At 45.8% G+C, this 288,358-nt stretch overlaps 2 protein-coding genes across 2 annotated transcripts; one reads left to right on the forward strand and one right to left on the reverse strand.

The window, feature by feature from the left end:
• The first annotated feature begins 45,580 nt into the window (after positions 1 to 45,580).
• On the forward strand, positions 45,581 to 95,326 carry SMOX (spermine oxidase). The gene is made up of 7 exons (XM_032109214.1): positions 45,581 to 45,721; positions 71,309 to 71,543; positions 75,392 to 75,618; positions 83,504 to 83,677; positions 86,533 to 87,232; positions 93,420 to 93,580; positions 94,847 to 95,326. The coding sequence occupies exons 2-7, from the start codon at positions 71,336 to 71,338 to the stop codon at positions 94,982 to 94,984; spliced, it is 1,608 nt and encodes a 535-aa protein (XP_031965105.1). The 5' UTR covers positions 45,581 to 45,721; positions 71,309 to 71,335; the 3' UTR covers positions 94,985 to 95,326.
• A 19,491-nt stretch (positions 95,327 to 114,817) lies between these two features.
• On the reverse strand, positions 114,818 to 156,202 carry ADRA1D (adrenoceptor alpha 1D). Its single transcript, XM_032109880.1, has 2 exons — positions 154,997 to 156,202; positions 114,818 to 119,166 (listed from the first exon to the last, which is right to left on the reverse strand). Exons 1-2 carry the CDS (start codon positions 155,961 to 155,963, stop codon positions 118,598 to 118,600), a joined length of 1,536 nt encoding a protein of 511 aa, XP_031965771.1. The 5' UTR covers positions 155,964 to 156,202; the 3' UTR covers positions 114,818 to 118,597.
• Positions 156,203 to 288,358: the final 132,156 nt, after the last annotated feature.

Here is a 288,358-nt window from a genome sequence, read left to right on the forward strand (position 1 = left end):
CACAGCAGCGAGTGATCCAGCTGAGGGCAAACCTGGTGGTCCCACTCCTACATTGCCAGCAGAAGTTGGTGTCCTAGTGGGTCTTCCACCCTTCCTAGAGGTGAAAATCTCCCCGGAAAACACCAGCTAGAAGCAATTCCTGAGTTGCTTCAGGTAAAATCTGACCTTACCATCATCAGTGTGTCCTTCTGACAACAGGAGAGGCGCTCCTGGGCACAGGAGCTATCTCCTGAGGGCCAAATTCCTTATCTATTTGCCAGCCAAGCATCTTGCAGTGTTCCCTAAGGGAGGAAAGATTTTCTAAGGCTCACACCACCCCTGGATGCACCTGGAGAGGAGGGAGAAGCACCTCAGCTCGAAATGGTACCTGTGAAAAAGGGGAGGGAGGCGGAAGGAAGCTTGTGACTGTAACAAAGTGCAAAGTCTGGGCTACCTCAGCAGGTCTCAGTGGGGTGGTGACTCTAATCTGAGGTGGTGGCTTTCACCCTGGGTTTGCAGCTCAAGCCAGACAAAGCAGGGGAGTCTGTGGAGTCTCCTGCAGCAGGAGGTCAAGTCCAGAGCCTGTCTGCTGTGGAGGCCCTGCTGAAAAGCCAGGACCTTGCTGCTGGCCAAGCTGCAGTCATCAGCAGGACCTGCAGCAGTTCATACCACGAGGTACTCATTATTACCTCATTTAATTTGTTTTCCTTCCAAATAAAGCAGTGATGTGCTGGTCTGGAGGACATTTCCCCCCATCCCACCAGGAACCACCTTGAAGAGTGCATAATCTCCAGAACACCCTGATCCAGAGGTTAATTCCCTGTCTGTGCTGCCAGGGCCATTGAAGAGGAGCTCAAACATCCTCAAAAAGGACCTGGTTCCTCCTTCCCCCTGCACCCCATCCATTGGTTATGGAACACCAGAGGCACCATGTGCTCCCGTGGGATTCAGGCCAGGTCTGCACATCTGGGGATGATTCCACGTGGAGAAGGGTGAAGAGTAAAGTACGGATCCACACAAGGGGAGCAGCCTGTTGCTGGTGTCATGCTGGTTCTTGAGTTACCTCCTCTGATCAGAGGGCAGGAGTTATCCTGGCCAGGGATGGGCTGGGGCTAGAGCTCACACACTGCTTTTTCCCTTGCAAGGTCTCTCACTGGTTTTCAAAGCCACGTGAGGTCCCCAGGATATTTGTTTCATACAATCCCAGAATGGTTTGGGTTGGAAGGGACCTTAAAGACCATCCAATTCCACCCCCCCTGCTGTGGGCAGGGACACCTCCCACTAGACCAGGTTGCTCCTAACTCCATCCAACCTGGCCTTGGACAGGGATGGGGAGTCCACCTTACAGCTCAAAAGAGGGCTTGGGTTAGGTGATGGGGAGCTGGGATTTGGCTCTGCCCCTTCCCAGTGCTGGAATGACCCTGGAATGTGGAGTCACAACTCATTTCAATGCCATGAACTTGTCCTGGGACAGCTCACACTGTCACAACAGTGGCTTGGTGAACCAGCAAGAGGGTTTTGCTCACTGTGAAGTCTCCATTGCTCTCTCACACAAACCAAGGCCTTCCGAAAGACTGAGCAGCCCCTTGGCAGCACTGTCAAAGCCCCTGATCCTTCCTGCAGACACGGAAGCTTCACATGGATGCTTGCATGGGAACTGACCTTTCCTAAAGCTGAATTTAGAATCAGTTTTTAGTGTAAATGCATAAAAAGAAGACAGCCTTCCTTCCTTGGGTGGGACTCTTTCCCCTCCAGCCACATGCCTTTGTGTGCCCGTGGGTATTAATGTTCACAGGAGATAATATCCCCAAAGCCATCGGCTGGCGTCAGAGCTGCATAATTTCCCTGCTGGGCTGCAGTAAAAACAGGCACTTTGGACATTAAAATGCCAGGATTTCTAAGTTCTTTAACTTCCAGTCACATTCCTCACTGATTAGATGATTTCCAGGGACATGACACAGGTTTGTGGGCTGCTCTTCTGGGCTGAGGTGGCACCACTTGCTTGAGGGTCCTGAGCCCATCACTGAGCACTGTGCAAGCCTCAGAGTTGGAAGGGGGTGATGCTGAAGGGAAGCACCCTTAAAATATCTGAGATCAGCAGGAGAGGTGAAGGAGAGTGCTTGTAACATGCGAAAACAAGGTATTTGAGCATTTCTGAGGGCTCCTGCCGGGCTTTTTGGAGCTTGTATCTCATTTATGGCTCAGTCACATGTGCTGAGATGTTCTACTCGTGTGGCTGCATGGAAAGCTGCAATCCCAGCTGCACTCCACCAGGAAAGGGCTCCATTCAGATGCCCACCTGCAGGTGTCTCTGCCTTCAGAGACATCCGTGGTGTCGGGGCTCTGAGGGCACGAATAAGCCTTAATGGCCGGGACCAGCTTCACCCGCAGTCCCCACCCCACCCCTGGGCTCTGGAGCTCTATTTAAGCTCAGCCTGGAGCAGTCAGAGGTGTTTAGGAAGAGTATGGGTTTCTGGCTTATTCATGAGCTGATTTTTTTTTGTTTGTTTATTTATTGTGGTGGGGTTCCGCCCCCCTCCCATCTTGAGACTTTGTTTTCACATCTCTTTGACATCTTCTAACCTTGACTGAAGTACAAGAGCCTTCAGTACCCCCTGGTACTTGTTTGCTGGCCACAACCAGCTCTGTGCCAGCACCTCCAAGCATCTGTGTGCAGGACCCAGGTGTGGGACTTGTCTTGTGAGCTGAGGTGCCCATGGACAGGGGTACCAGTACGCTGGCTTGGTGTGTCCCCAGGTAGGTGAGGATACAGTGGGAGATGGATCCATTGCCTTCAGGGTTTGGAACTAGATGACCTTTAAGGTCTCTTCCAGCCTGAACCATTCTATGGTTCTGTTCCATTCCAGGTGGCTGAGCCTCAGCCTCCCAACCCCTCTGCCCTGGTCGTGCCGATATCTTGCATCAAGATCCTGATAAGGTGTTTCCTGCTCCAGCATCCCAAGTGTTGTAACATCCAGCTGCTTGCTCTGTGAGTGACAGCTGTGTGTGCCCCAGTGTCCCAAAACGAGTGAGGAGCCAAGGGAGGCTGGCCAGAAAACTCTCCCTGTGCTCTGCAGGGTGGGATCACAAGCGCTGTGCCTTGGCAAGGTGCCACCCAGAGCTGAACCAGGGCCATGCTCCTGTCACCAGCCAGCCCTGGTACAGTTGGCAGGTGCCCCTGGGCTTTCCCAGGGTGGTGGTTTCAGTTCAGGGTTTGTAATGTGAGCCAGCACAGCTAAATTTTGCCTGCTCTGGGATTGAGTTCCTGAGAGGGGCACGTAGCTCAGCCTGGAGCTGTTGGACACGAGCACTGGGGAGTCCGAGGTTTGCAGTGGGGCAGCCAGCACATCCCAGGGATTGATTTCTTAGGATGCCTGACAGCCTTGTCCAAGTGCTCCTTGAGCTCTGTCAGGCTTGGGGCTGTAGCCACTTTCCTGGGGATCCTGTTCCAGTGCCCCAACCACCCTCTGGGTGAAGAACCTTTTCCTGATATGAGAAATTTCCCTGACACAGCTTCACACCTTTCCCTCAGGTCCTGTCCCTGGTCACAGAGCAGAGATTGGTGCCTGCCCCTCTGCTTCTCTTCGTGAGGAAGATGCAAACCACAATGAGATTTCACCTCAATCTCCTCTTCTCCAGGCTGGACAAGCTGAGTGCCCTCAGCCACTCCTCACGTGACCCTTCCAGACCCTTCACCATGTTTGTGGCCCTCCTTTGGATGCTCTCTAATATTAGTATAAGTTTATATACTTCTATATTTGTGTCCTCCTTTTCAAGCCTGTATAAACCTTCCCAGACCCTCCCTCCTGTCTCCTTTCTGACACTGCTGAGGATGATGTCCTTCACACACACCTCCCCTCCTCTTTCAGGTGACTTAGTGTCACACTAGGAGAGGTGGCTGCAGAGTGTGCAGCCAACATGCAGTGGCTTAAAGAGGGAAAGCAGCTCTCCTTATCTTTAATGTCCCATCCCTCACACGTGACACTGTCCCTCAAACTCCTTGGAAACCTACAGACCCCAATTTCCTATGACATAGTTCAGATTTAGTCCTAGAGCTGATTTGTCCCAGCAAGGTCTTGCAGGGACAAGTGTGTGAACTTCTGCATGCCTCACACCCAGAGTGAGGAGGGGAATTTCAGCAAATCAAGGCACCTCCCACCATTTTAAGGTCAGCATCTTTGTTTGAGCTAAATGTAGGTTATTTTTATTCCTCTGAGTACTCTGACAAAGCTGAAACAAACCTATAGGAAGGAATGTATTTCATAGAATCACAGAATGTTTTGGGTTGGATGGGACCTTAAATCCATCTTGTTCCAACCCCCTGCCATGGGTAGGGACACCTTCCACTAAACCAGGTTGCTCCAAGTCCTGTCCAACCTGGCCTTGATTTACTGTGGAAATCAGCTATAAATAATGAAATTTAATACCTCAAAATATTCAGAAATACCTTCAGCAGTGAGTTCCACAGATTAACAGTGTGTTGTAAGTAAAACCTTCATTTTTTTCCCCCCCCAAATTGCAATTTTTTTCCCAATTGCCTACCAGGACAAATTTGGAAGCACATCTGATATGTCTGTCTTCCTCTTCTTACTGGCCTGGAGAAGCTGGCTGCTCTCAAACCATGGGAGGCTTTTGTTTTGGAACTTCTTGGTTTGCTGGGAGCCAATTTTCCCTAATATGCAATCTAAACCTTCCCTGGCACAACTTGAGGCTGTTTCATCCTATCCCTGTTCTCTGGGAGCAGAGCCTGACTCCCCCCAGATCCACCCTCCTGTCAGGGAGCTGTGCGGAGCCACAAGGTCCCCCCTGAGCCTCCTTTTCTCCAGGCTGAGCCCCTTTCCCAGCTCCATTCCTTTCCCTGGATACTCTCCAGCCCCTCAATGTGATCTTCATGTTCTCAGCTGGTGATCATCTTTCTGTGCCCTGGAGCATGAGGGCTGTGAGATGCTGCAGCTGCCTCTGAGCTGGAGTGACAGCAGATGCTGCTTGTGGAGGCATCAAAATATTTAATCCTTCATTGGAAATTATCATCTGTGGTGCCATTGCGAAGGTGGAGATCAAAGGAACACAATAAATGTGTCAAAACAAAACCAGAGATGAAGGGAAGCGGCTTGCAGAGGATAATTAGCAAACAAAGCATAGAGAGCTTTTAATCTCTGGAAATTCCCTGTACTGTAAAACGTCACCAGGTGGAAGTCAGGGGCTATCAAATGCCTCACGGCAGCTCTGCTCCCTTCCCTTGGGAGAGAAACAGCCTCCCCGCTCCTGCAGGCCAGGGAAAGCAGTGCTGGGGTTTGGAATGCGCCTTCTGGGATGTTTCTTTTAGGAGTCCTAAAATACTATTGATTTTTCTTTTTCCTTATTGATTCCCTTTGTGTGACCTTTGTATTTCCTTGCCAGGCTGCAGGAGGCACAGGGCCCTCCTTGCTGGCAGTGTCTTATCCCACACTTGATCAGTCATGTCCTTCTGCTTCACACGTGCCTGTTTAATCCCAGAATTACTGCCTCTGGATGAGGGGTGCTGGCAGCACTTGTACACATATTTTGTATTGGGTATGGAGCAAGGCAGTGCCCACACCTGCATGTGGGGCTTTAATTCCAGAATATCCTTCTGCCCTGAGCAGACACTGCCAAAATCACCTTTCTCAGGGATCCAGACTTGGATTTAACTGCAGCCCTCCTGGATGGGCAGCTTTCCTAGACTGGAAGGGGGTAAAAAGGGAATGCTAAACCAGCATATTTTCTTTCCTTATAGAGGTAAGTTGAGGCATTTGTCAGTTTTAGGGGGTATTTTTCCTGCCTGTGGGATTAGTTTTAGCCATGATGGAGAGCGACTCTAAAATGATTACAGGCCACAGTAGATTTTGGGTCTCAATCTGTCCCTTTGTGTCCTGAGCAGGGATCCCAGGAAGAAAACCTCAGTGTCCTCAATGCATGCGTGCTCCCTGTCTGTTTCCCCCCTGTTTTGTCTAAATATGTTTTGTTCCCTTTTCCAAGGGATGTGGCTGTTTTTTCAGGCACCTGTGGTAGCAGGGGACTGAACTGGGCTGTTTGTGTGAGGTAGCACAAACCAGTTCAACAAAAACCACCCCATGGGATAAACAGCCCCTATCTGCCTCCACAGGCTTGTCTGGGATGGGAACTGCTCTTTGCAGAGGAAATGTGGATCATGCCATAGCAAAGTCTAAAGGGAGCATGGATGGGAATGTTTTCCATATGAAAGTATCTCCAACTGTTTCAGCTCTAAAACGATCTGAAAGATCTGCATCTGGTATCTGAGATCTGACCTGCACTGGGGGTTCACTCCTACCCCAACCAGTCTGAAAACTCCATTTAAACATGGGATGTTGGCCACCTGGGGGCTTTTCAAAGCCAGCTCCTCCTGCCTCTCTCCCTTCCTCGGTGGAAATACCTCTACAGGACAGAGTGTTGAGGATTCACAAGAGACGATCCAGCTGATGATCCAAACCTGGCTGTTCTCAGAGTGGGTCACGCCTCCCTGATCCCACTCTGGAAACATGGCCTGCCATGAGGATGGGCTCTGAGGCCCTTGCACCTGGGTGTTTGATCTCCCTGCTCACCAGGGAAGGGCTGCCAGGTGCTTTCCTGTGGAGCTGGGGCTTTGTTGCTGCCTGTCCCAAGGCTGAGCCCTTCAGGATGGTTCTTCACAGCTCTTTTCCCCTGTGGTTCACATCCTGCACTGCTGGGAGTCCCCTGGCTGGGCCAGGGGAAATTAGAGTTTCATTTTTTCTAGAATTAGAAAAACAAGAGGGAAGGATGGACAGCCAAGGTTTTTCCCTCTGCAGCTCTGCTGGCTCAGCTACAGGTGGATTTCAGCCATGGAGTTCATTTTGCTCAAGCAATTCTTGTGTATGCCTTGGGAGGAGGCATCAGGGCCTGAGCAGGTGGGTTTAGTGGCCCATGTCTCTGTTACAGCAGGTCTCTCTTACTCCATTAGGTGGTGATTTAGGGGCAGGGATGCTCATAAATGTCCTGAAAGCAAATGTGGGTTAATGCTCCCAGGAATGTGAGAGCTGGTTGGTGGCAAGGCCCACTTCTCAACAGTGACTGGGAATAACTGCTCACCACAACATCCTTTTTGTGACAATAAAGGTCTGACTTTGAGCGATGAAACCAAGAACATTTGTAGCTGAAGACTGTCCTTAAATTGCCTCTCAAGGACCTCTCTGGCTGCAGGTGTCAGGGAAGTACAGGACATTTTGTGTACACTCAGCACACTCGGTTTCACCCAGAGGAAAGGGCTGTGAGAGGCCTGGAGCAGAATCAAGACCTGTTTGCTCTGCCTGGGTCACCTCTTGTAGCTGTGAAGGAATCCTTCCCTGCCAGGGTGCTGAGGCCCTGGCACAGGGTGCCCAGAGAAGCTGTGGCTGCCCCTGGATTCCTGGAAGTGTCCAAGGCCAAGCAGGATGGGGCTTGGAGCAACGTGGGATAGTGGAAAATGTCCCTGCCTGTGGCAGGGGTAGGACTGGGATGGGCTTTCAGGTCCCTTCCAACCCAAACAATTATGATTCTATGATCCTTACCTGAGCTCTTCCACCAACCCTGTCCCTGTATAAGCCAGACCTTGTTGCTGAATTCACTTTTCTTCTCCTGATTATGGATATTAAGAGCCCAGCTTTGAAAAGCAAAGCTTCCTGCTAGAAGCGCAGCCTGGTGACCAAGGGCAGCCAACACAAACACCTAGCAAGCTTCCCTGGCCAAGTTTCACACCTAGAATAAATCAAAATATCTTCCTTCCTGCTCAGGCTGCTCCCAAGGAGCTCCTTGCTCCTGCCACACACACTCTGTTCTTTCCAGGAGAAAACTTGCTTCCTCAGGAAAGTTCACACCACGAAACCTTATTTTAGACTGGCCCCTTGACCGTGGTTCTGGCAGAGAGCTGGGAACAGGGAGAGCTGGTCCCTTTCCTGTGCTGACTTCAGGCACACTTACCCTGGGAGGTCTGTGCATCTGTGATTAATTAGGGCTCCCCAGTGAAAAATTATGGACAAACCTCACAGACAGGTCAGGGTGAGGAGAAACATCCTCCCAGCCCTCTCACTGGTGGAGTTTTTGGGTTTATGGAGCCTGGTGTTTGGTCATTGCCCAAACATTGACCAGGTCCCCTCAGTCTGCCTCCCTTCTGGTGTCCTCTGTCCAAGCTTGCTCATTGCAGAGGGGTGGAGTTGCCCTGATATGCCAAGGTAGATGGTCCTTGATTTGTTTGGGCTTTTTTCCCTTTAAAGAACCATTATTTGGAGGAGTGGGTGGGAACTATGGTCAGGAATTTAGATTTTGGACCAAATCCATCAGGAAATAATCTTCTGTGCTCCAATGGAGGAAATCCACACCACCTGCAAGACAGCAGGTGCCTCACCAATGCCTCCACCATCCCTCTGGCTTCCCTTGGTGATCCTCATCCCACCCAGCTCATTCCAGCTGCTGAAGTGTGCGTGCCAAGTACTGTTTGATGTGACCTGGGATGTCCTGGCTGTTCTCTGGTTGCTGGCTCAGGAGGACACTCTGCAGGTGCTCAGTCAGGTGTCTCGGATGCCCATGACCCCGTGAAGACGGAAAAGGTCTGGCAGGACTTCTTAGCTGGGAAAGAAAAGGGGAAAAACAGTAGGTCCATTAATCCAGTGTGACATGGAGTGGTGGGAGGGATCAACTTCTTCATCCAGAAGTGATTTCTCGAAGGAATTTCTGGCTGAAGTTTCGGGAGGCTTCTTCCTACAGCAGCACTGTGTGCATTTTGCGTTGCTGGGGAGGATTCCACGTGCTGGCGGAACAGCAAAGGAATGAGCCCCTGGCTCAGCTTTCCGTCACGAAAAACGTTGATTTCCAAGAGTTCCCTCATAAACATTTCCAGGCAGCAACCTCTTTGACAGCCCAGTCAAACTTCAAAGCAGAAGGAGGAAGAGGCAGCTGATGCAATGAAATTTTTTTGACCAAGTCTGCACTTGGACAAGAAGCATCCTATTGTATTCCTTCGGAAGAGGGGTAACTTTGTGCTGCTCCAGGAGCAAAGGGGCAGCATCCTGCTGCATTTACAGCATTTTCACATCCTCAGGTGAAAGTTGACACAAGGCTGCCCTGTGATGTGACAGAGGAGAAGGAGGATTTTTATCCTGCTTCTTCTTTTGCAAAGTCTTCCTCCTGAATGACCTGGTGACATAAGATCTTAAATTTGGAATTACCTTAAGAACTGCTTTAGCCTTCCCTCTGCCCCACGGGAAGGGAGACAGCAAATCCATAGGAAATCTCTTTTAGGATCAGTCTCCTGTCAACAGCAACAGCAGAAAGCACTGAGGAGGAACATGGGTTGGGGTTTTTTTTGAATCTCTCAAATTTTGCTCCATTTTAGAAGAAAGTGTTCCTTGCCTTAGCTATTAGCTCAAGTGATTAACTTATTGTCAGTGATTTATGACTCCTCTTAAGATATTCCCAGGGTTATTGGACTGACATCATCAAATTGCTCCACTTAAGAGCAGGCAGAGCCAGCAGATAAGCAATCCTGAGGAGCTGCTACTGTTCCAGGCAGGGTTTGCTGGGATGTCAATGCTGTGAAATGCAGAGGCTGAGTTTTCTCACCCAGGGTCCAAGCTCTGGTGGTGGAGCATGGACTTGTGCTCCAATAATTTTAGATGCCTCCAGGAGCTGACAGCCCACATGCTATGAGACAAAAGTGAAGCATCCTAAAACTGGCTCCTCCTCACACTCCTGCTAAGGGGCTCTGTAGCTGCTGTGTAAAGCAGAATTTTCTTTTCTTTTATCATTTCAAATCTCTCTGGTCCTCTGGGTCTTCTGCCCTGTCCAGGATCATGAATCTCTCCTGTAAGAGCATCTCCACCCTGCAGCTGTGGGACACATCCCTCTCCCATCTCTGCAGCTCTTCCTCTGAGCTGGCATCTCTGATCTGAGCAACTCCTGTGCTTCCAGATCAACCATTCCTCCATTTCTGGGGGTGTTGGGGTTTTAGTTTAGTCTGTTTTTTTTTTTTTTTTCCCTGTTAAAGGAATTTTCTCCCATATGCATGTTGCTAGGGGACAAATAGCTGTACTTAAGAAAGACAAAAGGGGAGTGGGGTGGACCTGGCTACTCCTTTGTCTACACCTGGGTGTGGAGTCAGTTCGCTCTGAGCGTCTGGAGAGAGAAGCTGCAGAGAAAGGAGCTGCTGCTTCTTTCTTTTTGGCCGTTCTTTCTTCCTGCTGGAAACAACGCCGGGACCCCAAAAGCCGCTTTCCCTGCCCTGCTGGAGACCGGGCTGTGGCTGCCCTGCCCCGCTGCTGTTTTGGTTCCGCTACGCTGTAGCCCTGCTCGCCCTGCCTGCCTGGGCCTCCGTGGGTTTTCCCCATCTGGATACATCTCGTCTGACACCCGGGATTTGCGTCCGTCCCTGCCGTTTCAGCCTGCTGTTCCTGAGAGCCCGGGATCAGCTGCCCAGCGGTTTGTGAAGCCTTTGTTCCATCCCTTCCCGGGATCCCGGGGCACCGGTGCCACGGGCTCCCCGAGCTCGCTCCGGAGCGCCCCCTGCAGCCGCGGGGGAACCATCGCACCTGCCCTGCTCACCGGGAGCCTGCCAGCGCCCCTGCCGGCTGCGAGCGGAACTGCACCTGAGGGGAAAGGGCCCGACAGCCGAGAAGGCTGGGACTGGGTTTGTGTTTGCTGTTACTGCCATAGTTGTTGTTGTTTTTGTTTGACTGGTTATACACATATATATATATATAGAGTAAAGAACTGTTATTCCTATTTCCCACATCTTCGCCTAAAGGCTCTTGATTTCAAAATATAATAACTTGGAGGGAAAAGGGGTTATATCTGCCACTTCAAGGGGGGCCTCTGCCTTCCTTAGCAGACACCTGTCTTTCAAAACCGAGACAGGGGGGTAAGTCCTACTTCCTCCCTGTTCCTTAGTGGCCGCAGTCTGCAGGCAGGAGAAGATGCTGGAAGAAGATGCTGAGGGCTATGCAGAGTCCTGGGGTGATGGATTCGAGGTCATGTTGAGTAAAACTCTTCTCTACAAGCCCAGAGCTTTGCTGTCCCACTCCCACCCGGAGCTGCTCGGCTATGGCGGCACAGCCCAGCCCTAAAACAGGATGCCAGCTGTTTTCTTTTTAGGGTGGACACTCTTGTCAAAACAAACCTTTTGAGATAAACCCTGCTGCCATTCACCCCTGGGTCACTGCTTCACACAGCCCGAGGTTACCGGGTCCAACCTGGCCGTGGGTGGGAGATGACCCAAACACGGGCACGTCTGGCAGCTGTTGGGTGATGGTTCCTCCATGTGCTTGGTGGGTGGACACCTCCCTTGCACCTCCACTCCATCCTCAGGGCTGCCAGGAAGCTGCTGGCATTGCTGCCAATCCCTGTGGAAGAATTAAGGGGTGATTGGGTGGCAGCCTGCACATCCCCCTGCCTTCCCCCGGGGCTGTCCCTGCTACAGCTGGACCCTCCTGGCATCACCTCACCCCCTGTTAAACACATACTGAACCAGCTATGCCTCTGAGCAGCTCCATCCTCGTGGCAGAGCCTGGGGGACACATTTTCAGTTTACCACTGACCCATTCCAGGCACTGTGTGCCTCAGTTTCTCCATGTGTGATTTGGAGGTGAAGGCTGTCACCCCTCTGATCCTCAGCCCAAGCACACCAGGGGGCTCCGGACTCCTGGGGACAAGTGGCTGGAGGATTGTCACCACTAGGACAATGGTAGCTCCTCCTGGGATGGACAATAAGCCAGCAGCTCATTTTTCTCACCTTTCCACTGCCAGTCCCTGTGTTTGCTGGCTCAGAAGGTGTCTGGCATCCCCCAGTCTCCAAGGGCCAGGAATGTAAATGCCAGGCTGATAAAATCCCTTGGTTCAGGAGATGCCATGGAGATTTACACCCCAATTGAGACTGAAGGCAGAGTGTGCAGTGGTCAATGCAACACCTCCCAAATAAACCAGGAAAAGGCTCTTGTGAGACCCCCTGCTCAGGATTTCTGCTCATCTGATCTGGGAATGGTCCCAGTGAGGGACGTGAATGCAGAGACAGCGAGGGAGATGCCAGAGGATCTTCCTGCACTCAGTGATGTAGTGAAGGCTTTTGTTTGGTCTTGGGTAACCCTGACTTTTTTTTTCTTTAAAAGTACCCCCAAAGGATAGAAAAGAAACCAAAAGTCTTGGAGTTGGTCTGGAGTCTGTTCACATGGGTAGGGAAGGTGTCCTGGGATCTGCTGGCCTCCAGCTGTGGTGGGTCTCCTCCAGGACCTGGGACATCTGCAGATGTTTCAGGTGTCACCAAGCATTTTGTGTGTCACTGGGGAGCCACTCCATCTGAGAGACTGTGCTCTGCCAGCCCACTGCTGTCCAAAATTCATCCCACTGCCTCCTCATCGTTGAAAACGCAGTTTGGGTCAGGTTGGAAGCAGCAGCAGCAGCAGAGGGAGCTGGTCGGCTGGCGGATGCTGGAAAACTGATGCTCAGAAGGTGCTCTTGTTTCACTGCGAGCACTTCACGGGCTGGGCAGGAGCTGGCCTGCAAACACTGCGCTCTGCCGCCGTGGTGACCGGGAAAATGACCTTCTGTCCTCGCAAATCAGCCCGGGAGGCGGAGGCAGGATCGCAGAGTGGGATCCGGGAGCTGCTGGAAGGCAGCAGATGCCGCCGGGCTGAGCTCCACGAGAACAAGAAGTGCGTCAGCACAGCCCGTGCTGGGTAAATAAACCCGTCCCGCGTGGGTCCCGCCGAAGGGCAGCCTTGGAGCAGCGCTGCCGGTGCTGGGGATAAATCCCGCCGGCCCAAACTGGCTGGGTTCCCCAGAAAGTGGGATTTTGTCTCTGCTGCAAGAGAGGGTTGCCTAAGCTCCTCTAGGTTGAGTTTTTTCCTACTTCATTTGTTAAAGTTAACGATACCTCTCTCCTTTTCAAGTAAAATCTTTTCAGATGATCTCCTTCTCAGGAAGCAGATTTTGGCAGAAATCTGAATTTCACGTCACTGAAGTTTGCTTTGATTTTATTTCGATTTTGTTTCTGGATTTTTAAAATTTTAAATTTCTTTTGATAATCACTTATTTTAAGCTATGGGGTGGAAGGCTGGCTCCACAGCTTAAAAAAATGTTTGTTCATTCTGGGAAAAAAAATAAAATCAGCCATGGTTCTTCTGCAAATCTGAGTGATCTTGGTAATTTTATAGCACATCAAGCATTGATAGTCCATTAAAGTTAGGTCCTTAAATGAATGACCACTTGGCCAAGGGACTTTGAGTGTTTTAGGGCTTGGGTTTAAATCTGTCCTTGCCCTGCCTTTGCTTGCCATAATTCCTTGTGATGCCTTAGGTTTTAACTTTGATATTTTTCAAACCCTGCACTGCCCAGTGTGTAGCTCTGAAGTTTCGTGTGTCTCCTCAGCTGCTGTACTCCCATGCTGGGTAGACATAACAAACCTCTCTAGGTTTGCTCTTCAAGGACACCTTGATTGTCCCAGGCCCCAAAATGTGTAAACTAAAACCTAGAGGAGGGGCGAACTTGGGGTAATGACATCATGAACTGAGGTTATAATTGGAGAATTAACCCTGGTATGCAAATGGACCAAACTTACAAAAGTGTGAAGAACCCGTGACCCAGGGTCCATCTTGGGTGTGGCCTTTTGACTGCCCAGGGTGAGCCTTTGAAGGCCCTTCAAATAAATACCTACTTTTATTCTCTTACTCTTGTCCAGTCTCTGTTTTTAGGTAGCCACCTCCAGGCATCACTTGTGGCTGTGAAATGAGAAAAATGAGAACTTCTCCATCTCCCAGTGGGCTCTTGGGAGGATTTGTCCGTGTCTGCTGGAGATGCTCGGGGGTCTCTGGAGCTCCCACCTGGGCAGCAAGGCCATGTGTGAAGGGCATCCCCTTGGTCACATCCCCTGACGTGGTGTCACACCCTGTTCTGTGATGTCCCCCAGCTGCCCCATCTCCCTGTGGTTTGGCAAAGAAGTCTCCAGGATGGAATTTGCTTGGCTGTAAAGGCTGATGGAAATCTCTGACGAGCTCCTGCCTGCTCTGTATTTCCCGCACATCTTTCACAATTTCTGCACTTTCAGGGAGAGCTTCTCGCCTGCTTGAAGTTGATTCCCTTTTTGGGCTTGAAATATTGAAAGAAGATCAATATCTCATGAACTTCCTCGGTGAAGATGAGTGTGATTTTTCCGGGAGCTGTATCCCCCTCCCCTCCCCAAGTTCATTAAGTCGTGCCACAGGCAGAGATCCATCAAAGGCTGTAACTACTGTGGATGTTTCCCGAAGTGTCTAATTCAGAGCATGATGAGGTTTGAGTGCTTCTCCTAATGCAGGCACAATCCAGAGTTACTGGTGTGCTCTTCACTAATAAACCTTCAATTGCAGCCCAGAATAGCAAACTCTGTAATCATGGAAAATTGCTTTCTGATGGGTGAAAATGCACGAGCCTAGGGTGGAGATCTGCTTCCCTTCCCCCTTCTCTTTTCTTAAGGCAGTGAGTAGGAAGATGGAGAGGGGAAAGGGAGGCAGGAGCATCCATCTTCCCCCTCACTGTTGTGATGGCTCTTTCGGCGTTTGACTCTGGTTATCGCTGCAATTTGAGATTTTAGGATGGATGGGAAGGGGATGTCTCTGAGTCACTGTGAAATCTTCCCCAGTCTGGGCTTCACCCAGGAGGTTGCTGAGCCTTCCATGGTGGTGCCAAGTTCATTTCTCCCTGGAAAAAGGTGCATGCTCAGCATCCTGAGGAGAGGAGACCTGCACCACCAGGGAAGGGATAATCTGGGAGCCTGGTGGGTTCATCCATGGTGTCTGAAGCATCTGTGCTTCACCAGGGAGCTCCAGAGAGACCTGGGAGAGCTTGAGCTCATGCCATCCACAGACATCCCTCAGGATAACACCAGACCCTGGCTAGAGAGGGGGTGAAGAGCTTTTCTGGTGGGTGGGAAATACTCCAGTGCCTCCAGCTGGAAGAGTGGTCTGCAAGAGGCAGCAAGGGAAGGGGCTGCTTGAGCTGCAGAGAAATGCCTTGGGGGCACACCTGGGCTTACCGGTGTGGGCTGAAGAGCCATGTAAAGTGTGGCTCAACAGGTGACAAAAAGCCAAGTTTTAACTGGTCTAAGGGTGGGAAAGGTCCCCTCCCACTGCCAGAGCAGGAACATCCCCCTCCATGTCCTTCCTGGGGACTTTCTGGCTCAGTGGGATGTGTGATGTGAGGCACTGCAGGGAGCTCATGTCAGCAGGACACTGAGCCCTCCCTCTCTGGGGAGAATTCCAGGCCCAGGAGTACAGTGGGGTCATTCCCTCACGTGCAGAGCGGGAGGCACTCCCTGGAAAGGGACAGGGTTATCCTGATGTCAGCCCGGGTGACTGCAGAGCGAGGGCCAGGATGTTCCCTTGCTGGAGCCTGGCTTGGCTGAGGTTTCCAGGAAGGATAATGTCCCTGGAGACATCTGAGGCACTGTGTGCAGCAACAGCCTCAGAGGGATGATAAACACAGCACATGCAACACAGGCACGTGGCCGTGAGGGAGGATGCCCTGCAGCCAGAGCTCACATCTTTGCAACTCCAAAGTTGAACCCAAACTTCAAATTCAGTGGGAAAAGCCCCCCAAACCTTAGATCCACATTTCCCTCTGTGAGGTTTGGCCTTAATTAGGGCTCCTGTGTGCCTTCTGAATTATTCATGAATAATTATTTTTCTTCATACAGGCTGGTTTTGGTTATCCTGCTTCACCTCAGGCTGGCTCATCTAATTAATTGGCACCTATGAGACTATGAGGCACAAAAATCCCTCCAAGCCCTTTCAAGAGCTTCATATCTAAATTCAAAGACTGTTCAAGGACTGAGGTTCTGGCTACTGAATATTAATACTCATGAAGTAATATTTAGCCTTATCCTCTTCCACGCCATCCCTTTCCTTCCTTTATGCTTCTCCTTCAGTAAATCAAGATGAGACCATTGATCAGCATCACTCAAAACCTTTCTGGGCCTCCCTTCTTTGCAGCTTAGCTGGAATAAGTTGTTACCTGTGTTTCAAAGCACCTGATGAGCTTTACTGCAGAAATGAAGGTGCTCTCCCAGTTGGTTTCTGGCTGAAAGGAGGAAAGGATGGTCTGGAACACATGTTCCAAAAATGGGAGTAGAGGGGCTCAGCCAAAATCACACAGTATTCATGGAGACCATGACTAGAATCATGGAATCATGGAATCATGGAATGTTCTGAGCTGGAAGGCACCCACCAGGATCATTGAGTCCAACTCCTGGCCCTGTACAGGAAAATCCCAGCAATCCCACAGCAAACCCTGTGCCTGATAGGGTTGTCCAAATGCTTGTTAACTCTGTCAGGCTTGAGGCTGTGTCCATTCCCTGGGGAGCTTATTCAGTGCCCAACCACCCTCTGAGTGGGGAATCTTTTCCTAATATCCACCTAGACCTTCCCTGACACATCTCCAGCTGTTCTTTGGGTCCTGTCACTGGTCACCAGAGAGCTCCAAGCCAGGATAGTCACCACTGAACCTCAAGGATGTACAAGGCCATACGTGGCTGAGGGTTGTCCCTGTTTTGTGGGTGCCTCGTGCCATTGAATGGTGGCCGTGGAAGCACTCAGAAGACACCAGGGGATATCTGACAGAGCCAGCACCAGGCCATCCATGCCTCCTCCTGGTGCTGCTCCACCAAGGAGATGAGTTTCGATGGCACGACAGTGCTTCCAGGCCATGTGTTGGGACTTTCCTCCAAGGCAGAGCCATCAAGCCTGGAGATCTGTGATCTGTGGGAAACAGCAGTAGGTCCAAGGGTGAGTTGGTGAGGTGTCAGATTAAGGTCAGGGCTAGCTGAGAGGGAGCGTTTCTTTCCCACCATGGTTGCTGAGATGCTTGGGGGAACAGAAGCTGTGGGATGACGCCATGCTCGGAGGGCAGAGGTCTTGGACAAAGGGAAAATCTCCAGTGGCCACAACTCCACCCACACTGTCTCTGCCTCTCTTCCTCTCAGTGTGTTTGAGCTGGAAAAAACCCTTGAGTGCAAGAGGACCCTCTTAGCACCCTGCCAAGGACTGGGAGGGTCTGGGCCAGGACAGCCGCTGCATCATGGGGCTATTCCCCCAGTGATGATGTCCTGCATGAAAGGGGTTTGGGTCTTGGAGGGGGTTCCTTGGGTCTCCAAGCTGAATGGCAGATCTGGCCAGGACCAGCAGGAGCCCTCTCTGCAAGAGCTCTGAGTTGCTTCAGCCCTTCAAGCAGCTAAAGAGTAAACAATGACATGAAATAGGCACAAACAAGCCCAGAGATCAGAATTCAAGGCTCTTTAGCACTTCTGGCCTGGGATTTGCAACAAAACCTTTTCTCAGCCGACTTTGAAAATGAAACCCACACAAGCTCCTTTGCTATTCAGCCCAAACACAGGGCTGCTACTCATTCGAGCCCTCTGAATGTTCCCTCAGCTCCTGGGTGCTTTGGCCTGTGCCAAGAGCACAAACACTGAGGCCACTGGCTGTAGATGGGCAGGAAATGTCAGCAGCACAGCAAAGCATTTTCCAGAGCAGGGTAATCAGGGCACATCCCAACACTCTCATCCTGTTTCTTGCTGTGGAAAATGGGGAGAAGTGGTTGAGAGAACATCCTGGAGGCTGCTTGGTTTCCTCCTGTCATTGCTATTAGGGCTTTGGCTCAGTTTGCAAGGCAAAGCCAAGCTGTTCATCCTCGTTCCGTTCCAGCAGGAGCAGGGCCAGCACTGAAACCTTTCACCTGAGCCATCGGACATGGGCTGGGGGCTTGACCAAAGCAGCTCCAGAGCTCAGCTGTTTGGAAAATGCTTGCTGCTGTATGTGCTGTCTCCATCTCCCTCTTAGGAGGAGAGCATGGCACTGGGATCCTCTCCTTGGGATGCACAGCTTGGCTGTGCCTCAGTTTCCTTTCAGCCTTATTGCTGCCTCACTGGGCTGCTGCACATTTCATGAACTGATCTAGTGGAGGAAGCCCTGAAATTAGGCTCAGCCTAATGATGAGTGCTAGTGCTGATGTGATCCAAAACCAGGTGAGGTTTTCAGCACCCCTCCATGCCCTGGGGAGGTTGTGCTGCCTGGGTTCCCCCCAGGGATGAAGCTATGGAGTGGTGTCCCCATGATCATCTGGGCCATGGCAGAAAAAGAAATAGGATTTAACACATTGCCTGTGTTTTCTTTTCTGCTCAGAAGGAGAAGATTTTGGCTCATCTCCATGTTTTGTGGCCACCTCCAGGGACTCCTGGATTCAGCTCCAGAAACCCTTCCCAGATGCTTTGATTTTTAGCCCAAGGAGTATCAACCAGGGACACGGCTTGTCCTCTTGGCTGGGCCAAGGAGAAAGTGTCAGGTTATCATCCTGTGCTCTTCCTTTTGCTTGTCCCTGGAGTCTCTCCCTGGAGTGCTTTCCCTTTCGTTATGAAACAGGGGTTACACCACTTCTTTTGACATGCTGAAAGCCTGTGATCTTCTCAGAGGTGTGGCGACATGTAGGGATGGAATCATCCACAGTGGTTTTTCTCCCAGCACTGAGGATTTTGCTCTCTTTCCTATTGCAAAACAAGCTCCAGGTATCTTCACGTCTCCATTGCCCTGGCTCATCCCAAGGAAATTCCCTCAGAAAATCCCTCCTGCCCTATAAACACATTTTATTTTGATCCCTGCCTCTGCCAGGCATCACCACCTTACAGCACTGGTGCCAGTGCTGCTTACATGTGATTTTAAATCCCGTCTTAGCTAACAACACAGGAATTTGAATGTCTAGCTTGTGAGCATGGATCATGCTAGAGGGGCTGGCCATGCCAGGAAATTCCTTGCATTTTCTTGGGCAGTTTGCTCCTCTGTTCCTCCTTGCTGGAATGGGCTCTGACACAGCTTTTGTTTGCTGCAGATGCTGGAGAACAGAGCGAGCATCGTTTCTTTCCTCCGTGGGTGAAGCTCATTGTTTCGGAAAGAAAGCTGGCATTTTTAGAAACCTGCTGAAATGGCATCCTGGATCCCAGACTTCTCTTGGGCCAAGGCTCAAAGGATGGAAATGGATGCTGAGTCCTGCCTCTAGATTCCAGGTAGAGAGGTTTTCACCTGTGAACTGAACCCCATTCCTGCTGACTCCAAAGGACCTTGCCCTGAAAGAGAGGAAGCATTTCATAGGGGTGCTGACACATCTCAAGAGGCTTTTCCTCCCTGTCGTAGTGCAGGTGACCCATCCCTACTGCCATTGCCTTGTAGATGATCTTCCAGCTCATTCACAAGCTGCATCCCTTTGGAAACCTCTGTCATCCCAAGAGATGCCAATGCCTGTTCTGATAGAGGGATGCTCCCACAAAAGGCTTTTGGAAAGTGATGGAGGGGAAACATAAGCAGCCCTTGTAATGTTTGCACACAGAGAGGGCAGCAAAAGTGAAAATTTACTTAAAAGGTTTGGTGAGGCTTGTTTCATTCTGGTTCCCTTTGGCAGCTGGAGCAAGCTTGTCAGGAATAATAAGGATAATAAATGTTGCTAAGCAATAAGTGATTCCAAATCACTTTTATCAGCTCAGCCCTGTGGGAAGGAAAAGGATCTGAGCAGGGAAGAGCAGCAGAAAACACCTGGTAAGAGGATGGAGGACACAACAACCATGGTCACCTTGGGCACAAGCCATGGCCCTTTTTGGGGAGTGAAGGCAGGGCCCAGATGGGCTGTGGTTGTGCTGGTCCCAGTTACAGCACCATGGAGAAGTGCAGAGTGACCAGTTTGTGCTGACCAGTCCTGAGTGATCTGCTGCCATGGGCAGTGCCAGCCCCTGTCCTCCTCACCGGATCGAGCTCTTATGTTACCAACCATGAGCCTTCATGGATGAGGGGACAGAGAGCCTGCAAAAGGCAGAGGCCCAACAACGTCAGCACAGAGCGAGCAGATATCCAGAGGGGTTTTCCCGAGGAAGAACAACACAGGAATTGACCTCTCCTGCTTTTCCGCTCCTCTCGGACAAGCCGGCCAGCTCTGCCCACTGCCATAAACTCACACTGGATGCTCCCACCTCGTGGGGCAGGGAGAGCACTGGGGGTCACATGCACATCCTTGAGAGCTCTGTGTGAGCCCAAATGCTTTCCTGCCCTCTCCTGCACTGCCAGAACTCTCCAAGCTCCCAACCTGTGTCCCGGAGATTTTGCTGTGGGCTTGTTTAGCTGTGACAGAGATGTGTCCGTGCTCACTGGCTCCTTCCCGTGCACGTTTTGGGGGCAGGAGCAAGGATGGTTCAAGCTTCTCCAGCCCCATCTCCATCCAAGGCACATTCCCTGCTGCTGAGTCTCTTTCTCCATGCCTTTCCTGCTTGGATAGGTTCACTCTTGGGTGAAGGTGACTCCATGTGGGTGAGGTGCCAGGAACTCTCATGGTGGAAGCATCAGAACAGCCTGGATTTGTCATTGTATGCCAAAGGAGTTGGAGCTGAGAAAGGTCTGGAGAAGGGCAGTGAGGAAGGTAGAAGCAGGGAGTTATACTCCCATGAGGAATAGCCAGGTAGGTACTTCTTGGGTATGAAAGATGACTGTGGGAGGACATAAGAGCAGCTTAGAAAGTCATGGATATCTGAAGAGTGTGGATGGGGACTCTGCCTCATGCAGCTCAAGAGTTAGGGGTGATCACATGAAGCTGACAGGACAAATACTTTAAATTCCAGGAAATCCCAGAGATTATTCCCCCACCTTGCTGGTGTTTCAATTACTAGCCAGCTATTACAATGGGCCTGATGGTTGACAGGCATCCCATACAGCATTCACCTGCTTGGAAGTGCTCTTCCCAGTGGGAAATCCTTTGGGGATGGCTACAGAGGACATCACTGTCATTGTGCACACTGCCCTGTGTCACTCCTCCTCCTCTGTCACAGTTTGGAGTGGGGCTCCAGAGCCTCTCCTCGCTGTCTGCCGTGACTCTTGGCTGCTGATGCTGCTGGTGAGGGGGTGATCAACCCCACAAGGTTCCACTTGATCCTGACTGATGCAAGACACTCGAGTTCCTTGTCACCCCTGGGCTGCTGACTTCTTTTTTGCCTTCCAGTTTGATTCCTGCTCTCCTTTGCCCGCTCACACAGGAGCACCGTGTGTTTGTTTTCCAGCAGCACTGCAGGGTATTTTGTCTGAAAACATTTACGCTCCTTTCCCTGGTTGATTTGGTACAGCTTTAGTTTTGGTCCCAACCCAGCACCCCACTGGGCAACCTTCATGTTGTCCTGGGGGCCAACACACATCGTGGGGGGAAGCTGCTAAGTGGAGGCTAAAATTAAGTGGAAACCCAGCCCTGGTTCCATGGGGTGCCCAAGTTGCCCTCAGAGATCCCGGGTAGAGGAATGTTGTTTGCAGTGGTGTAATGTTTTATCATCCTGAGGGAGTGCAGGACACGAGAGCTCATCCCTGAGGAGCTGCATTGTGCCTTCCAGCCCAGCAAACTCTCCCCTGGCTGTTCATGCCCACCTAATTTGACAGGTGACTGTAGAGGTATAGATGGGTTGATCTACATGGAGTTCTCCAGGAGAACAGGCAAAAATCATGGAATTTTTTGGGTTGGAAAGAACCTTAAAGACCATCAGGTCCAAAGGGCAGGGACACCTTCCCCTAGATGAGGTTGCTCCAAGCCATGTCCACCCTGGCCTTGAACACTTCCAGGGATGGGGCACTCAACAGATAGATGTCACTGGATTCCACAAATCCACAGATGGATTCCACAAAAATGTTCGAGGATCAGAATATTCCATAAACCCCGCCCCCCTCCCCACAGCAAACGAGGAAGTGCACCCAAACAAACCTGATGGGTTTTTCCCTACTAAAAGCATTAGATCTCCACCTGGTCTCTTTGTGATGCTGGTGCCATGTGCTGACGAGGGCAAATGTTCTGCTGGACCTTAATTTTCATAGTTTTTCCCTACATTTTGAACATGCAGTCAGTGAACTCTTGCACTGATCTGCTGCAAATGGTTGGCAGGAGGGAGCAAGATTTTCCAGAAAGGTTTCCTGGTGCTCCTGAGTCAACCTCTTACCACGGAGGAATAAGCCATGGATGTTCACGCAGGAGATGTCTCTGTGAAGGAGTGGTGGCCACTAGAGGGTCAATGGCCACGCCATAGACAGCACTGCCCTTGGGGACAGTGCCTTCCTGGGGCAGCTCCGTGCAGCGGGAACCTCATCAGGATGAGCTGGCTTCTGGCTTTGGGTGTGTGGCCTGCCCATTTCTGATCTGAGCAAGGCTTTGTACACCCTGATGGCTGATGGACAGGCAAGTGCTTTTCTTATCATGTGTCAGAGGAGGTGAAGAGGTGTCTGGATATCTGGGAAGGAAGAATAGGAAAGGTGTGAGAGTTGGGTGGTTGTCTAGGCAGGGCCATGAGTCTCCTCAGCCTCTGGAGTCAGGGGCACCAAGGTGACATTTCCACCAGCTCAGAGCTGGAATGACAGTTTTCTAAGCTCCAATTTTCATCTGATTGCGTCACAACCTGACTTCACACCCAGGCCAATGCAAACTCTGCCTACTCTGGGTTATTGCTTGAAAGCCACAATGCTGTCAGGGAATGGAATGAGCCTCCACCCCTCAGTTTTTGCAGGTCTCTGGGTAGGACTTGTACTGCTGCCTGTGAATACACTGCATAACCTGAAGGACATTGTCCCTTGGCTGGAGGTGGCCGTAGGCTAAGGCCAGTGCTGAAAAGGGACAAAATAACTTCTCTGTGCCTGGCTCTCTGCAGGTCTCCCAGGCCATCCCACCAGCCCTGGCCAGCTTCCAGCCACCACTTCCCCTCCTCTGCTCTGCTGCTGCGGAATATCTCGTGATGGAGCTGATTTCCTCATTCATCCTCCCCCCGTTTTGGCTCTCAACAGGAGCTCTCTGTTCCAAGGAGACTTTGGCGAACGAGCACATTTCTTCCTTTCCCTCCAGCAGCCCTTTCCTGCCCCAGAACTGTCCCCACCATCCTCCTCGCTCCGTCACCTGATGCTCCCTTTTGCTTTGGCTCTCTTTTTGCTTACCCTTCCCCTGGCTTCTGGTTCTGCTCCTCACAGCCCAAACATATTTTAATCTTTCCCATCTGAAACAACTCTCCCCCGGCTCTGATTTCCTCCCTGATTGCCACTTCTGTGCACACACCATGCCAAGACCCAGATCATGTCTTCACTAAAGCCTTGGTCCGTGTCTGACAAGACCTCACGGATTTTGGGTTGTGTCCAGCATAGTTAATTTGTTCCTCCTGTGCTTTCTTGAAGCTTGATGACACCACTGGGTCTGCTGACACAGTGAATTTGTCTCCTCCTGCTTACACAGGTCTTATCCCAGCCCCTGAAATCCTGCTGTGTCCAAACCCTGATGGTGTTTGCTGTGCTATGTCCATCCCAGCCCTCTGCACAGTGATGGGGTCTCACCCACAGCCCCAGGCATCTGGAACCTTCCTCACTGCATGGATTCTCTGTGGCTGGTCACTGCCTTTCCCTACAGAATGGTTGATCCCAGTTTCCATTCAGCCCTTGGTGTTTGCAGCCTTCTTGCAGCTCAGGTGGAGAGAATTTATTTTAAACATCGTTATTCTCCTTAAGTATCTTTTCAAAGCACTACAACACTGGGATGGCAACAAAATGGAAGGTTTGGGAAGACCCAGCACTGTCTCTTTTACTTCTTTATAACTGATTTCTATTCAGATTGGTGTCTGCTGATGGTCTCTGACCATATGTACTTGAGTTGTGGACTTGTGGGGTTTTGAATGAACAGGAATTTGAATGAGCCTGGAATGACAAAGTGATTTCAATCCAGACACCTCTTTTGGTGGAATTGTGATATCAACAGCAATGAGTCTCGTTTCCTGGGGTGTCCCAGGCAGGCAAATCATAGAATAGAGAATCATAGAATATTCCAGGTTGGAAGGGACCCATAAGGATCAATGAAGTTCAACTCCTGACAGGCAAAGCTGTGGGACTCTGCCCAAAAGGACACAAAGGTGCTGGGAGACAGATGAATGTTTGCATGGCAGGCAGGCTGTTATTGCCAGCTAGCACCAGCTGGTCCCAGACAGGATCTGCTGGTGATTTTGTAGTCCAGATTGAGCCTCTTAAAAGCTTTTCTGAGTTCATGGAAAGGGCTGGTTGTGTTTGTGCACCCCTGAACACCCTGCAGTTCTGTGCTGCGAGTACCTCTCTAGATTCTCTGATTGTAACAGAGAAGCAGGGAGAGGGGTGAAAGGATCTCACACCAGCTCTGCAAGTTTGTGATTTCTGTAATCGGGGGCAGAAGATACTCAACAAGCTCTTTACACTTTCCGCCTTCCCAGGCTGTGGATGGGAATCAAGGTGCCTCCTGCCTTGGCTGTTATAGGTTCCTGGTGTGTCCATGTTTGTAAAACCAACCTGTCCCTCCAGGGCTGTTTCCTGTCCCTGCTGGCTTTGCAAACATCAGGCAGACACGAGTGTTTGCCCAGTGAAGTGTGTGGGATCTGCCCTGTCCTGCTCTGTGCAGTGGAAACGTCGCTTCCTCGGCAGTGTGGGGGCTGGAGAGGCTTTGAAAAATGCAGCTTTCCAAGACCATTTACAAACGCTTTGGCTGACTCCAAAGTCCTGAGGGGAGCAAGAAGAAATGTGTCACCAGAGCTGGTAGAGATGCTTTGGCCTGATGGACTTCCATGTTCCAGACTGGGAGAGCTGGGATTGTTCAGCCTGGAGAAGAGAAAGCTCCGGGGAGACCTTCAAGACCAGCACGTTCCAAGTACCTAAAGGGTGATTATGTAAAAGAGGGAGAGGGACTTTTAACATAGGTAGATCCTGAGTAGGAAAGGGGAAGAGGTTTTAAACTGATTTAGATCAGATATTAGGAAAAAAAATTGTTCCTTGTGCAGGTGGTGAGGCCCTGGCACAGGTTGTCCAGAGAAGCTGTGGCTGCCCCCTGGATCCCTGGAAGTGTCCAAGGCCAGGTTGGACAGGGCTTGGAGCCAGCTGGGATAGTGGGAGGTGTCCCTAAACATGGCAGGGGGTTGGAACTGGATGTTTTTTAAGGTCCCTTCTAACACAAACCATTCCATGACTCTATAATTCCGTGCTCCCACGTTTGGCAGCCCCTTTGTTTTGAGCCCACATAGGACAATCAGACCCTCACGGGAAGAGGCTTCAGCTGATCATGGCTCCTTTGAGGCAGCATCTGAAAGATGCTTCCCAGGCCTCAAAAGGCAGGACAACACAAAGGGAGGTTGGAAAAGACTCAGGACACCAACATGCTCAAACCTCATCAGGCTGGGAAGGAGATGTATCAGAAGGGTTGTGACAGAGGAGTATAAATCACTGGGTGGTGTGGGCAGGGTGGACAGGAAGAGTATGTTCCCCATCTCTATCTCTGCAAGAATTACAGGACATCAGATGAAACCAGAAATTGTAAATCCAAAACAAACAACAGGAGGTGGCTCTTCCCCCAGTGTATAATTAAGCTGTGGAACTCCTTGCAACAGGACGTTGTGGATGTTGAAAATCGATGGGAGTTCATAAAGCAACGAGATAAATTGATGGAAGAAAAAAAATCATTGTGGGTAATTAAATATGGAATAGATCTCTGTGGCACAGGAACCCACAAACTGTTGGAGGCTGACTCGGTATTTTGGGGAAGTATCTCAAATTATTTGCTGTATTGTGACACTCTTCTCTAGACATCCATTTCCGGCCGTGGCCAAAGAGGAGTCACTGGGGTGAATGGAACCTGATGGCCGTTCTGCTGGTCCTGCATTTTTGTGCCTGTCTACCTGGTGGTACATTAGGCCTCCCCATTTATTATTTAGGTCTCGGGATTTGTAAGGATGCTGCAGGAGTTTTGGTGGAATGCTGTGGGATTTTCTCCTATCTTCTGGTGGATATAATGCTAAGATTAATTACTACCCAAAAGCTTTGCGCAGGTAGGGGTTTCAGTCACCTCCACAGGGACCATACATAAAATGGCTTGAAAACTGTTTGTGCCATCCCTGTGTCCTTAGCTTGTCCTAAATTCCATGCTCCCCATGTTCTCCAAACATCCTAATACCAAGTCAAGGCGCTGGTTTAAGCTGCACTGGCAGATCAGCTGTGGATCCCTTGCAGTGGGACTCTGGCTTCAACGGGAGCTATCCCAGTGTAACTGCACCTCTACTGGAGTTTGGTCACCTGCAACAAGGATGGCTGTGAGGAACATTTCATCATTTTCGTGATCCCAATTCATAGGAGTAACCTAAAGTAATCTCTAAGCAAGGCTTAGACTAAGCTTTGCTAGTTCTACATATTTCTCCATTTGCTGTTTAGAGCAAACATCTGTTTTATAGCCAAGGCACACCAGAGGAGATTTTTTTTCCCTTCTTCCCCAGCCTTTCATGGACCAGCAGCATTGATCAGATCATGCAGCACCTTTGGGACCTGAAGGCACTTCCCTGCCCTTGTGTCTGCTTAGCCTGAGTGCCTCACGTCTTGGTTAATTTCCTTCTTAATAACTGGTGCAGTGCTGTGTTTTGGATTTGAATAACACTCCTCAGTACTAGTAAAACATAAATATGCTCCCCCTTCCCAGTACCCATCCCCATTTTTATCCATGCCATCTCCTCTCTGTTTATTGACCGTACAGAGATGCAATTATGGGAGTTGATCCATCTGAAAAATGGCTAAACATCAACACCATCCATGTGGTGATTTTGTGGGTGGGGAAAGAGGAAGCAGCAATACTTTTGGCAGGTTTTTCTGCAAAGACTCCATGCTGGGAAGCCTCAGATTCCAGGCACGTTGGCGTTTGCACAACGCCATCATCGGGGGTGCTGGTTTGGTGACCTCTGGCTCCATGTGTCCTGAAACAGGACCTGTGCTTTGGTCAAGAAGAACAGGGGCTTGAGGTAGGTTTTAATTTCCTTGTAAAACTGGCCTCTCGGGGTGAATACAGAAGAATCAGCAGGGATGGAAATCACCACCCCAGTTTCAGGAGGAGACCAAAGCACGCTGGGCCCTGCCCTGTGCTGGGTGCTGCCTGTGGTCGTTGCTAGCGCTGTTTGACTCGGTGACATTTAGAGACACAGCACGTTCACAGGGGGTGACCTTTTGAGCAAAGAAAGAGGGTCCTGTTCCCAGGAAGCTCCAGGCTGCTGAGTTTCCCCATGCAGACCCTGGTGCTCCCATTTTCCACGGATCACAAGGGAAGGGGAAAGTCACGATGCTGGCACTCACTGTTCTGACAGCTCCGATTCTCGGCTTTGCTGCAGCTGCAAATTCACATCAGCTTCCCCATCTGGCTTCCCTCCACAGGGCCAAGGATGGCATTCCCAGCAAGCCTGGGACAAGCCAAAATGTGCACCTTGCTGACAACTCCCTGCCCTGTTCAGAGCCAAAAGTTACAGAGGACTTTGTCCCCAAGCTGAGACACGAGGCTGTTTAGTTATCCTGTGACAGCCTTGCAGATTTGCAGCTAGAGGGTCTGAAGGCAGGAGGTGAAGGGACAAAAGACAGGCTGAAATTTGGAGGGCAGGAAGAATTTTTCACAGGACTTGATGTCCATCATCCCTTTGGGAGCCTGAATTTCTCTGATGCCTCTGGGCATCATCAGTGAAGCCACAACTGAGCAGAGTTGAAGGTGGCATTTCTTACATCCCACCTTCTCCACTGGGACACCCCAGCTTCAGATCCTTCTGTCCCTTAGGCTGACAAAAACCCACTTTGATTCAGCAGTTTACTTCATGTTTACCTTCCCAAGAGCTAAAAGGAAGCATTTCTATGCAAAACTCTAGAGATCTCTCTGTGCTGCTCAGATCAGCAACGCCTGCAAGTTCCCAACCCATTAACCTTTGGGGCAGGGCTGGTGTGGGAGCTGTAAATCCAGCAATCAGCCTGGTAGGAGCTAAATCACCTTATTGGGATTCAGAGGCGTGAGGTACACCGGCCATTTCCGTAAGAGATGGAAATTTTGAATAGCTGCACACTGCAGAAAGTGGTGTATTTACTTATAATCTATTACTGCGTGCCATAGATTTTAAAGTTGAGACATCAGAAACCTTTGTAGAGGGAGAGGTGACCCAGTGTGCAGAGCTGTGGGTTTCTGTATGTTCCAGACCCATTTCACCTGGTGGCATAAAACACTCTGGAGGTTCTTCTGCCTTATCAGGATGTGGACACCATGAACTGATGACTCAGGAGTCCAGGATTCAGCACTTTGGTCAGACTTTGGCTTTTCTTCTCCTCAGTGTGTACGACACGTCCTGCCAAGTGTCACTAAGGAGGAACCTGAGATTGGTTTCATGAATTTTCTTATAACAAGTTAAATCATCCCTTGAGCCCACCCCAGTTAAGGTGTGCTACTCGGTCCATGCCCAGGCAGGACATCTTAGGCTGAACGTCTGAAAAAAATCCACTTCCTCTCTGAGGCCACATTTAGTACTGGGTATCAAACCAAGTCACCAGTTTGACAAGAGAGGTTTGTGTAGGGCAGGAGGGGCTCTGAATTGCTCTGAAATTGTGGTCCAAAGGCTGTCATGATTTGCAGTTCTCACCTTTGCTACAGTGTTCAGAATCTGCTCTGCTTTGGTGCCTGAGTGAGACCCAGACCCTTTGGATGTTACAGATGTCGGTGCATGATAGGGTGTGTGTGCACAGGGTTGCAAAAATCATGATTCCTCCCGAATTTGGCTGAACTGAGGTGGAGCTGAAGGATGGTCATGCCTCTCAAGATGGTGATTTCCTCTTGTTTTCTTTCAAAAGCCACGAGAAGGATTTGTTTTCACACCTTAGCCAGAAGCCAGACTGCAGCACCCTGAGTCCTGCCAGGCCCTGCCAAGGCAGATGGCACTGTTTGACTTTCTGCAGTCACTTCCGTTTTCATCAGCAGCTTCGTAAATATTTCTGGGCAAAGGGACATAATCTTCTTCTATGATACCTGCCAGGAAAATCCTCCTGCAGACAGCCCCACATTATGTGCCTGCTCCCTTGTCCGTTCTGGGCTCTGCCATAGGAAAGGGATGAGTCTGTCATGTTGTGCATCCTGGTTCTTCTGACCCAGAAGATCCTGGGGAGCATTCAGCCTCCTCAGCTACTGATTTAATGAGACAAAGTCACTCCAAGCGTGGGGCTCCTGACCTCCCCAGCCTTTTCCTTTGGGCTTATTCTACTGTGCTGTAAAGCTGAACAACTCCTACTTTATATGGCAGCAGAAAGGCTTCAGCAACAGATGAATATACATAAAAAATGAGTAAAAAGGGTACTTTGTGGTAAGTAGTATTTAATATTTACATGCAAAGACTTTCCATTGGGATGAATTTCCCTTACTTTGATAGATTCATAGAAACCAAAAATGGTTTGGGTTGGAAGGGACCTTAAAGACCATCCAGTTCCATCTTTCTGCCAAGGCAGGGACACCTTCTGCTAGACCAGGTTGCTCCAAGCCTCATCCAACCTGGCTTTGAACACTTCCAGGGATGGTTCCATACTTCTGGCCATATGAAAGTCAGGAATGGAATCTAAATGTTGCCCAGTCTCAGAGGATGGGCTGAGATTTCCCCCTGTGCTTGAGACACTGATGAATCAATTCCCTGCCCCAGCTGTGGTCTGTGTGGAGAAGGTCTCTGCAGTGTCCCAGGTGTGCGTCCCACCTCTGGCTGGCTGCTTGCTTTGGTCTGAGTTTGTCCCTAAGGAGATGGAGGGGGAGGAAGAGGACTTTTCTCTTTCAACCCACTCACCCCTGGGACTGCTGTCTCTGCTGCTGAACCCAAACAGCAGCCAAAGGTCACAACCTCAGTCCTCGAATGTCCCGGAAGAGGAAGTGCTGTACATGCTGAAACTGTCTCCTTGACAAAACAGCAAGACCAAAACTGCAGCTGGGGTTTAAATAGCCTGACTTTGAGTAACACAGGCTTGCCAGCTTGAAGAGAAAGGTAAATGTGTGATTTGGGGTAGGAAGGCAACTGTGGGAGGGAAAGGTTTGACTTCCAGAAGGGCAAATCTCTCTGGATCTTAGTGAAAATTTCTTCACTGAAAGTGTGGTCAAGCACTGAAACAAGCTGCCCAGGAAAGTGGTGGAGTCCTTGTGAGTGTTCAAAAACCATGTAGATGTGGCACCCCGGGGACATGGTTTAGTGCTGGCCCTGGCAGTGCTTGGTTGAGAGTTGGACTTGATGACCTTAGAGGGCTTTTCCAACCTAAACCATTCTGTGATTCCATGGTGATGCTCCCTGGTGACATGGTGACAGCACAAGGAAAGGTGTGTAGGTGCCCTGCAGAGCACATCTGTGCCCCACATGTGCATTGCCAGCACCTCTGGGGCAGCCAGGCTGGGTGGGGGTTCATCTCCCAGCAGTGGATGTAGCTACTGGATCTGTCCTGGGCGTAGGAACTGGTCCCTGGATTGAGACCAGCAGCCCACTGAGTATGGTGACAGCTGTGATTTGCAGCTTGTAATGGGCACTGGCACAATCCCTGATCATGGGGACATGTCCTGGCCCATTTTCGTCATCTCTGGGCTCATGCTGGTGCTGAGAAACCTGTGTCTGGGGGCTGCACACAGCCTGTGGCTTCATTCCATTCCTTCCTTGTTAGGGCATCTTGGCTTAAAGCATTCGAGTTGAAGTCTGGCTCTTGCCAACATGCAGGGCTCTCCAGCACTGCCCCAGCATGTCCTGCACCATCTGCCATGTCCATATGCCCAAGGTTGTGTCCAAGGGCACTCTGCACATACCCTGGACACCACTCTGGGGGGTTGAGCACAGCCCTCACAAGGTATTTGAGCTGAAGAAATAACAATAATTTCATTTTGTGCCCAAAAGGAGCAGGTGACCCAGAAGAGACATGCAGCAATCCCAGTTCAGAGTGGACACAGTTAATCTATTCCAGGCAAACAGTACAGAAAAGAGCCCACAGCATTTAACCTGGAGACCAGGAACTGCTGGAGGAACTGGGGAGGGTGACTCTGGCAGTGTGATCATAGTCCTGGTTAATTAGATCATTTGTAGCTGGTTCAAAGGGTGTGAAGGACCTGCTTGACCTTTTGCAGTGGAAAAAGTCCATGGCCTTGTTTTACACAGTGAAATGGGAAGGTCTAAGCCCTGGAGAAAGTAGTTACAGGCAGGAAATGTGACTGGACATATGGACAGGTGGCTGTAAGGACCCTGTTTGCAAAGAGGGGCTGGAGCAGGGTAATGGACTGGCCTGGCTTGGTTTGGGGGTTTCTGTGTGCTGTCTCGTCATGGGAGCAGTGGGAACTGTGACAGGGCAGGGATTTTTAGAGGTAAAAGAAGGAGCAATGATTTCAATCAGTGCAAACAGATTTAGGTCTGTTTCGGTCATTGGGTTACCTGGCTGATGGGGCAGTAAAGCTCCCTACAGGACAGTCCAACGGCTTAGGGATAATGTGAGTTGAGGTGGATTTGTAGGTGCTCCAGGGCCAAGATGATCCCAATATTTGACCAGGAGCTGAAGGAGAGGCTTTTGGAGAAGTTTTGATCTCATCAAGTCATCAGCCTGGGATCCTGACTGCAAATCAACAAGCCTGGCTCCCTCGGAATATGGATGAGTTGGTTTGTGAGGAGTTCCTCACACCATCCCATGAACTGGCAGTCAGGTTCCTGATGGGAATTTTTCCTGTCCAGTGGAAGCATCTCCCTGGCTGTGCTGCATCAGAAGTTCCAAAAATGCAACATGTTTTCTGTGAAATATCCAGTGTTCCACAAAACTGCACATTCTGATGGGAAAAAAATTGTTTTCCTGGAAAATTCCCAAGCATCCTGAATGGCTCTGTGTGGTGTTAAGAAACGTGACAGCATCAGCTGTCCATCCCATCCCTTGGGTGTAACCTCATCCCAGACCTGAATAACCTGTCACTCTTGGATAAAGGCTCTGGCTCCCTGTCCTGGCTCCTCTGTCCCCACTGAGCTTGTTTCCATGGATTTCTGCCATGAGCATGGCTTTATCTTGTTCTCCTAAGGAAACATAACTTCTGTGAGCACCCTTTGCAAAAGTATGGAAGGGGCCTGGCTTCATCTGTGAATTTGTTCTTTACCTTCCCTTGAAGCATTTGACCAACTTCCACCAGGTTTCATGGCAAGAGTGACAAATATGAACGCTTTACAAGCTAGTGGTTGACTTGCACCAGAGTCCGATCACAAGGCACAGGTCCACATGGAATCATTAGGCATTATCAGCTTTGTTGCATATTGAACTACTTGCTCTCTCTCCACTTCTCTTTTTGTCCCTGGAGGGTGAGATTGAAGGGGCCAAAGAAGGCCCATGTGGCTGGTAAAAGGAATTTGCAGGGTTATCTCCCTTTTGCCTCCTGTTTGGGGTCTGTAGTAGCTCTCCCCAGTCCAAAGTCAGGCTGGGTCCCTTTGCTTTCCTCTCTGTATGTTGCTCTGTGGAGCAGAGAAGCTGCTCCACAATGCAGATCCTGCACTGGTCTCCAAAAGCCTCTGAAATTCAGCTGCTTTATAAGAGGAGGAGAAGTTAATTTTTCATGTTAATGTAGCACTTTTGACTGGGCTGTCCAGAGGCCTACAATGTGGAAACAACAAACATTCCTGCTTTAAAATTAATGTGCTCCTTGAAGGATCGCAGGAAGGCTCCAGGAGCAACCTGCTCACATGTTTGGAAGTCATAAGCCAGCCCTTCAGATGAAGGCTGGAAAACTCATGAATGATGGTGTGTATGTGACTTGATAACATCTGGGTTTCTCCACTAATTGAGCAACTGCAAGGGTGGGGTTTAGGAAGGGTGATGAAGATTTGGACACTCCTGATGACAAGGTGTGAGCTGGCAATGTCCCTTGTCCTAGAAACATCTCAGGTGGACAAAATGCATCAGCAAAGAAATGAGATGTTTTCTGGCATCTGATAAAACCTGTGAGCTCTGGCATCCTGACTCTGCCTGGGTTGTAAAATGGCCACGGTCACCACCAAAAGCAAGAGTCATGCGTTGTCCACACCTACACAGGATGCCTGGAATAACCTCCAGGAATCACGTCCTACAGGGTTGCCAGAGTCATTTGAGGATGGAGTCCACTCTGCTGGGAGTGTTGGGGATGACTGACACCTCTTGTCCCACCTGCATCCTTCAGGAAAGATGGACTTTGTAATGGAGCAGCAAGCTCCATGCTGCCAGCCAGGGGGATCCTTGGAGAAATCCATGTGCTGCCAAGCCACCCTCTGACACTGCTCTTCTGGACACACAACACATCTCCTTGCACTCCTGGTTTGGAATAGGAGTCTCCTCCCCAGCCACCCAAACATGCAGCTGCAATGCCAAAGAGGCTTTCACAACCTCCTGCGTGACAGTGGTGGACGTGGGGAAGGTGATGATGTCAGGGGTGGTTGCTGCAGCAACCCCAACATCAGGGTGTGTGCACCCTTTCCAAGAATGTGGCTGTGGAGTCACAGCTGAAGTCCTCTGACAAGGTGGACAGAACATGGGGATCAGCTCAATTTTAAACCAGAAAAAGCAGGGGGAGGAGAAGTGTAGGAAAGAGCCACAAAAGGAATTTGAGGGGGACAACGGGACTCCATGAAGGACAGTATGATTAAAGGCCTGACCCTGCTGCTACGTGCCACCTCTGGGAATGGCCACCAGTTGACCTCAGTGCCCGTGGCATTTTGACCACCAAGCACTCGGTTTCTTGCTGAGTTGGTTTGACCAGGCAGGGAGACCAAATGGTGGAAGGAAGGCCACAGGCTGCTCTTGCACCCCTGACCTATGTTGAAAGCAGAATAGAGACTATTTCATTAGAAGAGCCTTAATTAAAAAAAAAAAAAAAACGAACAGGTGAGGGACCCTGCCTTGTCTCTGTCTGGGGGTTCATGGAGAGGATCCCACTGGAAAGCAGAGAAAGACCATGGAGCAGCAGAGACTGGTGCTCTCTTCTCCTGGGAGGTTTGGATTTCCACTTGCAGAGTGTGGTGGGCACAGGGCAGTCAGCACATGGTGATAGAAAGCATGATTATGGATGGATGGCATTATTATGGATTATTGTGGCTGTCCCATCCCTGAAGTGTCCAAGGCCAGGCTGAACAGGGCTTGGAGCAGCCTGGGATAGTGGAAGGTGTCCCTGACCATGGTAGGGGGTTGGAACTAGGTGGCCTTTAAGGTGCTTTCCAACGCAAACCAGTCTGTGATTCTAAGTATATATAATTTTGTTGTCTCCTTGATGGGTCACCACAGTGACTGGTCTGGATAAATGTCTGGGGATCCCAAGGGATCCTTCTCCTGTGGGGAAAGCACCCTGGTTGCCCTTAATATGGAAAGGTGCCAAAATTCTCTTTTGCACCTCAGGAAGAAAAAGGCACAGCACTTACAAGCTGCATAGTTCAAGAAGATCTCCAGGCTCCCCCTTGGACTGCAGCCCAGAGGTGCTTTGTCTGAATTCAGTAGTGCTCTCTGATTTAGTAAAAAATAAGGACATGTATCAAATTCCCTGAGTGCAACAAGGAGAGCGGTCAGCACGTTACTGCTTCCCAACCTCACAGCTCAGTTCTGTGGAACAAAGATGTGTGCTGGAATGAGAGAGGTGGGCCAAAGGATAGGCCACCAGGCTCACCTTGATTTCAAGTCACTCCATTCCCTTACAATTCCAGAGAATCTCCAAAGGAATTCTCTGCCTTCCAAACACACAAAGGCAACAGACTGAAAGGCCACTCTCCAAGTCTCTCCAGACTGAAAACTAATAGCCAGATAAGCTGAATATTCTTCTTTTAATTTTATTTTAATAGCCAAAACACATTGTGCAGGCAATAGATCTGATGTTTCTTGGCTACCAGGGATGATTAGATCACTATATGCTACGAAGTGCTCTTGCTACAATAAATAAAGGTCAAAGGCAAGACACTTCCTGCTACTTTTGCTGACACGTGGCTGCCATTTAGTGATTCATAATCTCTACACACGGCTTGGCACACACAGAGGATTTTTTTTTTATAGGAGCTGTTTTCCACTTGTGCAAACACAACAAAGGATTTAAAGGGACCTGCTTGAGCCACCTCCACCGCCAGCAAGATTCAGTGAAAGGTAACAAAGATAAGCAGGACCATGGGCTGTAGGTCGAGGTGTGCACAAGTGGAAGCTGATTCTCTGCTGGCTTTTAGGGGTCTTCGAGCTGAAAAAAGTTTAAAGCTATGCCTGTTTTTGATTTTTTATAGCATTTTTCTTCTGTGTGTTACAGTGCCTTGTGCAACTGCATAAACACTGATGTGTCTGAGTGGCAGAAAACAGATGCTGGGAGATAAGAAAACCTGATGGCGTTTGGGTAGGATTGTGGTGGGCTCTGGTCTTCTGGTCCCCAGGCTGGGATTTAGTTGTTAGATGGACTGATGAGATTAATTTCATTATCTGGATAGGAAAAGGAAAAAATAGTACAGGAATTAAGTGTTTTGTCATTTTGGGTCTGCTCTGTGGTTTGTACAATGTCTTGGTAGCAGGTGTACAGGGGCAATCACAGAGAGATGTGAAATGCCCTTCACATTTAGGAAGAAAATTGGGCATAAGGCGCTTGTTTCATCCATCATGCATTCTGAGTTTTGAGGAGTTAAGTTGCATAAGATTGTGGTTATTTTGTTTGAGACAACTTTTTTGTTTCTGTGGAAAATATCTGCAAGGTTCAGACAAACCTGAAACATCAGGATGTGGAGAGCCACTGGGTATTTGGGTGTTTGTCCTGAACACAGTGAAAAGGAATGACTTTTTTAATGCACTCTCACGATTTCTCAGACTGCACTAAAAATCTGCCTTGTCTCCTATTTTGATTTGTTTCAATGACCTCATAAGATGTTTCCAGCTGGAGGTGGACTGGGGGATGTGCATCCGTGAGCAAGTAATTCCATGAAGGATTGTCTGTTACCTTTGGTGGTTGGTCCACTTCATTTCCTTTCGGTAACTTTATTTTTCTACTGTGTATTCATGAAAAGCTCAGGGAAATAGTTTGAATTCTGTTGTTTGAGTGAATTCCCCATGCAGTCATGGAATCATAGAATCATGGAATGGTTTTAGTTGGAAAGGACCTTAAGTATCATCCTGTTCCAATCCCACTACCATGGGCAGGGACACCTTCCACTATCCCAGGCTGCTCCAAGCCCCATCCAACCTGGCCTTGGACACTTCCAAGGATGGAGCAGCCACAGCTTCTCTGGGCACCCTATGCCAGGGCCTCAGCACCCTCACAGGGAAGAATTTCTTCCCAATATCCCATTTAATCTTCCCTCTTCCAGTCACTTTGGGGTTTGCATTCGAGCCCAGCTTGGAGACCACTTAGTGGTGCAGCAAGAGCCAGTCCTTGCATGGGGAGCCAACAGCTGAGGGGCACAGGAGAGTAAAAGCTGGGGAAGGGAAATCTGGAGCAAGTGCCTGAGTGGGAGCCTTGCAGTGCGTGGTCCTACTGACTGAATCATGCTGCTGATGTCATTTATTAGAGCTGTTTCCTGCTGAGGAAGAGACTCAGCACCACACAGGTCTCCAGCCACTGCTGGCACACTCCGGAGCAGTGAATCACTGGTGCTGTTTGTTGAGCTGAGTCACTTGCGTGGACAGAGACCTCACAGAAAATATTCCTTGGTGAACAAACTACTCCAGCAACTCAGTAAAAAAATTCCAGGTTCTCTTTTGGCGTCCTTTGCCTGATGAAAGGGGAATTTTTCTCAGTGGAATATCTCTGCTCCGAGGTGGTGTCTGGGTGCAGAGTGACCTGCGTTTCCAGCTGGCAGAACAAAGGCAGGGATCGTGTTTGAAGGCTGTTTGTTCAGCGTCCCAGTAACAGGACTTTGGGCACCTGGAAAGTTTGGCAAGCAAAACCTGTATTTCATGATCTTTTTTTTTCTTTTCTTTTCTTTTCTTTTCTTCTGAAGACTAGAGAAACAGAGAAAAAAAAAAAGGTTTCATATTTTTTTCCTTTCAACAAAAAAGGAAATTGTGCAAGGAGGGGGGAAAAATTGTTCCAAGGCCAAATTATCACCTGCTCACTTAAATATTGGCTCAGATGAGATAAGTAAAAGAAGAACTGAAGGAGCACACAAAGGATGTCTGGAAAATCCTGTGTTCAAGGAACAGGGTAGTGAGGGAACAGCCAGCCAGTGTCTTGGCTCTACAGGAACTAGTGGCCAGCAAACGAAATTAGTGGGATACCTCCACGAACGTGGGTGCTCATGCAATGGGTAGCTGGACTGTAAACAGCTTTCTGAAGGATACTGTGGGTACAAGAAGGTTCAGGAGGTAAATGGGCAAGTGAGAAATGATGGAATTTATTGAGAGATACCTTCTGGGATTTACTAAGTAGATAAATCCCACCAGGCTCAGGACGTCCATTGAGCTGAATATAAAGAAGGAAAGGAGAGCTTTGGGGAGATGTGTTTTATGTGTTTGACCCAATCTCGAGCCACTGCTTGTGGCCACTGGTTTTATTTTTTTTCATTGCTTTAACCTGAAGCAGCAGGAAGCAAAATGAGTTTGGCCACCAAAGCCACTGCACCTTGTGCCCAGTGATCAGAGTTGAGGTCAGCATCCCTAGGCACATGGGGCAAGAAAGTGTCCTTTACATAGGAAATCCCAGGTTTGAGGCGCCCCAAATGCTATCAGAGAGCACCTTATGAGGATGCTCAGCTTTGTCTGACATTTCCTTTTTCAAGTCCCTTCCTACCTTCATCTGCACCAGCCAAAGCAGCTTGTACCCAAGCTGGATGGAGCCTGAGCACTGTGGCTCTTTTTATTCTCCTAATGTGTCCCAGCAACGCTGGGCAGCCAGCCTGGCATTTTGACTGAGATTTTAAAGGCTTGCTGTTACCAATTCCCCTTTTCCATTTCTCTCCCAGCAACACTGGGTAATTTCACCATTTTTTTTTTTTTTGTTAAACCCTTGTTTTGCCCTTCCTTTGGGGATTGGGACAAGGGACATAGTTCCTCAAACATGATTTGGGTGCCAGATCCCTGCTAGCGCCCATCACCAGCTGCAGTGTGCTGCTACCTCTCTCCTTCCCCACCTCAGAGCCAGGCAAACACATTCTGTTCTTTTGGGATTATATCCTAGAGATCTGAATGTCACAGCAGGCTGTGCAGTTTAACACAGGAAACATTTGTGCCTGCTATTTAAGACAAATAAGTTGCTTGTGTTTCCCTGGGAACCAGCCCGTCAATCGAGTTCACTTGACTCCCCTGTTATTAAAATAAAATGTGAAAGAGTGAATGGATATATTGCAAGTTGTGGAAGGGCAAAAATGCTATCTGGGAGTGTTTTGTATCCAAAATACGCATCCTTATGTAAAGAAGGAGTGTTTTTTCAGCTTTTTCAGATGGATTGCTGTTCTTTTGGGTTACTTTTGCTGGCAGTGTTGTGTCTTCACACACAGAACTTGGAGCTGACTGTAAAAAAAACCCCTGTGGCTCAGCAGTTGTATTACGTCCATGTGCAGGTTATACACAACAATTGCTCCCCAGGCCCCTTGGCAATGCTTTCCTGGCTGCCTGTGGCTGTACCAAGCCTGTGTTCTTTATTACACCTCTTAGGCCGTTCCTTCCTCTCCACCCCAGGACTGTTTTCGTGCCTCGTTTTGCGCGGGTTTAGACGAGGGTTTATCTTTAAGACCTGCCACTCCAAGAGATGGCAGGTTATCCGTGGGGCAAGGCTATTTTTAGGGAGCGCAGTGCCAGGATGGCTCACAGCTCTTGGCAGCGAACACGTGCAGAACACAAAGGCAGCCTCTGTGCTGAGGGCTGCAGAACTCGGCATCCTCAGGAGCTGGGAGCCTGACACGGGCAGGGAGCAGGGCACGGCAGGGAAACGCAGCTGCTCTGGGCAGGGAAAAGGGGTGAGAGCTGTGAGGAGGCTGCTGTGGGCGCCGCAGTGCCAAGGTAGAGGAGGGGAGGCAGGGAGTGCAGAGGCTGGGATGGAAACAGGGGAGGGTCTCAGGATCATTCCCAGGCTTTTGCAGGTATCAGCCCTTGGCTTTTAAAGGGAAACGCCCAAACCAGCCACAAATTTCCTGGAAGAGGGATATATTGTCTGAAACACCTGGCCACTGCTGGAGATCCAAAACAAGACTCGCAGGACGAGTTTGCATTTTTCCACCGTGCTTTCCTCTACCTGCTGTGAGATAAAGGCAGGAGCTGCGCTGCTGTCAGTGGCAAAGCCTTCTCTCAGATTTCCACATTCAACCCTTTCCTTTGCACCTGCCAAATTTTCATTTCCTGGATTCTTTTTGTGTTCAGAAGAGTTTAAGTGATTGTGGTTTCATGCAACCTGTGCTGAATTGTCGACAAAGATGTGTAAATGTTCACAGCTGCTTTCACAAGAAGGCATGTTGGGTGAGATAAGACTGAATCTCCTGGGAATAACTTGTGAAGGATGTGCTAGAGGTGCACAAAATAGTGATAAATTGCTGAGAATTCAGCTGTTCATTGTGTCACACAATAAAAGAACGTGAGAGCATGGAGGGCTGGAGCACTTCTCCTATGAAGAAAGGCTGAGAGAGCTGGGGGGGGTTCACCTGGAGGAGTCTCCAGCAACAACTTAGAGCCCCTTCCAGTGCCTGAAGGGGTTCCAGGAGAGCTGGAGAGGGACTTGGGAAAACGGCCTGGAGGGACAGGACAAGGGAGAATGGCTTCCCACTGCCAGAAGGCAGGGAGGGATGGGATATTGGGAAGGAACTGTTCCCTGTGAGGGTGGGGAGGCCCTGGCACAGGGTGCCCAGAGCAGCTGTGGCTGCCCCTGGATCCCTGGAAGTGTTCAAGGCCAGGTAGGATGGGGCTTGGAGCACCCTGGGATAGTGGAAGGTGTCCCTGCCCGTGGTAGTGGGATTGGAACAGGATGATCTTTCAGGTCCCTACCAATCCAAACCATTCCATGATTCCATGATTCTACGATGAATGAAAATAGCCAGCTCCCTACAAATCAAAGGAGTGCCATTGCTACTATTCCTTGATGCATCATCAATATTTAGCTGAGGAGAGCAGACCAACTCATGGAAACAAAATCCAAAGAAGGTTATTAAATACAGAGAAACCCACAAAGTTCTTGAGGAGAAAATAACTGGGAGCTGAGAGTGGTGAGTTCTGTTCTCCCACTTGTGGAGACTCAGGTTGTTCCCTGGCCAGCACACAGGTGTGTGTAGGAGATAGTGCCCCCTTTTAACCTGCTTTCTGCCTGTGATCCAGGGAAAGCATTTCCAATTTTCCTCATCCAAGTGAAACCAAAAGGGCACTTTAGGTACAAGAACTCACAGAGATGGAATCATGAAGGATTTTTAAATTTAGCAGAGAGAAATTTGTGGTGAGAATAAGTATCTGGGACTTGAAGCTTGACAGATATAAGGCAGACACAGCAGCACATTTCAAGCTTTCAGGGTGTGTGCTTGCTACACCAATTTATTGAGGATTGCAAAGGATCTTCCACACATGGATTTTTTCCCCATTGTTGGATTGGATACTTTTCTCAGCAGCTATATCCTTCCAGAAATCCATGTAGGAAAGTGTTAAAGCCTGTAGCTCTCAGGATATTAGAAGAAATTACTGCTTGAGCAGTGTCATTCTGGAAATCACCTTCCTAGAAGGAAGTAAGGATGAACCTCACCTGGACTAGTTTTATTTCTAACCACAAAGGTGAGCTGTGTCCAGATTGTTCATCATCACAGGGAAATATTTATGAGAGAGCTCCCTGTCACTTGAACAGCCTGTCAAATGATGACTGAATAGCAAAGGTCATTGTTACTCATTCCTGTGAACTGCTGCAGCTACACTGGGATGACTGGAAGGTCACAAAGGCTTTTTTAGCAAAGGGCACACTCTCTGAGGTGACGTTTGAAACTGCCTGTAGCCTGAATATACTTTCAAAGGGAGGCTACTGGGCTTTCAGGTTCCCTTTGTAGTTTTGGTAAAATCTTTTATTGACTTATTGTCAGGGGATTGTGAGGAAAAGGGGAAAAACACCCACAAGAGGAGATACTGTTTGATCTCTGCCCTTCCTGGTTGTGCTTGTGATCCTCAGCCTTGCTTCAGATAAAATTTCTGGTGGGATTTTGTATTTATGTTAGCATGCTTCTGTCTCCTGCACCGGACGTGGGTTTGGTTTTTCTCCTGGGAATGTATGTTTTTGTTTGACTGCTCAAGTGTTCCTCAAGTGGGTGAATGAATCATGGAAATTCTGTATTGCGGACGGATGGAAAGATAATAAAGCATTAAATGTGGGCCCTCATGGCAAGTTTGCTTTGCCTACTTTGCAGGTAAAAGGGGTTAGCCTTTCTCCAGTAAACAAACAGTGTAGAGGATGGAAAAGCCAGCTGGGCTGTTTGGAGTTGCTGCAGTTATTTAACACAGGCGTTTTCAGACTGTACGTGGTGTCCTGCTTGGGGAAGCACAAGTGGCTTTGTCACTGTGCGTCACCCTGCCCAGAGCAGGAGCCAAAATCAGCGCCCACGTACCCTTAGGACAACGATTCCTGGGTTAGAAAATAGGACCCTCCTGTTCTGAGCTACACATTTTCTGTTTGAGTTATATTTTAACTTCATGAGGTCCTGCCAGATGTCAGTGTGTGAGTGGATCCCCCAAAAAACTTGAGCCAAACTCATGAGGCCTTTTCACTGCAGACACCCTCTGAATGCCAAAGCCAAATCTCGGCAAGAGTGGGCAACCTCTGAAGCACAGCACACCCTGTGGCTCATATCAGGTGTCTTTGTACTGAGATTCCTGACTTCAAGTAGATAACAGCACTTTTCCCAACATTTCTAAATCTGAGGATGAAAAATGCTCCATGAGAACAGTAAAAGGCAAAACCTTTTTATACCAAACTTCAGGAATGGGGTGTTTTGGAGCACAGAGGGGTACTCTGTGCTGCCTGTTCTTATTTGGCACTCCTGCTCTCTTTTTCAGGCAGATGGATCTTTATCTCCCTAAAAAAAGCTCCACGCCAGGCTTAATGATCATCTCACCTGACAGTTCTAGGAATGGGGCATTATGTTGGTCAATAGGAATCTAGAGAACAATCACTTAATGGCTTTAAGTCATCATTTTGCTTGGCAGAAAATAAAAAAAGCAGCATCAATCCATCCAATAGATTGCCTTGGCCAGAAGTACAGCTTCATGTAGTGCCCAGGTCCCCTCCCACCCTCCATGTGCCCACCATGAGCTCTCCTGATTTGTTTTCTGGAATTCCTTCCCCACCTGAAGGGAAGTTGAAGGACATGAGGCCTGAGCTATTTCTGTCCATTCTGTGGTGCAAAAAACCCTTCCAGAAAGAGACCTTCCAGGCAATCATTCATTTTTCTTTCCCCACATCGATTATGTCTCTGGATTGCAGCTCTTGGCAATCTTTTCAGGTGTGTTGCACAAGGAGGTCTTTCTCCTCCCTAGTTTTTAGGTTAGGCTCTCCAGGCTTTAACCATTCACTCTACATTTCATTCATAAACCTGTCCTTCATGAGTTCTTCCCAGGAAGATGCTTTATTCACTGTGTGAATAAACAAAACAAATGTCTCATAGACCTCATAGAAAACAAATGTCAAAGGCACAAAAAGTGCTGATTTTAGGATTTAATCAAATGTCCTTGGGACTACTGTCTGCACAAGGCACCAGCCTCAGTCATATCTGTCAATTCCTCTTCCTTAGTGCATTGAACACTGTATTAAATACGGGCTTGCAAGGCATTTTAGCTTTATTTTCCCACAGGTAATTGCATTTTCGCGTACCCTCAAAACACCTCAGCTCCTTAGGGCTGGCTCTGTTGCCAAATTTAAACTGGAGAAAGAGGGTAGAGCCCAGGGGACTCCTCATACCCAGAGCTTTCTAGATTTAGTTCAAATCCTTCACACTGCAGCCAAGTGAGCTCAGAGCTGGTGCAGCCCTGCAGCATGGTTGTTTATTTGCTGTGGAGGAAATAGAAGTGCCATTCAGCAGGAATTGGCTCACCGGCTTTCCCAGCTGCTGGATGACAAGCATCCCTCATGGGTCAGCTTCTCTGTGGGAACAGGGGGGCACCAGTCTGTCCTTTATGGCTCCTCCTTGGCTCCGAACAAACACAGCCTGGATTAGAGGCAGCCCTGAGGGGCAGGTGCTGCTCTGTGAGATGCTGAGGACTCCAGGCAGGAAATCCTGGCTTCCCCTCCATCCTCTCCAGATAGGTACCTCCAAGCTGGACCATCAAACTGTCTCTATTTCCTTATCACCTCGGACTTTGTCCGGTCTGGTGGGAAAGGCTGCTCTTACCAGCCAACATAACCAACCTCATTGCCAATTCCTCTCTTTCCAGATATAGCTGGGTAAAACAGGGATATGGCTCATTTCCCTGAAGTCCTTTAATTTGCAAAGCTCTGCTTCCACCTGTAGGCTTGGTGCTGACCCAACGCTGAGGCTGTGAGGCACAGGTGGGAGGGCAGAGCCCACCACCAGCCACAGGCTGGCTCCTGTGGTGTGCTGGATGGGGACAGCTGTCCCAATGGCTGGCAGGCTCACAAACCTCATCCCAAACAGTGTGTGGCCACAGAATCATAGAATATCCTTAGCTGGAAAGGATTCACAAGGATCAACCAGTCCAGCTTCTGGCCGCTCTGGCACATGACACCCCAACAATCCCACCCTGTGCCTAAGAGGGTTGTCTGAATGCTCCTGGAGCTCTGGCAGCCTTGGGGCCGTGCCCATTCCCTGGGGAGCCTGTTCAGTGCCCCAGCAGCCTCTGGGGGAAGAATCTCTTCCTAATACCCAACTAAACCCCACCTGACACAGCTCCAGCCATTCCCTTGGGTCCTGTCACTGTCACAGAGAGCAGAGATCAGAGCTGTGTCTCCACTTCCCCTTGCAAGGATACTGCAGACCATGGTGAGGTCTCTCTTCAGTGTCCAGCTGAACAAACCAAGGGACCTCAGCCACTCCTTGTATGGCTTTCCCTCTAGACCCTTCCCCAGTTTCATGCTGTTCCTTTGGATGCTCCCTCATAGCTTTAGATACTTCTTATATTGTCCCTTGTCCTATACTGATTGTCAAACACTGCAGTGGCTTCAGCATCTGGGTGCTCCGAGGGGCTTGGAAGGGTTTTGAGTCCAGTGGTGATGGCAGCGGTGAAGGGCAGTCAGGGAAGCTCAAGGTCTGGAAGAAAACAACCTGCAAGCACTGTATATATGACACTGAAAAGTTTGCACAGTTGTCTGATATCTGATGAAGCTGGGAAACCCAAATCCATGTTATTCTTGCTGTTTTCCCCAGATGTTTCAGCTGGCTCAGCAACCTCAGCCCAGCCGTGCAGGTGCAAACCTCTGGCAGGCAGCTGAGCGTGTTTTATAAAATCTTAAAATGCTTGAAGGCAGCGTGCAGACATGACTGATTTCCATCCAAGGCGCAGTCTTTCCTCCAGACTTTCCCTCCAGGCATCCAAAAGCAATTTCAGCCAGCATTTAATGGGAAGGCTGCGGGATGTCTGAGTGTGCCAGCTCCACGGTGGACGCGCATCCCGTGAGTTACACATTGCTCAATCCTGGTCACAAACTTTTTTTGGAAAGAAGCTGTAATTTAATAAAACCTGTGTTTACAGGGCTGCTTCTTGGAGAAGAGACTTTTACCCTGCAGCTGCATGAAAGGCAACAAATTCAGAAGGAGCAGAGACATCTTGCTCTGCTTTTGGGCTCTGAGTGCCATCTCCCAGACTGTGACACTGGAATTGGATTTTTTTTGGCTTACCCCTCCATTTGGAAAACGTCTCCATGGCAGAATCTCTGTGCCCAGAGTCATTTAAGACTATTTTTATTAAATACAGAATTGCAGAATGGTTTGGGCTGGAAGGAACATTAAACATCCTTCAGTTCCAATCCCCTGCCATGGGCAGGGACACCTTTCACTAGACCAGGTTGCTCAGAGCTTTGTCCAACCTGGTCTTGAAAATTTCCAGGGATGGGGTGTCCAATATACATTTAGTGTATGTATACATATATATATATATGTATATATATGTATGTATAAAAATGTCTATTATCGTATATATAGTGTATATATATGTATTATGTATACATGTATTTACATTGCATCCACATTATGTATTATAGTGTTTATATATATATATTGGAGAAGATTCTTTGCTAGTTTTTAAGGGTCTTTCAGCTGAAAAAAGTTTAAAATTACGCCTATTTTTGATTTTTTATATAACATTTTTTTTCAGTGTATCAGACTGCCTCGTGCAACTGCATGAACACTGCTATCAACGAGTGGCAGAAACCAGATGGTGAGAGATAAGAAAGTGTGACGGTGTTTGGGTAGGATTGTGGTGGGCTGTGTTTTTCTGGTCCACAGGCTGGGCTTTAATTGTGAGGTGGACCCTGATGAGATTAATTTCATTGTCTGGACAGGAATAGGAAAAAAATTGTTCAGGAATTAAGTTATTTTCCACGCTGGGTCTGCTCTGTGGTTTGGTGAACGCCCCGGAGCAAGGCTATCAAAGCAGCCTTGAACTACAGCGGCAACCGCAAAAGGTGAAAAAGACCTGTCCCGCTTAGGAAGGAAATGAGGTTTAATGCGCTTCTTTCACCGAACAGGTGAAACACAGCCACAGAGTTTCACGTTCAAGTCGCACAAGATCACGAGCGGGGCGGAGGAAGCGCCGAAGGAGGCGGAGGCGGAGAAGGGGAAAGAGGAGGAGGCGGAGGCGGGGGATGCTCGAGGCGGAGCCGGGGCGGGCCGCAGGGGAGGCGGCTGGAAAACAGGCCGGCGCTGGTTCTCGGCCCGCAGTGCCCGCAGCCGCCGCTCAGCCGCGCCGGGAGCTGCTCAGCCGCGGGAGGCAGCGAGGCGAGAGCCGGGCGGGCGCCCCGACCCCGACAGTCCCCTCCGGCACCGCACAGAGAGGTACGCGGCGGGCGGCGGCCCCGGTCCCCTCGCAGGGTCCCCTCGCAGGGTCCCCTCGGCCCCCTCAGCCGGCACCTGCGGCGGGAGGGCCGGTGCCGCCTCGGCGGGGCTGCCCGGCTCGGTCCCCGCACGCAGCGCCCGAGGGGCCCGGGCAGCGGCGGGGAGAGGGCGGGGGGCTTTGTCTGAGGGTACAGAGCCGGGACCCGTCCCACACACCCACCTCACTAAGCCGCTCTAGGGGCCGTTCCCAGTGCCCCGTCCCACACACCTGCCCGAGGGGCCGTTCCCAGTGCTCCATCGCACACACCCGCCTCCCCGAACCATTCCGGGGTCCTTCCCTGTGCCCCGTCCCATACACCTGCCCGAGGGGCCGTTCCCTGTGCCCCATCCCAAACACCACCCTGAGGGTTCAGCCCGGTGCCCCATCCCACACACGATCCCGGAGGAACCAGCCCTGTGCCCCATCCCACACACACCACCCTGAGGGGCCGTGCCCCGTCCCACAATCCCACCTCCCCAAACCACTCCCTGTGCCCCATCGCACACACCCCAAACCACCCCAGGAATTTGCTGACCCTCATTCCTCGGTCCCTTGACACCCCAACCCAGGTGCAGAGCAGGTGTCATCCCTACCGCTGTTTTTGGGGACGGTGGGAGAAAGGATCGCTCTCTCGGCTAAGGGCAGGACACTCATGGTTGTGCTGGGATTTTGGGGTGGCTGGGGTGTTTTTTTTTCCCCTCCGTGTGTTGATGTCAGTGTATCTCCCGCATGTGACACGGGTCCGCGCGTGCCTCCGCATTCCCCGCCTCGGCGTTCCCGGTGATGACACGACGAGGAGAGGTTAAGTGGGGAAGTCACCGTGGTGGGGATGTGAATGACGAGCGGTGAAGACTCACTCGCAGCTTGTTTGTGTATCTGGTGTTTTCTTGTTTATACAAAGCTGTTAAAATACCGGGGGCTTGGTTCACACACCGATCTGGTGTTTTCAGTCGAATCCATTGACTCCTTTGGAATTGCTCGGTCTTTGAGATCGGTGTGATAGATGAGGGATTAGTGCTGGATGCCGGGTAGTGAAATGCATAAAGCCAATTGTCAGTTAGCAAACCTGACCTCACAACAAAGCTTTTATTTACATCCTCAGCCTCAGACACAGAGGTGCTCTGCTGCATCCTTGCTCTGCTCATCCCAAAAAATGCTTTCTGTGGATTATAGACACGTTGTCTCAAACCTAGTGCTAGGACCAGCTGTAATTGCCTGATATAGTAGATGTAAACACGAGCTTTACATAAAAGTGAAACCATATGTATCGGCTAACACACATCCACTCTGTGATCCTACACAAACAAAGTCGAGCCCAGAGCCCTGTCCTTAGCTCACCCTATTGATCCACTTTTCCCGTAGTCTGTACGACGCAGTCCTGTTCCCAGAGTTACCAGACAGGTTCAGTGGAGAACAAGAAATCAGCCCAGGAGCATTTCTGTGTATTGTGCAAGAATGCTGTTACGTTCTCAGTCCTTTACAGATGTTGTTTTATTGACTTAGTGATAACACTTTGCTCTCCTAGGTCCTTTTCCCTTTCCAGATTGTTAGGCCAGCACTTACTAATCTTTTATGGCACTGCTGTGGAACAGATGTACCGTGTTTTTTAGGGAATAGCAAACTCTGTGGTTTCAGCTGGCTTTGCCTCTTAAAATAAAGCAGCACTGCCTTTCCCTCGTGCCACTTGTGGAGTGGGTAGCTGGACTAGGAAGCCTATTTGGATGACTACTGAGCTGGCAAAAATCCAACAGGCTTGGGTCTGACTCAGTGCCTGGATCCAAATAATTGTGTGACTGGTCAAATGTTTACCTGGACATCTTTGAGTTTGGAGCAGCATCCAGCTGGTATTTTGGCTAAGCTGTGTGTGGAAAGGGGTGTAGAGGTCTGAGACTTTGAAGTCCTGAAAATGCTGGCTGCTGTTGGGGGCTGCAGTCCTTTCTTTATCCCCTTCCATCCTTTGGCTCGTGGAACAGTGGCTCTGGAGCTGTTCCACTTTGTTCCATGCTTCCCTGGAATGCTGGAGTTTGTGGCTGGAACACCACAAACACACTGCATGTGGCCTGGGATCCTGTGTCCTCGGCCCTGCTGCAAGCACTTGTGGCTGTCTCTCTGGTTTGAGCTGGAGGGGCTTGCTCCTGTTGTATCTCCCCCACCAAAAAGTGCCTGAGTGCTGTCATGAGTTAGCTGTGGCATCTCTGAAACCCAGTGTTTTCCTGGGATGGAGGAATCTCAGTTGACTTGGTGGCACTGGAGGGGTTGAGGTAGAGTTTGGAGAGCTCTGTCAGATTGTTAACATTCCTTACAAACAGGAGACTTGGTGGTTTCTGGGCTCCCTACAGCATCTAAGAGGTGTGATGGTGCTTTTACTCACCTCCACCTTAGCCAAGTAATGTAATTTGGGTTTTTCTCATTCTTCCATCCTCAAAAGTTATCAGACCCCTGCCCATCTCTGCCTCAGAAGCCTGGGGGAGTATTCCTGCATCCTGCTGCCAGCTTCAGGAGTGTATCTGCTTGTCTCTCAACCCCCCTTCCATCATTTCATGTTTTCTGTTCCCATCATCTCACTGAAAAGTAATCCCTTCTAATCAAATCTGAGGTTCTCCAACTAAATTCCTGCTGGCCCAGGTGAGTATCTAAGGAAAACTGTGATGCTGACTTCTGAAGTATGTGGATTTACTTTGTATGATTGGTTTATACAAAAAAGAGATATTATTTTCTCTGTTCTTTTTACAAATATTAAAACGCAGCCTGCTGTGTTTCACAAATCTCACCACTGTCTCCTTCTCTCAGTAATTGTAATTAACAGACCAGAAAATGGAAAAATGTAGAAATACCCTTTCCCACAGGCCACAAACATTAGTCCTCTCCAGAAGTTAATGAAGTCGTCTATGGAAATTAAATAACTTTTTTTTTTTGGTTCTGTTGGTGAGCTAAAACATTGTGTCAGAGTGGTAAATAATAAATAAAAGAGCTGTAACGATTGCCTCTTGGAGTTGATGTGGGTGAAGAATGGATTTGAACTCTTCTTTCTCTGGTGAGCCTAAACCTCTGGCTTTAAGATGTGGCTTAGGGATCTGTCCTGCTCTGCTTGCGTGCAAAAACTAATCCAAGCACAGAATAATGTGGGTAACCCACCATGGGAATGGAAGCATAACCACAAAAAACCTCCAAATGCAACAAATTAATCAAATTACTGAATCCTAAGACACAAATAGTTTAACAAATGACACCTCAAAACCACCTTTACAGCATTTCCAGACTGTGTTATCATCTTTGTCATCTTCCTGTTGAGGGAACATGAAAATTTTCAGCCACCTTGATTTTGTGTCTCATTTTCATTGGCTCTGTTGATGTGTTGGCTTTGCCGTGTCTGAGCATTCGTGCTCGGTGTTGAGGGCACGTGGGTGTGTGCACAGTAATAAATCTTGAGTTTACAGGAGTCACCGTGGAAATTGGTTGCAATTTTTTCCCCCCCTTTTTAAAAATCTAATATTCCAGTGGTTTCTTTTTATTTTAAGAAAATATTCCAGAAATACCATGAGTGGGAATATGAACCACTTGGAAAATAAATCTTCGTGGCGACTCCAGTTACCACCATGGGTGTGGTGGCACCTGAGGAGCACAGTGCTGTGCTGCAGGTGTTTCACGTGGTGTGTGGCTCTGCTCTGGAGAGTGGCTTTGGAGGAACCTTAGTCTGAGGTGCTGTTCTTGTGTTTGCACAAGAGCCAGTGCCCTTGAAGGACCCTGGGATAGAGTTGGGCTGCAGGCTGGAGGAACACTGCAGCTGAGAGAGCTGGGGGTGTCCTGGAGAAGAGAAAGCTCTGGGAATACCTTTCACCACCTTCCAGCGCCTAAGGGGGCTCCAACAGAGCTGGAGAGGATTTTGGATAAGAGCCTGGAGTGACAGGACAAGGGGGAATGGCTTCCCACTGCCAGAGGGGACTTTTAGATAAGATACTAGGAAGAAGCTCTTTACTCAGAGGGTGATATGGGCCTGGCACAGAAGCTGTGGCTGCCTCATCCCTGGAAGTGTCCAAGGCGAGGTTGGACAGGGCTTGGAGCAACCTGGGATAATAGAAGGTGGCCCTGCCTATGGCAGGTGAGTGGAACAAGATCATAAGCTTTCTGTCCCTTCCAACCCAAACCAGTCTGTGATTCAGCCAGCAGCCCTGAGCTGTGGATAACACAGCACACGGGGTTTTTATAACAATGTGTTTGCTGTCTGAGACCGACAGCAGCATGACAGGGACGTTTGCTTTGGAAGCTGTGCTCTATATTCCGGTGACCTTTTCCTCTGGAAATCTTTAAATGCAGTAAATATGGTGGTGTTTGGTGAATTTTAATCATGCCCTTGTTTTTAAGTGCAGTTTTGGTGTTATTTTTCATGGCAACTTGAAGTTTTTGTTTTGTGACATCTTGGGGCCAGGGCCGTGAGGTTGCAAGGATGGGATGGAAGGGAGGTTGTAAGGTTGCAGCAGGGAGTGGTTTGGCTCTGGGAAAGGCCTGGGTTGCTCTGAAGGTGATGAGCTCATCAGCAGGAACATAATGCAAGTGGGGTCAAAAAGCCCCTCTCTGCTTTTTCTGCTGGAGTTTGATCCTTGAGCTATTCCCGGGTAGTTCTCTGCTACCAGGCCCTGCTTTAAGTCTCAGTTAAACAAGGCGCTTATTGTTGGTGCTCTCTGATTCCAAACGATGGTGGCTGGCAGCTTGCTGGGTCTGAGGGAAACAGATTTTGCAGCCCCAGAGTAGTGATTTACACAGGGTTGTTGTTGAATATTCCCTCTTTGGGGCAGTTTTCCACATCATGCTCTGAGACCACTTTCCTCTCACTTCCTGGAGTAGAAGGATGGAGGAGGGAGCACTGGGGGCTGCAGAACAGATCAGTGCCAGAAATGGAGGGGGCTGTGAGTGAGGAGATCTCAGCTGTGGCGGGCCCAAAGAGCTGAAGTGACGTAAACCCAGACAATTTCAGCTTGTGGGGGATTTTTCATTTGGTAACTTTCATTTCTTTTATCCAATAGGTCTTTTAAGGGCTGCAAAGCCTTTATAATGGCTTGAAAAGTTCATTTAATTCTACTTTTTGTTGTGTGTGTGTGTACTTACTGAGTTCAAAGGCAGGAACTACCTTTCAAGAAATAAGAAAATATTTGTTTTCCTGGCTGATGAAGTAGAAAACGAAATGGATGTAGATAACTTTTGAAGAATGGATACTTAGTTATTAATTTCTTCACCATTCATTATTCTGCAGAATGCCAGATTTTCCTTAAGTGTGTCCTCTGAATTGAGCTGAGTGGTGTGGAACAGTGTAGGTTACTGGCATGCTTGGAATGACTGAGATACTGGACAGGATGTGGTGATGTTTGCACACTTTGAGAAGGAGGGAAAATAAAAGCATGTTGGTTTTGGATCATTTGTGTTGTGAAGTACCTACTCAAGCTCCCTTGTACCTGATGAAGGCAGAAGATGCCTTGTGCTAAGCAAAGCAGGTGGTCCTGGCCTATCCCTAGACTGGGAATTGAATAGGAAAGGAGGAGTTTCTTTTCCTTTATAAGAGTTGGTTCAGTTAAATTAATTTTTCAGGGCAGGTGGGGAATGGATTTTCTCCCAAAGAGGTTGCACAGGTGCAACATTCAAGTGTGCTCATCTGATTTTCTGTTGGACAGGCTTTTAGTCTGAAACTGAATTAAAAATTCTCCCGTCCCATGGGATGCATGTTCCAGGATATAAATGTAACCTCCTGCTTTGATCTCTAGTCTTCTCCTAACAGGATTTTCTTTTTCGGAATCAGTCACCGTTGTGATCCCAGAGGACTCTGCCAGGAAGATGTGCCTGGTAATCCTTTAGTTGAACTCCTGAAGCTCACAGACCCTTTGGGAAAGCCTGGCAAGCTGGCATGAGGGTTGTTTTGCAAGAGCCTGGCTTCAGGAGTGGAACTGCCCTGAGATGTTTTCTCTGAGCTGTCCTGTCTCCGACTGCTTGTTTCCTCTCTTGCATAACTTTTCCAGCACAGGCTGATGGGTGACTTACACAGATTTAAGATGCTTCTTCGAGGAAAAGGGGTCATCCTATTCTTGTGCGTGTTCTGTTGTGACTGTGGGTGCGACATCTTGGTCAGGGAGCTCACACACCTGGCAGAAGAGTATTATTTTTATGGGGTTATTTTTCAGCTGGATCCAATCCCTGGCCTGTCCCGTGACTGCTGCTGTCAGCACTACACAGACAGCCAGGGCTGCCCTTTAAGGAGAGTGCAATCTGGGACCTAAGTTTTCTGGGATTGCATAACAGTGCCCTCAGATGTGCCAGGGTGTACTGACAAACACACACACGTGTGTGGGTAAGCTGGAATGTGCTCACAAACACACGTATGAGTGTTTCTCCCTGGGACCACTTCTGCTGTCATCTTCCTCCCTTGTTTTTCCACAGATGGACATGACAGAGCTTGGAGGTTGACTGGGTTTTCAAGAATGAGCCAAGAGTGTGGGGGGGCACATGAGGAAGCAAAAATTCTTAAAATCCCTTGTGATAGGTCAAGCTTTAACCCTGAGATAAAGGTTGGTACTTCGGAGTACTCTGCTGCTCGGATGCTCTGATCCCATGGGACACTTTGTGCCATTCATTAATGCTTGCAGGAGCATAAAGTCCTTGCAGCAGACTAAATTAAATGTCCTTTTCTAGTCGTGGGGAGCTCACACCATTGCTCCAGTATCACGATGGCATCTGGTGTCTCTGTTTGGGCTTTGAGAGAACTTGACAAAGGGCTGAGTGTGACCGCGGCCTTTGGAGTGAAGCACCGGGTCATTACCCTTTTTGTCCCCTGCTTCCTTTGGGGTGGGATCCAGGGCTGTGTGGTGGGCAGGGATCCAGTCCTGAAGATCTTACACATGGAAATATTCCAGGGAGGAACAGAAGAAATGCTTGAAGAGAAAAAAGAGAGAACTGCTTTGACTGCAGAGTGAGATGGGAAGGAGGCAAATGGGAGGGAGGGTGGGGATAGGCTCCTGTTAATAACTATCCCCAGGCTGTGGGATGTGAGAGGGGCTCTGTTGTTGGGAAGGCTGTGCTGGGGAGCTCCTGCTCCCGGGCCTGTTTTGAGTCCAGCTCTTTGTGTTCTCCCTGTAATGCTCCTCCAGGAATGGAGGGAGAAGGTACCATGTGGGAACAGGCAGCTGCTGCACATGGGACCTTACAGTGTTTCAAAGTATGATGGAAATGTTAGGGAGGCTTGCGTGCTCTGGGGCTGCTGCTGACGTGTTCTGTTGTCATATTTCTGTTACGAGCAAAAAGCAGCAGGGCCAGAAGGGACTTTAAGTTGTCTAATCTGACCTCCTGCCCCAAGGCTGGGTCAGATCTATCTAAACTTTCCCAGCAGATGTTTGTCCAACACAGTTGTTAAGAGCCTCCAGTGATGGACTTTCCTCATCCTCCCTGGGTGATCCTTGAAAGTCCTTCATTGTTCTTGCCAATACCAAGATTTTCCTAGTTTCTGACTTTGATTTCTTGTGCTGCAGTTGAGAATTGCTGCCCTCTTGCCCTTTTGTTACTGTACAGAGTGAGCTGTTCAGTCCTCTGGAGCTGCCTTTGGGAATTTCTGGGCTGTGTCTTCCTTGAGCTGCAGGGCCCAAAATTTGCCTGGAGTGCTCTGTCTGATACCTGCCTATACTGAGCCAGCAAACGCCAATTTGTGACTCTCATGTAGACTTCTGGGGTGTGATGGGTGCATTTTAGTTTTGGACAGAGCACCAATAATGTGTTTTGTCATGGAAGGTTTTGTTATGGCTTTGTCTCTCTACCCACTATAAAAACAAAGCATGTGCTCTTCTTGCTCAAGTGCTGTATTTTCCACAGGGATGTATTCTGGATCTCTGACTGTTCCAGAATAATTCCTCCCTGCTGTAAGGTGAAGTAAGTCCTTGCCAGCTGCCCTGACCGAGGCTTTCCCCATGATTAGCTCGATTACAGCTCAGCCATTGTGCTTTCCTGCTCTGACCTGCCAGCTGTAGCTCAGGAGCGACCTTCCTTTCTCCCTCCCTGCTGTGATTACACCCTGTGCATCTGGTTTTGTACCTCCTGTCCCTTTGTTCCCCTGAAGGATTCAGTTATTCATGCATTTCTAAAGTTGGTAAAAAGTGGATGTGAAGATTATTCTGAGAGGTAGCACTCAAATACAAAACATGACAGAAAACAGATCAGCACTAGAAGCATTATTTGCTAAGGTAAACTCCTTCACTTTATTTTTTAGGGAAAAAAAAACCCCTTGCCTGTGTGTATTGTGCAAGCATTTTCTCTGGATCTATTAACACCTGTTATACCTTCCTGTGAGAGAGAGTAGGAAGTGTGTGTGAAAGGTTTGTCTGCACACAGAGAGCCTTTGTCCTGAGACAACTGAAGAAGCTCTCACCAAAATGAAGGCTGGTCTGGACAGGTCTGAAACATCTTTTGGCACTGATTCGTGTTTATTGCTGTGGGAAGAGCAGGTAGGGAGGAGCAGTCTGTTTTTTGTTGTTTGAGCCATCAGTAGGTATCTTTGAATTCCTCAGTTTTCTTGCAGAGCTTTGGTGTGATAACTTGTGTAACGTGAGTCCCCAGTTTCTCTTGTTCTCTTTCCAATTGCAGTGAAAGCTCTGGTGTTTCATTCCTCACTTTTTTTCTCTGTCAATTGCAGGTACGGGGATCTTTAGTCATGTGGAAGGTATTTTATTGACAGCTTTAGAGTCTGAAGTACTTGTTAGCATGGAACAGGTGTAGAGTGATGTAGGCTCTTGGGCAAAATCACTTTTCTAGTGTTCCTTGATAAAGATTTCTTAGAACTGAAGAGTAAGTGGAGTGGCACAGGAGATTTGAAGCTCTCTTATCTGACCTCCTGCTCCAGACAGAGCCAGGATCAAAGGTAGGTTTCTTGTGAACTTTTTTGGACATTTTTTAGTCAAGAGTGGCAGGTTGATGCTGTGCTTAGTGCTCTTGTGGTGAGGAATATTTTCCTTCTGTCTGATGAGTGTTTCCCTCGCTGTCAGTCGTTCCCATTGTTTCCTGTCCTTTTGTTTCTGCCATCCAGTCTGGCTCCATCTGCTCAGTAAACCCCAGTTAAGTAGCTGAAGAGAGTAACTGAATCCCCCACTAACCACCATTTCTTCTCCAAGTTCAACAACCCCCGTTCCCTCATTTCCTTCTCACATCAGGTGTTCCAGTCTGTTGGCTGCTGCCTTTCCAGCTCAGTGCTCCAAGCAAATTTGAACCACAGAGTCATGGAATCACAGAATGGTTTGGGTTGGAAGGGACCATAAAGACCATCTCATCCCACCCCTTGCCATGGGCAGGGACACCTTCCACTATCCCAGGTTGCTCCAAGCCCCATCCAGCCTGGCCTTGGACACTTCCAGGCAGCCAGGGGCAGCCACAGCCTCTCTGGGCACCCTGTGCCAGGGCCTCCCCACCCTCACAGGGAAGCATTTCTTCCCAATATCCAATCTAACTCAGCCCTCTGGCAGTTTAAAGGTGTGTGTTTCACCCATCCAATTGGTATCTCCCCATTTTTCTGTGTTGATAAGTCCATGACTCCTTTCCACCCACATTGATGGCCATTATCTTGTTTTCAAACAGAGATTAAAGTGAGAGGGTTAAAGTGAGAGGAGCCAAACTCTGAATTTTCCTGCTGGATTTGGAAGGAGAGGTCTCCCCTCAGGCTGTGTCCTGCTTGCTTGCGTGGACTAGTCTGTTCTTAGGAACATTTCTGGTTTAAATGGATCCAGCTTAATCTCACACCTGGTGATTTTTATTTTTGTTGTTCTCCACAAGGTTCTCTCAGGTCTGCTGTTCCAAAAAGCATGGCAGTGAGCAGCTCAGGGCAGGACTTTGCAAGGCATAGCTGAGTGCTTTCCATGGCTCATCCCTTGGGCTTTGCCTTCATGCACCTGTTGGACATTGTTGAACCTCACCATTTACCTCAACCCTCGAAGAGTCTTTTCTGGAGTGTTGCTGAATAGGGAATTGTTCCCTGTTTCTGTATTTGTACCTTTGGCTTCTCTTCCTTAATTATTTCCTGTTGTTGATGTTGGACCAGTGCATGAAGATAATTTAGAAATTGAAATCTGTGCACTGTGGTGCTTGCAAATCCTCCCAGCTGAATCATCTGTTGGGTTTATGGCCATACATTCCAGTCTGTCATCCAGACTGGTAATGAAAATATGGCACAGCTCTTATGCCTGGCTGGACCCGCTTTCCAGTGCCCTTCCCAATTAGATAAGAAACCCTTGATAATTACGCTCAGAGAAGGATGTTGTCATGCAGCCATTTTATGGTGATTACATCTAATTCATGTTTCCTTAGGTGGATCTTATGGGAATATCATGTGGAACAGCATCAGATCTAATACAGATTGCATTTTTGAATCTCCTTATCAATCCTGTACATTTTTTCCTGGTGATGCACAGATCCTTTATTGCTCCAAAGATTTCTGATGCCAGAAGGGACCTTAAAGGTGATGAGACCTGCCCCTGTCCACACTGAAAGTTCAACTGAGCAAGTCACACCAGACTGATCAGGAGTTTTGTAATGGGACAGTTGTGACATGACAGCTCCAGGAGATCAAGAGGAAACAAACGTGATGTGTTTATGGATCCCAAACGAAATTAAACAATTACCTGAATCCAGTCTTTGGAGCAGCCTTTGAACGAATCCCAGCCCTTCTTCTGCACGGGCTGGGAACACAAAGAACGTGTCTAATCTGTACTGATATCAGGCAGCAGTTATCAGTGCCTACGTGCTGTTACTCAGATCTCGTTAGCTGCCTAATTGGATAACAGGCAGGACACTTCACAACTGCATAAGTGTATTAAGCTTAATCTGCTCTGGAGCAGGGAGGGGAAGATGTGCTCGGTGACAAACAGGCACAAGAAGATGCACAGTGGGGCAGGGGTGTCACTATGGGGCTGTGTCCCCGTCACTTCAGTCCCAGTAACTGAGGCAGAGGCTCTGTGTGTCTGCAGCATTTACATCAGTACCAGAGTCCCAGAGCAAAGAGTTACAGCACTTTCAGACTTCACCCATGTTGGCCAGGCAACTTCAACTTCCAAAGCACACTTCTTCTAGTAGTTAAATCTCTTTCGAATTTCTTTTTAATAAAACGTGGTGCAACTTAATCCCTGTTTTTAAATCCAATGTGATAGGACAGAGAGAAGCATCCTGTGTGTTTGTGTGACACCTGGACTTTGCAGCATGTTCCTGGTCCTAAAGCTTGTTTCCAGTACATGCAGATGCACGGTGGACAGGATCAGAAAGCTTCCACAGTTCTGTACATGGAGAGGAGAAGCTATTTGATTATTAAATGCTCTTCCCTTTCTTCCCTGAGAAGATGCAGTTACTGCAGTAACCCAGTTTTAAACTTTAGGAGTGGGTTGCCTCTTTCCAAAGGTGCAATGAAACTTAAGTCAGATTCTTGTAGAAGATGTGGATATGAGCACATTGCATGAGTTGTCACCACCTGTTCTATTCTCAGGAGAAGTTATCTGCAAGGGACATTCCTGGGTGCAAAAGATGTATCTGCCAAGGGGATCTTTCAAGGTAGTGGAGAGTGACTATGTGAACTGTGTCCTCTCCATGTATTTACTGGATTCCCTTGGGACTGAGGGAGGCTTTTTACAGAAACCTCAAGTTGAGCCCAACTTTTGGCCCTGTATCTTGTGTGAGGTGCCTCCAGCTTTTTATTTATTTCTTACTTAATCTCATATGAATCTTCACCTTGTGCTGTCCAGCATCTGCCTGTAGCTGGCGGAAAAGACAGGAGCCAGCCTCTTAATCTGTAAGTGTCTTAGGCAAATGTAAACTCCATGAAGTGTGTTTATCACTGAGCAGCTCATTCCCAGCTCTGCAAAGCACCTCATGGTTTGTTTGTGTGGGATGTACAGAGGATTCTCTGCTGCTTTGTCCTGACATCTGTGTTTGTGACCAGCAAGGGTTAAGAGCGAGGCACTTGTCTGGATGAGGAAACTATTCCACTGTACTGTGAATTTAAAGCATGCTGACTTTCCCGTGGAAAATGTTATTTAAAAACAGAACCCCTAATTCACTTTTATTTTGGGTGAAGGGAAAGCGTTGTGGGGTGTTTGGTTCATTTTGGTGTAGACGAACCCCCAAATGGATGAACTAAAGAATAGTGATTGAATGCAGAAGAATTTTTAGAGTTAAGCCGCACCTGATCTAGTACCTAGACTAAAAGCATGTTTAGCAGGGGAAAATAGCATTTTTTCCAAAGGGCAGCTCACATCTCAGCAACCACATTCCTGGGACAGGCTCTGGAGAGAGTCTGTGTCCTTGTTTTCCTTGCATAGTCCCTCTGAGGCACTGATGGGGGGTAGCTGCAGGTAGCTCTTCCTTTCTGTTGCTCGTGCCTGGGTCATGCTGCAGTTGGAGGCATCCATAGGAAATGAAGGAGAGTGGACTGCTACAGATGGTCTCCCCAAAGTGTTGGATGTGTTGATAGCATGTTTTCTGTAGCAATAGACACCAACACTGCCTTTATCTCCCATCAAAATCTGCTGGATATTGATGTGGACTCAATCAATCATCAGATTCAAGTCAAGCTTGACTTCAACCTGTACTTATTAAAGGGTGAAGAATGCTCTGTCATATGCAGTTGATAAGGGAATTTAGAAATAAAAGTGCATATTAAACTGTCAGTAGCATTTTTCCCCCTCTTCATCTGGAAAAAAATAATGGCATGAGTTGTTTTCTTCCGCCTGCATGGGCAATATTTAGACATGCCCAGCAGTCGCAGGATTGTTTCTCAAACCCAAGATAACCAAGATAGGGTGGTCCTCTCTGGCTTCTGCCTGCTGCAGATCAAACCCACACCCAGACAGGCAGGAATCAAAAGGAGAACACCTCCTTGGTTGGTCTCTAGTGTGTTCTTTCTGGAAAGTTTTAAAAATGTGTTTTTTTCAGGAAAATGAGGAGGTGAGATTTGTGACGCTGCGGAGTATGGATGAGCTGTCGTTGTAGAGGGAGCCACCGTAGGATTGTGTCGCTCTAGGTCTTCATTAGGGTCTTTAAGCACTACTTTAAATTTCCTGAGCTTAAGTCTTAGAAGATCTGATGTCTGGAGTCAAGGCCTGGCCTGTGACAGGCAGTCCTTTGGAAAGCTGTGCAAAGATCCTCGTGTCTCTTCAAAGCAGTGCCCTGTATTTCAGAAAGGGACATTGTGAGCGAGGAGAACAAGTTTCAGATCACATGTTCCCCAGCAAATACTGTCCTTTCGATAGGAAGACTTGTTGGAGAATGTTAATTGAGTCCCTTTTTAAATGAAGGAGGCTTTGCTTCCTTCCCAAGTTTTCAAAACAAATTTTCCAAATACAGTGCTTATGTTTCATTCAAGTGTAAATCCTTTCTCTTTAACCTGGAAGTTATCCCAGAAAAAAAGCCTATCCATTCACTGCAGGACAGACCTTTGTGGTTGTAGGGGAGAAAAAAGAAGTGGATCAAATTGTCTAAACAGGAAGGGAATTAAGAAAAGCCTTTGCTCAGTGAGCAGAGCTCTCATTTCAGTATAAATGGAGTCCTACAAATTCCACTTTACATCTCCATTGCTTTTGAAGCATCACACAATGATTGAGGTGTCTGCTAAATTTAGAAATGACAATTTTTTTCCTGCCAACACACCAGCCTAGCTGGAGGGATTTCACCATGTAGTTATGGGATGGAGGCAAGCAGTGATTTGAAATTTACTGGCTTGTTATCTCATCTGACTTGCACATAGCTCGGTCCTGGTGAGGATTTAGTACATTACACTGATTCCTTTTCATTCGAGGGCATTAATGGAAATGCTTTTCTGGCACAGCCAGGTGCTTGTGCTGTTTTACATTCGGTGAAGCTGAGATACTGAAAGGATCAAGCGTGGTGTGCTGAATAAAATGAGTTCCCACCTAAACACGTTGAAATTGTGCTTTATTTTGAGCAAGTTATGGGTAGGACTGTCATTCTTTTACCCCAGTCACATGGGAAGGCTGTGGAAGAAGAGATAAATCACAAGTGTCCCAGTTCACAGTTTCTACTGTTTACCATATGACAAATCTTGCTGCTCTGTGAAAAATCTCTTAGATCTAAAATACGTCTTTTTTTTCTTTCCTCAGCCTATGGTATTTAATTCTTCTCTTTCTGAGCAACATTTTATCTCAATTCTGTGAAGCTGTTTGAGGCACACTTTCATGAAGAGGATCAATACTAAAGTAAACTTCCCTTTGTTTTGGTAAAATGTCTTGACTGTCGCAGAGAAGAAATGCTTTGAGTTCAGGTGTGTCGGGAGAAATGAAAGGCACCTTGCAGCAGTGGTAATCCATCACTGGAGTGCATCCCATGGCACTTCAGGCTGCACTTTGCCTGCAAGGCACTTAGGGACCTCAAAGCACAAGAAGTTGTCTGGAGGAGGTTTTCTGTTGGAATCTTCAGGCAAAATTTTGTCCTTGGGCTTTGAAGTTTGCAACAAGATGGGAACAAAGGCGAAGGTGTCACTGTTGTGTTTTCATCTCTTTCCTCACCCACCCTTCTGTTTCTTGTCTTTGAATTCATTTGACCTTTAAAGGTCCTTGCAGCCCAAACTATTCTGTGATTCTGTGATTCATGAGCTGTTTCTGCTCTCTGCTCCATTTCGCACTCAGGAGGAAAATCACTCAGTGGGGGGAGTTGTTCCTGTTGCTTTACAGCAGGGATGTGGTCCTGTATAAGAGATTTTCCATAGCAGTACTGATTTCCTTTGGATATCTCCGGGTGACCTGAATGCGGACAGTATGTAGTGAGGAGAACGTCCTTGCTTTTGTACTGAAATATTTCTTAATGTCATGCGCAAACCCATGGGGAAAATTCCCATCTTCGTCAAGGGAAGCTTTTGGTGGGACCAGACAGCCAGTCTGCCAGCCATAACCCAGCCTTCAGAATCTAAGGACCTGCTTCCCAACCTGAATTCCCCTGCCCTGGGCTCTGTGCTGCTCCAGGGGCGTGTTTGTGCAGTCAGCAGGATGGAGAAGGCTGTGTGAATTGCAGCATGCAGAGGCCAGCCCTGGGTACGTGTCTGCTGCCTCAAAGCTGGAACATGTGGTTTGTTTAATGCTCCAGCAAAGCACAAGCCCAGGGAAAGTCTCTTTGATACAGCTGCACCTGGAGAGACATATTTTTCCTGGAGTCACGTCTAATCTGTTCCAGGCTGAAGTCAATCCAGTTACTGTGGGAGTGAATCCATGTGGTGTTTGGCTTTTCTAAATCTGGTTCTCTTCCCATAGTGTTGCTGTTGGATTTAATGATTTTTCCCTGTGGCTTGAATGGTAAAGATGTGGTAACTGCTTGGGTATGGCTTAAAATCAAAGATTCAGTGTGGGTGTTGCTTTCAAAAAGAGAAGAAATAATGCTATTTCGAGAGCTGTGCTGCTATTTCAGGGCAGTTTGGTAGGTCTGGGTTCTGAGAAGCGGTGAGAAAAAAAAATTGCTTTTGGGCTATCGTGTCTCATATGGTATGTACTGAAATGATCCTCATGTACACACTGAGCTGGAACCAGTACTGAGCCTCTCTGCATGGGGATTTGTTCCCTGTCTCACCCTCCTGGTACAGAGGATGGGAGGAGAAGAAAAGATTCCAGTTGAAACTTTGCTCCCAAGCTTGCTGCAATGAATTTAAAACCCCAAACCACAGCAAATTCCCAAGTGTAATATAGACACCAGTGTTTATTTGACTGAGACATGATTGTGTTCTGAGTTGTGCAAACACAGGCATATTTCCTATTTAATTAAGGCTCATTTTATGAATTAAGATTCCCAAACAATTGGAGAGAGAAGGAGGGTGGAAGAGATAAGATCTCCAGGTTGTGCAGACGGGGTAGGGTACAGCTCTTTTTGGCAGCTGGAATATGACTTCTGCAACAAACTTGTTTGTAGCATTGTTCTATCAATTATGCCAGTGTTTTAACTCATAGCCTTTTTTTTTTTTTCTGTAGTTTACTGTCTGTCTTTCCTTCCTTTTACAGTCCTGAAATACCAAGCTTTGCTTCTGCCAGGAGTGTAGGAGTGGCGGATACCTCTCAATGCTCACTGTGATTGAGGAGCTGGAAATAGGGGTCAGCAGAGCTGGAAATGGGGAAAAATTCCCACCATGGGTCCACCAGAGCCTGGCAAGCTTGCAAAGACACAGGAAAAGGAGCCCAGTTTGGGACTGGTTGTTGCTTGTCCTGGATAGTTCAACAGCTCTGAGTTTCCTGTGCTGTCAACCCTTTGTCCTGTCAGGGGCTGACAGAGCCAAACTGCATCTTGATGCACTAGTTTAGGTTCTGGCCAGCTGTTGATAGATAGATCCCTCGTGGTCAGTAGGATTTGGAAACCAAAGGCACTAGAATTTTTGGCTAGATCATGATTTCTCTCACCAGGGTTAAGATGGGAATATCCTGTTCACTGTGGCAGGTTGAATACAACTGGTGTCCCCATTCTCTCCAGCTTCTCCTGACACAGCAGGAGAGTGTTCTGGCAGTGAAAGCTGTCTCTGTGATGGGTAGATATTGTGGGATGCCTTCTGGGTAGGTGGGACCTTCTACCTATCTGCAACCTTCCAAAAGAAGGGGATGCTGATGTGCCAGCTACAGCATGTGCTTGTCCTGTATGCAGGGGATTTGCAGAGCAGTGGATTTACTGGATTTGTTCCTCTGTTGCCCAAGGAAAGTACCAAAGCTGTGCTTTTTGTCACTGCTGTGGAACTCCTTTTAGCTGTGTAATACTGTGGCCTCTGGCACATGAACCACATGTTACAGCTCTGATCTTGCTGGATGGGGGGACAAGAGAAGCTCCGTAGCCCAGGCTACATTCTCAGCCCATTTCTCTGGGGATCACTTGGGGATGATGACTGTCTCCAGTGGGAGTTCGTGATGGTGGAGAGAATCCTCTAGTCCTTTATTTTATCCCCACACTGTAAATCAAGATGCTGCTCCACTCCGCGAGGTGTGTTCCTGGTAGCAGCTCCCATCCCAGCCCCTCGGAGCTAGCAGAGCCTGCCACGTTCTCACGGCACCCTTCAGCCAGAGGAACATAATTATTTTCTTTTCTTTTCCCTCAGCTGAGGAGGATTTGAAAAACACATAATGGTGCATTTTATCAGCGAGTTTTAAATGGTGTGATTCATCCCCTGTGTTCTTGGCGTGACGTTCCTTGGTTTATTTTTTTGGATATCTGTGCAGTTCTGTCAGTGCCAAGCACTGTATGGAAATGCCCCGTGGCAGACAACCTGCTCTGCCCATATGTTCCCTTTAAAAAAAAAAAACCCAGCTTATAATAGGAAGTCTTTATACTGCATGCCAAGACGCTTGGGGCTTGTTAAATATATTCTACTTGTCAACAACTACCCAATTTAAAAAGTAGCCTTGGTGTGAATCAGCTTTGAACAAGTTCATTTGACTCAAGGGATATTTGCAGGCATTAAAACAAGTTGGATCACAGTGGTAAAAAATGTGCAGTGGTTTCCTGATAAAAAGCACCATCCAGTGACCCTTTTTTTTTTTTGTTCTGTTTTGTTTTCATCTCCTTCAACCCTCCAAAAATGCAGAGATTCTCCCAGTTGGTGATTTTGGAGGGTGGAGGGGATTTATTGGGGTGAGTGTTTCTGAGGACCACTAGTGTGTTGCTGGAAAATCAAGTGGCAAAGGAGGTGCCTGGTGCCTCCAAAGTAGCTGGAAATCTTATCCTGGAACTTGTTCCACCATCTTTGCTGATTCAGATTGTAATTATAAAATGTCAAATGTCGTGGTTAAGGGTCTTTTCCAGCCTAAGTGGTTCTCTGAGTACTGTGGTTTATTCTGTGTCTCCCCCCTGCCTTTTTCCTGGGTGATGGTGTTGTGGAAAGAGGCAAAGGGGATGGCTGTCTTGGATCATACTTGAAAAAAAATACTGTTTCTCAGAACAATTTTTGTTGTTGTTGTTGAAGAACTCAAATATTTCTGCTTCCTTTTTTATGGCCAGCAGTGTAGGACCACAGAGGGGTGATGCGGTGAGAGCCTGTGTTCTGCATAACACAGATGGCCTCAGCTTTAATACCCACCAGCTTTGGGCTTCTTCTCTTTCCTAACTTTTGGAGTAGTTTACAGAGTTCATTATTTGTTTCATCTGTACTGAAGAAGCACAGCTTCTTCCCAGCTTGGGAGGAGGAGACAATTTAGTATGGCCCCTTCTCTGTCTCTCCTGAGATGAGGGGAGGGGATATTCCTGGAAGTGAGGGAGTAAATTAAATTAAGGCTTGGTAAGATCAGCTTCTCAGAGTAGAGGAGACCTGAGTTTGGACAGGCAAAGGTTAGTGCTGTGTTTCCCTGTCTCTTTTGGGATGTGTCCAGAGGAAGAAGAGCGCAGAGCCAGCCTGAAAGTCCCTTTTGCCTTCAAAAAAACCGATGCTGAGGAGGTTTTGGGAGTGAGGCTGCAGGTTTGGTGTGGGAAAAGGGAAGCGTTTTGGCACGCTGCTGTCCAGGAGTACACGTGGTGTGTCATTAATGCCTTTCCTTCCTTGATCTCTGATCCAGCCTGCACTCCCTGTGTGTCAGTCACTGGGGTGGGTCAGTAATTTGTAAATGGAGCTGGAAGATGCTGATGTAAGATCAGCATTTTCAGCGCCTCGAGCCACACTTGATGGCTTGGGTTTTTACAGGGATAAATTGTAGTGGATGGTAGCATTTCTCTTCAGTTCAAACTCGTTTTTCTCTCACAGCCACCCCTATAAATTCCAGCAGCTCTCTGAAAATCAAACTACTTCAGTTCACGTTCTGCCTGTGGAAATACAAGGCAGGACATGAGTTGCTTGTTGGCACAGGAGTGCTGGCTTGTTTTTGTGAGTCTGGGCTCCTTGTACCACCACGGTGAGAAAAATGAGCGTGATCATCTCTCCATCACCAGGGCTGGTGGGAAGAGCTGAGGCACGCAGGATAAATGGTGTGGGATGCAGTAGAGAGGGTGCTGCAGTGATGATGGAGGTGTTCCACTCAAAACCTGCTTGAGACTGGGCAGGATTGCTCACTCAGGCTCACCTGTCCCCCTGCAGCACCTGCAAGGCTCCTCACTCTGGTCAGGCGGGAAGCGGTGATGGGGGGATGAAGTCTCACTGGTAGGAAAAGCAGAGATTTTACATCTGTCTCCTTTGTTTCAAGTATTGGAAAACACTGTTCAAGGAGACCATGCTGGTGATGGTCCTACTTGGAGTAGAGCCTTTCTGACCCACACTTCAGTTGCTGTGAGCTGTCAGAACAGGTCTCCTCTGCCCATGCCTGGCAGCTGCCTGCAAAAGAGGGGAGCAGAACTGGGCTGGGGCCGAGTGTCTTGTTCCAACTGCTGCATCCACTTGGCAAACCTGTTCAGACTAAAATCCTGGCATGCATAAAGCCTGAGCACGAGGCTGACAAGGAAGTGCCACTCTGCAGGTGGTTTCAGCCCAGCAGCTGGAGGTGAGCTGCCAGCGTGTGCAGGTGTAACAGGAGCTAACCTTGATCCCAGTGGTGCTGTACTGTCAGTGACACAGGTTTATGAGCTTGGGAGGGGCTCTGGCATGCACAGAGAAGGCTGTGGACCATCACCCTGCTCCTGCAGCTCAGCAGGTAGCTGAGTAAACGAGGTGTGTCTGCTTCCAGTGCAATAAAGCTCCCGTGGAGCCGCAGACGCAGCTGGCCCAGATTGGTGTTTGCACAACGCCTGTACAAAGGCAGTTTGGAGCAGCAGGCTGGTGTCACCCCTGCGTCTGACTGACGTGGAGGACTTGGGATCAATTAATAACACTCCTCCCTTCTCTTGAGAGGGTGTAAATGGTGATTTGGAAAAGGGTTGGGAATTTGGCGTGCAGCCTGCTGGGTTAAAAAGGAGGGAGAAGGGAAAAAGAGACACATCTTCCAGTTTGACATGTTTGCAGCATGGAGAGCTTGGAAAGAGCATCTTGGAATAACAGGCAGTGAGGATTAATGTGCTTGTGTCTGAGAAGACTGATGAAAGGGGGAAGGAGGGAGAAGTTACAAAATGCTTGTTTGTTGTGCCAGGAGCTGTGGAGAACCACAGCTCCCAGCGTTGGGAGGCACTGACAGGCAATGCTGGAGCCAGCCCAGAAATCCCTTCCACTTCAGTTCTGTATCTGCTCAGAGATACGATCTGTCCTGACCTGTGCTCAGGGAACAGCCTGAGTCTGAAACCTGGAAAGGTGTTAAAGGAGATAAAATTGCTCCAACCAGAATAATCCTTCCAAGCACTTCTCCCTCAGCTTAGGGAAAAAGGTACATTAGAGATGATGATTGAAAATTTTGTTATTGCAGTTACTTAGGTGAGGGTTACTCACTACAGTGATGCACTTGCTCAGTACAAGTAGTGCTGGGCTGTGTAATGAGTTAATGGCCTAAGAACTGAAGTGTCTTTACATCTGCTGAATAAGTCACCTTTCTGCTTCTGTTGTGGAGCTTTTGCATTTGGGCTCAGCTACCAGTGCTTTCAGATAAGCACTTTTCCTTGTGCAGCTGATGAAATAATGGAGGTTATTACATCTATTGAAAAAGGCTCTTCAAACTCTGGATCAAAAGGTTTGCTGGTATTATTAATAATTTTTTTTTTTTTTTTTTACTGTTTTCATCATGGTAGATTCCTGAGGTGCAAAGGCCACAAAATTTTGTTTTGCAATTCAAACCTGGCCATCTCCATTGAATGGGCAGGATAATTCCCAGCACCACAGCCCGGTCTTGTGGTGGGACTGGAGTGCAAATGTTTATTACAGATTGGATCCTGAGTTGAAAGCTTCAACCAATCCTCTCTGTCTTTAGAGAAAAGTATTTCAACAGCTGATTAGTGTCATTGTTAAAATTAGATATTTTATTTTTGTCGTGATTTTTTTTTCTAGCTTCTGCTCTTGGTTTCTCAGTCTCACTTTGTCTCTGCTTAGACTGAATTAATTTGGTGTCAAATTTTCTGTGTAAACACTTCCAGGCTGTGATGACAAACCTGCATTATAAACACATGGCGTGTGCAGTGCCCCTTCATGTGTTGATAGTATTTTGAATAGCTGCACTTAAAATAATGAGAAAATAGTAGTGTGTTTATTTCTCGTGCTTCCATTTAGTCTTTCAGCTGACTCTTGTTGCTTTTATCCGAGCTCCTTTCAAACACATGCAATATCGTTGCTTAGGTTTCTGATTAGGGATGATGCTTAATTCTCATCAAATAAAAACCTACAGGGAATAAAGCGATTCTTGTAAATTTTTCTGCTGGTCTTTGCGGTCAGCAGGGAATTTGTTTGTGTTGATGATGCATTTCTCACCCTCCAGACTGGCTCTTACACTTGTTAATGTGAAGGCTGTCGATTCAACACAATTTAAGAGCACTCAGAAAGGTCAGATGACTGTTTTAAACTGTCCGTAATCTCCCTTTCAGCTTGGCCATCCTGAGACAGGAATGGCAGAGGTCAGCAGGATGGCTTGCTCCTCCTCTCCATCCCCTGAAAGGCTGTGGGCAGCAGATGCAAGCTGAACACCCAAAGTAATGACAGGGCTGAGATGGGGTCCCACCGGGGTGACCGTGAATTTGGTCTGTGGAATGCCAGCAGTCCCAGCTCATGGGTAAATGACAACCTGCTGTGTGATACAGAGTCTGAAGGAAGGTCACGTTTTAAAGATTAACCAATCCTGGTGGAAAACCCCAAACAACCCCCCAAATCCCAACCAACCCTCAGCCAAGCCTTCAAGCGCACAAGCCTTGTTTTCAGAGCATCGCCTTGCCCAAGTCTTTGTGTCACCAGGGCTGCAACAATACTACCACAGGAGTAGTTGGGTGACCTAAGAATAGCAGATTTCCTTGAGAAATGCTTTTGTTTATTTTGGTTTTCTATTTTTAAGTAGTTGGAGCCTTTAGTGACCTTTTTCTGAAGGGTCCTAGAAGAATTTCCTGGTCAGAGAGTATTGTTGTAATAAGGAGGGCAGTTGTGAACTGCCTTAATTCTCTGGCTTCTTCCTTGTGACCTGCAAGGTTTTACTGGCAAAATAAGGGGGAAAAAAAAGCATGAAGTTGTCACCCCACTGAACTTTTCATAGCTGTGATCAGTGGAGATGAAGGGATGGGGAGCTCAGGGGATTGGAGGGTACAAATGGCAGGAATGGAAACCCGTGATTCTGGGTTGGTAGAATGATGCCCATCTTAGAAGATACATATTTGCAAAGATTTGTCTGCTGGAAAACAGCAGTTATGCCCAGGATTTTTTTTTTTTTTTTCTTTTGGGAGGGGTTGGTTTTAGGGATTTTTTTAAAGGTTTTTTTTTTTTTTTTTTTATTTGAATGAAGGAAGTGAACAGGAGTGAGAGGGGATGAATGGAGGGTAGTTTCTCCTAAGGAGTCGGGCAGAATGGTGATAGAGACTGAGAAAAGGGGGCAGGTCTGGAAGTAGAAGTGATTAAAATACCGTGAGTGAGACACTTACATGCACAAGAGCTAAGAGGATCAAAGCTGTATATTTTAGACAAAAGGAAGATGTTTATTTGGATATTTTCTTGTTGTGGGTAACCAGTGCCTGTTGGCTCTCTCACAGGGACACTGTAAGCAAGACAAAGCAGGGGAATTTTACTTTGTGAAGCTGTGATTTTGTGCTACCCTTGCTCTTAGATGGACACAAAGTAAAAATACAGTCTGAGAGAGATTGACAGCGCAACAGCCAACACACTTCTCACCCTGTGATAAAAAGAGAAAAGAAAAAACAAAATAAAAAAGAAACAACCCTTTTTGGCAATCAAGAAGATGTAAAAAGCCAAACTATCTTTGTGTCAGAGGACCTGGTAATATCCATTGGCTCAAGCCCTGACTAGTGGCTTGGCAAGTGCTGAAGGGAGAGCACTGCACGCAATAGGCTGTGTTTTATGTCCTTGTCTCACTCATGAGCCTACCAGAGGGAATAATTGATATGAAATAAAGTGTATTGGGGGCTTCCTATATTTATATCACCAGTTTATTCCACAGTGGAGTGTGGATCCTGGTTGGAAAGCTCAAGCTTTTGCTAAATTTTAATTGCCTTTCCCTGCAGGAAACAACAGGTTGTTGGCTAATTAAGGGTAGTTTCCAAATCAGGGTTCTGTACGCACAAAATACCCTGTTATTTTCTCATCTGTCTAGACAGGTCACCTAATCCAGTATTAAAATGCTGAAACAGGAGGGAAAACATTTTCCTGGAGCTTTCATGTGAAGAATTCACAGGAGCTCGCCAAAGCCAGGATTAGGAAAGCTGTGTTTAAAGAACTGTGCTGAACCCCTTCAATTTCTACTGGATATAGATGGCAGAAAAGATGTTCCTTTACTGTGGCAATGAAAACACATGAATCAAAAGTGTTACCTGGAGAAGGGGAGAGGGTTGTAGAGTGTCTATGGGAAGGAGTTCTCCCCATCTGTTCTGCCCTAGTGAGACCCCACCTGCAGTGCTGGGACCCCCAACAGCAGAAGGACGTGGAGCTGCTGGAACCAGTCCAGAGGAGGCCACGGAACTGCTCCAAGCGCTGGAGCCCCTCTGCTCTGGAGCCAGGCTGGGAGAGCTGGGGGTGTTCACCTGGAGAAGGGAAGGCTCCGGGGAGACCTCAGAGCCCCTTGCAGGGCCTAAAGGGGACTTACAAAAAGAGGGAGAGCGATTTTTACACAGGCAGACAGTGATAGGAGAAGGAGGGAATGGTTTTAAACTAAAGAGAGCTTTAGTTTGGACATTAGGATGAAAATCTTACCTGTGAGGGTGGGGAGGCCCTGGCACAGGGTGCCCAGAGAAGCTGTGGCTGCCCCTGGATCCCTGGAAGTGTCCAAGGCCAGCTTGGATGGGGCTTGGAGCAACCTGGGATAGTGGAAGGTGTCCCTGCCCGTGGCAGGGGGTGGGAATGGGATGAGCTTGAAGGTCGCATCCATCAGGATTCTGTGATCTGTTGGGCTGCGGCCGTTGGGAGCTGCTGCAGCGGCAGTTGGAGCTGAGGCGAGGCCGGTTGGGACAAGCTGCAGTGGCAGAATCAGAGTTGGCACACACTGTGCAAATCCCTCTTGCAGGTGAGTCCACAGAAGGGTGGATTGAGCTGAAGCTGTTTCAGCTGAAACTAAACATTTTCAAAATAGTTGTCAGAGCTCCAGTGGGACCACCTCTTCATACCACTGCCTAAATCACTGCAGTCTGATGTCAGCTCCCTTACAGAGAGTGGATATTGCTTGGTCAACATACATAAATTCTATAAAATCCTGGAGAAAAAGGGACTCTCCAAGTGAAACTGCTGTTTGCGTTGTGTTTCATTAGTTCCTGTGATCATATACTACGGTAGGCCAGCAGTGTTTTAAGACCCTTCTGGTGATGGAAGAGAGGAGTAGGAATCTTTGTCAGTGGCCAAATGTTGGGAGAATTGAGGAAGAACTCAGAATGGATATCCAGCAGCTTGGCAACAGGTAGAGGCAGCACACTAGCTCCTTGGATATCTCTGTGTTTGGGGAGGGAGGAGGGGGAGGCTAGGAATTGTGTGCATGCTTTATCCAAATCACTGGGCACCAGCTGATTCCAGGGCTGATAAATCCTGGGCTGAGTGTTTTTCCTTTGGAAATTGGGACTGATGTCAGCTGAGGTCTGGAGGGGTAAGAATCTCTGTACCCTGTTCTTTGTGCTCTTGAGGGCAGGTGTGAACCACCCAGAACCAGGGAGGTACATGCTGGCTTTTGTGAATAATTACATCCTGCAGTGGTCATCCCTGATCAGGGTTTAACCTTAACCATGGGCTCAGGCTACTGAGTCCCACCTACTAAAATGATGTGATGAGACCTGAGAACTAAGGGTAGACAGCAGTAAAAAGGTGGCTTCTAGGAGTTTGCAAAGGAAAACAGGGTCCTGCTTGGAGGAGCAGCTGAATATGTTGGGTAGGTGGAGATTTGGGCAGATTTGGACTAGTCAGGATTTGTGGGTTTGAACCTCTCCATCTAAGCCTGGGGCTGACCCAGATGTGGCAGGACAGTGTTGGCTCCAGGGGCTGCATTTTGTGAAATTTTGGACTGGCCCTTGTTGACTTTCATCACTTTTTTGCTGCCTGTCCCATTTCTGTAATGGCCGGTTTGAGATCTGATCTCTGTGCTTTGAGCTAAATCCTCTTTACCTCGTCCCCTACTTAGAGGATCTGAAATTTAGGCTTTGTGGTTGCCACAGTGGCAAAGTGGAGTTTCATTGCTGGGTTGTGGAGCTTGTCAGCACTGGGGACGTGCTTCTCTTTCTTTTAAAAGTCTTCACCACAAAATTACCACTTTTGGAGGTTATATAAAAAGATGAGAGTTTGAAAGTCCTTTGGCTTGTTTGGAAGTAGTCTACATGGCATGAAAGGGTGGAGATTTCTGGAGTTCTTGGTGCTCCAGGCTAAAAAGTTGTTTTGCATCCCAGCTTGACCTCAGTTATCCTTTCTTTGCATCCCATGTTGAAGGCTGGGTCTAATTCACCAAGTTTTTCTTTTCTGCTGGACTTCATTTTCCATCCTTTTAACTGCAGAGGATAAGCCGGACCTGAGCTCCCTGCACAAACCTGTCTGCTTCCTCCCACAGGTTCCTTAGAAAGAGAGCTTGGACGGCATGCAAAGTTGTGAAATATCTGCAGACAGCACGGATGATCCTCTTAGTAGTGGCCTACGGAGAAAGCGACAGCCTCGAATAGTCGTGATCGGTGCTGGGCTCGCGGGCCTGTCGGCAGCCAAGGCGCTCCTGGAAAGCGGATTCACGGATGTAACTGTCCTCGAGGCGACCGACCGCATCGGGGGCCGCGTGCAGAGCGTCCAACTCGGTGAGAGCGGCGCCTGCAGAGGGGTGGTGCTGGGCTTTGTGTGCCCGTGAGGCCAAATTAGCCTCAGAAATGGGGATATGTGCACGTGCAAAGTTGTTTGAGGTGTGGCAGTGTCAGGAGTATAAATATAGAAATCCTTAGGCTCCTTTTGCGGGGGGGGGGTGTTTCTGTGCTGTCTCGTGCCTCAGTTCCGACCCAAGGCGGCTCCAAACCTGCGCTGCCACAAAATAAAAGATTTGGGTGATTGTTTTTGCTCGCACAGGAAGGGCTGTGTGCAACAGGTCTGTGATTGAGTAACTGTACACAGACAGTTTCCACCTGGGTTTTCCAGCTTGACTCTTTCCCAGGAGCAGCCAGTAAATCTCCAGGCTGTTGAAGGGCTGTTTCTCAGGTCTTAGAGCCCTTGGAAAGGGGAAACCCCGAGCTGTTCTGCTTCACAAACAGCCCCATTCATTTCCCTAGAACTAATTTACTGTGTAGGGCGCTCCCACTGGGAATCAGGCTTCTGGGAAAACCTCTTCAATGTATCCCTTCATCCTGATTTGCAGCTTTCCTACCTCTGCAGCTTCCTTTCTCTGGGTGTAATAAAGGTGCAGACTCTGGATATTTGAATCCCAGTCAATTTTAAAATCTCTACACGCAAAACTCCTGGAACAAACATTGCCGTTCACAGCACAGGAGTCAAGCTTTCCCTGGTATCCAGAAGGACGTTGCCTGTCTCTTCTCTGCAGGGGCATAAAGCTTTCTGCTTTTCCTGAATTGCTTTCCTGATTTCAATTAACTGATTGTGTTTCTGATCCCACTCTGGATGTTACCTTTGGCCTCTTGCTGCCCTGCTTTCTTTCTATTTCTTAGGTGCTTACATCACTTACTGTGTTCTACTCGATGAACTCAGCACAGTAAATAAACAGCAGCCTCCTGTGAACTTGCAGAAGGGAAACCAATGGAAAGGCAGTCGGAAAACTCCAGTCTCCAGGGGTTTGAGTTGGGCACTTTACATTCTGCTGGACTTGGCATAGAGGTTAGGATGGGAAGTGTGTCCTTTACTCACAATCCGCTGTATTAAAAAATATCCTGGATCGTGCCTGTGAGAGGAGGGAAGTGTGAAAGAGCTGAAATCTTCAGGGAGCAACAGATCATTCTGCCAGTGCACCTGTGAAATAGTTTTGGTGTTTTACTGTTGAGACTGATTCTCTTATCTTTGCTCACCTTCACACATCTTTGCCTTTGCTGGGGTTCCACCTCCTGCTCATTAACACCTCTTAATTAACAGGAGAGGAGAGCAGGTGTTTCAGTCTGGAGGAGGTCTCTGAGTTTGTAGATTTTGTAACTGTTATTTGCAGAGCAGAGGCTGGCATCTAGAGTTTTAAGTATTTTAATAATTTTTTAAAACTACAAACTGCCTTTTCTTACCTTCTGCAAGCTCTCAAGGTTGCCCTGTGTGGGTGTGGGCTGCAGTTCTCTCCCAAGGTGGGTCTGTGTTCTGGCTCTGGCCTCTCCCCTGTCTGCACACTTGACTAAAGGTCTGATTGAGATCTTCAGCAGTTACTAATTAGGAGGAAATTCTTCCCTGTGAGGATGGTGAGGCCCTGGCACAGGTTACCCAGAGAAGCTGTGGCTGCCCCTGGATCCCTGGAAGTGTCCAAGGCCAGGTTGGATGGGGCTTGGAGCACCCTGGGATAGTGGAAGGTGTCCCTGCCCATGGCAGGGAGTGGGACTAAATGGTCTTTAAGGTTGCTTCCAACCCCCAAACCATTCTGTGTTCTGGTGGCACCTGCTCAGGATTATATCTGAATCCTTCCCCCTCACTGAGCCACTCTGTCTTGTAGGGGACAGCATTTTCCCTCAAGTGCACAGACTGTTGCTTCTCAGCCCAGGGGAGTAATTTGGGTATTCAGAGGTTTGGTTCTAGCACAGGTGAGGCACAGGGTTTATGTGTTTGTACACTGTGTGTTTCCTGCACATGACATTTGTATCCACATTTGTATCCACTGCAGCTATTTCAGAATAGGATACCCAAGAAACGGCCAAGAAGGGCTGCAAAAGGAAATGTGAAAGTTGCCATCCCTATCCAGGAGACTTGATACACAATCTGTGTGTTTCTCTGTTTTTTTTAAATTGTATTGGATGATTGATTCCAAGTAGATTAATATTGAACTGAAAATCCTTTAAGGCCCTGAAAGTAAATTGGCTGTCTCTGTTTAAAAGGATTGTATTTAATTTTACAATTTAAAATAATTAATCATTTAACTTACACCTGGTAAGAACTGGCTTATCTGCTTGGTAGTGGTGATAGTGAGCATGAGTATTACGGGCAAGAATTAGTTTTTAATTTGTTGGTATTTGATTATGTTCCACACAGCTAAACAGGAAGACAGGAGAACTTGGAACACATCATCACCGTTACCAGCGCTAAGGCAGCAGCAGGACCTGCTGGCAAATTGTTTTCTTTCAAAGAGCAGGTGTCTCCAGCAGGATTGTTTTGCAGCAGAGAGCAAGCTCGTGACCTAGAGCAGGAGGCAGCATTCCTGCTGCTGCTTGGTGTGGGCTGAGTTGCAGGAGGATTGCATTAACCAGGGGACTGCCACTGCAATATTGATGAGCTCTCCAGCTTTGGCTGCCAGCATTCGGTCATTTCCACCTGGCTGGGTGCCCTGGGGATGTGTTGGAGTCTGTGGCACCTGAAGTATTCCCATTTGTGTGTTGGTGCTGCTCTCTGAAGCAGGTGCTGTGGTGTAGAAACCTTGTGCTGGATTGCAGGTCTTGAAGGGCAGTCAGCATGGTTCTTACTGACAAAGGGGCTGCTTGGAAAATGAGATCCATGGAGCTTCCCTCAGAGGCAGGGGCTCAGCCGGGGAACAGCATTCCTTGGAGCTTTCACCCTTTAAACCTGACTGCAGCACGGCTCAGTGCTGCAGTGCCTCTCTGTCTGAGCATACATTTACATGTTAAACAGTAAATGATAGCTGGGAACTGCACTGTCCTTTCTTCATCAGGCAGGATCCTGTTAACTATCCCGCTTAATCAGGCATTCCCACACCTCTGCGGGGATGCTGGGAGATGCCCAGTTCTGTCAGACTTTAAACCAGCTTGGGACTTCTGAGAATCTGTCAAAATGTGGGGGGAAGACACGACCCAAGCTTATTTTTAGCACCTTCTTAGTGCTGCTGAGCATCTCTCTGTGCTCTCAGCCCAGTCTGGCAGTGCTGGATTTGGGGGGAACAAAGCCCTGGTGCAAATCCCGATAGTTTTAAGGGATGGGGAGAGTGGGGCTAACCAGACTCTTTGTGTTTTTCAAGCAGAGAGTACAGGTGATGAAAACAGAATGCTTTTGATGTTTAGCCTGACAGTGCGTCTTTTAAAAGAACCTGATATATAAATCTCCAAAGGCATAAATAATATACAACTTCTTTACTCATCTGGGGAATGGAAGTGCATGTTTTATTGCAGTTACTCTGAGGTGTATTTGTAAATAACAACCATTTTTAGTCACAGGACCAGGTTCAGTATTCAGGCCAATGTTGCTATCCAAATTTCTTACATCTCCCTGCTGGCAACAACCCTGGTAAGAACTGGGAACTGAGAAGGGCTGAATTTCTCCTTAAGTATCAGAGGTGTGTCACTGTGATGGATCTTTATTGCAACATCCCATCCTAACCTGTATTCCAAAGGACCAGTCTGAAGAATGCTGGCATTGTGTCTAACAGAGAAAACTCCCTTAAGGGATGTTCAAACATGTGTTGTCCTTGGGCAATTCTGCTTTTGCACATTTTATTCAGGGTTGAGCGTGAGAAGCTGTCAGGAGAACAGGCTTCCATAACCAGTTTGCTTGGCTTCCTCTCCTGCAGGGCATGCCACTTTTGAACTGGGAGCTACGTGGATTCATGGTTCACATGGAAACCCAGTCTATCATCTAGCAGAAGACAATGGTTTGCTTGAGGAGACCACTGACAGCGAGAGGAGCGTTGGGCGCATCAGCCTTTACTCCAAGAATGGGGTGGCTTATCACCTCACCAACAATGGGCAGAGGATCCCGAAAGATGTGGTTGAAGAATTCAGTGATTTATACAACGAGGTTGGTGTCCAGCTTACTTTGTCAAGTGGTAGATTTGCCTGGAACACTGAGACCCCTTGGCAGTTAGAACGTTCCAGGATAAAGGTTGAAAAACAGTGATGTCTTTAATTCCTTTGCAAAAGAAAAATCAACGCTAAGTTTTCTGTCATCTGCTTCACTGCCCCCCATTTGCCCCTGATGTGGGATTAACTCTCTGTGGTGAGGAAGAACAATCTTCCCATGTTTGTCATCCATTTAATCACTTCCAGCAACTATTTCTGGGGAGATCCAGTAATTTGCTGGAGAAAGTTGCTACTTAATTGAAAGAGTAGTGGAGGGATCAAATTGCTAAACAAAGTACAAGGCAAAATCTTAGCAACAACCAGCTAAATGTTGTACCCCTCTGACTTTTTATTGGTTATAAATACCATGGAGTGTTCCAAAGTCAGTGCAGTGTTGTAGGAATTGTAAGTTTTCTTGCATCAGAAGGAAAGGAACATCTTTTCTGGGAGGTTCAGACCAGCACAAACTTCAGTTAAGGTTATTTTAACTCTTTTGCTTGCCAAAGTTAATTATAATTATTCCCCACATTTTTTTAATAATTGCTTATGAAGTACATTTAGAAGGGTCAGTGCAGACTGTGTGGCCCTCCAGGTAATGTGATCTCTCACTGGGTTGTATAAAATGGAACAAAACATGAGTACTTTCATCAGGCTGTAGCCATGCCTAAAACCTTCAGATTTTCATCTAACAGCGAACTTCAGTATTTGGCTCTTGGCTGAACACTCATTAGATTCAGGTTACTCTTGCATACTTTGTTTAAAAATATGTCTGGGATCATTAGAAAAGTCACTGTAGCCTGTAAAGAATTACCAAAAATTGCGTGGGGAGCAGTAAAGGGGAATTTTTTTCATTTGAAAAGATTTTTGGCACTGTCCTATGTCTCTGAACTGGAGTCAGTGATGGGATGGCACAAAATCATTTCAGTTTTAGAGAGGAGTAGTAGGAATTTCAAAGAAACCTCATTGTGGGAAGGATTTAGCAACCTGTGGACAATGTCTTGGACAAATGCATGTGGATATAATTCATCTGAACGATTTTTCATACTGCTGGATTAAAAAAGAATGAGAATTTCAGGCAGAGAAAAAAAAGACAGGTGAGATGTGTGTGGAGGAAGATTAACAGCAACTGGGGCTAGAAAGAGTAAATGAAAATACTGCAGTGAGCAGCATTATTTATGTAAATGGAACGCTGCCAAACTGCGTGCAGGGCTCGGTGATCATCCTGTCTGGAAGACGATAGGAAAATCTCCAGCGAAGGGAGGGCAGACTCCAAAATGAGAAGGGAATACAAAGATGAGAGCCACTTAGCTTTGAGATAAACCCCGTAAGATAAAGGCCATAACAAGGTACCAGTGTTTTAGAAATGATTAATTTGGTAAATCTACCCTTTCTAAAGGGGAGAGAAAGGGGCAGCCAGTGACACGAGAGAACAGCACATTAAAAGTTAATCTTCTTTACACAACACCTAATTAGCTTATCATTACCACAGGATATCTTTATCGCTAGGAGACAGAAAAGGCTTTCACATTTATGGCCTGTAAAAATGTCTGCAGCCACTCGTGGCGATAAAAAATATGTAAGGGACAGCTGGAGCCAAGCAGGGGTCATCAGCCAGCCCCTTAATTGCTCCTGCTGGGAGGGGCTTTCTCTGCCTTCCTCCTGAGCCTGATGGAATTTCTTGCAGGGGCAGCTCATGGTTTCCTTGAGCTGCTTGTCCCAGCCCTTTTGGGGCACCAGGCTGGAGGATCTATACTGATTTAAGACATTTGGCTGTGGTTTATTCCCTTCTCTGCATAGGAGAAGTGGGAATTTAGGCGAGCTATGTGATCTCATGAAAGTACCCAGTTAAAGTGAGTGTAGGAAATACAAGTGCCCTGGAGGGGCGTGTGCAGCAGGCGTGTGGCTCTGGAGACAAGTTCCTCTGCATAAAGTGCAGGGATGTTTCTGATTTGTGTTTTGTCGTGTCCCCCAGTTCTCCAGAATTACTGTGAGACTGGTGAGGCCCTGGAACAGACTGCTCAGAGAAGCTGTGGCTGTCCCATCCCTGGAAGTGTCCAAGGCCAGGTTGGATGTGGCTCGGAGCAATTTGGTCTAATGGAAGGTGTCCCTGCCCATGGCAGGGGGTTGGAACAATACTGTCCTTAATGTCCCTTCCAACCCAAACCGTTCTGTGACTCCCTGGGGGTTTTTTAGCATGTTCATCTTTTTTTTTTTTTCCCCCAAAGTTGTGTTGCTTTAACTGGTGGTGAAATGAATACTGGGGAGGAACAGCAGGAATTTTCAGTTCTGAATCTCTGGTTTTTTTTGGAGACAAGTTTTTTGAGTGGTTTTGTTGAAGCATCTTGAGGTTGTCCAGGATACAAAGCCACCTTACTGATCGTTAAATCCTGAGGTAAGGGTCCTCCCTTATCTCATGGGAGCTCCCAGACCCTCCTCAGGTTATTCTTGGGAATCCCACATCATGTCATCTCATCCCTTTAGAGGAGGCTGAGATGGCAAAGGCTGTGTCCCACCCTGTCCTGAGTTGAAAAGAAAGAACTCCCCACAAAACAGCCAGCAACCCCATGATGGATGCAAAGCGTAATCAGGGATGTAGGACTGGCATGAACAGTGGAAAATGTATTCCTGAATGAGCAGGAAATTTGTCACCATTCCAAAGGCCTGCCCTCCGTGCACAGCCGGCTCGCTCCCCACGCACTCACACCCTGCCTGCCTTTCCCTGCAGCTGCTGCTGGGCTCCAGCCTGTGCCTTCAGCTCTGCTTCTCCATCTGGGTCTCTCTAGCCCTGGTTATCTTGTCATCTGGACACCAAATTCTAGGGAATTCAAAATGTGGGGGGTGTCCCTTGAGTGTTTCACTAGGGCATGTGGAGTCTCTGAAACTGGATTGTAGGAGGGTGAGGTCTTTCTATGCTGAGTTTTCCTGGAGTGAAAGGCAAAGCACCCCTGTACCTCCAGAGCTTTGCCTCACTAATTCATCTGGAAAGTCCTTAGGCTTTTTTCCAGGCACTTGTCCAATCTTTTCTGGCTGGCTTCTTCTACCTCAATACAAGTTTTGCTGCTTTTTTGTTTGCAGTAGCCTGAATTTTTAATAGCTGTAGGGATGTCTCACAGAAGCATTTATTTGGTTATGAGGAAGCCGAGCAGTCAGACTGCTTGAAGACTGCTCAGCTCTTCATTTCTCCAGCAGAAAGTTCCTTAGGAGAGGCTGTTGCCCTGCACTGAGGTCAGTCAGGATCTGCCACGAGCTTGTGACTGAGGTGACCTGAATTCTCCTTGTGGAAGCAGAGCAGTGCCTTCAAGGAAGGTCTTCAGTTCTGCAGAGCATCCACCTGGATTCCCAGCCATGCATTGCCAAGGGAAGCACCATGAGACAGGGCAGGACTTTTAGGGTTGTCCTTCTGAGACCGTGTGCTCTGTGGGGTTGGCACTGCTCAGGGTCATTGTCACTCCATTTGTTCAGTCTCGGAAGGAAAAGAGGCACTGCTGGGAGGTTCCCCATGGTGTGATGCCCACCTCATGTGTTTGTAATCTTCCTGCCTTCCTGTCCGTTCCTTCTAGGATAACTGAGGGAATCCTGGGGCTGGGAGAGGATTTTGGTCTCTTTCTGCTTATACCACATGTGCATGATCCTCAGGAAAGTGACGAGAGTGGGACCTCTGAGGGAAATGTCTGCAGCTTCAGGGTCTGTGTGTGCGTAGAACTCCTCAGAAAATGTGAACAGGGACAATTTATCTCAGACTTGTTCCTCTGTCCCTGCTAAGTCCTCATTTCCCTTCCCAAAGAGGTATTTAAAGCCAACTCCCAGGTATTAGTGAAGGGTGGGAGGGAGGTGGTGAGCTGGACATGTTAAATGCAGCTGAAAAATCATACAGTCCATCACCAGCCTGATTTAGGAAAAGTGCCTGTTTTTACTTCAGCTTTTCAGCAAGGATGTGGTCCCTAAAGATCTGCTTCCCAGGGACCCTCCCTTTAACAATCAGCTAATTAATGGCCTTGTTATCTCTCAGCTTTCTCCTGTGTGCTGTGAGTTTCTGGGGGAGGGATGCAGCCAAAGAATGACAACGTTTTCCATCCTTCTCACCCCCACCCCCCGTGCTGGGCTTCCTGCCATCCCCAATTAAGCTCCAGTGCCTTGCCTTGCAGTTATCATGGAAAGCAGGACCAAAGGGCCACCGAGAGTCACCGTTCCCTCCCTGCCTCTATTGCCCTGACAGATGTCTGGCCTGGGAACAGTGCAGCCCTATCTCCACCAGGGCTTTTTACTGGACAGGGATTAAGTCACAGCAGTTTTTAAGCCAAGTGAGAAAAAGACAATGCTGGGCATCGTCACCGGCGCTGACAGGAAGGAGTGTGGATGGGGATGTGCTTTCCTGACCTCCTTCAGTGCGGAGAAACTTCTTTATTTAGCTGTGTTCTTCCTAAGAAACTGCCTTTTCCTGTGGTGGAGGAGCACGTAGGTAGTAAATAAACACATGGAGGAGGAAGCCTGTAGGTAACAGAGGGGACATCCCTGCTGGAATCCACATTCCCTGCACAAACCCTCGTTGTGGGATGCCCCAAAGCTGGTCAGAAAGAAGACAGAAGATGGAAGCTGAAGTGAAGCTGGTTTAGGACTATAGACATTGAATTAACTTGTTTTAATTTCTTACCTTCAACCCTTTCTGTCTTTCAGACCCAGGGATTTGGGGTTGTTCAACATGGAGAAGTGAAGGCTCCAGGGAGACCTTCCAGCACCTTTCAGTGCCTAAAGGGGCTCCAAGAGAGCTGGAGAGGGACTTGGGACGAGGGCCTGGAGTGACACTGACAGTGTCAGTGCCCACTGTCAGAGGGCAGGGTTAGATGGGATATTGGTAAGAAATTCTTCCCTGTGAGGGTGGTGAGGCCCTGGCACAGGTTGTCCAGAGAAGCTGTGGCTGCCCCTGGATCCCTGGAAGTGCCAAGGCCAGGTTAGATGGGGCTTGGAGCAACCTGGGATAGTGGAAGGTGTCCCTGCCTGTGGCAGGGGGGTGGGACTGGATGGTCCCACTTTCAGGTCCCTTGCAACTCAAACCATTCTATGATTCTGTGAATTCCCTGCAGGATTGCGTGTAAACCTTCAGAATGAGGGGAGGAAATCTGCTTAGAATGAATGGTTACTTGAGATGTTTTCTGTCTTCCGTTTTTTTAAGACAGGCTTCCAGGGTCACTTGTTCTGTCCCAACCCAGGGGAGCTTTAGAGTGAGAAATGCTAAGGTCATCCTGCTGGGATGTGAGTTTGTCAGTGGTAGGAGCTGGGAGTTGATGCAGTCTGTCCTTTGGTTTTCCTCTCTGCTTGTATCAGGTGTGTGATAATAGAAAAGCAAAGGTTTTCTGGACTGTCTGTGGTGTAGCTCTGCTTGCTGCCGGACATGGAGCTCTGGGTTTGGATACAGAGAGATTTTGTAGGGTTAACTAGAAAATCAGCAGAACCTTTCAGGTCATTCTTGATGCTGCCTTTCCCCAGGATCTTTGAGGGAAAGCTCATTTCCACTCTCTCAGGAATGCTGCTGCCATCACATCATGCTGAAATGATTGAAGGAGCATGGGTTTTCAAATCCTGCAAGTACCTGTTCCCAGTGACCTCAGTGGTGGTCCCATAGGAATGACAGTGCTTTCCCCACCTGGGCAAGGAAAGCCTGGATAATTCCAACTTCAGACAGCACAATTCTACTCCTACTTCATTGGAAATCTATCTTAAATTATGTTTCCTAGTGAACCTTTTCCATAGTTTCTTATACAGGATGTGTTTGCTGCACGTGTTCATTAAAAAGTACATTTTGGGCATCTTTTTCATTCTTGAAGTGTGACAATATATCTCTCAATGTAGGAGCTGCTGTTGTTTTTCTTTTTGCTTCTTGCCTGCAACAGCTTCGCCTTCTGTTCTTCCTCAGATGGTTCAGCACCCCCAAGAATCATAGAATATACTGAGTTGGAAGTGACTTAGGAGGATCAAGTTCAGCTCCTGGGCCTGCCCAGGAAAACCCCCAGAATCACACCCTGTGTCTGAGAGTGTTGTCCAAATGCTTCTTGAGCTTGAAAAGCAAGGAGATAACAGGAAAACCAATAAATCCTGATGTGATTAAGCTTACCTGCTGTCTGATCAATGGGATGGCACTTCCAGGAAAGACTTTCCTTGATGGTTACAGCGCAGAGAACTTGTGCCTTCCTGCTCTTCTCCCTGTGGGGCAGTGAAGAATATAATGGTTAACAAAAACATAGCCAGGCTCACTTCTCCTGTGGGCCAAGTGGTAGCTGGGTTTTAGCAGGGCTTTGCTTGTCCTGTGAGTGTGTTATCTGCTTACAGAGCTCAGTCAGCTTATGAAAGCCGAGCTGGTTGTGCTGACGCAAGGTCTGTGCAGCTCGGACCTGCTGCAAGTGCTTGGGGCCTCAGAAATCCACAGACCTGAGAACCAGGGGATGCTGGAACTGCTGAAGTTTCCTTTGCTGGAAGCCTTTGTTTCATACAAGGTGTTGGGCTCCACCTTTCTTGTGTGGGAATCTCCTTGGACTGGCTGTGTCCCGGGCAGTGTCTGCAATTCTCTTCTGTCTTCAGCAGTCCCACTCATTTTCCTTGTGTTTGTTTCTTCTTGGTTTTTATACTTTATTTCACCCTTTTTTTTTCATTCTTTCACCTATTTTCTTCAGTTTCTTCCTCATCCCATACTTGTCAACTCACCTTCCTCCATTCGCTCACAGACCTCCTCTCTCTCACTCCTACCACTGCCATGTGTTTTTCCTCCTCTCTTTCCCCTTCTTTCCTCTATTTTGCCTCCTCAAATTCACTTTATTCCTAAAACCCAAGACAAAATCAAGCTCTTGGGGAAAATCGGAGTGAGAAGAACCTAAACCATAGTGGATTAGCTCTATCAGCAGGGAATGGGAAGTTCCAGGAGCCTTTGAAGGCAAGGCTGCCACAGTTTTACCAGCTTCGTACCAGATATTTACTGTAGACTTCAACTTCTCGATACGTCCAAATCATCTGTCTCCAAAAAACAATCATAAGTTGTAATCAAACCATATTTGGCAGGAAAAACTCCCCAATCAGGGATATCCTCTCCGCTTGTGAGAATATTGTGCACCTTGTGGCGTGATGTGAATGAGAAGGGGACGCATTCTGGACAAACAAGTCATTAATGGGATGTGCTGCATTTCTGAGAGGCATCTTTTGAAAGCTTTCCTGTGTTAAAAGATTCCTTCTGAGTATTCTTCCAGAGAAAGGAAGAGTCATGATGCAATTGCAGGCTCTTCTGGCAATATTGTAGATGGAAATACAAGTTAGTGCAGGCAGCCACGAGCAGAGGGCTGAGGTGGATGGTGTTTCCTCACTTTTAAGTAACTTGCATGCGAAAAACTGGGGTTAAAAAATACCAGGAATATCTTGTTCAAAAGAAGAATGATTTGTTACAAGGGGTTTTTCTTCTAGCTCCTGGTGGGGAGCTCTAGAGATGTCAATGTTTTCACGTGGATCTATACCAGTCCTGTGCTCAACGAGTAAAATGTGTGTGTGTACAGAATTCCCTTGCTGTTTGTTGCTTCCTATTTTCATAGGACAACAGAAAAACAACTGGGAAACTGAATTCCCCCACTCTGGTGGATTCCTTCTAAATAATGGAGAGGGTAGAAGGGCTGGTTTCAGGTTAGAGCAACCTGGGATTTCACCTGGGACACGGAGGTGGGAGAAGAGCTGGTGCTTTTTATCAGATGTGAGGAAGGACGTGGGTTCTGCTGGGAGGAGGAGATGATCTGAATGTGCTGGGCTAGGAGGCGTGAAGGAGCATCCTGCTGGGAATCCCGTGGCCCATCCTTGTGTCCTGTCTCTGGCAGGTCTATAACCTGACTCAGGAGTTCTTCCAACGAGGTAAACCAGTCAATGCTGAGAGCCAGAACAGTGTGGGCGTCTTCACACGGGACGTCGTGCGCAAACGCGTCAAGGCCGACCCGGATGACACGGAGGCCGTCAAGAGGCTGAAACTGGCCATGATCCAGCAGTACCTGAAGGTATGTGTGCACATCTTTGGGGTGGTTTATTTTTGTTTAAACTAGGAGCAAACAAATCCTGAACCTCAGGCACCTGGCTGAGCCCTGCCCTGCCCTGGAAATTGTTTTCTGTGCTCTCTTGTAGTTTGTGTTTATATCGACGACTTTCCCTCCTGAGGCAGATCCAAAGACAATGGGCTGCAAAGAGTAATTCCTTTACTTTTTTTTTTTCTTACCTTAAAATCCCAGTTTTCTTAATAGAAGAGGCTTTCCTAGGCCTTATTAAATTTTCTGGTGTGATTTAGTGTTTTTTTTACCTGAAGCTACTCTACTGTCAGGTTCTTCTGGTAGTGTCTTATCTTGTGACTTACACCTGCACCCCCTGATCCTGCCTGAGTGATTTTTACCTCTCAGAGACCAGAAGAAATGTAACTTATGATTCTAGTAATTTGCTGAAGAAATCCCCAGAAAGCATTTTGAAGGTAAAGCAATAAAACCCAAGATAGATTGTATAAAACCATCTTTCCACACGGCTTCAATAGTTCTTTTTATCTCCTTGGTGCCTTGGCTAAATGAGTTCTCTGTGGGATGAGGACTTAATGCTGCATCAAGCACTCGACGAGCAAAGTGTATCAGCCATTTCTATTTCAATTAGAATGACTTAAAAGCTTCTGAAATGAGGCAGGGGAGGCAAGCAGCACTTTGTCATGTGTTCCCTGTTTTCAGGTGGAAAGCTAAACCAAAGAGGAATAAAGAGTCTCACAGGAGATTTGAGATAAAGTTGAGGTTTGAACCCTGGTGTCCTGAGCCTGATATCTCAGCATCCTCACCCAAAACCTGGTATCACAGACTGTCTCCACAGCTGCCATGTAAAGCCCAGTTATTTATTGTGTTACCCACGTAACAGCACCCATGCAGACAGGGTTAAGTCATTGGATACAGCTCTGGGTTTCCTGGTGGTTTCTCCTGTGGTTGCTCCAGGCTGCCACAGTCAGAGCTGTTTCTGCAAGTCCTGCAAAACCCTTCTCATGCAAATACCTGAGAACAACAAAGCTTCTCATACTTAAGACTATCAGATGACAGAGTGGGGATTAACCTGTCTTGGGTTAGAGTTTTGGTAGTTGCTTGTTTCTCCCCCTGGCTTTTTCCTTCATGGTTGAAAGAATCAAACAGCCACCAGTGTTTAACGTCATAATGAGGAGTGTCCTGTTGGAGGATCCAGGCAGGATGAGGATCCTGCTGCGTGCCCCGGGGTGCAGGGTTTGTGTTGTGTGACCCTGGGGGAGCACTGTGAAGTGCTTGGATGGGATGAACCACAGCACAGTCCAAGGATGGGTCTTCACTCATTCTCCACTGGCGTCATCAAGCAGTGACCAGGACAGGGAAGGCACCTGTTTGTCCCTGCAGTCACAGGAGCAGCCTGGGAACTGCTGGTACAACCCTGACTTGTTTGCTTTATCCCAGCAGAGATTCCTGCCCTGCACCAGAGTGCTCCACAGGGAGAGGATCTAGGCTTGTCAGGCTTCCAAACACAGTCATTAAAGTGTGGAAAGGCCTGGAAAATAGGTCAAAGGGTGAGGTAAGGAATTGTAATATTCCTTAAAATGCATAGAGAATTACAGTATGCAGGGATCTGACTCCAGTGATGTGAAGATTTTAAGATCACTGTGTCCCGTGCATCAGGATTATCATTAGAAGCTTATCACAAGACAGGCCAAACATCCTGCCTTTGTTCCAGGGATTGTTAGGAGCTACGGCTATGCCTAATGCTCCTACAAACATTAACCAACAGGTTAATGGATCTAAAGCTTTGGTAATCACATCAAACACACGTGGCTCACATCTTGGCATTTCCCTTTCCCCGTCTCTTTCAGTTCCTCCTGGGCCGGGTCCTCTCACCTCTGCCAGATTGTTAGCTGGCTGATTGCTGACTGTTTGACAGCATGCTGAAAGCTGCAGACAGCAGAAATAGCTGCCAAAAGTTTTTTGTGGCTCCTAGTGACAACATTTATTAGCATTGGAATGAGCATCTGATTAATGCAGCTCCAGGTCCTGCTGTAGGAGCACCAGGGAGCAGGTCCCTGGCCACTGAGGGGGTTTTAAAGGATAGAAAACAGAACTGTAACCCAGAATTGTGCAGAAGCAAAGGCATAATCCTGCAGGGAATTCATAGAATCACAGAATGGTTTGGGTTGGAAGGGACCTTAAAGTAACATCCAGTTCCATCCCCTGCCATGGGCAGGGACACCTTCCACTAGACCAGGTTGTTCCAAGTCCTGTCCAGCCTTGAAGACACTTCCAGGGGTGGGGCAGCCACAGCTTCTCTGGGCAACCTGTGCCAGGGCCTCACCCCCTTCACAGAAAAGAATTCCTTCCTCATATTTAATTTAATTCAACCCTCAGTTTAAAGCCATAATTCTTTCTCCTGTCACTCCAGGCCCTTGTCCAAAGTCCCTCTCTTGTTGCTGCCTGTATTTCCACACTCTCTAGCTCTTCTGTAGCACCTTTAGGTACTGAAAGGTGTCAGGAGGTCTTCCCAGAGCCTTCTCTTCTCCAGACTGAACAGTCCCAGCTCTCAGCTTGTCTCCAGAGCAGAGGGGCTCCAGCCCTCTGGTCTCTGAACTCCGAATGGTGCAGCTGTTGCTGAGGAAACCCAAACTCATTACCAAGACAAAATGGTTTCTATTGCTGCAAGAAAGGCTAAGGATTGTTTTTTGTCAGATCCTAGGGCCAAGTACTTCTTTACTAGCAAAACTAACCTGGTTTCTGAGTGGGATTCAGCACTCTCCTGCAGCTCCTCTGTGCCCTTGCAGAGCTATGCTGTGACTAAAGGAGTTGCTCTGTGGCAATGTTGCTTTTGTGTTGCATTTCCTTAGGTAGAGAGTTGTGAGAGCAGCTCCCACAGCATGGATGAAGTCTCGCTGAGTGAATTTGGGGAATGGACCGAAATCCCCGGGGCTCATCACGTCATTCCTTGTGGTTTCATTAAAATCGTGGAGATTCTGGCCCGCTCCATTCCCAAGTCTGTCATTCAGCTCCGCAAGCCGGTCAAGTGCATCCACTGGAACCAGTCGGTCAGCAAGGAGATTGAGAGGGTGGCTGACCACAACAGTGACCTCCCCGAGGAGAACAAGGGCTCCAATGTCTTCGTAGAGTGCGAGGACTGTGAGTTCATCCCAGCTGACCACGTCATTGTGACTGTGTCCCTGGGAGTCTTGAAGAAGCGCCACGAGAGCCTGTTCCATCCCCGCCTGCCTGAGGAGAAGGTGATGGCCATTGAGAAATTAGGAATCAATACCACTGACAAGATCTTCCTGGAGTTCGAAGAGCCTTTCTGGAGCTCTGAATGCAACAGCATCCAGTTTGTCTGGGAAGATGAGGCAGAGAGCGAGAGCTTGACTTACCCTGAGGAGCTGTGGTACAAGAAGATCTGCAGCTTTGATGTGCTGTACCCACCTGAGAGGTACGGCCACGTCCTCAGTGGCTGGATCTGTGGAGAAGAGGCTTTGATTATGGAGAAGTGTGATGATGAAACTGTGGCAGAAACCTGCACCGAAATGCTACGTAAATTTACAGGTCAGCTGTGCTCTGGTGGGAGAGGGAGCGTGGGGCTGGGGGTTGAATAACCACGAGGAAGGAAATGCTTTAAAGTCATTTTTAGTCCTTGGCATTTTGTGTCCCTTTGAATGTGCGTGTGCTTCCAGTGTAGCTCCTGCTTGGGTGTGCCTGAGAGCTATTTATACAGAGGGGCTGATAAACCAGCTCAGGAAGTGGTGGGCAGAAGTGCTGGAGGATTCCACATCCTATGCTTTATTGAATCACAAATAACTCTTCAGCAGCTGAAGCTGTCGGGCTCTGAGGGCTGATCTCAGCTCTGGAAAGCAGCACGGCCCCTTCAGAAGTTGAACCTGTTCAGATCAGGTGAGATGTGTTTGAATCACACCCCTGACTTCCATTCAATATCAGCTCTATGGAAATCTCAACGGCCTAAATTTCAAAAAATCCATTGATCTTAAGAGTTCCCATTTTCTGGGTGCAGCACTGAAACCTTACTGGACTTCATATTCTCTGATTACACATCACTTTAAAGGCAGCAGGAATGAGGCAAATCTTAGATGTATTACACCGAGAAAATCCAAATGAAATCACTTAATAATACTTGAGTGCTGGGCTTTAGTTTGTCCACAGTCACTTCTCTAGAGGTCACACCTTCCCAAGAAAAGTGATTTTTGTATCTGCAGAGGTCTGTGATATCGTCTGATGGGAGACACTGTGCAAATGCAGGTGTAAGGTAATAACACTGAAAGAAATAGTGGTGGACTTTTTAGCAGTTTTGAAAAAAGGTTTTGAATTTACACAGGATTATGAGCAGTTGTAAGAGCAGCATCCTCCAAGATTGGATGTGGTTTATGCCATTCTAGAGACGACTTCTGTGATTAAATGATTTATATCTTCCTGCTAGCTCGTGTTAGCCCAGTCTCAACACTCACTGGGTTTTCAGCCTTGCCTCTTGTCCATGGACCTCCTAACTGGGGAAATTTGCCTTCACAAGTGCAGCTTTCTCCTGTCCTTACTGACCATTGGCTATCAACAATGTGGAGATCCAGAGAACCACAGAATCACAGAATGTCCTGAGATGGAAGGGATCCATCAGGATCATCATGTCCAGCTCCTGGCCCTGCACAGGACACCCCAACAATCCCTTTGTGCCTCAGAGCATTGTCCAAACACTTACTGAGCTCAGACAGGCTTGGTGCTGTGCCCATTCCTTGGGGAGCCTGTTCCAGCGCCTCTGGGAGAAGAACCTTCTCCTGAAAGGGCCCTGGAATCTGAGAACTTCCTGCATAACTGCTACAGCCAAAGGAGGTTTTAGGTTTTACCACTCTCTCCAGGAACTATAGGGTGGAGACACTGGATTCAAAAGCTCTGATTCAGTGCCCAAACATGCATCCTTATTTCCGCTGTGCCTCCTGAGCTGTTCGTGTTCAGGGGTGTTGGGTGTCCCGTGTCACATCAGTCTCTGTGTGCCATCTTTTGCCTGACCTCAGCAGGGAGCTGCTGCTCTCCACAGGCATAACAGGAGGCTCTTCTCTCTAACACCAAGTTGTTCCAGTGCTGACATCTCCCAGACAACCTCGTTCGTTGCAGCTTTTCATGCTTAAGACCTCTTTTTAAAAAAAAAAAAACCAAAACAAAACACTTCCATTCATCAGCGGGAATTTGGCTCTTTGGGTCTGTTGTAGTTTGGCACATTGGAATTTGCTCTCCCTCTTCTTTCTTGGGCTTCTTCACAGTTACTGTTTGCGTGTGTTGGATGTTCCTCTCCTCCTCCCAGCATGGAAATGTGTTGGCTCTGGGCCGTGGGTCTGTGCTGCAGTTGCTGTTCCAGCTGATGCTGCACCTGGTCTCTGTCCATCAGGCTCTTCCACAGAGCTAATCCAGGTTATCTCTCCCTGAAGAATTCCAGACTGGATTTACCAGGGCCTTGCCCTGCAATGAGCATTTTGTGTATCAGCTGAGAAGTGGCCTCACAGCTGCTCAAAAGCGTGAAAGGAAAACCTGTTCTTGGAGCACCCATTACCCAACATGACCTGTTCCACTTTCTGCCCCTAAAAATCTCGTCTGTAGAAGACGTTTTCACAGATCTTGCAGGATTCCCTGGCTAAGGGAGCTGGGTTTATATCCTGTTACTGTTGCTCCCGTTTTCCCTAGAGGTTCCCAGAAGGAGCAACACCTCAGGGCTGACCTGGGCCAGGTGCCAGGCTGGCTGAAATAACAGAAGTGTGCTCAGCTCTCCATGTACCTCCTGTCTTCTCTGCTGATCTGTTCCAGGGGGAGTGTGAGAGGGGATTAGAGCAGCTGCCCATGATACACCTACAGCCGCTTCTGAGCACGGCCGCACTCCTCTGGTCCAATTAGCACCACCCAACCCAGCTTTTAAAGCCTTTCCCACCACTCAAGCTCACACAAGTCAACCACCCAAGTTAGAAGACTAGTCCTGCCAGGATCCTGACCTCTGTGGAAAGCCTGGATCTTCCATAAGGCAGCTCAGATCTTCCACACCTCACTTGGTGCTCTGTGACATCTTCTGAAGCAGCTTTTCTCTACTGAGATTAGAGGGAGCCTTATAGTCAGTAATGAAACAGATACTTGGGGCCTTCTAATGTTCACTCTGCCTTTTATGGCTTTCATGTTCTGGGTATGAAATGCCCCATGCTCTTATTCTTCTGAGAAAGAATTCATGCATTACCAGGTGGGTTCCCATCTTTCACTGTGTTTTCCCAGTCTGTTGCTTGTGGTGGCCTTTCCTTTGGCTTCAGAGTGTGCTATACCAGTTTTAAGTTAAACCCATTCTTTTAGACTCACACTGAGAATCTGTCTGAGAACTGACCTTGAATTTCCCTCGCAGGTCGGTGTTGGGGATTATCTAGCTTTGCTGTGTAAAGCTCTGAGGATTGTTCTAACCTAAGAGCCATCAGCAATTACTGCTTTTCACAACTGGATGGTGAAAAGCAGTGTCCTCCAAATCTGATTAAATTGACTACCTCAGAGCAATTAGGAGCCTTGCTCTGCCTTCTTTGTTGGATAAGCTCCCAGAGTTAGAAGCCAGAGGCTCCCAGCTGAAGGGATCACTGGAGCCTGCCGGGCTGCAGCTGGAGATGCCCTGAGTGGTCCTCTCTGACCTCCAGGTATTTCTCTGCGGGGGAACAGATCTGTTTTAGGTTCTGCATCACATCTCCCAGCCCCATGTGGGTGTCTGGGTACCCACTCTGGTGGTTGTAGTCACTAGTGTGGGGGCAGTGCCACAGATGTCCCTTGATGGAATCTTAGATCCCTGCTCTCAGGTAGGCAAATAAATTTGGGTGCCTTAATTTAGATGGGTGAGTTGATTTTATGATGATTTCATCAGCCCCATAACCAATAAGCCTCTGTAGCCACACCTCCCAGGAGCTGAATAAAAATGGGATTGTGTGAGGCACAGGGAGTTGTCTTCCATAGCTTCACAAGTGGAAATCTGTGGCATGAAGATAAATGCCCTCCTGTTTTAGTGAAGGCCAAGATCCTTTTTTTAGTCATTTAATCTCTCTTTGGATGTTGGAAACCGAGAAGTTTCCACATCTGTGTTGTTACTTTTGTCTGTAGACAAAGGCATGTTTACTCTGTTTAAGAGCAGATTGAGAAAGTCCAGTTAAAGTCCATGTTCCTTGAAGGACTGTGGCTCTCAGTCTTTGTAGTTTCTGTCTTCAAGAAGCAGCTCAGAATCAGAGCTTGTGCTACATGCTTCTGTCTGGTCTTCAACCAAAATCCCCCTCCAGGTCTCCTGATTCTCCTCTTAGGAACAGCTGCTTGCATTAAAAGGTGCAGATATGCAGAATGCAGGGGCACAATTGCTGCACAGTGGACACTTGGGTCTTGCTAATGTGGCTGATGTGCTGCAGACCCTGAAAGGAGCTCGTGGGAATGGATGTGGATATGGAGACATGCACCAGCTGCAGAAGAGGCACCACCAGGCTGCTGCAGAGACTCCTTTTTTTAAAAAACCCCTCGTGGGCTGTTTTTGTGTGGTACAGTGGGATGTGTGGCTGCCTTGGCCCTGCTTGGGGAGTGTTGTCTGACAGCTTCCACCGTGTGTTCTTCTGGGCTTTCCCACAGCCCTCAAAAATAAAACACAGTAACTTACTTCTTTGACACATCTGAGAGCTCCCTGTTCTCAGACTCCCTTGGGCTTTCCACTTCCAGCATTCCTGCTTTGAAGAGCTTTGCAGGAACATATTTTAGAGGCCTTTGTTATGCAAAGCTCTTACTCCTGAAACAACATTGCTTTATAGGATGTGTTTTGTTTGTGGGATATATTTATTTGCTAGTCTGTGCCATATTTTGATCTGGGGCCTGGTTATAAAGTGGTCACAGTGTACTCTGGGCGGGCCATCCAGGAGCCTCTGCTCTGTTCCAGCCCTGTATTCCCTAGCTCTGGCTGACAGGATACTCACGAAGCAGAAGCTAAACCAGGACCTGCTCTTGATTTTAAGGGATTGATGGCACAGTACAGCTAAGTAATAGTTTATGAGAACTAAATAATGCAGTGCCTAAGCCATGTTTACATTTGGGTGTCTCCCTCTGTAAGCTGGGATGAAGAAAGGGGGGGAATTTGGGTTGTCTCATAGCAGGCTGAACATCTTGAGTTGTCACAGAGTCAGGGTCTGAAGCAGGCACAGTTGTATCTCAAAACTCCTACTTCTTGCCTGTCAGTGTCTTGGGATCACAGAATCATTTAGGTTCAAAAAGCCCTTTAAGATCATCAGTCCCAACCACTTCCCCAGCACTGCCCAGGCCACCACTGACCCAAGTCCCCAAGTGCCACATCCACACAGCTTTTAAATCCCTCCAGGGATGGGGACTCCCAACACTGCCCTGGGCAGCTGTGCCAGGGCTGGACAGCCCTTTCCATGAAGAACCATAGAATGGTTTGGGTTGGAAGGGACCTTCAAGATCATCGAGTTCCAGTCCCCTTGCTGTGGAAGATTTAGGCTCAACCCAGGAAGACTTAGACTCAACCCAAGTAGCTGAACCTTGCCTGGATACGTGATGTTGCCTCAAGGGTGGGTCTGGGCTCCTGCAGAGGGAATTTCTCTTCACTGGAATTCTCCATGTCCTTCCTCCTGCTCCTTTCCTGCCATGGCAGATATGATCACAGGACTCTTAACAAGAGCAGTGACACTGAGATGGGTCCAAAACCAGCCTAGCAGGAGGATCTCCGAAGTGTGACTCTGCCTGTTTGTACCTGAGGCTCTTGTGCCACCAGCTGGTGGGCTGCAGTCCTGGATGCTGTTCTCCTGGGCTCTTTGGGATGGGGACAGTGGCTGATGATGACCCTGTCATGGGTGCATTCTTCGCCTCTAAGTCCTACATCCTCTTAGAAATGGAAATTCTACAGTGATCTAGAAATCCTGCTTGTAGCCTCAAAAGCCTTCTTTCCATGCCTTGCGCATTAAATAAATAGGGTCTCCTAGATTTTAGCTTGATTTGGGGGGCAACTGGATGGGCAGCTGTTGGAACAAGTTAATACAGGTTTTGAGAACTTTCTCAGAGGTTTTTCAATGCCCCCACATAACAAAGATTTGCCTCCTAACATAATTCCTTTCCTCTTTGGAGGCACATCTCTCTCGCAAGGCTACCTAAACACCCAGTTTAGACTGGGCACTCAATTTAATACCTAAATTTTGGTGAGATCAGTCATATGCTTGATTACCACCGGGCTCCCCGCTGCAAATGAGCCCAGAAGATGTTTTGTATTTTCAACCAGACTGTGTCCAGGGTCCCCTGAAGCTCCCCAGTTTTTCAGGAACGTGAACATTTTAATGATCCTTTCCAAAATGAATCACAGAATCATTTAAGTAGGAAAAGGCCTCCAAGATCATGGAGTCCAGCCTCTGACCCAATCCCCACCTTGTCAAGCCGACCAGGGCACTGGGTGCCTGGTCCAGTCATGGCTTGGGCACCTCCAGGAATGGGGACTCCCAACACATTCCTGGAAAACGGAAGAGCTGAGATGAAAAGAGAGGCAATTTCTGTTATATAAATAGTTAGAACTCAAAAATGGAAGAGAGATCTGGTTTGGGGGCTCTTCACTGCAGCCTGAGGGCTCTGCTAGGATAGATGTTGAATAAATCAGATGGAATCCCTGTCACCCACACCTTGCTCAGTCAGTGCCCTCTTCCCTCTTGGACACAGTCTGACTTTTTGTCTTCTGCTTTCCACCCAGGGAACCCAAACATTCCGAAACCTCGCCGGATCCTGCGGTCCTCCTGGGGCAGCAATCCCTACTTCCGTGGATCCTACTCCTACACCCAGGTTGGGTCCAGTGGGGCCGATGTAGAGAAACTCGCGAAACCACTGCCTTATGCTGAGAGCTCCAAAACTCCTGTGAGTATGGCCCACATGAGGTCTGTGGCAGTAAAACTGACGTGACACTGGGCAGCAGGCTTTTGGGGAGGGGAGGCTGAAAGAGAAAATCCCTGCTTTGGCCTCCAGTAGTGTGTTTTCCCATTTTTTTTTGGACAAATGATGCCTCTCTGGACAAATGATGTGTGTAGGTTTTTACCCCTTTAAATGGAATGCCAGCATCTCAGGATTCCTGCATCTCTCCCTGAATTTATCAAGAGCTGCACATGCATGTGACTTCTGGAATTGTGATGTCTGCATTTAATGACCATCAGCCTTATTGTCCAGTTCAGAATTCCTCAGGAAAGCATGTGTTAATCTGTTTTAAAGATCATTATTATTATTATGACCCTGCTAATGTCTAGGTCTGAATGTGTCAGAGGTGCATGCTAGGAAATCTTTCTGTGCTGGCAGTACAGGCTGAGGGAGGCCCACTCTTTGTCAGGGGATGATGAATTTTCTCTCCAGACACTGCCTTTGCTTTTTGAGTTTAGCAGGGAGAGCTGGAGCACACATGGAGATGGTTACACAGCCGAACTCACCCCATCACTCAGGGTTATGTGTCCAAATCCAAAGGCTGATGAAAATACAGCCTCCAAGCAGCTGCCCAGTCCATTTCCTCCACCAGAGCCTGGCCCCAGCAGAAATAATTTTATTCAGTGCAGAAATCTACTTAAGAAAACCCAACAGGAGCTTTAGGAACCTTTCTGTGTAGTCCCCAGGTAAATCCTCCCAGAAATTCCTGCCTCAAATCTGAGTTGCATTTCTAGCAAGCACCTCACTACTGGTATAAGAGATACAACTCTGTGTCTCACCCTCTGGGTTTTGAGACATGACTCTTATCCTTCTGAAGTTGCTGTCCAGAAAAAAAATTCCCTTAATGCCTAAAAGGCTGAAGTGTAATTTAGGGGAGCAGAGGGAGGAGATGGTACGGATCAGGTGCTCTGTGCCTCGTGCAGGGTTGGTCAAGGTTTTTGGAAATAGTTATCTTGTGGTGCACCTTGTGGGGGTTTTGAGAACAGGTGGATGCCCCATCCCTGGAAGTGTTCCAGGCCAGGTTGGACGGGGCTTGGAGCAACCTGGTCTAGGTGGAAGGTGTCCCTGCCCATGGAACTGGATGATCTTTCCGGTCCCTTCCAACCCAAACCATCCTGTGTGGGAGGGCACAGAAAGTTTGTCTCCTTTCAGCCTCCCACCTGCTTCCCAGTAAGTTCTGCTGATCTGTGCCCCTTCTGCTGTGCCCTGCAGCCCATGCAGGTGATGTTTTCGGGGGAGGCCACTCACAGGAAGTATTACTCCACGACCCACGGTGCTGTGCTCTCTGGGCAGAGGGAGGCTGCTCGGCTCATCGAGATGTACCAGGACCTGCTGCAGTGCCCGACCTGAGGGAGCCCTGCCTGACCACCACCACCTCCTAAATCCTCCTGCAGGTGTGTGGAGGGGTTCTGTTTTATTTCAGTTCACTGTAGAACAGCCTTTTATCTTTTCTATTAAAAAAAAAAAAATAAAAAGCTCTAACTGTTAAAAATGTTAATCATCAATAGCTTCATTTCCATGTGCTGTATTGTTAACAGGGAAGGGTGCTCCTTTGGTCTGGTAAACTGTTTCTCTGTCATTTCAATTCTAATTTCACTTTTGGTGCCTATCATGTTTGTTTTTGGTTTCGTTTTTTTCTTTCTTTCTGTATTGTAAGTGCCTTCTATACTAAAATAAATGTTGTAATAAAAAGACTGGGTGCTGTGGTACTTCCTGGACGCTTCACTTGGTAACTTCAAACTCTTTTATGCAACATTACAAAAATAGGGTTTTTTTCTCTTCCTACAAAATGTGGAGTAGGAGGAAAACACGTTGAAATAAGTTAGAAACACATTACACAAATGGTGTTTATATGGAGAATTTCCTCTGCCTTTGTGGTACAATCCTGAACAAAAAGGTCTGGTTAGGGCAGAGCTGACAGCACTGTGGTCAGTGTGGTCACGGCCCCAGGGCTGACAGAGCTCATGGAGTGTTTGGACATCGCTCTCAGGCACAGGGTGGGATTCTTGGGATGTCCCATGCAGGACCAGGGGTGGGATTTGATGATCTTGTGGGTCCCTCCCAACTCAGGATATTCTTTTGTTGCCTTACGCTTTAATTGTGTGTTCTCCGGTGTAACAGGAGCACTCGCCCCCATCCAGGCAGCCCCTGGACTGTGCAGATGTGTGTCAGTAAATCCAGAGGTTAGTGACTCCCAAGGTTTTGTCTGGATCATGTGGAAACTGCCATCTGGAACGAGAAAAAACCTTTCTTTACTTCCTCAGAGGGATAAATCATGTTCTTCTTTAATGTCAAGTGAACACAATGCAGCCATCAGCATAGTTAAAAAATGTCTAAACAGTTTCCAAAAATAAAAGTTTTCAGGGTGAAGGCGATGGGTGTTTAGCCACTGCCTTATCTCCCTGCATTCCATCTCTCCATCTGGCTGGCTGCTGGCCAGGGCTTCGTGTGAGGAGTGAAGGATGTCTTTGGCATCTGCTGCCCCATGTGAAGCCTCCCTTCCCTCTTTGTGTGTGTGGGGTGGGAGTCGTGTTGATAAATGAGTTACAGAGGGGAGGAAAAGGGACAGGGAGAGGGAAGAATCCCCCTCCAGAGGGTGAGTCAGTGCGTCCCAAGTTAAATGTCTGCAGAGGAGGCACCAACTTTGTCTGGTTCTCTCCGAGCTCAGCTGAGCTGTGCTGATTCCCTGCTGTAGTGTGGAGGTGGATGCCTTCCTGGCTGCTGGAGAGCTGGAAAGGATGGTGATGTGTTGAATTTATTGCTGTTTTTCTCCCATTTTATCCTTTTCCTTGCTGTTATAGAGTTGAGAGAGAGCTGGGCTGCGGGAGGAGAGTGCAGCACACTTGATTAAAGAGAGAGAAAAACTTTGTCCAGCTTCAATCACCTCAGAGCTCAACCTCAAGGAGCCAGAGCTGATTTCCCAGCAGCCAGATCTGTTGCAAAGTGGAATCTGAGGAGAAAACCAAATCCTTCAGGCATGTGAGGCTATGACAGGAAAAAAACAACGAATTGCTTTTTCAGGAAATAAATTTAGGAAGAATTTCTGGCTGAAGGGGTGGTTAGACACTGGAAGGGGCTGCCCAGGGAGGTGGTGGAGTCCCCATGCCTGGAGGTGGCCAAGGAATGAATGGATGTGGCACTCAGTGCCCTGTCTGTGTGACAAGGTCGGGATCACTCAAAGGCTGGACTTGATGACCTTGGGTGTCTTTTCCAGCCTGAATGATTCTGTGACTCCTGTGGCTTCTTTATTATGGGACATCCAAGGAAAGCTGCTGTGCTGGTGGTCAGGGTTTCAGAGCTCCTTCTTCTGCTCTGTGCAGACAGAATGATGATGGTGTCTGGCTTTGCTGAGCAGCGATCTGTGGTCAGGCCAATCCCCCTCACTCCTCTGCTGCCATCACTCACCAGCAATCCAGCCTTTAAAATGTGTTCCAGAGACACTAAATTTAGCAGCTGTTTACTAAGAGGTATTTAAAATTAGCAGCAAAGGCCACCCTGAGCATGTGACAAAGAGAAGTGGTGTCACCACGGCGCTCTGTGACCCCCACCCTGCTCCCCCGTCTCCAAGACCTGTGGCATCTTCATTCCAGCCGTGCCCACCAAGAGCTCAGTGATGAAGATTGGTAGAAAGCAGATGGGGGTGTTGGGAAGGTAAGAGGCATCTAATTACTCACAATTATTAGTGATTGCTCTTCCTGGCTGGCTGTGTGGGGAGCACAGCAGGTGGAAATAGCAGGGTGCTGGCAGAGATGGGTCCCCAAAGCCCCCTGGGTGATGGTGCCATGGGGGAATGAGCATGTCTGTCCCTGGCTGCCCCTTTCCTGGGAGATCCAGGAAAAATCATTCACAAAATTTTATTAGGAAAAATTTCCTCATGGGAAGGGCTGTCCAGCCTGGCACAGCTGCCCGGGGCAGTGGTGGTGTCCCTGGATGGATTTAAAAGCCGTGTGGATGTGGCACTTGGGGACATGGGTCAGTGGTGGCCTTGGCAGTGCTGGGGAACAGTTGGACTCAGTGATCTCAGAATTTCCCAACCTGAACAATTCTGTGGTTCTGTTCCTTGGACTCCGTAGCAAGAAATGCTTTTAAAAAGAGGTTTTTCTAAAAAAGCTGACGTGGGTGCTCAGAGCTCCTCTTCCAACAGGAGAGCGGTGGAATTACGGGGCAGGTCCTGGCTTCTGCCTTCACACCCCTCCTTACCCAAATTTGTGGTGAGCACAGAACCCCGTGAGTGTCACCGTGTGGCCAATCCCAGAATTACGGAATTAAGGTTAGAAAAGAGCGCTAAACTCATCCAGTCCAACCAGTTAATCCTGGTTGGTGGCACTAAGTGGCCTGTGGTTGTCCATGCACAGAGGGGACCATCCAGACTGCACCACCACATTTAAGGCCTCCAGCAGGATTTCCTAGCCCAGGGCTTTGGATGCTGGCAGTGTTTAGCCCTTTCGCCCTGACAAGAGCAGCCCAGGATCAATACTGGGCTCTAAACTGCGAGTGGGCACCAGCCAGGCTGTTCCAGGGGATGCTGGTTATAAAATAGTGTAAAGGATGGAGCTTAGTGCCCAGGGAATTCCCCTGGTGCTGATTTATGTGCAAACACAGACCCAGAGCAGAAAAGGAGACTGGGACCCACTGGGAGATTCTCAGACAACCTCAGTGAAACAGAAGTGCTGGCAATGAATGGGTGCTGAAATTGCAAGTGGTTAAGGTGATGAAAAATGTGGGTTCTGGCTCTGCACTTGGCGGGGTTGGATATTTTCTCCTCCTGGAGCCATCCCTGGGGTGGGAACACTGACTTCTCTCTGGCACGGGGTCTGGAGCACCTTCTGCAAGCTGAGTACACCCCGGGAAAGGTGATTTTGTGCTGCCATCTCGTGGCACTAAAATATTCTCCAGAAATAGTAATAATCGGACACTTTTAAGAAATACCTGCAAACTCACCCACGGGTGTGTGAAGGAAGAGCAGTGGGAGCCCAGAGGGGTAAGCACAGACAAGGCCGTTTATCGGTGGGTTCTGTTTCCATTCCTGGGGTGCCTGAGGTATCCCTGGAGGGCTGGCAGGGGCTGTGGGAGGTGGATGGAAGAAGGTGGATGATCTCCCAGCTATCAGAGCCCACATGTGGGAGGTTTTGGCCACCCTGCAGGCTCCCTGGGACACCCAGTGCCTTGGTGGAATGTGGCTGGCTCAGGAGCCTCCCATCCCCCAGGGAATTCGGGTGTTCCTTTGGAGAAATAACTGATTAATCAGGTCCTGTGTGAGGATCCAGCCGTGATGTGGCAGATGTATGGAGGATTTCTGTGAGTTTCAGGGATGTAGAATCGTGGAATGTTTCGGGTTGGAAGGGACCTGAAGGCTCATTTTGTTCCACTCCCTGCCCTGGGCAGGGACACCTTCCACTGGACAAACCACAAGGGGTGAGAAACTGGTGTGGAACTTCTCCAAATGAAGGACTGATCCCAGCTACACCAACCTGATCCAATGCAAAAAACCCTCCAAAATCCTCTTGTGAAGCACAGGGAGGATTCCCAACCCCAGTTATCCTGGTGGGTTCACAGCGGGTGGTTTGCTATGGGTGCCTGTAAGATGAGTGACACGAGTGGGAGAACAGAAAAAAAAAAAAGGGGGAATTATGCTTGGAGAAGGAGGAACAGCATCTCTTTTCTCATGGGCAGTGTGGCCCTGGCCAGGGTGGCTGCCTGAGGGCCATTTGTCAGGCATTTGGCAACTGAGCACTGCCAAGTGGAAAGGCAACAGCACAGGCAGGGATTCAGGGGCTGGAAAGGTTGATTTATAAGGAGAGAGATTTAAAAAAAAAAGTAATAAAATAGTGGAGCTAAATATGTCATGTTTGGCTGGGCAGGGGGTGAGGGCTGAGCTGGTGGATGCCAGGAACTGGGAGGGGATTCGGGATGCTCAGGGGAGGATTTTTGGCTGTCGTGGGTGACGTGGATGGGTGCAGATGATGGCTTAGCCAGGAGAGAGGGCACTCACCCATCCTGAGATGGGAACACGGATATGCAGCGGGGCTGTGCTCCGAGTCACCAGCTGAGGGCTGTAAATCTCCAGGAAACTCGGGCACAGGGACAGCAAAGCAAACCCTTCCTTCCCTGCCCTGCCTCGCTTCATTTACAACAGAGCTGCAAACCCTGAATGTCCCTTCTTTCCTGGCCTGGGGGTGTTCAGACCATCTTGGTAACATCTGGATGTGCTTGTGCTCATAAATACAGGCAGCAATCTTGGCTTGTTCCCAGTCACACTCCTGTTCCTGGGTGAATGGTTTGAATTTTTGTGATGACAACCATTGTGCTCCTGTGTGGTAGGAAGAAAAGATTCCTGCAAAAGCCAGGAATCATGGACTACCCTGAGCTGGAGGGGACCCACAAGGATCATCCAGTCCAACTCATGGCCCTGCACAGACACCCCAACAACCCCACTCTGTCCCTGAGAGCGTTGTCCAAACGCTCCTGGAGCTCTGGCAGCCTCGGGGCTGTGCCCATTCCCTGGGGAGCCTGGGCAGTGCCCAGCACCCTCTGGGGGAAGAACCTTTCCCTGATCTCCGACCTAAACCTCCCCTGACCCAGCTCCAGCCATGCCCTGGGTCCTGTCACTGTCCCAGAGATCGGAGCTGCCCCTGCACTGTTCCTCAAGAGGAGCTGCAGACCCCAATGAGTCTCCCCTCAGTGTTCTCCAGACTCCCAGTCCAGTCCTACCCTGCCACCCTCTCTCCTCTGGACCATTGCTGCCTCTTCCTTGCTAACCTGAGCGTATCTGAACCTCCCTCACATGACAGGATGTGTGCTGGCTGTGTCCATCACCTTGTGCTTCCTTGCTGGGTGTGGTGTTTCCAGACACCCCAGTGCTCACGGGGAGGACAGTGGTTGGCCTTTCCAGCTGTCACTGAGGATGGCACAGGGGGTATTTTGGCCTCTCTGCAGAGCTGGGACTGCACTGGGTGTTGGTGCAATTTGCAGTCAGAAAAATGTGCCTGAGCAAGGACCTTGTTTTGGGGTGTCCTCCTCCTTCATCATCAGTTTGCCCCCCTCTGTAGGGTGAGCAGGAGAATCCATCTCACCTTGGAATCTCTGCTCCTGCACGGATTTCTGCTCTCAGTGTAATTCCTGCTGAGGGAGCACAGTCTGGGCAGGGTCCTTGGCCTGGCAGTGGATTTGTTGATGTGCCCCTGAGATGGTCCATGGACCCTTGGATCTCTCTGCCAGCAGAGTCAGAGCCTGAACTGGCCATTTTAGGGTAAGGATAGACCCAGACCCCTGTTTTGAGGATGTCTGAGGTGACCACCCCATGTTCCACCTGTTAGTCCCTGTGCTGGTGGCACCCATACTGCTCCTCCACCACATTCCATCTCAGCCACACCCTGACACCTTCCTTCTCTGCCCAGGCTTAAGGACAACCTGAGAGGTTTGATCCTTTAATTTCTGCTGCCCTTTCCATTAAAACACCGATTTAATTCCCACCTAGTTCTGACAGGATGGCTGGGAAAGGCAGGAAGAGTCTCCACGACTCTTCCATGATGCTGAGCCCAAGGAAACCCTTCTGCCACCACTTTTAAACAACAAAACAACTTTTCCATTCCTGAAGAATAGGAACATCAAGCTGCTTCCTGACACAATTGTCTCTAACGGGGCCAGGCTTTCAGCACAATCAGGGCAGAGCAATGGCAACTTTTTCCCCTAAAACCTTTTCAGGTGAGGATTAATTTTACACCAACCTTCTCTGCTGCCTGGATCCTGTCTGGAGACGATGTAGTCGGTGTTGTGTGTGTGACATAGCAAGGGATGGCTCTTCTGGTCAAACCCACTTCTGTCCTGCACCTCCTTGGACCACGTTTCTAGGTGGAAAAACCCTTTTTGGAATACTTCAGCAAACCCCACTTCACATAAAGAAGCACTAAGGCTTTTTTTGTCGCTATCACAGTCACCTCCCAGAGAACCTGTCCTCTCAGGTAACCTGCACACAGGGCAGGGAGAGACTAGACAGTGACAGGTCAGAGGTGGGTGGAAAAGGGTGGATTTTATCTGGATTTGCTCTCTGTTGTCACTGCAGCTGAGTCATGGTTTTATTTGCTTGAACTGAAAATCCTTGGAAAAAAATAGTGTATATATATAAACACATATGTATAAATACACTCCTAACGTGTGTATATAAATGCACTCATATTCTTTATGTATTTTTATATATAAACATATAAGTCTATTTTGATCTAAAATATAGACACATTATAAGGATTATATGTAGAATTTGATGTAAAATTTCTGTATAATAAAATTTTAATACAAAATTATTATATACACACACACACACAAACACACACACACACACATATATATGTGTGTGTGTATATATATATATATATATATATATATATAATATATACATATCACTCCCAGAGCTCTCTTAAGCCACCCATGCAATGGACTTCACAAAGTGCCCACATGACCTTGAATTCCCAGGCAAGTTCTGAAGTCACTCTCCAGCAGGATCCCTTCCCACAGCCCTGCACTCCCCACCCTCCTCCCCGTTCCCTCAGCCTGTGCAGTGTCATGTCCTTGCTATGCAGTAGCGTCACTGCAGCCACGCCTGTTGCTCCAGGACAAATATTTCCACTGGGAAATGCAGGAGTGGGAGAGAAGGAGCTTTGCTGAGGAGACTCAGCACTGCTCACCCCTGCTCTGGGGGCAGCTGGGACATTCTACATGTTCTTCTCGACTAAAGGGACCCACCTGAACTCATCCTGGGCTGGGAAAGGTCCCTTTTCCTGGAGGATTTGGGTGGTGATGGATGGGCCAATCTGCTGACCAGTCCTCCCAGGGAACACAGACAGGAGTAAGGTGGGTAAGGAGAAAGAGAGAGCAAATGACAAGGTAATTTAGAGGGAAAGGATGGGGCTCTGAAGATAATGCCAGGCACATGAGTTCCCGGATGGAAATACCACCAGGAAGGAATGCAGTCTTTCACTGGGCAGATGTTCTTGCACCACATTTCAGTGAGAAATTTTCACAGAATCACAGCATGGTTTGGCTTGGAAGGGACCTTAAAGCCCATCCAGTCCCCATCCTGCTATAGGCAGGGACACCTTCCACTAACCCAGATTGCTCCAAGCCCCATCCAACCTGGCCTTGGACACTTCCAGGGATCCAGGGGCAGCCACAGCTTCTCTGGGCAACCTGTGCCAGGGCCTCAGCACTCTCACAGCCAAGAATTCCTTCCTAACATCCCACCTAACCCTGCCCTCTGGCAGTGTGAAGTCATTCTCCCTTGTCCTGTCACTACATCCCTTGTCCCAAGTTCCTCTCCAGCTCTCCTTCAGACACTGGAAGGGGGTCTGAATTCTCCTTGGAGCCTTCACTTCTCCAGGATGAAAAGCCCCACCTCTTTCCTGGGGGTCCAGATTGTCTGGGCAGATTTTAAGCTGTTTTGGCAGGACTTGATTGGCTTACTAAGGAGAGGAATCAAGGACTGGGATATGAGGAATGTTGCATTTATATTCAAAAAGCCTTAAAATGAGATTGGGAGAATTACAGGTCATCCTTCCTTAAACATGTTCTGGGGAAATTAGTTTGAAATGGTATTTAAAACCAGGATAATGAAGTTGCAGGGTGATATCTCACAACAGGAGAGCACAGGCCCAACAGACCAGAGGAGAGAGGTCTCACGGAGGGATTATGACTCAGTGACTGTATCAGGAAAAGGGTGGATGAGGGAGATTTGGAGGACATGGTGCATTTGGACATCCAGGAGGTCTTTAACAAGGTCTAAAGAGCCTCTCAGGGGAGAAAAGAGGCCACAGTGGGAAAGTATTGTGGTGGCTCTACAGCTGTTCCGGGCAAAAGCAAATGGAGAATTAGATGGTCAGTTGTGGCAGAAGCCCCCAGCTCAGGGATCAGTCTCAGGGGTGCTGCTCTGCTGGTTAATGGGCTGTTCATGGCTGGGAAATGGAGGCCAATGAGACTCCTGATGACCTAGAGCTAATTTAGGTAGAAAAGCAAGGAGGAACCTGAGAGGAACCTAAGCAAGCCCGGGGAATCAGCATCACCACAGCAGAAGAAATGAAGTCTGATAAAATGCAAACTAACATGGAGGAGAAACCAAGCAAATCCTGAGCTGGCCAGAGTTCTCATCTAACCCGTGTCTGGGGGAGAGTGACACCTCTGCATCAGGACACACCGTTCAGTACAAGCCTCTTTTCACGCTGTAATTGCAGTCATGAAAGCAAACAAAACAGAGCAGTTTATAAATACCGAGTGCTGACTAACACTGATGGCACCTTCACAGAAAAATCAATGTGGTGTCCTCAAAAAAGGAGCATCAGGGTCACTCAGCTTTTGGTAACTGGGATCCAGGGCCTTGAGACAACTGAGCCAAAAACTGAAGAGACCAAAATACACTTGCACTGTTTGCAACATGAGCAAGGGGTTATTTTGCAAAAGCACATGGAATAATTCAGGCTGATTGATGCCTTGGGATGGAGCAGATCACAGGAGTGCTGGGACTTCTTGTCCTGCAGATTCGAAAGGAAAACAATGTGTGGGATTAGGTTACCTGGCCAGTTCTCCTTCCAGAGGAGGCCAGCAAGCACAGCAGAGAGTTTGCTTTGTCTTCCTGCAATACTACCAAGGGAGAAGCATTTAGCTTGGAAAAGACCTCTAAGATCATCAAGTCCAACCACCAACCCAGCATTTCCAAGGCCACCACTAACCCACAGAATTCTGTAGCCATGGGATGTTTTGGGTTGGAAGAGACCTTAAAGCTCATCTCATTCCCACCTGTGCCATGGGCAGGGACACCTTCCACTGTCCCAGGCTGCTCCAAGCCCTGTTCAACCTGGCCTTGGACACTTCCAGGGATCCAGGGGCAGCCACAGCTTCTCTGGGCACCCTGTGCCAGGGCCTCCCCACCCTCACAGGGAAGGATTTCCTTCTAATATCTAATTTAAATCTTTCCTCTTTTAGTTTAAAGCCATCCCCCTTGCCCTATCACTATCTTCCTGTTTAAAAATTCCCTTTTTTTTTTTTTTAATAAGCTCCCTTTCACTACTTTCAGTAATACAGCACCTCCTGGGCCATGGGATGACAGATTCTGCTCCTACTGTCTAAAACAGTGATTTTTCTTCTTTTTAATTTCACATTCCTTCCTGCCAGTGGCTGTCAGCTCAAAATGCCAGGGGGACATGGGTTGTGGCAGCCCCACTAGAGCCCCATGCCCACCTGGTAGAAGCTTGTTTGCTTTTGAGAGCCTCAAAAAGTGCTCTCAAACTGCTCTGACCAAACACAAGTTTTAGATGCTTGATCATAGCACTGGTCCATTTCCAGACAGTCAAAGCCCCTGGTAGCACCAGCCATATGAAAAATTTGGCAGCTTCTCTGCATAGTTTGAATCATTCATGGAAGGGCAAAGATACTCTTTGCTGGATTTTTTTTTTTTTTTTTTTTTCTTTCTCCTGACATAGGCACTTTCTGGTGAATCTGCTCTCAATTTTGTCCCTTCACATGTGATTATTCAGCTTTCTTCACTGATGACTTTGGGCAAGGAGCTGGACTCGATGATCCTTCTGGATGCCTTCCAAATGGAGATATTCTGTGATTCTATGTGGATGCAATCAAAATGTTGAAATCCCTCTCATGTACCTGGCAGGGAACCCGACCCACTGGGGTGTCTCTGATTTAATCTGGTGGGATTTTGTGATGTCCACATCTCATTAGCTCTGCAGCAGGTCCTTCAGTGCCATGAAACACGAGATATCTTCCCAATCCCTGGCTCTGCTGTATCCTCTGGCCTCATTCCACCTCAATGCCAGGGCAAGAGCAGAGGTGCTCGTGGATTTCTTGATGCAAAGAAACCATAAATCATGCAAAGTTTAACGATTTCCAGGTCATCAGTGTGGCAGGGGAGGAGGGATGGTGGCCTGGAGTGGATCTTGCTATGGTGGAGCTGAGAGCTAAACTGGATACTGGGAAGGGGTTTGGGAGTGGGAGATTTTCCCAATCCCTGCATGAATGGAGAGTATTCTGAGCACCACCAAGGATTTGAAAGGAGGCAGAGGAAGAAGGAAAGGTGCTGATGTGGTTCACAACATTCCTGATTAGAGAGAGATCTGAGCCAGCCACAACTGAGAGACACAAAACATCGGGAGAGATCAGGATCAGTGGGCTCTGATATGGGAATGCTCAGAGCCAGCCCTCCCAGAGATCAGAACAACTGTCAGATTTGTATTTATTTCCTTTGGAGCTGATTTTTCTGCAGCTGAGTGCTGCATTTTGGGCCTCTATTGGACTTCAGCTCTCTTAGATCAGACCAACAGCCTTCCAGTAATTGGAACCATTTTCTTCTTAGCTCAGAGTCATTAAGGAGGAGGACAAAGCGCAGGAGAAGGACAGGAAAAATGAAGCTGTGCATCTCAGCAGTGAGGGACAATCAGTGCCACATCACCAACCACAGGTGACCAGGGTGAGGGAGGTGTGGTCCCTATGTGAGCCAACCTCTGCCTTTACACACCTGAGCAGGTATTGCTGCTTGCTTTGCATGAAAACCACGCTTGCCAAAGAGAAAAGGTGGGAGAGTTTACGGAAAACAAAAAAGGAGAGAAAAATAAGTTTTCTTTCTGAGTAACTGTGTATGTACATAGAGAGGATGGAAGTGCCTTTATCATAAACATCAATTACAATAAATGAGACCATTTTTTGGATCCACTGGGGAGGTGACGAGGACATATTAGCATAAAAGTGACTCAGCCTCCGTGTCTGGATGCTTCTGAGTGCACCACATTTATTTTCCACTTTCAGTGGTAAATTTTACTTCCAGTCATCAGCACTTTTTTCCTAGCTAATGATATTTACACACTTTTTTTTGTTTTGTTTTTTTTGGAGAGAGTGAGAAAAATCCAGCCGACGGTGGTGTTTTTGGTTAACTTTCTCCATTTCCTGGGTAAATGCTGTTTGTGCCCTCAAATGGCTCCCAGACCCTGCTGAGGCTGGAATGTGAGCTTGATGTCACCCATGTGGGGTGTCCTGGAGAGGGGGGGGTCACAACCAGCTCCTGCTTGCCCCACGGACTCGTCTCCTCGCTCCTGGCACCCACCTTGGTGAGACTCAAACATAAATACTGGGATATCAGGGTGGGAGGGTCTTTCTCACGGAAACACATCACTTGACCTTGGTGCCCTTTCAGTTTCTGACCTTTCTGATGGTGGGAGAGACGTAACAAAGAGCTCTGACCAGCCAGAACAAATTTGGGTGATGAAAACTTAGGTCATCCCTGATTTATGAACACTGCCGGAGTTCAGGGTGTGCCAACCTCCAGAGAACATCTGAAATGAAACAACAGGGACTGTGTTCTCCCCTTGATTATAAACAAATCAAAACCAGCAGGGAAGAAGAGCAGTTTTACTTCTTTTTTTATTATCTTTTTAATATCCTGGATGGCAGCCAATGTTTCTTAATGAAGTGTCTTCAAAACTGTGCCCAGCCAACTCTGGCTGTTTGAGGAGTGTATGAACAGCTGCTCTGAGGCCTGATAAGAGCTGCTGCTTCCGATGCTCTTCAGAGCCTCTAATCTGGTTGCTTCTCCTCAGGAGAAAATGTAAAGCTCTGCTCTCTGCACGTCATGGAATAAGGGACGGCATTTCTCACCGTAGCCTCAGAGGAGTTTCACCCAAGACAAATGGTACCCTACAAAAAACCCCATTTCTAAAGCTGGAAGCCGTACACAGATGGGATCTGTTTTCCAAAGGATCATAGGGCTGAGGAATTAATGAGGTTGGAGGTCCCTAATTCAGTCCTTTGCTCAGCACTGGGCCAATATCAAGTTGCCCAGGGTCTTGTTCTGCGTCGTTTCAGGCATCTCTAAGGTGGAGCTGCACAGCCCTTCTGGATCCCTGAATCCAGCTGCACTGGACTCAGAGGAAATATTTTTTGCTTGTTTCTAGTGGGAATTTCCCCTGTTGGGTGTTGAGCCCATCACCTCTGAGGGGAGCCTGGCCCTGGCTTCTCTGCGCCTCCACCGGAGCAGTGCAGCCAGATATCCACCTAAAACCTTCTTTTCTCTGGAGTGGAGCTCCCTCAGCATCTCCTTGAGTGCAGCCCCCAAACTCCTGACCGCTGCTGTGGCCTCTGGGCTCCCTTCTCCGGGTCCCTTTGCATGGCAGCCTGGCCTTCTAGCAAACTGGCATCCTTATCCCAGGGAAATCTCCCAGAGATCTGCTGATGCATCAGGATGGATGCCCAGATGTCTCCTCTGGACAGGGAAGCATAATACTGGTTTAACTTTTCATTGATTAATTATTTATGGCCTATGCAAATGCTAAGGTCCTTTTTCTTTCTCTTTACTTTTTTGTCCCCTTTTCTTTTCAACTTGTGCTGATATTCTGGCTGCTCTGTTTGATCTGAGACTCTCAAAGCAAGAGGTTCACCCAGCTCCTCTTTCAACCTGCCTCAGAGTGAGCTGCAGGGCTGGGAGCCTTTTCCTCCTTTTGTTCTGCACTGGGCTGAGAGATTCCAATTTCATTTGAAGACAATTCAAAATCCTTTCTCACTTCTTTTGGTACCTTATCCCTCCATTAGATATTACCTCGTGAAGAAACCTAGGGTTTGGAATATTTTTAAATTCTGTTAGATATTTCTAACATAATGCAATTATGGATTTTGGTCCTTTTCCTATTTACCTAAATTATTAAAAGGAATAAACTAATTCTGAATTGTGTCTGTTCACTGCCCATGACTTCTTTTATTTTTTCCTGTGTTGCTAGCAGTATTTTCAGGAATACATTGACACAAACACCATTTTCTTGTTTAAAATAAATAAATAAACAAACCCTTTTACTTTGCACTTGCCTGTCACATTGGACTTTGCTATTAAACTGCCCATTGCCCCATGGAGAAAAGTATTGGATGTAGAGAAGTTGGCATGTGAGATATAATGTACATGGTATGCATATGCTGATGGCCTTTGAAATTCCTCTCCTGTGATATTATCCATTCCTCTTCCACTTTTATTTCCCATTTAGTCAATTATTGACTTCTTTTATTAAAGTTCATTTGTGTTTAGTCTTGTTTCTACATTCAGCAGTTTATCCTGAAAAAGTTCCCATCCCTCCAAGCTGTCATAGGATAAGGTAAAGGTGTTCTGGTTTGATTACAGGTGGAATAAACAGAGAAGAAGCAAAAAAAAAATATGATTAAACAGTAATTTCTGACACTGGACAATAATTTCTAGGTCCCACAATAGTCACTGTATTCCAAAAAACCTGTGAAAAAGTGTGAATAGGTTGGTGACAGTTTGGTGACAATCCTTCATTATTCAGAGCAGGCAAAGGTAAATGCTAACTGTGAATGTTTGTGTAAGAGACGTCTCAATACCAGATCAGCAGGTGGTGAATTTATTGCTGAGGTGGTCGTGCACTCAGGAGAAGGCAGCAGCAGCCAGGGAAGGGCTGCAGAACCCTTGTGAAGGGCTGGGATGGGAACCTCAGCTCTGTGGTCAGAAAGGCTGAAAAATGGTAGGAATTGCTAGGAAAGGAATTGAGAACAAAGAAAAATGTCATTATTCCATTTGCATGATGGTGTTGTAAAGGTAATAACATCCCTGGAGGACCTGCTGCTGAAATAATCTGGTTATCTTTGGCCACATGCTCCTAAAAAAGGATGGACTAGATCTAGAAAATGTCGAGGGAAGGAGGGAATTGAGAGGTCTTGAAAAACTTCCTGTTCAGGTAGGCTAGGATACACATCCCTGGAAGTGTTCCAGGCCAGGCTGGATGGGGCTTGGAGCAAGCTGGGCTAGTGGAAGGTGTCCCTGCCCATGGCAGGGAGTGGATGATTTTTAGGGTCCCTCCCAACACAAACCATTCGGGGTTTCTGGGACAGGATTCCTTCATCGGAAAAGAGATGGGGAGGCTGGACATGATGGTTTGTAATTTGTAAATTAATTACACACATCCATGGACAGCAGATGGGAAGCAGTTATTGCCACAGGATAGCTTGGATCCTGAAAGTAGATGTGGGATGAAAAAGGAATTAGAAATATCCAGTGATTTGAGGCCCATTGGTGACCCATTTTTTGCATGCCCTGAGTGTCAAAATCCAATTCCTTGGTTTCAAGTGAGGGTGGAGTGAGAGAGAGACCTCTCAGGCTGTCAGTCAGGTTCTTCCCTCTGCTAATAAATCCTTCCAAAATAAATACCTAAATGAAAAGGGTGAAAAAAATAACTTGTCTGGCCAATATCGAGCAGCAAAAATAGCTGAGGGGGCCCTCAGAAGAAAAATGCAAAGAGAATGGGTGCTAAAAACAAAGTAAAAATTAAATAAATTGCTGGAAAGGAGAGGAGAGGAGAGGAGAGGAGAGGAGAGGAGAGGAGAGGAGAGGAGAGGAGAGGAGAGGAGAGGAGAGGCGTTCTTACCTTTCTTTTCAGGTTCCTTTGGGTCAGTGGCAGATGCCTCAGCACAGCATTTTCTCCATTGCAAAACAGGTGCAATCTCTGGCCTCTACTTTAAGCTCAGCAGGACTTGCCAAGTCAGGCAGAAAAACGTTTACTTTTAAGAGCAGACAGCATATTTTGGTAATTGAGCCTGACCTCCTCTATAAGCAGGGCAGGAGAGAAATTTTTTACATCAAACCCGTTACTTTTCCCTCAGGCAGACTGCGAATTGCAAAGTAATTCTCTCTTTTCTCCCAGGTTTTGCATTTCAGCCCCTCCCCTCACATTTTTGAGAAAATTTGCTCTGTTTGTTAATTACTCCCTGTGCTCATTTTGCTTTTAATTTCCATGACCTCATCTCCCTGCCAGTGGATTTTCTCATCCTTTGCCTGCTGACTGACAGAGTCCTTCTTCCCAGACCCCAGGAGGATGGGATCAGCTGGAGCCTGTAAGACTCTCAGGAGTAGCACTGTGCCAGAGCAAAGACAATCATTTAGAGGCTGATAGGAGAAAGTGGAGACTGGAAATGAAAGCTAAATCACGCCTCCTGGTAAATTAATCAGCAGGAGTGTGTTTATTCCTTTTCACAGGCAGTTTGTTGGCACAATTACTCATCTTTGCTCAGTTTGAAAAGCTGGAGGTGGGATAAATACCTGTTGTGCAAGCAGAAATAGATGGCCAAGTCACAAAAATTGTAAAAAAACCAGTTTCTAATTCCTTGGGAGTATGTCCAACCTGGCCCTGGACACTTCCAGGGATCCAGGGGCAGTCACAGCTGCTCTGGGCACCTTGTGCCAGGGCCTCCCCACCCTCACAGGGACGAATTTCTTCCTAATATTCAATCTAAACCTGCCCTCCTTCAGCTTAAGGCCATTCCCCCTTTTCCTACCACTATCTCCTCATTAAAAAGTTTCTCTCCCTCTTTTTAACAAGCTCCCTAAAAAAGAGGTGAGAGCAAATACATGGGACAGTACAGAATACGGAACTGCACAGCTGACAGGAACCCCAGAAGCCTCAAACTGCAGCAGGATCCATCCTATCTGAAATGCCACCCAAGATAAACATTTGCCAGGACTCCAGTGATGGAGAATCCACATCCTCTCTGGGCAACTGATTTCAGTAATGGAATATTAGAAAGCTCATGGTCGGTTTCTGCATCACTTCTGTGGTGATTGAGCAGCTGCACTGAACATACTGAATTTTGGGTCGTCTGAGGAGGACATGGGACACGGTCTGGGGCTGAAGTAGGCACAAAGAAGAGTGTTAGAAGGATAAATTCTTAATGTATTTGTGTGTGTTTCTGTGAAGATCAGTGCAGATGTATCTATTAATACATACATATGTATTATGTACCTACAGAAAATATAGGTACCTGTATAAAAACCCATTTATACACTGTCAGCCCCCCTCCCCTGTCCCCGAAAGCTTTAAGAAGCAGCATTTAAGCTTGAAACTCTGAAACAGCTGAGAAATGAGAGCCCCACAGCAATCAGAGTGAAACTGGGTTTGCACCGTGATTCATCTGCTGAGGACTGGAGTAATAAACATGCATAAAACAATGGCAATTTACTCTCATATTAACAACTGTGCTGTCAAGGCAGCAAACCTTTTAAACCCATAAAAACCACCTTGCTGTGAGAAAAACAGGGCTACCCAAGGGCATTCCCTTTTCCCGAGGATGTGTGGAGAAATTCCAATTTCGAACTTGCAGATGAGTAAGAGCTTTTGGGATAACTCAGCCTACGTATAGTTTGACTTTTTGTTTTGGTTGGTATGTGCTGGGTTTAGGGCTTTGGGGGGTCTTTTCTTGTGTTCCTGTCAGTTTTCTGAATTTCAGACACCTCTTGCAAAGTTTGGGAATGGGAAGTCTCCACTGACAAGGAGAAAGAACATTCTATTCCTCTCCTAATGATTCCAGCTGAAGCCTCCTGGCCATAGATGGGGCTAAGCTTTGGGACCTTCTCTTTCCAAAAGCACTCTCCTGCTACATCTGAACTCAAATTTCTGATCCATTAGTTGTTCTGTCAGGTTTTAAAGCAACCATGGATCTGCCAGGGGAGAGGAGAGGGGTTTGAACAGGCAGTGCTCTGTCTCTCAGCAGTGCTGCTGCTGCTTAATTATGGTCACATTTCAGTGAGATTTATGAATCATCTATAGCCCTCAGGGAATTATTTTTTTTTTCCATCCAGAAAGCAGCAGCTGTGGAGGAAAGAAGAGTAAATATTCAGCACAGGAGCTGGATCGGGCCTTGATCTTTTGTGAAAATCCCAAATGATTTCTTTTAGTGAGATTTTTAGCCATGGTCAGCTGGACTTCCATGGGCTGAGTCCCTCCTTGCCTCAGACTTTTTGAAGGCAAAGGAGAGAGGTGAAGAAAGTCCAGCAATCTCCAAACTCTGTGAAATGTCCTACTTGAGGCTGTATTATAAAAAATCAAATCGGAGATCTGGGCATAATAAATGCCAGGTAATGTTCTCAGAAAATGCATAAAACCTATTTTTGATGCCTCCACCCTTCCCTCAAACCTCAAGACATCTGTTATCCACCAGCATTACACATAGGAAATCTTTACATTTGGGCAAGTTTGGTTTATTGAACTGAATAGAACTGAACACTTTTGCTATAAACCCTTTTTTAATGGCCTCGTGGGACCTCAGTGTAATTTACAATCTCTGATTTGTCCCTCCTGGCGTCTTGGCAGGACTCTGTGTCCCAGGATGTCACAGTGACTGGGTGGTGTGGTCCATCCTGATCTGACTTTTGGTGATGAGCTCAACCAGAGCTCATCCTGTGTCCTCTTTTCCCAAGAGAAAAGGAGGGATCAGACTTTCAGTTTATGTCTGTTCTTTGCCCAACATTTACTTCTGCTGCCAGCTCCCAGCCCAGGTCCTTCTGATCCTCAGCCAGTTTTGCACATCAGGTTTTCTGTCCTGTTTCCTGACCTGTGCAGATGTCTTGGACAGCCTGGAATGGCTCAGATGGCATGAAATGCCCATATTCAATCCAGAATTAATTATTTTTTTTCTCTAATGGAATTTAAACATGGCTCTTACACAGACACCTCACTGGAGTGGAAATGTTTTAATCCATGAGCTGAATCCCAAAGAAGGTACCAAAAAACCCCAAACCTACTTGTCAGTGACCTTAGTGTCACTCTGTGTGATGTGAGTCTCCAGGGAGGGACCCTTAGGGGTCTGAAAGTGGAAACAAAAATTGAAACTTTTTCACAGGATTGCTGAAGTTTCTTGGGAAACCTCCAGGCAGCTCCCAGTCCCAGCTACAATCCCTGTCCTGTGAAAAGATTGTAAAAGTCAGTTTATTGAGGGGATGGTTTTCAATTTCTGGGTGGCGAAAGAAATTTCCCAGCAGGAACTGGCACACAGGGATGGCCAAATCCTGTGACCTTGATGACTGAATGTGCATTTGGGACTAAACATAAGTTTTCCATTTTTTTTTTTTATTTTTCCCTGTGGGCAGGGAAATGCAGGATACAACTGTGGCATGGAGGAAGGGGACACAGAGAAGGCTGGACCTTCCCAGAGCCTGAGTCATTTTAGCTGAGTCCCCTCTCTGACCAGGGAAACTTCAGAGGAATAGAGGGAAAGAAAAAGCCAACAGTGAAATATCCCTTGAAATATCCTCCCAGCTGACAGCAATTGCTGCTTCAGGGGTTTCTCAGCTCAGAGATTATATAAACATTTCCAACAGCCCTTGATGGGTTTATCTGTCACCAAGGCACCTAATTGCTCTCCTAACCCCTACAGACAGACTCAGTATCTCGTGGTGATGAGTTCCACTGTTCAAAAATGAGCCGTGTGAAGAATTACCTCGCTCTGTTCATTTTGATAATTGGGTATGATATCACTTAGGTCTTGTACAATGAGAGGCAGTGAACACTCATTCACTACTTGTCTTCTCCCCACCACTCCTGGTTTTACAGACCTGAATTCTCAGTCATCAGAGTGCCCTTTGATTTAAATGTTCTTTGGATGGAAACTATCCTGTAACTTTGGTCCATTCTAAGTCCAGTCTATCCTTCTTGAGCTGATGAATCAGAAAAGCAAACAGCAGTCAAATTCCATGGATGTCACAGATGTATTCAGAGATGCAAAGGTATTTTCAAGGTCATTCTCCATCTCTTCCATTCTCCATTTCTTCCCCCAAATTCCCCAAAGTAATTTTCACCTCTGACTGCTATCAAATATTGATCCAGTGTTTTCATGTTGTATCTCCTTTTGATTTTCTCTTTCGCCTTTCCCTTTCCTGTCTCAGATATGCATCATATATATAAGAATCCCAGAATGGTTTGGGTGGGAAGGAATCTTAAAGATCATTTCATTCCCACCCCCTGCCATGGGCAGGGACATCTTCCACTATCCCAGGCTGCTCCAAGCCCCGTCGAACCTGGCCTTGGACACTTCCAGGGATCCAGGGGCAGCCACAGCTTCTCTGTGCACCCTGTGCCAGGGCCCCACCACCCTCACAGGGAAGGATTTCTACCCAATATCCAATTTAAACCTTCATTCTAGATGTGGCTGGTGCAACACCTTCATCCCTATGTGTCAAGAAACTGAGAGTGTCCTCTCCTGACTTGCATTTATCATAAATTCTTCCATGTGAGAAAGATTATCCTTGTGAAACTGCAAAAAAAAAAAAAAAAAATTGAGAAATAAGCAAGAGTGGATAATTTTCAGGTTTTTCTTCCTTCCTCCTTCATCCCCTAAAACCCTTGTTTAAAAAATCAGACACAGCAACAATTCACAGCAACGTTTTAGACAGGTTTGTGCATGTATTTGGTACAAACAAACAAAAATATGTGCATTCTGTTTCATAGAGCTTACATCAATCTGGCAGAATCCGAAACACAAAACAGAAATACTCTGGCTAATAAATACATCTGGGGCTGAAAAATAAAAATCTATACATAAAAAATTCCAATGTTCTGCTAAAGAAAATGTACACTTATATACACACTGTAAACAATAGTAATGCAACCCAACTGCAGCCCAGCTCAGGCTGATGGGGACTTTCCTTCCCTCGTGGACTTGGGAGAGCCCAGTGACAGAAAAACTCATTTTCCGCCCTCAGCTCTTGGTTCCTTGGAGCAGCAAGGTCTGACAATGCAATTGTGACACGGAGCCAGTGCAATGAGGTGGGATCTGACAAATAACCAAGGTGCAGGTGCTTTGGGAAATGGCCTGCCTGGCAAATTTGCAGGAACACTCCCTCCGCTGGTCACACCCTTGTGGATTCAGGGAAGTCTGTGGGATCGGACTGAATTTACGTCCTGAAAATCTGAGCCTGTTTTTCCAAACTTGGGACAGCTTGGAAATTAAGGCATTCAAGGAGAAATGCTCAATTTCAGATACTCAGGTGATATTTCATACAAGATTTTCCTTCCTCCCTGCCAGCAAAGACAGCCCTGTCTCCTCTAAATGAAGCTCTGCATGAGCAGCCTCAGAGTCCAGTCCTGGCACTGCTTCTGATGCAAGATGCCAAATGAAATTTTGGGGTGAAAACCAAGTATTTTGCCTGAATGCAGCACAGCAGAGCTCAAGGCTTTCCTACAGCACCTTCCAGGGCATCTTTTGGGGCCAGATCAAATACAGTGAGTAACTGAGCCAGAATTTGGGCATTTTTGTGTGTGTGTTCTGTCTGTGCTTAAACATACTTTGTTTTCTCCCTTTTAGGTCTGTAAAGACTTGGGATGGAGAGGCAGCAAACCTCCAGACTAATCTTTTTTTTCCCCTTCTGGCAAAGTTTTCAAGGGGCTGGAGGCTGTAAATGTAAATATTTCAGTATTGGAAAAAAAAAAAGGAAAAAAGAAAAAAGTGTATTGAAAAGATCAGGGAGAAGTATAAGCAACAATGCCAACTCGTTTATGGGAATGCACTGCTTGCCAACATTTGCTAAATCTTCATTTATAGAGGGATGTTTGCCCATTTGTAGGAGAATGCCTGGTATTTTGGGAATGGCACATATATATAAACACAGTGACGTGTGCATGTCTGTCTGTCTGTCTGGTCATGGATGCATTCATGGACTGTACTCTCCCTTGTCCCTTCTCTGCCGCATCCCCAGTGCCTCCCACCAGGATCCCAAAAACACCCAGGAAACAGTGGCAGCTGCAGTCCTTACACTACAAAATGACTTTTCATGTTGCCCCACCATCACTGTAAGGTCTCACTTCCCTTCAAAGCCAAAGAAACAGGGGAGAAAAATATATTTCCCCACAGAAGGTCCCACGGGGTGTTGGGAAGTTCCCTGCTTTGGTAGGGCAGAGCTGGCAGCCTCAGGCTGGTTTTGCAGATGCAGGAGAACATGCAGGTAGTTGTGAGTCTGAGTTCAGTGTAAGTGCTGGGATTTGCTGCTGGCAGGAAAATATCTGGACAAAATCTGCTGGTATTTGTGCAATAATTGGTCCAGTTTGGAGTCCTGCATCAAGTAAAGGGTGTTGAGACAGGGCCAACTCCAGTATCCTGTCTCAATATGCACTGCACAAAAGAGTAAAAAATAAAAAAGTCCAACTTCCCTCCTGTTTTGTTTCCCTTTAAAGCAAACCAGAATATCAGAAAGAAAGGTGACATTTTCCCTGCTGTGCCTGGTCGCCTTTCATCTTCCTTTGGCAGCCACCCTTAGTGGGATGAGCTGGATGTGCTGCAGGCACTTTCATGAAAGATTCCTCATGGGTTCGAGGGGCAGTGCTGATGTGGAGCAGGTTCCACCCAGGACACGTTCAGTGCCGTGTTTCTACCCCTCAGGTGTTCACATTCCTGTTCTTTAGTTCCCTGGCTTGAGGCACCTCACTTCAGATCCGTCCTTTGCCTCCATCACCTACGTGTCTCCTGCTAATGGCTGAACCTGATGGTCGCTCCTTGGGGCTCATTATCTGAAATTTGATCAAACCACTCTGAATTTTGAACCAGTGCCTGCAGTCCATGGCCAAGTAGAGTTTGGGTGACCATTTTGTGAGCTGACTGGCCAAGGTGGGCTTGTCATGGCTTCAGCTCCTTGAGTTTCCCAGAGGAACCCGCAGTGCCCTCCTGAGAGGTGCTCACACTCTGTGAGCAGGGAAAAACCACACCTTTATTGTCATTACTTTTGACCATGTTAGTGGACAAAACCAAGGCAATTGTTGGCAGCCACCAAAGGTTTGATGTATCAGGCATGTGGGAAGCCCCTTGGGAGAAGGGTCGTGAGTGTGACCCTTCCTGGGGAGAAGATCCTTCTACTCAAGGGAGCTCCAACTGCACCTCAGCTCCACTTTAGCTTGGACTCTATGGGCAGTAGAAATGCAAATTTCCGAACTCAGCCACCCCACCTTTCCTGAGCCACAGCACAGGCTGGCTGAGGACCTGCATCACTGAATCATTAAGGTTGGAAAAGACCTCTTGGATCATCGAATCCAACCACTAACCCAGCACCACCACATTCACCACTAAACCATGTCCCCAAGTGCCACATCCTCATGTCTTTTGAACATTTTCAGGGATGGTGACTCCACCACTGCCCTGGGAAGCCTGGTCCAGTCCCTGACTGCCCTTTGAGTGAAGAAATTCTTCCTAGTATCCAGCCTAAATGTTCCCTGGCACAACTTGAGGCCATTTCCTCTTGTCCTGAGTGAAGCCCCTGGGATGCATTTTTCTCCTGCGTTTTTTGAGAGAAACAACGAGAGCAAAAAGGGGACAGGAAAGATTGGGGATGATTGACACCTAAAGGAGCTGGTTTCTCTGTGTGTCACAGATGGATGTTCACTAAAGCAAGGTGGATTGCAAGTGTTTCACTGGAAAGTGAACGGGGAAATGGTTCACAGGATGGAATGAGAGGAGAGAGACCTGTACACCCCTTGGCAGCAGTGTACACACCTGGAATACTCCTCTGGCCTAAAACCAGGTGATGTGGAAGGGGCAAAGCTGTGGCCACTGCAGAGATGATGACTGAGAGTTGGGATCCCTCCACCCTGCTTGGGAACACCCGAGTCTGCTCTCCCTCCAAAGCCAAGGCCTCATCTGGAGCTCCTGTTCAGGACCTACAAGCTCCCAACCCACCACATAAAGGATCAGCTGCCAGCTACTGCTGGGCAGTGTCCTTCCTGGATGCTGCCTCTGGATGGAAACATGACCACATGTACTAAGGCAGGGTTGGCAACTTTTGGGATTCAATCTTTCCGTTAGATTTCACGGTGGTGTTTTTAAGGCAAAGGAGACATCCTGGTTTCCCTTAATTGCACAGCTTCTTCCAAAGCCAAAGACCACCATCCATGGGAGGAGATAGCTCTTGCCTTGATGGGTCTTGACAGACCTTCCCCTCCTGCTGTGGCTCGTTAGAATGGGATATGCCATTGGCTCTAATTTGAGGAACCCATAATCCCACAGAAGGGGCTGAGCTCCACGTGGGGGATGCTTGGATAACCTTTGGGCAACTGCATTTAATACCTGATTGCTGCTTCCAGCCTGCCTGACAGACCCACAGGTGGTATCCCTCCATGTTTCTGCTGGATACCTCTAAAGAAACCATCGACAGCTGCCCCAGAGGCTTCAAATATCTGTTTCTCTCAGCCCACAGCAGTCTGTTAAGTCATGGGTTTGGTAGTCGATGGTTTCCGTGAAATCATGAGGGATCCCAATCGAGACAGACTCCACCTCTGTCTTGTAGGTGGCTGTCACCCCCCCTTTGCTGGAGCCACCCCGGATTTTGTTAGAAAGGCTGTTCATCTTCTCCTTCAGCTGGGTGGATGCTGGTTTCTGGAAAGGGGTGAGCATTTTCCAGCCCTTGAAGCTGAGTGTTCGCCTCTTACTGGCTCTCTCCTGGAAGGAGGAGTTAAATATGAAGGAGCTGTTCAGGGTGTTAATCCTGGGCCTTAGGTCTGTCTCTGAGTCCTGCACTGAGCTGTTGATGGAGGCCCCTCTCCAGTGGTGGTCGTAGACCCTCCAGATGGGCCGTCTCCGCCGGTGGCACTGGCACTTGAGCAGCCGGATGAATGCGCGCTTGAACTCCTTGCTCGAGCACGGGTAGATGATGGGGTTCACGCAGCTGTTGAAGTATCCCAGCCAGAAGATGATCTTGAAGACGATTTCGGAGGGCTTCAGGGATGGGAAGAAAGAACCTTGGAAGAGATTAAAAGAAACTCGGTTAGAGGAAGGGGAAGGTTGTGGCAGAGTAAGGTGATAAGGGTGGTGGTCAATCCAATCTAGGGGAGGTGAGGTGTGTAGAAAAGTGATTCTGAAGGTGTGGTGGTGGTGAGACCCTGGAACATTTCTCTGGTTTCCCAGAGAAACTGTATCTCCTCACCCCTGGAAGTGTCCAAGGCCAGGCTGGATGGGGCTTGGAGCAACCTGGCCTAGTGGAATGTGACTTTCAGGTAATTTGTCGCCTCCAGACTTACAGACTTCAGCATAAAAGTATGGATACAGCCCTGCCACCTGCACTGAGAAGAACAACACCCCTTCACCTCCTCCTCACACGTATTTTGGGTCATCAGTGTCACACACCCTCCGTTCAGATTTTGTGGTGATGCTAAGGGGAGCTGTTAAAGTGGGCTCACATAATATCCACTGCCCCAAAGCTTGTCCTTGATTCTTTAAAACGCTTTTGTGCACCTGGCCCCTCCTTAGGTTTTTGCAGAGTTTCCCTGGGGTTTTCTTGGTGAAAAGGCTGGAGGTTTGTTTTCAAGCCAGAAGATGTCAGTGTTGCTCCCACATGGCCTCGACACAGCATTCCCCACTTGGATCTGAAATAACTTTCTGACTCAGCCTTAATTTCTTTTAATTTTAGCTCTGGATGACAAATCGTGCCACCATGTGACTGAGCATTAATTTGTATTTTAGTAAATAACATTAACTCCAGATATCATTATTATTTTCCCCTGCACTCCTAAGCCTGATGTCAAAACAGTAAAACAGGTGCCAGGAGCCAGGAATTTGTGACTGACACTGCATAAAAGCTCCCCAGGCTGTTTGCTGGAGGAAAACCATCCTCCAGGAAACTCAGAGAACTGGTTCCAGCAAAGCTTTCATACACCCATCCCTAAAAAGTGGAGAAATTTCAGCCAGACTCAACATTAGGTACGTGGGCAGCTCCATCACGGGGATGTGGGAGAAGGCAGACAGATCCTAGCATTTTATGGTGGTTGGGCAGGGAAAGCAGCCTAAATATCTGCTGAAGGCCCACCCAAGGTGAGCTGGAGCTGAGGCTGGCTGTCAGTGTGTGCCGAAGGGGGCATGGAATAAGGAGAGTGAGCAGGACTGACATCTCTGTGCTGGGAAGACTCAGGGCCTTCCTGGAAATGAAAGCATTTGCAGCTTAATGAGCAGCTGCTGGTGGTGCAGTCAGTGGCTTTGGATGGAGCAATGATCATGGAATCATGGAATGGTTTGGGTTGGAAGGGACCTGAAAGACCATCCAGGCCCATCCCCCTGGGCAGGGACATCTTCCACTATCCCAGGTTGCTCCAAGCCTTCTCCAGCCTGGCCTTGGACACTTCCAGGGAACCAGGGGCAGCCACAGCTTCTCTGGGCACCCTATGCCAGGGCCTCCCCACCCTCACAGGGAAGAATTTCTTCCCAATATCCCATCTAACCCTGCTCTCTGGCAGTTTGAAGCCATTCTCCATTGTCACATCACTCCAGGCCCTCATAAACAGTCTCTCTCCATCTTCCCTGTTGGCTCCCTTAACACAGGGCTCAGTTGCATAGAGGGAATGACCCCACCTTGGCTGTTTTAGATTAAAGGAGTTTCTTCTCTTGGGGACAGTGCTGAGGTTTTACAGGTTGCTTCTGGGCTGCTGGAATCACCAGATTTGATTTCAACCCCATCAGAAACACCTCCCTGAGCGACAGCCAGGAGCTTTGAACACCCCAGTGGTGCTGGGGCCATCCCCCTTTGCCTTCCACGTAGCATCTCCTCCATTCTTCATCCCACCATGGCTTTGACCATGCCCTTTTTCACAGTGCTCCCAACCCACCCCCCTGCACCTACAGGTACCATGGATGCATCCAGGAATGGGACCAAGGCAGGTGAAGGACTTCACTGAACGTATAATCCTGTTCATTCCCTTGTCAGGGAGTGGATTCCTGCCTCAGTTTCCCCGCCTCAGTTTCCCCACTGGAGAAAGGGTTAATTACCATGAACTCTTCACAGTGCTGCTGTGAACCCTGTTTGGAGCGTGCTCTGGGTTCTCAGAGGAGCTGCAGCTCTATGGAGCATTTTTTAGCTTCAAGAGAGAGGAAACGAAAACAAAAAACTATGGTAACAAAGCAAATAAAAAGAAGGGTCTCTTTTTAAATTCAACAGGTAATTACTGCTTGAGCCAGGCTACTTAAGAGATTGGTGCTTGCCTAAACAGCCTGATGGTTGCTAAAATAATAATTTCTATCTGGTGTTTAGCAGTTCAGTGCACAATGCAGTTTCTGTACTACGTACTTTGTCTTTTGCATCCAGATAGAAAACACAAATTGAAAAGGAAAAGAAGCTATGAATCCTCTGAATTTCAGCTTTGGCTGGTTTTCACCCAGTGAGAACCTTGTGTACATATGAAGACAAGGGGCCCATTACCATCCTCATTACCATGCAAATAAGCATGGCCCTTGGAAGGGACGTGTCCTGAGTGCATCCACAGTTTCCTCATTTCCTTGCCCTGGGATGAACAGAACTAGGCAGGGAGTCCCCAGAACAGCTGCTCTGCACATGTTGGAGCATCAGAATCTTCTGATGGACACTGAGAGGCTGCACATAAGAGGATTTGAGGGGTCTTTTTTAGGGAATGTGTAAAAAACTGAAGAAATCAGCTTTTGCTTTCATATACACGAATACACAACAACACTTTGAGGGTTTTGGGCTGGGCTTTGTAACATTTCCTATATAAATAAGTCAAAGTCAGTACTGAGTGATGGACATTTGAAGAGCTCAGGAAACACAGAAAGATGTGTCCAAGGTCCAGAAATAGAGGATGTGAGTAAAAGAACAGGAACAGCAACACAGAGTGATGCACCAGCACTTCAGTCTGTTATGTCGGTGTAAGAGCAATTTTTGGTGATCTGGCCCCAAAAGCATCAAAGCGAGGACAGGCAGCATCAAAGAACAGGAAGAACAATTTCTGTCGGATCTGTGTCACAATCCAGCAGGGAAACGTGGTCTTGTTTAAAGAGGAGTTTTTGCTATGCACTCAAAATCAGCCCTCTGGACACCTCTCCTGGGCATCCAGCTCAACACCTCATGGGATGAGGGAGGAGGAGATGGTGACACCCAATTCGGGGACATCCATCAAAATTTATAATAATAATAATAATAATAATAATAATAATCTCTTAACAGGCCATTTGGGGACTTTATTCCTTCCATCATTTTATAAAAGATCATCCCACGTCTTGCAAAATCTGAATCTGATAGAGCTGGATCAGGGCAAGGGCTGTACGTCCTATTGTAATTCTAAATAATTATCCTCAGGACCATTCAGAAATTAAGAATGCTGCAGGTGAGCTCAGGAAAAGCCTGTTTGAACCTTGCAAAGTGACTGAAGCTACAGACTAAATACGATCTGAAAATTGAACTTCACTTTTTTGGTGGTTCAAAAACTGAGCCAATAAAGTACGTGCTCATACTTGTATTTTTTTATTCCTAGTTAATGTCACCCTGGTCATATTTGGGGAAAACCAGGCAGGTAAAAATCTCTGGAGCCGTGGGGATGCTTCCCAAAACTGTGATGCTCTGTGATGGGTGGCAGTGGATGCAATCTCCTCTTCACATATCCAAACACATATCCCGTTTTTTTTAGCTTGTTCGAGCTAACACAATCTCATGATTTTTCCTTGCCTGCCCTTCCCCACCCTGCCCTCCCCATGACTCACTGGAAGGTGATATCACTTGGATTGTTCGGACAGTTGCTGGTCCCAGTGTTCACCGCTCAAAAAAATAAAGCAAAACAAGAAAAAAGAAAAATGCACCAATGCAAATGGAGCCAGTCCAATCTAAATTCTGGCCCTGGCTCCCAGTGTACAGGCAGAATCCATGAGCAGGCTTAGCTGGCAAAAGCATCTTTGTTCTAAAAGGTCCCGGCTTTGCAGCATGTCCTGAATAGTCCGTGGCACAGAAACGCTGCAGACACAAGAGCAGGTCGGAAAAACAAAGGGACAAAGTCATGTCCCAGTGCTGTCCCGCCATGAAATTTGAAATGCAAGGACCAGCAGGACTGTTCAACACTGATAAAGGTTGCTGTTGCTTGGTGTGAACTTTGTATCAGGAATGGGCTTGCAAAAAAATAGCTTTTGGAGAGCTGGACCTTATAGGTGTCATCACAGGAGAGGGAAGGTGACACCTTCTACAGGACGTGGCAGGTGAGCAGCTAAGAAGAGGACGTGGTCATCTCACAGCAGGTTGCTCAGCTGTGGATGTCCCTGCAAGCAGCAGGCTATGAATGGTAAAAACTGATTGGCCAAACTCATGGAAAATTAAAAAAACCATTACCAATGTGCAAACTGCTCTGTTTTTGAGTTGGGAAGCTCCAGAAATCCATAGATAGGATTAGGATTGTGGTGGGGACAGGTGTCCCATTGCTTGAGCATCTCCTGAATGTGGCATCAAAAGTTTGGGAGAGGATTGAGGACTCCCTGGGGATGTATCAGAGCAGCAAGTCCAAAGAATTGCAGCTGGTAGAGAAAAAGCCCTGGCACAGGAGGTACCACAGCTGCTCACTGTGGGTCCTCCTGGCCAAAGGAAGTCAGAGAATCATGGAATGGTTTGGGTTGGGAGTGATCATAAAGCTCATTTCATTCCACACCTCCCACTATCCCAGGTTCCTCCAAGTCCCGTCCAGCCTGGCCTTGAACACTTCCAGGAATCCAGGGGCAGCCACAGCTTCTCTGGGCACCCTGTGCCAGGGCCTCCCCACCCTCATATTAAAAGCCCTTTTCCTTGTATCCAACCTAAATTGACTCTCACTCTCTTCCTTCTTTTTTTCTGACTCTCACGAAGTAAATGAATTAAATCTGGTCCAAAGTAATCATGAACCGCCCCTTTCTGCTCAATACCCAGCTTGCATGTCTCTTTGCCAGCTCCTTCCCAGGCCCTCATGATGGACAATCTCCGTGATGCAGCTGCCAAGCTATGGGAGGATGGGCTGGATTTCAGCAAGGATTTCTCCCAGTGTGCGGGACTCAGATTCTGACTGGTCTTTCCCGACCTTCTCCTCCTCCTCTATTAACCACCTCCACTGGGTATTCGTAGGCATATCAGGGTCCCTAGAGGGTTAACACCTCCTTGGTGTTTTTTGGAGTGATGAGGGAGTTCACTGCCCTCCTAGGATGGATCCAAGAGCTGCTTGGCCTGGGGAGGAGGACAGCATGTTCACAGCCACTCAAGCGTTTTCCCTGGAGGATGATGGCACTGGGATATCGGGTGGAATTCCTCAGGCCTGTCAGCCCTCCAGCTGATCCCATAAACAATGTCGCAGATAAGCAGCAGTTTCCCAATGAAAGCCCCAATGAGCTGCCTGCATGTCTCTCTGCTGCCTGTGTGTCCAACTTCTGCATCCTGGCGTGGCCCAAAGAGAAGCAGGGAGAAGCCACCACTCTCCTGACCATTGCAGACCTTCTAGGCAGTGTTGTGTTCCAGGTCATGGTTGGAGAGATGCCCCTGGAGAGCCCCTGACCATGCCAAAGCCCGTGGTGGGGTGTGCAAACCTGGTGTGTGGGGTCCCTGTGGGGAGGGAGGGAAGCTTTGGGTGTGATGGAGATCAGGGAAACTTATGTCTGGCAGTGGTGGGGAGATTGCAAAGGGAGGAGAAACCAGTCAAGAGCTCTGAAAAACACCAACACTTTCAAGAAGGCTCCCAAATTTGAGATTTGAGTGTGGTTTGTGTGTCAGCAAGAGGAGGATAATGCAGCAGAGCCTTGTACTGCTCATTCACTGTCAAATTCATGGCCCCCAAACCTGTCTCCGAACATTTAGGAGTATGGTTCTAGTGATGTCCCCAAAACTTTTCTCTAGGGTGCTGCACATCAGTAGGATTTTGATCAAAATTGCCCTTTATTCCCCTCAAATATTGGAGATTTTCTCAGAGTTGTCCTAGGAATTTGGACCACTGGTGGGAGTAATTGCTGTGAGGTTTCTGAGGCATCACACTTCCTGAAAAGCATGGCTCTTGTGTGAAACACCTGAGTTCAGGCATCTGAGCAGGTCCTGGGGCTCCTCTCACAGTCAATAGCTGAGAGGGCAGATTTTGTGGTGAGAGTGGAGTGATCCATCTCATCCTGAGTGTAAGTGTACCAGGTAGATGGATCACACCAGGTTTCAGATGGCTGGACTCAGACTCCTGGCTCAAGGGCAACCACATCACGGGCATCCAAGGTTATGCCTGATTGATTTCACACTGAATATCATGATCACCTGGTGGTCTGATCCTCTCTGAGAAGCTGCCAAAGCTTTCCATACACCAGTTTCTCCCCTGTGGAGGACAGGGCTTTGATCACTGGAAGAATTTCACCAGTGGAAGGTGAAGTGAGGAGCCACACAGGTTCATCTACACTGTTCCCTGACAGAAACCTCACAAGTCATTTCAAAGATTGTGAATAGTGCTAATTTGCTTAGCGTGGCCCAGCCAGACCCCTCCAGATGAATTTGGTCCAGGGAACAATTCACTCCAGAGCCCATCCTCAAAAGAACATAAAGAGTTGACTTTGCAGCCCCCCAATACTGCCCCAGCAGACTCTGCTCCCTTAACTACCTCCATATGCCCTGGTGCCACATCACAGGGCCTGGAATGCAAAGCTTCTGCTCCACACTGCAGATCCACCCTGGTGGGCTGCCACACAGCACCTCCTGCTCTGCCAGAGGTCCCAATCTTCATAAGACAGGAATTATGTGGTAGGACCACGGGAGCACTGCATGGGGCACAAGACAGGCTTTGGGCAAGATCCTATAAAGTACTTAGTCTACTCTGGTCTGCTCTACAGCTCTTGCTCTGGGGGCTTGAGATCATAAACTGGCTTTCTTTTCCCTCTTTTTTTTTTTCCCCCACATTTTTTTTTTCTTTTTGACAGTATAGCTGCTCTTAGTTAGTTTGATTGTAGTTAAACTTGTAATTTGCTGGATAGCATTGGAAATGTGCTTTTGTGATATGATTATAGACAGGTGAGGGGGCCCAAAGAAGGTTCAATCATACAATCAGGGAACGGTTTGTGTTGAAAGAGACATAAGGATCATTTAAATTCCGCACCCTGCCATGGGCAGGGACACCTCCCACTATCCCACGTTGCTCCAAGCCCCATTCAACCTGGCCTTGGATACTTCCAGGGATGCAGGGGCAGCCACAGCTTCTCTGGGCACCCTTTGCCAGGGCCTCACCACCCTCAAAGGGAAGAATTTTTAAAAATATCTAATCTAAACCTGCTCTTTTTCAATGTTAATCCATCCCCCTTTTCCTGTCATTCCACGATCTTGTAAATAGTCCCTCTCCATCTTTCTCATACACTCTCTTCAGGTACTAGAAGGCCAGAGTTAGGTCATCTCAAAGCACTGACCCCTCATTTGGGGACTCATAGCTGAAAACAGCAGCAGCAAATCTCCAAAAGGTCGTTTCACCCATTGCATCCTCCTTACAAGGACCTGGATGTCCCATGCACAAAACCTTCTTGCTCTGAAAGGAATACACCACACTCCATCTTTCATGAGGGATATCTGAAGAAGAAAGTCATGCTTTAAACAAAGGAATAACTCAGGAATTGTGGCCTGCTGCTGCAAAGGGGTTGATACCAAGGTCTGTGAGGAGAAACTGTACCAGCAGCACACAGTGGGTACCATCAAAAGAATCTCTGAGTGGTGCATCTTGTCTGACTGGATTTCTCCAAGGTTTTCCATATGGTTTTCCACAGTTTCCTGGAGAAACTGGTGCACTCTGGTCTGGACAAGTGGGTGGGGAACTGGCTGACAGGGCACACCCTGGGAGAGGTGGCAAAAAGCTTCTTCCCAAACAGGCAACTTGTCACTAGTGGGATCGATATCGCTCCCAATGCTGTTTAATATCTCTATCAGCAACCTGGATGATGGGATCAGGTGTATCCTGTTGAATTTTCCCGGTGATACCAAACAGAATGAGGAAGTGGACACTTCAGAAGCGAGGGCCACCCTGCAGGAACACCTGCATCAACACAGGCATCACCAGCAGAGATGAAGAAGGAATTGTGCTACTCCACTCACTGTGTTCAGTTTTGATCCCCACCAGGCAAAAGAGATGTGAGCAAGCTGGAGAGTGGTCAGGAAGATGATCCAAGCACTGGGAAGCTGCCATGTGAGGAAAGGCTCAGAGAACCGAGCTTGCTAAGTTCTTGAGAAAAGAAGTCTAGGGGGGAGGTTTTATCACTGTGTAGTTACAAACGATTTGTAACTCTTTTCTTACAAGGAGTCACCTGGAAAAGATGAGGGGTCATGGGTACAAGTCACTCCTGGGGATATTCCCATTGCACATAATTTTTAACCATGACAACTATCAGCCATTGGAACAATTTCCCCAGGGAAGTGGTGGATTCCACTTTTAAGATTCCGCTGGACATGGTGTTGGACCATCTTGTCTAGACTGTGCTTTTCACAAGAAAAGTTGGACCAGATGGTCCTTCAGGTCCCTTCTAACCTGGTATTCTGTGATTCCATGAGTTTTTCCTGCTTCTTGATTTTTAACAGAAGCTCTGTGGACTCTGCTCAGGCAGGATGAGGCAGAGAAAAGGGAGAGAGATTCTGAAACCAGATCTGGGCTTGGATACTGCAAACCAAACTCTGTAATAAATCTTTTAAATGGTTAAAGCAGTGCTTTTGTGAGAGAATCACAGAATGGTTTGGTTTGAAAATGACCTTGAAGACCATCTAATTCCAAGCCACGCCCTCAAACCAAGCTGCCCATTAACTCACTTCAACACTGCCCTGCCCTGGAATAGTCTTTTTAGCTGTTGGTTCATCCTCCAAGAAGAACGGCTGGGCAGCAGATTCAGGACACAGAGAACGCTCAGTAAAGCATGGTCAACAGGAAGATGGACTTTGAAATTAATCACAGAATTAAAAGGAAGACAAAGATGTAGGCGTTTGACATCTGACTTTTAGTACAGACTCTCTTAAAGGTAATATTTTTGCAGTGTTCCTTATGCTTGGGAAAGATATATATGTGTCCAACTGCCTGTTCCTTGATTCACAAATAATATCCTGACTCCAGCCCCAAAGGGGACTTTAAAACAAATCTTAGAACCATGAGACTCAGCAAAAGGACATAAATAAAATTAGGGGGGAAAAAAAGGCCAAGATTGACCAGTCTGGCAAATCCAAAGGGAGATATCAGGAAGGTTCTTATTTACTGGATGCAAATGAATAAAAAAAAAAAGAGTCTCCCGAGAGAAGGAAACCGAGCTTGGGCAACCGAGCTGCATGTCAAGAGCTCTTGTCCTGCTGTCTGAGCAGGAAGGAGACTGGAATCCATGGGCTGATGTTGGAGTGAGCACGGCAGAGATTCGTGTTTGGATGGTTCACCAGAAGAAACATGCTCAGGGCAGCCTTTAAAAGAAAATTTCCATTTGGCTTGGGATCTGAATGAACACAATGGCCTTGTGGGGCTGCTAAGCTCCCTGCAGGGCAGTGCAGAGCTCGCTCAGAGAGGAGCATTCCCGGGGCTCTCCATTCTCCAAACTGGAGCATCCTGAGCTCGTGCTGTGTCTGAGCCCGGGAATCTCTTCAGTGCCTGATGGCATCAGAGCACACCTCCAGGAAGCACAGCCAGGATGACCAGCTTGGGGAAGGGAAACATTTACAGACAAGCTGACTTGCTGCCACGTCAACAGGAAAAAGTCATGGGTAGAAGGTCTCATGGGCAAAAAATCCAACTATAGGCATTGATTTTACATGGGCAGTGGTAAGACGAGGGGAAATGTTCTTGAACTGAAAGAAGAGGGATTTAGATGAGTTACCAGGAAGAAATTCTTTGCTCAGAGGGTGAGGAGGCTCTGGAACCACTTGCTCAGAGAAGCTGTGGCTTCTCTCCATCCCCGTCCCTGGAAGTGTCCAAGGCCAGGTTGGACAGGGCTTGGAGCAACCTGGGATAGTGGAATGTGTCCCTGCCCATGGCCAGGACTAGAATGAGATCTTTAAGGTCCCTTCCAACCCAACCTATCCCATGATTCTATGAAAAACTGTTAAACCTCAAATTTTTTGCTGGCTGGCTCCCTTATGGAGCTAGCTTTCCTTGAAACTCTAGTTTTCCATGAACCATTTACCAAGCCTTCGTGGACTGCCAAGATCTGGGGAGCATGGTTGGGGAATTACTGTTCCAGACTACTCCTTGCACTTATTGACAGTGGTGCTTCGTGGTGAGCCCTCCAGCTTCCTTCTGCTGTGCAACGCCTTTTAAAACCTTCCTTAAACTTCCCTTTGCAAGGAACTGTTGTTCCTTGGTGGCTTCTGCAAACACAAGTCTGCCTTCCACTCACCTCCAAGATAAAATGTCCCTTTTCTATCAAGCTGCCTCCTCCACTCTGCTCAGAAACATTGGGAATATGCATTTTTTCCCAAATGAAAAGGTAAGCTTGGGAAATCCAGTAGAAAAGGAATGGAGAGGAATGATTCGCAAGCAAGCCATCCAAGTCTTGGAAAAACCACTGTGTTTGCTGGGTCGGGCCCAAGACTACTCTTTGTTTTTCCAACTCAGAAGTTCTTTTCTCTGCACTTGGTTTTCTAAGAATGTGAACTCACCCGCCCCGTCCTGTTTACGAGCTCGTAAATATGTAGATCAGATTTGGCTGCAGGGCAGGCCTTGGAAGGGCTGAATCCTGCTGGGAATACATGGCATTTTATGTACAGCGAGCCCAGATCCAAGCTGCACAGAGGAAAAAGGCAATTTTTCATTGGGACCAACCCAACTCAGGAAAAAAATTTGTACCCAGAGCAAAACACAAAAGTCCTCACTTCAATTTGAGGGTCAGGGTGAGCAGAACTCACCTGGGGCGGGTGAGTGTTTCCAGGACCTCAACACAGGTGACACCACTGGTCTGGAAATCGGATCCTACAGTGAGAGGGTCGCTGTGGTGGCTGATGGCTGGGAAAGCTGGGCAAAACTCACCAGCACTGGGATGTCAATGTTGGGAAAACACGGAATTGAGGGGAAGTGTGGGAGCTTCCTCAGCGCGGTTCCACTGTGCCAGCCCCGAGGGCTTTTCTGTTTGTATCAGAACTGGGCAGACAGGATGTCACCGGCCTGAAGCCTGGCACTGCAGCCCGTGTCCCCTCCCAGCACTGCCAGCTCTGATGGATGCTGGACAGCATCCTCCAGAGAGCCACACTGCCAGGCCTGGTGCCATGGCGTCACGGAGGAAAGGGTGGGGGGAAAAAAAGGATGGGGGAGGTGGATATTTTCAGCTCTGATGAAAAATTGTGACTGGTTTCGCAGGCTCAGGAGGGGTTATTCAAGACCAGCCAGCCAGCTTCTTATTTCTTTTCAGGCTTGGAGGGGAAAATCCTCCAACGCCTGCCCTGTTTCCGCACTCGGCTCTAAGGCACAGCCCTTTTGGCTTTAGCTTGCATGGAAAAACCCAGTTTCTCATCGCTCACTTTCTCTTTCTTTATGTTTTTTCCTGCGATAAGAAGGGAAACTTAAAACCCCAAACCATATTTCCGTCTTTTCCCCCAACCTGGAAATATTCAGGGGAGATAGCAAAGAGTTGGTCTGTCTCTCCCCAGCCCTGAAAGACATTTTACAGCTGATATGAAGCCCTAAAAACACTGCACATCAAAAAGAGACATTTTCCTCTCTCTCTTCGAAAACAATGGCTAAGTGGAACTGAGTTCCAAAGATATATCAGGAGTGGTGAGATAACAACATCCTCATGACTCCCAACAGTTCCTGAAGCCTTTAGCTTGAAGGGATGAATTCTCCTTTAAAATGCTACATTGATTGCCTGTGAAGGACCCCTCTTACTCAGTCCTTTCCCTCATCTCCACAGGGAAGGTCATGTCATCTGTCTGATGTGACCACAGAATCGTGGAATGGTTTGGGTTGGAAGGCACCTTAAAGATCATCTCACTCCAACCCCTGCCATGGGCAGGGATGCCACCACTAGAGCAGGTTGCTCTTATCTGGTTATTCAGCTGTGACACACTTAAGCCATATATTTTGACACAAGAGGCAAAAATTGGGTGCCTGGTTGTCTTATCCATAGAGCTGAGCCTGGGACAAGCACAGAGACCATGATGAGAAGGACCAAGAAATGTGGGAGCAGACCAACCATCCCATCATGGTGGTTTTGTTAAAGCTTTACAGCCACACGGAGTTTTAAGGAGGTATTTCAGGTGAGGGAATGCAAAAAACATGCTGTGTTTGCCTGGTTTAAATGCCTGAAGAGGGCAGTGGGATCTCTGCTGAGGAGAGATGAGTGTCTCAAAGTGTCTCATTATGGTAATGAGACTCTCTCTCCACTGACATGCTTCCTGCTCCATCTCAGCCCTATCCCTATTTATTTTTTCATTTCTGAACCTGAAGGGAAGGGATGAAGATTTGCATTCCATTTTCGTGGCACTTTGAGTACCTCCCATGAGATTCTGTCTGCCTCTCTTCCACCTTTTCGTTGGATAAAGAGGTCTCTTTGCTTCTCTTGCTCTTCACTCACTGCTCAGAAATATCAGACATGGCTCATAGGGTACTCCCCCTGCCTTGATATGGCCTTTGGCTCCTGGATATGCTAATTTTGCATATTTACTTCTCATTCCAGGCAAGTGACTCTAGGTAGGCTTTCAACCCCTCCTTGAGAAAGTGCTGCTTTTGTGGACAACCCTTATCAAGAAAGGAATCATCCCAGGAAATTATTATCCTCTCTTTTTTTCCATCCTCACCAACTAGCTCCTGACTTGCCACCTCCCTCTTAAGAGACTTTGATGGGTTTTTATTTCAAGTGAAAAAAATAACATCACATGTAAATGGCTTGCTTGTGCATTTCCACCAGCAGCACTGTCTAAAAGCTGGGGGGATTCTGGGAGACACAGGGGAGTCTGTGGGGATCCCAGTGGATCCCCAGGGTGTCTTGGTCAGAAGATCTTTCATCAGAGTTGTTCAGTCCTGTCTTTGTGTGATGAATTTAAAGCTGGGTAAGGAGACTCTACTCTTGTTTCCTTCAATGCAGATCCCCTAAAAATTGCCTCCAGATATCCAAAGCACTGAAAAGAGCAAATCCCCTGGCAACTGAAGCCATCTGTCTCAGACAACACCAGTGACCTGCTTCTTCAATATTACCAACCTGTTTGTAATTAAATATCTTGTGGTACTGTGTGAAGCTGATCCCTAACATAAAGGTTATGGCACAGATTTTAAAGGCAGTTATACGCTGAACTGTCTCTCATTAAACTCATGGGCATTAAGCATGGAAATACCTTCTGAACATGAAGGTTCCCAGCATCAACCCCAGTACTGCATATATCAGCAATAATGTCAGTTCTGGGTCAGTATTTGTGCTCACCCTCAGCAGTAGCACGTGGGAATTTTTTGGTTCAATGATTCGTTGGAGGAATGTTTTTCCTTCCAGGAACAAGTTGATGACTTGCTCTTACAGTCACCTCCCCCACAGAATGGCTGTCAAGGCTGTTGGCAAAAAGACAGGTGTGATCCACCTAGGAGCAACATGTCATAGAGAATTAACCATAATACCTCATGCTCAGATCATAAAAAAGCCAAGAACGGGAACAGATGAACCAGATCAAGAAAGACTGAAAAACAGAGGTTACTCATATGGAAAATCACGTCCCTTTTCTGTGCCCACAGAGCAGAAAAGAAGCCAAGGAGACAGAAGATGCTCTGAGGAGCTCTACGAGGCAACACAAAGGTCTGGAAAACTCAGCTTAGACCAAGAGATTAAAGAGTCTTCATGTATTTGCATTATCCAGGAGAAATTGAAGTGATTTGCTCACACTTTGTGGTGAAATGCAGGAGAAGTTGTTTCTGACAGCAAACATATCTTTAACCTAGCCAAGAATGGTGGAAAAATTTAATGCCTTGAAGTTCTAGCTAGATAAATTTACTCTGGGAAGAAAGCAGTCATTTGTAATAGCAAGGATATAAAACAACTAGGAAAAGTGTAATGGAGGCAGGGATTCTCCATTATTTGCAGTCCTGAGTTAATGCTGAGTGTCTCTCCAGGGAGAAAACTTTTCTTTGTGTTATGGGGGGGTTGAAAAAAATATTGAATGAGCTGCTTAGGGCTGCAGGTGTCCGTGAATCACTGCAGACAGTCGGAGCAGTCCCTTCAAACCTTGCAAACTCCATCTCAAAACGTGGTAGGTCTTGAATATAAAAGAGTTGTAAAAAGTATCCTGACACAGAGAACTTCAGACATGATAAGGGCAAGAACTATTTAAGAAACTGCTTGTCTGCTCCAGAAACTGCTGTAATTAGGAATAGCAGTGACCTTTATTCCCTGCTGTAAGATCTTTCCCTGTGTTCCACACGTGTGCTGTGATGTCTGCATTCTATGCATTTGATTGCACTTGGAGGCGCTGACAGTGAGTCAAGCATCTGTGTCAGGGGGTTTAATTTGAGTATAATGAAGGTTTTGCTTGTTGGGGATCATGTCAGCATTTAATTAATTACAATGAACTACACTGTTGATATTTGAGAGCGGCCAGTCTCTCCGCGCTCTCATGTCCAGAGCTAATATCCTTTGGTGTGCCAGTAATTACCCAGAGCAAACAAAGCTGGGAAGAAACAAGAACTGCAGAGGCCTTTCTGGGCCCTGCCTCTCAAAGAAAGCTGCTGCAGCTTGCTGACACAGATGTCAAGGTCTGCAAGGACCTTGTGAATGCCATGAGCAGAGCCCCGAGCCAGCTGGGAGCAGTCATTCAGGTCCCAGCAACACTAAAGCTCATTTTTTTTGTGCTGCTGAGGAAATCAATGTGTGATGTTGAGGGTAGATTGGATATTGGGAAGAAATTCGTCCCTGTGAGGGTGGGGAGGCCCTGGCACAGGGTGCCCAGAGAAGCTGTGGCTGCCCGTGGATTCCTGGAAGTGTCCAAGGCCAGGTTGGACAGGGCTTGGAGCAACCTGTGATAGTGGGAGGTGTCCCTGCCCATGGCAGGGGGGTGGAACAAGATGATGTATGAGGTCTCTTCCAACCCAAAGTATTCTGTGATGATCTTATGAGATGCTAAAACTGCTCTGCAGCTCTGGGAACAGCTGTGGGAAGCAGCCTGGGGTGTCCTTGTGCTGTTGGATATCTGACTGCTGATGCAGCCTTGTAACCTTGGAGTGGTTGTAAGGACCCCACCAAGGAGCTGGAAAATCAGATGTATTGATGGAAAACCTCATGAAAAAGAGCTTTTCTAATAACACACCTTTCCTGATTTTCCACCTCTCAGTCCAGCAGAGAATATGTACAACCAAGATTAAGAGAAGTAAAAGCCCTCAAACAACCAAAAAGGCTTATTATAAATAAACGTCTCCCTTCTTATTACACCTAATGCTTAATCTGGGGACACTGTTTGAAGATCCCCATCAAAATATTCCCTGTTCCCTGGAGGGGCAAGCAAACAGCATCTGCCAGTGACCCTCTCCTGTGCTTTCCTCCCTGTGGTGACATCTCACTCTCATGGGGACAGGTGCCAAAGGACACACACTCATCCCTGGCCATACCCCAAAGAGGAAAATCATACCCAGGGCAGTCCTGCCTGCAAGCAGTTGGCAAACTCTGCCAGTGGCATTGGAGTCCTGCAAGTACGAGCCCTGGGAGCTGGGAGGTTTTCCATCCCAGTGCTCCCATCACCAGCATTGCTTCTCCTGCTGGTGGGTAGGGGATGTCTTGGGGTGACTTTGTGATGTGTATCCCATATCGCTGCCCTATGCCCAGAAAATAATTTTTGTGCCTTTCTATGCCTTTAAACTGAGCCTGAGAGGGGGAAGGAAAACCTGAGCAAAACTTTTTCAAAGCAGTTTGCAGCTTGTTCAAGGTCACACAGAGATAGAGACTTTTTTTTCAGCTGTGGCAGGAGAGCGGGAGGGAAGGGAAGCACCCAGCTTGCTTTTCTTTCCAGTCAGCTTTCAGCAGTTTTTTTTTCCTCAGCTCCTTTTCCTTCGGAGAGTTGAACTTTTGTCTTCATGGGACTTGGTTTTTTCTTTTCCTTTTTTCTCTGCTGGGCAGTTTCAACATCAGAATACATCGGGAGGAATTTCCACCGAGGCCTTGGCCCTGGAGGTGGGCCCAGCACCCCGTCCCAGCTCCAAGGAGGGGGAGAGAGATCTATGGAAGGACTCTGAAATTTTCCCAGGTTTCTCTCAGCAGAGCGGGAGGTTTTATTATTTAGCATCATTATCCTTTTCCTGTGTGTTTGTTAAATAAATAGTTTTTATCTCTTTCACTTTCCTTCGAGGAAAATTTATTTATTTTTTTTCCCCAAACCTGGTGGGGGAGGGCTGGTTGTGACCTGCTTTCTCTCAGAGGATATATTTCTAAATTTGCCCAAACCGGAACAGGGGATCACTTTGTTTCTCCATTCCCTCCACAGGATCCCTCTCCCTGAGGTGTTCTCCTCTGTGACTTGGTTGGGGTGAATGTCCCCTGGACCTCTCGCTGCAAGGTGCTGAGGGAAATCCTTGAGGGATGGTCCTTGCAAAACCTGGCTGCTCTCCTCAGTCAGACTGGAGAGCTGGAGCTGCTCCACTTTCCAAAATAAAACTGATATTCAGAAAACAATAAAATAAAAATATATCTCCGATGAATTGGCCAGGATGCCAATTATGGGATAGAGAAGAGATGGGCTGAAAGCCTGAATAAGAAGGTGGAAAAGCAGTGCCTGGGACCTGAGACTGACATCCATGGGAAGGATGTCAGCACAAGGCTAGGAAAGAAAGAGACATCTCGTTTTCAGGAAATATCTTCACAAGCACTGCAGGCCAGCAAACACACATTCATCAGTGCCAGCTCTGCAGCTGGAGCTGCAGTGCCAGGCTCATCCTGGATGGCTGGAAAGGGGATACATGAGGTTGTGAGAAACCACACACAGACTGCGGAGCTGAGGAGCCAGCTGCAGCTCTGAGGGGCTTTGCAAAGCCTGGCCTGGCCATGTGTCCATGCTGTCACCAAGCCACCACTGCTGGGGAGTGCCTTAATAAATGCAGTTTATTCCCAGTGTACCTGGGTGTTGGGCTAAGCCTGATGACACACACAGTGACCTTCTTCCATCTGACTCTTGAGGAGAGCACATAAGTCCCCTGATCCCAGCTCTTCCCCTTGTACATGCCTGTGGATGCTACTCCCAATTATTTATCAGGCCACACAGCATCAGTGAGATGCTGCGGTCTGAATTCCAGAGTGCATGACCCAAGGTAGCTGGGAACAGGGCAGTGATTGCTACATGCAGCCACACAACTCTTCTGCTATTTAAAAAATATTGCTTTTCTAACTGAACCAATCTCCTAAAACCTGGATGTGCCTCTGTGCGTGTCAGGGTGAAGAAAAAAGGTGTCTGGGCTCCTGTTCCTGCATATGGGCAGCAAATCAGAGAGTATTTGAGGCTTGGCACTTCTGCCTTTAACCTTGGATATCTGGAGGTGATGCTTTCCCTTGCACCCCTGAGTGTTTTTGGATCCTCCTGTTACACTTGGAAGGCCCAAATCACTCCACTCCACCGATGGATTTTCCATGAACGTGGGGCTTATTTAGTTCCAAAACGCACATAGCTGTGTGGTTGCCCAATGACAAATTTCTAGGGATGAGTTTTTCTAGTTGGATCTTTTTCTACTGTCCTCCCCACTTGAAGGCTCAGATTAGCTGGGTTGTGCTTGGCCATGTCTGATAACATGTTTAATACCTCTTGAAAGTAGCTACAAAATATCAATACCCTGCCTAATACCTTTAAGTCCATGTCCGAGCAGGAAAGGAGGAGCTCCTTGCCAGGCATGAAATAGAGCCTGGAGTGATCCTGGATCCAAATAAAATCTGGAAAGCAAAGCTGCAAGCTGTTGAACAGACATGGCCTTATCCATGCGTAGGGAAAAACATGGACTAAGGAAAAGACTGGCATGTCAATCCTGGTCTGGTAAAGAAATGGGAATGTCAGCTCAGAGTCCTTCCTTGATAGTGGCACATCCATTTAAAACAGGGATAGGCTCCAGGGACCCCAGTTACATTCGTAGACAGCTGGAAGGGTGAGGATGTGTGTGTTGTGTGTATGGGAGTCTGGGATGAAGAAAGAGGATGTGTGTGTTGTGTGTATGGGAGTCTGGGATGAAGAAAGAGGATGTGTGTTGTGTGTATGGGAGTCTGGGATGAAGAAAGAGGATGTGTGTTGTGTGTATGGGAGTCTGGGATGAAGAAAGTCACTTACGAGACTGGGGCTATGGGGCTGTTGGGAAAGAGGCAGCAAAGGCTGAAGTATTAATCAGGAATTGGATGTTGGGTGAATTTATGTCAGCACTCTATACTTGCACTGCTCTAGGGTGGAAGAGCTTTTCCCTCAGTGATAACCCACTAAGAAGTGACTTGTAGTGGTGCAGATTCTGCCTGGATTACATGAAGCAGCAAAAGCAGCTTTGCACACTGGAACCAGTTTCATAACACCAGGACAGCCAGAAAATCCCATATAACAGAAGTACTCCACCACATGCTCACTTTATACATCTATTTTCTCTGACCTGAGGTCAAGGGAGGGACAAGATCATCTTTTAAGACATTTCCCATCCCAAATCATTTACAATTTCACAAAGCCAGTGGCCCAAATCGCCGTGATTTTAATCTGACAAGATGGGATTATTAAGACTTCTCTTGCAGAACATGTCAATCCATGCTCAGGAACGGAGCTACCTGGAAATTCAGATGCATGGTTTGTGGGAAATTTCAGTGCTTGATATTTGTTTTCTTTCAAAAAACTCCCAACAACAATAAAAAAATTAATGAACATTTCTAAGGAACTATGTATTAAAAAAAAATATTCATAAAACCTCCAGTGCACATCGTTGTCTAAAAGGGATTCCTAGGAACCCAACAACTAGAGCTGACATCAAAACTCTTGTTAAAGCATGGAGACAACCATGGCACCTGTCAATCACCACTAGATGGATCTGCACTGTGGGACAGCCTCCTCTCTCCTCTTCCCCTTTCCTCCTTTTTCCACAGCCACGGGTACAGAAAGTGCAAAGTCCTTGGCTAAGTACATTCCCTGGGCTTTCCCTGGCCTGAGCCACACAGGAGTTCAGGCAATGGAAATGCTGCAATCCTTGGAATTTAAGAATCTGGGTATCTGGAGTGTCTTAAAGTCCTCCAAATTAACATACTTGTAGCAGGAAAGCCTTGGAGCACAAGAAAATCCTTTCTGGAGCCAGGATGCTCAGGGCTTCCAGGTTACTGGCGTTGGATCCAGGAGTCAATCCTGGGTTAGCCCAGAGCTGCCAAGGTTTCACTCTGATGGCTGCATGGTAAGAAAGCCATGGAAACTTGGCAAGGAAGGGCTGCCCTGGAGCTATGAGGAGTGATTGAAGTGGAGGCTGTTAAACGTGGGACATTTCCGCTTGGTTTTCCAACTGGCGTTTCCCAATGAAATCCTCCTTCGTTGGCCAGCATGCAGACCAGCTACTTGGGAATCTCGTAAATTCTGCATAAATGTTTCACTTACTTTGGGCCATTGCACCCAGGAGATTGGCAAGTGCTTTGCAGATGTGCAAGAGGCTGAGTCCATGCCCCATTTGCCCCAAATATTACAACAAGAAGATCAAACGTGACCGGTTTGCATTTATTGCTGACTCTGGATTGACACTGGGGAGCACTGGACCTTCTGGAATAACTCATCAATGAAGGAGAAAGGGAGAGGTTGCACAGATGGATCTGTTCTCCATTCTCACTTTAACCTCTGCCTAATGGTCTTTTCTTTTTTCTAACTCCTTCCTCACATATATAACGCATCATTTCCCAGCAACTTAATGCAAGAGATGCAATCAATCACCTGCAGGCAGCTAAACTGCCAATTTTGGATCTGGAATAGCCATTTTCAGGGTTTGAAAATGCAAATAGAGGCAGGTTAGTGCTTTGCAGCAGTGTGGAGGCCACCAGACATTTCAGCCCTGCACTCCCGGCTGCTGGAAAAGCCAACACTTCCCTCCCCAGTCGTGCTGGATGGGGTACCAAGCTGGCTGCTGATTTGGAAGAACAGAAATGCTGCAAGCAATGGCAAATTGAGTTTTTTATTCTTTTGGTCTCTGATGAGAATGGAGGATAAAATGCTTCTACTCAGACAATTTCACCTTCTATTGGAAGAAAGTTCTTCCAGTTAGTGGAGAAGGTCAAATCATGCCTTGACAAATGGACACTTCCAGGGATGGGGCAGCCACAGCTTCTCTTGGCCACCTGTGCCAGGGCTTCACCACCCTCACTGTAAAAGAATTTGTCCTCAAATCCAATCGCAGTCTACTCTCTTTTAGTTTAAAACTGTTGCCCCTTGTCCTGTCATTACAGGCCCTGGTAAAAAGCCTCTCTCCATATTTTTTAAAAGCCCTTTTTAGGCCCTGGAAGGGGCTCTGAGGTCCCCCTGAAGCCTTCCCTTCTCCAGGTGAACACCCCCAGCTCTCCAGCCTGGCTCCAGAGCAGAGGGGCTCCAGCCCTCAGAGCATCTCCATGGCCTTCTCCAGACTCTCTCTAGCAGTTCCACATCCCTCTGATGTTGGACCCCAGGGCTGGGGCAGCTCTGCAGGTGGAGTCCCACCTGAGCAGGGCAGAGAGGCAGAATCCCCCCTCCCCTGCTGCCCACTCAGCCCAGGATGCTGTTGGCTTTCCCAGCTGTGGACACACATTGCTGGGTCGTGTCCAGTTGTTCATCCACCAGTACCCCAAGGGCTGCTGTCCCTTCATCCCCCAGCCTGTACTGACATCCTGCCCTGCCCTTGCACTGGGCTGCATGAACGAGATGAAGAAGTTGGGTGACATAAAATATTCCCCTGGGTGACAAATCAAAGTTCACTGCTGGACTCTGCCCTCAGGGAAGGGAGAGGGGTTGGACCAGCTGGGAGATTTCTCCCTGGAGTTGACCCAGGGGTGAAGGTAGTCTCTGCCCTCCTCACACCCTGGAACATCCATGATCCTTTGTTCATTCCTTTTGACCTCTCTTGGCTTCCCTCAGAGACCTCCTTGTGGAATAAAGAGGCCTGCTATCAATTAGGCCTGTGAGACAGCTGGTTATAATCTCCTCTTTGATGTCCTGGCACTGAGAAATCCCTGGATGCTCCCACTGAGAGGCAAGAAACCACCCAAGTTACAGGCTGGCCCTGCAGACTGTCCTCAGCCTGGGAATCTCCCAGGTCATGAAGCTGCCCTTGTTCCTGCTCTCTTGGGGCATGGCTGTCCCAGCTCTGGCCAACTTGAGCAGGTTTGGGTGGTACTTTCCATGCTCAGAGCACCAGAGAGGGATTTGGCAGTAACACTGGGAGGGATTTTTCCATGTGGCTGATCCTGACCCGGTGCCATAAATGTATTGGTTGCCTCTTTCATTCACAGATTGGAGGAGACAGAAACAAATTTTCATATGGAGAGAACTCAACAAATTATTTTTGCCAAAGCAGATGAGAGAGAAGAAAGAATTTAGAAAACAAAGGCAAAGTTTCAATATCAAAACTTTTCTAAGCAAAACTTCTCTTTTGGGGTAGGGAGGAGCACACACGTCAAAGTACTTCAAATTAAAGTTTGCTTGCATTTAAGTTTACAAATCAAACCAAACCTAATCAAAACTCAAGAGGAAATAGGACATTATGGGTAATTTTGAAAAAGAGAGTTTAATTTTCTTTTGGCCCAACTCTTCCCTCATTAGATTCTAAAACTGTTGATGAAGGAGCATTATCAGCCTTCTGGATCTCCCCTGGGTGCTTCCACAACCTCATTATCCAACTTTTCATTGAAAGCATTCACATTTTAATGCTTGATATCCTTCTGTGCATCTGCTGTGGACCACTTGCGGTAGCCCCACAACCCAATGGTGCCCAGAGGTCAGTGATTTGCACAGTTAAACTCACAAAAACAAGGCAGTGAAGTCTTTGGAGTGAGGAATCACCCTTTTACAATAGAAATTCCAGCTCCTACACTCGTGTTCCTGGATGCAACTGCAGTCCAAATAGATTTTATTAGTAGGAATAACAAATAACAAATTGTTCCCAAATGATCACATTCTTGCATTCTCTGTTGTTTTGCTGTTTGTTTGGGTTGGATTTTTTTTTTCTTCTGTTTGTTAATAGCAATAAACAGCCCAGTTTGCTTTTCATTTGTAGGCCTTTTCCGAGTGGTTTTGCGGACATTCCCAAATTTAATGGAAACATCTGTCTAGTGGGATGGGTTTTACTCCACGCCAGTATTTGGGGGAATCAGGATAACCAGGGAGAGGATGAAAACAAGGGAAAACTTGCTAGTGCTGAAACTTTTCTGAGTGACCAGCCTAGCACCAGCAGAATTGATACAAAAAAAAGAGACATTCAGAATGGGGTGGAGACCAACAGCCACTCAAGGAGGAAGGATTTAACCTTGAGAAGGAAGAAAATAATCTCTAGGTACAAAGATCTCTACAGGTACCAGGGTGACAACAGTGGGAACCCTAATGCAGACACCTAAATTCAGTGTCTTGCTATGCAAAGCCCTTAAAAGTGCCCACAGCATTGCCTGGGTGCCTGCCAGATCCCTGAAGAGGGTTTCCTCAGCTATGGCTGGCTCAGTCCCTCTGTCTCTTCAGAAGCAAAGTGCTTTCTCATGGACTCTGACACCTCTTTCAAACACGTGTGGTAGAACTGCCTCCCTGACGATGAAGTTTGGAATAAAATAAAGGTTCCTTGGTGCCCTGTGAACCTGAAACACAGTCAGTCCTGGGCTGGAGAAGGAGAAGAGTGAGAGGAAGGTGTTTGGAAGTGTCAAGAAATAAACAGGGAGATGAAAAAATGGACATTCCCAGACCATTTTCCTGAGGTGGTTGACCCAGTCCCCATGGTGACCATCAGGCGGTGTTGGAGAGGGAGGATGACTCACATCTGTCAGGGGAGCAGCATTTCTTTATCCACATTTCAGCACTGCCAGATGGTGACCTCAGGGCTTTGAGGTGTGACCCCTCCAGTGACCTGGGGAGATGTTTCCAGCTGAGTTTGGAAGGAGGGTCCTTTGGAAAGTTCCTTACGGAACAAAAGAGCAGTGAAAAAGATGGGCTTATGAAATGAGCCCTGTGGTACAACCCCAAGCATCAGCTTGGGCATGGCAGCGAGCAACCATTTATTGCTTAGACACTTTTCCTTGGAGATCTCTGTGGCATGACCCAGAATTATCCAAATCCAGTGCCAGCTTCACAGGCAGAGCATCAAAACTGCATAGGCTGGACAGAGGCAATCACAGGGCACATCCACCAACACAGTCCAGGTGGTTCTCTTCTCCATCTCTTCTCCAGGTGGGAAGTGTGATCTGTCAGGACCATTGCTAACAGGGACATCAGAGTAATTACCACACAGAACTGCTTGCCCAGACACCCATTTGCCTGGTGTATCCTCAAGAGCTTAAGTACTAGGCTGGTCTCCCAAAGCACCCAAACCATCCATGATGTAAAGGGGAGCAAATCCAGACAGATCAGTGGGGGAATATGGATGGTAAAAGAAGGAGCAATTCATTAAGTGGGATGGATTTTAGCTTGTGCAATGCAACAAAAAGAGGCTATAGGGGAAGAAGACCTCTAAGAAGTTGTTTGCTGGAAGGGTGAAATCCAAGGAAAGAATCTAATTTCTTAAGGAGGATGACATGGACACAAAACTAATGAATTTGCAGGGAGACACGGATATGTTCCCAGTGCAAACAATAAAATTTCCAATAACCAGATGCAATAAGATCCAGAATGGCCTCTCCAAAGGCAGCAGAAGTTCAGGGACTGGGACACACATCCCAAGTGATTTTGAGCAGGATCACAGCTGATCCATGAGGGTCTGCAGTGGCAGTCAGTCCTTTCTCCAAATGTGACAGCTGCCCGTGGTATTTGCCACCAGAGCCACAGAGGGGTACAGACAGGAGGAGAAACAGGAAAAGGGAGAAGAAGATGAAGAGCTACAAACGAAGAAGGCACCTGAGGGATTGCCACTGCACTTGGTAGGATGGCAGATGTGATCATATTTCTGCAGTGTTGCTCTCCAATGGCTGATCTGAATTCTGCTGTGAGTCACCCAGCTCTGCTTGGAGCAGTAAATGCTTGGTTTTGGAGCAAATTATTTTTGTTCCATACATTAGGCTGTTAATTAAATCACCTGTGGTTTCTCTGAGTGCATGCTGAGGGGTGTGGAGCGAGAGTACACAGGGAAGGAACAGACCTTTTCCAGCTGAATATGTGGAATTCATCCTGACAGGCTGATGGCCCCATTTGATGTAAACACTCTCCACTCAGCCCTCTTCCCTCCCTGCCTTTGACTCGAGCAGCCACAGACACTGGGAAAGTTCTGTTTCGAATGTAAATACGTTCCCTTGCCCTGTCCTTGCAGCAGGAAAATGAAACCACCCACGTCCTCATTCCCCTGACCTTTGGGGGAAGTTCATGGATACTTCCTGTAGGACAGCAGCAGCCATGCTTCCCACTGGGGTCATTAAGGGATGCTAACGAATCCCAGGAAGAGTCTGAGCATCATGTGTACTATAAAATCATGGAATTGCAGAATGGTTTGTGTTGGAGGGACCTTAAGACCACCCAGCTCCAACCCCCTGCCATGGACAGGAACACCTTTCAGGTTTCTCTGAGCCCCATCCAACCCGGCCTTGTGTGTTTCTGGTTCTCATATCTCATCATTAGCAGGCAGGCAGACTTCAAGCTGTGATGGGACAAGCTTTGTGTGCACCACCACCGTGTCCAACACCTTACTGTCACTACCTGTCCTAAACGGAGAGGCCAAACTGGCAGACAAATCCATGTTTTCCATCTATTGAGAAAGTCGGTGGGGTTCTTCTTTCCTGCAGCACAGGCCAAGTGATGGAGACTACAGAAGAAACAGTCAGGTCAGATCAGTAAAGTCCCTCACATGACTTTTCTTCTCTATCTCTGCCCATCAGCAAAACTGAAGCCCTTCCTTCAGAGATTTTCATATACATTTCTTGCTATGCCTGCACTGAAGCAAAGGTGTGCCCTTCAATGCTTGGCAGAGATATGAAGGAAGCCAGGCTGGCTCCTCTCAGGCCATCTGAGCAGGCAGCAGTGATCCCTTTATTTTAATTTTCAGGACACAGCTTCAGGATCTGCATCTGAGGGAAAGGTGTTGTTGACATGCCAAGATGCCAAGCTGCAGGGCACATCTTAGACTCCAGTTTATGGGATAGAGAATGAAATGTTAGTGTGGCAGGTTACTGGATGTATTTCACATGAGGGTGTCTAGTTTTCATTTTAATTTCTTGTGAAAACAACCCAGGGTGCAATCCAGGTCATCTGAAAGCAGACACTGAGGTTGCCTACATGTCCTGTACCACTGGAGATAAATGCCCTGGGATGTCCCTCCTGGACTCTGGATGTCCTTCTAGAAGATCATGGAGCTTCTCTAGGTCCTGTTTTGCAACCAAAACCCCATGTGGTTTCCTCATCTACCTTAGAGATGGCACTGGGGCATATTTTAGAGAAGTAAATTGCAATCCAAACCTGGCGAGCAATCAAGACTCTGTAGGCATGGACGATAATGGGAGATGAGACGTCCACCTGCTCATAGACAACTCTCCACAGAAATCTTCACCTGTGAGTCTGGTCCCAATTTCTTTGTCTACCTGCACACCAGAAATAACTACATTCCTTGTCTGTCAAAGCCATTAAAGAAGGGAAGCACTGATTAAGCAGGTATTCAGGGAAGGAGGGTGGTGGCAAGGGAGGTGATCAGATGCAATGGGAATTGTTCCTTTCTCCTGGGTGCCTTTCCCAGGAGAGCAGAAGTTGTCTGCCAGTATCTGCACCACTATTCCCTACTGCTTTGCCTAAATTCTGGCAAAACTGCAGTCTGCCTGCATGCAGATACTACAGGGTGCTCTCCTGCCTCCCACACCCATCTGGATCCACTACTTTGAGCTGCTCCAGTCTAGAAATAACACTACTGTTTGTACAGCCCCTGACACAGCAGAGGCTGAAGCATGTGAGCAATGGGCTTGTGCACCATGAAGGATCTCAGATAGACCAGTCTGCAAAGAGCCCAGGAGTGCTGCAACTGTGTGGTGTCACTGGAAGTGAAGCACAGCATGATTTAATCCTAAATAATCCATTTTTTGCAAGGCAGAAGAAAGGGAGAAATGCAATATTTGGAAAATCCTGTGCTTTGCTCCTTCTTTCTCATTCTCACTACTGAGAGGTGGTGAGGCCCTGCACAGGTTGCCCAGAGAAGCCGTGGCTTCCCCATCCCTGGAAGTGTTCAAGGAGAGATTGGATGGGGCTTGGAGCAACCTGGAACAATGGAAGGTGTCCCTGCCCATGGCAAGGGGTTGGAACTGGATGGTATTTAGGGTCCAACCCAAACCATTCTGTGAGTCTGTGATAATCTCTTAGCGAGGAATACCCAGAAAACCAATCCTGTGAAGTAAAGTCACTCTGCTTTGCTCCCCCAAATCCCCCCAGGCCCGTGGCTGGCTGCCAGCTGGACTTCACACCCCATCCTCACAGCTTTCCAGATAATTCCTATGGAAGGGACCCTGGGAACAGAAAGAGCCCATGGTTCAAAAACTTTTCTGGTGCAGTTTGGCAAGTGTCTCCGAGAGAACTTGGCTTCAAGGGCTGAGATTCAAGAGCTGGAAGCTGCTCTGAACCCAAGTCCTCTGCTCTCTGCACTCAAACAAGGACAAGAGGCAGCTGATGGGGCCACCACTGCTGTGTTTTGTGTGTGCCCCACGCCCTTCCAAAACACATTTCTGAGAACACAACCAGGGGGGAATACAGGTATCAGGTCCTCTGCCGGGCACTCAGGTGAGAGGGCAAGAAATAACACCATTGCCAACTTCATCTGGTGACCTAGGGCCTCAAAACTGAGTCCCTGGACTTTAGGGTCAGTGCCCTCCATGATCCCTGTCATTACTCATGAGCTGTTTCTCTGTGATTTGTGGAGCTGGTCTGAGGAAACTTGAGCTGGAAAACAGCCAGGGATGAGATATGACACAAGCCCACTGTGCGGGTGACGTCCTTCCCTCAGCAATGCCTGGCTCCACATCATCCTCGTGCTGCAGGGGAGATTCCTGCCCCATTCCTGCTCCTGCTCTCCTAACCCTCTTTGCCTCATTGCCACAAAGATACCCCCATTCCTCACTGTCTCTATGCTACAAACCATCAGTTTTAGGGTTAGGATATGATTTTTCCTAATTCCTAACAAGTTTCTTTTTTATCTTTTCCCCACCCAAATGCTTTCACCAAGGTCTTGCCCTTGTCTCCTGGACTGAGCGCTGGCATAGCCCTTCCAGCAAAGTCTGGGGCTGGATTCTTGTGTACTGGGGGCTGTTCTCTGCTCAGTGTTTGCATAATTGATCCCTTAATTGGACATCTCTTGCAGGGCTTCTGTATGGCTATTTTTTTTCCCCCCATAATGGATATTTTTTGGAAGGTTTGCAGCTTCGTACTTGTAGCCTTGCATTGCAACACCCTTGCAGGGGAATACAGCCAGAAGCTCTTTAATTCAGGAGATAAGGCAGGGAAACCCCTGTGATTTACTCCAGCCTCTGACTCACTGGGGGAAATACAGATCCCATTAACCATGACAAATAAACAAACTCCTGGACACAAGAGGAGCAGGTTTGGTTCTGGGTCCTGAAACCAAGTGGCACCACCAATCCCATGTTTCTACAGCTCCAGACACAATTCTTGAGCAGATTTGTGTTGGAGAGAGCTGTCTGGGGCCAGCCCTGTATTCCCTATATCCTGCTGATCTTCCTTAACTGAATGCCATCAATGTGCTCACTGTGAACAACGGGAAAGGCAGCTTGGACTTGTCTGGTGAAGGGATTTCTCTCAGCAGGAATCCCTTGTAAATGTTTCTTTTTAATTTTTTTTTTTCCCAGCTACTGGAGGGGGTAAAGTTGCATTTCAATGGCCTTAATGACTGAGCTGTGAATTGCCTCGGGTTGGAAACTGCCCAGGAGGAGGAAATGCCCTCTCTTGATCAAGCTGGCAGTTGGTTTTCTGCCACCAAATCTGGTGGCTCTTGGGCTTGGCTCCAAATGCATCAGCTACAAGCCCTCTTGGAGAAAGCCTATTCATTAGGAGCAGCGAAAAAACCATATCCTGTTCCAGCCACTCCAGTTAATCCATCCCTGGGCTGATCTCACCCATAAATTATGGTGCAGGGAGAAGTGCAGCCTTCTGTTTCCACGTGACAGTTTCACAGAGCACCAAATCAGAGAACACAGAGCAGGCAGAAGTAGAATCATGGAATCACAGACCCATTAATGTTGGAAAAGCCCTCTAAGAGCACAAAGTCCAACGACTCCAAGCACCACATCCACATGGCTCTTAAATTCCTCCAGGAACACCTTTGCCAGTGTTTGACAACCTTTTCCATGAAGAAATTCTTCCTAAACATCATCCTAATCAGTGAATAAAGCGGATTCATTAGAATCATACAATCAATACAGCAAGGGTCGAGTTATCCCATAAAGAATGATGGAAACATCATGGCTGTTGTCCCTCTCATGTTGACTCACATTTGGCAGAACAAAATCAGCTCGTTATAGAGACACAGAATGGAAAACTTTACCCAATAGATAATGTTTGACACCAGAAGGGTCCCATAATGTAAAAGGTGCTATCAGCCCTACCTAGAATACAGCGCAGTAATTGCAGCAGGTAAAACTCCTGTTGATCAATCAGAAGATAATTCAGGTTGCTTTCCCAAGGAAATAACACATGTTTTGTTAAATATAATAAAGCCATCAGACCTAGCTTAACATAGGTGACTTTAATGTTGTGTGGTGTAGTCTGGTATTGGTTCCAAAACTCCTGTTGAGAGATTTTGTAACATTTTGCTCACTGAATCACAGTAGTTTCAAGTTTTTCAAGGTGTATCTTTTCCCTGCTTGTGGTACATCCCTTATAGCAACTGCCTCAAGATGTGTGAGGGCTCTGCCATATAAAAATAGACGTTTGGTCTCAAATAGTTTTATTTAGTGGTGTGGTGGATGGACTGGAAGTAGAATAATCCCATACACAAGTCATGGAATATCTGTGTCCTATTCCAAATCCCTGCATTGCTTTGGCCAGGCAGAAGCAGAGCAGATGTTCAAATTTGGGTGCCCAAATCATTAACTGAGGCCCAGAATGAGGCCTCTATTATAACATCAAAAACTGCACTGAGCCCCTCTGTCCACCTCTGGCTTCACACACAGGTAATGGGTAGGAAACACTTATTTGGGCTCCAAATAATTTGTTTTGGCTGATTATTTCCAAACATACGGTGTTTCTCTGTTTTTCCTCACCCTGGTGTCTTCTGCACTCGGGCCCATGGAGGGAATCACCACTGTCTAATGCTTTGGCTGCATAATTTACTCACAGGCTGGTTATCCTTGTGCCTACTTGTAACTCTCTCCTGTGCCCTCCTCCAGGATGGGAATGTGTTTTCCCTGGAGGGAAACCCAGCTCCCAGGTTGTTTTCCCACAGAGTTTCTCTAGACAGACACAATCACTGCAGGTGAATCCACTGTTCCCTCACTGCTATCCCAGTGGGCTGCACACCCCCACATGTCCCTGTGCCGTTCCCACTGCACACATCCCTGCTGTCATGCCCTAGGAATGACACTCTGCCAGGCTGCAACACAGCCCTGATGCTATTGCAGACACTCTGAGTGGGAAAAAGAGAAGTAGAAATCACATTTGAGGGCTGCTGAAGCAAAAGCAAAATTTGTCAGGGAAAGAAATGGATTTCCCCTCACTTTAATGCTTTAAGAATAGTCTTGAAATGGTTCAGGAATGGTTTGAGGCCACGTGTTCTCTTCTTGAGAAAGGGAGATGGGCTGGAAGATCCATCCATCCATCCATCCATCCATCCATCCATCCATCCATCCATCCGTCCATCCCCTATAATTTCATGAATTTATGGTAATTTGGCATGAGCCCATTTGATGGAAACATCCCGTGGTGCCTCTTGCCTGGATGAAGTTCAATAAATCCAATCAGAGCTTGGTACCAGCAGCTTTTGAGGCCCCGTGTCTTTGATGGCATTTTGAATCAGAGTATGGTTCCTGTGAACCAGGACCAAAGGAGGACATGTAGCAGATGGAATAGTTCATCCCAATTGCTCTTGTTCCAGTTTGATCTGATGCTCTGGGCCATAGATAATTATTCCAAAGCAATTTGCATTCCTTTTTCCATGTCAGTTCTGCCACTTCCACCATAACTCAGAAAATTCCAGGAGATACAAGGAACGGCCCTGACAATCAAAGCAATTAAATGTTCTATCTTTTCTCCTCCTACGTTCAAATCACTTTTATTTATCAAGTTATCCTTTGCACAACAAGAATAAAGAAGTTTGGGTTTTTTCTGGGATTGTGTCATGTAGTGGATTTTTAGTATTTTTTGATGTCTACCAAGGGGCTGAGCTCACTCTGAACCTTCCTTCTGTGAGGGAGAGTACTAAAGTTTTCAGTCTTTCACCCATCTGTCCATTTTTATAGGAACTTGGGATATTAGAGTGCTTTTAGCAGTTTTTCGAATGCAATTGGGATTGATGATGGGCTGCATCCAAAGCAGTGTGACCAGGGCAGGAGAGGGGATGGGGCTTAGAGCCACCTGCTCTAGTGGAAGGTGTCCCTGCCCATGGCAGGGGGTGGAATGAGGTGAAATTCAGGTTCCTCCCAACCCAAACCATTCTGGGATTCTATAATGAAAAAGTTCATCAGGTGGTGAGTTCATCACAGGCACAGAATGATAACATAAGCTCTTCTTCTATTAGGAAACCATGCTAAATGCTCTTTTATCAGAGTAGAATTAGATTCTCCATTTCTACCAGAACAGATTTGGTCTCACATGAAATCTGCTTTCACAGTGTTTTCCCCATCATTTATTTTACAAGTGGCACTTCCTGAAGTTGAGCACAGCTACGGCTCTGCAAAATACTTTGTGAAAGGTCTCCTGCCCTATGTCAAACAGCATCTACAAATAAATTTATGTTTTGGCTTGAAGGAGACTTTTCAGAGCCTGGCTGGTATAGCAGCTGCCTTTCCTTTGGGGTGCAGGTGGAAAAGCCAGGTCACTGTTCTTCTGAATCATACCTGGAAATGAGCAGCAGCTTCCACTGCAAACACAACAAGTCCCCAGCCCAAGACAAATGTTGCACTGTCACAGCCTGGAGGGTTTTGTCCATACTCAGGGATCTCTTCAGTCATTCCTGGTCTGGGTAACCTGCTGCTTGTGGATGGACACAGCAAAGGGAGCCTCGGGTTGTGGCCTTCACCCTTGTGTGGCACTAACTATGGTGTTTTCCCATTTCTCACTATGTGTCTTTCTTTCTCCCAGCAGTCCTGATTTCTGACCAAATCCAAAGAATAACAAACATGGGAGCCCAGACCAGACCATGCTTAAAAAACACAGTCCACTGAGGTACATAAATCACCATCCTGAGTACCAGCTAGTCCATGCTTGATCCCAAGGGATGATTGTTTCCTCCTAGATGCATCTGAGGTGCTCATGGAGAAGGTCTTGACCTCCACTCTGGGTACAGTCCTATCTGAGGACTCACACTGACTTCACGTGCTCCCCAGCTGCAGAGTGATGGGACTCAGGCCTCCTTTCCTCCTCCTATTCTTATTTGCTTCCTTTTGGCTCAGCTTTGAGAAAGCAGTGACTATCTGCCTATAGGGGGTTCTGGTTCTGTGACCACCTGGCATCAGTGTCTGCTGCAAGGACAAACCCAGCACCTAACTTTTAATGTGATTTTCCATCAGCAGAAGAGCCAGTGAAGCCTCTATGGGGTCACAGAATTGTTAAAGTTGAAAAAACCCTCCGAGGTCACCAAGTGAAAAATCCAGACTAGGATATATCCCACTCTTCTGCAAATACCTGCAGTGCAGACACCACCAGCTCATCATTATGTTGTGCCTGGATGTTTTTGTAGTCATAGAATCATGGTTTGGGTTGGAAGGGACCTTAAAGCCCATCCAGCTCCAACACCAGCCATGGGCAGGGACATCTTCCACTAGCCCAGCTTGCTCCAAGCCCCATCCAGCCTGGCCTGGAACACTTCCAGGGATCCAGCTTCTGTGCCAGGGACTCATCACCCTCTGAGTAAAGTATTTCTTCCTGAGATCTACTCTAACCCTGCCCTCTATCAATTTAAAACACTGCCCCTTGTCTATCATTTTCTGCCCATATAAGAAGTCGTTCTGCCTCCTTTTTATAAGCCTCATTTAGGCACTGGAAGGGGCTCTAACAGCTCGCTGGAGCCTTCTCCTCTCCAGGTGAATGCCCCCAGCTCTCCCAGCCTGGCTCCAGAGCAGAGGGACTCCAGCCCTTGGAGCATCTCCGTGACCTGAGACAACCAAAGGCAGATGAACCCTATGCTACAAATCAGCCTTAAACTTCTGGTCCTACATCTCTGAAAAGTCTCCAGTTAAATTCTCTTGACTGGTGTTTGCTCAGGGAAGAGGAACCTTGCCACAAACCCCAGAACCACTTCCCAGCATCTCCAGACAGCAGCCTGGGAGAGCTCCACTGCTCTCCACACTCAGCAAAGACATGACCTAAACATGAGCTACAAACTAGGATTTCATCTTGGGTTGAACAACCCGCTGCTTAAAGATCCTCATTAGCCACAGAAGCTGATAATTGTTAATTGTAAACTCCTGGTGACAGCATCCCGTGCTCAGGGCCTGTGATCACACATCCAAGAGGGAGTTAAATTACTCAGCTGATGAATAGGCTGTGGCGGTATCAGGCAGTTTGAGCTGATTTAAAGAAAAATCACTGTAGATTATTCGAGCATGGAGAAACGGCTGACAGCATTTAGCACATACATAGCTCGTGTTATTTAAAATTTTGGGTTATTTCAGCTCTTCAGCCCCGATGTGATGAATATTACTCCTGTGTAACTAATGTGGGATCTATTCTGCAGAGAGCTGCAAGGATATGTGCAGACTCAGAGACACCGAGGACGGCGCGAGTATGGAAGTTTCCAAGTGCTGAGGGACTTCTAAGTGGAGCTGAGAGTTTTTTGTCACTTGAAAAATTTACTTTTACTAAAAATTTTAATCAGACATCAGTGAACAGTGTGACTCAACGATGTCTTCTTGCAAATTCATGTCAAAGAGAGGAAAAAAAGTCAAAACATTTGGATATTTTCAGAAGAAAACAGATCACTCATTCATGTCACTTCGATGCCATTTGAAGGCTCAATTTGAAATGTCTCCGAATGCTCATTTTTAAAATAAATTCCCATTTACTCGTAAGTTGAAACAATTTCTCTTCAATTGAAAGTTATTTTGTTTTTCATGGAAGTTTCACTTTCATTTAAAATGTGTATCAATATCATTTTCAGTTGGTCCCAAATTCTTTCACCTAATTTTTTCTAATGAAATAAATAAAACCCATTCGACTTTACCACTTACAACCTTTTTCAGCAGAGTTGGCCCCAGCATGTTTCAGTTTGTGGATTTACAGTAAAATTTACTGATTTCTGTGAGTTTCCGACCTGTCCCCTGAGCAGTAAAATCCAAGATTAGAAGTTTCTGTTCCCCTCCTTGACAGCACTGAACGATTCTCAGATTTGAATAGGAAATTGCAATTAATAAAAGGGGGGGAAATCAGAGGCAGAATATTTGGTAGTCATAAAATAAATGAACTTTTGCTGTGTTTATATTATACATATAATACGGCAGGAAGTAAAGATCAAAGCCATGTTTATAAAGGACTTGGCCAGTTGTGTGCTCGGAGGAAGCAAATGGGTTCATGGGAGGTACCTAAAGAATGAGGTTTGGATTTTTAGCTGGTGGAAATCAGTGTGCCTCCTTTGACTTCTCTGATTTACATCAGCAGAGAAGCTGGCTCAAGGATTTCAAGGCAGAACAGATATAGTAAAACAAACCAATTTTTTTTTTCCTACTGAAAAGTATTTGCCTGAGGTTCCTTCTCTATTTTGAAGTACTAGGAGTAACTCAGAGGAACATGCATTAGCTGGAAGGTTGTCAGGTGGTTGGAACTGGATGATCTTTAAGGTCCCTTCCATCCCAAACCATTCTATGATTTTGTGATTTTAAGGTGTAAAGGTGCAAATGAGGTTTGGAGCTGGTTCCTGCCCTGGCTGGCCAAGGACGGGAGTTTCAGAATGGGGCAGCCCAGAGAGCTCAGCCTTCAGGTACTGGCATCTCCCCGAGCCCCACAATTCCCAAACTGTTTATTTGCAGGTTACATCACCTCCCCCTCACCCCTAAACCACCTGATCACTGAAAGGGAAACTGAGGCATGGTCAAACAGGACAATTCATCTCAGGTCTTTCAGGGAGAGGAGCTGAGTGCAGCCTTACTGCTCCCTGCCTGAGTTATACCATCAACTGCAATGCTCCCACAGGGCGACGATTCCTCACAGCAGTGATTTCAGCCCCGTGGAGAGCTGAACCAAACCCCCCAAATACCACCCTCACCTACAGGGAGACGCTGGAGCAAGGAGGCATCAGACAGCAGCACGGTGAGAGCAGACACACACAGCCCTGATTCACCACTCCAGGGACACCTCAGCTCCGGAGGCACCATCGATCCGAGTGAATTATCCCACTGGAGGGTGGCTGACAGCCCTGGGCTCCAGCTGTCCCGGGGGACACAGCCCAGGGAAACAGCCCCAGTGCTGGAGGGAGCTCAAAACCTCAGCAGGTCAAAATCTGCCCTGTAGTCACGATGCTGTTCCCACTGACTTGAGAGGCAGCCCCGAGCAAGAGGATTTGAAAAACCCTGAGAAAAAGTGCAGCCCCAGCTGAAATGAATGTTCCCCTGGCCGCAGGGTTGGTGGGACACAAGTCCCCCGTGGGCTGTGGGACACGTGGGTCCCAGCTGGCAGATGGAGAGACAGACCTCTCTGCTTTGCTGAGCTCTGTGCAGAGGCTGCTGCTGATACTCAGGAGTTATTTTAATCTCTTTCTTCCCCGCTCCAGGTTTAGCTACAGCATTCCAGAGGGTTAATCAGGTCCCCTGAGCTGGGTGCCTGCTGTCAGGATTAGGAGCACCGGCTTCCCTGCACATCCTGAGCCACTGGTGCTGGAAGGGGACGTTGCTTTGGACATCGCACGTCCCTGGTGGGCTCTGTGCCTGCTCAGCCTCCCCTGCACGCAGCAGGGAGCATCCTTTTCACAACCAACTTGCCAAAACTTCAGAGCACAACTCGTGAGACAACCCTAAATGAGCACACGGTCACTACAGCAGGGCCACGACTCCCGGGGGAGGGGGATCAGTCCTGGAAAATCACATGGAATCTTTACCCATCACCCTTATGGACAACACCTGGTCCCGCTCCAGGTCCCTGCATGACAACAGCATCCCAGGAAGTCAAGATTTGTGCTTCAGGCTCTGACACACTCCTTGGAGGGATAAAACCTCACTCATCTCCAATAGAGGTGGGAGCCCTGGACCCACAGAGGCATATCCAGGTGCAGTTCCCAAACTGGGAGAAAGAGCAAAACTCTTTGGAGACCACTGTGCCATAAAAACAGCCTGTTGGAAACAGAGCTGCTTCCTCCTTAGCCTGAACTTCGTTAGTTAAAATGCTGAATGCCGAATGAATTAATTAAAGCAATTATTATGCTGCTATTTTATTCATTTGCTATCTACTTTGATTGATTATATGACTTTGGTTAATAAATATTGAATAAGTGTTAATTAATTAAATTAATTCATCGCTGGTTTATTCACCTATCAGTCACCTATCCCTCATTTCCATGCATGAGTTGTGTCCTGAAAAGTTTGTCCCAAGGAGCAGGTCCCCAGGGGTTCAGCCCCGGGCAGCAGGGCTGGGATGGGGTCACTTACCAAAAGGCAGGATGAAGAAGAAGGGGAACCAGCAGAGGATGAAGACACCCACGACGATGGCGAGAGTCTTGGCTGCTTTTTTCTCCCGGGAGAACTTGAGGAGCCGCACGGAGAGGGAGCTCCTGAAGTTGTGCCCCTTGCTCCGGGTGCTGGAGAGCGGCTCCTCCAGCACGCTGCGGCAGTGGATGCGCAGCACCACCTCCATGGACTTGTTCCTCTCCTTCTTGACCCCTGCCTCCAGGCTTCGGGTGGTCCGCCTGGCCACCACGTAAATCCTGAAGTACATCACCAGGATGACCATAAGGGGCAGGTAGAAGGAGAAGAGGGAAGAGAACAGGGCATAGCCCGGCTCCTCCGTGATGCTGCAGATGCTCTCATCTGGCGGCGGCGGCTCCTTCCAGCCCAGCAGTGGCCCGATGGAGATGACCATGGAGGAGAGCCAGACAACCACGAGAATGACCCCTGCCTTCCTCTCTGTCATGATGGTGGGGTACTTGAGGGAGTACTTGACGCCGATGTACCTGTCCACGGATATGATGCACAGGCTCATGATGGAGGCAGAGCAGCACAGCACGTCCACAGCTGCCCAGATGTTGCAGAAGATGCGCCCGAACACCCAGAAGCCCAACACCTCCAGGGTGGCCGAGAAGGGCAGCACTGTGGTGCTGAGCAGCAGGTCGGCGATGGCCAGGTTGACGATGAAGTAGTTGGTGACCGTCTGCAGGTGCCGGTTGCAAGCCACCGAGAGGATGACCAGGATGTTCCCCACGATGGCCGAGAGGATGAAGACGGCCAGGAAGACCCCGACGCCCACCGCCTGTACATCCAAGGCGAAAGTCAGCGTGGTGCCGTTGCCCTCGGGGGTCTCCTCCCCTTGCAGCCCCCAGGACCGGTTGGCAGCGCTCTGGCTGTCTTGTCCCGTCCGGTTCCCACTCAAGCTGCCATTGCTCAGCTCGGGGAAAGTCATTGTAGGAAAAGTCCGGGCTCCATGGAGGGCGAGGAGAAAGCGGTGCCGAGGCGCAGCTCCCCCGGCATGATCCCCGCCTGGCAGCCCCCGCCAAGACGCGCTCCGCACCTCGCTCCCCCGGCCGGGGTGGAGGGATGGAGAGAGGGAGGGATGGATGGAGGGAAAGAGAGATGGAGAGAGGGAGGCAGGGCGGGACGCGCTGCCCGTCGCCCCCCGCCCGCTTCACGCCGTCCGTCCGCGCTGCCCCCCGTCCCCGCTGTCCCCGCTGTCCCCGCCGCTCAGCCCCGCCGCCGGCCCGCCCGGGGGGGCAGCGCGGTCCGAGCCCCCCCGCCGCCCTCGCATGCTCCGGGGGCTGCGCTGGGCACGGCCGGCAGCGCCCGGCGGCTCCGCAGCTTCGCGCTCGGACCGGGAGCGGCGGGAGGGGCCGGACGGGCCGGGGGCGGGCGGGAGCCCCGCGCGTCAGGTGCCGCCGGGGGAGGAGGAGGAGGCGGCAGCAGCGGCAGCGCTGCTTTGCAGGACGAGGCGAGCCCGGGGCAGACTGAAACCGGCAGCAGAGCAGGCGGGGAGAAGAGAGATGATGGAGGGGGTCCAGGCACGCCCTGGGAGAGGCAGCCCCCGGGAGGGTCTCGCAGCAGTGGGGTGCAGCCCCAGGAGCGGTCAGGCAGTAGTGGGGTGCAGCCCCAGGAGGATCACTCAGCAGTGGGGTGCAGCCCCTTGTGGAGGGGGTCTCTCAGCACTGGGGTGCAGCCCCCAGGAGGATCACTCAGCAGTGGGGTGCAGCTCCTGGGCGGGTTACACAGAGGTGAGGTGCAGCCCCAGGAGAGGTCTCGCAGCAATAGGGTGCAGCCCCCAGGAGGATCACTCAGCAATAGGGTGCAGCCCCCGGGGGGATCAGGCAGCAGTGGGGTGCAGCCCCTTGCGGAGGGGGTCTCGCAGCTCTGGGGTGCAGCCCCGGGGGGATCAGGCAGCAGTGGGGTGCAGCCCCTTGCGGAGGGGGTCTCGCAGCTCTGGGGTGCAGCCCCGGGGGGATCAGGCAGCAGTGGGGTGCAGCCCCTTGCGGAGGGGGTCTCGCAGCTCTGGGGTGCAGCCCCGGGGGGATCAGGCAGCAGTGGGGTGCAGCCCCTTGCGGAGGGGGTCTCGCAGCTCTGGGGTGCAGCCCCGGGGGGATCAGGCAGCAGTGGGGTGCAGCCCCTTGCGGAGGGGGTCTCGCAGCAGTGGGGTGCAGCCCCCGGGGGGATCAGGCAGCAGTGGGGTGCAGCCCCTTGCGGAGGGGGTCTCGCAGCTCTGGGGTGCAGCCCCGGGGGGATCAGGCAGCAGTGGGGTGCAGCCCCTTGCGGAGGGGGTCTCGCAGCTCTGGGGTGCAGCCCCGGGGGGATCAGGCAGCAGTGGGGTGCAGCCCCTTGCGGAGGGGGTCTCGCAGCTCTGGGGTGCAGCCCCTGGGGGGATCAGGCAGCAGTGGGGTGCAGCCCCTTGCGGAGGGGGTCTCGCAGCTCTGGGGTGCAGCCCCCGGGGGGATCAGGCAGCAGTGGGGTGCAGCCCCTTGCGGAGGGGGTCTCGCAGCTCTGGGGTGCAGCCCCGGGGGGATCAGGCAGCAGTGGGGTGCAGCCCCTTGCGGAGGGGGTCTCGCAGCTCTGGGGTGCAGCCCCGGGGGGATCAGGCAGCAGTGGGGTGCAGCCCCTTGCCGAGGGGGTCTCGCAGCTCTGGGGTGCAGCCCCGGGGGGATCAGGCAGCAGTGGGGTGCAGCCCCTTGCGGAGGGGGTCTCGCAGCTCTGGGGTGCAGCCCCTGGGGGGATCAGGCAGCAGTGGGGTGCAGCCCCTTGCGGAGGGGGTCTCGCAGCTCTGGGGTGCAGCCCCCGGGGGGATCAGGCAGCAGTGGGGTGCAGCCCCTTGCGGAGGGGGTCTCGCAGCTCTGGGGTGCAGCCCCGGGGGGATCAGGCAGCAGTGGGGTGCAGCCCCTTGCGGAGGGGGTCTCGCAGCTCTGGGGTGCAGCCCCGGGGGGATCAGGCAGCAGTGGGGTGCAGCCCCTTGCCGAGGGGGTCTCGCAGCTCTGGGGTGCAGCCCCGGGGGGATCAGGCAGCAGTGGGGTGCAGCCCCTTGCGGAGGGGGTCTCGCAGCTCTGGGGTGCAGCCCCGGGGGCGCAGCGCTCCCGCCCGTCACCGCCGGAGGGCAGCAGAGCGCAGGGTTTGCCCGGCGGGGCCGTGTCCCAGCCCCGGCGCGGGGTCCGGGAGCTGCGGGGTCAGGGCGGGGTCCCACCGCAGACCCCCCGTGCCACGACCCCCGGTACAGGGGGTCCCCAGCAGCAGAATGCCCTGCCCGTCTGACATGTCCTCCTCCAGCCTTGACATCCCACCAGGAGGATGCCCTGCCAGGCTGGCAGGTTTCCTTTTTTGTCCCACGTCCAGGGCTTCCATCAAGCATCCTTCCCATGCCAAACTCTGGTTCTCCCATCCTCACCCCCCAGCCCAGGCATCCTGCTCGGGGTGCAGGCATCCCCTCATGAGCTCCTTCCCGAAGCAGAAGGGACAGTCAGGATCTTGTGTTCAGGGACAGCTCCAGGACCGTGACTGAACACTGCAACGAGGCTTGGACACAGCAGCTTGTGACTATAACATACAGGCACATATTTCTGGCTAATTTAAACAGGGCTGTGTTTTTTTCCCACTGATAAAAGCAGATCCTGTTTACACTGGTTTCCTCCCAGTGACCTGCCTCCATACATTGTGATGGGGACTGACCCCAGTAGTGAACAGGGACTCTCCCTCAACTTCTTTCTACTGTACACAGGAAATATTTCCTTGGAGTGTGTTTATCCATGATTTTTCAACTTTTCTTTCTTAAAAAAAAAAATTATTTTAAAGGGCAGTCCAAGTGGACAGTGGGGTGATTTAACTATGCTGTCAGAGAATGGGAGATCTGTAGATTCACTGGATATGAGAGTGGACAAAAAATATTACAGCTTATTTATTCCTTTATTTCCCTTGATGATCATTGCAGGAAATGACACATTTTTGATTTTACTTATTTCTTTCATGCACTTTTTTCTTCCTTAAGATTTGACCCAACTTCCTTGAGCTGTGTTTTTGGCCCTGCTGAGAACAAGAACAAATACTGCACAAGGAAAATGTTCATAAGGATGGTTTTGCTTAAAATAACCCATCCAACAAACCCTTAACAGCTTTTTAAATGTGTATTTAAAAACAAAAAGAAAGCCCTAACACCCAACACTTGAGGTAAAATCATTCATTTTCCTTATGTTTTGATGAAAACACCTTAGCCACCAAAATGAAGGATAATTTCTTACTGGAATGCTAAACCCAGCATGGGAAGATCTCATCCCATGGAATTTTGTAGCCCTCTCCTTGCAGCAACACAGATTGCTGTGGAGATAAATATATCTCATCTAATCTATCCAGTGACACCCAGAGATAAAGAAAACATGTGCCTCTCGCCAAAGTGACGGCTGCGCTGAAGCTTCTCATGTTCAGCGGGATCTTAACCACGTAGGAAGAAAAGGGACGTTCATTAGGATGAAGATTTTGCATCTGCCCTGGTGCTGCCCTCCCTGGGTGAGCTCTCCTCCTCTCCTGATATCTCCAAAGACAACTTGTCCCTGTTGCTCAGAGGATTGAGCTGGTATGGACTGCAGGGTTTGAATGGGATGCAAGGATGGGATGGGAGAGCTGAAGGGCCAATTTTTGTGGGGGAGGGTAAGAACCTTGGGGCTGCCACGTCTGCCCCAACCACACAGAAAACCCTTGAGGTGGCACTGATGGTTTTCCCTCCCCACCAGGGCAGGGAGAGATCTTGTCCTGTGCTGTCACTGCAGCTCAACTAAAGAACATCAGCAGCCCACTGCCATCCCGTCACCTCCTTGCTTTTCATCTGTCTCCTTGTTTCTCTCCAAATCAGGGCCATTATGGTTAATTTAAACTAATGAGGAACAGGTTTATACTGATGCACTTAAACCCAAAATTGCTGAGGTAGCTCTGTGTGGAGGAACTTGAAGCAAACGCACACAGAGATCTGTGAGTGCCTGGAATCGTGCCGGTCAGGAGGTACAGCTCTTCCCTCTTGATGCCTTACATCCCTTTCCTTCCTCCTTTTTACTCTTTTGGGGCAGAGGTTATCCTGGGGTTTAGGTAGTGCCATTTGGTGATGCGAACAGGGCTCTTTAGACAGATAAAAAGACACACACACTCCTGGTGAACAGTGTTTGTCACACTGTAATTACATGTTCTGCCCGAGTCGTGGAAAAGAAAGGCCATTTTTTGGTTCAAAACACCAGAGCTTAAAGGATTTTGGTCAACATTTGCACACACTCCAGGGTTTGTAACAAGGAGAGTGGTGCCCTGGGTGGAAGGTGTCCCTGCCCATGGCAGGGGGTTGGAACTCAATGATCTTTAAGGTCGTTTCCAACCCAAACCATTCCATGATTCTGTGATTCTACCCTTGCTCTGCAAAGGAAGATTATCCATGGTGCATCTGCCTGCAGCCTCTCCTGGATCCAGAGCTGGGACAAATGGATCCTGCTCAGAGCCAGTGCAGAAGAGTGGCAAATTCATAATATTTAAGTGTTTGTAAAGGTGGGTTTGCCTTGCCTTGGGCAGGACATCCAAAAATCCCCTGGGAAGCCAGGATCAGTCTTCACTGCTTGTCCCTCTGAGCTCATGTCCAGCTCTGCTGGCTCCTGTGCTGATCCCAGGCCTTCAAGCATATTAAAAGTGGGCTGAAAGTGATTGCAAGGGATGGTTCAAACCTGTTCTGCTGCACCTTTTGTTTCCAAACATGGAGGCTCTGGAGAAACTGGAGATCAGGACAGTAACTGGGAGAGGTAATGGGCAAAACCTGGACTGGGCAATTGCTGCAGAGCATAAGAACTGTGGGGAATTTTGATTTTAGTTATGAATGAGGGGTGGAGTGGGTGTAAATTGCCCACCTTTGTTGGTGTTGTGATGTTATTCTTTTTCAACCTAAATGATTCAATGATGTTATTTTGACTTTGTTGTGGTGAATTCTTTTTGTCGATGTAAGTGAAGTTTTTGTGATGAATACATGTTTTGTTGGTATTTTTGTATTGCGATTTTATTTAAGTCTAGGAAAAATCAGGCTACTCTTTGAGCGTTTATGGCTTAATTAATGAGGTGGGAAGGAGAAGGAAATAGCTTTTGTTAACTGAATTATAAAGGTGAGGGAAAAGAAACTTTGAGCATCCTCTTATGATATCTACCTAAAACTGCTCAAACATGAATTTCAATTCCATTTCCCTTTGCCTTCCTGCTCCCACAAACCATTCCAGCCACTATCACACCAATGCCATTGCTACATTTATTATTTTTTCCCGGTTTTCTCCTTTTCATCTGAATGTGGCTGCTCTGGGTATGGCTTGGTTTTTAACTGTTTGCTCTCCTGCTACAGTGCTGTGATCCCAAAGCACACATGGGAAGGACAATGGAGATCTGGTCCAAGCCCCTTTCTGAAGATGGATTTGTCTGTTCCAAAACCTCCCTTCATGGTGGCTTTCTCCTCCTTCAGTGGACTCTCTGTCCTCTTGGTTGGAAGGTTTCTGGTCTAGTCTAAACTTTCTTTGCTTCTTGCCAGCTGATGCAGAGAGCAATTTATTACCTTCCTCTCACAGGTTTTTAATTTAATTTTGGAGCAACTGAATAGAAAAAAAATGGAAAAAGAATTAAAGAATGTTTTGAGTTGGAAGGGACATCAAAGACCATCTTTTCCCAACCCCCTGCCATGGACAGGGACACCTTCCACTAGACCAGGTTGTTCCAAGCCCCATCCAGCCTGGCCTTGGACACTTCCAGGGATCCAGGGGCAGCCACAGCTTCTCTGGGAACTCGTTGCCAGGGCCTCCCCACCCTCACAGGGAAGAATTTCTTCCCAATATCCCATTTAACTCTGTCCTCTGTCAGTGTGAAGCCATTCCCTTTGTCCTGTCACTCCAGGCCCTTGTCCAAAGTCCCTCTCCCCCTCTCTTGGAGCCCCTTGAGGTACTGGAAGGGGCTCTAAGCCTCTCCAGACTGAATAAAACCAAATCTCTCAGGCTGTTTCCGTAACTGGGGTAGTCCAGTCCTTGGAGAATCTCCATGGCCTCCTTTGGACCCTCTCCAACAAGTCCATGTCTTTCCTGTGCAGAGGAACCCAGAGCTGGACACAGCAATGCAGGTGGAGTCTCAGTGCCCTCCTTTGGGAAAAGAATTACCAAACTCATTAACTCCTTTCTGAACATGCTCTTAGTTCAGGGAAGGTGTGTTGGCAGGTCCTGGCTCTGATTTACAGCGAACTCTCTGAGAACCAGAAATTATTTTGGCTTCCTGGATGCAAGAGCTGACACGGCAAGTGGAGGAGCGAGGCTGAGGCAAATTGGAGCCCCTCCAAACTCTAGACAAAAAGGGGGATAAAATGAAGCAGCAAAGCACCTTCCAGGGCATAAAGTGAGGTGGTAAAGCATCTTCCAGGCCATCAGCCATCAGTGCCTATGGACACACAAGGAATGTGGGCATTTAGGAGGTGCAGGCCTCCACCCCATGTCTCAGTCCCAGTGGGCAGGAGCCAAGGAGAGAGGCTGGATTTTTTGTGTGGAAGGGGAAGAGCTCTGAGTGCCCTGCTGCTATCTGAGAGGCTGAGGCAGGTGGGATGGGTAGATAGAACAAGCAGAAAGTGTTGTTTATAGGGCTGGTGGGACATGTTTGTTATTTCAGTGGGAATGTTGATATATTCAAAATGAAGCATTCCTCAGGGATGTTCTTTTTCTTGCCTTTTGCTCTGGTAAAAGCCATATAATAAAACACTCCAATACCAAGCAGAACATTTTAGATCCGCATTTCAAAACACTTTTTTTTTTAGGAAAGAATGAGCAAAACATAAGGCCAATTACTTCAGAATTACTGAAAGAATTAGTAATTAGCAGAACAGTTTCTAATGACGATGTAAAAAGAGCAGTCACTGATGTATAGAATGAAATAAATAACATAAAATAAAAGATAAATCTCAGCAGAACCAAATATATAAATAAAAATGCTACAAAAAGGTCAAAATTGCAACAAAGAATTGCTCTGTTATCACAGAAAAATATTTCTGTTGGCAGGTTTTTTTTTTTGCGAAATTTCGCTTCACAGAAATGTCAGTGTTTATTTGCCATTACTGTATGTTTCCTACCAGTTAGAAATCCAGACCATCAGCTGCCTCAGATGGCAGATATAGAATGAGCCCTGAACCAAAGTCCCTCTGATTTGTCATGGTCTGCCTCTCATGGTTGATTCTTTGGCTTGTAAATAAAAGCCTGAGAAGCAGTTTTGGAAGAGGACACCAAATTAGGCCTTCACAGAATCATGGAACACGCTGAGCTGGAAGGGACACACCAGGATCATCCAGTCCAGCTCCTGGCCCTGCCCAGCCACCCCAACGATCCCACCCTGTGCCTGGGAACGCTGGCCAAATGCTCCTGGAGCTCTGGCAGCCTCGGGGCTGTGCCCATTCCCTGGGGAGCCTGGGCAGTGCCCAGCACCCTCTGGGGGAAGAACCTTTCCCTGATATCCAAGCTAGACCTCCCCTGGGACAGCTCCAGCCATTCCCTTGGGTCCTGTCACTGTCACAGAGAGCAGAGATCAGTGCTTGACCCTCCATCTTCCCTCAGGAGGAGGTTAAAACCCTGATGAGATCTGACCTCAGTCTCCTCTTCTCCAGCTGAACAAGCCAAGGGACCTCAGCCACTCTTTGTATGGCCCCTCCAGACCCTTCACCATCTTCATGCCTCTCCTTTGGACTTTCTCTAAGAGCTTTATATCCTTCTTGCATGACCCACAAAGAAGTTGTCATGACATCGCTCCATCCTGTCAATCACAAGATAACCAGAAAACTCGAAAAACTCATTGTCCCAACAGCTGATCTTTCAATGGACAGGGAGATGGGGAGAGAAATGGAGATGTTGGGAGGAGAAAAGGATTTGCAAAGAGGAGCCTGAGTGTTTGGCTTGAGGGCTTGCCTTTAGCAATCAGGAGCAGGGAACAGTTGCAGCCCAGGAGGGTGACCCTGGGTGGCAGAGGTGGGGCAAAAAGGTCAGTTGGCCACGTGTTTATCTAGGCCAGGAGGGTGCTTTAAAAGCAAGGTAATGATCTCGACTCTGATAAAGCCCAATAGACTCATGCCTTTTTGTAATTCTCTTTTCATGATGCATAAATATAAAGATAAATAAATAGGTACTATTTCTATAAGTTCGAGTTGCATAGTAATTGTTCCCAGGAGCTTGTTTGCTTTCTTACAGGAACACAGGGACCTTGCAGGCTTCCACACTTCAGTTTCACTCAAGTAAGTACAAGCAAATATTAAAACATGGCACAAAAATGAATAGCACAAGCTCAGACTAAAATTAGACTCTGCAAACTGAGTGGTGTTCCTCAACTTTGCCTTCAATAAGAATTAACCAGAGTTACTTTAGGAGCTGCCTTGTGACTGACTAAAAAGATCTGGGTTCAATGTGTGTGAGGCTTTGGTTTTTTTTTTAAATAAGCCACTTAAAATAATAAAGGATGACAAATAAATGCCAGACTCACTTATTTCTGTGGCATTAAGGATGTTCACCCCCTGACTGGGCTCCTCACCTCATGTCCACCTTGGGATAGGAGTCAGTAAAATGTGTGCTTGAAGCTGACAACCTGTGGGCAAGGACACGTGGTGGAGGTGCAGCCATGACATGAGGGTGGCTCTCTGTGAAAACTTCACCTGGAAGACAATTTCTCTTGCACTGATGTCTTCAGTCACCCGTTTTTTGTGGTGGTTTCTCTGTTTTCTTTTCAAAGCAAAGGTAGGACTGAGCTCAGCCATCTCTCTGCATCAGAATCTTCAGGACTTCCTTGACTCTACAGAATGGGCAATTAGGGGCTGAGAGAGTTACATCTCTTCTGTAATGCCTGCCTTTTTTTGTTCAGATCAAATGTAATCCATCACAAAGTGGAATCCTATGGCAGCACTGACAGCAGGAGGAGAACATCTCCTCATCCCCATTCCAGCACCTTGTTGATCAGCTCAGCCTCCCCTGACATTCCCATGAAAGCCAGAAATGCATTTTTGGGTCTTTTTACTTGAACCCTCATGTTCTGCAAATCTCCCTATTAATCCAACAAGAAATGTCCCCTTGAGTGAGGTTAATGTTGCTTAGTCTGGGAATTTTATTTCCAATGAAGAGATTGCACCTGAGTAAATATCCAGATTTGAGATGTATTTGAATAATGTCTCTAGCTGCTGGTCTGAATATTGAATCTGCTTCAACCCACAGAGCTAAAAGGGTAATGAATTTAGCAACAGGAGTAGCAATGGCCATGTGAAGGCATTAGCCAGATGTTTGGTTTTAGCAGGGCACAATATGGGATTGCCTTGTTCTCTTCCCCCGGCTCTTGAGTGACTGCAAAGGCTGCATTTCTGATTTAGAAGTCAGAAGGGAACAACAGATTTGTCCTGGCCAGCAAAAACAAAACCACATTACTGAGAGCTCTCCAGTCTGGAGGTGAATGGGTCAAAGAAGGCCCATTAAGAGACGTTTTGCTAAAGGAATGACCTTATTGCAATGGCTCTTGTATTTGAATGGCAGCATCAGTTTCTTATGAGCTGTTCCCAAGTGATCCTGGGCTGCTCTGTCATTGCAGCCAGTGAACTTGGCCTTCTAGGGCAGGAATTTCTGCTGGCAAGAGAAGAATGGGCAGTGGATAGAGAAAAACATGCCTGGGGCTCCAGAGCTTAGAAGAGCAGCTGCTTTGGGAGCCAGGGGCCATATGCAGATGTATTTTCCAGGTGAGCGCCCATGCAAGGATGCAGCAAGGATGCCCTTGCAAAGCTTAAATGAGATGCCTTGAGTCAGACTTAACACTGGAAGGATGGCTCTTCAGGTGGGAAATGTTACCGAGCTGCGGCCTCCAAATTTCTTCACTGGTGGTTTTGCGTTTTGGTACAAGTCCTGTTTCTGCAAATGAACTTTGATGGGGTTTGGGAATCTTCCATGTGGTTCCCAAATCCCGTGGAAGTTCAGTAGCCTTACCAATGGCTGCTTAGAAGGGGAGATGTCACCTCCTTCTCCTCTGTGCTGCTCCAAGGGACCTTGGGCAGCCCTGTTGGGTGAACTTTTAAACACAAAGCTGAAACTTTTCAAGCAACCACCCAGTGATTGTAGCATGCACCTTTTTTGTGACCTGCCAGGGACGAGGGTGGCAGATCCAAACCCCAAAAGTGGAATCAGATCTCCCACTGGTGAGGAGGTTGCCTCATTTTACGAGTATGCCTTTCAAATTATACATTCTACATGGAATGAAGGGATTGGAAAGAAGTTTCAGAAATATTTTGCATATTATCCCACAGTTAAAGACAAAGAAACAAAGGTATTAACCAAGATCCTTCAGGGAACGGAGCCAAATTTTCTGTCTCTACATTTAGATTTCCTGGGTCACCATGGCCCCTGGTGAACCAGGCTCAGTTGCCCCTCAAGGCTGCAAGTTGAGAAGTCTGAGAGAGTTTAATTTTGATCTGAGGATATTTTGACAACACCAACGTGCAAAGAGCCATCATTTAAGAGAAACCATCTTTGCCTGGGGGTATCCCATGTACGTCCCTTCTTTTTCCTTTTCAAGCATTTTCTTGGAAGTCATAAAGTCATAGAATCGTAGTTTGGGTTAGAAGGGACCTTAAAAATCATCTCAGGGCATTTGGTAGGGTCCTGATTTCTTCTGGTAATCCATGGGGTCAATCTGTGTTAGTACTTTCCAAGAGAAATCCAGGTTTGACATATAAATCAGGAGCAAACTCCCAGAAGGACCTATCCAAATGAATCTTTCTGATCTTGGTGATCAGGAATCTTGAGATCTAATGAGTCAATCAGACAAAAGATGTGACTCCCAAAGACTCATGGAAAATGCTTTGGAGAAGACAATGAATAATCTGCTTGCATCAGATACATAAAGAGCTGAATCAGGCCAAAGAATCAGTCATCATTAAAACTATCATCATTATTTTTAGTAGGGACTGGAACAAAAATATATAGAGAGGAAAAGAATTAAAATACATTTCTGGAAAAGTGTGTGTTATCAGCAGCTTGACAGCCAGTGGGAGAAAATGGTGCAGATTAGAGGCAGAAGTCTGGGAAGTGTGGCAGAGAGAAATGACAGTAGTCATTAGTGACAATACGTCGAAAAGCAGTAGGAACCCAACATATTTTTTTCCAGCTTCTGGGTTGGAGCAGCAGCTGATTGCAGGCCACGGTGCAGGAGCGAACAGGGAAGTGCAGTAATCTGATACAGATGTTCCAGCAGTGAGTGAATCCTTGGTTTTGACAGCAGTTCTCTGGAATTCAGGAAATTACTGTGGTCAGATGCTAATGCTTTCTCCTGCTTTGCTTTGCTTCCAGGATGAGGGAAAATAAAACATGAAAAATGAACACAGAAGTTATGGACAGCTGAGAGGCTGGTCATGGAGTTTGTTTTTCCCTCCTGATGTTTGAAGCTGTGTTTGCTGGAGAAAGTGTGAGGAGCAAATGTTTGCCTTAGGTTGTATTTGTTTATGGAGAATATCACAGCCAATTCCTAGAACCAGCACAGACCACAACTCAGGTCCTCACCATCCAGGAATGCTTCCTCATTCCAAATAATTCCACGTATTGGGGTTACCTTAGCAGAGTGCTGAGCGGTCAGGAGAGAGGGTGAACGTGAGCAAAATCATCATGAATATTGATAACTTGTTGAATCCTAGGAAAATAATTTGTTTAGGAGAGTTCTTAGCACCCAGTTGTGTATTTTCAGCACAGCAATATATGAAAATCTCTTTGTTAAACAGTGGCCCACCTCTGTTCACTTCTTATTTTATGGAGCAGGTGGGTGCAGTACTGTACTAGTGAGAAATTCTGGATTTTCCTGCTCAGTGGATACATCTTGACAGTGATGGCTGTGGCACAGCTGCCAAATCATGATTATCTGAGGTTGGATATTCTTTTGGCTGCAGATTAGCTGTAAAAGCAAAATTCAGCCAAAATTGCCAAGAAATGCATTAAAGGACAGAAAAAGGGCTGGTGAGTTTACCAAAGACAGAGACAAGTCACAGGAGAAGTTGTGGGTGATCCATCCTTGGAAGTGTTCTGGGCCAGGTTGGGCTTTGGAGCAAACTGGTCTAGTGGAAGGTTCCCCTGCCCATGGCATGAGATGCCCATGTGGAATGAGATGCTCTTTAAGGATCCTTCCAAACCAAACTGTTCTATGATTCTACGATTTGATGATTCTATGATATCAACTCTGCCTCCAGCTGCAGGAGGAGAATGCACCTGTGCACTCTGGTGAGAATACAGGTGGTGAGTACTCAGCAGAGAATACAGGTGTGTGGCCACCTGCCTGCTCTGCTCTTAGGCTCTTTCCTAGGCTGTTGCTACTGCCAGAGAAAATTCTCTAGACTTTTTTCTCATCCCAGCAAGGCCATTCTTCCTGTTCATACTGGGGAAAGAGGAGGAGTGAGACCATTGCATGAGATGATTCACTAATCTCTTCCCCACAGAATTTCCTGTGAAAATGGAATCATGAAATTGTTGGAGGAAAACCAGAGATACAACAGCTTGCTACAGGCCAAGTGGCAGGACTCTGCTAACATGTAGAGGACATTTAGGGTCTCCTGAGTTTCCACCAGGCTTCAGAGAATCCTAAGGATTGGAAGAAATCCCCATAATTGAGTCCAACCTTTGACCAAACTCCACCTTGCCAACAAGACAAGAGCACTGGGTGCCTCTGCTCATTTCTTGAACACTTCCAGGGATGCTGAAAGCAGCCACCACCTCCCTGGGCAACCTGTTCCAATGCTTAACCACCCTTTCTGGGAAGAAATTCTTCCTGAATTTATCTTCTTCTCACAGTATTGTTGCAATGAATCTTAAAAACCTATGGAACTGACGAAGAAGGGACCCGATGGCAAAATTTAGTATAAAAATCCCCTTCATGTTCATAGTCCATGAAACTGTTTTTGAATAGTTCCATGGGTGTTGTCTAAATCTTTATAAGTAATGAGCTGGATTAATGAAGGAAAAAACTAATTTGGGGTTTTTTTATGGCAGCTTGAAGAGCTGAAGCTGAATGTGGTGAGAACAGTGTGATACATCCAGCTGGAGTGATGCCTTCAGGTATGTCAGTTCAGGGACTGAAGGAATTATCTCCTTTCACACAAGCTACCTCAAAATGCCACGAGCTCTTAGCTCTATAATAGGTAATTCCATGAATACCTTGTATTTCTATAAACCAGCCCAGAGCTCAATAGGGTAAAACAACAAGCACCACGAAAGTTAGCAGTGGAAAAGAAAACACAGACCATTGTCGCACTCCATAAATCAGGAAATTCTGAGTCGAAAGCAATGGTAGAATGAGGGAATGGGCTGGAGGATATGTCATATTTTCATGCCATGTTCTGGCTCTCAGTGACTCCGTACAAGGCAGACAATTTTAAAGTCAGGTCCAGGAACATCACCAGTGGAGAGCCCTTCTCAACAAAATGCGCATCTTTGATGCCTCTCTGCCACGTGGGTGAACCACACTGTCACCTCAGCAGTGCCCTGCTAGGGCTGATGTGTGTCACTAACTTGTGCTGCCCCTTCCATCCCCTGATCTACTCCAAGCAGTAGTCTAGGACGAGAGCGATGGGCTCAGTGGATGCCAGGACTGGCAGGAAGGGAGGTGGCCCTGCCATCATCGTGGTAGCAACTCCTGACCCCATGGCAGGCTCAGTGGGTGCTCAGCTCTATAAACCAGGCTGAAGGAATCTGGGACAGTCTTTTGGGAAGCAGACTGACAGATCTGTCCCAAGACTAAGATGAAGGGTCTAATGCTCTTATCTGAAGTCTGCCTTGGTCCTCTTTGCTTTTCTGGCCGTAAGCATTGTATTTTCCCATAATGACTGGTTCAGGATCACCAGACTGGTTAATGACCTGGAATAATTTCATAAGAGATGAACCCGGACTGGGATTCAGCCAAGGCACATAAACGGTTCAATTACCTGATTAGGCGATGCTCTTAAGCCAATTTGCAAGTCAAAACAAGGTCTGTGGGATTTAAGTCAGTTCTTATCGTGGTCATCATCTCAGGACATGAAATGTAAGAGGGATGAATCTCCCTGTGGCTGGCAAAGATTAGAAAATGTGTTGTTTCCTTCTCATATGACATGCTTAATTCCTAAGTATCTGCTGGACAGCTTGGGTAGATTCCTGCAGTGCTGACTTTCCCAAAGCAAGGCTATATCCTTCCAAACAATGTGCTCAAAGCAGCGTGTTCCTGTCAGGAAAGACTACACAGCTGAGAGATTTGCTTGATTGAATCTTCTCTCCAGAAAATGGGTTGGCTCCGCAGTGGCAAATCCCGGTGATGGTCATGGAATTGAGATGTGTAGTCAAAGCAGGACATGCCAGGGTGTGATACATACTCAGATTACTGGGATGTTCATCCAAATGGTCTTACACAAGCTGACCAGTGCTGGCTTATTAATTTTGTACATTTTTATTGTATTCTTGCCTGTAAGTCTTGGCAATCACAGTGAATCACTGTGGACACTCCGTTCAAAGTGCTTTTTTTGGCGGGATGTGTTCAAATGAAGGAGAAGAGAAGAGCATGGATCACCTAAAAAACTCAGAAAGCTGCAGGATTTTATCAAAATTCCCAGGCAGTGACTCTTTGCTTAACAAAAGCTGGTGGTGAGGCCACAGATTGCCCAGAGAAGCTGTGGCTGCCCCACCCCTGGAAGTGTCCAAGGCCAGGTTGGATGGGGTTTGGAGCAACCTGGGCTAGTGGAAGGTGTCCCTGCCCATGGCAGAGAGTGGGAACTGGATGGGATTTAAGTCCCTCCAACCCAAACCTTTCCGTGTTTCTATGACATCTTCATCAAGTGCCAAAACCATCTTCCAACTCTCAGTGTGAAATACAGCAATTCCTGGGAAATTAGCTGAATTAATCACAGTAGTACCTATTTGTAGCAACTGGGGGATGCATGAAAGGAATTCTTTGATGTGTCTGGAAAGGAGAGCACAGCAGGGTGTAAAAAGAACCTGGAAAACTGGACACTAATAAGCCCCAGTTTTTGATGGGCAGCTAAAAAAAAAAATAAGCCCAACCAACCAAATCTAAGCAAAGAAAAAAGAGATAATATGACTTTTAATAGAATAGCTAGAAACAGACTGAGAACATGATGAAAGAGGAGAGTCTGGATGAGACTAAATCAGCATTGAATGAGCCTTAGGTAAAAAGGGTAAGATATTGATGATGGTCTTCAGAAAAATGCATTTACTCAAATGGAAGAAGTTAAGACCCAGAAGGGAACTTTTTAAGCTGAAAAATTGTGGAGAACTGGCAATGCCTTAGGAAATTTCTGTTAAAGGAAGAGGTACAGACTGTTGCAACATGGAAAATGGCTCAAGGAAGTTGTAAGAAACTTACTTTCAGAATTAACATTACTGAAAAGAAACAGTAAGTCAGACTAAAATGGGAAGAAAAAAAATATTTGTAAAAGGAAGGTGTCAAAGGCTGGACTTGACAACAAACACCAGTGTGCATTATGGGAGGTAACTGGAATAACCCACAGAGTTATGGCAATAACCTTTGGGAACATGGGGTGGGGCTGAGGTGGGAAAAGATGGTGCCAATCTTTGGAAAGAAGAATAGAGTGAGTCAGCATCATTCCAGTTTTCAGAATAATCTTGAAATAAATCCTCAGTCTGTAAGCATGAAGAAGACAACAGAGGGATGAATAACAGCCAAAACTTTAACATTTTTTTTTAAGGACAACCTATGCTGAAGAATTTTAATTTCATTTTTTTGACAAAACAGTAGGCCGGGAGGATTGAAAAAAAACCCCATAAATATTAGATATGACTTAAGGTCTTGACATTATTTACTAAATAGTGTCCTAAGCAATTTTGAGAATTAAAGATTAGATAGTGCTGCTGTTTATTGTACTGGAATTTGGCTGAAAAATAGCAAAATATGAATAACTGTTCTCTGAGAAGTATCAGACCACAATGATATATTAAGAAACGAAAACATAAATCTCCATAGGGCAGGTACCAGTCAACAATTTTTATTAATGAATTTGAAATGCTACAGACTGATCACATTTGCAATCCATGTGCACATGCAGAAGGACAAGACTAAAATGCTAAGTTGTCTGGATTGGGAAAATCATCTGGAGAAAAATAAAGCCGAATTCAATAAGGTCAAATGTAAGATTCTAGCCCCAGAAGGAATAATCAGCTGGGTGATACAGGAGAATGGATGAATGACAGCAGCACATGAGGAACATTTGTCAGGAATTCCCACTGCTATGAAGGAGTAAAGTGCCCTGCAGAGATGGGAATGCACCAGGCTGTAAATAAAAATCAATCACGTTTATAACAACTATTTTTCTCTCTTAAACCATTTTAATATGACATAACACTCTTAAAATGTGTGCAATCAAATTGCTGTGAATCTACTGGAAATTAATTTAATAAATCCACATTCTATGACTTTTCAGGGTTTGGTGTATTCTTATTACCTCTTATTACACTTTTAATTTGGATAGTGACCAAAAAAGGAGCCAAGAGAGACAATGGGAAGGTTGTCTAATGAGATGGTTGATTTTGGCACAGAAATCCTGGTGACTTTGGTCTAGAGAAAATTTCTGATTTGTGATGAGCTCTGCTGTTAATTCAGAAAGGAGATGACAGAGGATGGTTGATGGTAATGGGTAACACACGAGCAATTTTTGGCTGGTCAGCTGCTCCCCCAAATTCTGGGGGGTGCCACCTTTCTATGAAGGGATCCACAGACAGCTCAAGGCGAACAAGGATTTAAAATTTAGGCACTGTGCCACATTCATCTGACCACATTTCTTAGGTCCCAGTCACTCCACTGGGAATGAGGATGTCTGGCCAACACGCTGGTATTGGCTGTGAGGGGAAATGTGGTTCAACTGGAATTTCATAGCACCATAACTTCAAGTTTGAGGTTGGAAGGGGCCTCCAGAGACCCAGTCCAACACCCTGCTCAGAGCAGGTTTCACAAGACCAGGTTGCTCAGGGCCATGCTGGGATGACTCTGGAATACCTCCATGGAGAGATTATTGCTTTTACCACCTCTGGTTTTTTCAATGGTGCTTGGAGGGGCTGAAGGGGTGAATACTGAGGTCGTTTCAATCCTGTGATAACCCCCAAAGCCAAAAAATCAAATGACACAAGGCAAAGATGCTGAAAAGAATGAATTGCAAGTGCAGAATTATTAAAGAAAAATTTTAAAAAAGGATGGGAAGGAAGAGGGAAAGAGTTAATTCCCCTTTTGTATGGATTGCAATATGTACAGACAAAGAGATAACAGGGTGCTAATGTCCCAAGTCCTTGACTATTTTGATTGGCATGAACAGCAGAACTGAGGCAGCTATAGTTAGATCTTGTTCCTACATGTCCAGACAGCTCTGTAAAAATGCAGGAATTTAAGGAGGGGTGAATCCTGCCAGCGCTTACCCAGACATGTGAAACTGCTGAGTCCAGCACCACTACCTCAGTGAGGAAAAGTTTTCAAGACACTGTGCCAGGCATGTCCCTTAAACAGATTTGTCTGTGATCCTTGCTCAGAAGCCTTTCCAAAGCGTATCTGATTCCCAGGCCCTTTGGAAACCTCACCTGGCATTGAATCCATTTGTATTTACAAATGCTGTAAATTATAGGTGTCACATGAACTGATAGCTGCAGAAAGGGCTGTTATTTTTCATACTCTATGGTCAGAAATAACGAGTCTGCTCATGGGCCAGAAAGCATGATTTCCCATTTGGAAGAATTTAAAGAATGAATTGTTTGGCAGAACAAATGTACTTGTAAAATTAAGCGTCAGAACACATTTTGCCCTTTGATTCCCTCTAAAATTCGCAGATAAACCAACTTAACCCAGATACACAAATCACACACATCAGCTGTCTAGCAGGGTAAAGAGGAAGGCTATGCCTAAAGGAATAAATACTCTGGATTTTAAAAGAGATGAAGCAACCTGAGTAGTCTGAAATATTTTTTGGTCCACAAACAATTCAAAAAACATTTAAAACAATTTTTTTGGTTGTTATTTTTTAACAGGTTTCTCCATGATTATTGAAAATTTTTTGCCTGGGATTCAGAGGGAGTCAGTAAAGAACAACATACACACTACATACATACATACATAGATACATACATACATACATTTCTAATCCAGGAAGCCAGAAAACATCACAAAAACTTGGCAGAACCTGAATTCAGTAAGAATCATTCCTGCTCTCCACCACTATGCTGAAAATCCCAGCAAAGCATATAAGGAGGATTTATGTCCATACCTATGTATATCTATGTATGCATTGAAAAGACAGAAAAATTGGTTTGGGTTGATTGATTTATGATAGATTGCTTCAAGCAAAATATTTTTTTGAGAAACTGAACCAAAAAGGCAGAAGAGGAACTGGAGTTCACTGAGATTGAGAACTCTGGCAGCTGCATCACATTTAGGGAACACTAAATATTCCCAAGACAAAGAGCAGCTTCTTTCTGGGATGTGTCACCCAGTTTACAGTTGCAGCAGATATCTCTATATATATATTGGGAGAGGGACTTTTTACAAGAGCATGGAGTGACAGGACAAAAGGGAATGGATTCACACTGAAAGAGAGTAGGTTTAGATGGGATATTGGGAAGAAATTCTTCCCTGTCCTGTGCGGGTGGTGAGGCCCTGGCAACGAGTTCCCAGAGAAGCTGTGGCTGCCCCAGGATCCCTGGAAGTGTCCAAGGCCAGGTTGGATGGGGCTTGGAGCAATCTGGTCTAGTGGCAGGTGTCCCTGCTCATGGCAGGGGCTGGAATGAGATGATCTTTAAGGTCCTTTCCACCCTAAACCATTCCTTAATTCCTTGATTCTATGATATCTAATAGTAGAGACAGTTTCCAAACGTGGCAGTGATAAAAAAACCTCTCCCAGGCTGTTTATTTGCTAGTGTGTCTCTAACCTGGCTAATGGTGCAGGAGGTGACATGCTTCCTTCTGCTTTTACTTAGGAAATAATTGCTTGATCTTTGTAGCTCCAATATGGAACCACCAAAATTATGACTGTATTTAGGTACAGATCAGAGGGTTTTCTCACAGCTCACACTAATCAGAGTGGTTAATAAGGTAGTGATGGATGAATCAGGTGCTAATAGCACTTGCGCTGTGATTGCAATTTGGTAATTTGGGATTTTATTTGCATAATCACCCAGTGCCAACCCCACTGCACTGATGCTGATAGAACTTGCAGCAGCACCAGGAGAAAGCTGGTGGAGTTACTGCAGGAAAACATCTGTATTGGGTAAAATGCCTTCCAGACATGGGGCATGCTGAAAACTTCACAGCACTGAGTCAGGATACACAAAAAAGTGAAGCACATTCCTTTGAGAGCTTTCTGCTTTACCCCAGAGTTGGTCATGGGGGGCATTTTTAGCGCTGATGGAGAGGCGTTTGTAGCCTGCTGAAAGCAAAGTGGGGGGTGGTGGAGAAAGTGATGTCAAGGAAAAATAAAAGGGGAGGGTCTGGGTTTCTGTAGTGGCAATGAGGCTTTTAAGAAAATGAGGAGCTAAAAAACCACTCTGAAAGCATCCTGAAATCTCAGCAGCTCTTAGCTCCTAGAGCTGGATAGAGAGAGACAGGGAAAGGCACAGGGTATGGAAAACAAACACAAAACAATTCTGTGCTTGCAGTGGTGTAGCTGAAGACATGGGAGGAGGGAGAAGATGACACCAACTTCTTGTTTGGCTGGTGAAGAACAGGGTGAGAACAGTCTCTCTTACACTTGACCTCCCATTTTTGCGCAATTTAGGATGTTTTCTGTGAGGGGAAGGAGAAGAAGTCTTTGTACATGTAAAAGGAATTATAGTGGAGTTTTTTACAAAGAAGCTACAAGGCTCACTCAGAAAATACAATTGTGGGCAGTTAACAGTCTGGAAAATTCAAAAGGCCTGCAAAACCATATTTGATTGTGCAGCAAACAAAAGGACGGAGAACAAAAAGTGAGAACAAGCTGCTTCTTTTAGTGCAGTCTGCCTCGCATTGTTGGGTCCCTTATAAGCTATAAATAAACTGCACATCTTTGTGGAGATCATTATGTGTAACTGAAAACCAAGAGAGATGGTAAAAATACACATAATTGGAATTACAGCAACAGGAATTGGACCTGTGATGGTCAGGGCACAGATGGTCTGGAGCACTGGGGCTGTGATTTATGAACCTGACCAGCAGAAACTCCAAGGCTGTGCATGGCAGAAGTGCCTCTGAAGTGCCGACACACTGGATTATGTTCACAAATTCCTCTCAGTTCCTAAACTTCATCCACCAGAGTCGAAACCGAGGCACAGGATGCTGCAAAGGCTTTTTCTGAGATCATAGAATCACAGACTCATAAAATCATTAAGGTTGTAAAAACCTGAAGTCCAACCTTCAACCCAGCACCATCACCTTGTTCACCACTAAGCCATATCCTCAAGTGGCATATCTACATTTTTCCAACAATTCCAGGGATGGTGACTCCATCAAATCTGTGACTATTTCTTATATTGCCACAACACCTTGTTGCCAATTCCTCTGGCAAATAGAACAGGAATATTATTAATAAAAATTAAATGCTAAAAAATAAAAGTTAAATTTATTTAGCTTGGGTTTTTTTTTTAGAAGATAGACACTGCAGAAGACATCTGGTTCTACCAGAGCTGGTGAAGTTTCACCCAACGTCTGGCACCCTGAGAGCACTTCTGGCACCCTACAGCTTCTAGAGAGGGATTAATTACTGCGCTGATGTTGTGGCTTTGGCATGGACCAACAGGAGGGATGTCAACACCACTTACCTATTAAACCTCACCAGAACTCCATGATCTGGAGGCAAACAGACTGCAGCAGGTAGAAGTAAGTCACCAAGATTTCTTACATCCCTCCTGCTTGCAAAGAACTTCTGTGGAGCTGTTATTCCTCCACAGGTGCATCATTTAATCTGGCAAACTGTAATCACTCCAATATTAATTATACATAACAATTCAGTCAGGCAAAGTAAAGCCTGGTCACTGGGGAGATATTAGAGGTGATGTACTTATTTTTGATGTGCATATTAATCTGCTAACTTTAAATCTAAGGAACATTGTTTGACTGGAAAAACACTCATTACTAAAATTAGGCTGAAAGTTATAAGCCAGAAGAGATGCTGAATGATCTCATGTGGCAACAGTGATTTACAAACATTCATTATTAAAAGCAGAGAGAGGCTGTGTTTCAAGACTTTAATTATTCTGCGAGCAGTATCTGATTCAGTTGTATTAATCTTCTGTTTGCTTGCTTTCTTGACCTGTGTGAATGGCACAGGAATTTATTAGCATTTGTCATTTATACCCATTTATCAAAGATGTTAAGGTGATAGAGCAACTGAGGTAACAGTGCTGGGAGGGGAAGAGAGAATAATCAGTGTCTACTTTAGCAGAGTCTACTTAAGCAAGTGACAGAACCAAAGCATTCCAAAGTTTTTCAATTATGTTAAACTTGTCCAAAACTGCAGCATTTCTCAGGCTTCAGTGTGACATCAAGCCAATGACTCTCCTAGTACTGAAAACAGGTTTAAGTTAAAGAGAAATTAAGCAAAATAAACCATGTATTTGCTGACTTCAAGTTATGCAAAGTTCCCTTAAAGACAAGTAAGATAAGGGTGTAATCCTAAGTATTTTAGGAATCCTGTGGCAGTGTGCTTGGCTTAGTCCAAAGGGATATAACCATGCTCCTTATCTGAGCATCCTTTCCTGGGCAAATTTGAGATAACCCTTGTGGCTCTGCTCTCCAAGGAGAGAGATGTGTCAAATCCACTGTAAAATCTGCGCCTTTTGCTAATAATCTAACAGGCTGAGCCAGTTCTGGAACTTGGAGTGCCATTAACGTTCAACCATGGATTTATGGCTATTAACAGAAGATGAAATAGTACCATGTCACAGAGGCCATGGAGTCAGAGGGCAGAGAGTGCCACAGTCCAGCAGAGAACAACTGAGGTCTTATCTGAGCACTTCAATGTCACCCAATCACTATCAAATAGCCAAATCCATGGGAACAATTTGCAGGAAAAAAATGTGCCTTGTATATAATGATAGCCTCAAGATGAGGCTGAAAATGCAAAAAGTGTTGGGTCACAGATCATTTAGAGAGCCCAATGTCAAGACTGAAATGCCTTCAAAAAAGCATAGTTTATTTATCAGACTGACAGATAAAAACTGTAGGAAAAAGGGTGTATGGGCAATGCAGAGCAACAGGATTCCAACCAGAATAATAGTTACAGCATTTTAATAAAACTTTTGCTCAAAAACTTGAAAGACTATGAAAGCTAAAAAGATCTAGAGGGCTTCTGGCAAAAGCCACATGCCTGGGAGGTAGGTTCCTGACTTTTAACTCCCTCTGTGTCAGCCAGTTCTTCAAGCAGCTCTTTAAAGGGCACAGCAGAAGGAATTCAGTGGAGCGTGCAGTGACCTGTTTATAGAATCACAGAATGACAGAATGGTTTGGGTTGGATGGGAACCTAAATATCATCTCATTCTGACCTCCTGCCATGAGCAGGGTGTCGTGGGTTTGATGCTGGCTAAGCGCCAGGCACCCACGAATAAAGCCATCTACTTATTTTCCTCTGCTATAGCTGAGCAGAGGAAGGGGAATTGAAAACTTCATGTTCATGAGTTGAGATATGGTTTATTGAAAAAAAATCACTTCAAGGCAAAACAGGTTCAAAACTTAAGCCAGTATAAAGAAGATTTATTATTAACAGAATTAAAAGTTAAAAGGGTAATGAGAACCAAAGCAAACTTTCAGAACACCTTTCTTTCCCAGTCCCTCTCTCCACTGACCATGCAAGGAAACAAAACATAAGGTTTTAGTCAGTATTTCACTTCTTAAAAATCTTTCTTCAGTATGCTTAGGGAAAAGAGTTTCTTCTGCTGTGCTGTGGGATCGTTCCCACAGGAGATAGTTCTCTGCAAATTTTCTAGCGTGGTTTTAACTTCCACAAGCAGCAGTCCCACCCAAACCTGCTGCAATGTGAAATCCCTCTCACAGGACAAGCAGTCTTCCCACAACTGCCTAGCGTGGGTCATTTTAGTTCATGGGGTTTAGCCTTTTAAGGATGAGCTGTTCTAGTTTGGAAGCGAAGGCTCTCTTCCTCTATGTCTAAAAGCAAGGCTCATCTCTCTCCGAGTTCCTCACTACATTACAGCTTTGCAGTATCTGCGCACTCCAGCGTGAGTACTCTTCTTCACGGGCTGTGCATGGATCTCTGCACCCACCCTGCCATGCACCTCATGAATTACAGGGAAACAGTTTGTTGTATTAGAGTCCTCACCACGGCTTGCAGGAGAATCTCAGCTCCGGTGCTTGGAGCACCTCCTCCTTCTCCTTTCTTTTCACTGGCCTCGGTGCCGCCATGTTGGTTTTCCTCATGTGTCCTCACTTTTCCTTTTTCTCTGACTTGGAAGAAAGTTGGTGTCTGTAAGTTGCAGTTGAGAGGTTGATCTCGTCTGGGCTCCGAATCAGGGATTTGCTTGCCATGTCTCTCGCTGCTGGCCACGTGGTCCCTGCCAGCACCTACCCATCGTGGAGTGGAAGGAGAAGTCAGGGCTCTCGCTGGGCTTCCAGCTGGGAAGACACAGAGAAGTCTCATATTCCCCATAAGTTGGGACCCGTGGAAAAAATACCATGAGTCAGGCTTGCTGTGCTCGGTTTTCAAGTTATCCTCTTGATGCTGATGAGCCTGGCAACAATTTTCATTATCAGCCGTGCAGATGAGCTTTGAATAAATCAGGTTCACTTCCCTGAGGAGCTCCAGAGTAAATATTGGAACCAATATCATGGAGCAGCTGAGCACCAGGACATGTTAGTCACACTGGAATCAGTTTTGGAGAAGTTTGCCCATGTAGCACTTCCAGAAGAGTTCAGAGCAGTGAGATTTGATCCAGCTGTCTGGGCTGCAACAGCCCTGAGCAGACCCCCCATCAGGTCAATAACTGGTGACATTAAAAAGCTGGGAAGATGGCAATGTGCCACAAAGCACTGAGCTGTACTTAGCAGCTCTTTTCCTCTGGAAAATGAGGGTGATTATTCAGATACACTGATAATCAGTACCCCTGGATACCCCAAAATAGTTTCAGTCAACCAATCTTGTGAAAGCTTTGACATGGATCCAAAGCTTTTGTCCCCTCCATCAGCCACCCAAGGCAGTCATCACAACTGTCCCTCCAGCAGTTTAAAGTTCTACAACGAAATGGGGAAATGGCCAGGCGACAAAAATGCTCCCAAAACAGTCCCTGAGCTACACATGAACTTTGAAAGTTGTTATGTTAAATTTGATATAAGCAAAATCATAACAGTCTTTTAGTGTGCATTTGGGAAAATTCTGAAAGGGATAAATAAAGGGTAAAACCTGCAGGGAAACAATTTGAAATCTGTGTTTCATCATTCCAGAGAAAGCAGGTAGTAGATTAATGCAAGTCCATGCTGGGATTCTTACATACAACGGAATTGACACTTTCAGGGGTAGTGCTTGCACCCAAGTTCAATTTCAGCCTTTCCTGCTGGACAAGAACCTCCTAACTCCTAAAGGAGAAAAATAAGGAGGAAAAAACCCAAACAGGTCAAGGAACCTAATTTCTTCTGGTCTTCAATATTTCTGTTTTGCAGGAAGGTGGCATTTTGAGATGTGTGTTACCTCACCTAGGCTAAGGCGGCTGACGCTGAGCTGACTGCATTGACAGGGTCTGGAAGATGTGGTAGGACTTCAGACTCCATGACCCCAGAGGTCCCTTCCTTCCTGGAGTTCCTGAGAGACCGTCCTGACCTCCCTCTCCCTCTTCTCCCCCATCACCTTCCACCTCCATCACTGTCTGCACAGGCAGAATCGCCCAAAATTCAGCCCATCCCAGGTCTGCTGTCACCTGAACATGCAGAAACAGGATCCACCAAGGTTCTTGTGAGGCTGTGCTTCACCTTCTGCCTCCAGCACCTCTCTCCTTCAGTACAAAAGTGGAGGGAGATCATTTTTCTCTTATTTTTTTGTTTGATTCTCTGCAAAAGTCTTGTGTTTGCTTTTCCAAAAATCGAAATCATTCCCAACCTTAATTTTAGATAAATATATCTAATCATGGGCAAAGTCACATTTCGGAGTTTTCTCTGGGAAAAGTAGAAATTTAGGGAAGGACTGAGTAAGAAAAGCAGGACAAAAGATAGAAATGGTATTTATGTGTTGTTTAAGGTCATCACTGACTCTTTTGCTCTTTCTTGCTGCCTCTGAGTAACATTTGTCTGCAGAATGCTTTAAAGCAGCTTGCTTTAGTAATGCTGGGTTTTATTTTTTGATGTTGATCTGTTGTATTTTTTTTTTAAATCAGTGGATCTCAAAACTTTTTTTTAGGTAAATAAGGCAAGATTCCTTACCTCATTTAACAGCTGGTAAAGTGAATTGCCCCACTCATGTATTTTATGCCATTGTCAGAGCTGGAAATAGAACTGGGTCTCTTGTGCAATGCTCTGCCTGCTCTGCTCTGCTGTCTGAGAAAGGAAAGAATATATTTTAATCCTCCAGAATATTTTATGAATAAATTCTCCATAACACATTGGCATAAAAATGATTATTTTCCATGCCAGATGAGCCCTTCTGGCACTTGATGATTAACAATGCCATAGTCCCATGAAAAAAACCTTTGCCCCATGCAACAAACTCCACATCCTGCCATGTTCTGCCATGGCAGGGACTCATCCAGCAGAGCTGCAGCCCTGGAAGTGGCAGCAGAAACTGCGCAGGGCAGCTTGAAAATGAGCTTATTCTTGTACAGCTGCACAGAGCCTGCCAGAGATGGCTGCTTGCCCAAAGTGGTCACCGGGAACGTTTCATGGACCATAAAGATTGTGAGGGATCATTGCACATCTCTCCCATGGGTTCCTCTGCAGCACAGGCCGAGGAACAGTTTTTGGCATTGGGATGTGAGCTGCACTTTGGCTGTGTGGCACAGCAGTCCACTGGCTCAGTTTATTGTACTTTCTCCCTGCTGCTGACAGATGTCTGAGGGGGACTTTTCTGCTGATTTCACACTCGATAATGCTTGACCAACTTAACTGGCCATGCAGGGAGCAGCGAAGAAAATCAGTCTGAAATTTGGCATAAAGGGTGGCTTTGCTTCACTTCAGGGAAGGGCTCAGGGGCGGTTAAAGGAGAGCATGGGGCACAGCCCATCCCCATCCTAAAGACACTTGGGTTTGCTTTAAAACTCCAGTTACCTCCCATTTCATCTGCTTCCAACTCCAGCACTGTCCGTGGTTATAAATAGCTCGAACAAAACGACACTTTCAATGCTTCCAGTTATCTGTCAACAGCCTCTTCCAAACGCAACAGGATTTTCTCCCAGCAGAGCCATTGGGTTTATTGGTGTTTGCATTATTCCTCCTCTCTTGGACACGATGAGAAAATAAAGACAATATGTGGTTTTGCTTTGCCTTTTTTTACCTCTCTTGCTTCAGTGGTCTCCAGAGGTAGAAATGAGATGTGTAAAATCCCCAGGACAAGTTCTACTCTCTGCCAGCCTCTCCTCAATGCTAAATGGCAAATCCTGCCTTTGTGATTCGGGGCTGACCATGTTTGTACAACAGAGGTTTTGGGGAGAAAGCTGGAGTTAATTAATAAAAAATCTCCTCCTTGGGGGGTCCATCACCAGCACAGGCTGCAGGCAGCCAGGGATTTTTCCAGCCCCCAGGACACGGCTCATCCCTGTTCGTGCATCTCCAAACTGGTTCAGGAGTGCCATCCTGCAGAATGATTCCTATCTGATGTCCCCAAACAGCCCCAGGAAGAGCCTCCAGCCCAGGCTCACCATCCTGTACACCCTGGGTGTGATTTCACCCTGTGCTGGTTCTTTCCTAGATAGCACAGTTTCGGGAGATGTCATCTGCTAAGGATCATTCCCAAAAGGCAGGACAACAGAAAAGGCAATCCTGTTTGGGGAGAAAAAAAGGTGTGAACACAATGTGTGCCTTGGAGCTAGAAAACAGGCTCTGAGTCTTTTTATTCTTCACTGTAAATGTCAAAAAGGAGAGAATTAATGTGTGAAATCTGTGTTTGTTCCTTCTTTACTACTGAGGCAGCGATTGGCACCTGTGGGCAAGTGGGTGCTCAGCACTGGCTGATCACATTTTCACTGGAGGTTTATTGGATTTCATGGCTCTCAGCTCATCCTATGGCATCTCCAAGCTGGGATGTGCAGAACAGAGCACAGAAAAGACAGAAAGCCTCACAATTCAGTTCTGGACAAGGGCAGACCCTCCACTGGGGCAGTTACAGCTGCACTTACTATTTTAAGACTATTGGCTTATTCTGCAATAAATTCACAGGCTGCTTCTGCACTCTGTTCACCCAGAAGCAAAACAGAGCTGATCCCAGGGTGCAAGGACTGTGCATGTTGACCAGAATTGTTCTGCTTTGGGACTTCTCCAAAATGGTATCATTGATTTTCTGCATCATGTGGCAAATGTTTAGCACAGCTCTTGAATGTTTGAAGTCCTTTCATGCTTGGAAGAAAGCGTGACTGCAGGAGTCCCATCCACAGCAGAACAGAAAGGGCTTGAAAACCATTCACAACTAAAAAAAAAGCACCAGTTTTGGAAATGAAACCTTTTATTTTTATCTCTTTGTGTTTTTAATTTGCCAGACAAGTGGGAGAGAAGTGCTGAGGAAGACAGCAGCATGAATAACAAGGCAAAGATAAAAGCCACACTCTTTGCCCATTTGTACTTTAATTTTTCTTAGCCTTTAGCTCACATTACAGTATCTGCAGCATTTTGCCATTCGGGGCTGAAAAGGATCAGCAGAAAATAAAAGCTCTTTTTTCCCTTTAGGAGCCATACTGATCATGGGATTGGAGAGCATCTTGCTCAGAGGGACGAGGGACACAAAGAGGGAGTCCAGATATTGTCCCTGTCTTTTGAGTGGAGAATATCTGAAGAGAAACAAGCTGCAAACTCCCCCATTCTCACCACAGAGGCACTGAGAATCCTTCTCAACTAGTATTTTAATGTAAATTTTATCTTTAATATGCCATAATATCTTTCAGGTTTTACCCTGCTTGTCAAATTTGGTTAATGCTCTAAAAAGGGCTAAAATTTCTTTAGGGCTGACACAGGAAGGCAGATAACATACACAGCAGGACTGTAGAGCCTGAGTTGATGAGGAAAAGAGGCTTAAAAGGAAGATACCTGCTCAGAGTGCTTTATTCCTCAGTTTCCCTACTCCACAGGGATGTTGTAAGTTTTCTATTTTCTAGAGCAGTGAACAGAAACTCCCTGGCTGCTGCAAATCAATACCATTAAAACTGACTGGGTTTTATTTGTTCATTTGGCAGATGAGTGGTGTCCTCACTGGAGGTATTCTGCTTCATATGTCTGTGAGATGTTTTTGTAATTACTGAACATCTGGCCTGCCACAGGTCTGGGGCCTTCACAGAGCCCTATAAAAGTTTTGTCTGAAGCTCCAAGAAGCCACTTCAAAGATGCCATTTCTTTAACCTTCAGTGCTTGGGAGAACTTGTTTTAAGGCTCTGGTCGTTATAAATTCTGGAGTCAGCACAGCAAGTGGATGGATCTCTGCTGTGATGAGCTCAGTCTTAGCTGAGATCTGCTTGTGTCCCTCTTTCCCTTTCCTCTGCAGAAAGTCCCTCACTCCTTGCATGCTGTCAGCCACGTGGGAAGTTTCAATTCCCTCCAAACACGAACAATTAATCACTATTAGTGGCGCTCTACAAATGGTGAGAAACAGACCCAGTCAGATGTAGTGACAGGACAAGGGGGATGGCTCCACACTGAAACAGGGCAGGCTTGGAATAGATTTTGGGAAAAACTCTTCCCTGTGAGAGCGGCGAGACCCTGGCACAGGTTGCCAAGACAAGCTATGGCTGCTGATGCACTGAAAGCATGTCAAAAATTGTGTTTCCATGCAGTTAAATGCAATGAGGGGAAACTACTCGTGCCCTCAAAGCTGTTTTCAAAACTAGAGCCTCATGCAAGGGTGAAAGCCAGCCCTGTTGGAGGTTATAACAGAGGTAATCTGGGAAGTAGAACTCTTAGAAGAGCAAATTGGCTTTGTGCTGTGGAAACTCTTCTTACCTGGATGGGGAGAGAAATCCTCTCATCATGTTCAGAGCTGGGTGAGGGACCAGAAGGCAGGAATGGGGAGAGGCAAGAACCTGGCCTTTAGAAGACGCAGAGAGAAATTGAAGATGGTGTTTTTTCCAAGCCATTTTGGGAAAGATTGATAGAAATGCTAAGGTATCACTATCAAATACTGATCAACCTCTGAATGCATATCGGGATGGCAGGAATGGTGGCATCAGGCAGGCGGGGAAGTGGAAGCAGGAAATCTGTCCATCTGTCCAGGTGGGGTGACCAACCCAGTCCTGGGGATCCCACACTCCCCAGCCCATTTTCTGGAAGCTTTACAGTTAGAAAGATTGGCTTCCTCTCTAACCAAAATCTCCTTTCCTGCAAAGGAAATTACTTAATTTCTGTCTTGCCCCAAAAGGTATTTCCTAGACACAAAGAAATTGTCTTTTTATATCCAGTTTTGTTTTGCATTTGGTTTTTTTTTTTTTCAGGTGGGCAGACCATTATTTCCTCCCTTCAATCATCTTATTTTTAGACCAAAAAAGCTTTCTTTTCTTTTTCAGTGATTCATGAAATTTTTAGACTAAAAAAGCTTTTTTTTTTTCAGCGATTCATTAAAGTCACTTTTTAACACACCTGTCACTCTTGCTGAACCCAATTCTTGCGTGTTCCTCCAATTCATTTTTGACTTGAAGAGAAGTCTCTAGGCTGGATGTGAGATTTGGAACAAAACTTCACCCATTTCTAAGAAATTAGAATTAATTTCTTTCCATATCTAACTCAAAGAATTTTTTTAAAAGCCCAAGAAGGTTTTTTTTCCCATTTTTTTTTGTCAACAGTGTGTAAATAAATGGAAAGGAGATGGAGAAAAGGAGAATTCTTCTCACAAGTCATCCTGTTACCTGTGGCGCCTCTCACTGCAAGATGCTGTGGATGCCCAACATTTACACAACTTCAGAAAGAAAGAGAATAGAATTATGGAAGAAAAAAATTCACTGGAGAAATATTTACTCAGGGTTATCCAAGTATGGCCCTTGTCCTGCCTGAGGAAGGTGTATCCTCATATATGCTTGGCCCATTCTCAGTCAGGCCCCTTCCTCCACTGATTGAGAAACTGTGATTCCATGTTTTGGAGGTAAATTTAATGGTCCATCAGAGATTGTCCCCTTTATGAGGGATGTCATCTTGATGCAGAAGAACTCCAGGTATTCCTGTGGTTTATTTGGGCTCTTCTCAGGGTAATGAAGCTGAGCTGGGAAGTGGGGTAGAATGAAAAGCAGGATGTATGTCTTGTACCACAGGCTGTCTGCTGCTCTCTGCCCTGTGCCTGCAGCCCAACTTTGTTACTTCAGGAATTTTCTTGCACAGAGGTGAGCAGTGACCATTAGCCCTCAAAAACCCAGCCACCATGGGAATTCAGGTGGTGATGAATGGTCTCTTATTCCAGCTGCTTACAGAGGAGCTGGGTTAGGCAGCATCCTCCACTGCTTGCCAGAAAGGCTCAGCTGTTTGGATTTGTCAGTCCAGCATTTGCAATGTTGTTCTTCTCATAAGTTTCTCCCTTTTCTGTCCCCAGGTACCTAAAGGGGCTCAAAAAGGGCTGAAAAAAAACACATGGAGTGACAAGACAAGGGGGAATGGCTCCAAGCTGGGAGAAGGGAGGTTTAAATTAAGGAAAGAAATCCTTCCCTGTGAGGGTGGTGATGCCCTGGCACAGGTTTCCCAGAGAAGCTGTGGCTGCTCTGGATCCCTGGAAGTGTCCAAGGCCAGGTTGGATGGGGCTTGGAGCAGCCTGGGATAGTGGGAGGTGTCCCTGCCCATGGCAGGGGGTGGGACTGGATAGTCTTTAAGGTCCTTTCTAACTCAAACCACTCCATGATTCTGTGACCTTTAAGGTGGTTCCTCATCTGAGGTCTCTGCCTGTCATGGGGTGCTGTGGCACAGGCAAAGGGCAACAAGCAGCAGCATTTTCCCCATTCTGAGTTTACAATGTGCATTTTTTTCCCATACAGCCTCACACCCCAGCTCTGCTGGGTAGTGATCTTCCCTTTGCAGCTCAAATAAAAGTGGTTCCTATCTGCCATTTAGGAATGGGGATTATTTTAATACTTTACAGACACTCCAACTTTACATTGAGTGGATGCAACTTATGGCAGGTGGCACTGGAGGGAAATTCACTGTCCCAGCAGCAAAATGTCTGATGCAGAGGGAGCTAGAAAAACACTTCTTCATGAAAGGAGATGACATTTTGGTCACAAAGTAATGACAAAATGGTAATGGGGAGAGCAAGAAGCAAACACACATCTGATAGCAGATAGCCTGTGAAAATCAGCACAGGCTGTAAATTACAGTGAAAATCACTCAACAGAGATTGGCACCTGAGTCCCAGACCTGTCATTTCTGCTGGGGATTTTTCACACCACCAAGGGAAAAGCAAAATGCTCTGTGTTCTTCACAAAAGGCCACAGTGGGTAAAAGCCAGAGCTTGTCTATTGATGGCAAGAGATGCAGGAGTGCAGCTGCTCCGTGGGCATTGCGGTGTGGCAGGAGGAAGAAATGCACCATCCCCTGCAATATTCTGGTTAAGTGAAGGTTTAAGAATTAACAGTTCAGCTGGGGGTTATGTTGATCTAGGCAATTCTCTTTTGTACATTCTAATTTTTGTAAGTTCCGCTTTCTGTAAGTTCTCAACATTTTTTTGGTTTGCAGGCACCTCAGATCTTTCTGCTGAGTAGCAGATCCCCAAACAGCAAGCTTCAGCTTGCTGACAATAGTTTTAATTTCTTAATTACTTTTCACGGGCTGTGAAGCAGTCAAAGGACCGTATTTCCCTCTGGGATTTGTAGACAACAGCCTGAAGGCAGCTGATAAGTTTATTAAAGATTCTGCTTTTACTTTGAAGCCCTGGAGCCTCTATTAATATCCCAACAACACCGGGTATGTTCTCAGGGGGAGGAAATTGCCCCTCCCCCCCCCCCATCATCTACTCTTGAATAAATCCAATGGGACTCTGGTGCTGATCCTGTCCCTGTGGAGGATGGGGCATTGCAGCAGAGCATCAGTTCATGCTGGTGCAGCTGGGCAGTTTTGGGATCCCACCAATCCTCAGCCTCATCAGCCTGGCTGGTGGCAGAGGAAGCACGTGATTGTTTACCCCAAACATACTGCAAATTTTGCAGTGTTTAACCACAACAGGCAACATCACATCTACCTTAGCCTCCAGCTAACAGCAGAGAAAGGATTTCCTTTGCTGATTCTTGAACCAAATCCAGTCATTTGTTTTCTTAAATGAGTACTTTCAACCATGTCACTCTGGTGGGATCACAAGACTTCGGGGATGAAGAGGGTATTTGCCACAAAACTCACCTTTAACTCTATAAAAAAGAAACCAAACCTCAGCTCTCACTCAAAAGCTCCCATTCTAACTCCAGACCCTAATTATGCACCTTCAGAGAGTTAATGGGTAGGGTTGGCGTCTTCACTCTGCTAATGTAAGAACACATTCAGCGCTCTCGTTTTGATCTCCCCTTAGATTAAGGAGCACTTTCAGATCCAGAGGGTGAACTATTCACTCCCTGCAATGAAGTGAATAATTTGCTCTATTGCAAGGGAACTCTCTTCTCTCAGGAGCACCTGAACCTGGCTTTTTATCTTCAGCATTTTTTGGCTTATGACATGAACCAGCAGAGACCATGGAGTTACCAATGTAACAAGGAGCACACATGGAGGAAGAAAGGGAATGGATGTCCCTGGCTCTGCTCTCTGTGTCAGATTCTCCAGGGCTTTGCACCTGGAGCAAATCCCAATCCTATTGGCACCTCTGCAAACCAGTTGCCTTTGTGGGGCTGATGTTACTCTGCCCTTTAATGAAGGAGAAGTTGGCCCAGTAAGGGATGCAGCAGCATCCCTGCCTCTCTGGCACAAGCATAACCAGGAGGGAGATAATAAACCAAGTATGGTGAGCCTGGCTGTTTAGGATTTCAGGACCAACGCCTCTTTGGGGAAGATCTTCAGCCTGTCCTAGTAATGGCAAAAAAAAAAAAAAAAAGTACTTGTGGATTTCTGCCCCAATAAGTTTGATAACAGAATTTAATAAATGAAGGGAACAGGGGCTGTGGTTGAAAGGAGGTCAGATTAGCAAGCCCTAAACAAAGAATCTTATTTCCGTAGGCTGCGTCTCTGTGACAGATAACATCTTTCCTCAGCCTCAGCTAGTAATGGATGGTTTAATGAGAAAGAAGCTTTCAGGACCTGGAAAAAGGACTATTGTCCATAAACATGGGGTGTTTGTATGTTTCTCTTTTAGCTGATCCAAAAAAACAAGCACAAACCTTATATTTTCTATGCCCTGTGGCCATTGCCTGCACTTCTACCCTCACTTTGCCAAACATACCACTACCCCCACCCTCCTATGGTGGACCCCCACACAGTACCCAGCAGTGTGAATCTCCCAGTTTGGACTTTGTAAGCAGGTGGGAGAAGGAAAACAACTTCCTTTACTGTGCTCATTAAGAAGCCGTCTGCCCAAGAAGCAGGATGCTATCCCTTCTCTCATCCGTTCCCCCCAAGTGGGTGGAAAGCACAAGCCTTTGTCTAACATGGAAATGGATTCAGGAAAATGTGTCGCTGAGAGCAATTTGGCAGTGCTGGGGGGGAATGTCAGTAAGAGAGCAGCTCTTTTCTGTCTATATATTCTATTATTCAGCATCACAGGCTTGATTTTTTTAAAGCTCTCAGCCAAACGCTCACCTGCTCGTCACCCACCACCAAAGCAAGATTTTCAGAAGAGTTCATCTGCTATTTAGAGCCTGAAACAAATTTCAGAAAAAAACCCGTCTCTGCCTCCCTACTTCTAAGCCAAATCCTTTGCAAGCCAGCATTAGTGCTGAGTGGGAGGCAGGGTGAGCTGGACAGTCTTTTGGAAGCCAAGGTGGGTGTATTTTTGGGTGCATACCAAGAAATGTGCAGGGATGGTTTTCCACAAGGTGCCTCAGCCACTCCCTCCCTTGCAGGTGGAGTTGCAGCATTTCTCTTCCATCACCCCTCTTCTTTTTCCCTCCAGGAATTACCACATCCCTGCACATTTGGGGGGACAGCTGTGAGGAGAGGTGGGTTTCACTCAGGCTGAGCAAATCTCAGGCAGTGTAAGAGTTCTGAGGACTCCACAACCCAAACTGTTCCTCTGTCACCTCAGAATAAATTTCCACTTGTAAATTTTCCAACTGAAAAGGAAAACCAGTCTATTACTCACAAAGCAGGAGCACAAGTGCTTGCTTTGCAAGTGATTTTAAACAGTAGAAAGCACGGCTGGGGCATTGATAAGCCCACGTGTGTTTACACTTAACAGGTCCCAAAACATACAACAGCATCCTTAATGGCTAAAAGATAGAAGCCAAAAGCCCACCAAGCCCCAAACCTTACTGGAATTAAGGGCAGAACAGTGAACCACTTCAAAACTGCTTTGTCCACACAGTGTCCTCCCACAGGCTGAGGGGGAAATGCACAATTTCTTGTATGTTTTCCAAGAAATATGTAGCAATTCCCAGAATCAGGACAGGGTTATGTTTTCTAGGGTCATTTTTTTTTTTTTTTTCTGTACCTGGGATGAAATATCACCAGAGGTAACCTTCCCCCCTACATTTGCTGGTCTCTAAAACACACAAGAATGTCAGCAGACTGGTGTTTCCAATTTTCAAAGAAACCTTTAATCATGCTTGGTGATCTGAGTTTGGCCTGGATCTTTTGAACTCTGAGCATTAAACTTCAAGGCAGTTTTATTATTATTGTGCATGGGCTGAAATTGTTGTGGTTTTCCATGCTCTGCCATCACTGTGTTTTCTTGCATGCAAAACGAAAATGAGGAGCTGAGTATCATCCTGGGGTTGTTTTGGGGATGATACAGACTTTGAACTATTCTGTATCAAAACACTTTGGTTTACATAATAGTGAATAATTTCTGTGTGGTGGCTTCAATACTCTTTTGTGTCCAGAGAAAATGTTCCAGGTCCTCCCAGGAACCATTATTCAGGTTCATCTCATTGCAATGCCTTGGTTTTCTGGCCTCACAATCAAACTGCATCTCCTGTGATACCCTTTGAAGTCACAGGGCAAAAATTCTTTTGGAAGGGTTGGACAGAGCAACAGAGGGAAAAGTTTTTGTTTCAGAAAGCAAAGGGCCACCAGAGATCATTGACTATGGAGAAAAATATTCATAAGAGGTGTTCAAATGCAAGACTGGGGTGCATTAGCCAAATGTTAAAACATAAAATATAATTTCCTTTTAAAACTTGTCAGGCTTTTCTACATGGGATATTCTGTGTGTGACTATTAGGAGCTGGTTCAGCCTGGAGCTGAAATCAAGTTGGCTTTTGCCTAACAGAGCATCTAATCACAAACCCATGCCACTTCTGTCTGCTGAAAGGCATTCTCCATTTGCTGCTTCCCATTCCCTGAGCCAGAGGGGTTCCTGTTGCAGTCCTTTCCTAAAACAGGGGCTGCAGTGATCCCTGCTCATGCAAGGCAGCTGGCATTCTTTGTGCAAAAAACCCCTTTGTCACCTCTTGCTTTGGTTTTCATTTGAAGTGTTTTCCTGGTCACCTCTTCCATTTGTGCTGCTGGTTGTACCTCAGAACTTCATAAATTAAATGTTTTATGTATTCCTTGTGAGATTGGGGCAGGTTTGGTTTTCAACAGAGAAAAGAAAAAGCACAAACAACTTACTAATTAAATCCTAAAGCCATCTGGATTTAAAGGCAAGGGCCAGACTAACTTTAGTACCTGCAGTGCAGTCCTGTGGGGACAAGGAATGGCTCTGATTTCCCCATCACCCTTCCGAGGCCAGTCTGAAAACTCACTCTGAATCCTGGGGACATGGAAAACGAGGGAGGATGTGAAGAACACCCTTCCCATGAAGCCAGTCCTCTGCCCAGCCACACTCACTCTCCCATCCAGCCCCAGCACGTGCAGCTCCTTTGAGCTGTGATCCATCCCAAAGAGGGGTGGGAGGTAATCAGTAGAGGTAATTAGCAGAGGCAATTAGCAGAGATAATCCTCTGGCCAGTGTGGCCAGGCTGCATAAACTGTGATACCCAAAAAGGGAGTGGGAGGGATGGGTCCAAAGCCTCATCAATCATTGCAAATTCCCTGGCAGAACATGCAAGTTTGAAGGGAGGATGTGAAGTTTTAATCTATGCTGTAAAATCTGGTCAGGTTTTGGCATGTTTTTAGTGGTTTCATGGAGAGAAATGGGGATTATCCCAACCAAACCATTCTGTGATTCTCTGATGAACTATCCAAAACATCCTTTGATTCTGACAAAAATGACTGCAAAAAACCCACCCCAAAAGCAGGATTTTCTGCCTTGGTTTATGAATTACCTGCAGTGGCCTTAGAAATACTTTCCCCTTTGATTTTAAGTATCAATTTTATTTTCACTAACATTTTGTATCCATGCCAGCACAGTGTATATATTCTCCCTAGAACAGTTTTATTGCATTATTTTATTTACTTCCTGCCTTGTGAGGTGTGTTGATAGGTAAACCTCTTATTTCTTAGTGCGAAAGCCTGATCTCTTTGATGGATGAACCCTCTTTGTTTGCAGACAGTGCCTGGGATTCAAAAAATATGACCAACCAAGCCAATGAAACTGCAAAGAGCCTCACAGCATTGTCAGCCCCACATCCCTTACAGGGAGTTGTCGTTAGTTTGTTTTCAGTTGGTTTTTGTTCTTTTTGTAAGCTCAGTTTTTCAGGACCTGCAGGTTGAGAAGATGTCAGTGCATTGTGGAGATAAACAAGTGACAACAACGTGAAAATGTTGCCACTTGGGAATGAATATGGATACATGTGGAGATAATCAGGAATCTCTTTTAATCACACAATACTTCATTTTGTGCTAATTTTCAAATTTATACAAGCCAATAGCTGTTGGGGAACTACGTGGATCTTGTCTGTGTTGGTTTCCTGTTCCTCCCTTTGACCTGTGCTGGATCTTCTCTGTGTGGTCTGTCCTAAATTCTCTTGGTCATTTTACAGATTGAACACTTTATTGATGTTTTGCTGCTTCATTTGTTTAAATGTCATCAGGGAATTTCAGAGCACTTGATCTTCACCAGAAAATAAAAGTCATTGAAAGGCAGGGCTGAAAACACCTGTTGATGTTTGGGGTGTGCTCGGTTAGGCAGCACCCCAGATCCTGAGGGTGGGATTACTGGTTCTCTAATTACTGTAATTACTGGTTTAGTAATCCCTAATTACAGGTTCTGTCCTGGACTGGGCTCTGGGTTGGAGAGCCACTGTTTTAACAGCAATGGATCAGTTTCTGGTGTAATGAGAGCTGTTCTGCTACAACAAAAAGGACTTGTTGGACCACAGAGCATCCTCAAAACCACTCTGAGCAAGTGACAGTCTCTTTCTTCCATCCTGTACTGAGGACTCCCATGTTTGTGGAGATCCTTCAGCCTGTGGCATGCAGAAATGAGCTGGCACAAGAGCATTTTGGCAACCTTTTTTCTTACCAGAGAACAACCTGTTCCCTGAGCCCTGACGAGGCAGGACAGGTATTCCTGCATGGAGTTTGTTTTCTCCACGTGTGATAGACCCTGAGGGAGTGTGCCTTTGATTTTTTCAGCCCTGATTGCACGGAGGAGGCTGCTTAAGGAGCAATTTCCTATTCAAAGTGGGAAGCAGGATGGAATCTGGCCATTTAGCCTTTTCTTCTATGAGGGAAAAAAGGTACAATTTTGAGCACATTAAGCAGCATCACTGAATTACAGAGCATGGAGTTATAAAAAGATATGGAAAAGTTCTCCCTGCCTGTTTTTGTGGGCAGGTCTGGCTCTTCACAGCCTTGTGGAGCAGTAAAAGGTTAACACTTAGTTTATTTTTGAACCATGGGCATGCAAGGCAAGGTTTTGTGGTTTTCTGGTCCTTTTCTATGGAAATCTGGAGTTCCAGCAGATGTCCCAGGATCCCAGGCTGAGCAGCACGAGAAGCAGATCCTACAGAGGGTGAGGAACAAGGAACAAAGGCTTCTTTGCCTCCACGTGCTAAAAGAGAAGGAGCGAGGACATGGAGCAGCTGAGCAGCCAAGAGAGGTAAAAAAGGTGATAACACAAAAATTGTCCACAGTTGGGGAATGATAATGGCTAAAAGTCTCAGCAAAGACCACTGTGAACACGGGGAGGGACCAGGATGATGAAAGGGAATGAGAAAGTCCAAAGAGAATCAAAGCTCAGAGGTTTTATTGATCACCAAGGAAGAAAAGTCAGTTATATCCATCCCAGAGATGTGGAAGGACTCCCACAGGGAACTGAAAATAGAAAAGTACCATGACCCCAAACCTGACTTGTGTAGGGATACTTGGCAGGACATGGTACCTTCATGTGGTGCTGCTTGTATTGCTCTACTGTGCTCTGCTGTATCAAAAACCTGAGGCATCCAGAGGCAAAGGAAAAATGATAAGAGTCATTGCCTTCCTTTTGCTGGTGTGGGCTGGGAAGGCAGAGGATTAGGGAAACAGATCCTGCTTAGCTGATGACTGAGTTTGTAACTGAAACTTCACAAGCCAGTTTATTGACAAAAAGAGCTGATTTTTTAAGGTTCACAGAGAAACTCAGAAAGTCTCGCATCAACCTAGTGCTGCATCTCCACTAATAAACCAAACAGAGCCAGAAAGCAGGCTATTATTGACCAAACAGTCTAATTTTTAATGTTTCCTCACACACCTTCAGTCTGCGGAAGACCGAGAATCTTCCATATAATATCAGGGAAAGCATAAACCTGACCTGTTTTGGGGCAGGAGGCTCTCAGACTAGTCTTGCTCTATTTTTTATTATAAAGATGAAGTAAAAACGTCTCATGGTTACTTAGCTACTCTGGTGTAATGCTGCTAGAAGCTGCTGTGTGAAATCTAAAACACACAGTCAGAAAAGACTGATTATCCCAAGAAGTTACTGACCTGCAGGAGGAGGAGCTGCTGTTGTCCTGGAGGCTTGAAATCTTTCTCTCCTTTCTCTCCTTTCTCTCCTTTCTCTCCTTTCTCTCCTTTCTCTCCTTTCTCTCCTTTCTCTCCTTTCTCTCCTTTCTCTCCTTTCTCTCCTTTCTCTCCTTTCTCTCCTTTCTCTCCTTTCTCTCCTTTCTCTCCTTTCTCTTCTTTCTCTCCTTTCTCTCCTTTCTCTCCTTTCTCTCCTTTCTCTCCTTTCTCTCCTTTCTCTCCTTTCTCTCCTTTCTCTCCTTTCTCTCCTTTCTCTCCTTTCTTCCCTTCCCTTTCTCTCTTTCCACTTTAGAGATTACATTTGAAACCCTCTAAGGAAGTTCCAGAAACAGGTACAGAAAATAAGAACAGAAAGTCCCATCCCAGCCTGTCAAGGATGTGGGACCCTGTTTTCCTAAGCAAGAAAATGCCCAAGGATGATGTGGTCGTCCTTAGGGCATTCCTCATGCCTTGCCCTGTGGATTTCTGATTGTATTTAGATGACACACAAAATCAAAATATAAAATTGTCACTTTAATGGTGTCTGACCATTTCATGTTCCTTCTTAAAAGGAGGAAATTCCTTCAAGTGGAATGTTCAGCAAGAGCACCCAAAATAGGACCTCTTAATTCCCTATCCAGCCTTGGCTTCGTGCTTCAGGCTCCTCCCAAGCATATTTCATGTGAGGCTCCAGGCAGTCTCACTCCAGTAACTGAACACTTGATGGCTTGGCTGGGTTGCCTATCCCAGGCTTGTTTGGAAAGACAACAGGTAGAGAGACAGGCTGAGGGCTGCAGTCCAGGTCCTTCCAAAATTCCCAGGGAGTTGATCCCTCAGCCAGTGTGCGGCCCAGTGACGTTAGTGAGTTGTGTTATATGAAATGAAATGAAAACTGGTTTTGTTTAGGCAGTTGTTTCAAGGGATGAGATCATGGGGTGACTGAATACACCAAGTGTGACTCACCAGGGTCTCACACAGCAATGACCACATAGCTGAGCTCCCAGCTCACCTCTGCTGGAATAAATCCGCATGCCAGGGCCAGCTCGCTGGGCACAACTGCTCCCTGACCCTGTTTATGAAGGTATCTTTGTTGGATGCAATTTTTGCCACTCCCCTCAGAGGCTGGATAAATTGTTCTTGCAATTTCTTCTGCCTGAAGCCATGGGAAAGATTCTCGTGGAGGGATGGGAGCACCAGGCACAGGAAAGCACTGCACAGGAGCTGAAGAACTACGAAACCTGTGCAAAAGACAGAAGTGGAGAACTTCTGCAGAAGAAAGGTCATAGAATCACAGAACATTCTGAGCTGGAAGGGACCCACAAGGATCATCCAGTCCAGTTCCTGGCCCTGCACAGACACCTCAACAATCCCACCCTGTGCATCCCTGGAAGCATTGTCCAAACGCTCCTGGAGCTCTGGCACCTTTGGGGCTGTGCCCATTCCTGGGGAGCCTGGGCAGTGCCCCAGCACCCTCTGGGGGAATTCTCCTAATATCCAACCTAAATCTCCTCTGACACAGGATTGTTGCAGTTTTGGGTGCTACAATATAAGAAAGAGTGGTAGCACCTGAAAATATGCACAAAGCTGAATAATTTCCCAGGAGAAGGGGAGGAATGAACATGGCACCGAGGGAAATCTGTATCCGCCTGCAGCTGATCTCTCTGTAGGAGCTACAGAAGTCATCCCACTTCTGTGGATGGTGGGAGAAGAGAGCTGTGCCTTTACAAGGCTCTTACAGACCTTTAGAAGAAGCCTTTAGCCACTTATTCCAGCCTTGGTTTCCTGGATGTTAGGAAATGCTGCAAATTCCAATCTGTAGGTAAACCTCGGAGACTTGAAAGGTGTTTCAGCCTGTTGGATTACAGAGATGACAGATGACACTGGCAGATGATTCTCTGCATGGGAGGCTACAAGGAAGAGGTGGTTCAGTATAAATGTATTGAAATGTGTGCTAGGACTCCCTTTGAGCAAAGAAAAACAAGGTGTTGATTGAGCGAGGATGTGGGAGTAAAAGAAGTTATTCAGGAGGGACAAAACTGGCTGTAGCCACTTTGGATGGCAGGAGTTGTCTGACACAACTCAGGGGAAGGAGTGCAGCCAGGCCCTTTTCTCTTCTGGAGGACAATATTTTATCTATTTTATCAGATTAGGAGTAGACTTTCTGTGCCTCCATAGGTATCAAGGCCCCAGTCTCTGGTGGGATTTAAGAGCACTGCTGCACTCTCTAAACAAACCCCATCTCTCATCATGAAGGAAGACTTCATATGGAAATTTCCACCTCTTAGTGTCTCTGCTGCTCCTCTCAGTATATTTTGTCTCCAGTGAGTGATCAGAGCATCCTGACAGCGCTTGAGATGCGAGCTACGAAAAAAATGTGTCTTGGGATTTCAATCTTCCTTGGGACGTTTGCTTGCAAACATCTGCCTGTTTGTGCAATCTGGCTTCTTACAGCAGCAAACTCCTTCAGAAGCATTTTGATGAATCCTGGGACAAGCTTGACTCTGGCAGCGGTGCTGTGCCTGTCCCCAGAGCAGGGGGAGGGATGGGAAAGGGGGGGTGGCTCTGGCAGATGCAGGGAAGTGGCTCTGACCTTCCCGTCATTTCAGAGGAGGATATTGGCAAAGGGTTTCCCTTGGGCTTCATCCACACCATCCCTGGCTCTCTGTATTGACAACAGTATAAACAACAACTGCTGCAAATCAGAAAACTCACAGATGCTCCTCCAAGGGGACAAGGCAGTGAAATCACCTTGCAGGTTGTTGTAGGCAGAAAATCAGAGATTCATGGACTCATGGAATGGTTTGGGTTGGAAGGGACCTCAAAGACCATCTCATTCTACCGGGGACACCTTCCACTACCACAGGTTGCTCCAAGCCCTGTCCAACCTGGCCTTGGACACTTCCAGGGATGGGGCAGCCACAGCTTCTCTGGGCAGCCTGTGCTGTCACCTCCCTCACAGGGACGAATTCCTTTCTAATATCCCATCTAAACCTACTCTCTTTCACTTTGAGGGCAGCTGAAGCACAGCATGACTGGCCAAGAGCAGAGCTGCCTCCTTGTCCCATGGCAACTCAATTCACCTTCAGCAGGTCCTGTCAGCTGCTCTGCCCACTCCCAGTCAAAATTCACAAATAACACACCAAACCCACTGTTCCCTATTTGAGGGGCAGAAGCCCCATGGGTGTGGGTGAGCAGATTGGTGAAAGGGCAGATGGACTGATGCACTTGTTCTCCATCAGTTCAGGGTTGGAGGGATGATGCCCCAACAAGTGCAAGCTGGGTTCTTTTATATCCTTAATCAAAATCAAAATTAAAGGAGGACTTGAAGACTCCCGCTCACTGCAGTCCTGGGTACCTGGTGTTGCAAAGCTACTGATGAACTCTAATCTCATAAGCAAACATTTATCTGCCCTGATGAAAGATAGGGTGAAATACTTCAGTACCAGGACTTTCCCACTCTCGCCTGAGACTTCCTTAGTGCCTTCAACCACTCACTGCTGACACTTCCCAGAGCTGCACAGAGTCATTATTCTCATTTTCCATTATTGTCATTTTCCATTATTCCCATTTCACAGATAAGGCACCAAGGAGAGGTTACTGGGGGTGCTCCTCTCCCTTAACATTTTGAAACCTAAAATGAGATGTCTTGTCCTAAGCCAGTTACTGTGACCTTCCTTTAGAGTGAAAAAGGAGAAACTGGTGCCTCCAGGGGAGAATTCTCCTGACAGACTGATGATAATCCAGTTTAGGAGGAGATGTATCACCCTCTACTGTGTCTGGATAGCTTTTCATGGATGCTAAACCAATCCAAGGGTGACTAACTCATATATTCTCACCAGACTCACCTTCTGAGTCTGGAACAGACATAAGTATCCCCAGTCCCACATCCTTATTTTCCAGGATTACTCAGTTTGTCTCAGCACTCAGCAGCAGGTTAAGGATTTGAGACAGGCATTTAGGCTCTGCTCCCAGCTGACTCAAGCCCAGCGCTGTCTTTTATCTCATTAAAAGAAACTAAACTGAATGCAATGCTGGGAATATGGAGAACAAGGATTTTTGTGGTCTCCAGTGTTGTGTCAAGCTGCTACAAACAACTTATTCCAACAGCAAGTACCTGCTACCACACGACTGAGCAGCTCTGCTTTCTGTCAGTGCAGCTCTGCTTTGGTGCTGGTCTCTCTGCTGGGGTTATCCTGTTTTCCTTTGTGATCTGACACAGCCTCCCATGGCAAATTAAAACCTAGGAACTGTTGGCTTTGACAAAATACTCACTTGGCTCACTGCAGGGAAGCATGGATTTACTCACTGTGGAAGGAGAGATGTGGAACATGCTTCCCTTTTAATGTTTTCTGTCTTCTGCTTGTTGAGAGGCTCTTCCTAACACCCCCAGGGCAGAGCTGTACCTGTGCCAGGATCCCTTGATGGCTACATCACCCTGTAACCTCAGGGGTGCCGTCCTACAAGAGCATGAAAAAGCCCCTGAAAAAGCCCCAGCTGGGCAGATGCAGCAAAATGAGAGACAGATTCTCCCTGATTTGGTCATAAAATCACAGCCGGTTCCTAACTTAGCCTCACATTTACAACCTGCCTCCAGCTTCTGGTCTGTCTCCCTGAAGTTACTATTGATTCTCCCCAGATCTTTCTCCACTAACCTGGGCGTCACTCCAGAAAGCTTTGCTTCCCTCTGTGCCCAAACAAAGGGGTGGGAGGTGTCCATACTGCTGAGTCTGTTTGCCCTGGGCCATTTTAAAAAAAGAAGAAAAAGAGATATAATTTAATCCTAGATATGAGCTCCTTCCATTTAGAACAGCCCAAGAGAGTGGATGAAGACCCAGAGGCCACACAGCTGAATGGGCAGGAGTTGCACAAGCCAAAAATGACAAATCATGTGAACATTTAAATAACGAAGAGCTGTTTCTCCTCAATAGTTCTCCCTCCCTCCATCTTCATGTAACAGAGATCTGCTGGGAGTCACTGCCCAGGGGAACTCAAGGACAGTTTAACAGCACAGGGCAATGCCCTTGGAGGATGGGTCAGCTCTGGGACACCAGCAAGCCCAGCAGGAACATTTTTATTTGCTGGGAAAGGCTCAGTAACAACGGGTGGAAATGAAAGAAGTGCAGAAGTCCAAACATGGGTGACTGACGCCCTGGCTGAGTGGTTGAGCAGTGTGTCTGGAAAAGTGAGCTGATATACAACTTCTCCCACTTTCTTCCCAGCTGGAGGAGTGTTTTATAGCCCTGCCCTACTTTTATACCCTCAGTTTGTGCCCTACTTTTTCATTTGTTGAATGACAATACTGAAAACATCAAAATACAGATTCACCTGGGGATCCTTGGAGTAAAACTCTTGATTGTTAGAAGACCCCTTCTGAGGTTAAATTTCACTTTCATCCAGGCTTCCCTTTTTGCGCTGATTAGTTTTACTACTTCTAATCACTGAACACAATTTTTTTTTTGTTGTTTGTTACATATTTGGGGAAAAAAGGAATGTCATGGGGTGACGTTATGATGTGTATCCCATACCACTGCCCCATGCCCAGAAATTAATCTTGTGCCATTCTGTGACTTTAAACTGAACCCGAGAGGGGGTAGGAAAACCTGGGCAAAACTTCTTCAAAGCAGTTTGCAGCTTGTTCAAGGTCACACAGAGATAGAGACGGCTCTCTGTGCTCAGCTTCGGCAGCAGAGGGAGAGTGGGGAAAGCACCCTGCTTGCTTTCAGCCAGTTTTTCAGCTCCTTTTTCCTCTGGAGAGGGATGGAGAGTTGAACTTTTGTTTTCCTGGGACTTCGTTGTTTTTTCCTTTTTCTCTGCTGGGCTGTTTCAACATCAGAATACATCGGGAGGAATTTCCACCGAGGCCTTGGCCCTGGAGGTGGGCCCAGCACCCCGTCCCAGCTCCAAGGAGGGGGAGAGAGAAGGACTCTGAAATTTTCCCAGGTTTCTCTCAGCAGAGCGTGAGGTTTTATTATTTAGCATTATTATCCTTTTCCTGTGTGTTTGTTAAATAAATAGTTTTTATCTCTTTCACTTTCCTTCGAGGAAAATTCATTTTTTCCCAAACCTGGTGGGGGAGGGATGGTTGTATCCTGCCTTGTCTCAGAGGATGTATTTCCAAATTTGCCCAAACCGGCACAAAGAATTTTTGTCATGTACAGATCTGCGTTGTCACAAGCCAAGTTCAAGAGGACTCATTAATGATCCTAATCATTAATCTTTTTAACAGATGTGGACAAAACGTTCACTCTCAGTCGATGGAGAAGAATTTTACTATTTGCTCTCTTTAATGCATGGCAGAAAACATCTGGCTGACATCAGGGCATGCAAACCCTGCTCTTACACAAGGATCTGGCAAGGTGGACTTATTGCACAGAGTCTCACTTGATTAGCAGTAATTAAATCTGGGTGCAGACCTCAGTGTTTATATGCCGACACCAGCTTGGAATGAAAATCAAAACCAGAGGCTATTCCTGTTGTATCTGGTTGCAACTGTTCCCATCAGCTGGGGATGAGTTGTCCACCCCACAAGAGAAGCTCAGCTTGATGAATTGAGGCCCCCAGGGCAAGGAGCATCAATCAGGGAAGAAATCATCAGATCATTGGTTGTTCTGCTGACTTGCTGCATGCCCAGTCTTCCTTGCTTTCTGAAAAGGCAGACTGAAAGGTGCTTATAACACAGTCCTTCCTGATAAATTTTTCTGGAGGCTTGTAGGATGAGAGTTTGACACAGTTTGAGTCATTTTCTGGTCTCATTGTGCCATTGATATGGATTCAGAAACTGGAGGCTGAGTGTGTGAGAGTGAAGACCTTCCCAGAACTGAAATAAAGCCAATTTCCCACTCCCACATTTTCTCTTAACATCCCTCCAAAGAGAGCAAAACTCAGAGTGGCAGTTCTGTGTTGGGTGACTTGGGCGGTTGTGGCAAAAGGGAAAACACAGAGCTTTCCTTTTCCTGCTCCATGAAGAGCTCTCAGCATCCCCTTCCCCTCCTTGACACAGAGAGCTTTACTCTGCCTCCCAGCTGGCTCTTCTTGCTCTTTGCTGCTTTATGTTCTTTTTTTAAGCCAAAACCAAACCAAAATCAACTTTACCTACCCACAAATTGTAGTTTTTGTTTAGTGTGCACCAAAGCTTTGCATATAAAAGAAATTGCAATCTGGAACTTCTTGTTTTGAGGTTTTTTTGACAGCATGGCATTTTCTGCTCAGTCTGGATACAATTATGTCAGTTCTCTTTCAGAGGATCCAGGTGCTGGCTGGAGTCTGGATTTTATGGTGTGGATGCTTTCTGTGACACACGAATGTTGATGTTGTCTGATAATGGCAAGCTTCAAAATCGAGTAGTCATGGTTTGGCCTGTGAGAGGAAAGCAGCAACTTCTGCTGCTTTATTTCTTTTCTGCATTACCTATAGGTAATGCAGAAATGAGCCAGAGGCACCATTCTCAACAGATAACAATTCCCATGGACAGACAAGTGGTGAGATGACAAGTTGCCCTAAAAATTGGGCTCCAGGGAGAGCTGTCTGTGAGGTGGGCTGGAATCTCTGATGCCTGGAACCCATTGCCTTTGTGAAGCAACTTCGGGTTGGTGAGTAGGGGAGGTTTATGAGAGGCCTTCATGGACCTCTTCAGAACATCAGAGAATAATTCAGCTTGGAAAATCCCTCTAAGACCATTGAGTCCAACCATTAAGTCAGCACTAGCAAAGCCACCACTAACCCATGTCCCCAAGTGCCACATGTACAAAGCTTTTAAACCCCTCCAGGGATGGGGACTCCACCATTGCCCTGGGCAGCTGTGCCAGGGCTGGACAACTCTTTTCATTCAATTATGTCCCAAAGCTTCAGTTATCCTGTGTCATTCCTACATCTCCCTGGGGGCAGTAGCCAGTTTGGGAGGGTCCCTGGTGCGTTGGGCTGGAGGATGGGGTGTGCTCGCAATTTACAACCCACTTGGGCTACAACCTTGTCTCTCTTCAAAAGTTTGTGCTTTGACAATTATTTTTTTTTTATTTCTTCATATTTTAGAGGGTGGCACCAGACATACACAGGGCTGGAGGTCATATTTTGTTTTGTGCCACCTCAATACCTGTGGGTCGCTTCATGCTCAGTTCATAATTAGGAGACCGACTTCCTTTGGCCAGGGGAAGGGCACTAAAGGGCTGGAGGTGTTGATTCAGAGCAGAAGAATCAGACTATAATCCTTCCAAATTCCCCATTTTGAGGAGTAATTATCTTCCACAAATGACACAGAAGCGACTAACTGCATCTGTTAACTGCCTACAGCAGGCTCTGTAGGATATCCCCCAAGAAGGGATTTCCTTCACCTGAAAGAAATTTCCTGGAAAAAATGAAGTTCTCCCAAAGCATTATTTCACTAAAATCCACTTTTCCACTGTGGAAGCACCTGTGGCAGAAGCAATGATGCAATGCGTTGGAGGCACTGTAATTTGGCTGCTTCAGAACCAGGTTGCTCATTTGTTTGGTCTGTCTTTCAGGGCAGCCTAAGGGAGAAATCCTCAAACACCCTCCAGCTTCCCTCTCTCACAGAAATTTTGTCTGAAAAAAGGCAGAGCCTCTGGCTTTGTGCCACCTTTTTTCAACCCTTTGGATATGTGAACACTGAGATGTGCATAAAGGTATGGCCTTCACTGGTACTGTAAGAATAATGACTGACAGCATGATTGCCTCATTTACTGACCTTTGCTGAGGTTACACTGACCTCAGATGCTCCTTGGCTGTGCAGCAGAGTCTTGTCTGCCTGGCACATGTGGCCCCTGGATTAAACAGGTTGTTTAGAGTTTAGAACAGAGTACAAAGGACTACATGAAGACAAATGATGAGATCTTTCCTGATCCAGCCAAGGAGAGACGGTCAAGCCTGCTGACGTCGGGATGGAGCACTATCAGCCTGCACCAGCTGAGCCTCTGGGCCTTGTGATTTCCAACCCTCTTCAGCTTGGCAGCTGTAAAATTGCATTAGTGGAGTTAGAGGCATCTGTGTTATGAATTTCAGCTGCTAACAATGGGCAAGAATCTTTCCCACACCCACCAGAGAGATCCATGGAGCACAGCTGGAAACCGCTGGTGAGTCAAGAGTAGTGGTTCTCTGCTTTCACTGACACACTAATCCAAACACATGGAAGACTTCCAATTTCTCTTGGAATAAACAAAGGGAAGCACAAAACCCCATTATTTTCTATGGCTCTTTGTTCACGGAGTATTTTTAGTCCAGCTGATGACCTTTTTGCGTATCCATAGTGTTTATTTAAATGCATTCATCAAAAATTCATCAAAAAAGAAGAAGGAAATTTTTGTAAGCATTACTCTGTCCAGCAGGTCACCTCCTTGAGATGTCAATTTCACATGTCACTCTGGGAATCCAGACATGGGTTTCTTATCTTATTTCACTATCAGAGCTCAATAATTTACAAAAAAATCATCACATCCCTCTGTCAATTCTGGAAACAAAGCCCTTCCCATCCATGATCACCACCACTCTTTCCATCTGTGAATACCAGGGAAGTGTGCAGAAGTAGAGAGAGGAGACACGATATCTGTTTAGACAAAGTCCTTTACTTTCAAGATGCATTTATGATGCATGAGGTGCTTCTTAGACTGCTTCCAGATTCTTTCAACCCCAAATCCAGTTTGCTTCTTCTGTAGGCTCCTATCAGTTTGCTGAAGTGAAACAGAGCAGGAATATCTGGAGGAATATCAGGAAAAGCAGCTGGCCAGAGGGCTAAAGTAAGCTTAATTTTCCACAGTAAATCCACACCTAAAGGTTTATAAAGAGGTAAAATGCAGACACCACGTGCTGACCACAACCACAGATGATGTCTGTGCTAGAGCTTGTAATGCCCCCCCACCCCAAATTGGTGTTTCTCCATCCACACAATTAATTAGTGTTTCTCCATCCACAAATTAATCCTTCTTGAAAATTCATTGGCTCAGATGTGGCAAGTGCTATGTCAGACATATGAGGAGTTTTCCCAGTGGCTTGACTTCATCAGATCCCAGAATGAAGGGCAAGAACACCCCTGTTAGGCAGTAGAGTTATTCATATGTCAGTGCCAGAGCTGCTGCAGGTTCAAGCTTGGACAGAAACACTGGATGAAACAAGAGGTCTGTCTCCAAAGGGCTTAAATTCCATCTGTAGGCTTTCTTCAGGGCACTCATGGGCTCTTCACCAGACAGGCCTTGGGCTTCAATATCCAAAAATAACCCATGACATCACTGAAGTTTTAAAAGTCTTCTTCCTTCCTTTTGGAATCACTTGAAAATTCACTTTTAAAGCTCTCCTTCGTGGAGACCTATCCCATTCCTTGAGATTGTGCTGTTTCTGAAGGAGTGGTATATGAACAGTGGCAGGGAAGGAACAGAAAGGCTTCAACCCTACTGTAACTGTGGAGTAATCCAGACTAAAGCAACCTGCTTTTTTTATTCCTTTTTTTTTTTTCTTGGAAGCCAAAAACCCAACAAACAGCACAACAGTTCATCTTGAGTGAAAGCACAAGATTTACTCTCTCCCAAGTTTAAGCTCCAGGCTGTGTGGAGTTCTGAAATTGCAGCCTGGCACAGGGCCAGCTCTAAATAACAGCTCATCCTTTCAGCTTGTTTCCAAAAAAAGCCCCAACAAACCATAAACAAAGAAAACAAGAAAGCTCCACCCATCCTTTCTGTAATTCCAGGCATCAAAATGTTCAGGGATGGTTGCTTCAGAATTTCTGGGAGATGCAAGAACATAGCAGATACAAGCAGAGGGGATGCTGATACTCTTTGATCTTCCCTGTGTCCCAGTAAATTTATATCGAATATTACAAGGTCTAATAGTCTCTGTCCTTTTTTGCCTCATGTGGGGGTTCAGTAGGTGGATAATAAAAACACAGCATAAAGCCCAGCTTGAGGAAAATGTTCATTTTCAGCTCAGAAAACTAGTATCTCCTAGAAGATGTCTGGAAAGAATTGAGACCACTTGTCCTTCTGCATGTTGGAGCACCTCATTAGAAGGTTAAAATTCCCTCAGGATCCCCATTTCCCTGGATCTGGCCGAGCTCCAGACCATCAGCTGGGATCAGGAGTTTGGGCTACCTTGAAGGACCCCAAAGTATTTTGTGAGCTGCAAACGATGCAGAAATGCAGCTGCCCCAGGGTTAGGAGCTCCAGGCAATAAAACAACAAAATGCCTCAATCCAGTTAAATCCTAAAATGTAGACAGAAGAACAAAATATCACATAGTCCAGTGAATTTTATTTTCATTTTGGAGAAAAGTTGCTGGCAGAGGTGGATGTGCACTGGGTGTGTTGGGGATTTACTGGTGCTCCTCTGCACAGAGTTCAAAGCTGTAAATTGCCTTTACAAATCACAGACCAGGTGCAAAAGAGGAGGAAAGGTGGCTCTGTTTATCCTTGTTTCAACCTTTAAAAGCAAATACTTGTACGAAGCAGCAGCAGTTTTATCATGAAAGTTTGTTTCCTATGAGAAAACATCAATTTTTTTGGTGGAAGTGTCAAAGATAGAATGTGTAATATCACAGTTTTCCTCATGTTTTCTCACAGATTTTCTGTTTTAGAAACAGGCAATTCACTGAAATCAGGTGCTTGTGCTTCCTGTAAATGGTTTTGATTGCACAAAATTGGTTTACTCCTGAATAGAAATCCAAAATAAACTTACATTTATCCAGTGGCATCATTTGATCAACTGAAACATGGAATAAAGGTATGATAATAAGGCATTCAGTTCTGTGTAGAACAAACCCTTGCTTCAGCATAAAGATCCATCTGAATAATTACATGCAGTGTTTTATTTCAGGTTTATGCCCCCAAAATTTGTTGAGGTCATCAAGGAGGTGTCACACACTTTGAAGGAGCACAGTTCCTCCCCCTGCAGGTTCCATGTAAGGAACCACAGAATCAGCTGGAATAAAAAGCTGCTCAGATTTACAGAAGCCATAATTTTTTTGTCCTTATTTTGATGGATTTAGAACACCATCCACCTATATTTTCTTGTATGGCTTTGTGGTGTAATTTTGGTATCTGACCTTGGCAGAGGCCTCTTAATAGGTTGTGTTTGAGGTGAACTGGGATATTGTCACCAGCCAGGGATGGAGTTTGTGGGATGGAGGCTGGCAAAAATTGTGGAAGAGGAATGGTCAGTGCAAGGGCAGGGACAGGAAAAGATGAACCATGACCAGTCTGAGGAAGTGCCAAGTGAACCATCCCTTGAAGTGTCCAAAAAACATGTGGATGTGGCACTGGAGGACATGTTTTTTTGGGAAACATGGTGGTGGTACTGTGTTGACAGCTGGACTTGATCTTAAAGGTATTTTCCAACCTCAGTGATTCCGTGGTTCCATGATTCTGAGCAGGTCAGGTTTACCAGGATCCACGGGATGAGATTCCAGACGGGGACAAGGCAGCAGAGGGGGTGCATGAACAAGGAGAAACGTGTGGTGAAACAACAGGATGTGGCGAAACCAGGATAACACTCTTGGGATAGCGAGGCCACTGCTCCTTGGAGCTGAGGTCTGCATGAATGAACCCTGGAAATGCTCTCAGAAAATCAGGAAGGGAATATCAGAGGAACTCTGTGTAGAGCTGGATATATGTGCTTGCACCTCTGTAGAAGTTCAAACAGTGCCAGATAGAGGTTGGTGTGGGTCAAATGGGAAAACAACTTTCTTGTTTTGAACAGAAAAATAATTGCTGCTTGCTAAAGCTGCTGCTTCCAAACCCACTCCAGCCCTCAGGGATGATGCCTCTCTCTCTTCTGCTTGCTTTGCTGCAAATCATGGTAGCTCTTCTTGGTTTTCCAAGAATGTTGGAGTGAAAGCTCCTCTGGACTCAAGCCCGGATGGAAGCCACAGCACAGGGATTGAATTAAAACCTTTGGACAAGCTGAGATACATGAAGCCACACCAAAGTGAAATAGAAATATAGATTTTTTAACTTTTAGTAGAAATTTATGCTAAGTGCCTTAAACATTAAAAAGCTGTAGCAGAGACCTTAAACACAGTTCTTGCTGCAGCAGTGTTACCTTTTCACAGAATTCTTTACTTTAGACAAAACATAGATAGAATTATGCTGTTCACATTTTTTAGATGGAGTGTTCACATAAACAATAAGAATTGATAGAAACTCTATAGACAAATCTGTGTAATACCTATGTAACACTTGTGTAAGGCTTATGACTGTTAGAATTAGACCAGGATAGGTTAAGAAAAGGAAAACTAGAATTGTGTGTTAATCTTATTGGTCAGTTAGCAAATATAATCCACACTTCTGTAAGAAAAAATATATGGAGCATATAGAACATACAGAGTATACAGCATATAGAGTATAGAGCATATAGAATATATGGAGCATATAGAGCATATAGAAGAAGAAGAAGCTGTTTGCTGCTTGCCTTTATCACTTAACCCCCTTCGAACTCTGCCTTCAAGAAAGCTGTGAGACTATGAAATAAAGAACTCAGCAGAACAGCAGCCTCCTCTGCTCTTTTACCCTGGTCTGAGAAGGAAGGGTACCCCATCAAAAGCTCAACACAAGATTCCATCAGTGGACCCAGATGTTTCTTCTGCAGAAGATATTAATGTAAGGTGCAGAAATATTAATGTAAGGAATTTACAGGCCTCAGCTCTGTCCTTGGAGCAGTTCGCTGTTTTCACCGTGTCTACAAGCACAGAAGGGCATCACCAGCTTGTGTTTCTCCCTTTGCAACGTGAGGGGATGAACAAAAATCAGTTGTCACCCCACTGAACACTTCTGCACCTGGGGGAGGACCAACCTCGTGCACCCCAGGCATCAGTTTGTGCTGGGAAGCAGCACGGCAGGAGAGGGTCTGGGAGTCTTCATGAGAACCAAATCTGACCCCTTCAACTCGCATCTACCTGCTACTAAAAAGATGCAGAGTTACTTTTTTCTTGCCAAATCTGAATGCTATTTTATTTTCTTTTCTTCTCCTTCTCCTTCCTCGCCCATCACCACCTGAATTTCTGGAGCATATCTAAGAAAGTTCAGAGAGACAGCTGTGTGCTGTGGGAGGAAGCGTGGGTGTGATAAATGCACACCACGCAGGCAAACAGGTAGATAAAAAATAGTATAAATAACACACCGACAGCCTCCCTTTGTCGCCTCCTTCATCACTGCATTTTACAACTTCGGGAGATTATTTTGCAGAATGTTTGACATCAGTTTGATACATGTTGTTCCCATGGCAACAGTCTTTCTCACACTTGTTGTTTTGCTTTGGTTATTTCTCGAAATATCTTATTCTTCTTTATTTTGGGAGTTTGGTCAAGCCAATCCTGCCAGAGTTCAAAGAGCATTTGGACAATGCTCTCAGGCACAGGGTGGGATTTTTGGGGTAGTCCTGAGCAGGGCCAGGAGTTGGACTGGATGATCCTTATGGATATTCTGTGGTTCTATGACTGTGCTACCCCTCATCTGTCACAGATGGAAAGCAGAAGAAATGACTCATTTCCACCAGGAATCTGGAGTTCAGCTCCTCAGTCAGGGCAGGGGCATTGCTGCTCTGTTTTTTCATGTTCATTTTCTCCTTAAATGATATCCCACAATCCCACCCTTTCACACTTCATCCCCATGTAGTTTTTAAAAATAAATCTTGCTCTTGAGCCTCAGCGCAGACTGCATGGAGCTATGGGGTGGGGATGAGGAAGTTTATTTCATGACCCCTAATATTTTTAATAACTCATAGTCTCCCTCTGCCTCCCTTTTCTGCCTCTGATGATGTTCCAGCAGAAGGAAGAATACAGCCACAGGACTCTGTTTTTGTGAGGAACAAATACACAGCTCAGCAACACAGAATTTGCTGCTTGGGCACGTGATTGCATCCACCAGCAGGAACCTTCATCACAACACCAGCACTAAGGAAAAGATGTTTTGCTTAATGACCTAAATATGAATTTGAGAGCCATCCTCCCAAAAGTGCCATGGCACAGACATGTCACCAAATGGCCAGGCTGGGGATGCCAAGGGATCCATCTGAAGCGTGTGAAGGGGCCGATACCAGCAGGACAGGAAATGGTGAGGGTGTTCCCGAGGGAATAAACACAGAGTGTATCAGGAAATGTTTCATAGCAGTGAAAGCTGCTTGGCTGCACAGCCAGCTCCCAGAGGAAGTCCTCTTGGAGGCTCTCCAAACTATTGCATGGGGGTGCACAAGCTGCATGAGAACACACGTTGGATAATGTTGTTATTGATGATGGTTTTCATGATGGTGCTAAACAAACCAGTGCAGTAAAGATAATTAATAAAAACTTCTGCATGAACACACGGGCTATGAAGAGCCATAGGCAGAGGTCAGCAATAAAACTCTCCTTCCATCATGCTTTACCAGCCTCGTGAATGCACTTCTGGAACATTCACCCCAAAAAGATCCACAGTCACATCCTTGCCTCCCAAAAAAACCAGGTTAAAGAGGTCTGGTGGGGTTTGGAGAGCTGACTTCTGGCCTTTTGGAATGTCCTTCAGAGGCAGCCTTGGGAACCTGCCAGCAGTATCCAGGTTTGCAGGGTGGGATGACTGAATGCCTCTGGCAGTGATGCTTTTTGGTAACAAGCCAAGAATGCTCGTAGGGTCTGGGTGAAACATTTACGAAGAAAAAAGACAGAAAAGCACAAGAGTGAGAGCAACAGGCTTGCTGCAGTAACTCCTTCTTGGGCAGCTGGAAACCTCTTTAGAAGCACTCTCTTCTACGATGTTACAGAATGACAGAATTGTTTAGGTTGGAGAAGCCCTCTAAGACCATCCAGTCCAACCATTCCCCCAGCACTGCCAAGGCCACCACTGACCCCTGTCCCCAGGTGCCACATCCACACGGCTTTTAAATCCCTCCAGGGATGGGGACTCCACCACTGCCCTGGTGGAGGAGTCTGAACAGGTTGGAGCCTGTTCCAATCCTTGACAACTCTTTCTGTGAAGAAATTTTCACTAATATCCAATCTAATCCTTCTGTGGCAAAACTTGAGGCTGTTTCCTCTTGTTTCATCACTTGTTACCTGGAGGAAAAGACTGTTTCCCAAACTCCAGTCCCTCAAATCTGTCTAGAAGGTCCCCTGGAGCTGCAGCATGGGCAGGGAGTGGAGGCACTAGGAAAAGGTTTATTAGCAGAAGACACTAAAGAAATAAAAGCAGAACTCCTGTGCATAGTGAGGTTTGCACTTTTGCAAGCTCATTGCTCTCCTTATATTCTCCTTACTATTTGTTGGAAGTAATAAAATCAGCTGCTTTTCTTCAACCTCAGAATGAGGATTTCTCTGTAAATTTTGAAAGCTCACAGAGCAGTCATAAGACAAGCAAAAAGAAAAAAAATCTTACACTAATCTCAAGCAAAAATACCTTTCCTATCAGCCTCAGCTCACTTAGTGGGTCTTCCTGGTCCTGTCCCATCATGAAGTTTCCACTTGAAAAGGTGGAAATGCTCCTTTTTTTGGTGGAGTAACTTTGTATGGCAAGTGATGCAAAAGCAGGCAAGAGAGGATGTGATGGGGCAGGAGCTCTGTGTTGAGTAATTTGACTTTTTTTCTTATTTCCCTTCAGTTTCAGGTGTTTTCATTATGTATGAAAACATACGGCAAACAACGGCTCAGAACTTTGTATATTGTCTGCCACTTTTTCTTTTTTCCCCAGAAAAAATGGGAACGATTAATTCTGGGAGCTGAAACCAGTTGGATTGGAACCTTTCAGTGTCCAAGTGTTTAGTGGCTACTCTTAACAATGAAATATAATTGGTGTCCTCACACCTTCCCCAAATGAAGTACTTGTCAAAAGAGAAACTTGACACAAGACCTGCTCTGTTCAAGCTGCTCTTTCATGTCCCCAGGGCTTCCTTCAAATCCATTCACCCATCCCTGGCACTGACAGGGTCCTGTTAACGATGGGCATGACCAGCCCTCAAACATGATTTATTCTTGCATTTATGTTGGGGTCTCCCCTCCTGCCATGGAGCCCTGGGAGAGGGGCCCTGAGGGCACAGACACGGGGTTTCCCTGCCCCTGCTCAGCCTCGTTCCCATGGGTTGGTTTGTGTTCCCTGCGCGGGCAGAAGGACCCTTGGTCCCGTGACTGGAACAGTTCCTGGGCAGAGCTCCGGCCATGCGGCTGGAGGAATAAACATCTCTGAAACATCTAGCAAGAATCTGTCTGTCCATATATATTTCCTTTCCACGGGACGCCTGGTTTGATATATGCATGTTGCAGGATCCCCACTGCAACATAATGGTGGAGAATTGAGAGCGGAACGATCCCTGATCCCTAAGCGACTGATTTGTGTGAGTAAACCCTGGAAACTTTGGATTCCTCTTCTTGGTTTTGCTTTGCTGTTCCATATCTAAACTATGGAGGAACCGTGGGAAGACTCTTGGCTCTCAGAGCCGCATATGGACATTTATCTTAAACTTAAAATGATTCTTGAACAACAATTTGTAAATTTTAGCTTGATTCAAGCTCAAAAAGAACTGAAACACTTCCTGGCATGGTTGTTTAAGAACTTTTTCTATGTTTCTTGGGATTTAATTCTTACCAAGGGCTTTTGGAAAACCGTTTGGACACAGTTAATATTGGAGTCAAAATATATGCCGATGGAAGAATATTTTCGTGAATATTATTTAGTTACCGAGACTGTTGAGCAATGTCAGCTGTGTCCTGGTGAAGGGAAGCCTGGCGCAGGGACTGTGCGGCCCAGGCCACGTGCACCGAGCGCTCTGCGAGCAGCAGCGAGGCAGTTCCCGCGTGCGGGCGGAGCCACGCGAGCCGCAGTGTCGGTGGCGGAGCGAGGCGCGGCGGGACCCGGCGGTGCCCGCACGGCCCCGCGCAGCGCGTGGTGGAGCGAGCCCCGTGAACGCCCGGCCGAGAGGGGCGGCGCGCGGGCGGCGGCTGGCGGCGGTGGCGGTGGAGCGGAGCCGCGCCCAGCCGAGACGCGCGCTGGAGCGGAGCGTGGGGGGGTCATCGCTCGGGGGCCCGGCCGAGACGTGGGTGCAGCGCCTGGCAGCGGCAGCGAAGCTGCGACCAGAGGAGGCGACGCACGGAGAACTGAGCGGCGCGGCCCGGCCCGACCCGCGCAGCCCCGAACGCGACCCCGGGAAGAGCGCGCAGGCACCAGCAGCCCCGACAATTCCAACACGGGAGCGACCGAAGGAGAGAGCAAAGACGCAGCGAGACAGAAAACAGCAGCCACTCGGAAAAACGAAAAGATCATAGTAACTAAGATCTTAGGGATAGTAAAATGGTATAATGTTAAGCAAAACTATGGTTTTATAACAAGGTGTGACAACCAGCAAGACATATTCGTGCATAGAACTGCTATTAAAAAGAATAACCCTGAAAAATGCATCCCAAGCTTGGGAGATGGAGAAGTCGTGGAATTCAAAATTATACGAGGTAGAAAAGGGTTACAAGCATCGCAGGTCACTGGGCCTGATGGTGTTCCTGTAAAAGGCAGTATATATGCAAAAAATCGTAGTCATGTTAGACAGTATCTCTATTGTAAATCCCCCCTACAGTCTCCCTTTCCTAATCCCACCTTTCCCTTTTACCCTATGTCCTATTACCCCCAGTGTATTCCCAATCCGTTTTTTCACCCATGGTTTCCCTCACGAAACCATGCTTTTGCCAATTGTTTCCCCAAAAATCCCTTTCCAATGCCGAGTGGGGGATGAAAAGGGGGAGGGAAGAAGTTAAACCCTCTCCTGCCTCAGTTTCCCCACAAAGCATGCTCAGAGAGTTCTGTCTCCCTTCTGTCAGCCCTAAGATGTTCCACAGAATCTGATTGGACATTTAAAGACTCAGGAGGGTGGCTTGTTTTGTTTTGAAACTGTTCTTGTTATGTTTATCCAGTTGTTTTCATTCTCCTTTCATTAAAATAAAACGGGTGAGGTGTTGGGGTCCCTCCCCTGCCGTGTAGCCCTGGGAGAGGGGCCCTGAGGGCACAGACACGGGGCTTCCCTGCCCCTGCTCAGCCTCGTTCCCATTGGTTGGTTTGTGTTCCCTGCGCGGGCAGAAGGACCCTTGGTCCCGTGACTGGAGCAGTTCCTCAGCAGAGCTCCGGCCATGCGGCTGGAGAAATAAACATCTCTCTGAAACAGCTATCAAGAATCTGTCTGTCCATATATATTTCCTTTCCATGGGACTCCTGGTTTGATATATGTATGTTGCAGGATCCCCACTGTAACACATTTACCCAGTCCTGTGAGGCGGAGCAAGGACTGGAACAAATGTGTCACTGATGTCACAACTGAGCACTACAGACACCAAGGACAAAGCCCCTGGTTCCCAAAACTACTAAACTGGCTAAACTTTGCCTTTTTGGGGGCAATTTAGAGGCCACAGAGGCCTTTCCTTACCTCAGAAAACCTTCCACAATTTAGATTCTGTTACTCAGCCTAGCTGGAGATGTGATGGAGGAACTTCACAAAACTACACTAAGGTTAAATAATCCTGGGATTCCCAGGGTAGCTCTTGCTGCTCCTGCTGCCCCAAGGCTGGGATCATATCAGATATAGAGGCTGACAGCACTGACTGGAGCCAAGAGTAGGAGCCACATTCCCTCTCTTTCAAGCCATATCCAAGAGCAAAGGCACTGGTCCCCTTTTTGGCAAGCAATGTTTGGGGTTTTGGAGCTCTCCCCTGTCTGGGAATGTCCTCCTTAATCTTGAACTTTTAATTTCTACCTCCAAAACTCCAAAAAAATGTCCCGGACAATGGACAAAAGTAGACTGGGGCATCCTTGTGATCATTTCCATCCATCAGAGTGGAGCACCAGCCATGGGACACTGAGAAGCAGAGAAAGAGAAGTGAGCCCTGAGAACCTTTGACAGAGCTAACAACAAAAAATATCAATTTATTTTTCAGTCACTTCATTGAAAACTGCACATGGTCACTGATGAGCAGCTGGTTCTGGTGAGTGTGGAGGGAACGGAACACTTTAGGAGGAAAACAGCCGGGGGGAAAAGAAGTAATCAAGAAGCAACTTGTTAATTTGCCCAGATTTATGGATAGAGAATGCTGAGCAGGAGTTTGTTCAGTCACTTCCTACCTGTGAGCAACTTTCTCCCACAACCCAGCATGATTTAACTAGGAAACCTCCTCCAAGTGTACATTTACTGGGAAGAGTTTTATAGCCACATGGAAAAGAGGTGTTTTGCAGCTCCCTCCAGACTGCACCTGCCATGGTTCATGGGATCACAGAATGCCTGGAGTGGGAAGAGACCCTGCACAAACATTTTCTGTGCAATTAAAGAGAAATAGGTCTGGTCCAAGTGGACTGGATCGATTCAGCTATGCAAGGTGAATATCACCAGCGAGCTCCTTTTAGAGCCATGGATGTGTCCTGTCCCCTTCCCTGTTTTCTGTTCATAGATACCTCATAAAATTTACTGAAATCATCCTGTGCTGCAGTGAAAGAGTTGAGCATTTGCTCTTCTCAGGTCCTGATCTGCATTTTGGGGGTCCTGGCCTAAAGGGATTAAAGTTGACACTATTTCAAGATATTAAAAAAGAAAATAGCTAAGAAAGCATTGGCCTTTTATCAGGGCAAAGAATATTAGCAGTTCATTAAGACAGATGCAACCCAGGCTTTTGCTAACCCATCACATGGATTTGAAAGTAACTTCAGCCCAGGATGCAAGACATTACAAGTAGGTGTGACTTATTATAGGTTTTTACCTTCTTTGAGGATAGCACTGATCAGAGAATGAAGCCTAATAACAGTGGTGGGAGTCTGGAGAGGAGGAAAGAGAGGGGTTTCTGAGGGCCTCCACAGACTAATTACACTCAGATCAGATTGTCTCTGTGAGCTTGCATGCAGTGGATGGGCTGTGTGGCTTTAAAGCCCCTCCCACTTGTGTCCCATCTGTCCTTGCTTGGGAATTCCTCATTTGCAGGAACTTTGGTGGGTACATAGTGAGATGGCTCAGGTTTAAAGATCAGAGAAGACAAGGTCTGTGCCATTTATGGCTTGGCTCCTACCAAAATGAACTTATTTGTCTGAATAAGGTGTACAGCCAAGTATAAATAGATCCTGTCTAGACAGACAATGCAATAGAGAAGTGAGGTTTTAACTGTACCAGGCTCCTGATTTTAGCAAACCAGTTCAGAGACATTTCCAGACTGAACGAGGCTGTCAAGCAGGGAAAGTGGAAACAGTTCACTATGGACATATCTGATGGGTTTCTGTCCCTTGAATGGAAACAATATAGGAGATTAGACCCAAAATGAAGAGAGACCACAAAACTAATGCAATAGCAAAGGTGAAAAGCCCTCTGGGTGGCTGGTTCTGTGCCCAAATCCCCATGTCAGGTCATCTCAGTACCACAACACAGCAGGAACAGTCAAGAAATAACACTGTAATGTCTCTGCTGATTTAAATTACAGAATTTCAGATTTTAGGCAGCTGAAGTAGGAGGTGAACTATCACCAGGTGTGGAGTTCAAATGTAGGCAGGTTTCCTTTGTCCAGCCTGGATCACCTTTCCAGGCTGTTCCAGGACAGGGACTTTTGCATAACTAAGCCAGGACAGATAAGTGCAGTGACATCAACAGCCGTGGTGTCATTGAACCCTTAAACACAACAAGAATCCAGTCAGTAGGATCAAGCCTGCACCTTCTTCCAATTTGTCTTCTCCCCTTTCCCAAGGAGAAATGATACTTCCTGTGCTTGTGACTTTATTCCACTCCTCTGGGAAATAGTATTTTTTGATCAACAGGGGGCATAAACATCAGCATTTTCCTGTGTCTGCCTGGTTGAGTGAAAAATTTTCTTTGGGGATTTGAAAGTGCAGCACTAAAGGGGTCAATAACACCCACAACAGGGTTATGGTGGAGAAACCCTTGAGTGGCACAAAGCTGTTCTGTCTATGGCCAATGTGATGCTCTGACATTCTAAAAGAGGATTTTCAGGTGGGTTACAGTATAGAATCATAAAATCACAGAACATCCTGAGTTGAAAGAGATTCACAAGGATCATCGAGTCCAGCTCCTGGCCCTGCACAGGACAACCCCAAAAATCACACCATATGCCTGAGAACATTGTCCAGATGCTTCTTGAACTCTTTACATTAAATGCAGCCTTAGCTGGATGAATAGATATGTTTTTATTCAGGTCCAATATTTGTATTTCAGTGGAAATACTGAAAAAATGGTAAAGGGCTTTTTAAAAAGCAGCAAGACGTGGCCTTTAGATTACAACTTTAATCAAGACATTTGAAAGCTTTCTCTTCAGCTTCAGTCTTAAGGAGGTTGAGTTGACTTGGTCACATTTCTGTGAGTATTTCTGCAGAAATCTCCTCCCTGGGAGGATACAGCCCTTCCATGTAGGAGAAAAGGACATTGTGATAGGTGAAGGTCAATCTAGAGTGAACTTCTGGAGAAATTCAGACCAGAGTTGAAGAAGAGATGTTTTAATGGTGAGAGAAATTAATGACTAGAACAACTTCCCTAGAGATTTCTTGATTCTTTGTCACTTTTTTAAAAAATCTCAAGGGACAGAGTTCTTTTCTGAAAGGTATGGATTAATTCAAAGGGAAATTGCAGGCATTTTGTAACCCGGCTCTGCTGTCTGGTAAAGATCAGGGTGTTTGGCTTGGATAAAGATGCAGATTTTAAAGCAGAGGGGCTTGACAAGCCAGAAATTGCACTGTGTGCTCCAGGGGTCGGCACATGCAAAGTGGTGGAGATGTTTGCGTGGCTCTTGTTTGATGTCAGGGGTGATTTTCTCACTTGTGCCTAATCTTGAGTTCATGCAGACCTGGATTTGAGTCTTCTTGTTCAGATAAGAATGTGAAAACAACTTTGTGTTGCCTTTCAAATGTGTAAAGACGGATTTCTCTTTTGGAGGGAAGCAACACCAATTAACCCAAATAAGATGCAGTTCAAAGGCAAGAAAGAGCAAAGGAGCCAACAGAGGAAAGGAAGGTTCATTTCCTGTTAGTTTTAACTGCAAATCAGAATCAGAAATTTTAAGAAGTATGTTGGACTTTTATAAGACACAGAAAGGAAAAAATCTCCTTTTTCTTCTTCAGCTTTTAGTCTGGGCAGCCAGGAGTAGTAAAATCCCTTTGTGATGTGGCCACAGTGTGCAGATTGCAGCATATTGTGCAGATAAGGTGTCAGGCAGGATGACTCACTCATCAGCCAGTGTGTAGGATCCCGAATGCACAAACAAGTGAGAGTCCCAGAAGACCTCCTCGAGATGGAGATTTAAAAGTCAGTTTATTTCCATGTAAATTATTCTCAGACTGTAAAAATAGTCCTGTACCTTTTTCTCAGTGGAGCTTTTCAGAACCCCAAGTGGGCTAACTAACGTCATCTAAAAGTGATTTACTCATAAAGTTTTTACCCTGATGGCAAACCTGCTTTGAACTTGTAAAGTAATTAGGAGATGTGGGGTGGAAACTCCACCACCACAGTCAGCATTGCTCCATTTGGCTGTTGAAATCATAGTTACTTTTTAAAAAGAGCAAATAGTTTACATATTTTCATGATTGTCATAACATTGTAGGAGATCAGAAAGTGGTTAGTGTGGGGGACAAGCTGATTCTGGGTATTCAAGCAGAAATTTTCCATCAAGAAAAATGAACCCTGCTTTTAAATTATTCTGGAATCTTAGTTATGGGAGTGAACCTGAACAAAACCAACAGTGATTGTTATTCTGTTCAGCAAGATGACAGCTTACCAGTGAAATCATTTAAGTTTCCAAAAATCACCTGGAATGGTGTCTCCAAGGAACATGTAAGAGTTTTGTAATTGATTGCACACAGCAAAAGATGTGGGATTTTGAAACTAATACAGGGAATTGTATCAGAAATGGCTGAGGTTACCATGGCTGTGTCCTGCAAGGCTTTGTTTCCCAAAACAGTTATGGAAATTTGCAGCATCATCTGGATGCTGAGTGAGTAAAGTGATTGATTTTGGAGGTATTTGAGCTCTCTTCCCAAGCCCATAAATATTTTTTGATCCAAATGGCAACAGCAGTGGCCCCACTGCCTGAGCTTGGATGATGTTTGCAGTTAGTACCAAGCCCCAAAAGACCTCATGAAAGGCTGAAAGCCTCAGTCAAGTCAAGGATAATCAAAGGTCTACCACACTGAAAGAATGACATGGATTTAAACCCATCTGAGCACCTGAAAATTAAAAGCTCTTCTTGGTAGTACCTGTTTTTGAGGGAGCTAAAAGTTCTGTTGTTATTGCACATTTTATTTAAAGGTTGAACAAGAAGCAGAAAGGACAAGATGATGGATGAAACTCTGAAGTTTTTGAAATCCTTCAGAAATTCTGACTCACATGGAGACAGGATTTTACCTCTGATGTCCTCAACAAAAACATGATTTTATCATGAAAATCTTTAGCCAATACTTTACAAAACAAACAATATCTATCCCTTTTATTGTGTGATTTTGAGGCATTGTTTTACTCAAAAAAGCCATGCCTTTCTCCTGAATTCTCAAGTACAGAGGTCTTCAGGGTCTTTTCTACTTCCCCCACAAACTCGATGATTCACCAAGCAGGGCCTTTTAGGGATGGCAGGATTGAGATGTGAGATTTGTTCACATCAAGAAAATGCTCCTCTCCCTCTGTTTAGAGGGAGAAACATTTTCCTTCTGTTTGGTGGTAGAGAACTGAAACATATTTTGTATTCATGTTGCATCAGTGGGAACTATTGAAGTGTGGCAGGTTGTTTTTAGGAAGTCTGAGTGGTTAATTTTAGAATTGTCTGTCTAAAAATACACCAGTGTATTTGAGACACCACAAAATCTTGGCAGGATTCATAAATAGAACATTTAACCCTTGAGACCCTCTTCCTAAAATTAAAAAGCATTGAAGAAAGGCTGCCCTGGCTGTGAGATATTCATGGCTGAAGCCCTCATTCCCCATTCTCCTGTGCTGCTGAGGGGTAGGAGAGAGAGAATTTGGGAGTGAAGTTGTCAGTTCATTTGTTGCACCTGAAGATGAAGCCTTGCAGTGAATTCAGACCATGATTGTTCCACCAGAAGGTCCTGAAGGTCTTGAGAGTTTCTGCAAACCCCTGCAGCAGTTTTTGTGCTGTCCTACATGTGCCTTCCTATTCCATAGGCTGGCAGTGCTTTACTGATTTTCTTCCCCTTCTGTGACACCCTGATGTCTTTCTGCTCACCCTTCCATCTGTGCCTGCCAATGTTTCTTGTTGGAGATGAAGGGACTTCCTTTCGGTTTTTTCTGGGAGTTGCTTCTCCTTCTACCAGGCTCTCCTGTCCTGCAGGCCTCAGTCTCGTGTCCAGCAGGACTGTGCTTCTGGAGAGGCCGTTTTTACAACCCCACAGATTTACTGCATTTATCTTTTTCGTGATAATCATGAACTGGATACAGTCCAGGCCGTTGCTCAATGAACTCCCACCCCTTTGATGCTGAATGGTTCCCTCGGGAGTAGATGTTCCCACTTAACCACAGCACCTGCATTTTTGTGCCGTCACAGGATGCTCCTGCATCCAGACACCTTTGCTTTGGCTCAGCACTGTGTTTGCAGAGTCAGAGGGATCTTGGGGCAGAGGCAATCTGCTTTTCCTTCCCCAGCCCTTGCGAGGTTTCTCTCCCCTTCTGAGAGGATGAGGCCTCCTTATCTGATATTTTTAATCAGGAAAAGTTTCCAACATGTTGCTGTACAGTGGCAGAGAAGTGGTTCACTGTTGGCTTAGCATACAATAAACTTCACACCAATTTTTGGTTCTTGAACTCAGGGTTGCAGACCAAATATTCAAAGTACAGAGAGGAAGAGGATTTATCCCAGTTCACCATTCCTACACCTTGGAAAGCTTATGATCTTACCAACTTTCTGGAAGCAGTTAGAAAATTGCACGAGAAGTGAATTTAGTGGACATTTGTGAGGTCGTTTTAATACAGCTGGACACAAACTGCCAGAAGACAACTGAGTGTGGATATGACACTCCATACAGAGCAGTGACAGAATATCTCTGACAGGAAGTATTAAACAGTCATTCAGAATATCCACTGGTGAGGGATTCCCAGTTATTTTTCAGAAGTGCAGTAATTGATCATCAATCTTGTAATTATTTTAATTGGAGAAAATTACATTCCTGGCACCTCTCAGCATTACACCTGCCACAACCTGTTAGGAGTCCTGGGGTCTGATTCTGAGGCTGCTTCGTCTAAGTAATGAGTATTCAAAAACATCCTTGAATCATGTCAGACCTCTGTCTTTTATGGGTTTGACTTTAGTTTTTGTTTTTGTGAGTTTGACTTTCGTTTCAGACTCTGCTCCTGAGAGAGACTCAGCCTCATATTTCCTGCTCTAGCCTGTGGGTAACGTTTAGGTTTAGAAGAAAATAGTTTAAAAACACATAGTAGAGGCTCTGTACGAAGTAGGACACAATTCCAGGACTGGAGAGAGCTCCTTCTAGCACAAGTCCTGTATCTCTAAGACAATAGTGAGATGCAGAGGTCACATGTGTGGCTTTTTGTGAGCATTTGAGTGGGTTCTTCCTTCAGAGAGGATATAAAGCAGAACTTCCCTTCTCTGTGTAGTCACATAATTAAAAAAACATATGAGGTCTTTATATGTATGAGATGGCTCTCCATTCATAAAATCTTATTAAAGTTGGCTTATAGGGTTGAGAGTTGTAGCAGGAGAGTCTGTCAGTGTTATTTTCATCCACAATTGAACTTCCACAAGTCTTTTCCTAGTGTCTAATCCAGGCTTGAAGAACTGATAACTCTGAGGCATTAATTCCAGAGACATGCAGGATCAGTTGATACACTTATTCTCCATAACACAGCTTCAGCTTTTTTTTTTTTTTGTGGTTGGATATTCCATTTATCTATATATAAAAAAACCCCCGCCAAAAACAAACCACAAAAAGCTCTGTATTATCTCTTAATTTTCACAAGTTTCACACCACTATTACATTTATCAGTTAGAAAACTCAGCCAAGGACTAGCAAGTTTTTGTCCCCAGGAAGCCTGAGTTCATAGAATCATAGAATCATTAAGGTTGCAAAGGATCTTTAAGATCATCAAGTCCAACAGTCAACCCAACAGCGCCACAGTGTTCATCATCAAATCGTGTCCTCAAGTGCCACGTCCACACGAATTTTGGACACTTTCAGGGATGGTGACTCAACCACTTCCTTGTGCAGTCTGTTCCAATCCTTAGCAACTCTTTCTATGAAAAAATGTTTCCAAATATCCAATCTAAACCTCCCCTGGCCCAGCCTGAGGCAGTTCCCTCTCCTCCTGTCCCTGTTCCCTGGGAGCAGAGCCCGACGCCCCCCGGCTGCCCCCTCCTGTCAGGGAGTTGTGCAGAGCCACAAGGTCCCCCCTGAGCCTCCTTTGCTCCAGGCTGAGCCCCTTTCCCAACTCCCTCAGCTGCTCCTGGTGCTCCAGACCCTTCCCTAGCTCCATTCCCTTCCCTAGACATGTTCCAGCCCCCCAATGTTCTGTCCCTGAAGAGTCCAAAGCTGCCCCCAGGACTGGAGGTGCCCCAGCAGTGCCAGCACAGGGGACAGACACTGCCCTGGTCCTGCTGCCACACCAGTACTGCCGCAATCCAGGTGCCACCAGCCTTCTTTGCCACCTGGGCACACCTGGCCTCACGTTCAGCTACATAAAAATTTTAAGGATATTCCTGGGACCGTTGCATGGTTTGCTGTGCATGGTTGTCATTACTAGGACTGTCTTGAGAAGACTGTGAGAAACCCATTGTGGTGCAAAATCATCAGGATGCAGCAGCATCTCTAGAAATGGGCAGGGTGCGAACATCATTATTCCTCTGTTAATGCCAGAGCCATCAATGTAAAAATGTGCCATCAATCTGCTGAAGAAACAGAGAAGATTAAAACAAAAACAATAAAATAGTGTTTGCTGTGAAGCACAGCAGGAGAAGGGGAGGCTGAAAGTCTTACTGTGTAATTATAGACTCAGAGATAATTTTAAGCTAGGAAGGGGGTGTGCATACAGATCTATTAATGTGCAAATAAAACCTTGTGCAGAAACGTTTTTGACCATAAATGAAGAGCCATTCGTGAACCTGCAGATATAAATTTTCCTCCTATCTTCAAGGATAAAGGGGCAAATGGGACTTGTGGATGATGAAGTGGTGAAAGAGGTGTGAGGAAAGTGAAGGTTCAGTAAGGAGGAGATGCAGGGAGAAGGATCTCTTCTCTAGAGCTTTCACCTTTGCTTTCTCCTCTGCATTTCCAGCTTCTCTCTCTCTTGCCATCATACTCTGTTCAGCTTTTGTATCTCTGTAAGGTCCGGGAGGAACAGATTGGGAAGAGAGTAGGACTTAGACTGAGTATTAGGAAGAATTTATTTGCTGTGAGGGTTGTGAGGCACTGGTTGCTGGATTCCCCATCCCTGGCAGTGTTCAAGGTCAGGTTGGACAGGGCTTGGAGCAACCTGAGATAGTGGGAGGTGTCCCTGTCCATGGAAGGGGATGAAATGAGATGGTCTTTAAGGTCCTTTCCAACCCAAACCATCCCATAATTTTGTGATCTCATCTCTACAGGAAGGATAGACCATGGTGGAAAACAACCCATCAGCCCCTGCTCTGAGGTAGAGCAAGACTTGACTTTTTGGTAGGGTTGACCATGGAGATTAAAATATGTGTTAATGTGGACATCAGACTCATTATCTCAGTTCTTGTGTTCTTTAATCACCTGAACAAGGATACTCTTGATGTTTCAGTAGAAAGAAGTCCAAAACATCTTTCTTTTCCTATTAGGACAGAGTGATATTGAAAATCATCCCTGGGGCAACAATGCTACACTGAACTGCAAAAACCCAGACATTGTTGTCAGATGGAGAGGGCAAGGATTTTTATTACTGCTTACAGATCATGTCTCCCTAGATTTTTAAAAAAGAAAATAACCATTACATGCAATACATTTCTCTATAAACCAGGCAGAAAGAGCACTTCATCTGGGAACGGGATGTGCTGGGAAGCAGTCATCCAAGTGGATGACTACGGAATCCGTATTCTCAGCAAACACGTGTGTCCTTTAAATGTCATGCTTCTCTCCCTTTTGCACTCAATCCCTTCACACAAAGTTTTTTATGTTTAAGGTCAGGAGTCACCTGGAGTGACCTGTTGCAGAACAAAGGCGGGAGGAGGAATTTCCCAGTTTTAAGGAACTAAATTGTTGAGCTACATCAGGTTTTTCTAGGAAACCAACTTGCCTTGATATAAAGACTTAAGAAAAAGTGACTTTGTTATGTCCTGTGGTAAACTGGCATCATGTTTTGAAGCTTTGGAAGGCAAAAATGAGAGTTTTGATATTCCATCCGAATTTGCTCAGCTTTTCTGGCAGGTATCCAACCCCGCTGTGAATCTTTCTGATAAATGGAAGTGTGCAGTCGGATCAGAAATCTGTACTCATCTTGGCCAAAGAGCAGCCATCAGGAAGGCTTCCAACTTTTTTTCTGGATAAGTTAAATTGAGCTTCTGTACTCTCTCATATCCATGAACTCGAATGACATTTGAACAGTTAGAGAAATGCAGAGAAAATTACGCAATAGCTATTGCAGCACATTAAATCTTATCTAGAACATGACTTTCACCACAACTATTTTCCCCCAAACTGGAGAAATTCTGATTTCTCACCCAGCATCCTGATAATCCAAAGGTGATCTGTCACTGTATCCTCACTGCTATTCCCAATTTTATGTACAGCACAGGCATAAAGGAATCGTATCTCCAAGTCAGGCATTAAAACCTCGTGAAATGAGACACACACAGAGCCCTTATGAGGTGGCAGAGAATCTTATCAATTCTGCTGTGCAGTGTTGCATAAAATATTAGCAGTTCTGCTGTGCAGTTTTGCTATAATATATGCTGTATATTGCTGTAGAAAATCAAGAGGAAACTAATACTTTTTTGCGGTCCTTGCTCTGAGATATGATTGCCTCCTGTTTCTGTTTTCAGAAAGTTAAAATTTAGTCTGAAAGCTAAAACCACAGATCAACAACATGCAAGATGTCTTCTGCCTCATCTTCCACCACCACTGGCTTGTGCTCTGAAATATTCCCCAATTCCATGATCTCACTTTTGCAGAAAAGTCATTTTTCACCAGTAAATCCAGCACCAAGTGACCTCAGGGCAGTAAACAGAGCATGCAGAGTTGTTGGTACCATGAAGAGCTGTTGGTTTAACCTTGGCTGTACTTAGGGCAAAGAGCAATCTGGCAATTCCAGTGAAAATGGGGTCCTAAACCTGCTCCATAAATAATTGCTTAATGTCAAAATTCCCCCCTCCAGCCTATCCATCCCCTTCAATAGAGGGGAAGAACAGGAGCTCTGGCGTGCCTTTTTTGGTTGACATAACGAGGAAAGGTAATTCCAAACTCACCTGGCTGCTTTCAGGGCGAAGTCTTTTCACTGCTCTGTGTGATCTTGTGTTCTCTCTGGAACAAAAAATGCAGAAGACAACGATGCATTTTTTCAGGAGTTTGACTTTGAAGAACTTGTTGTGCTTAAAACCAAAGGACATCTCACTCCTTATTACTAAATGCAAAAGAAACCTCATAATGATGTGGAAAAGTTAAATAAATACACAAAACTGACAGTTCTGGATTTCTATTTGTCTCCATGACTGCACAGAGTGGAGGTAAAATAAAGAATTTTGCCTTTTAATAAAACTGTTTCCATGACATCATCTGAAGGACTATGAGTTAATCACAAATCAGATTTCTGACTTCAAGACTTTTAAACATGCTCAAGAAGTTTTCAGTCAATCCAGCACTGGGCCCACATTCAGGAGCAAGGAAACCAGGTGCCAGTCCCTCTGTTAAAATTTCTGTGAGTAAAGAAAGAAAATTAATTGGAAGCTCTTCATTCCTGTGACAATTAAATTGATTCTTTTTCCACAGAATAGTGGACTCTGATGCACAGGCTGGTAAGTTTTCCACCTTGCCTTCCCAGTTAAGGCTAGGAGATCAGGACAGCACAACAGCAGGTGAGAACAAAAGGCGAGCTCTCAGAAAAGTGAATTGTCATGATTTTATCCATGATTATTTCCTGATAAGGTGGATATTTTTGTTCCAGAACCATGACTAAGTTAAAATTATTTTCAAACTCTGGTCTTTCTCAAAGACCTTTACAAAGAAGGTCCCTTTCAACACGAACTATTCTATGACTCTCTGATTCTATGATTCTATGATAGGGGGTCATTGTTAGTTAATTGTCTAAACACAAATGCATTTCATTAAGGCATATAAATTAATTTTAACCCATTACTTTCCTCAGTTGCAGAATAAATACTATTAAAGCAGTTGGGCTGATTGCAGGTAAAAAGCAGACCTCAAGCAATAACCAGAGATCCTTCAATTCTGCCTAAATTTTTTTCCCCAGGAAAACCCAGACTACCAGTTCAGAGATTCTTGCATGAAGGAGAAAGTAACTGCTTTTGGTGTGTATCTGTGCTAGGGATTAAATATGCTCAGAGAAAAACTCAAATATTTATTATCACATTAGAGTTTTTCTAGCTTCCATTCATTACTACTTTGTGGGATAGATACTCCAAAAACCAAAGCTTGATTCACATCCGTGTGTGAGGGAATCCAGAGCCAGCAAATCCTAGCACCCACATGATAAAGGAGGATTTAAATTTATTTTCCAGCCTTAGTCACCTGACCTTGGTCAAATTTACGAGGGTTAATTTACTCTGTCACACACATCTCTTGAAAATGTTGTTGTTCTTCCCCCTCCAAAAGCTTGGAAAGGGAATTCCATCTCCTTAATATTTTTATTAAGATAAAACACTGCAAATGGATAATCTTTATCTGTCAGTGAACTGTATATTTGTTTGGACAGGTCTCACTTTTTGATAGGTCTGTGAGAAGTTTCCAAGAAAAATGCCCTGCCTTTAGTGCTAGCAATAACTCATGTTTTCATCTCCTTGTCCTCTTTGAAATGCACTGCAGAAACCTCTGTCAAGGATTAAGACTTCAATAAACGATGTGGAACCTGAAATCACTCAAACCAACACAAAGGTCATGTGTACATTTAGTTTTTATGGTAGAGGCCAATGGAAGAGCCAAGAGGGGCTGAAAATCTAGGAAATGACTGGATGTATCTTATCCTAAGATGACTTCACACCTCTTTTAATGCAACTTCTCCGTGGGGAGCAAGGCATCCTTCAAAATGATCTTCAAGGAAAATCCTGGATCGTGGATGTTTCCTTCTCTCCTCCGCCATCAATCTTTAAAGATATTTAACCCAAAGTCATTCTCTTTTTTCCTAATCATTGCAGCTCCAGCAGCCCCAAGAGCATTGAGCAATGTGGAAATGGCACTCAGGGAATCATGTTAGGCCAAGACACTCCATGATTTCCCCATAAGGTCTTCCCATTATCCGGGGATTGTTCTCACACTGTACAAGCGGCAAACTTGAAGCCACATCTGCCTTGCTGACCTTGTCTGAAGAGTGGACATTGTTTGCATGTTCTCTGACTTGGAACACTCTGTGTAGCTCCTACACTGAACTGGGAAGGAAACATTTTTCCCTATTTCCTGTGTCCTCCTCTGTGAACTTTCCCATTGTGAAACATGTGCTGTATTGTTGTCTCGTTGTTTTGTTTTTTCTTTTTCCCAAGGAATTGACTGGAAATCGATATTTTCCATCTGATACGCTCATTTAAAATTCACCCACAGGAACTCTGTGGTTTGTCAGCTGGTATGGGAGCTTTAATAAAACCCCCCCAGTTCAACAGATAATGGAAAGGGAGGAGATTTGGGAACAGCCATAATCACTGTTCATTGGATAATGTATCATTTGTACCATTAAAGTGCCTCCTATGAAAGGCTGTGGATGTCTCACTTCAAGACAAACTGATGGCTATGGGAAAGCTAAAAGCAGAATATATCATTTTTTTAAGCAAAGCAGGTTCTAAGTGACAAATGCACACTTCCAGCCTGTCATATTTCTAACACTCAGATGCTGTTGTGCCAGCAAGTTAGATACACACTTGCTAAAAGGCAAGCCTACCATGGGAAAATTGTCATCTAAATAGAGGAAGCAGACAAAAATTGGGTGAGCTCAGCCATTTCTTCCAGTTTTACAAAAGCATCACTCCAGAAGTTAAAACCACCAAGAGTTAGGTGCTCTCGTTAGGATTTATCTTAACTAAATGAAATGTCTTTATGTATGACACTGGATCTGATAGAGTCTCTAAAAGGCTAAATGAGGATGGAGAGAAAAAGGAGAAACTTCCAGCCAGCAGCAGCGCTTCACCTAACTTAGGATACAACCAGCTGTACCTTGGAGAGCATTTTTCTACATAAACCTTAGGTTAGATGACAGTCTTTGACAGAAGGTCAACTTTGAAAGGGGATTGATGGATAGAATGAACACTAAAGAGCCACAATATCTAACTCAGTGTTTCCTGACTCCTCAGCTGGTCCCTTCAGCCTTGGAAAAGAGATGATTCCAAAAGGGATATTCAACATCTGACAGACTGAGGGTGGAAGACATCAGGAAACCCCATCCTTGGAAGTGTCCAAGGCCAGGTTGGACAGGGCTTGGAGCAACCTGTGGTAGTGGAAGGTGTCCCTGCCCACAGCAGGGTGTGGGACAAGGTGATCTTTAAGGTCCCTTTCAACCCAGGCTGTTCTGTGATTCTCTGATTCTCTGATTGTCTGTGTCTTAAACCCTTCCCTTTCCATAGATTTGGTGTGTGGCTTTAACACCACAGGATCTTTACTATCCAGGCCACCTCTTCTAGCTCTAATAAGTACACATTTGCCTTTAAAAGAATGAAACAGGCTCTGTCTGCTCTCTGGGGGTGCAGCAGAAAGAGGAGATAATTGCTGCTGCTTTTCAAGCATGTTCTGGGAAGCTGAAAGCCTTCCAGGTCCTCTCTGTGGAGGTTCAGACTCTCCTACAGGGCTCCACTAATGGCTTTGGCAGCAGGCAGCCTACGTGTTCAGGAGGCCGGGGAGAGCATTTTTTGTCCATTGTGCTGAAATGGAGCCTTTATGCAGTAGATCTGGGATAAAATCTCCTCTGGATCAAAGTGGGGTGGCAGGAAGGCCATCAGCAAGCCAAAGGAATTGGGTTGTCTCCTGAAATGCAGAGGTTGGTTTCCAGTTCCTGTTCCAAGGGTTATTTATACCCTTTTATCTGGTAACTTTTACAGGATTGATTATGAGATTGTAATTACATGATGTCCTTCCTGTGCTCCACAAATAGGTAGGAAAGCCTGGAGCTAAGATATCGGCCTGTCTATGTTGGGGAGGCAAAACTTGGAGCCAGCTCAGAGCTCAGACACCAATTTTGTCTCTATCCAACTGCAGGAAATCTCTTGCTATTGGATTTTCCATCTAGCAACATCTGCTGCAATAAACCCAAGTTGCACTTAGAAGCTGGAAGAGGTCACGTGGACACGAGCTGCAGGAACCAGTTTCTTTCCAAACTAAACCCCTATGGAATGAAACTTGAGTTCCCAGTCATGGGAACTTCCTATACAGTGAACTCTTATAGAGTGGGAGACATGGAGATGTTGGGATGACATCTCCCATGCCTTTGTGGCATGGATCTGCAGTCTCAAGGCTGTTGGATACACCACTTCTCCCTTATGTGCCAGAACATTTTGTTTCTCCTTCATTTATCACATCACTGGAAGTTAAACACCCATCAAACAGGTTTATCAGAGCAATGCTGAACAGAACATCTGTTGATCAAATCATGCTTTCAATGAGTTAATCTCGATACCTAAAGCTTTTAAGCAAAGTTAAACTCAAAAAAATTAATAGTGAAATAAAATTTATGGACATTGTGATTCTGTTTGTTGGGAAAAACCAAACCAAACCAAACCAGACCAAACCAAACCAAACCAAAGCAAACCAGACCAAACCAATTTTGGGAAAGTTTTATTACCAGTTTCACAGGTATAAAATGTTTGCTTATGTTCTGTGAGCAGCATGCTCAAAGCCAAGCTTTAAAATGTATTAATTATTGATCTTTTTCTGATTTTAGGGTCTTGGCTGAGATCCAAGGAAACTTCTGCACAAGATCAGCAGTGTGTATATATGGAAAGCAGCTCTACCTTTGGGAGACCGGGAAAGAGTCACAGAGCCACATGGAAGCACCGGAAAATTTCCCTTTGAGCTTGAAAGGGGAATGTCTGGGCACTGTGGAGGAAAACTGAGGTGGAAGAAACCCTCTCATCCTGTGCAGTGTGATGCTTTAAGAGCAAGGACCTGCTGTCTTCAGGCTGTGTTCAAGTTTAAGGAGTGGGACCTGGGCATGCTCCCAAAGGCCCTTTCTGTAGGAAAATCAATTGGTTTGGAGGCAGGCAGCAGGCTCAAGAGAACAGCAGCTGTCATTCAGCAGAAATTTAAAGGCAAAAAAGTCTGAGTTTCTTTACTGATTTTATACAGAAGAGTGAAGAACAGCGAGGCTGGAGAATAAACATAAATTTTATTTCCAGAACAATTGTTGGCAATATCAGGATTTTATTTAGAATTATTTTATCTTTTGAGCACATAAAGATGATTTTTATCTCAGATCTGTTATGAGAATAATACTGGCTGCATAAAAACAGTGTCTAGGGGGCTGTTAGCTTGCTTATATGGAGATCATAATTTATCTTCAAATCCTAGTTCTCTCTGTTCTTAAAATTCTAAAGTGGATCATGTCCATCCCTATCACAAATGAAACAGTCTTGCATAAACAGCTTTAGATTAAAGGAGCCTGTTTAATAGCACTTGTCAGAGTTTAGTCACAAATCAGAATTATTTGTTCCTGTAAAAATTTTATCAATTAACTGCAAAAAAAAAAATCCCAACAGATGTGTTTGAAAGTGTGAGAACAGCTAAGTACCATTTTCCATTGTGAATTTGTGTTGAATTCAATGTGAAAGCAGGAAAAAGGCATCTTATTAGAAAAATGTCCCTGGTTTTCATATATTTGTGTGCAGAGTTATTTTCCTCTCACCCTAGAAAGGTGATGACTCCACACTGAGGATGCGCCTGTTTGTTCAGATGGAAAAGCCAAAAATCACTGGGGAAACAAACAAACAAACAAACAAAAGGACTGGCAGGAAGCCACGGGGATTGTTTACTATGTCCTGCTTTGGGAGGTGTGACAGGCCTGTCCCCTTTCCAAGGGATTCCTCCCGCTGCTGGTGCTCTGACTCCCTGCAGACACAGCTTTACCCAGAACGGTTTTGTTGAGCCTCGGGGCAAATGAATTCTTGGGCTTAAGATTTTGTCCATGTTTTACTTTATGACGTCCTCCCCAGCGGCAGGAGCATAGTTTTACCAATTAAAGTAAGCTATGGAAGCCAGGAAGTGGGAAGGACTTCTTGTCCCCATGGTTCTCCCTGTCCCTGCTGAGGTATAACAATGTCAAACATAGCTGTGGTGCTGTGGCTCCCAAGGGGTGACTATTTAAACAGCTGCAGGCTCCTGGGAAAGGCCATCCATAAAACTCATCTGCCACCATCTGACCAGAAATACTCAGAGCTGCCTGCCCACAGCCAACGTGGGGCTCTGGATGGGGCTCTGAGCAACCAGGTCACGTGGAAATTTCCCCGCCCATGGCGGAGGGGTGGAACGAGATGGTCTTTAAGGTCCTTTCCCACCCAAACCATTCTATGAGTCTGTGATTCTGTCTTGGATAGAATAATCTCAATATAATATCAATAAAGATAATATCAATTAAGATAAAAACTGCCAGTCCTGACCAGGTAGGATACACCCCCCAAAAACTGCTGTGTTCTGCATGGCAGGTCCATCTTCTCCTCATGGAGAATATCAGACTACAAATATCGTCCATACTACACCTGCTTCTAAATGTCCACATTACGGACCAGGCCTGAGTTGGAGAAATAAATTTAATTGACATTTTCCCTCTAGAGTAATCTCTTTTTTGGTTTTTTTCCAGACCTTTTGTCATAGAATGTGATCATTCTTTGGTCAAAACCTGTTTAGTACTGTGCCACATGTCATGGGTGCAAACTATGCAGGATGCCCTAAATCTCCCTAAACACGGGAGCTGTCAGGAAAAGGACTTTTTGTCCTAGTTGGATTGAGGAAATGCTAAAGTCCCTGCTTTCTTCTTCTCAGTTCATTTAAAGTGGATTCACACAGTGGTGGTAATCTGTGGATCACTGCCTGGCTCACAAATCTAAATAGTAGGAATAAAAGTTGGCACTCCAAGCTTTTATTTATCCTGAGCTTGTCTAATGAAAATAGACACTCATTATAAATAAATTATCTGGTTTTGCAGCAGAAGCCCCTAAAGGTGTGTATTTTTGAGAGAAAATTGATCCTCCGAAGGCTGAAGTTGCCCTGCCACTTACTCAAGGCAGCAGATCAGACGTGATGAAAGATCTTTATGAGTGTCCTTTCTGACAGGTTAGTACAACCAACTGGCAAATGAATTTTTCTCTGTCATTAGCTCTGCTAGTTATGTGCATGTGCTGGTTTTGTTAAAATTGAGCATGTGTTGAAAATACTCTCTTTAAAAATAAATGAAGGTATATCAGCTTAGCTATTTGTACAGCCCTATTCCACAGAGTACCATACTCAGATATGGGAAAGTTTAGGTCATGGCAGTGTCTAAATATACCTTGTAGACAGATCAAGCAGTGCTTCACAAATTTCAGAAAGTCTTGAGTCTGTTTCTGTCAGGTGTCCTCACTTATTCCTCACATTTCCAAAAATCTGGAGCACAAGAGCCCATCCTGCTGGGCAAGGTAATAGTGGCAAATAACCTGGAGAGCCAGAATGACAAAGTAGATATCCTTCATGTGGAAGATTTTAGGGAGAAGAATTTTTCCACGTCTAGGAAGAGAAAAAGAAAAATAACTCCAGGAAACTTTGGAGGATAAGCTGCAATATTACCAAAGTATCCATCAGATCCCTTCCACATTTCAATTAGTTCATGCTGAGCCAAAGTCCAGTGCTCTTTCCTGAATACATAGTTTAGCACACCAAGAGCTAAAAATTCTTAGCAGATAACTTAGGGCTAATATCAACACAAAATAACTCTTTGGGATTTCAGAAAAAAGCCTGAAGCAAAATATCATTCTCTCTTTCCCCTCTCTTTTATTCAGTGAAAATGCAAATCATTCTGTTCACCAGTAACCATGAAGAACCAACATGTCCTATGGCCCAGAGGTTTTCCACCACTTCCAGCCTACAATGGATAATTCAAGTGAGAACTTCTTGGTAGGAAACTATTCAAAACACCTACAACGTTTTCAGATCCCTCCCACTACCTTCTGCTCTTTGAGGGTCACCACAAATGTCTCAACTCAGCTTTGTTTCACAGTCAAAAAACCATTCCCAGACACAAGAATCAGGATGAGCACAGGAACTAAAAATGCAGGTGCTGCTGCCTCCAAATCACGAGCTTGCTCTTTGCAGTTCCTTTCACATCATCATCTTTTGCATCGACACCAGGACTTCCTGGGTTTTGCTCATCAAATTCCCACCATTTTACACCTGCCTCAGCAAGTCCTGTATCACACAGCTCCTCTCCTGGTCACAAGAGCCAAAGGCAACGACTTTGATTTGTGACTCATGGACCAGCTGTGCTGCTTCTTGGGATGGAGTGGAAAAATCCTTTTCATTTTGCTTGCATTTTAAGGGAAAAACACTTAAAAAAACGTGGGACTCAGGAGGCCTTCTCCACCTGCATCTTCATGCCCTGACTCCTCCTCTGTTGTGTGACCCCTAACCAAATGTATCCCAAATCAGCACTGAACTCAAATTTGTCTCTGGCACAGGGAAATGCAAAGCTTGAGTGGCCTTGCTGGATCATGTCACTAAATAAATAAAAACAGGAGCAATGTTTGAAGCCATATTTACTGGAGATATTTGAACTAACCCTCAAATCCTGTATAATTTGCCTTTTTCACCAATAGGTGGTGCCAATAATTTATGCATTCCCATCTTCTGCTGGGCAAAGGACTTGGAACAGATCATTTATCTGTGCTGATTGTGAGCAGAACATCTGGAGGGAAGAGTTTTGACCCAGAAAACTGCTGGGAAAGGGAATTTTGTTGAAGTAACCATAGCATAAGAGTGGAAAATGGTGAAGAGAAAACCTCATGGTTTAAGGCAAGAGTCATACAACTAAAGTAGAATATACTTCCTTTGCACAATTCAGAACAAAAATAAAGCTCTTCTTGGCAATGCAGACACCAATATGTGCACTACAGCACAGGACTTCAGATATGAATCATCCTTAGCTCTTCCTTTTGCACTCAGTCAACAGCAGTGTGTCAGAGAAGGCAGGAAGAAACACCAAGAGGGAATCTATTGATTCATTGAAAGGAAAAAATATCAAAAAATATCCCTTTGATGAAGCCTTTTACATTAAAACCCACAGCTGGCATTTCTGTTGGCACACAGATCAATTTTAGCCGAACAACAAAATGCCAAGGCTTACTTCTTCAGGTTGGATATCAAATTCCATGTTTAAAGTAACTGATATTATTGTATTTTGGTTATTTGTTCTTTTGGGGATTTTTTTTGCATTTTGCTGGGTTAAATTTTTTCTTGACCCCTTCCCATTATCATTTTGTGATCTTGGATTAACATTATAGTGGAATGAAATGTCACATTCCATAAAAGGTAAGATAACCTTTGGAAAACGTTTAAGCAACCTAAATATATATATATATATATTTTAAATTACCAGATTTATGGCCAACATATTCGATATTTGTTGGGAGAAGGAAGGACTGAATGATGCCAGCAGAAGTCTGAGTGCCAGAAATCAGATTCTAGAAGCCAAATCCTTAACTTTAAATTTAAGTCTAGTTGGTTTTGAAAGACTTCATCATTATAGCTCACCATGAATAAATTGAAAAAAATATTTGTAGGAGTGATGCTATTCCCTGGCAGGAAGAGGCAAAAACTCAGGAGTCCCTTCACCAGTCCTCGTGTATATCCCAAAGAAATATTCAATGATGTTCTCCCTCCCAAATGGAAACCATCTCCTCCATAAACCTTCGACTTTTTAAACTTGGAAATCCTGGAGTTTTTTGCTTGCTCTCACAGAAAACTTCTCTTTGTGTCTTTAATCAAATATCAGTGTCCTTGTTCCTGTCCTGAGTGTGGAGGGGCATGGAAAACTTTAATCTATGTCCTGGCCAGATCGTATTTACTGTCTCAGTGCCTCAAACGTCAAACCTGGAAAACAGAGCAGTCTCTTTTGCTGTTGTTCAGTTACTACTAAAATAAATTTTCCTACTCCCTGTGGTTGAACCACAGTGTGCCAGGCAGCTTTTGCCAGGTATTTCCATGTCAAATTCACAGAAGATATATTTTTTGAAGTGAAATTGTACATTCTCAGTGAGAGGGGGAGTGGCTGAAGGGAAACAGGTCATGAGCTCACAGCCACCAGTGCAAGAGTGTTTATCCATTTAGGCAAATGGTCTAAACTCTTGGACAATTCACAGCCAGGTTGGGACATGGGTGGAAGTACAAAAGACCTTGCAATGATGATTAAATCAGTACATCTCTCTGTTTCTGACAGTAATGAACAGAAACCTGTAGGTGTCTGATTCATGTTATAAATATTTATTGCCAGTTTTGAAATATATGAAAGAAGGGGATCTTCAGGGGATGGGGTCACATCTCAGAATCATTCTTTGGCTTCTCCAGTCCTTTTCCTTAAAGTCCCTGAAGTTAATCCATGTCCGAAAGTCATCAGATCAGTATCAGCCTCCTCAGGCTCCTGTGGCCCTATAACCACATAAAATTTCCAAAATGAAGGCTGTAGCAGCAGCCTCACCATGCTTTAAATTGAAAATTAATTAATTGAAACAGAACCTTTGAACACTGAACTTAACAGTTTTCTGTTCACACAGCCACAGGTCTGGCCCAGTGGCCATTGCTTTAATTAATTTTGGCTGCAGTGTATTGTGCTATCATGGCACCCTTTCATTTGTTTACCTTGATTTTTAACATATATTTGAAAATACTAATAGTTCTATTAAATGTCCATTTGATTCAACCACAAGAGAAAATCATCTGAGTTAATATTGAATAATTTCCTTTGGATAGATCTAGTGAGGTTACAGCTGCCCTGCTATTTCTTCAAATATTGATCTCTCTTCAGCTCCCAGAGGAGCTGTCCAGAGAAAAACAATGAGCTTTAAGAGAGGAAAGGAAGAAGAGGCTGAAGAGGCAGTTTTCTTATATGTTAATTGACACCTTTATTCATCAGAATGAAGAAAATCAGAGTAAAATTAAAGTCCATAGGAACATATGTTGCAAAATCAAATGAATGTCTCGTGCTCCAGCAAATAAGCTGTGAGAGGCTCATGGAAGAAGCAGGGAAGTCCTTATAAACATGATTTAATTCTTTCTTCCACAGAAAAGCACAGATCATAAACTTGTTATTTTAAGTGCATTAAAAAAGTAGTAAAATATATGTACAAGGAAAAACTTTTGCATCTCTAAATTTAGTAACTCAGTGCCAACTCTATTAAGCCTGTGATACTTATCTGGAGCAACCAGAAGATGGAGAGTGTCAGTCCCTCATATTTTACCGTCTCAGGGACTTTACACAGTGCAATAATGAGCTGTTCCATGAGACAACACTAGAATTCAGTTTGCAAAGTCACCCTGAAGTTGTATTTGTCCAGAGCTGAGCTCTTCATTTGTTTGGGTTCTGTTTTCTCTTCCAACTAATGAGATGTGCCAGCTACCTTCAGAAAGCCTCAGGCATCCCAGTCCCTGCCCTGAGCAGCCCAACAAATCCTGCCTTCAGTGGCTGCCTCATGACTTCCAGCTGTCCTTGAGGTTCTGCCTGAGACATCCACTAAATGTTTCCTGGTTTGCGCTTAAAAATATGACATTTATGTAATAAAAGTCTCTTCCAAACCTAGGAACCTTTCACTCTGATGCACTTTATTTTCATGTCCCATCCTCTTTGACTTGACAGGCTGAATACACACCTTTTTGCAATGGTAAAGACTGGGAGGAGTTATAGGAGTAAACCACAAGTTGTTTGCTGCCTCACCCTGGAATACCCCAGGCCATCCTCCTGGTGTACCAAGCTATTTATTTCCTTCTGTGGGTGAATATATTTTGATCAGTTAAAGTTGTTGCTGAGATCTACAGACCAAAACACCATTTAAGAAATGGTCCTATAACAAGGATTACGTCTGTGTGAGCACATCTATGAAATATTATCACTTCCATTTTCCAAACCCTTACGAGTGCCCGGCTCTGCTTTATCATGATTAGCAGGAGGGCAAACACTTCACTCTGTCACTTATCTGAGCAGCAGGTGCATGAATCCCTGTCTCCCATCAAGCAGTTATTTTCTATCCCTTATCTTTTTGATCTAAGCTGCAAGGAACTGCTGCAAAATATCTACATGTTGGCTCAAAGCTTTTCAATTAAACATCCAGTAGGATAAAGATTGAATTTGCACCTGCAGGACAGCAGTGCAGAGCCGTGTGTTGTGATGCTCTGGTAGATCCTGGAATCACAGAATCATTGGGGTTGGAAAAGAATCTTAAGGTCATCAAGCCCAACCATTCCCCCAGCACTGCCAAGGCCACTGTGTCCCCAAGTGCTGCATGTACATGTCTTTTAAACCCCTCCAGGGATGGGGACTCCACCACTGCCCTGGGCAGCTGTGCCAGGGCTGGACAACCCTTTTCCATGGAGAAATTTTCCCTGATAGCCAATCTAAATGTCCCCTGGCACAACTTGATCCATTTCCTCTTGTTCTGTATTAGATTGGAGGGTGATGCACTTAAAATTGGATCTTCTTCAGCAAACACAACCATGCTGGGGAGCCGTGTAACATAAATCTAACTGGGCATCACACATCCAAGGCTGGACATTCTAATACAGGCTTATTCTTAGAATAAGACCAGGATTAGGTCTTGTATTAAAAAAAAATCCCACAGAATGTGATATTACTTTGATAGAAGTCAGATAAGAAGGCTTTTTTATCCTTATTTTAGGAAGACAACCAGTGCTCACATCACCTTTATTTGTTTGAGAAACAAAATCCAACCAACCAACTAAAACCGTTCTAAATGGAAGAGTTAAGTTATGAAAGAAGATAGAGTGAAAAAATGGTTGTTTTAGGACCTCTGAGAACAGTGGTTTTAAGGGTAAGTATATTCATTCCAACTGCTCCTCAAAAAACTGCATCTCTCACTGTAGGGCAAGGAAAACTGTCCTAGGATCTGGTCCCTAGAAAGTGGAAATGTGCAGGAGAATAAACCAGAAGTTAAATCCTAGAAAGACAATGCACATTTTGTGCTGGTCTCGTACACTCTGTTCTCAGCTTATGGAAGCAAAATGAGACCTCATTGAAAGGTCAGCTTGGAAAGAGAGGAAACAGGCCAGTTCTCAGGAGATATTTTTGTCAAATTTCTAAGAATCCAAATGCAGTCTGGTCTGAGAAAGGACCGTGTTCAATATAATAAACTTCTATAAAAGAACTGGTGGGTGAGAACTATGTCACTACAAGATTTTGTCACTCAGAGAGTCTCATCAGGGTTGCCCTGACACCCTGCCAGACTTCACTCCTTCAGCACTCCGATGCACTTGCCCCAGGTATTTCTCTCTGTCAGCCAAACTGCCACATTCTCCTCATTGGATTATTCTTCTGTCTTTCTTCCATTAAAATATTATCACTTATTTAGGAAAGCTGCCTCCAGTCTTTCAAACACACTGGAGAGTTCATGCTTCAGATTGCTTTTGTGGGCACTGTCTAAGCAGGAGAGAGGAGAGAGCTGAGTCCATGCATGGTTCCTCTCCACTGGCTCCTGGATTTGCTGAGGAGCAGAAGAGTTATCCCTCTGGAAGGAACATTTAGCAGCTAAGCAACCATCTCCTGTGAGAGACTGAAAGGTTGGTGTTTTAAAGGTATCAACATTGCTAAAGTCACTGGAGGACTTTTGCCTGCTGTAGGAAACTGCAAAGAAACAGCTGCTCATCTATGACCACTGAAGCCACCCCTTCCCAAATATGCCTCCTAATGGGAATTTGGGCTGTGGCAGGAAGCTGGGACAAGATAAAGGGGATATTATTGTCCAATCCCAGGTCTAGGGAGAAGAATGTATCAGGCAGTGATACTGGAAGAGACTGGGATGCTGATGGCTCAATCAATCAGGGGAAGCTGCCGATGGGCAAAGTACCCGAGGGTGAGCACCCCCTACTTCAGACTACAGCTGCTGATGGATGAGATAAGGAAGAGAGTCAAACCCTGTGAGGCAGGAACTGTCTCCTTGTCCTTATCAGTGACCTCAGCTGCGGTAACTCCCCTGCCTGGGAGGTACCGGGACATTCACACGTGGCCTGCAGGTGGTCACTCTGCTGATGGGCCATGATGGGCCGTAATGGGCCCAGCTGCACTGATGTGATGGGCAGCTGTATCGACTTAGAAGGTGTCAAATTCTCCCCAATTGTCTCCTGATCCACACCATTACATCATCCATCTGAAATTCCCCACCCCAGGGGAGGTATCGGGGTGTTCCTACCTGAACCTGAGTGAATATAAACCAAACAGAGGGGCTGTTTTGGGGCTTTCCTTCACCATCTGATGCAGCTGGTTTGTGTCTATCATTTTGACCAACAGACATTGAAATTGCACCAGGTCTCATTGCGGGGCCTACAGGTTGTGAGATCTTTTTACTCCTTTCCTTCTCTTTCTTGTATGTTTTGTTAAGTGCTCTTTTTATGCTATTATGTTGCCGTTTACTATAGATAGCTGGAACCAAAATGGCTGGATATCTGTTTTCCTGTGCAACCAATTTGTTCTACAATGAGCCCTACATGTGTGTATTTATAAACACCAATTGTTCGGTGTTGTTTCACTCTAATCTACCCCAAGGGACTATTAACTGTAACCTGGGCTACCCTCACCTTTAGGGTGGGTTTTAGCATCTCCTCTCACAGGGTGAGATTTCAGCAATCAAGTTAAAGCACAGTATCATAGTGTGTGATGTATATAAGCCAAGATCAGATTTTCTGAAATTTAGAGATAGCTGGAAATGCAAATAGAAAAAATTTCCAAAAGTCCCTGAGCTCCTTAATCGTGTGATACTGCTCATATGCTGTAAGAATGCGTTAAATACCACAAAATCATATGGAGCTGAACAACATAAGTGTTCTCCTGAGGGAGATTGTCATCTCTCATCCTAACTGCTTCACACTAAGCTGTGAGAGCAGAGTGGAAAATGAGAGCAGGATATCTTGGTCCGTAATCAGTGCGGAGCTCATGGACTCGGAGGATTTTTTTTTTCTGTCGGAGTAAAAGAGATAAAATATATACCCTTGACTGAGAGAAGTACTGAAATATGGAATGAGACAGATCAATGGGAAAACCAAAAAAGGAGCAATCTCTTTAAACCTCAGGAAATAACACCAGCTGAGGCAGGGAGACGGCTTGGTGACACAGGTCCTTTCAAGCATCAGCATCTCAGATCAGAAATCTATATGGGTTTAAAAATGCCAGGTTTCTCATAGCAAGTTCAAATTATGAAGCAGAGTTCATGGAAAGACAAAACTCCCTTTAAAGGTTAAAGGAAGGAAGAGACTCAGTTTATTGTTATTATGCCCTGTTAAAATCTATCCTGCTGAGTTTGAGAAGCAGGAGTGAAATGTTAACTCTTTTCTTGCAAAGAGGAGACATTGAACAGGAATCTGAAAGGTCAAGGCCTGGCAAAATGCATCTACAGAACAATGCCTTGTGCTGACCCAGCACTTCTCACCCACAGAATTCCCAGTACGAGCAAGAGGTTCCTTGCAGCTCTCTGGAGAGGTCTGTGGGATATGGGAGAGCTGGGTCTTCTTGGCCTATCGTAACCTGTGACTTCATGGAGTCAGTTTGCAATTAGATATCAGAATTTATGCACATATTCAGCACAGGAAAGACAAGGACCTCTTGGAATGAGTCCAGAGGAGGCCATAAAGATGCTGTGAGTGCTATGGAGACAGGCTGAGAAAGTTTGTGGTGTTCAGCTTGGAGCAGGGGAAGGCTCCAGTGAGACCTTATGACTCCTTTCCAGTACCTAAGCGGGATACAGAAAAGAGGAGAACAGAATTTAAGCAGGGTCTATTGCAATAGGACAAGGGTTTTAAACTAAAAGAGGTTAGATTCAGACAAGATGTAAGGAAGAAATTTTTTAACAATGAGGTGATGAAGCACTGGCACCGGATACCCAGAGAGCTGGTGGCTGCCCCATCCTTGGAAATATTGAAGGTCAGGTTGGACAGGGCTCTGAGCACCCTGATCTAATTTGAAGGTGTCCCTGCACATGGCACGGGGCTTGGACTAGATTACCTTGAAAGGTCCCTCCCAACCCAAAGCACTCTATAATTCTATATTTTAAAAAACGCCCAAGAACGCTGAAGTTTTGTCACATAGTCGCTTGCAAACCATTCCTGGAGCTGATTTTGAGGTGAGAGAAGTGGGTGAGGCAGTCTTTAACACAGCAAGATGAGCAGGGCTCTCTCTACAGCAGCTGTCACCAGGTAGGAGGTTCAGACCCTTTTAAAAAACCTCCTTGCTTTGATGTAGCTTGAAGCTTTTTCTAGCAAGTGAAACAGGCTAACACTCCAAGTGCTCCTTTACTGGAGATACCACCCCGGAGAGCCAAACTTGCTGACATTTAGAGCACAGTCACCGTTGCTGACAAAGACAAGACTGCTCAGCAAGTTACTCTGGCAAGTTTTTGGAGCACAATTTTATAGACCTTGTGTAATTTTGGGGGCTGCTACTCACACTGAGAAACAAGCACGGCTAAGCCGGTATCTGAGCAGAGTTGTGACACTCACACTGATTTTCTGGGGGATATTCTTCAGCCCTTCTGGTCTGCAGAAGTCAATATTAGTCTCACTGTCCCTTTGCACTTTTCCTTCCAAGCATCTTATACCGCCCTGCACTGATGAAGAGATCCTTAAAGTATCACAGAGTGGTTTGTGTTGGAAGAGACCTTAAAGACCATCCAGTGCCACCCCCTGCCATGGGCAGGGACACATTCCACTATCCCAGGCTGCTCCAAACCCCGTCCAACCTGGCCTTGGACACTTCCAGGAATCCAGGGACACCCACAGCTTCTCTGGGGAATCTGTGCTAGGGCCTCAGCACCCTCACAGGGAAGAATTTCTTCCTAACATCTAATCTAATCTCTTTTTAAAATCATTCCTCATTCTTCTATCGGGATTTGCCAGTATAAAAACTCTGTCTCCCTATTTTTTGTAGGTCCTCTTTAGGTACTGAGATGTCACAATAAGGTCTCTCTGGAACTTTTCTCCAGGTTGAATAACCCCAGTTCTCCACCTGTTTCTGTATTTTTGCACAACAGACCTGGGCAGCATCATGAGGTTACATTTAATAAGCTGAGGTGGGCTAAGGGCACAAGCGCATGGAAGGCATGTAGACAAAATTCTTAACTGGTCCAGAGCTGTAAGTGCAAAGTTCTAGCAGTAGATGATGGTTGAGAGACTTCATATCCCTGTGATGTGCATCTGGATGTGTCTGGCTCAAGCTGTCCCAGATCTCCAACATCTGGGAAGCTTGTGAAAAACTGGGAAAAAACTAAAGAGTATCATGTATTCTGCAGAACTAGAAGAGTTTCTGCCTCAGGAAAAAACAGACTATGCTGAAAAAAATATCTTGGTTATGAGTGTCATTGCCCTGGATTCCAGTTTTGTCCCTGTGGGTCATCAGCTCCACCAGTGAATACCAAACTTCAAATATTGGACATTTTCCAAGTCCTTTGCATTCATGTGCAAGAGGACAGGGACTGCACAGAGAGGAATACAAATGAAATATAATGCCTGAGTATGACTATGGATATATCTCACTCCCAGATTGGTTTTTGACAAAATATATTTTACCCTGGAAGCCAAAAGCATAAATCCCCCCTCCAAACCCAAGAAAATCTACGTGCTATTTTCTTAACTAGTGTAAGTCAGTGTTTGTTCAGTAAGAAAAGGTTTGAGAATTTGGACATTAAGGTCCAGGGGCTTTTGTTTTTCTAAAATAGGAAACAGGAAGTGAAACGCCATGAATTAAAAATATATGCAAATAATGCAATTAGTTATTTCTGTCAGCAGCTGAGAATTGGCGCAGTGCTACATGCAGAAAGTCTCAAACCTATTACTCCAAAAGTTTTTCCAAAACAAGATTGTTTTCATAGATACTGTTGGAAATCCATGAGCCTGCACCAAGAAAAGCAGTTTCCTGATAAAGGGACGAGCGCTGCTGGCACAGCCGTGCCTGCGCAGAGCACATCTATTATTGCTGTATAACGTCACAGAGCTGAGATATGGTGACCTGACTGACACCTGGAGGAGATGAACCTCGTGTTCTGAGGCATCCAGTTCTGTTTCTGGTCCTCAAATCTGCAGCTCCAATCTGCAAGATCCCAATCTGCACCATTCCTCATTTGCATGAGTGTGTGGGTTCCTGCAGCACTCTCTGTAGCCAAGAGGATTTTTACTGAAGAAATGGAAAATGCTGCTTGCTGGACACACAGAGGGTGAATATTCCAGCTGGCACTGTTTTCTAGGAGTACTAAAAATTTCCATCAGAACAACGAACCCATCTCTTAGCAGGGACCATATAAGTACTGAAAGTAGAACTTAGTCTGTGTTAAATTTGAGATGTGGAGGGGTTGTGGGGAAGGGAACATCAGCCTGAATCAGAGGGATGGGGAAGCAGAGATTAAATGATTTACTAAGAATTGGTTTGTTAGAAGCAATGCATACAGCTTGCCCAACACTTATTGTGCCTACCAAAGCAGGATGAGAAGACATGAGACTATTGATAAAGGGAAGGAATCTTGACCAAAGATCCTGTTTTTAACCTAAAATTAACTCAAACCAGTCTTGAAGTTTGGACTTAGCCCAGGGGCATAAAGAGCATGCGCAGGGAGGAAAGGTGAAAAGTTCAGGATGAGGAATACCCTTTACTTCATCTGAGGAAGACTCTTATTTCATTTCGGAGGCCCCTGCCCACGACCACCAGACAACACTGTGCAAGCGCAACGCGGACGTAAATGACTTTTGGGCTCATTGTAATACGAAGCGGGGCTAGGTGATGAATATGCATAGGCGTATTGGGAAACTCAATGAATATGGAACTTGTAACCCGATAAATACCAAGCTGAATGCAGCTGTCGGCACGCATGACTTTGGAGGAGCTGTCCCCCATGTGTCCCAGTGCTGGAATAAACATACCTACTTTACTACTTTTTCCAATAGTGGAGTCTTTCCTGCTCTTCAAGCCCAGAGGGTGGCATGGGGCTGTTCCTTCTCACCACAGATTCTCGAGGCGACTGCCGGAATGAGTCCTCCCTTAGCTTGCCCTCAGGACTGTCAGGGTTTTCTCCTAAATTACAATGGGTGTTAAGTTCAGTCCAAAATATGAAAGAGCTGTCACTTGCTTTTCCACTGTCCTGGGTTGCAGTGTATTCTATTACCATCCTCAGGAGCTGTTGAAATCAGGTGGGGCAGTGTTTCCTTGCCTCCTCCCCCCAGACTATCTTTCTGTTAATGGCCCATCATTGTCCTGCCACCTGACTCAGAGATAACTCCCTCCGGACTATCTCCTGTTAATGAGCCTAATCAACACTTGGCCTCATGACTCATCATCCCATTGTGAGATGCTCCACCCAGAGGGAGGAACCAAGCATTCCATCCCGGATATAATCTGAGATTCTGAACACCGGAGCCAACCTTTTCCCTGGATTTCCAGAGGACAGGAGTTACATAGACACTACTGGACCTTCTGAGGAAGAGCAGACCCTTTCCACAGGATCACTGCTTTGACAGAACCACATCCATCACTTCAGGAGGACTGCAGCCACCATTCTACCAGACTGCTACCACCACCCTGACTAACAGGGTGTCAGGTTGTATCCTGACTCTGTCAGTTTAACCCAGTGTTTTCTGCCTTTATATATATTTTTTTCCTTTTATTTCCTTATTAAATTGTTATTCTGACTTGGTGTCTCCCACTTGCTTATTTTCAAACTAGTACATCCACTAAGACAGAGGTTGTGCCAGCTTGCTCTAAATCAATTTCCTCAAGCCAGGCAGTGTGAAAGCTGAGGAGTTGCACTGTCTAACCCAGGGAAAGGCAGACAGGAGCCAAGCCAAGTTACACTAAAGAAAAGACAAGGAGTCTCACTGATAACGGCCCTCTGACACCTCTCAAGAGGAAATGGGTCACTTAAGAGCAAATCAGTCACCTTTTCTGGAAGGTGAATCAGCCAAACTATGTGATCAAAAGGTATAAAAGGCTGCTGATGAATAGGTTTGGGCTTGCAATGAATGACCATTGCCAGGAAGGGATTTCCAGTGATTGGATTCCTTGTTCCATCTCCTGAAAAAGACTTTATTTATGGCTGCAATAAATAGAAAATTGGTATATCCTATGGCCTAGCAGGGTACGGGAAGCAACATGTAGCCCTGTGATTCACAATCAAAATGGTCCAGTATGTGAGTAATCCTTCCTTTCCCTTCTTCTCTTTGAAGAAACTACAGAATTTGAAATTTAGTCGTGAGCCCTCTAATTACTTGTCTGGTAAATACAATGCCACGCAAATGTTGGTAAGGCCACAAACCTCCAGAATCTCATGGTTATTTGGCTTATTGCAAGGACTACTGGATAGGATTCCTGCATAACTCAGGCCTTAGAATCTGGAGTGACTCTTTATTTTGTGGGCTGTGCTTATTTCCATCAACTAAGGATCGTGTTCATTCCATTTAATAACTGCAACGTCAACTGGTGATAAGGAGAAAAATCTCAACAATAAATTTCAGAGAAATATCAGGGAGAGGTACTTGAAAAAATAAGTCTCTTGTAAAAAATAAGTCTGTCAGAAACATCTAAATTGGGAATGCACCATTTCCATTGTCCCTCTTCTCCACCTGGACTGGAAGTACTAGAAATGCTATCAAAGTGGTCTGGCTACAGGAATCAATAAAACTCTCCCCCTCTGTGCAAGACCTTTGTGTCTTTCTGATTAATTTGTGTGACTCATTGCAAGTTTTATTCAAGATTGTATAGGATAATCAGGAGCAGCATTGCTGGATGGTGAGAGCAAGAATTGTCTCTTACACTTAACCTTTAACAGTTGGACTTGTTATCTTAGAGGTCTTTTTCCAACCTTAGGGTTCTGCGATTTTATTCTGTAATTGGTACAGTCTGTCTCCAGAAAGACTTATTCTCAGGACTTTGTTTTCCCATGCAGGACATCCTGAAGGTCTTCTTCAAAAATTTAATCAGTTATTTATAAAATGCTGTGTAATTGTTGTCTTGATTAAAACTTAGATGATCTCCCTTGCCTTGGCCACACTGCTGGACTTTACCTACATTTTACATGGTACTACTTGAATGGGGGGAACATGGGTTTCTCTCAGACATCTCTGGATAACTCACCCTGTCTGTCAACATTAAAACGTCAACTTCACTCAACTATTTAAATCTATCTCTTGTTGCTCCTGGCAGTATTTTGCAGCAGGATCACAGAAATACTATGCGCGTTTGATCCAACGGAGGATTCTCTGTAAAAGAGGAAAAAGCAAAAATGAAAGAGTTACAATTGGAATAGAGTAAATCTCAAAATGGATTAATATACACATTCTTCAGGGTCATTTTGTCCTCTCCCTGAAGTACTAGAGCTGATAGCCTGGAAGACTGAACATAGGATGATCATGTCCCCATCATCTCTTCATCTTCAGTGCAGCTGGACAAGTGTGGTGGCTCAGAAGCCTCATAGCTGTCCAAAGCCACTCAGACAAGCTCAGAACACATTTGTCTGTCAAGTGGAAAGAGGCCGGAGGGGGCTGAAAGATAGAAAATAGGAGGAGAATAGATGTTTGTTGGAAAAATAAAAATGATTTCATTCTTGCTAGGACTGAGAGGCTGTTCCCATCTGCAAGAACGAGTTGGCATTCGTTTTCTGCCAAAGGGAGATGTGTGCTGCTTGCTGATGTGTAACACTGCTGGAAAACTGGAGACCTGCCCTCTACCCACAGTAAAAAGGGGAAAGGGCTCTCCATGGGATCCATCACCTTGTGATGATGTTGAGTTTCTGTTTCTTTTCTTCTTTTCTGAAGGAAGACAAAAATCAAAGGATTCAATTCATCTGCGCTGTCTCTTTGAATGTGATGTGATGTTAGACCTGGAACTTCATTTTTAGGAACTAAAAGGTTTTCTGAATAGGGATTTTTTTTTTCCCCCCAGTGTTTCTTAAAGACTGTCAGAACCCCTCCCTCTGTTCCCCATACCATCTTTCTTTTCCATGTCACCTGCCTTCTGTTGGATTAAATCCCACAAGAAAGGAAAAAGGTCTGAGATGAATAAATGTTGATAATATTGAAAGACTTTATAAAAAATCCTGCTTTTTAGAGAAAATGAGCCAAACCTCACCCCTGAGCTAACCTAAGGAGCTCTGGTTGCCCTTTTGTATCTCAAAAACCCCTCTGCCAGGCTACAGCTGCCAGGCTACAGGTATCTCTGTTGCTTCCCAAGGCTTCAAACACTTCCCACTCATGCATTGCTTCTATTTTTGCTCCCAGTACCACAGCCAGAGTGCTCTGGCTGTCCAGAGGGAAGGTTCAAGAGGGGAAGCCTGAGCAGATCCCATTATGGATAAGACAGGATCACTTAAAACACTTTTCATGCTCCCTGGAGAGTTGTTCAAGAGGAAACTCTTTGGACTCCACTGAGGGCATGAAAGGGACTGCTCCTTGTATGTTGACCAGGGGAAAATGTCAAATGCTTGTGTCAGTCTCCACATTTTTTGTGCTGTCACCCTGTCCTTCATGTCGTTGTTTTTTCTTTGTTGGTTTTGGCAGCCCTGCTACAAATTTTGTTTTACGAGTGTTTCTTTCTTTGTATCTTTCACTGTCATTCTTAGTTTGAGATACTTCTTGGACTCTCCTGTCGTCAATTTGTCCTTCAAGAAGGGTTTTTCTCCTCTGTGTAGGTTGAGATTTGATCTTTTTAGTGCCTCCAGACGCTCAGATAAAAGTCCCGTGTTCTGTATAATACACACACAGGTATGGCCCAAGCTCTGTGCTTTTAAACTCATTTGTTTCGCAGTAATTAGTGAAAAAACTTAATCTGAATAGACACATATGAGTATAAAGTTTGTCAGGAGAATGTCCTGCTAGACCAATAAAGATGAGATAAAATAAAGTGTCAAAATCTCTAACACATCATTAATTTGTTTTTTTACTCATGTATTATTAGCATCCCCCAAATCAAACATTCCCGCACTTCTCCAATACACACAAAAGCAAGTGGAGAGGGAAGAAGAACCTGGGAAATAATCATTTAATACTACTGCATACACATGCCTTAAAAACTCCTGAATCATAATTTAGTGGAGAATTTCTGACGAGATGGGTATTAGTTTCCCCATTCATAATGATTCTAATTACTGCACTTGATATTTCTACTTTTGTAGTCACAGGGTTCAAGAGTTTCTTCTTTCCTTCACACTGTAATATTGTAAAGTTGTGTTAATCTGGCGATGCAGAGAAATGCTGCTGTGTAAAAGAGCAGACAGTGAAAACTGAAACAGCCTCGGAAATACAGGGAAGCTGCTTAAATGAATGAAAAGAAAAAATATTCAATGCCGTTTCCAGTCTCTGACAGAGTGAAAGAGCATTCCAGGAGAAAAATGAAAACTGTCATAAAGTGACAAAAAGTAAAATCTAGGAGCCAGTATCAAAATTGACTGGAGGTCCAAGCCTTAATTAAAAACAAACAAACAAACAAACAAAAAACCCAATCCAAAAACTCCGCACACACAAAAATCCCACAAAATAAAAACACAAAAAATCCAAACCACAACCGAAAACCCTTCCTATTTCGTATACATTAATAAAACCCAAACTTAGCTAATTATGTGAAATACTTTGCCTTGCGCTTGCCTTAGGCTAAACATGGTCACACTGCCATATACCATGGACCAGCAATAAATTCAGCTAGATAGGCTCTCTGTCACTAAAGGTAATTTGCTTTTCCCAAACTTATTTTCCCTAATGTCCAGGAGAAAAAACAGAGGCGAAGCCTGCAGAACAGCTTCTGTGTGAGGAGCAACGAAGTTGGGTAAGTTTGTCTTTCAAGTTACAAAAAATACAGAAGGGGAAATATCGAATATTAAATCTAGAATTTTACATCAGGGTGAAAGGTGAGGGTGAATGCTGGTCTGACCACCAGTGTGGAGGTAATCTGAAAATTGACTGCTGGCTGTGAGAAGTCCACGGATTCCAAAAACCAGTGGAAGACAAAGTCTTTGAAGATTATTGATTACCAAGATTTTGTTTGAAATTTGCAAGTCACCAAATGCTAGGGAGGAATTCCTGGAAGAAAAACCAAGTTTGCCTCATTTCTGTACATTTCTCTAAGTGTCTGCCAAACCCCACTGTTGGACAGGGAATTAATTCGTTATTAATAAATAGTTCTCTACAATTTTTCTCCTGGGTCTGCTCAGCCTGCAGGAAGGAACTGGAGGCTGTGCAGGAGCTGCCCCCACTCACAGCTGAATACATCAGCTTAAATTTGCTGGAATGAGCATAAAACAAAACTTTGGCTTTTGTATGGAGTCAACCATCAACAGAAAGATGGAACCAATTAAGTGATGCCAGACAGCATCTTAAAACGCTGCAGTCAGGACCAGAGAGAGCTGCAGCCAAAGCTGGAGGTTGTGAGATGTGGAGAGCCTGCCCTCCAGCAAGATGACTCACTGGGCAGCCACAGCAGCTTGGCTGATCCAAGTGATCTGGGGAATTTCCCACTCTGGAACAAAGGCTGAAAAAATATTCCTTCATTTGGGACCTGCTCCAGTGGCATCACATTAAAACCTTGGACAGCACATGGCACATGTAACCAACAAAATGCATTCCTTTGTTGATCTTCTCACAACATCTTTGCGATTTTTTGTGGTCCAGTCTGGTGACTTCTATAATGAGACACAAAAAGGAGGGTGAAGGGAGACACATCTCCTAGCTGAGCCACCCAATCCATATCTTCATGGAAGTTGTTGTTCCCTGAGCTAATTTAATAATTTGCGATAGACGCCTTCTCTCTTGAGTCCTAAATTCTATCCTTTGCCAAAGAGTTCCTAGGTCCACCTCATACTGTAGGAAAACTCTCTTTTCTACCTGAGCACCTGTTAGATCTGGCCTTGAATTTGATGAGAAAACAAACAATTCCCTGCTTCTCTTTGTCCATGGTTCTGTAGACCTCTGTCCAATCCCTGAATTCAGTTTTTTTTCCAGGACAGAGACCCTGTCAATACAACTGCACTTTGTATGGAAGTCTCTCCATGTCTTTAATTGTACTGATTGTCAGTCTCACTGGCTTTTCTATTTATAACAATCCCTTTTGCACACTGAGTGGCCAAATGCCTCATGGTGCTCAGAGTCTGGAAGAGCCATGAATTTATGCAGTGTCATAATGATCTATTTTCCTTTCCATTTCTTTCCTAATGACTCCTAGCATTCGATTTAGCATTTTTTGATTGCTGTTGAGCTCTGCATTGATGCTTTCGTGGAACTGTTGCCACCCTATCAAGCTCTCACTCGAGTTGTAATGGTTTGATGAAAGCCCATCAGATTTGTTTTCAGGCATTCACCTTTACATTCATCTCCCCCTTCACTTCACATTTATCCACAGTGAATTTATTCTGTGCTTTTATTTCTCACTCAATCTTGTAAGGTGTTTTCCAATTCTTCACAAGTGGTTTTTGTACTTGTTGCTCTGAAATAGATTCATATCTGCAGAAAATTTTGTCAGCCTCACTGTTAATACACTTTTCTTGGGTCACTAATGCGTGTATTCAGCAGTACAGTTTCCTACAGAATCCTTTTGTTGCTTCCCTCCATTATGAAAGCCACTCACTTACTGCTACTATTCAGTTCCAATTTTTTAACCACATCAGGACTATCACTTCTGGGACTCACAAATTCCCTCTTTTCAGGTATAATAGCAGGACTATCCTGGAAAACATCTGAATTGGCTCCCAGTGCCAATTCAATGAGGAGCTCATTAGGTTGTGTTTTCTGGTAGAAAGGGTCCTTATCCTTCCTGAAATCATGAGGAAATCTTTAACTAACCAATTCTTTTGTGGTTTTTGGAAGGAGTGTGGGGTTTAGCGGTGGATTTTGCAGAGTTCTTCTCCGTCACTCTATGGCTTGAAAGATTTTTACTCTAACAGTGTTATGAATCCAGAAGAATTTTCACCAGTACAGCGGTGTCCATCCAGCTACACTGTCAAAGCATGTTCAGGCTCAGATTCACCTTGGATCAAACAAGTCTAGATTTTAACTTTAATATTTCTAAGCTCTTGCATGTGGTCTGCAGTAAGAGGAGGTTCTTTTCCTCCCTACATATTTTGGGATAGAAGGGTTAACTTAAAAGTTACTTCCCTATTGATTTCAGGGGTAATCTTGACAAAGTTAGCCCTCTATAAATGTGGCGGTGATCAAGGCTGCTGATCTGTTCACCTCTGAGGGCATCCAGTGCTCCATCAAAGGTAACATGGATCATCCTTCTTCCTGCTCCATCCAAGTCATGCCTTTGCAGTCACTTGTGCTTTTTCTCTGTGTGAGTATTTCTGATTGTACCAAGCAGACTGAACCTTTCACAAGAAAACTGCCCGGCCCTCATGCAGTCTGTCCTTTAACAAGAAGATAAACAGCACATCTGATCCTTAATCTCCTCCTGCTGGTTATTCCCTGGCAGCAGCCTATAAAATTAATGCCACAATAAGCCCCTGGAGGGTTGGCAATGACTGGTTCTGTGCCTGATGCTGCAGCTCATTGTCACCATGGGCAGCTGGAGTCACAACAGAGACACTGGATGAGAGGGAGCACTGTCATCCCAAAAGTGCTTCCTGACAGTGGAGTAACTCCGTGACACAGTACTCGGTTGTGAGAGACACTGGAAGCTCTGGATGTTGCCATAGAGCACCTGGAGGGCAGTAATCACCAAGGAAGGGAGGGATTGCCATAAACAACATATTTTTCTGAGATTAAAAGCATTTCATGAAAGTGGGCGAACAGATGGGACGGGATAAACGCTGGGCCGAGAGTGAGCAGTGAATATTTCACAGGTATTGCATCCACATGAAACAGAGCTGAGCTTGGCAATAAAGGTATTTTACCCACCTTTGTGAATCAGCCAGTGCTCAGGAGAATACAGCAGCAATGAGAGATTACAAAGATTATACAGTAGTTTTGTTCAGAAATCTATGAATAATATTGACTAAAGTATTTTGGAGGATATTTATAGAATAAACAGGGTATTTTTGTGTATTTGACTAAGACTTGACACTACATTAATTACCAAATAACACTCAAAAGGCAGCGTTAGCTTTGACTTGTTCTGCTGGCAGAAGTCAAACAACCAAATGTGGCTGTGAGCTTTTCTCCACACATGGTCATTCTACACCTTCCATATTGACATTGTTAAATAGCAGCTGTAGAAATGCTAATTGAAACAGAATTCTAACGGTCTTGAAATACTCCTGAACAACACAGCCACTCAAAATGCAGATATTCCAGTGTCCTGCCTGTAAATTACATGCCCATTTCCCAGTTTCATAGGAAATGCAGGTTAGTATTCATAAGACCAGCTTTCATTTTTCATAGAAATAAAAGACTGTCCTAAGGAGAATCAACCTGGACTGATATAGAAATCCTCATCAATAATGCATCTCCCCACACTCCCAACTTCAAGGAAAGAACACCATGTACTTTCAGCTCAAACTAAAACTTGTTTTACATCACAGGAGTGTCAAATCTTTGGTTATAATTACAAGAGCTAATTAGGACATAGCCATTAGAGGAGATACAGACACCTCCTCAGAAAGTGACGGTGTGAAATCCTTTTTCAGGGTCTGCTGTGTGGGTTCAGGAGCTGGTGGGGTCATTAAACACAGGCAGGAAATTAGCACACCCCCACGGAAATCAAGATACCAGATGAGCTTCCACGTGAGCAACGAAGAGCTTGGGAAATCTGAAGAATTGAGCTCCCTCTTGCTGGCATTTAACCACAGTCAATGGAACTGTTCCAATAAATCCTGGTTGGACTCTATAGAGCATATGCAACACAGATCCAGAGATACTTTAGTGACTAATTTTTTAATATTCCATCCTTATCAATATTCCTGAGCTGTGCGATGGCAGTAGAAATGCAGATAACCAAAACATCCTCCCATAATCACCACTTCAGGGCAGGGACTCTCTTTTCACTGTGAAACCTGGAAGGATGTCTAAAGTCCCAGTTCTGGAACAACCACCCTGAAGGTGTTATAGGCACAGGATCAAGGATGAAGATGAAGAACAAAACATCAATAGGACGGGATCATGTTATCAAACAGTCTTACATTAAGACCAAAAAATTACAGAGAAATGTGTCCAGACAAGACAGTCCTACCATTCACTGTGTATTATTTGGAATCCAAATCTCTCTTGTTTCTTTGATCTCTAGCACGAGGGATACAAAGAACAGGACTAGAAAATTGAAAAAGTAAAATCTTCAGAAGCAGCAAGCAAAGAAAATATCTTCCACAGCATCTTCTTGTTGCTTTTTTTCAGTGTAATTCTAAAACCCCAAAAGGTTTGTAATGGGGCACTATAAATTGAAGGGGAATGAAATATATATATACATATATTTATACACAGCGCCACCCCCCCCAAGGTCATATTAGACAACAATGATCATTTCCTTAGCTAAATACCAAAGCTCTGAATAACAATAATTAAAAGAAAAAATGAAAAATCACCCTATTCAATAGGCAATGCAGCCAGGAGACTGAATGCCAGAGGTAAAAAAAAAGTAATGTCAGTAATTACATAAATTCTTGGGCACTTCACCAAAACCTGGAGGTGTTAATTGAAGACAATAAAATCACTGCATATAATGATTATGACTTCAATGTATTTCTCATGCAGGTTAAGCTGTTTCCACTTACTCTCAGCAGTTATTATCACTTGCACTCAAACCATCCTCTTGGTCCACTAGTCTAATAATCATTTATATTTCCCACCTGCTTGCTCAAATCTGTCTCTGGAGTAATGGTATTTTTCCAAAGAGCAGGATATAGAAGAAATCTTCAGAGCTGCTCCTTTTATTGCCCCATTTGTTTTCAGTGTCTTTCTCCTCCAGCTGCTGATTTGTGCAAAAGGTCTTTTCGCACATCCTCGGCTCACTCGTTCTCCAATTTATTGTCGTCCTTAATTCTATTGTCCCTTCTAGCAAATTTCCTTTAGTTTAATAGAGTTTCTTAAGCAATTTTGCATCATGAAGCACATTATAGATGGTGTAGTTACTCATATGGAGAGCTCTGTTATTACTCCTGGGGTAAATACTGGTTTTTATACATTACAAGTTTTCATATCCTTTGGATTATTGCTCTTTGGTATCAGTCAAATTAATGCTTCTACAAAGAGGCCATCTTTTTGTCATTTTTCGTCCATCTTTTCCTCCTCACACTTTAGCACACAAGATTTAATTTGCTGTAGTCACAGAGTTTGCTCTAAATTCAGATTTCAGGGGCAGTAAATGAGCTGTGCATGTTGCTCAGCTAAAGGTTTAAAAACAGGGGAGGCTGGTGTGGGTTTGGATGACTGGTAAGCTCCCTCTGGGGACAGATTTACTGACAATTAAACTCTCTTTGCTGTGTGGGATTGTCTACTGGAGTTGAAAACAAGGTAGGAGGAGAGACGCTGGTATTCTTTCCCTCTTATATTCTAAAGCTTTGAAAGGGATAAAGTGGCATTAATAACCACTGGGACTCAAATCAAGATGCACCCTTGGCTGTACCTACATGCCAAAAAAAAAGCAAAAAGGAGGCTTCAACGAATTTCATGAGCAAAGTACTTCCCACAGAATTTTCTGGGCTGTCCTATGGCTTCACATTTCTTCAGGATGCTTCAGGAGCCCTGTCTGGCAGCTCTCATGAGTTTACCTATGTCCAGATGCCCAGGCGCCACACATAAGTCTAATTCCAAACCCCTGCCATGGGCAGGGACACTTTCCAGTGCCCCAGGTTGCTCCAAGCCCCTCCAGTCTGGCCTTGAACACTCCCAGGGATGGGGCATCCACAACAGAAGAGCAGGATCTTTCAATTCAGGGATGACAACTTGTAACTTTCTCTGAAAAATGATCCAAATTCATAGAAGACAATGGAAACCACTATGACCAGTAGGACCTGGTAATTTCCAACAGTTTAGAGAAACGCACTTTGTCCCACCTTCTTTGGCCAAAGTGAATTATCTGGGAAAAAGGCAGGAATCTGAGTGAGCACTCATGGTCAGCTTCAGCATTCCGGTGCAATCCTCTTGAAAAGCTGATTGATTTTAGAAACATGAGCAACTATGTGAAACCCTAATAATGCACCAACTCTGATGGGACCAGTCAAAATGCAAACAGAACAATGAAACTTTAAGGGTCCCTGGAATCCTATTGAGCAATGATGACCTGTTGTTTCCATTCATTCCATGTACCCCGCAGAACCTTTAGTTCGGTGACAGTGCTGATGATCAGCCAGCTGAAGCCAAGTGCTCTCCCTCCTCCCCTCAACAGTCCTGTTGATGTACAGTAAAGAACACAAGGTCAAATACCTGTAGGTGTCCAAACAAGTTGCCCAAGCCCTTCTCTTCTTACACCATCAAATGGAGTGGCCATTAGTGTTTATGAAAAAAGTGGATCTGCACCCTTTGCTGGGAAAAGTTATGCTCTTGTTCCAAAAATAAAGCAAAAAAAAAAAAAAAAAAAAAAAAAAAAAAAAAGCCAAGGCTATTACTGAATTATAAAATTAATTCAGCCTTGCAGTGAAGCCTTTCAGCAGCTCTCCAGCAGAGGAAACTCTCTTTTTCAGGCACCTGGATTATATTGTCCCAAGACTCTGAGATAAGAAAGCACATTCTCAGCTTCATATTCAGCTGTGGTGTGATCTGAAGGGCATTAACATTTCTCCAGCTGGCTGTGAGAATCATTAATTTATTATTCAGCTGTGTCTTCAAGCCCTCTTGATCAAGGGTCCTTGTTCTCTCTGTCAGGCAACTGTTCTGTTCTATGTTCCTGATTTCTTTACATCTCTGTCTTCAGTACTGTTATCTCTAAATTAAACTATGCCAGTGTTCAAACGCTGGCTCCTTTTTTTACCTTTGCAAGAAGAGACAGAGTGAAAACAATTATGTGATGAGTGTTTAATGTATTTCTGGGAGCTATGTGCTGCTCGTTTAAAGTCTGGACTTCCCCTTTACAAGAATGTTAAAAAGAAAAAAAGCAAACCAAGTGCGAAGCTGCCATTTTCCTTTTCTTTACAATTTCTTTTTACTCTTGCTGTAAAACCCTCTGCTTCACTCTTTCCTCTGCCTTTACATTATATTAGTAAATGATGTTTCTAATTCTAATTGCTCTCATCACTTTCATTCTCCCAAACCTCACTCGAAGCTCCTGTGATTGGAGCATGGTGACACAGTTTATTAGAGCTGAGGTGACAGTGGAATGAATCATGGGCTTGTCACTTCAAAACCTTTTGTGGCATTTTCAACGTATTTGCAAACAGAGGACATTTCACTGGAATTCCAACACATTATAATAGAAAAATGGACTCATCCTGTCTGCCAGTTTCATTCTTGCTAAGAACAGGATAAATTCAAATTCTTGTCTTGAAGTTTCCTTCTGGGGTTACCCCTTGACATCTGCAAGGGTATCAAACACTTCAGAACCCCCAAAGAATCACTCAGCTATAGGAAAGGAGTGGGACAGCTTGCAGGAGCTGCAGATTGAGGTAATTATCCACTTGACTGCTCAGTCTTGGCAGATGATGTTGTGTTAGACAGACTGAAGTTTGCAGTTATGTGCATTTGGAGGTGGTGAACAAAATACCCACACTGACTTTTCAAACAAAATACTTTTTGTTCCCTGCAATTCTTTAAGATATTTCTGTGTAGTGCTGCTAAGTTTTAGTTTGAGAAGGAAGAACATTGAGGACTGATCATTTTCCCATGTTCAAGAGAATTCACAGAGTCATGAAGCAGTTGAGTTTGGAAGGAATTTCTGGAGATCTCTGGTCTAACCTCTGCTCCAGCAGGGTCACCCAAAGCTGGTTACAGAGGACTGAGTGTAGTTGTTTATTTTAGTATTTCTAAGGAAGGAAAATCCACAGACTCACTGGGAGACCTGCACAAATTCTTGATCATCCTTAGACCAAAAAAGTGTTTCCATTTGTTTAGATTGAAACTTCTGCATTTCAGTTTGTGCCCATGGCCAGTGGTGATTGACAAATTTACTGACAAAGTTTATGGATGTAAAATCAGGTCTCAAAACATGACTTTAAATACAGAATTGCACTTTTCAGTGTGTGCCATTTACCATTAAACTTCTTTGCTTTAGCCTGTGAACTCTGGAGAGTGAATATAATAATTTAGGCTTACAGAAAAATGAAGCAAACCCAAATGTCTTAAGAAATTTGTGTTTACAACTATTTTCTTTAGCAGAAATTTGCATTTTTTTTTTTTGTGTAGAAAGTGGCACTTAATTTATCATGAGCTCTGTAGAAGGTAAAAAGAACAATTTACATATTTATGTTTTGTAATTCCATATCATTGGGTGCTTATTAGAAAACAGATTTATAATGGCTGTATTTTTACCTTTGTGGACTGTATATATATTTGTCTACCTGTCCTTACCCATGGTAGAGGATCTTTGGGTCAAACAGGGCCCTCAGACACCAATTGTTTGAGAAGATGGTGGTAAGAATGATTGAATGACCCTATTTAGAGGATAATGAAGTATGGCTGAATATATATCCTGACATATGGTTACTGTCATTGTAAGGGCTGTCTGATACATTGTCTGAGCATGCCTTGCAGGGATTTACATTTAAAGCAGCTGATGCACAGCCAGTTCACTGAAGCAGCATGGAGAGGACTCTGAGGAGTGAGTTTTACCCCAGACTACACCAAACCCAATTATTTCTGTACTTCCAATTCCTCCCTCCACCACACATTTTTCACATCACCGCATTAACCCTTTTCTCAACAACCCTATAAACACAGTGTCAATTATTTCCAGAAGAGTTCAGGCCTTCTCTAAGCCATTGTTTTCCAGGGAGAACAACCATTTTGGAGCTGTGGTCCACATTTTGCCCTCTGAGAAACCTCTGGTATGCTCAGAAGCTGCCTTAGAGAACAACGACCTGGTGAAGAATGTGACAGAACATGCAACTTCCAAATGGCGATGGACAAATGTTAATGACATGGATTTCCTGCCCACACTCAAACCTAATTCCACCACAAGATGGTCTGTTCCATTAAAAACAGCCTAAAAAGGTTCTCAAACCCCCTTATTCTGATTAGGCTGAGAAGCATGCGCAGGAACCACATTTCCTGTTTGTTGCTATCAGTGTATTGAACTGCTTCATTTCCCTCTGGATTCGGATCAGAGGCCACCAGCTAGGGATGTCAGATTGCACAAATGTTTTTGGTCACAGTTCACAAGCCAACCCTACTGGAGAGATCCCAAACGCCCTCAGAGAAACCTACATCCAGTTTCCTATGATTTTATTTTAAGCAACCTGCCTGTGAATGTGTGGTCAGCTTAAAAAAAAGCTCGTGAAATGACCCAAAGTCATGAGCACCCTGTGGCTGGTAATTGGCCTCAAATCAGCTTGTTTTTGCCTCGGTCATTTGTCAGTGGCTCAATTAACTGCAGATTCCACTCTTGCTAGGCAACAAGAGGAAAAATTGAGTGGGAATATTTTATCGTTCTGAGACCTCAGACCATTCTTTCTCAGTGAAAGTGTTTGCAGTGCCAACTTCTGTAATGTGATAGTTTACCTACAGAGACAATACTGGCTCTTCTTGGTGCTGTCTGTATTCCCCCTCCTCCCCAAATCCTTGCCTCACTCCCTCTCTTGCCACCATGAACATCATTTTGGGCACTCTATAGGGTTAGCACTCAGGAGCTGCTGTCATTAGAGAGAGTGAAGGAGCATTTTTCTTGCTACTCACACTATTATAAGAGGTAATCGGGAAAGGAAATTAGAAAAAAAATCTGCTATTAAAGTTAAATGTCCATGCGCTGGCAAGCAATGAACAGATTATGGATTTTTATATGACTTTAATGTGTGGAACTATGTAAGTATTAGTTGGAAGAAGCTTCTGGAGCTGGTTCCCTCTGGCTTTGCAGTAATCTTGGGGGTTCAGATACCAGCTCTCTGTTTTGTTCTCACTGCAGGGAACGTGCTGCAACATTTCTTCCATGCAGAGAGCTAGGCCTCTGGGCCCTGCACATGTGTAAAAGCAGGGGTGTCCTCCAGGGCTGAAGTATTTTATAAGTGAGAAACCAATGGATCAGGAGCTCCACAGGGTGTTCATGGCCCATCAGACAGCAGGAAGGGCACGGACACTGTATGAAGTCTTTTATGCACCAGGATGGACTGTGCTCAATTTCAGATCTCAAGTCACCCAAAACAAACACATTGGAGATCTGGGTTCCTCCAGCATGAACCACCCCAAGGCACCACTCTTGTCTCATCCTTCCACTGAGGCAGATCACAACGCTCCCAAAAGATCAATAGGTTTCTGAGGATCTCTGTGTTTTATGGTGGTTGGAATGAACTTGAGAATAAGCAAAAAACTGCGACTTTCAGAAAAAATCTTGGCACAAATTACCCACTACCCTTTCAGCAGCCTCAGGCCAAACCCGAAGGTGCCTAATTTCACCTTCCCAAGTCACCAATCTGCCATACCTTCAAATGCCATTCAGAGACTGCCCTGATTTTTCTGGGTTGTAATTTAATTAGGGACCTGTCTGGGAAAGTTGTAAAGGATTGTACCTCAAAGCTGGGTGTGATCCAGCTGGTAGATAGCAAATGAGCAGCTCTGCGGCTCCTCTTTGATTCTGTAATTCTCCCACATTAAACTAAAAAATCTCCAATCCATCTGCCAATTCCAAGATCCAAGGAGATAACAGAAAGTCTGCAAAATTTTAACAGTCAGAAGGGGGTCTGGGGTGTTGCAGTTCCTGGTTTTCAGTGTGAGAATTGAGAATGTAAAGAGTGCAGTGCTTCCAAGAAAACAGATCTTAGCGTATAAACTCAAACATACCAAAAATCAATTCCATGTTCTTGTCTTGGTTGGTCTTGCCCATAAAGGAATTGTACTGAGTTCTACAAATTCTTTTTTTTTTTTAGTCTTTTAGACTCAAAAGACTAAAATGCACATAATGCATTTAATCTCTCCCACTGTGCTACATGACATACTATCATTGCATTTTCAGACATTAATAAGTGTTTTTGTGAAATAGTTTTATCCTCACACTTTTTTTTCCTACCAGTCAAAGTCTCTCTATGTACTTACAGACCCTTTGCTGTAATCCCAAAGCAAGAAAGGACCTTGAAAATTAAGATTCTCTCTTTATTATCTACATTCGCAGCTAACTCAGGAGCAAGAAGGACATACAAGTGTGACACACCTCTGATTCATCTGAATTTTTTGTGTCACACCCTTGAAAATAAAAGTTAAACTGCGTTGCGTATGATGTGATGAATTAACAGAAAGAACTAACTTGTCATGTAGGAAACCCTTACTAATTAAGAGCATCATAGTCTTCCTGAAGTTATATAGAATTCAAATTCCCTCTATAAATTTTAAGGTGTTCACTTCAATGCTGGGATTGTAACCTGGCCCAATGCTCTCAGACATTGCCTCCTCAAATTTCTCTGTTTCCTTATAGCCCTTCTGAAAACTTTTCTGCAAGTTCATCTCCATTCTTTCTGGGCACAAATTAATTGTTGATACAAATAAAAGCTGCTTGGATAGCTACATTTCTCACTGCAGTGCCATAGGCAGCAGTAAGATCCACAGCATGTTAATTATCTACTGTTAGGCATCTGCTCTTGCACCCCCTTCTGACTGTTAAGTCACATTATTGGGTGACAAATTCTCCATTCATGTCTCTACTAGGCTTAAAAAGGCACCAAGGAGCAGGTTGCAATAGAAGTTAAGATGGATTATTGCTTTTCAGACTACTTTACAAAATTAATCTCAGCTTTAGCTCTCTTTTTAAACACAGCCCTAAAATAAACACTGTGCTTATTTTTGACTCATGCCCCTCAAATATGGTAATTGTGGTAGATACTCTGAAAAGATTCCACACTACATCTGAGTGGCTGAACTCATTTAAGTGATGCAAGCAGCCTTTAGTCAGAAAAAGTCATGTCACAGAATTGTAGAATCCCAGAATGGCTTGGATTGAAAGGGACCTTCAAGATTATTCAGTTCCAGCCCCTTGCCATGAGCAGGGACACCTTCCACTAGACCAGGTGTCTCAGAGTCCCAAACAATCTGGCCTTGAACATTGCCAGGGATGGGGAATCCACAGCTTCTCTGGGCGTCACATACAGTGACACCAGTGAAGCTGGACATGGAGAGAATTCTTTTCCTGCTCCAGGTGAATGAGACACAGAAGTCACATTAACTTGTCAGTGCTAAAGAATGTCCACTAGCCCAGCTGGCAGTGGAGCGGATATGTCCTCTGGCTTTATCAGATGAGTACAAGAATCCTCATAGGAGAAGCAAGACAGCCTGTTTCCAAGGTAATAGATTTCCAAGAATTTGTTTGCAGAGCAGTTCTTTCGCTTAAGGGATTTTGGCCAGGGAGGAGCCTCAGCTGTGATAACTCACCTTGAAAAAGGTGTTGAAAGGAGCCATGTGAGAAAGTTCACACTTGAGCATCCAGAGACCTGGAAGGCATCAATGGCATGGGACAGTGGGATGTTAGGGAATGGGTCCTCTATGCCAACCAAACAGGATTCCAATTCCACACAACTCCCCTTTCCTGTTGGTTAACCCCATGCCTTCATAAACACCTGGTTAATAAAAATCATCAGACTTGGAGATTTTAGGTCCTCTCAAAATTGATGTGTGCGAAGGCAGCAGCTTTTTCCTTAACATTATCTCTGTTCTGAGTGGTTCAGGTGCTTTCACTGGCCAAGGAACCAGAAGAGATAAAGGGAGGAGAAGTGGGGAGGATAAGAACAGGCCTGAGCACGAATTTGAGAGTCTGGTGATGAGTTTACATCTGCATATGTAAGTACCACATGGTTACCTTCAGTGCTTAAACAGCAGGTGTTAGAAAGGGGCAGGGTGTTTTGGTGAGGGTAAAAACCTGGTTGTTGGTTGAGAAATAAGCAGGAACTGCCTTATTTCTGAATAATTCTAGGAGATGGACGTAGGAGACAGGTAGACTTGTAGAGAAGGATAAAGGTGTGACCTGATGCACCAGGCAGCCTCCACATCCTCACCTCGCATTTCCCACAACACCTTTGAGCCCTGGCTCTTGCCCAGCTCCAGCTTTCACTGCAAAGGGATCCCCTATAAACCGTGGCTCATGTAGAAAACACGCAAGAGTGAAGCTGTCCTCTGTTTCCTTATCCTGTGCCATATTTAGTTTGTGGCTTTTGGTGTTTCATTAGGACTTTCCAGTTACACAGTACTGGGGGGTGTTTTTATAGCTGTTTATCAGCCACAATCTGGCTGAAGCCTTGTCACCAGCACCCAAGTCTCTCAAACACTGCTTTGTTACAAGCTTTCTTTCCAGCTCCTCCTCTCTCTACTTAACTTTCTCCTTTGAGAACACAGAGAAGCTGTCTGGGTTTACTGCAAGCCATTATTCAGTTCATAGTTTGTCTTGAGATCTCTTAAAGAGAAATCTTAAAGGCTCTGGTATCATCCATACCTTCAGCTACTGAGCTGCACTGCCTGACTACAGAAGGAAAATTCTTCTTTACAGTGGTGTTTGCCCTCCTTGTCCACAGACCCACGTTACAGTCCCCCTTGCAGATCTTACACTCTTGGCTGGGCATGAAGAGCCTGCAGGCACTCGAATTCCTGTGGAAAACTGGTTTATTCTCATTAATGACAACTGGTATTGAAGACAAGGCTGAATTTGGATGCCCCCTGTGCTTGAAATGGTGGCTGTGAGCAGAGGTTCCCTTTGGGGTTAGTTCCTATTCGTTTTTTTGCCACTGCTATAAAATCTGCTTCTCCCACACCAGAGGGTGGAACACACCATCTCCTATCAGACTATTAAAATCAGGCTGACTGAAGACCCAAAATTCTGCCACAGTCTTTCTCATCAAAAAACTGCTTTGTTTGCTAAAAGACTCTTTTTATAATCCCCTCTGGTGCTATTCACTGTTAACAAATCTTCCTCTTGTGGTCTTCCAAATTTTGACAGTTGGTTGAGCAAGGGAAAGGGAACTCTAAATATTGGAACAATACCTGAAGCAGTTACCAGTGAGAATGCAATCCCAGAAGGTCAAGAAGAGCTCGGATGCCTTTTGGTAAACCAAAATTCCTGCACATTCCAGCTGTCAAGGCAGCCATTGGCCTCTTAAAGCAGCTCCCAACTGAACATTTTTAATCCTTCCCCTGAGCCCTCTTCAACAGCAACAAACTTGTCCCAGGAAAGTTCAGTTACACCCTTTGCAAAGGAAATTATCAGCGGGATTGTTAGTTTGTTGTTGTCTGTGTGGGAACAGTTTACACAGATAGCTTGAGGTGCTTTTCCTTTGGGAGGCACCGGGAATAAAGAGGTTAAAAAATTAATTTGCGAAAATGAGTGTTTTGGATTCCTGAACAGCAGATATTTGTTTTTGCTGCAGGATGTTTTTGTTAGCTCAGATAACAGAATAAAGACGCTGCTTACACCTCTTATCCATCTGCTCGGCGATGAGTGTAATGTGAGTGTTGCTGTTTCCTTCCAGGGTAACCTTCCCAAATCCTGACTCAGCAGCATGACACTAAAAGCAAAGTCCTGATTCACCAGGCCAGCATGGGGAGGCTCACAAAGTCAAGATTTTCTGAAAGCCTGGGATGTTTTCTACCCTCAGCCTCATGCACCTGTGCTGTCCCCAGTGCAGCCAGCCTGCAGGTTACCCCTGGCACCCAGCAGTGTCAGGAGCCTCTGAGAAATGTCCCAGGATTAGGGATCTTCTACTGAATCTCACTCCATGGTGATGCTAGTCAGTTGTACCAGGTACTGGGTCATGGGCATGACAGGTTATGTGCCTTGAAGCTGTTACAAGAAGAGAGAGAGACCAAAATTTTCCTCTGGACCAACATGCAATTAAGAGCTGTTTGACCAAATGCTTCTGATCAATGCATACTTTGAAATAGGAGCAGCCTCAGATGACTCTGCCCCAAAAATCAGAGGGCTTATTTGTACATGATGACTTACATGCTCCAAAATCCAAGTACTTGTTGGCATGAGAGAGCTGGGAGGGCTCAGCCTGGGAAAAGGAGGCTCAGGAGGAACCTTTTCACTCCCCACAACTCCCTGACAGGAGGGGACAGCCAGGTGGGGTCGGGCCCTGCTCACAGGGAACAAGGGACAGGATGAGAGGAAATGGCCTCAAGTTGTTCCAGGGAGGTTTAGGTTGGATATTTGGGAAAATTTCTTAATGGGAAGGACTGTCCAGCCCTGGCACAGCTGCCCAGGGCAGTGTTGGAGTCCCCATTCCTGGAGGGATTTTAGAGCCGTGTGGATGCGGCACTTGGGGATGTGGGTCAGTGGTGGCCTTGGCAGTGCTGGGGGAAAGGCTGGGATCAATGATTTTAGAGGATTTTTCCAACCTAACCAATTCTGGGATTCCATGATCCCACATCTCTCTGAAGGGACTATAAGCCCATGGGGTCCAATTCATTTTGAAAAAAATCAGCCCCTGAATTTTACTTATGTTTGCTCACACTAAACGTGTTCTTCTTCACACTAAACGAGGTCTCTTGCAGCACTTTATTTCTATGATTTTGTGTAGCAGAAAGGAATAATGAGCCAATAGGTCCTTGGGAAAATATTTCTTTTTCCCACTGAAGTAGGCAGCAGTTATAAATATTCTGCAGGCAGACTCCAGTGCCGCAGCAGTGACCACTCCGTGACGACAGCAGACAGATCTCAATAGCAGGAGACAAGCGAGGTTGCTTCTGTGAAAAGAAATTTACCTATAAGCTCAATTTCAGCAGCCACAGGGGGAAATCCAACTTCTTTCCTACGGAAAAAAAATTACTTTTCTGTTGCCAGTGCTACAGTGTCATCACTTGAGAACTATCCCCATTATTCCACCAAATGATTGGTTTCCTCCTAACTGTGCCACTGCTGACTGAATTCATTTTGGGAGCCAATTACAGAAAAAAAAAATATATAGTAAGCATTGCGACAGAACCCCAAATTACTGTTTTAAAACTTGTTTTTCTCTTTTCTTCTTCCTTCTATTTAATCCAAAGGAAACATGTTCAGAGTAGGAGTAAAGACCAGGGTAAACAAACAAAAATAATTGAATAATATGTATTTACTTGTATGGTTTTTTCTATCAGAATGCATGACCTTTATTTAGGTTTTATGCATACTGACAAAATCACTTTCACTGAAGCTCTCAGCCTTAAAATATATACCTGTGGACAAGTTCTTCATAACCCACCCCCCAGTTCTCTAACACTTGATATTCTAGATGGAATTTGTACCATGTACCACAATTAAGAGAATGAAATGTGAAAGCTGCTGGAAAAACCCACCACATTTCTAAAACAAGACCAAAGAACAGAAAAAATGTGCTGTTTTTTCACTTGCTGTAATATTAGATATTTTATTCTGGATTGTTATTTTTTCTGTGTGTCACACGCAGAAATTTCCATTTTATTAATGGAAATCAAAACCCACAGCAAGGAAGAGGCATTTTCCATCCTATTTCTGACTGTTCCCAGCTGAAGAACATGTCAGACACAATATAACTTCGCCATTACACAAGCCTCTGAAAGATGCTGGCAGATATTTTGAGAGTTTGGCATTCTATATCTATAAGAAAACAAATCTGTGACAGTTTCCCATCGAGTCAGAACAATACAAGCACAGGACAGAATATTTTTAGCATGCTTATATTCCATACCACGCATCTGAGGCTGAATTTTCCCCCCTCATTGCTGAGTTTTCCAGCAGTGTATTGACCAATTTATAGTCAGATACACTTAGAATTCATCGACATCTTTCTTCTGTGGGATTACATAAACATCTCAGGTCTCTAATAATAGCAATTTTTTGTCTGCATTGACAAGGAGAATGAAATAAAAATCATGAGTCCTTTAGGCCTCTGCCCTCAAGGGCATAGGGGAAGTCCAGAGCCACCCAGAGAAGCATCTCCATAGCTCTTCTCAAGCCAAGGTCTCCTGAAACTACTGATGCCATCACGAATTCTCGTCAAGAAAATTACCATAACAGTCAGCACCGTGTCTGGAAAATGGGTGAAGCTGACAGAGAGGAAAAGCTCATTCTTTTTTGATGAGTTTATACATGAAATAAGCTCATTCCTCATTAAGAGCATTGTTTGAGCAATTTTGGGTTGAGAGGATTCACCCACGAGCGTGAACTATTTTTTCCTCTGTATAATTTCGTACTTTTATAGTCACATACATCTGGGTATAAGAGGTCCATCAAGACTTCCTCTTCTCTCTTGGGGAAGTATCTCAAATCAGCCTTTGCATTTTCCCCTTATCTTGAAGGGCTCCAGTTTTCCAAAGACAGTTTCTGACATTGCACTTTTTCTCTTATCTTTCTGTGAAGAGTTTGGAGGTGGCAGCAACTAAAGACTCACTTTTGGGCCAACAAATTTATGATATGTTTATAGCATTTTGAGGACCATGATACATCTCCAGTAAGAAATACAAGTAGTTTTGACACACTGGTTATTATTAATCTTTTTCTGAAGGCAGAATATTGTTAAAAGTTTAATTAAGGGAAATTGTGACTTGAATTCAACATTAATGGAACTTGAATTCAACATTAAGCTGAAAACCAGAAAAGGGTTATAAAGGAGTTGCTGATTTCACGAAGATGGAAGAGAAGAAGGTAACAGGCTGTGTTGAATAAGAGTATGGATAATTCATGGAATCATTCAGGTTGGAAACGACCTTTAATATTGTTGAGTCCAACCACTCCCCCAGCACTGCCCAGGCCACCACTGACCCAAGTCCCCAAGTGCCACAGCCACACGGCTTTTAAATCCCTCCAGGGATGGGGACTCCAACACTGCCTTCAGCAGACTGTACCAGGGATTGACAACCCTTTCGGTGACGAATTTTTTCCCAATATCCCACTCTAAACCTCCCCTGGCCCAGCCTGAGGCAGTTCCCTCTCCTCCTGTCCCTGTTCCCTGGGAGCAGAGCCCGACCCCCCCCAGCTGTCCCCTCCTGTCAGGGACTTGTGCAGAGCCACAAGGTCCCCCCTGAGCCTCCTTTGCTCCAGGCTCAGCCCCTTTCCCAGCTCCCTCAGCCACTCCTGGTGCTCCAGACCCTTCCCCAGCTCCATTCCCTTCTCTGGACATGTTCCAGCCCCTCAATGTCTTAATTAGTAGAAAAACCTGTCTTCCTCACCAGCCTGCCTGTAGGTCCCTACAACATGGCAATGTAGTGGAAGAACTGAAGAGGAAAAAACCCCTGAATTTATGATGTGTTTATTAGAGAGCATTCATTATTTGGTTTATTTTGTTTATTTATTATATGGTTTTTTAAACCAGCATATTGGTTCTGATATCACAGTCACTTGGGCAAACACCTGGTGATCAGAGCATTCTGACTGGAAAAATCAAAGAATGTGGTTCACCCCTCCCCATCAAGGGGATTTTACCACTGTAATTATGATGAAATAAAGTATTTATCTAGTCCTCTCACAAAGTTTCACATGATTTTGTGAAAAACAAATTCTGTGATCATATATGGGGGAATAGTCTGGATGTTAATTGTGTGTTCTTTTAAACCTTCAGGTGAAACAATCATGTGTATGTTGAAAGCTAATGAAGTTCTCTACTTCTACGTTTTGAAGCTGCATTTCTCCCTGTGTTTTTAACCGGAGCACATTCAGCCTTCCACTGCATCACACGCCCTTAGCATGATCAGCTGTTATTTTTCACAGTATTTTTCACATTTCCTAAGATTACTCCCTGCCTTTCTCATCTCTGCTGTGTGAGCTGGCCAGTGCTCGCCCTCTGAGGATGATTCTCTAGGGGCACCACATCCCTGGCCTACACCCTGATATAAATGGAATAGTGACCCCCAAACTATCACAATGCAAAAGAGAGGAAAATAAAAGCAGTCAAGTCTTCTCTCAAATGCAACTCATCATTTCCCTGCTGACACATTTTGTGTCAGAAGAAGAATTGGCCTGTTTTGCTTAACACCAATATCTCTTCCTATTCACCGCTGTGCTCAATTGCATCAAGAATTCAATATGCCTGAATGTGGAACCAGCTTATTGAGTGTAAATACCTGAGTAGTGGCACCAAAAAATGAAGGATTTTTCAGGAACTTTTGCAGAACCAGTTGTTTACTTGAGCAGATCTACTTGTTCCTGTCACTTGAAAGTTCAGTCCAACGAGCAACTTCAATATTTGAACACTGTTGCTGATCAACATAAAAGCATCACCCAAACCCTTTGGTATTAATGCACCTTAATTCTGTGTGTTTACATTGTCTTTTTAATTTTTCTCACCTCTCTCATGAAGGGAGGTTAATTAGCAGGAGAGTTTCTAGTTTACATTGACTTTTTTCTTTGAGTAATTCTGGAAGAAAGAACAACCACCTTCCTCTAAGTAAAATAAAATTATTATTTCCTAATAAAAGTCCTGTTCTTACATTGCTAAGAAACATGTATGAAAATGGCCTCTGATTCTGGGTGTCCCACACTGCACTGTGACAGTGGATACAGAACTTATCATGATCTTGAGCCAGTCTTGTTCTTTCCTGCAGTTATCCCATCTTTTCTGTCCTTGTGGGACATAATTATTCTCCTTACCTTACAGTACTGCTTGTAAGCAAGTTGTTCCTTTGAAAAATGCTAGGTGGTGTAGTGAAAGGCATTCCTGCCTGTGGCAGGGGGTTGGAGTTAGATTTCTTTAAGGTCCCTTCCAACCAAAACCATTCTGTGATTCTATGACAATGCATGAGGAACACTTTAAGCGTATCCAGGCCTTTGCCTTTAGTGCATTCCCAAATTACAATGTCTGTGTGCACACTGGGGCTCAACGTGGACTTCTGCATTTTATAAATAAAGTTTTAGGTGCTCAGGAGCCCCTACAGGCACAGAGGAAAGGGAACACTGAATATGTTTTAAGTCTGAACCTGCACCTCTGGAAGGTGGTGTTTAGAGCGACCTCACAGCTGCTCTAACTTAAGGAGAGTTGTCAGTGAGCTCTCTCCTCATCATGGAACAGCTGAATGTCTTTCTGTGCTGGACAGGGCATGGAAAGGCACATAAAGTCTTGAAAGGTGCTTCTGAAAGTGCAGGCCAAGGGATGAAGAGCTGGTGCTTATTCCTAGCAAGTCACACCACAACAGAAGTAAGAATTAGTAGAAATACCCTCAGAAAATGCAGGTTTGCAGCTCCATGATGGGACCTGGTCTGAAGCACTGAACACTGCTTGATGTATTCTGCATTCAGGAAAGAATGAATTACCTGAAACAAGCAGCCAGAGGAATAGGTTTGTTGAGGACAAGGGTCTTTCACCTGCCTTTATATATTTCCATCCACGCTGAGCATATCTGAACAACCTAAGATTCTTCTGGCACCAGTAAGACCAGGAGAATATGAAGATACTCACAGGGCAATTCATCCCACCAAGCTTGAGAAACCTACTCTCTGCATTAGATTGAGGCTGTAAAATTTACTAAGAGAGATCCAAGAAGTTCTACTTTTCAGTAAATGACATATGTCACTTCAGTGAAAAATACCAGGAATAAAGAGATGAAGTTAAGGGGAAAGCACAAGACTACATAAAATAATTTCTGGGCCAACTCATCCAGAGCAAGTTTAAAAGCTTTTGTGGCAGCTTAATGAGTAAGACTGCAAAAAATTTGTTGAAAGAACCTCTGGGACACAAACCTTACCTGTTTTTGCAGATCAGGAGGCAGTTTTCTCTGTTTATGGACATGGTTATATGCCATGGTTTGATCACAAGAATGGATGGCAGGGCTGAATACCTTGGGATGTTTTTTCCAGCTTTATATCAAACCATTGTGTTTCCTGCCCTCTGGGAAAAACATGTTGGAGAAGGTGACCTTGCACTGCTGATGAGAGCAACTCAAAGCCTAAAGAAATGGCAGAGATAAAAACTGCTGTGCAAGATCCTGTAAACATATGCAAAAACCCTCAATAAAAAACCCAATCCCCTTCGGGAATATGGAATAATCTTCTCAGTTCATGCAGAAAATATTCATGTAGGGCGGTAATGAGGTTTTTTAGAATTATACTGTAACTGTACTTAATGATCCTTTTGCCATCTAATCAAGGATCTCACACTGGCATTTTCCAATATTGCTAAAGCTCCTTATACCAACTCATTTATCTAACAAGGTTTCTATTTATAAACCTTGTTGGAAGTAAAATTAAATTAATGAACAAGTCCATCTCATTCTTCCAAAACACAAAAATATATTCATAGAATAGTTGGGGTTGGAAGGGACTCTGAAGATCATCTTAATGCAACCCCCCTGCCAAGGCAGGGTCACCTAGAGCAGGTTGCACAGATATTCTTGTACTGAATTGGTATTGAATATTTATTCACCAGTTCAGGCATCACTCATAGTGATTTATTGAGAAAACATTTACCTTTGATTCAAGCACTTCCTCACAGAAATATTAGCAGAAGGGAAATGAATGTATTAACACTGCTGAGCAAAGCCAACAAATAGCCTTTTCAGGAATTCAGGGATTTTAATCCCGTTTAAATATTTGATGAATAAACCTTTAAGAAGTAAAATAACAACCATTTACATTTCTCATTATCATTGACTCCGTGGTTTAAAAGTTGATGGCAGTGAAACATGCACTTGTATGACCTTGGGACCTTTTTAATATGCTAATATAGGCTAGTAACATCCATTTTATGGCACTTGCCATCATGAATTAATGCAAAAGGGCTTGTTTTTTATTGCACAGTCTCCGTCCTTGAAGGCTTTCAAGACCACAAAAGAAAAAAGCCCTGAAGAGCCTGGTCTAAATCCAGTGTTGGCTCTACTTTGTGCAGGAGGTTGGATCAGTGATTCCCAACCTGAGTTATCCCATGGTCTCTGCTCTGACATCAAGACCAGCCAAGTAATTTTCACTGGAGAGGGTAAAATTGCTCTCTGTGTGCCGATGTTTCTTCAATCAGCTTGAAATAAAAGAAACCAGAAGCCCTATTCCAAGGAAGGCTGTCCAGAGAAGCACATTTATCCTGAAAGGTTAAGTGCCCCATTTATCATGACTGGGAACAAAAGTTTGGCTTTGCCAGCAAGCGGCTGCTCCAGCTCCACTTGCTCAACTGCATAAACAGTGAAAAATAAATAAATTTCACCAATTGAAGGTTTAGGCATGTTTCTCCCTATCAAGAGGTCTCACAAACGAGTATTTGTGTAAAGGACCCAACAGGTGAAGTCTAAATCTCTTTTGTGCTCAGACCCATTAAATACATCACCACTGCTGAGAGCTGGGGAACTTATTGCCTCCCTGGCTACACATTTATAGGAGGACAAGGAAAAATAACCACAACAATTTGAGCAAAACCAGAGGATACAAGTCTGAAAATAGGAAAAGCTGGGAGGTGTTCTGGCTGGTCTAATGGAACAGAGTGGTTTGTCAAATATTTACAGTTTTATTGATTCTGTGGCTTGTTAATAAATTTGTATATTTTTTGGCCACTGGGAAAAAAAATTGTCAGGTTTCGCTGTTGTTTGTTTTTGTTGTTTTCCTTTTTCTCTTGCCAAACAGATTGTGAGAAAACCCTGCTGTCTCAGTGATAAAGTCATGCATGCAACAGGAATGGCTTTTTTTTTTTCTTTCTTAGAATTAAACTATATTGCTGAAACGAATGAAAAACTAGTGCTGAATTATAAGCTAATTCTGTTCTTAGGATTCAGGCATATATATCAGATTACTCACCTTTTAAAAATAAAACCTTTGAATACCTCTCAGTCAATAGGCTTCCAGGTTCTTTCCTGCTCCAAGAAATACCACCCCTCCCCTCCCTGAGAGATAACTAAAGCTTTTGAAATAAGGAAAGATTGCTGGCATTTATGAAAAAGGTAAAAAAAATCATAACAAGGAGCCCTGAATGACCTGCTAATGTGTTTGAGCAGAAAGAGAAAATGTTCATGTACAATGGGGGCTATAGAAAAAAAAAAATCAATATATAAGAAACATTAAGATTTGCCCAGGAAATCTTTATTCCACCCACATCTGAATGTGCATTAGGGAATTGTTTTTGACAGTGTTTACAACTTGCACACGGAAAAAGTGCGTCCTTTAATGAATAGCTATTTGCTCATAGCCTGTTTTGTGCAGTGAGCAGAGGTGACTCAAACTAAAAGGCCCTGCAAGGATGGGGAAGGGATGCCAGGGGGAGGCTCCCACTGAGCTGGGGAAGAGCAGACTTCAGTGACTGGGATAAGGAGAGGGATTAGACCACTGACCTTATGACAGCCAGCCAACCAAAAAAGCCCTTTCTCCACTGTGCTGTGGAAGATGGCAGGAGTTATTGCCTACCGGGGAATGGAACTTGTTAGGGAGGGAATGCAGGGACAAAGAGGGTTTGGGGTTGGAATGGAAAATGTTGGGAGTAGATAAAACTTTCTATGGGATGTTTAGGGGAAAGGAAAACGTCTTGTCTCATTAGCCCTGCCGAGGGGGAATCTCCATGTCCTCCCACTCAGCAGATGCATCTCATCAGTGTTTTCCTCCTTCCCAGGACAGTGAGTCCATTAGTAGGTGCAGATGTGTCCGTAGCTCCGTGAGCATTTCTATGGAATTCACAGCTAGAACGTGATGCAAAAAACCCCCACCAGAAACACCATGGAATGGTTTGGGTTGTGGGGGACCATAAAGACCATTTTGTTCCAACCCTTGCCATGCAGGGACACCTTCCACTAGCCCAGGTTGCTCCAAGCCCTGTCCAATCTGGCCTTGGACACTTCCAGGGGTGGAGCAGCCACAGCTCCCCTGGGCAACCTGTGCCAGGCCCTCACCAGGAAGAATTTCTTCCCAATATCTCATCTAACCCTGCCCTCTGTCAGTGTGAAGCCCTTTCTCCTTCTCCTGTCACTCCAGACCCTTGTAAAATGTCCCTCTCTATCTTTCTTGAAGGATTCCTCCAGGCACTGGAAGGTCATAATTAAATCACCTCAGAACCTTCTCTTCTCCAGGCTGAACAATCCCAGTTCTCCCAGCCTTTCCTCACAGGAGAGGTGCTCCAACCCTTGATCAACTTGGTGGCCTCCTCTGGACTCACCAGGTTGCTCCTTCTGACAATGCCCATCTCTTCTTATGGAAGGAAAATTCTGAACATTTTATTCTGGCAAAATAAAGCTGAGAACTGAACAGTAGGAATACCCCCACATACGTGAAAAGAAATTCACAGCTCGCTGCATTTTTATTGCAATAACACAGAAATTCCATATGTTCTTAACTTTCAAGTTTTCCTGTTCCCTTAATGTGGGCAATAAACTTATCTGTTTCTGAGATGTTCATAGAGGAGCAAATCAAGAATTTCTCTGCTTGGAGAGACATAAACATTGACATATGCTCTGCCTGCTAGAAATTCTATCAGGAACCCAGGAACAGACCAAAAGTGGGAGCATTAAAGGCAAATGTGTAACCTTTCCTTGCAAGGGAAGCCAGAGAGTTTAACATGTTCAGTTTTGGGCCTCTCACAACAAGGAAAGGAAAGGAAAGGGAAAGGGAAAGGGAAAGGGAAAGGGAAAGGGAAAGGGGAAAGGGAGCTGGGGAAGAGTCTGGAGCACCAGGAGCAGCTGAGGGAGCTGGGGGCTCAGCCTGGAGAACTGAATTTCAGGAGGTTCCTCTGTGCCCCTCTCTCCAACCTGTCGAGGTCCCTCTGAAGGGCAACACAACTTTCTAAGGTCTTGGCCACTCCTCAGTTTTGTATCAACACAATTCATAACTGGTGAGGAGAACCCAAGGCCAGGGTGATGCTGGTCTGGGGTGGGCATGGATGGAAATCTGCACACAGAATCCCTGAGAGCCATCAGCAGCCCTGGCAGTGGTTGTTGAAAACACAAACAGCTCAGGCACCCAGATTTCTTGGCTGCAGCAGGGTCCAGCCTGGTCTACTAAATCCCTCTGAAAAACAGGTTAAGTTAAGCCCTGCAGAACCCTGTCTTGCAAAGGCAAAGCTGACTTTTAACCCTCACAGGCTTTCCCCAGCTCTAGCACAATATTCAAATATCAGTGCTTGCAGCTGATCATAGAGAAAGTTTAAGTGCTGCATGATGTACAGAGTCATTCCTGTACATCACTGGAAGATTGTCACTTTCATAAAGTAAAAATATGTCACCTAAACATTAGATAAAAAGTGTATAGGTTTATTCATGGTTAAGGTGTTGGCACAGCAACTTACAGCTGAGATTCACACCCAACAAATTCCCTTCAGTGTTTAAAACTGCAAATTAATTGTATTCTTTTCTAAAAGCAAAGAAAAAATATATCTAACTGGAGCCAGGAAAAACACCCTGAATGAAGGCTGTACAACCAAACTCTGATGCTGACTCAACTTCCATTCCAAGTCTTCATAAAATTGTGCTGTACCTCGAGAAAGCAGGTACATCTTGATTATATTTTAGGTCCTTTATTGTGATTCACAGGCTTCCCAAATCTATTTCGAAAGGAGATAGAGTCATATGGAATTTAATGCTGTGGATGTAGTCTTGAATTTCTTTTCCCCCTTGACCCAAGCTCTGATCCAAGAGCTCCCTGGAGTGTTTATGGCCATAGGAAGGACAGCAGTGACACAGTAACACCAGCCTTTGTCAGGTTGCTGCTCTCCACTGACTAGAGGGGAAGCTGCAGCCACCAGAGGGTGCACGGAAAATCAGTCAGATCTTCATAATTTGGGAAAAAAAAAGTCTCAAAATACATGTGAATGAAGATTTAGGACAAAGGGGCCTTTCTTATTAAAAACAAACAATATTTTTAAAAGTCCCAATTTTAGTGGCACAGTATTAAGGGATAAAAAAGTGGAATTCTTTTAATTTATGTTCTGACCCTAGGATCCTCACTTTATCTTTTCTTATTTGTCATTAATTTAATTGTAGACTCATAATTGTGAATTCTGGAATTTTGGAACAACCCAACATTAGAACTGAAGTTCCAGGAGTCAAAACTTGTGCTGGATCATCCTGAGCTTCCTGACAGTGGTTCATCCTCTTAGATGCAGTGCAAGGTGGCTGCAAAGATGCATCAGTACTGAAGCACTGGGAGATCTCCTGTGATTTTATGGTATAAATCCAGATGGTAACGTCCTTAAAAAAGTCATGGCAGAGCACTGCTGCATCTTAGGAAGAAATTCATCCCTGTGAGGGTGATGAAGCCCTGGCACAGGGTGCCCAGAGAAGCTGTAGCTGCCCCTGGATCCCTGGAAGGGTTCAAGGCCAGGTTTGGATGGGGCTTGGAGCAGCCTGGGATAGTGGAAGGTGTCCCTGCCCATGGCAGGGGGTGGAACTGGATGGACTTTAAGGTCCCTTGCAGCCCAAGCCATTCTGCATTGATATGATTGTCACAAACAAGGAGAAAGTGAGGGAAACCAGATCTCTTGTGAAGATACAGAAGGTGGTGTGGGGTAAAAAACGTACTGACTGAGAATTTTAAGAGTGTCCTTGACAGTTTTCATTCACTGGCGTGCACTGGAAACCCTCCCTGTGCATTATTCACCCATAACTTTGCAACTGTGGAGAAAAAAAAATCTAGAAGGTCTTTCAGACAATGCAGACAAGTTTGTTATGCCTGAAATCATCCCTTGGTGTTACAGCTGACAGCTGTTCTGCCAGCAGCAGCTCAGTAAATACCCCTTCACTAAAACCATGGAGGACTTCCCAAAAGCCTTAGCAGTAACCTCACACATCCCCCTCTTGAAGAAATTGTGGCCATGACCTGCAGCGTGATAAATTTCATCAAGAGCTGTGAGGCTGAGGAAGATCTTAATAAACATGTGCATCATGGGAAAGTGCATTTGGCATGCTGCCCACAATGTTTTGGTCGGATCAAGGAGGGTCAGAGCATTATTCTCCACACAAAATACAGCATGTTCTCCAGGAGCACAGCAAGCAGGCAGCTGAGGACTTGGGGCCTCTCAAGCAGTCTTTGCTCAGAGCTGCACAACAGAGACCTGCCAGGTACGTGAGATATTTTAAAAGTTCTCTGTGTAGAAACCCAGACAGAACGTGAAGTGGCGGAGGATCCAAAAATCCCATTTGCCCTCCACAGTGCTTGTGTCACAGCAGCCTGCATGTGGCAGCAAGGTCAGGCAGATGTTTAGGACAGCCCACAGCTGGATGGGCAGTGCTGTGGGATTGGTGTTTAAGTTTGAAGTCATCAGGTGCAGAATGGGAGGGAGGCATCAAAACAAGCACAGAAAGAGAAATAGCACACCCCCTCAGGTCAAGACTTGCAGAAATGTCAAGTGTTTTAGGGCAAATATTTTATTTATAAAGAAAAGATTGCGAGCATAAATCCAGCCTGTTTCTCCTATGGATGAGCAGCAGAGGAAGAGAAACTGGACATGATCTGTTAATGAACCTCAGGTCCGGGGAAACTGTCTAGCAAACAGTCTGCTGTGTAATCCCAAATGGGGACAGCCTCTTTCTCCAAACCCTCTTCCCCCCTTCTTCTAAGAACATGTAGCCAACTGAGTCTTGTTTTGGGAGATGTGCTGACAGGTAAACAAGGGAGGGCTCTCACCACCACGGAGAGGCAGCAATTAGGAAGATCCCAGAGCAAAGGTGGCCAATTTTGCCTGCAATCCCATCAGGAACTCCACATGCAGTATTGCCTGAAGGATTCAAAGTGCTCTGGAAATAAAAAAAAAAAGTGCTTCTTGCTGTTCAACAAGCCAGTAATCCACAGGGAATACACCATTCTGTGTGTTCAGATGAATTAGTGACCAATTAAAGCCTTGATAATAAATAACCTTACCCCGACCTCTGTATTCAATTCCTAAAATAGTTTTAAGCCAAATATGAACAGCAGGAATAGGAGCAAAAAATACAGCCTGGAACATGAATGCTTGTTTAAGCAGAAGATGGGACAGCTCTTCCCAGCTCTTGGTAGAACACACACTCAGGTGAAGGACTTGGGAACAGGGCCTGAATTCCACACAAAACTGAATTTTGCAGTTCCCTGTTACTGACCCACTTGCCTTTAACTTTGGAGGCTCACAGTAGTGCCCAGGAGCCTAAAGTTGAATTACCCTGTGCACACCCAAGCATCAAATCAGCAAATTGGTATTTTTTCCTCAAATCTCCACATAATTGGTAAGAGAATATTTCCAGATGCTGTGTTTTGCTTTGTACAGGCTCAGGCACCTCTGACACACATCAATATTTGATCTCGTTTAAGGGTCAGGACACTCCCAAGTTCACCACCTCAAGCCAGTAAGCTGGAAACTTATTTCTCCTTTTCCATAACTCTCATTTATATTGAGTAAAACCAAGTTTTCATCCCATACAGGTTACCAACCAAGTTCTTTACAAATTTTCTGATACATTTATCTTTTTCAGTCAGGATGGAATGTGAATTTTTAAGCTAAATTTTAGGATGATGATTAGTTTAATTGTTACCACTGGTGTGTTTAGTGCTGTTCAGCTGAGCCTTGAAGGAAAAAAAAAAAAATCTACATTTCTCCAAATTCTGCTCAATTTGTTCCCCAGTCTGTTGCTCAGGGGAATTTTCTCAGAATTTAGACAGTGCAATGCTTATGCAAATTCATATCAGAGTCTTAAACCACACAGGGAGGTGTCTTGAATAGAAGTTTAGCTGTGGAGTTCCGTGCCGTTTGTATTTCCAACAAGTAAACCAGGACTGTCTGAATAGCTTTCCTTACCCCTGGAGAAGGAAATGCTTCAAAACTTTTTAAAAATTCAGATTAGCAAAATGCATCTAATTTCACCTTGATGCCACCTGAGAAGAGGTGTTCAAGGAAGGAACACACGTACCAAGGGGGCTGAGGAAGGGACCTGCAGAAGGTCAGGTAGGTGAAAAACCAACTTTTTGATTTAAAACTACTTGAGGTTCAGTATTTTCACTTCTGCCCATGCAGAAAAGTTATTTTGCAGCTTTTCTTTCACCTTACTAAGAGGAGATGAGAAAAGGTGCAGCAGGTTTTGCCTTCACAGCTTAGAGGCAACATTTCTAAATTCAGATGCAGCAATAGGAACAAATACTCATTTCTCTACTACAGCGGCTACACAGGGACATTATGACCAACAGAAAAGGGAAAAATTATTACTAAATTATTATTCAACTTATTCAGGAAAAACCTAAGGATTCAAATGTCAGGACACCTATTTTCTTCATGCTTTATCTCCCAAGGTCTTTATATAAAAACCTGGAAGTCCCTAAAGAACTTAACACCAGCTGGACATGTCCCACACAAGCTTTATCCCCTTTCATACCCTGCAGGTAACCAGAGGTGTTGGTTTTATCATAAATATCTTTGTCACTTCCCACCCTGAGACATTGAATATCCAAGTAGTGGAGCACTGGAATCACAAATTACAAGCTCTTTAATTCTTCACAGGTTGCTGCAAGATGCAGTGGAGGTCAGAACAAATTCAGCTAATCTACAGGGCAGTTGGGTAGGAAAGAGATGTTGCAACTGACAAATAAAACAAAGCTAGGAGCAGCATATAAATAAAAGCCCACTAGTTATTAAACACCTTAACAAACTATTTGCATCATAGATTTTCCCTCATTTCACCTTTCCTTGATTAGCATAAAATTAAAAAAATTATGAGCAAACACCTAGTTCTGAAAAAACCTGAAAAGCCAACACTACTTAACATTTATAAATACTTCTTTTTTTTTTTTTTTGGTCAGGAACAATATTTCAGTTCTACAAAAGCCTTAAACAAAGCTACTGCTTTTCTACTTACCCCAGACACTTCCTTTCACAGGCAGCCAAAAAGTCCTCCACAGAAAACCCAAAGAGCTGCAGGTATTCTCTCAATATACAGAAAATGACCTGACTTAATTGCCAATTAGTGGAGCTCCTCCCAGTGAGACTTTATTTTATAAATGAGTCCTTCTGTGTCAATAACCCTTCTGTAATGTATTTAAGCTTGTTGCATGTATTTAGAAGAGGTTGTATTGAAGTGGAAATAAGGAATAAAAGAGCAGTTGAAGGTGGGTTTGTTCTTTATTTTCCTGTTTTTAGTGAATTTTAGTATCAGCTGGTGCTAAGCAGTTTTCATTCAAGAGAATTTATGTTTTTTTTAAATAAAGGAACAGGTAATTTTAGGTAATTTTAGATAGAGTTTTAATAATACATCCGGGCTCTTTTGGTACTTCTATGCTTGGGTGCAAGGGAGAAGGAAAACAACTTATGCTAAATAAAATGAAGATTTTCTTGGCTGATAAATTTCTTTTGAGGTCATCAAGATGAGGCTCAGTAAATAGTGCATATAAAAGTCAACTCATAATTCTCAGTTCTTTCCATGACATTTAGTGAACAATTCTTGCTCAAGCACAGCAAGGAGAAGTGAAAGCTGCAAAGCTGTTGAAATATTTTAAGTTCTAGGCTGACAGGAGGATTTCCAACTCACTGAGACACAATTTTTTTTAAAAGAGAAATTTCTCTTACTTTTCTATCACATACAATTAAACACACCTTGTTGAAATGATATTATTTTCCAGGCTGTTATAAATACTGTTTTAAGTATTATTAAATATCAACAGAAGAAGGTATTTTCTGTTCATGGTTTGGGCCTAAAGTTCCTTATCAAATATCAGTAGAGCAAGTTGTTGGATTATTGATAATTTTTCTTATGTGGTCACTTAAGAGAAATAATTTGTAAGAATTGTTTATTCTGCAATGCTGTGCACTTGTTTTAGAGCTGATGTTCAGGTATTATGAGAAATTAGATTACATGCTCATGATGTAACTTTCTTGGCTACAAATCCCTGAAGTTATTATTTAATCTGACCAGAAAACTGGGGAAAACCAGATGCTTCTGTTTTGGTGTTTTAGTTCTAGTACAGAGCCCCTGGGCAGCAGCTTCTACTGCAAAAGTTTCACACCCCAGGTGCAGAAGAACAGGGAGAGGGGGGGAAAAAATCCTCTCCAACTTTTCTCAGACCTTAAAAATTGTGTTTAAGGTATTCAATACCAGTTTATAAATATTCAGTGGAGTGCAAACCATGGTTCCACATCTTCTGGGTGGTTTTCCATCAGGCTGGGACTGGAGAGTGTCGAAGAAATCAACATCACTAAAAGAAAAACCAAATCCCAATAGGTTTGCTCATTCCTAGAAGCCAGTCCTTTGAAACTACAAACAAATGCTACATTGTTGGAAAAAAGTTTTGCTATTTACACTTGTACTTCCCTAATTTATGTTTGCATTACATAGTTAGTGTAATTAGGCATACTGTACATTGCAAAGCTGCATATTTTTTTTTCTCTCACACTCCAACTGTTTTATTTTCTTTATTTTTTTTTTAACTATCGAATTACTTCTATTCTAAAGGTGCTGGTGTGCAAGCTCTGGTGAAATTTAGTCTTACTTTGTTTCCAAAGCATAAATAATCTCTAATGTTGGATGCTCTGCCATAGCGAGTACATTGTAAATGTGAAGGGGTGAGCTCAGAAAATAAAATACAGGGGTGGAGGTCTAACTAAAGCAAGTCCATGGAGCACGATGGAATCAGCTTTGAAGCTGGAGGAGCTCAGAGCCCACCCCTCACTGCTGTATCTGCCCACCTGGTGTTTAGCTACAAACTCGTAGTAAAAGATATAATGAGTGTCTGGCAAATCTCAGGCTGTATTAAAAAAAACCAAAACAATTTTATACAAACAAATCAGTGAGGTCTCCGTAATGTTTTTTTTCAGGGTTGCTGTTACTGACCCCTGAGTTCAATTTAGCCCAATGCAGAATGTCCAGCTCCTGTGTACAGATGTCCACAGTTTACTATTAAAAATTCACCAAGTTTCATCATAAATATCTTTGTGATTTCACGTTTTTCTTCCCAGTCAGGACCCCTTTTTCATGTAGTATTAGTGCATGGGCTGAGGTTCATGGCAAAACATCAAACTATGGGCCTTGCAGTGAAACTGTGCATGGTGACAATGATGGCCTGAGGTGAGTTAACTAAAATTGTCCTTCGGGAGAATTTCAGGACAGCCATAAAACTCCAGGACCAGTATTTTGTCTGCTGGGCATTAGATGCTGCTTGCTCACTGTCCAGCTCTTCCAATTCTGTATTTATGTTCTAGAAGTTCATGAAGGACAGTCTTCCCTAATGCTTCATCTCATCTGCATTTGAAGAATTGAAAATTTGCTGTGATGAAGGAGCTTCTCGAAGTGAAATAGCAACTGGACTTCTGAGGTGCTTCTTGTTCTGAAGTAGTTCTTGTTCTTTCCTAAAGATTTAACCTCTGCAACTGCAGGATTTGGCTAAAAATCCTAAATGAAAGTGAAGACCCCTGCCAATCCCTGCAATTTTGTTCTTAAGGGAAATGCTATTCCCAAATTGGGTTTGTGCTCTTAGAAATTCAGTTCGAGCTTTAGTGCAGCTTTGATCACTTTTTAACTGGATCTTTTACCAAAATTATTTTAGACACTCAAGTGCTGTAATTTTTAAATAGTTTCTGTGTAATGATCATCTTGTTTGTCATTAATTACCCAAATTGCTGTTTCTGGCCATTTATCCACAAGCCTTCCTGAATGTTAAATTCCTTCACGTATTGATTGGTGTCATTAATTATTCCATAACCTTGTAGATGAGTGCAATTTCATCAGGGTAATACAAATCTCTAGAGAGAGCTGCAGGGCTTGATTCCACACCATCAATGTATATAATTACATCACTTATTGCTCCTGCCTGGTGCATGGCTTGTTCAAACTGAGGTGACCTGGCACCCAGGGTCTCATTTGGGTGACAACTTGAATGGAATTTGCATGACAAAATAAATTTATCTGAGGCCAGAAACAAGCCCATGGTGATTGGAATACCCAAAGTTTGAACATGAAGGTGTCAGGAAGCAAATCTGGATTTCACCATTACATTTGCTTTTATGAATGTACACACTTAAATGGCTACTGGTGCTGCTGCTATCAGTTAATCTGATTTTAATTTAACTGACCTAAACTGGACAAAATAAATATGGCATAAGTAGACAAGACAAAGCACTGGGACCCTTTGATAGCTAGTGAGAGGAACAGGAGCTTGGAAAGGACTTTCACCCCATGAAAGGTGTTTTTTTTGAAAAAAAAGGAGACCTATGGACCTGCATTTTAAAATTTATTTTCATTTTGAATACCTGAACAAATTTTTTTTCTGGTGATTTATTCTTTGAGTGCGATCAGAGGAAGAATATGAAGATGAAATCAATATAATTTTCTTCCCTTACGAGAATACTGCAGTAATAAAGTGTGCTTCAAAAGAAGAGACTGCTTCAAGGGGCAGACAGGATAGTGTGACAGAGCAACCTGGTGCTGAACTTGGCTAGGATTGTTTCACACACTGGTAATAGCAGAAGGGAAAAGCAAAAACCAAATTACATTTTAATTTGTCTAATATGTTCATCTGGCCACAGGTAACCACTGTGAATTTTGTGCAAGGATACCCCTGAAATCCACTGTAATGGGGATAACTGTGAGCTGCATTTCAAGTGCTAGACAGAGATGCAGATTTAGGCTCATTTCTTGGAAAAACAATGCTTTTCTGAGGTAAAATGGAGCAATTATTGCTATAATTATCATTAGTATAGTTTACCAGTATTTAATGTTTATTTTCATATATCCTCAATACGACACTTCAGCAGTAATAAACCATGACTGGTTTACCTATTTTGAGAAGCAGCACCTCCATTAGTGACATTTATAATCTGGAGGATTTTATGGACGTTTCTTTTTGAGATTTGAGATACAGCAAAATGAAGAATAAGCAACTCTTTCCTTTAACTCCTCAAAATTTAATATATTTTCATCATAACTCCTTGTATTCATCTCCTCTGTAAACAATCCTACAATCTTTCAATCTTTTTTTATGAAATTTTTATTCCAGCACCCTGATCATTTTCATAACCAATTTCTGAACCCCTTGTGATTCTGTAATATACTTCAGGATGTTCTTTTGTATTTTTTATGCGAGGTAGAATAACAGCTTCTTTCACTGTTCTAATCTGCCTTCCAGCCTCAAACCATTTTCAGTCTTCGCTACCTACTCCTGACGTTTGATTCCTGTTTTGTCCCGCACATCCTCTCCTATATTTCTGAGCAGGAGATAGGATTTGCGTCAGCTATTGCTGATATCCCAAAGTTTGACATCTCCATCTAAGCTGCTGTTAGAGCCAGAGCAGGGTGTATAGATTTGTCTTTTGGAATTGTGTGAGGCTCATCTTGAGATGAAAAATATCTTGTGTGTGTGTTATCAGGGAAGGGGAAGGAATAATAGGAGCTGCTGGTGTTTAACTAGTGGCAGGCAGCAGAAAATGACTTGATATATCCAATAAAACCTGATTTAATACAAACACTTAGAAGATTTCTTATATTTAGTTTACAACATTGCCCCCCAGAGCTGTAGTTAAAAGCACCCATAAGGGACCTTCTTTCCCCTTCTCCAAGACATGGTCCCCTCTATTTGCACCACTATTGACTTTCTAGATGTTTGTTATTAAAACTCTCTGATGATAAACACACAACTTGCCCCTTTTTGCTGCTTAAATATGTTCACTCTGAAGTTTTTACCTGTTGTCTGACCAAATCTTCTATTCTCCATTTTTTTTGTTTTATATTCCTCAATAGCTACAAACAGATTCTGTCTTGACAGCAATCTTTCCAAAAATTAAAGATAAATTTTGCATTGCTTCTTGTGTCATCTCTACATTAACATATTACAGAAAGAAAAGAGCCTTGACATTCTCTTCATAAAATACAGTTCAGTGGTTTATTTTTCTCCTAGATATTTAGAAACAATTTGGTGGGTTTTTTCCTAGCGTGTTGCTGGGAATGGAAATCAAAAAAAGCTCAGTCTGTGATTGTTTTCTCCTTTTCCCTGTTTTTAAGTACCTGGGGGAAGCCTATAAGAACGATGGGGAGAGACTTTTTACAAGACCATGTTGTGGTCTTTGTTACAGTTCTTTCTGTAAACCAATTACTATGTTTTCTTTACCTTCAGGGATGAACTTAATCATGCTTGTGTACACAGATGCCAGCTCCCTCTGACATATTTGGGACAATATGAGAGAGAAGTCTCTACAGGAATTTAAAATTAGAAATTAAAATAAGATTGAAGATACGAATGTCCCAGAAGGAGTTAGCTGGAAATCTGGTCATTCAGCCAAAGCAACAGAAATAGGGTAATATGGAAAGCAAATGTAAAAAACCCAAGACCCAAATTCTTTCAGGTCCATGGGTTTTGGATCTATCTGTATGAAAAAAATAATCTTGTCTCTGTCTTGGGGAAGATTGGTCCTGAATTGACAGAAGGGTTAAATCCACTTCTGCTCAGTGGAATCAAATGGAAAGAGAAATAAGTCTGTTCATGTATGCAAGGCAGGGAGTAAGAAAAGCACTACAATTACAGTATCAGAAAAGAATTTTCAAGAGAAAGGGGAACTCCTTCCCTAATGTATTAAAGTATTTAGGTATGTGTCTATATATATCCTTTATAAAAGCCATTTGCCTTTAAAATAGACTTTCACTGATTATTCTTAAATACATTTTTCTGATATTATTCTGCATCCCCTAAAGTACTTTTATTTGTTACAATGAGGTGCTGCAGCACTTAAACATAATGGGAACTCAGTTGAAGACTCCAGGTGCTATTGTAAATAAATGTAAAGGCAGCCAGCAATGGCTGGGCCTGAAGAATAATCTTCCCATGGAAACAGGGCTAATTTAATCCCTTTAAGGTCATAAGGAACAGTTACATCCTATAAAGATTAACTATTCTTCTGAAAAAGTCTTTTAAGGTTGGAATAATGGTTATTGCTTCATTGGTCATGTGTCAGCTCAGGTTCTTCAGGCTGTGTTCTCCTGTGATTCCATTCACAGCAATTTAAAAAAGATCCAAACGTGTGTCAGTCAAAACTTCCAAGCAGCTTACCCTGGGATTTCAGCATGGGGCAGTTGCAGAAAATGAAGTCATTTAGAATGGTGTTAATGTCATGAATCAAGGAATTTTTAAGTAATAGAGGGGAAAAAAGCAAAGAAATGGAAATTTTTATGATCCAGCAAATGGTGTGAGTTCTTCCGTTCTTAAATTGGTACTGGAAAGCAGAATGGACCAGTTCTGCTGGTGTCAGTCAGTGTGAGTCTGAATTCAGTGGGAGACAATGACTTTATATCAGCTTGGGCTTTTAGTCCACCTGACTCTTTGTATCTTAGTGAAAAAGCCTGACCCAGAATGACACTTCCAACCGGAAAATGTTCATAGCGGCTAGTAACTGATAAATTAATTTATCTGTTAATCTCACTGACTTTGGCTAACTGCTTGCTCAGAATAGATGAAGCTACCCAGGAAAACTCTACAAGGCCTTTACTGAATGATCCGGTGACTAAAAACAGATGTGGGAAATAATTTCATTGAGACTGTTTATAACATTTATTTTGTGACTCAAGGAAGCACAAATTGCTGATGAATTTCTATCCAGAGTTGTCTTCTGCATTGTTGGGGCATCAACAGCACAGGAATTTGTTCTGACAGCTTTTTCTGGGTGTGCTTTGCATCTTAATCAGGCAGTTTTCAAAGAATTATAGCAGCACTTGCCACATCCCCTCCTTTGCGAACATTAATTAATTAGGCAAAACTCTTTTGAAACAACAGAAATTGCAAAGTCTACAAAGCAAAGGTGGAGGGTGAAGAGATGAACAACAACAGCAAGAAATGAGTGAAGGCAGCATGTGGGAGACAAACTCTCCGAGACTGCCTGGAGCTGTGTTCTTGGCCTGTCCAAATCTCAGTTTAGCAGCCCTGGGTGTGCCTCATGTCCTCCACACCATCTTTACAGGATGCAACCATTCCTTATGACCTCGGATTAAATTAGCCCTGTTTCCATGGGAAGCTTATTCCTTAGGCTCAGCCATGGTGTGGAACACAGTTTGAGGTGTTTTTTAAGGATGTGTGGAGTTCCTTCCTGCTTGTGGTGGGGGGTGTGTGTGTGTGATATGGATTACCCAGGCCGAACTTTTCAACAATAACACTGTTAGCTTGACCTTGCTTTTGTATTAGACAGATAATTGCCTGATAGATTAAGGGTCTGAACTGTCAAACTGCAGATTTTGTCAAGTCAAAGCTGTTGTAACCCACCTAATTTCCCTGTGTAGTTGAGCTAATGAACTTTAACTCACCAGTTTGGTATATTGTGCAGTAAATTTTGAAAGTAATGCCTACATTATACCTGTTCTTTTAAAGCTCAAATGGCACCTCTAAATCTCAGTAGGCAACCACTTTACACATTGTAAAGTTGGGTTTTTAACATGAAACTTTTTTTTTTTGCTATTGTGACTGGTTCTGTTTGGAGATTGAGTTATAATGGATCTCCAATTTCATCTTTAGGAGGCTTGTTGTAAGTTATTTTTGTTGTTTTAACGAATAAAATATGGTCACTGAACAACCACTGTCAGAGGGCAATTTTTGGTGTCAAAAAAGACCAGAGAAGCTGTGGCTGCCCCTGGATCCCTGGAAGTGTCCAAGGCCAGGTTGGACAGGGCTTTTAGCAACATGGGATAGTGGAAGGTGTCCCTGCCCATGGCAGAAGTGTAGGATCATGTCTGTTTAAGGTCCCAAATCATTCTAGGATTCTGTGATTTTATTTTGAATCTGTGATTTTTCTTTGTGGAAGAGCTGAAATTGTGGACTGCAGTTTGGGAATAGGGTTGAAAAGGGAGTTTTGAGGGAATATCAATTTTATGAAACTTTTCTTCTTCATGATTAAATGCCTAAAAGATACCAGGGGAAGAAAAGAAGGCTTTGAGATTACTCTGTACCAGTGGTGTCTGAAGATAGCCCATAACTTATAGCAAGAGTCAGTCACGTTAAGATCACTGATTTAGAAGGGGTGTGACTCTTGTCTCTGATCCAGTCAAATTTATAAACCATATTTTAGCTCTTTTCCATCACCTCCCTCACCTTTCCTCAATGACGTCTTCCCACCCATTTTTCCTCTGTGGATTGTACAGTGTACATTTTTAAAATCACTTCTGTGTTCCCCCTTTCCCAGGTAGACACTGTCCCTCTGCCACCAAGTGGGAAAAATTACTAAAAGATATATATTTTTTTCAGCTGAATGCTCCAAATAGTGGCGTGGCTAATTCATCTTCACATTTCCCAATATGACCACAGTCCTAAACTTCTCTCTGGGATCACAATCTCACTTCAACCTTACATTTTATGGTTTTGTGAGTTTGGTAGGACAGAGCCCAACAAGCAAACTTCTTCCTTTCTCCACATCCAGGTTCTTGGAAATAAGAAAGAAATTCAGTCCTAGGAACAAAACTTTCTCCTCCTTTGTCTTTCCAGTGTCAGAGAGGTGTAGCTCTGATGAACACTCATTATCATTTCCTTGCTTCTAGAAGCTCATCATCTTTCATGAATTTCCAGGTAGTGCTCAGAGCAATCAACAGCTGAGCAGGGGAGGGGTGATTTGCTCCTCACATATTGAAAAATCTTTTGAAAATAAGAGTTTTCAGTGTCGATCTCTTTCTTTTTTTTTTTTTTCTTCATTGCTCTTGGTACATTTCCTGCCTGACTTGTGCTTGAGTTTCGTAATCTTCCTCCTGTCACTTAGAGCTGTGCTGCTGTCCAAAGGGTTTGAGCTTGGCATGGATCCCTTTGGATTTGGGAGAATATCGATCATCTTACTAGTTCTCTTAATTTAATGGATTCAAGTTGGTTTGTGATCTTCCCCAAAGACAACCCATCGTTTCTTACTGCTGACCCTTTCAATTTTTATCTGGGAACTTTTTCACATCCCTTTTTAAACTTTACTCTCATGGTATTCACCTGTTCCTTCCTAAAACATCAGTTACTAATGACTTTTTGACCCACATCTTTCTTTTCTCCTCCCTGTTCCAGTAATATTTCAAAGTAAAATATGCCATGGAAGCTGATGTGGCAGCAAAGAAATGAGTCATCTCTTAGAACAGGGAATTATTTTTTTCTAGTCTGTAGCGGGAATTTCCTTGAATTAAAAGAAAAGGTCAGAATTCAGTGAACAACAGGCGATGACAATGGAGTG

This window comes from Corvus moneduloides, chromosome 5 (assembly GCF_009650955.1).
Source record: "Corvus moneduloides isolate bCorMon1 chromosome 5, bCorMon1.pri, whole genome shotgun sequence".
NCBI classification, from domain to species: domain Eukaryota; kingdom Metazoa; phylum Chordata; class Aves; order Passeriformes; family Corvidae; genus Corvus; species Corvus moneduloides.

Coding starts and splice junctions, on each gene's coding strand:
- SMOX (XM_032109214.1), top strand. CDS start 71,336: ATGCAAAGTTGTGAAATATCTGCAGACAGCACGGATGATCCTCTTAGT. Junction 71,544..75,391: donor CGTGCAGAGCGTCCAACTCG/GTGAGAGCGGCG, acceptor CCTCTCCTGCAG/GGCATGCCACTTTTGAACTG. Junction 83,678..86,532: donor TGATCCAGCAGTACCTGAAG/GTATGTGTGCAC, acceptor GCATTTCCTTAG/GTAGAGAGTTGTGAGAGCAG.
- ADRA1D (XM_032109880.1), bottom strand. CDS start 155,963: ATGACTTTCCCCGAGCTGAGCAATGGCAGCTTGAGTGGGAACCGGACG. Junction 119,167..154,996: donor CTTCTTCATCCTGCCTTTTG/GTAAGTGACCCC, acceptor ATCTCTTCCAAG/GTTCTTTCTTCCCATCCCTG.